The sequence below is a fragment of the Lepisma saccharinum genome, chromosome 19 (genome assembly GCF_977018435.1).
Source record: "Lepisma saccharinum chromosome 19, izLepSacc3.1, whole genome shotgun sequence".
Taxonomy (NCBI): Eukaryota; Metazoa; Arthropoda; class Insecta; order Zygentoma; family Lepismatidae; genus Lepisma; species Lepisma saccharinum.
The window spans coordinates 64,981,336-65,217,198 of NC_139247.1; the positions used below are offsets into that span (position 1 = coordinate 64,981,336).

The 235,863-nt window shown below is 37.0% G+C and overlaps 6 protein-coding genes and 1 pseudogene across 9 annotated transcripts; 4 read left to right on the plus strand and 3 right to left on the minus strand.

Annotated features, from left to right (window-relative positions):
* The first annotated feature begins 1,531 nt into the window (after positions 1 to 1,531).
* Positions 1,532 to 20,734, plus strand: LOC146003044 (52 kDa repressor of the inhibitor of the protein kinase-like). The gene is given in 5 exon segments (XM_083141208.1): positions 1,532 to 2,018; positions 18,439 to 18,836; positions 18,838 to 19,184; positions 19,634 to 20,094; positions 20,097 to 20,734. Coding segments are annotated over 5 exon segments (2,331 nt in total).
* A 2,587-nt stretch (positions 20,735 to 23,321) lies between these two features.
* LOC146002898 (cytochrome b5-related protein pseudogene) lies at positions 23,322 to 34,488 on the plus strand (annotated as a pseudogene). 2 transcript variants are annotated; one of them, XR_014443769.1, is made up of 2 exons: positions 23,322 to 23,511; positions 32,994 to 34,488. The product of XR_014443769.1 is annotated as a cytochrome b5-related protein pseudogene, transcript variant X1 (transcript). The 2 variants fall into 2 exon arrangements; XR_014443770.1 differs by lacking the exon at positions 23,322 to 23,511 and adding an exon at positions 24,747 to 24,970.
* Positions 34,489 to 40,621: 6,133 nt separating this feature from the next.
* Positions 40,622 to 52,682, minus strand: dbe (KRR1 small subunit processome component homolog dbe). The gene is made up of 2 exons (XM_083141362.1): positions 52,546 to 52,682; positions 40,622 to 42,014 (listed from the first exon to the last, which is right to left on the minus strand). The coding sequence occupies exon 2, from the start codon at positions 42,007 to 42,009 to the stop codon at positions 40,996 to 40,998; it is 1,014 nt and encodes a 337-aa protein (XP_082997488.1). The 5' UTR covers positions 42,010 to 42,014; positions 52,546 to 52,682; the 3' UTR covers positions 40,622 to 40,995.
* Positions 52,683 to 54,489: 1,807 nt separating this feature from the next.
* Elp1 (elongator complex protein 1) lies at positions 54,490 to 121,876 on the plus strand. Its single transcript, XM_083140980.1, has 26 exons — positions 54,490 to 54,569; positions 58,913 to 59,135; positions 59,554 to 59,706; positions 60,541 to 60,703; positions 61,621 to 61,806; positions 62,423 to 62,637; positions 66,807 to 67,018; positions 68,019 to 68,134; positions 70,599 to 70,847; positions 73,081 to 73,369; positions 75,085 to 75,268; positions 78,220 to 78,403; positions 80,568 to 80,751; positions 82,842 to 83,000; positions 83,906 to 84,017; positions 85,704 to 85,815; positions 88,080 to 88,228; positions 89,745 to 89,966; positions 93,140 to 93,303; positions 94,554 to 94,747; positions 96,781 to 96,924; positions 101,224 to 101,323; positions 104,375 to 104,511; positions 114,102 to 114,256; positions 116,471 to 116,555; positions 117,273 to 121,876. Exons 2-26 carry the CDS (start codon positions 58,989 to 58,991, stop codon positions 117,338 to 117,340), a joined length of 4,083 nt encoding a protein of 1,360 aa, XP_082997106.1. The 5' UTR covers positions 54,490 to 54,569; positions 58,913 to 58,988; the 3' UTR covers positions 117,341 to 121,876.
* A 10,106-nt stretch (positions 121,877 to 131,982) lies between these two features.
* On the minus strand, positions 131,983 to 143,658 carry LOC146002900 (uncharacterized). Its single transcript, XM_083140981.1, has 4 exons — positions 143,542 to 143,658; positions 138,666 to 138,814; positions 136,718 to 136,928; positions 131,983 to 135,795 (listed from the first exon to the last, which is right to left on the minus strand). The coding sequence occupies exons 1-3, from the start codon at positions 143,591 to 143,593 to the stop codon at positions 136,731 to 136,733; spliced, it is 399 nt and encodes a 132-aa protein (XP_082997107.1). The 5' UTR covers positions 143,594 to 143,658; the 3' UTR covers positions 131,983 to 135,795; positions 136,718 to 136,730.
* A 2,696-nt stretch (positions 143,659 to 146,354) lies between these two features.
* On the plus strand, positions 146,355 to 179,284 carry LOC146002901 (uncharacterized). 2 transcript variants are annotated; one of them, XM_083140982.1, is made up of 5 exons: positions 146,355 to 146,531; positions 155,861 to 156,012; positions 158,239 to 158,443; positions 160,158 to 160,989; positions 178,214 to 179,284. In XM_083140982.1, exons 1-5 carry the CDS (start codon positions 146,480 to 146,482, stop codon positions 178,386 to 178,388), a joined length of 1,416 nt encoding a protein of 471 aa, XP_082997108.1. In that variant the 5' UTR covers positions 146,355 to 146,479; the 3' UTR covers positions 178,389 to 179,284. The 2 variants fall into 2 exon arrangements, with proteins under 2 accessions (XP_082997108.1, XP_082997110.1); XM_083140984.1 differs by lacking the exon at positions 178,214 to 179,284 and adding an exon at positions 170,008 to 175,718.
* Positions 179,285 to 194,009: 14,725 nt separating this feature from the next.
* Positions 194,010 to 212,886, minus strand: LOC146002903 (hemolymph lipopolysaccharide-binding protein-like). Its single transcript, XM_083140986.1, has 3 exons — positions 212,612 to 212,886; positions 197,259 to 197,504; positions 194,010 to 194,538 (listed from the first exon to the last, which is right to left on the minus strand). Exons 1-3 carry the CDS (start codon positions 212,868 to 212,870, stop codon positions 194,393 to 194,395), a joined length of 651 nt encoding a protein of 216 aa, XP_082997112.1. The 5' UTR covers positions 212,871 to 212,886; the 3' UTR covers positions 194,010 to 194,392.
* Between the last annotated feature and the right edge of the window lie 22,977 nt (positions 212,887 to 235,863).

A 235,863-nucleotide genomic window follows, 5' to 3' on the forward strand; every position in this document is an offset into this window, starting at 1 on the left:
ATGCCATGCCAAGTTCAAACCCACACAGTAATCAAAAAATTACTTGCTTTTTCGATGTACGCTTAATTGATATGTTCGAATACTTTCTTTTTTATTTTCACTTTAACCATTGCACCGAATATTTACTCTCGTGCATTCTACTGCAGCAAAGAAATCTCTTGCACAATATATTACAATTGCACCTAACTACGGTACTGCAGTATTTGTTGAAACAAGTGAACGCAATAAAAATAAACATCCGATGTGAAAGCCTGAACAAACAAAAAACATTTTCAGTTTGGCATTGAAGCTTTTATGTCTGCATCGTCTACACAGATTTATTTAGCGTTGTACTTGTGAAAGAAATTCAAACATAACAAGAAATAAATTATTTTGTAAGATAATACAGGAATTTATTTTTAACTCTAATTTCATACTGTAGCAAGGTATAAAATTTTCCTCTGTCTTTTAGTGTGGTAGCAATAGTAGATGTGATTTAGTTTCTATTTGTAGAGTGTTTTTGTCAATAAACATATAAAGTGTATAAACAAGAGTTCAAGAGTTAATATACTACATAGGTTGTAGTCTGTGCAAAGCTGCACTACCGATGTTCAACTGTTTTGGTTCTCGATTTTTTTTGATTTTTTTTTGGTAGCAATTGTGTTCGTCCGAGTGAGAGGCACAATAAACTTACTGTCCTAAGTAAGCGTGGAAGTAACGTGTTCATAATGCAGTTTGATCCATGATCTATAGTGTGGCAACACCCAGTGTTGGCGATTGGGTTCCAAAACTAGCCGGGGGGCAAGGTGCCAAAACTAGGTGGGGGGGGGGGGGGCAAGGACAGTTTCCTTTCGCTTGGTAGATAAGGTTTAGCATAGTATGGGAGCAAAAGAGAGCCAACTACCCTCCATGCCTTCCCTAATCACAGCCACTGGCAACACCTAATGAACTTTGTTAATTGAGGCACATTGATACTGTATATACCATGAGATTGTTTAAAAGAAATATGTAATATTGATATTGTAAACTGCTAAATGATGATAATTAGTAACCCTTTTACAAATTGATTGAATGATTGAGTTGGAGTTTTAAGTCCACTTTATGCACAGTAAGACTAATCGGGGCTGGATTAAAGTGGGGTCCAAACCACTATGTGCCTCCACCGGGTATCGAATCCACTGTTCCATCGGGAGGCCCCTTTTACAAATATAACCATGTACATACATGAAGTTATAACTATTGTTATTCATGGTCTATAACTATTAAAATTCTACTTTCGTTGACCTGCTGAAAGTTCAACACATACAGGCATGTGTGTGTGTGCAGGAAAATGGGTGGGGGGAATACATAGATAACATTTTTCCTAAATCTATGTCATATTCTAATTTATTATTACATAAATTATCCACATTATTTGGTTCGTAAAGAACTAATGTCGATTTAATAAATACTCTAAGAATAATTCTGGAAGAAAACAAATGAATGGCAAGCCACCTTATATCTTACGTTCATCGATTTTGAAAAAGCTTTTGACTCACTAAATAGAAGAGTCATGTGGCAGACACTAGCAGACTATGGTATTCCAAAGAAGATATTAAACCTAATGAAAGATATTTACGAAGGTTTCAGGTGCAAAATCCTACATGAAGGACAGCTTACAGAATACATAGATGTTACAAATGGAGTGAGACAGGGCTGCATTCTATCTCCGACAATATTTCTGCTAATACTAGATGCAGTAATGAAGAAAACTATGGGTTGCAGGAAAAGAGGAATTCAATGGGGACTCAAAGATAGACTAGAAGATCTAGATTTTGCAGATGACATCTGCTTATTATCTCAAAGACTTAGCGACATGAAGGAGAAACTAAAAAGACTACAGGAAGAAGCAAAGATAGCAGGACTCTCTATTAATGTGAACAAGACTAAAGAAATGAGAGTCAGTGCAAGAGGAAAAGACAAATTGAATGTTTGTCATGAGCTGGTTGAACAAGTAGAGTCATTTACATATTTAGGAAGTGTCATAACAAAAGAAGGAGGTTCAGATGAAGACATACAAAATAGAATCAAGAAAGTCAATGTGGCATTTATACAACTGTATCCCATTTGGAAAACCTGCAATGTTTCTAGAAAGACAAAAATAAGGATTTTCAATACAAATGTAAAATCAGTTTTACTGTATGCTTGCGAAAGATGGAAAACCACACAAGCTAACACGAAAAGGATACAAACCTTTATTAATCACTGTCTCAGGCGTATCCTCAATATAAAATGGTCAGAATGAAGAATTATGGAGAGAAACTAAACAACAGGCAATTGCAACCCAAATAAAAAGAAGGAAATGGAGTTGGTTAGGACACACCTTACGAAAACCAACTGGAGCAATAGAGAAAGCAGCCTTAGACTGGAACCCCCAAGGAGCCCGGAAAATTGGACGTCCGAAGAAGACATGGAAGAGAACAGTAGAAGAAGAAGCAGCCGAGAAAGGAAAAACATGGAGAGAGGTCAAGGAGTTGGCACGTCACAGAGCCAAATGGAGGCGTTTCACTGAAGCCATATGCTCCTGATGGAGCAAAAGGAATTAAGTCAGTTAAGTAAGTCAAAGAACTAATAAACGGTGGATATGCCAATGTTCTCATTCGTTCCCATTAAACATGTTGCGGTTGCAGAGTAAACGCAACCCAAATTTGTTATAACATAATTATCGGTGTTAACCACGGAAAGGTATGGCCGCATATACAGAGAAATAACGAAATTAAACCTTAATAGTTACAGACCGTAAATGATAAAAGTAATAACTATTGCTTTATATTAATTTATATATTTGTGAAAGGATTACTAACTATTATTATCATTAAACAGTTTACAATTAACCAATAGACTAATATATTTTCCTTTAAACAATCCCATTGCATGTATATTAGTATCAATGTGCACTTGATATATTATCAAGGTTTATTGTAGGAGTGCATTCATATGTCAACTTTCAACTTCTGAACAATCTGTCAAAATATGTCTGAATTTTTACTTTTTAAGACTAAATACAATTAATTATTGACAATTACAACATATTTTTCCTATAACAAATTCTCAGTGCTAGCATCGTCGCCTTGTAATCAAGGGGTCCCGGGTTCGATACCCGGTGGTGGCCCATAATGGTTCGGATCCCACTTTAAACTGTAGGTTCAGTCCCGATTAGCCTTACTGTGCATAAAGTGGACTTAAAACACCAAATCAATCAATTCTATAACAAATTCTGAAAGGTGCTTAGGATATGAAAAAACAACATTGCTGTAAATGAAGAAAATGTGACAATCTATAATAAATAAACCGCAATTGTTTTCAAAACTTTTTCAAGTAGTTATAATGAAATGATTAATTGTTGATTTGATTATGGAATTAATGCAAAATGTTGACTAATCAAATGAGAAGGGTTTGGACCCGTAAAATATCGCATTGTGCTTTTCATTTTTTAAGAAAACATTACACTTAGCGATTTACGAAAAAGTCATGACACGTGGAGAGTATTACAAGTTGTTCACCAATAATATCCAATGGAAGGAAGCGTAATATCATTGCCGGGATTTGATTACCCGCCTCTCCATATTTGCCGGTGACCTGAAAAGTCTGTATTAAAATTGTCATTTCATCCGACAAACACGATTGTGGTAATTCGGTTTGAAATACCACATGCACATGCATAATGTATTGACTATCTACCCTAGCTTCCTCCATGAAATTGATTGGAGCAACCTGCCCATTGGAAAATTTTGTATACAGTATGAAACTCATTATTGGGGACGAGAAACCAACAAAGGGATGGCTATTTTCCGAAAGTCCGCATGGCCATGTAAATAAATTAACCAATAATACTGACATTTAAATGGCATGATTGTTCCCTGCAGAGGCCTGATGAAGCAATACAAACATAGGGAATTTGTAACGATAGTTTTTTTCCCCCTCTCGTGAAAGCTCATTTTTTGTGTTCGACGATTGGTTTCGGGAGCAATTTCCCATAATCCCACTTCCACTGGTCAAGTGGAGTCAGAGGACAGTCAGCCTGAACGAAACAAAACTGAAATAGATTATGTTTGCTGCTAGTCTTACTCTCTGAGCAAAGGTTTATGTCCATGACAATGTAAATGGATCCACCGGTTGTTTTCTCTACTTTCTGCCTTAACAGTGTACAAGGTGTCCACAAAGTTCCGTTACCCCTACAATAAACAGAAGTAACGATTACTTTGATGTAGTATTCATTGACAACTTAAAATGAATTTAAGATACCATTTTGTGATACAAGCCATTAATTATTCGAATACTCAGTGTGTGTACTGTCATTCACATGACAAAGGACAATGCACTGTCAAGTTCTATGGGCATTGTTGACGTAACACGAGTGAAACAAGTCTCACGGCATCTTGAACTTCATCAGTAGCATCAGCAACGATGCCCTTTGTGAATCCCCAGAGCGAATTATCGCAAGTGGTGAGGTCAGGGTATCGTGGTGGCCAGGCAAATTTCTCTGGCAGCACAGCGTCCAGGAAGCACCTCATTGAATATTTGCGTATTGGGATGAGCAGTGCTCCATCACGTTGACACCAACATGCCTCTGTAATAAATGGGGCAAGACAAAACTCTTTTTTTTCCTTTTTTTTACAGGGGAACAAGCAACATTTTTCCAGAGGGCAAGAAATATACACTTCGAAATTCTGACAATGCTATGTTTTGAATTATTTGAAAACGGAGTAACATTTATTTTTACTTTCCAAAGACGACAAAACACTACAAACCAAATGAAATTTTTCATCACTCCTTTGCCTCACGATCGGGACACAAACCCGGAACTTTCTGTGTCTAGTTCGAGAGTCTACAACTCAATGTGGCCGGCTTCCAAATGATAGACTACACTACATTGCATCTCATTCTGGTAAATTGGAATTCGCCGTGCAAAACCAAGCAGAACAACTTCACCACATTGAAACTTAAATCAAGTCAATCCGTATGGATTTAGATTGGGAGCAAACACTTCAAGTTGCAACAAGCGCGACGGAGCAAAACCTATACCAAAGTTTTGCGTTATTTATCCCGATTCACCTTCCCACAACATTGCCAACGTACCTAGAAGGAACTCTGCTAGAGATTTAATAACTCGAGTTTGGAAGCTTCTCTCTATATATTCCTACGTCTTATATAGATTCTGCAGACGCTTTGCTTCCAGCAGTCCCGAAATTCCATTTCAGCCTGCATTCAGACTGGCGTTGAGAGACAATAAGGATCTATTCACCTGGCTCGAAATTTCAGAACCACCGAACCATTCACGGAGCTCCAGCGTGTCTACGGGAATTACGGCGTTTTCTGCATCCTCCCTTTGAGCGGTGTTCTCTTCGTCAGTGCGACATACACGGTGGAAGAAAACGTCACTCTGAATTGCCCTCCTTTGTTCGCCACTTTGAAAGTGTCCCGGTTATTTCGCTAATAATTCCCACTCCCGTGCCACGTTTTAATTAACAGCTTGAATAAATATTTGAGGTTTCCTCCCTGATTCAATAATTCTCTCTACCTTCGAGCTTTTGTTTATCTCGTAAACCTTTCATCTCGCGAATATGCTTTCCGGTGCAACTTTACGAGCATTTGCTCTTCGGTATTGGTGCACTGTGTACTAAGTTGCGACAAGCAATTGGCGGTTTGACTTCCTTCTAAAGTTTCTTGCAATCTGAAATGTTATTAAATACCCGAGAAAGTTTCTTTCCGCGAAGGAAATGCATGATGCGTCACAAACATTCAGCATCCGTAGAGAAACATTTGTATCGGGCATCAAAACGTTGCATCGTAAATGTTACTCATTCCAGACAGAACGATCCATTTTCAGATTTCGAATACTCCGCTAGAGTGCAGCAGTGGCGCACGAAACGCGAAGTAACGTTTGTGTGAAAAATAGTACAGTCTCAAAACATTTAACAACTCCCTTTTCCAACATACACTGTTTCACATGTAAGTTACCTTGACACTGTTTTAAACGGAAGCATTTCACATAGCAATGATGAGACTGCAATGGGATACAAGATTAGTAAATTAAGCAGAATGTGTGATTTGTATAATAGCTACACTTATAATTAATAACCGGACCTTAGATTTTTCATAGCAGTCACACTATAAAAAATTGCCAAAAACAGAGTTATTATTACAAATACATTGTCTCATTTTGGTACAAATATTTCATTCTCTATAGTACGCTACAAATGTACAGTGCCTCTCAAAAGTTTTAGGACATTTTAAATTAGGCAACCCAATTTACGCAAGGCGTTGGTGGGTTGCGTGTACAGTTAGGCTCAATTTCAGGGTTGCCACATGCACAATAGATATTTATAAAATACGCGAAAGAAATAGAAACAAGTATTATCGTATGAAATTATTAAAAATATCACTATTATATCGCAAGTGACAAAATTCTTTCTCAAAGAAAAAAAATAGGTTTTCTAGTATTTCATTGCTGATGAGTCTACAGAAAGGAAAAGAGGTGATAGAAAACGAAAGGTGACAAAGAAGAGGAGAAAGAGAAATCAAAAGGAGAAGAGGAAAAGTAGAGGAGAGAAGAAAGAAAGGATAAACGAGGAGAGGAAATGTGGTGAGGAGAATGGAAGAAGATTCTAGGAGAGATGAGGAAAATGGAGCAAAGAAGAGAAAAGAGAAGGAAAACGAGATGAGAGAAGAGGAGACGAGAAGAGGGGAGTGGAGAGTAGAGTAAAGGAGAGAAAAGAGAAGAAGGAAAAGACGATTGCAGTGGAGTCGGAAATCTAAGACAGGAAAGGAGATACGAGGAGTGGAGATGAGTGGGATAGAGATAAGATGCGAGTAAAGTAGGGAAGGCGATATGAGATAAAAGCAGAGTAGAAGGAGGGAAGAAGAAGGAGAAGGAGAAGAGAAGAACAGAAGGGACTGAAGAGAAGAGGTAGTTGCAGAAAATATCGTCTCAGCGTCAAGAATTGATGCATTGGTCAAATTATCGACATGAAACATTCAATAACATTTTGAAATGTATTTGAGAATGTATTAGATCGGTGCGAAATGCCTTTTGGCTTAGTTCAGAGCAAGATAAAATCTTCCATGTAAGATCTTTGATTTTACCTGCGATTATACCACTAAAAACATGAATGTAATTTTAATATTTATAAGAATTATCCCATTTTTGTCCACTTCTCGGTTCGTTGAAATGGAAATTTTGTAATTTAACATTTCCCCTCCCCCCATCGTTAATTTCAAACTGAATCATTCCGTTTCACATGGCGTGGACAATGAACACAATGGGATAGGTCTAAAACTTACGAAAATTTTCTGCCACCAGAAGGGTTTGAACCTACGACCATGAGATTGGCAGTCCTGAACGGTAAACACTACCCTACAAGCTTTCGCTCCTGAAAGCAAGTAGAAGGAGCTGACCAATGTGAAATGTAGATGCAACTCTCCTCCTACATGTAATGTGCAAACATACTTGTTTGTAACAAAGAAATCGAAGGTAGTACGACTCCGCGAAAACATTTAATGGAGAATTGCACATGATGAAAACTTTTCATTCTATATTTGCGGAGGTTTCCTTGCAATGAACTCGAGTGGGAAAAGGGGTAAAATTAGTATGTCCTGAATTTCCACAAATACAAATAGTTATTTCATTAATATTTGTTAATGTCTTTGAAGCAGTACACAATTATCGTTAGAGTATCATAATTCACGATCGTATACATGAAAATATCCCTTTGAACGTGTGTCAATTCATTTATTTGTTTATCTTTTTTTATAAATTCCATATGCAGAACAATGTAGCCACTATACACTGCTATTACAAATAATGTTACCATGCTCTTATTTAATAGAAGGGGATTTAGAAAAAAGAAAAAAAAGAACACCTACAATGGGGGATCGAACCTGTGACCGTTAGCTGTCTAACCGAGTACTGTAACCACTACACCACGCCCTTACCTTCTATTGAAGAAACAATTTTCAAGTATTCTGTCCCTCCAATATTGTAAATATCGTAGGGTATACATGTAGTTGAACTTTTACTTTAATTTTGAATTGCTTTCTTGTAGTATAGCAGATATCTTCGAGATATAATTTTCTAAGTGATGAAGAAAAACGAGAATATTAGTAGTTGTGAAAATGCGAGTTATTTCTTCTAACTTATTATTGTGATTAGACATTATTAATGGAAAATATCTAGAGGCTTGAATATTGCAGGACGATATTCTTTTCCTGCGATACTGGAACAGACTAAATGCTTGTTTCCTGACGCAAGTCTCGTGTTCAGAAATGTATTTGCTGTTGCATAAGGTAACATGAAACAATTACACCGTTTGCGAACTACCAAATCTGCGCAACGTTAGACGTAAACAGGCGGAAAATTTTATTCATAAAATCACTTCACATTTGACAGTATTAGTCAAGAGAGAATCGTGGGACACTGTGTTAAGGTGCTGGAGTAAATCCTTCGTATTTTTCTTCCTCGAAGAACAACAATTTTTAAACTAGAGCAACAGTCGTTCCGCTCTTTCTTATTTCTTTTAAATTATTCCACATTCCTTTAATTGGGTTAAAAATAAATAAAAATATTGCTTGCATTTCTGACATTGACGTAGACAAGGCCCGTACGCAGGATTTCTTTGAGGGAGGGGCCAGACCCAAATCTATATATATCTTATTATATATTATATATTGATAATTCTATGTTTAGAAAAAAATATATATATAAATTAAATGTTGCGTACTAGGAATTATTATTACAATAAAGAACATGTCTAATTGTGAGTTAAGGAAAAAAATAATAAAAAGACATTCTCAAATCACGATTGCAGTTCGAAAAAGTCGATACAGGGATTGAAAGTAATGCACTGTCCTGACTAAATCGGTGAATCGGACGTCTGCTAGCCTTGCATTATGAAACTAAAACCATGCAATATTGCAGCCTGAAGACTTTTGCGCAAGAAACAGAATAATTAATGTAAAAACAAAATTGAAATGTTTACACATTTCTAAAATCGACGATGTTATTTACGTAGTTATTGATAGGTTCACATTTAAATATTTCAGGGTTCGAGGGGGCATAGCCCTCATGCCCCCCCCCCCTGGGTACTGGCTTGACGTAGACAGTGGGAGAGAAATTTGGAGAATCTTTCTATTAAATTTATTATTTACATCCACCTTATGCTCAGATAGGTTTATTGACAATCGTGAACTTTTCGTTTAATAGATAATATTTGGTTGTAAACGACGGGAGAACATTGGTCTAATTTCCTTTCTTGCTCTTTTGAGAGAATATATACTTCTACAATAGCAATCGCGTTCGGAAACGGTGAAAAAAAGTGACTTGGGCCGCGTCCGAATCGGCAGCTGATGTCACCTAGAGCACCGTTCCATTTGGGGACTCAGCCAACCTCCGTTGTCCGAATTCGCGGCAGACGTGGAGTCGGAGGGCAGAGCAGAGAGGCGCGACAGATGCACGCTTGAACTCGCTGTGGCCATGCGCTTGGCAGCCATATTCCAACTTTCACTTTGTACAGACATCATTTACTGATGAGACAATGTAAAACTCAGTGATACTTTAACAGTTTATCGATAATATTGAATGTAGAAAAATTGTAAATGATGAAATAGCACGTTACATTTTTAATATGAGTAGTAAATAGGTGGAAATCATTGTGATGTTTGTTTAGCGTCTGCCTTCTGCTTCCGTGCGGTGCGCCTGCGCCCCAGACCGCGGTGGGTGAAATTCGGGCTGACACCTGGCGGGAAAAGTTACAACCGTACTAAAAGGGGACATGTAGATTCGGACGACTTGGACGTAACTTCGACGGCACGCGAGAGCAACAAGAGAGAACGGGACGGAGCGCTTGCCAATCCGGACACGGCCTTGGTTTTCAAAGGCAGACAAGCTTGGTAGGGCAGCTTGTTCGCGTTCAAAGTGACTCACTCACGCTATTCAAGGCCGCTTCTTATCGCAAAACTGTGTGCGTCGATGCACAGTGTCTGTACCCAGCAAGTTACAAGTGACCAGAGTCGAATTTTAAAGAAAATCTGAAGAATGATATATTTCATCACAGGCGGCTAGGTGGGCACTAACTCAACATGCAATATTTTAAGTGACAATTTCTGACAAACAAGAAACCTTATTGAATAAGTATTGGGATAGTGATACGTGTATCCGCTCCTTCTTAACAATGTAAGATCAAAGACAATCTGTATTCCATTTGTTTATATTGGCAACTTGGTCAACCGGAGGTAATTATAAAAACTATTTCGTAGATGTTCATGTAACCGTTATAAAATTACAAATAAAATATATATTCACAAGTTTAGATATACAAAGAACGAATAAATAAATTCAGAGTTAAATTACAAATGCATGTGTATAGAGTAATTCTAGAAGTACAGAGCTGTATCAGAGTATTGAACTTCTTTTTGCAAGATAACGTTTACAATATTGACGCGACAGAAGAATTACGAACAGTTGATCCAAGGGAAACAAAGGGCGTAGTGTATTGGTTAGAGTTCTTGAAAGCATTGATTGCGGTCTCAGGTTCGATCCTCCATACTAGGTGTTCTTTTTTTTTCTTTTTTCTAAATCCCCTTCTATTAAATAAGGGCATGGTAACATTATTTGTAATAGCAGTGTATAGTGGCTACATTGTTCTGCATATGGAATTTATAAAAAAAGATAAACACATAAATGAATTGGCACACGTTCAAAGGGATATTTTCATGTATACGATCGTGAATTATGATACTCTAACGATAATTGTGTACTGCTTCAAAGACATTGACAAATATTAATGAAATAACTATTTGTATTTGTGGAAATTCAGGACATACTAATTTTACCCCTTTTCCCACTCGAGTTCAATGCAAGGAAACCTCCGCAAATATAGAATGAAAAGTTTTCATCATGTGCAATTCTTCATTAAATGTTTTCGCAGAGTCGTACTACCTTCGATTTCTTTGTTACAAACAAGTATGTTTGCACATTACATGTAGGAGGAGAGTTGCATCTACATTTCACATTGGTCAGCTCCTTCTACTTGCTTTCAGGAGCGAAAGCTTGTAGGGTAGTGTTTACCGTTCAGGACTGCCAATCTCATGGTCGTAGGTTCAAACCCTTCCGGTGGCAGAAAATTTTCGTAAGTTTTAGACCTATCCCATTGTGTTCATTGTCCACGCCATGTGAAACGGAATGATTCAGTTTGAAATTAACGATGGGGGGGAGGGGAAATATTAAATTACAAAATTTCCATTTCAACGAACCGAGAAGTGGACAAAAATGGGATAATTCTTATAAATATTAAAATTACATTCATGTTTTTAGTGGTATAATCGCAGGTAAAATCAAAGATCTTACATGGAAGATTTTATCTTGCTCTGAACTAAGCCAAAAGGCATTTCGCACCGATCTAATACATTCTCCAATACATTTCAAAATGTTATTGAATGTTTCATGTCGATAATTTGACCAATGCATCAATTCTTGACGCTGAGACGATATTTTCTGCAACTACCTCTTCTCTTCAGTCCCTTCTGTTCTTCTCTTCTCCTTCTCCTTCTTCTTCCCTCCTTCTGCTCTGCTTTTATCTCATATCGCCTTCCCTACTTTACTCGCATTTTATCTCTATCCCACTCATCTCCACTCCTCGTATCTCCTTTCCTGTCTTAGATTTCCGACTCCACTGCAATCGTCTTTTCCTTCTTCTCTTTTCTCTCCTTTACTCTACTCTCCACTCCCCTCTTCTCGTCTCCTCTTCTCTCATCTCGTTTTCCTTCTCTTTTCTCTTCTTTGCTCCATTTTCCTCATCTCTCCTAGAATCTTCTTCCATTCTCCTCAACACATTTCCTCTCCTCGTTTATCTTTTCTTTCTTCTCTCCTCTACTTTTCCTCTTCTCCTTTTGCTTTCTCTTTCTCCTCTTCTTTGTCACCTTTCGTTTTCTATCACCTCTTTTCCTTTCTGTAGACTCATCAGCAATGAAATACTAGAAAACCTATTTTTTTTCTTTGAGAAAGAATTTTGTCACTTGCGATATAATAGTGATATTTTTAATAATTTCATACGATAATACTTGTTTTTATTTCTTTCGCGTATTTTATAAATATCTATTGTGCATGTGGCAACCCTGAAATTGAGCCTAACTGTACACGCAATCCACCAACGCCTTGCGTAAATTGGGTTGCCTAATTTAAAATGTCCTAAAACTTTTGAGAGACACTGTACATGTATATGTATTCAATATGTGTAATTATTACACATGTCTTTGTTCTTATCCGGTGAAAAATAAGTGAAATATCCCGATTGGTTAATTATATATGTGATTATTTAACTGATTACTTGTATCATCGGTCTATGTATGTTTCTGTGTATGATAATTGTATTGGTATTTTTATATATCAAGCAATATATGTATATTTTTATCTCCCTTCTGTAATTTGAGATTTTGCTGAGAGCAGTAATTCAAAATAAATAATAATTAATTCAAAGAACACGTTGAAGAGATTGAATACAAAAGGAAGTAAAGATAAAATAAAATGGTAGTTTATTTATTAAGTTATTTTTGTTGCTATTATTTTTGTCAGAGTTTTTGAAAGTTCGTCAGTGTTGTTCTGGCAACACCGTGTATTCCAAAGAAAATAACGGTACCTTCTTTACAAAATATTACAACCTCTAAATCCAACACAATTCAAAAACTCCTTCTTGGGACGAAGGATTCTGGATATGGGCTTATGAACTTATAGTTTAAAAAGTCATGGATATTAGTTTAGTGGATAATATTTTGAGTCAAATCAAAAATTCTCTGGGGACGCTACTGGTCCTCTGTATTTCTCACCTAGACAAGTGAATAAACATCACTTCTCATTCGGTGCACCACTGCTGCGCTCTAGCGGAGAGTTCGCTAACGGAACTGAAAGTTCGGAATCTGAAAATGGATCGTTCATTCTCTCTCCACCTTATTTACTCCTCCATTCTATGTACCCGGCCTCGCTCTCCGTCAAACTCTCTCCCTCTCTCTCATTCGGTCCACATAAACCGACCCTCTTCATTTCCTACGACGACTAACTGCCCATCCAATTACTCTGCTGTCCTATATCGCACTCTGCCTGTTAAGAAGGGGATAGGGGGAGCTTTTGGGGTGAGGCGTTGTGCTAAAGGAAGGGAAGGTGCAGTAACTTCCGCACTCGCTTGCATTGAATCGTTCCCACAACTTCACCCAGTCCCTCGGATCTGCAGCAAATGAATGACTCGGAATTGTCTTTCCCATTGATTACGAATTGCTTTGGACCTTTGGGTCTGTTTGTGCCGAACTGAATGTCCGGATTCGTTGAACCGTAATTCGTGCAAAGTGCCCGCCAAGAGACAGAAAAGAAAGATTAAGTTGATTCGAGCAGCGTTCGAGCGCGAAAACGAATTTACTGGAAATTTAAGCCCCCCATATCTGACGTTTTACTTCCCTTTCTGCACAATGGCAATTAATATTCCGGCCAGAATGCGTTTATCTTTCGCATTACAATAACGGTACGTTAAACTGGCATTAGGCTCACCAGGACTAACCATTTGGAAAGAAAGGGCTCCAGTCTTTGGTGCGAGGAGAACGGGTTCGATCCCTGCTCAGATTTCGTGTTGCTATAGAATCGTGAGAGGAAATGGGTGCTATCCGAAAGACTTGTTTGATATTTTCTAATGACACATAGATGCATCGACTGACAAAATTCTTGACTGCTGGTGTTGCCATCTAAGATTATAACCAACTAAAATGTCACTCATTTACTTAGCTCATAAAATCGCTATTCCGAAACCCATCATATAATCTGTTGTGGAAGAATTCTAGTATTTTCTTTCCCTAATTTTACATTTTAAATTCTACTATAATGAAGCTATATATTGTGTACACTTTACTAAATATCGAAATATGGAAAGGGAAAGTTCTCGAAATATAGGCCTAATAATAATAATAACAATAACTTAAGATGTTAATTAATACTGGTTCAATGGAAGTTGTTCACGATTCATCTGCTTTGAAAGTAAAATCGTTCTTCGATCTATGTTGACAAAAAGCGGGAAATAATATTTAAAAAAAAAACGACTTGAAGAAGAACACTTACTCCGACTTCCTGGCTAAGTCTTTTTTACTCTATCTGTAATTAGTGAGATTAAAAACTTGGTAATTAATTCCTTCATTACGGCTCTTTAATTGCATAGCGTAGGGTTCAGACTAAATTAACTTGGCCTAAATTCTGCAAACAGTGATTACGCCATGGAGAAGATTAGGTTAAATCCAAATGTGAATTTCAATATTTCAGCATATATTGTTCACGTTTACACTGAAATGTTCTACTATTGTCATTTCGTCCAAGTATCAATGACAGTTAGTACATTATGATTACAGAACTCTCAATATAAGTGTCATTTTAATTTAAAATGTATTTTTATACATTTTTGACAATATCATGAGAATGCAAGAGATAAGTTATATCATTTCAGCTTCGTCGGAAAGTTAAAGTGGATCATTGAACAAGATAATTAAACATTACACAGCATGATTTCGTGTTACAACAGTAAATAAAATGTCAAAAGCCATCTATCAATGGCTAGACTGCATTTTATTTAATCATTTCATGTTACCGTAACTAGTAACATGCCAATATTCATCTGTGTCCGAATGTAACAAGCCAATTGTGATCTCTTGCGGCATTAAATAAAAATTGTAATTATCGAAGTTGTTTCATACAATGCTGTAAGGTAGAAATGGAACAAAGTGCAGTGTTGCGAACCATATTTTTAGGAAAGTCACCACAATTTACAATAATGTTTACACCTGACATTCAAGGTGTATTAATTAAACTTGATTTGTTTTCTTAGGATTGAGTTGACCGCCATAGACATATACAATACATTGCAAAATATACATAAATGTACTAGTCAGTTCTAAGTAATTCATTGCGTCCTTGTGCAGTTGTAAGAATAATGCTCTTGACCTAGTGAAGGCTGGTTCAATGGAGATATATGAAAATCACAAACTGCCTCTCTACTATAGTCACGTACTATATACGAGTATAACTGTCCTTTTTATAACTTTTATCTCACGAAATATTATCCTTGAAGAACGTCCAGCATATTGTACAAATTAATGTTTCGGTGCCAACATTCTTAACGCCAACACCGTCTTAATAAGTTGCAAAGTAAAATGAGAGCCTCCCAGTGGAGAAAGCACCTTTGAGGGATATTTTTCATCCCTTCCATAACCCCCTCCCCCAACATTATTTCATATTCGCAACACAAAGATTTCCAATAAATAATAATGCAAATTGATAACAAGGGGAAATATACAAGAAGATAGTGTTGATACTCACTATCCAGCGGTACATACATAACGCACATAAGGGTCATATATGGTGCAGGGAAGAGACAGACCTCGGTCTCATTTGAAAATTCGTTATGAGACGAAAACTAAGATTATTAAGAAAAAATAAATATGCTGACCAAGGCAGTAATTTATTTTATTAAAAACATAAACTAAACGTAACGTTTCAACCTTCTAGCAAGGTCTTCTTCAGACTCTGTATCAAGTACCAAAGTAACAAGATACAAAAACAGGGCATTATATATACACAAAACATTACTCCCTCCAGACTATTACAAAGTTGGAAGGAAGCCAAGGAAATAGAGAAGAAAGGTGAAGAAGACACAATGAACTGGAATGGGGGACTGAAGTTAAACAAAGAATGGAAGAAGGTGTTAGAAAGAGTGGAAAGGACAAGAGAGAAAGAGAAGAGGAGAAGGAAGAAAATGAAGGAAAAAGAGCGTGAGATATAAAGCCCAACCACATTCTATATGGAAGTAATATATATGTTTAGCCTTTTAGGTGAAAGTACAGTTCACAAGTGAAAGCCACCTGCTAGAAAGTTCCAGAACAACTTTCTAATAGTCTGGAGGGAGTAATGTTTTGTGTATATATAATGCCCTGTTTTTGTATCTTGTTACTTTTGTACTAGATACAGAGTCTGAAGAAGACCTTGCTAGAAGGTTGAAACGTTACGTTCAGTTTATGTTTTTAATAAAATAAATTACTGCCTTGGTCAGCATATTTATTTTTTCATAATCATGGAAACAAGGCTTAATGGTGTTATAAGATTATTAATAACTAAGTACTCGCTGAATTAGTGTGCGACAGTTACACAAAAGACAACTCTCCCAATCCCGATTGATTTTGTGTTTTAAGTCCACTTTATACACAGTATGGCTAATTGGGACTGGACCTACAGTTTAAAATGGGATCCGAACTACTATGTGCCTCCACCGGGTATCGAACCCGGGACCCCTTGACGACGCTACCATTACGCCATAGGGGAAGCTCCAACTCCGATACAAACAAGAAACAGCATTGTTTTACAACGAATATATTTTTACTTGGTCTAATGAAAGAGTAGGATAACTCAGTAAATTAAAATGAAAACCAAAATACAGCAGAGCTAATGATGGAAAACAGGGAAAGCGATTTTTATTTTATAACAAGATGAATTGTTCTCTACATTAATTTCACATATTTATTATCACCATCGACATTCCATATCATTATTCCTTTTATTTCCTACATATATCGAGTGCATATGCTTGCAAAATGTATATATGTTGTAGTTGCATACATATCTGTCACACACAACAAATAAGGTAAAATCTAGATTAACCAAAAGAGGAAGAAAAATGTCGTAATTAAGAAGACACAAATACAACTCAGATCATCTCCTCGTATATAAAAGAGCTTCACGTAGTTCATGAATCTGCCGCCAGATGGCAATAATGAACAACTTCGTCATTTGTTAGTTCGCATAGTCCTCAAGAGATGGCAGTGTGCATTCGACCAAAATGTACAAATGATGGAGCTCAAAAATATTCAAAGGGGATCGTCTATCTACTTACTGAGCGCAAGGTTTATTAATTAATCAGTAATCTATTTTTGTATGTCTTTTTAATGAGCAAATTTTGAGAAAGTGTGGATTTTTCTTCGTGGAAGCATGTTCAAAGATACGTGCGCTTAGATAGCCCTAAACATAACATGCCTAATCTAACAACGAAAGCGATTAGGCTTACGTCAGAAGACGAAAGGCGGGGCTTGACGAAAATGTATTTGAGAAGTGTTCGATAAGTGACACACAGAGTTCATGAACACGTGGCCTTGGACAATTTGCACTGTCAATCTGCATCACAATGCATTTTTTCTTGCAGCAACAGTGCAGGGTGTAATTATTTACTTTCTTGGGAATTTTCAAACTGTAGGGAATAAGCATTTTCGCACCTGTATTTAATTAGCAGCTTCTTCAAGGGTAACGCATTCGTACAAATGTTTACCTATGCCAGGCGCGGATCCACGGGGGGGCGATAGGAGCGATCGCCCCCCCCCCAACTGCCCTGATGATGGATTTTTGGGAGATATAATAATGATTGATATTACTAATAATTTAAGTGCTGCATGTATGTTTTTTAACTTACATTTCCCTTATTAACAAGATAAACGTTTTTTTCCACAACAGGAGCTTTGTTACTCCCTGTTGAAGTGAAATTTTGTTTTCCTTCCCTCTGCTACTGACCAGAAGGAGGGAGAAAAACATTTCAGTCAACACCGAAAAGTTGCAGTCTTCGCTGGACATGCACGGTAATATGATACCCACACCGGACTTGAGGGTGGGTCCAGCCGGCACAAGTCAACGTAACTTTGGCTTTGTCAGTTCTGGCGTTCTTTCCGGTCGAGTGAGATGGTAGTGAGTTTGGTGCGATACGTTTCCATCGCGATAGTGTGGCGTAGTGTAAATAAAACAACGTTTGTTATTATTGCGCGACATGTAGCTTGCATGAGTGGCGTTGGTGCTGTGACAGAGGTGTTTGTGTTTCTTCCTTTCTTGGTGATTTGTTTTACATTGAAGATATGAGTTGTGAGGATAGGAAAAAATTAGCAACGGCTAAAAGAAAACTCCAGTCGAGCACAATAGAGAGGTTTTTTTTCACAAAAAAGCAGGCTACGGAAGGGAGCAATAAGAATGGGGAGGGAGCCAATTCAGTAAGCTGTGCAGACAATACAATTTGCGCGGAAAGTGAAACAGCTCAGCGAGTTCAAAACATTGATGTTTTTGATTGGAAAATTTCTGGGGGGAAAGATATATGATTTTTCAAAATAGGGTATTTTAAGGCGCCGTTGTGTTCCACCGGTTGGATATAAATATCCGTTCTCCTTGCAAAGGAAAGGCGACAAAGATGGCCATCGATACGCTTCCAAAAAGCACCTGGAATCGTTCGAGTGGCTTGTCATTTCACATCAGCTTTAGGGCTACCTGTGTAAATGTTGTCCCATTTTCGTACCAAGTCGGGGGTTTAAACACAATGTGACACTCGGGAAATTAGTTGCGAAACCTTTGAAGGATTTTTTTAAATTTAACAGGGAAAAATAGTGATTTGGTCGTTCATGAATCTAAAAATTATCACAAAAAGGCAGTGGAAGATGGAAAACAGTTTTTGAAGATGCGAAGTGATCCGACTATCGACGTAATAAATATTCAGCAAAAGAAACGCCTGCAACAAATAGCTGAAAACAGGGAAAGGTTACTACCTATTGCGAAAACTGTCGTACTGCTTGGACGTCAAAACGTTCCCTTCAGAGGCCACAGGGATGACGGAAAACTCTCCGAATATGAAACTGAAGGTGTGCCTTGCAACGAAGGCAATTTCCGTGAATTTTTGCGATTTCATATTGATGCCAGGGATGAAATTTTGAAGCAACATTTGACTTCAACATCGTCACGTGCAACGTACATAAGCAAAACTGTACAGAACGAACTACGTAATAGAAGCATGTATCGATAAGATCACGAGTAAAATTGTAGACCGAATTCGCCAAGCAGGAGAATATTCTGTAATATTCGACGAAACCACTGACGTGTCCCACAAATCGCAACTTTCGATTAATTTTCGATATGTTGCACCTGAAGGAATTCGTGAAGATTTCTTAGACTTTATCAGCGTCCACGAGAAAGTATTCAACAATGAGAAATCTTCTCCTTCTACTGAAAGTGTAGAGCCAAAGATTTCTGGTAAAGCTGTAGGTCAATTAGTGTTAAAGACGATATCACAAAGAGGCCTGGATCCCCAAATGTGTGTGGGAATTGGTACAGATGGGTCACGTCCGAGGTATGTTTGAGCAGTTAAAGAAATTCAGACAGTTGTTCGTTGTCCTTGTTTTAATCATACACTTAACTTGTCTTTGGTGAAAACATTGTGACGTTCACTAGTCAATCATTTGCACGATTACATTTCGTTCATAAATATTAGAAACTAAAACGCGAAGGTGAAGATACAACTTCTATGGGTCTATATATTAGTGAAATAACTGAGCAATATGCAGTTCACTATTACCTACATTTCCATTTTTGTCAGACGCACTACCACATAATGACTATTGATTAGAATTCCAAATATCTCGTTTATACAGCGTATAGCGCAATAAATAACATAAAACATAATTAACGTTGTACAAAGTAATTATTATACATTTTTTTGAACCGTTAACATAAAGTGATTTGTATAATATGAAATTAATAATTTCAATAAACATACAATTATATTGTGCGGATTCACAGGACCGTCACATCATCCAGAATTGAAAGTGTGAGGAATGCAGTCGGAATAATGAAAGAAGTGCACACTTTCTTTACTTCTTCGGCCAAGCGAAATTTTGTGTTGCGAGGCAAGCAATTAACATCGCTTTGTGAAACTCGCTGGCTTCAAGGGCACAAAGCGGTAGCAGAATTTCGCACTGGGTTATCGCGGATAATAGAATGCCTTGATCTTATATCAGGGTGGGGAGAGTTTCATTCGGCAGCAAAGGCCACTTCTCTTTTGTCAGCTATATGCAATGTTGAATTCTTAACAACATTGATTGTTTTGGATGACGTGTTCGGCTTAACGCTTCCAATGAGCAGGCTTTGTCAAAATAAGACCGTGGACATGAACGAAGCTGTAAATTTAGTTAAGGACATTCTTAATGTTCTTGAGGATCGACGCCTTTCCACGAACCAGGAGTTTCATGTTCTCTTTAGACATTATTATTGGACATGGATGTTAGAATTCCTCGTGTTGCCAGAAGACAGATCCATCGCAGCAATCCATCCTGCTCTCTTCCTGAAGACTACTTCGGCGTGGCAATTTACATCCCACTTCTGGAAAATATAACTGAAGACCTACGATCTCGATTCTCTCAGTCTACTCTAGACGCATACAAACTTGCAGTTATCCTTCCCTCCAGCCAGAGAAAATCTGAAGAGACACAGGATGCAATAATGTGCTTAAGTAAAAGATTCAGTGGTTTGTTTGGTATGTCTGAATCCGTGTTCCAGCGTCTTCTCTCTGCTGAATTGCAAGCATGGCAGAGGAAAATTGAGCGCGAATTTACAAATGCATCTCTAATTGATTTGTATAATAATTGTGACAAGGATGTTTTCCCAATTATTAATAGACTATATAAAATCTTTCTTACTCTCCCAGTTAGCGTAGCGACAACCGAACGATCTTTTTCAGCTCTCAGGCGCTTAAAATCTTGGATAAGGTCGACGATGGGCCAGGAAAGATTAAGAGGGTTGGCTCTTCTACATACTCATCGTGACGTTGCTCTTGATCCCCAGGAAATAATAACACGCTTCTCCCAAAAGAAACCACGCCGCCTTGACTTCCTAAAACAATAGAACTTAACTTTTATCCTTCGATAAGTTATCGTGTAAAAATGGTGTACTGAAGACACTTCATTTCTGATTGATATTTATATATATATATATATATATATATATATATATATATATAAAGCATTGTGTGCAAATATAGAAGAAGACTCGATTTTTTCGATCTGTGCCTAATGAAAGTAACTTAAGGATAAAACGTGCGCCAAGGGAAAGCACTTGAAGTTTCCCTAGATACAACAAATCTTCTAGCTTCTGTATCCGCCGCGATATCATCAGGTATAGTACCAATATTTCATTCTTGTTCAAATAATTTTAACTCTAAACGTATGTTTTGATATATTATAATTATTAGTAGCATGGAGGAAGTGTATTTGATATTTACATTTTAAGTTAGGAAGTTAACTAAGATTAAACCCCTAACAAGCAAAACTAACAACTAGAAAAGACAATGGTCACTCATTGGGTTTTATGAACCTTTGAACCTGAATCATGGCTGGGTTAGGATAATTACCTGTTTATCTGACGAATGAAGACAATTTCGAAGAATAAAAATAAACTAAGTCCTCTGTAGGCTTCGTTGCAGGTTGACTAGCGCCTCGCCTCACTTTTCCTCAACTCCTTTCTCTAAGCTCCTCAATCCAAATCAAAAGTCAGTCCCTTCTCAGTCTGCCTCACCTCTATATCACCCAGGCCATGGAGACCTTCCTCCATGCCGAATCGTGATTTTTACTGCCACTATGCAAACCGCTGACTCCATAGGCTGATGGAACTTCCTATATCCTGAATACCTCAGGAGGTTTACATAGCACAACACTGTGCATTATTTACATGCCTCAGAGGCTGAAACAACTGAGATAAACAAGTGAATGCCCTGGTCAACATGAAGCATCAGAGAGGCTTTATCCATATAATCTTATGGATTGATGCGATACTTCTGTCTCACCGCATTGTTGTCCAAAAGAATATCGCAGTCTGCCAAGGTGACAATATTTCCTCAGGTGCATGTAATGAGTGACAGTAATGTTTGTCATCAGTTTATTTACGAATTTACGATGCATATTTTTATGTGTGTGTCGCGAAGTTGGAATTAATTACGATAATTATGAAAAAAAACTGGTCTAGAATTGGAATTCTCAAACCCTTGTTTCGAACGCTACCAACGAGACAGACCTCAGGCGACAACTCAGCTTCTCTTTGAAGCAGCATTGTTTACATAACCATTGAAAACCTGGCTTGGTAAGGTACTGTAATCTACCTGGCGAAAATCGACCCTCCCAACTGCCAATCCTGGATCCGCCACTGACCTATGCTCCTATAAACTCGACTCCGTAATCAATAACTGCAGAAAAAATGTTCGTTTAGATGGTGGCTGTGTTTTATTATTTAATTTGTAGCCACGAGGTATGGATTCCATTTTTTAAAAAAAGATCACCATTACCTAGTAACATAAAAGTCCAATAAACGTGTAAAAATACTAGGAGCGGAATGCTAAACGTCGAAACGGGTGACGTTGTCGCTAAGAGGAGGTTAATAAGAATTCAAGTGGAGAAAATACACACATAATGGTATATGTTAAGTTTGTTTTTAAGTCCACGTTTTGCACAAAAGGGCTAATAGGGACTGGGCCTACCGTGGGATCCGAATCACTATGTTCCTCCATCAGGCATCGAACCCCGGACCCTTTCATTACCAGGCGACGATGTTACCACTATTTTTATTTTTTATTTTTTTAAAGGAAATACCCCCTACACGGAGGTATCCCCCACCATTCACTCTTTTTCTCACTTTTACACTTTTCAATTCTTACATTTATCTTTGTCTCTTATCAACTGGACGAACACAAATACCCATGCCTTACCCGGGACTCGAACCCAGAACCCCTGGCGTTGTAGCGCGCTCTGCTAACCACTTCGCCACGGAGGTCGACACCACTACGCCATGCTTTTTTGTAGCCTTTGATTACTCTATGATAATCTACGTATATCAGTGCGTGCCACGAGGAGGGGACTGGTGAGATTAATAACCCCCAAACTTCCTTTGGGACAGTTTTCCTTTTATAAACACCATTTCAGGGGATATCGTAAAGTTCGAGACCGATTTCTAAAAAGAAGATATAGCCGTGTTATTAAAGTTCTTACTCGCCCCTGCTTTATATAAATGTGACTGGTTGGATTTAATTTGATTTTTGTTATGTAGCGTTGCTTTTCTGCCACTTTTGGCTAATCGCGACGACGAGGACGAGTGGTGATATGATAAAATTGAAGCACGCCCATTCCCAGGCCTGGATTCGAACCCGGAACCTAAATGTGAATGTGTTTTTGCATATGTGTGCCTCTAATATGTATCTGTATAATTCCTAATTCTGCCTGCCGAAGTGCATCTAACTTGTAATTCGAATCAAGGTCAGGTAGCTTTCTTTTCCTGCACGCCCAGAACGATTCACTTCCATCGAAATTATCTCAACGAAAAGAAAACACGAACGTGCTCAATAAGAAGTGCGCACGACCTTCAACAGGAACTGCCCTTATGCATAGAATACAAAAGGAATTTCCCTTCTTCGTTTCTTGCAAACCATGGGTCATGTATGAAGGTCGAACGCAGAGTTGCTTACGTAAGAGCGGATTTTACGTCACCTCTGGAGAAACGGGCAAAAAGGTTAAGGTTCTGTCGCTTTTATGCTGTGTGCAACACCAAATTAGTGAAGCAACTCTCACTTGTAAGCCAGGAATACGACCAGATGATGTATTAGGAACTGTGATCTTGACAGCATCCGGAAGAACTGAGTGAGTAGTATTAATATTTTAGTGCAGTTTTACGAAAGTCTTTCAATCTCAATACGATAGCGGAAATCATGAAAACCTTAAGGGGGGTTTCAGACTGCTTGTGTTGCTTGAAAGCGAACCCTCGGTAATTAATGCAACCTTTCGAAACTGAAGCGATACAAGCTGTGCGTTTCTCATGTCGCTTGCATGTCACTCCGAATGGGCTGTTTTCACAACACCGTGCGTTGTTCTTGCATGCGCGGTGAATGTTTTTCTTCAGACTGATAGGGAATAAGCAGCAGGCGACAAGTGACACGCGATACCAGAATTTCACAACGAAGCGGCAAGCAACACGGACATCTTCAGTTAAGGGAGATTTCACACCCAAGAGACAAGCGACATGCGACACATGTCGCTTGGAAACCTGCCAATCAACAGCAACACTTGACACGGCGGTGACATTACAAGCAGCACAAGCCTACGTTCGATTGGTGAAATCCTCAAGCGACAAATGTCGCTTGTTGCTTAAGGAAATCACTAATCGAACACAGAAAATAATAATGTGGACAAGAGGAAAGATTACGGAAAAATACGAAAGGAATGTTCGTGAAAACAAACCACAAGTATAAGGTAGTAAAAATATTAATTTCATAATACCAATAGTTAATTATTTACTCTTAATTAAGATTAGAATAGTGCTGACTTGTCTTTCCAATAACATAACCCAATATTGTTTTTCTATTACTACATTTCATACGAATTGTCATTCTTTAAGTGAGCTTATGTACTCGAACAATATCAATCGTCAATAAAACGGTTTGGTATTTCTTATATATTGCATTACAAAAGCGGGAGTTATGTAAAATCTACAAGCATAAGGCCGTTATAATCCATCAAAAGCAGCGTACACAGAAGGGATGATGGGGTTGTATCTCCCTCTCCCCAATTGTTCTTGTCAAATTCACATATTTATGCTAATGGACATGTAAATTCACCTTGACTATATCCTAATCAAGTCGCGTCTTGCTTTACACAACTATAGTTTACCTCGTATGTTTACATCACTTAATTTTACCTCAGGACACACTCTTAAAAAGAGCAAAAATAAAGCCTTGCATGACGTAAATTCTCAGCGGCAATGAACTCTTTTGAAACACAACGCGTGAACTCGGCTTTCACTCGATAAAAGCAGCTTTTTCTTCGTAGCCTCAAGCTACAAAGAATTCCGAAGCCTGGCTGGAAAGTTACAGCGGCAACTATCTTCATTTTTACAGTTTTGTGTGGTGCTCGTATTGCATTGTTCGTCTGTAAATTATCAAGGAACACTGCCTTGTTATACAACAGTGGTTATTTACTTTTTATGTGCTGTAAACATGGCCAGTTTACTGCATGCAATAAACCAGTGCTTCTCAGTGTTTCAAAACAGCGAGTGACCGCATACTTAGATCCGGTCACCAGGTGTCAGGAATGTTGTTTTGAGGTAAGGCTATTTCTAATCTGTGGCTCTCATTGTAAACTTTCATAAACGTAGCCCGGGTACAGTGCGATCCATGAGTATTACCGTGGAAATTGTCCACGACTATTTTCATTAATTTTTCTCTTACATTCTATGTGTTTTTAAGCAATGTATTTTTATGTATACTGGTGTAGAAGTTGTCAACAGCTTGTTTTGAGTTTTCTTTTAATTCTTGAAGCTTTTATTGGGTCAAATAAAGTGCACGAACATGGTGATGGACAATTTGCACGGTAATACTCATGGATCCCACTGTATTTGTCAGTCAGCTTCTGGTGAACTTAACTCTTGCTACGGCGGTCCAGATTCGAGTCCTGGATTGGGTACGCGTGTCCCTTTGAGAGTGTGAGCGGTTGTAGCAATTTGCTCTGCTGTAATGCGCTCACCACCCTACGTAACTAGCATAGGCGTGCGCAGACCCTCTGATTAGGGGAGGGGGGCAAAAGCCTAGAAAATTCAGTCTGGAGAGAAAACCCTCCTTTTATCTCACTGTTTTAGTTTTTGAATTGATGTGATATATATATGTGTGTGTTTGCGCACGTGTGTATATCATATTTAAATACATTACATAATCTATTCATCCGCCCCATAACAAACCAACAGCAAAAATTATATAAATTGTCTCTGAAATGTGAGCGCTCCTTTTCCTCCAATCCAAACTGTTATAGCAGCAACTGCCTGAAGCACTTAGTTGTTCTTACTTCTCTCTCTGGTAATTTACAATGCATTGGAGAAAATAAATTGTGAGCGAAGCGAGCAAGAAAAGTTTACGAAATGTAATTTTATTTGTATAAATTTAAAGTCATGGGGGAATTGCCCCTCTGTGCCCCCTGCAAGTGATCCTGGCCGTCTGGAAGAAATAATGCAAGAAGGACGTGAAAGCTAATTCCATCTTGAGTATTCTTTTGTCCTGCTACTTTGCTCTCTTGTGGTTGGGCCATTTCCTTCTAGAGTATAATATTGTTTAATAACAGCGACAAGATTCCTCTCCACTAAATTTTTAGGTGAAAGTATAATAAGATAGGGGCATGGAACGTCTGGAAGGGGGGCTAGGATGTCCCCCTTCGAAACGAAGGTCAACCTAGAAGTATATATTTCACACGTATAATTTGATTTCAGTCATAGTAATTTACATTAATTATTATGTAATGGGGACGCAGGAATGCGATAATTTCAAATTCAAGTGGTGTTTTTGAGGGGATATCACTAATATCGGGGTAATATGCCCTATGGAAAAATACCTTGCTTGTCTGTCCCTTTGTGGAAAAATACTGCGAACGTCCGTGAAATGGGGGCCCCCCTTGCCCCCACCCCTCCGTGCGCACGCCTTTGGAAACTAGGTGTCTTAACAAGCGACCTGGCGGTTTATATGTACACTTGTAAGAAAGGGGCACGTTGTCGATTTTTTGTAGATAGTCTACTTACTGTTTCCAATAGTTCTTAGAACAGCGCGTTACGACGCCAGAGGTCCCGGGTTGGAATTCCGGCCTAGGCATAGGTGCACTTTGTGAATGTCATTTTAATTTCAGCATATCGTCTCTCATCCTCATCTTCGCGATTAGCCAAAAGTATCACAAAAGCGAAGTAAAATACATCAAAACAATCAATAGCAAAAAGCGAACTTTCATGCAGTTCCCACCAAGTTATTATTATTATTATTTGCAGAGTTCACTGCTGACTGCAGTGGCGTACGCACGGTTTTATTTTTGGGACGGGAGCTGAACTTGAGGTGTAATATATGCCGTATAGTTTGCACCATGACTGCCCGAACTGTGGTCCGCGCGTCATATCCGACCAGCGAAGGTGTTTCATTTGGCTCACCTTCCCACTCACTTCTTTCGATCTCACTGGCCCTGCATATGCAAACATTTGGGCACCCCTAGGTTGGACATTTTGCTCTCTTGTTCCTATACATATACACATTGTTTCATACTCTAGAAAGCAAGGTGACAGCCACTATAATACTCAATAATTTGGAAAACGTACAGAAATATTGTTAATCTAGTTATCAGTTTGTAAACCTTTTCCAAAATATTGCCACATACAGATACGTGCATAATAATATTCCTGCAAATTACCCACAAATTATTTCATAATTTTTTACGCTGACATTTTGGGAAGGGCAACGGCCTCTTCAGCCCACCCCTTCGGTACAACATTGGCTGACTGTACTGCCCCTTTGCCATTAGTTTTGTGCGCTTTAAATACCCGTTTGTACACTTTCAGAATGCTCTTCGACAGTTTCAGCGCTCATTTGAACACACGTTTTATTTTCGTTTTTTGAGTCCACTTTTACACACAGAAGGTTAATCGGGACTGGACCTACAGTTTAAAGTTAGATCCAAACCACTTTGTGCATCCAACGGGCATCGAACCCTGGACCCCTTGAATACAAGACGGCGAACATTTGAACACAAATAACGTGCTCTAAAAACTCCTCCGAAAATGTCAAATGCACATTTCGAACTTTTTGTAGTTAGGAGACAAAAGGGTTTTGTTGTAGATCAGCGTAGGCTGTTATAAAAATTATACAATTTTAACTTGTGGTTTACAATGTTGTCAGGTTGCCCTGGGTGCAGAAATATCTTGCTAGGGCCCTGGTAGCCCCCCCCCCCCCGTTCAGACGCCCTTATTATCACACCTTTATATTCTTTGGACGTGATTTTTAAGATGAAAATAATGGCGTCTCTTTTCGTTGATGTATCTTCTATGTCCAAAAGACAAGACACATTTGTGGGAAAGTGGGCCTCCCCCATGGCGCAGTGGTAGCGTCATTACCTTGTAATCAAGGGGTCCCAGGTTCGATACCCAGTGGAGGCACAAGTGGTTCGGATCCCACTTTAAACTGTAGGTCCAGTCCCGATTAGCCATACTGTGCATAAAGTGGACTTAAAACACCAAATCAAACCAAACATTTGTGGGAAAGTAGTTTCATAACGACTTTTTCGTCAAATCTACTGCGTAACATATTTGAAGACTTTTCTTAAAAGCTTAATGCCCACCATGTTTTCTTAATTATATAATCCTTATTACGAACGTAATTATCTCTCTTTTATAAGAATTGAAATGGCAATTGTTTGTGTAACGTGCAGCTGTAATTTTCTTTCGTGGGATGGCCGGACCCTGTGGCCGAGTGGTTAGCACATCGCGCTGCGACGCCAAGGGTCCCGGGTTCGAATCCCGCTCGGGCTTGGTTGTTTGTGAATGTCCGTTCATCACTCATCCCCATCTTCGCAAATTAGCCAAGAGGCACAAAACGCGAAGTAAAATAAACTAAATCAGTCAACTTTCGTGGGATGTTAATAAACCTGTTGAAGTTGGTGTTATGAGTTAATCCTTCCACAAGGAGTAATTGCATGATTCACTTTTCTCTTGCTCTGTTGTGCTTTTAAGACTTCGAATATTATTTTATAGTATACCTAGGTATAGTAGCCTTGTTTGGTTGTTTCCAACGTGAGAAAACGAATAGTGTTAAGAAAATGCAAACTCTTGGAGGATTAGATTCAAACCTGCATTTCTCGCTGTTTCTACTTTAATACATGCATCCCTTGTGTGTATGTGTTAAAATTAATGAAATACGCGTATTAAGCTTGGACAAATATTCTCGTTAGGCAAGGTAAAGTTCCCAGTGTTCATTGCGGCATGCCATAAAGGTCTATAGGGGAATGTGGAGTAGGGCTCCGCTCATTCACGATATTGACCTCTGCATAGAGGCTGGGTGAACCCCAGAGTCACTTTTGCAGGTCCATCCATCCTGGGAATTGAACCCATGTCTCCAGCGTGGCAGCCAGACTTTCTACCAACTGGACAATCACGGCTCGGAATTTTTACATTATAGGGAAGGGTGTAATGTGATGAATAAATTTAAGCACCCTGAAAACATTAAGTTGCAAATGTATGTACAGTGGGGACGCAGTGGCGGCGATTGGGTTCCAAAACTGGGAGGGCAAAGACAGTTTATTTCCCTTTGTAGATAAGATTTAGCATAGTGCGGGGCAAAAGAGGTGAAAGTTTGGGGCAACTAACCCACCTCGCTGCCCCTAATCGTCGCCACTGGTGGGGAGAATAAATCATGTAGAAAACAAAAAAAGGTCTTGGGCAGCGAAGTTCTAAGGGACTTTTTTGTACCATATATATAAAATTATACTCAAGTTTAGGCATTTTTGCGGGCCCCGTGAAAGACTAAAATGCTGCAAAGTAGTGGCGTGCGGTGTTTTTATCAAGCCAGGCCTGCCCCTTGATGTACTATTGTGTATTAAAAAATTATATATTCAGTGCTTCGGCTATCTAAATGGTCGCCGCACGCCACTGATAGAAATTAAAATAACTAACCAATTTCTTAAAACCAGTAAAATAGCTGAGCCTTTCGGTGGTCTAGTCGGTTGGGTGCCTGACTGCCATGTGGGAGACCCCGGTTCGATTCCCAGGGTGGGCGATCTAAGGTCGGAATTTTTCCGGTCTTGTCCCCGCATAAAGAGGCTCTAGGGCTCACACATCCTCAAACAACCATGGGGGTAAAGGCGGCCGGAGCGTGGTGCTGATCACATCACCTCTAAAATGGCCGCGATCGAGAATATGGAGCCCTACTCCCCACGTCACCTAAATGTGCCTTCATGGCAAGGTGCTGTATGCACGGGGAACTTTATCTACCTTACAACTACTTTTGTGTGACTTCGAAGATTGCTAATATTGCTAAGATTACTGGAAATGTGACGTCAAGATTTGAAATATCTATTCTTGAAGTCAATAACTGAATTTATAATAATTCTGATTCATTTCAGAGCACCTATTAGTTCCAATTGAACACAATTCATTAATTGAACAATTCACCAATTGGTTTCAATAGTGTCTCTAAGAACTGATATTGTTTGTTGGAACCAATAGGAAAGATTTCCAGCTGGGACATATTGTAGCAAACATTGTTTCTCTATCGCAGTAGGCCTACAATTGGGTTTCAGTACATTTCAGTTCCAGTGACGTGCACTGCGGAGTAGCTAGTCTAGCAGAGATAGATCAATCAATCTCACGTCTCTAATTATTTTCAAATCACAATATTTATTGTCTTGAAGCCTCAGTTCATATGCAACACTTCTTTACACGCGCTTCTCGTCCCTCGATGTGATCAGCTGGCAAGGCTGGATACCCTAGCTGGCTCTTCATCCGCCTTACCAGTTCCAGGTATAGACAACCGCCTGAAGGCAAAGGGAAGATTTCTGCCTGTACTTTCCTTGCCCCCTCGCCCCCCGCTTCAATGGTTGAAACCCCTTGGTTTCAGGTCCTCCAGCCTATCTCCTATAGGACAGATAGGGGCTTGGTTTCCCTTTGATTCCTTTGAAAATACTCTAAAGAACTCCGGAGAAAATTTTCTGCAGTAGTACTTATGTTCTCTGTTTTTACACAACCTTTTAAACGTTGTACAATATGTATGTATAATATGGGATGTAGTTTTATTTGTATATGAATGGGAACGTACAGTACTTGTACAATGTATTATGTGCAGACAAAAATGTTATGGTTTCTTTTCTCTTTTTTCAAATACGGAATATATAATGATTAAATAACAAATATCTCGCCCTCGTTTTAGTAGTGTTTTATTTAAATATACTAATAATTTCGACTCCAATAAAAAATGGGTAAGCTAAACAGTCATAAATACCGATGAATTAATTTGGGCAAGAAAACGCGCGTTCTAATTGTTGTTGTTGGTTTGGTTTATTTTACTTCACCTTTCTGTCACATTTGGTTATCGCGAAAATGAGGATGAGTGATGATATAATGAATTTGTTGAAGGGACCTCACAAAGAACAATTCAGGCTGGGATTCGAACCCCTTGACGATCGCGCATTCTTGTCCCTGTGTGTTGTACTCTGCTGTGAATAATGAAATAATTTGGAATGAAAAATGTATCCCAGAACCCAAAAAGCCAAATGAATATCATTGAAGAAAGTAGAAAAAAGTGGTTTTTTTTATCTGTTTATCCCCTCTAATATATTGAATTTTTGCCACCTCCCATCGCTTTTTCTAGCTGTATAGATTTAATCGCGATAAGTAGCTAATGAGCTTATGGAAGTCACGAGGGACAATCATAAACAGAGAACTCTGGACTCCTGATTTCACAGTGCCCTGCAGATGAACGGGGAGGAAATTATTTGTATTTTCCCTGTTTCTTTAGCGTTGCTTTTCCATCACTACCTAAATTCTGCCATGAAGATGAACGTTGATTAAATTATACGGATGAAGAGTGGTTACAAGTGAACACTCATGCACAGGCCAGGGCTCGAGCCCGGATCCTTCAGTAACGAGATCGTGAGATGGAGAAATTAGGGAATCAAGCAATGCACATTTTTTAGAAAAACGTTAATCACATACAAATATGGTGTTTCAAAAATCCAATTGAAATTTACGTCCCACTGAGTAAATATGCAGTTTGCTTTACCGATACCCACGTATCCGAATAGTTAGCAATTTCCACTCATCTTTGTTGTCGGCCGACCTCCGTGGAGGAAGTGCAAGTGGTTCCGGATCGGTACCCGGTGGAGGCACATAGTGGTTCGGATCCCACTATAAACTGTAGCTCCAGTCCCGATTAGCTTTTATGTACATAAAGTGGACTTAAACACCAAGTCAACCAACCGCGGGGGAGTGGTTATCACTGCACGCTATGACACCAGAAGTTCCGGGTTCGAACCCCGACCTCGGCATGGGTGTTATTTGTGTTTGTCTCTTCATTAATTGTATTGTATCATCTTCGCGATTAACCAAATGTGTCAGCGACGCTAAGTAGCATAAATCAAATCAAATCATTGATTGATTGTTTGATCTGGTTTGTTTTACATCGCTTTTACTACACTTTTGGCTAATCATCAAGATGATACGATAAAATTGATGAAGGGACAAACACAAATAACACCCACTCCCAGGTCGGGGTTCGAACCCGGGATCTCTGGCTTAATAGTCAAATCAACATGTTTTGTATTTTCGAAAGTGGGTGGGATTAACACGTGCTTCTTTTCAGTAGTCCTTCCTCACTTTGCAATCCTTTCCTTTCTTTGACGTTCTATTTTTAGGAATACTGGGCCCTAAAGGGGGGAGGTGGATTATGACCCACACTAACCTCCCTTGGGCACGCCACTGATTGCTACCCCAAGTGTCGACATCACCGCACGTCACTGTTCAGTTCACATAGCAGATAGTTGGCAACAGTAGAATTTGTGCAGTGTAAACAATAATTAAATTTCCAATTGATTTTACAGTTTAAAACAATTGATTGTAGATATACAAAACTTACAATTGAATATAATTCACCAATTGGAAATTGTCCAACATTTCCAATTGGTTTCAGTTGAGATTCCGATTGAACCCAATTCATTCCAATACCTTTATTGGGAATCCAATTGAAAACGATTCAAAGCAATTGAAATTTCAATTGGAACCAATAGACATTTCCAGCTGCGAGAAACCATAGATGTCACCACACTGACATCTTCATTTGATTGCAAAGGAAACTAAATATTTATGATGATAGTCAATAAAAATAAATAAATTTCATGTAATTTGTATTTCACATAATAATGAAAGGAGAAAATGAGTTGGCTCAGAATGTAGAGTGTAAAATGCAAGACCAGAACAAAATTTAATATTTTCATATTCCACCACTTAATCCAAAAAAACAATTCCAAAACTGATAATTTTATGCGAGAGGTCACACAGCAAAAACGTTTTAATTCAAAATTCTTTTAGTTACCCTTGATTGAGGAACATAAATGGGCACTACTTTCTGAATGTGCGTCGAGTTTGTTTTGAGCGGGTGTGTACATTTCCACAGTTCCACAGCAGTTATGCCAGATATTCACACACCTGATGTAGTACTCCTAAGTATGTAATAATAATATAAATAATAACTACTATTTTTGTATCACTGACTTGACCCCTTTACAAAAATTCCTGATAATGTATGTGTTAGAAACTAATATATTTTTACTTTTCACAGATATCAAGATGACACCAAAGCCTGAAACAACATCTCAGAACTTTTCAGTTGTTAAAAATGTGATAAAATATCCAACATTCCGAGATGATCCATTGAAGTCCAGTGAACTGTGGTTAAGAGGAAAGCAAATAGACGACCAGACGGATGGACTCTGGAGGATACACGACTCCTTGTACGATTTCACTTCTTTCATCGAGAAACATCCTGGTGGATCGGATTGGTTAAAATTTACTCGAGGAACTGACATCACAGAGGCTTTTGAAGCTCACCACCTATCAGACATACCAGAAAAGTTACTGGATTCATATTACGTGCGAGAAGCTACCATACCTAGGAACTCTCCGTTTACTTTTCACGAGAATGGTTTTTACAAGACGTTAAAACGAAGAATTAATGAGGTACTTACAGAAACCGGACCAACTATTCAAACGTACTTTGTTCAAGATGGCTTAGCCTTCTTATTCTTTACAGGTATAGTGTTAACAGCATTGACACGATCCTATATTCTTGGAGCAGCATCGGGTGTTATTTTAGGATTCACTATAATCTGTGCACACAACTTCTTTCATCAACGTGATAACTGGAGGATGCATTACTTCGATCTATGCCTACTGTCATCACGTCAGTGGCGCATATCACATGCCCTGAGTCATCACATGTACACAAATTCCGTCCTTGACCTTGAAATTTCTATGCTGGAACCGTGGTTACAGTTCTTGCCTTCAACTAGGAAAAATATACTTACACGGTATTTTCCTTGGTTGTATAGTCCTGTTATATGGAGTCTAATATTTCATGGAGAGTTCATCAAAAGGTCTGTGCTTATTGTCAAAGGCATTGCTGAATTTCAAAAAGCTCATCTTCTTGCTCCATTAGAACTGGTCGTTATGATCTATGTTTCTGGGGACATTGTGTCCTCTTTCCTTCTATGGAATTGGGTTCAAATGTCTGCGAGCTTCTGGTTCGGTCTAGTTGGACTAATAGCGGCTCACCACCATCCGGATATTTTTCACGATGGTGATGCACATAGATCAGATATGGATTGGGGTTTATACCAAATGGATGCAGTGCGAGATCGAATTGAAGTGGTTAGTTCACTATTCTTGGTAATCACAACATTTGGAAATCACAGTCTTCATCACTTGTTCCCCACAATAGACCACTCGCATCTTGTACGACTGTACCCAATTCTGAAGAAAACATGTGAGGAATTTGGCTACGACTTTGAATACATCACAACATGGGAACTTTTTAGTGGCCAGTTCAAACAGCTGGCAAGGAAATCCCCTAATCCTATTCCACCTGATCAAAGGCTTAAGAAACATACTTGAATAAGGTAAAGATTTCCTGTATTGTATTTCTAATGCAGCATAATTCTGCACAATATCCTTTAACAGTTTTAACACCTATAGGTGTTAAATTAATGTCAGATTTATTCAGGATGGAGGGCATTCATTGTAATGATTAAATATGTTTCAATAAAGATGTGTGTATATATTTAGGTATATCGTACAAAGTTCAATCTAAAAACACTTGGATAGTATATCTAGATGTATTTTACTCTTATCTGTTTGTAGAATGGCATTTCACATGAGACATGCCAACCGATAACTTACCTCCACAAGAATATTCAATGTTATTTTGTCTACTTCGAATGATAATTATGGGCATTCCACGTGTAAGTGTCCCTTAACTTCATTTTTTTAAAATTAAATGCAATGCTGTAACATTACCCTATCTTGTGAGTGAAAATCTAAAATTGTCCCTTGGATAAAAATTCAAGTATTATACAGGGTGGTCCATATGTCTTGTTACCCCCTCGAATCAATATCTTGTTATCTCTAATTCAGTGTTTCTTTTGAAGAGATGGCTGACACAAGCTCCTACAATGTAGAAGAGCGCCTTGTTGTCAGTGTTTGGGCCCATGAACGTCCACTTACCGGCAAGACCAGGGAGGATGTGCGACGAGATTTCACGAGACGATTCCAAAAAAATGCACCACCAAAAGTGACAATACTGCATTTGGAAAAGAAACTGTTTATGTTGGGATGTATCAAAGACAAACCGAGGCCTGGTGCACCAACCAAAAGACAGAACACATGTGCAGGAGAGGAGGCATTTGTGCTTCGGTCACCACAGAAGTCACTGCGCAAACAGTCTGCTGAGCTTGGAATCCCGAAAACAACAATGTTAAGACACACGAAGAAGGATCTTGGATTGAAATCCTTTAAACCAGCAAGCGTCAACGAGCTCAGTGATGATGACATGCAGCATATGGAAGAATGTTGGAGGTATTTCCGACACTCCCGCAGCGGGCTGACCTTTTCTTCTCCGATGAATGCGCAATATATCGAAGTGCACGTGCAAGGAATGTGTATTTCTGGTCCAAGGAAAATCCGCATTATTACGAAGAGCTGGAAAAAAACCCTCACATGTGATGCTCTGGGTCGCTATGTCCGCTAAACACTTGATAGGTCCCTGTTTCTTCGATGGCGTAGTCAATCAACACTCCTATCGGGCATTTTTTTATTCCACAGCTCCAAAGAATGAATCTCCTGGGACGTTCCTGGTTTCAACAGGATGCAGCACCGCCTCAATATGCCATCGCTGTCCGGGAATATTTAAGTGAAGTGTTTCCCAATAGGTGGATAGGACGCGGATCGGTACATCATCCGGCACCTCTGGATTGGCATCCCAGAAGCCCTGATCTCTCGACTTGTGACAATGCCCTCTGGGGCATTATTAAGGAAAAGGTATCACAACAACGATACCAAACAACAGAACAATTAAAGGACGCTATTAGGGCAGCCTTTCAGACAACAATCACGAAATATTTGCTTCGTAAAACTCACACAGGTCATGGCGCCGTGTCATTTTGTGCCATGAAAATAATGGTGGTCATACTGACCTTTGGATGCGTGAACAACATCCTGGTTGACGCCGAATCCATACGTCTTACAAATTGTTATATTGTTATTATCATAATATAATATTATGTAAAATTGTTGGTGTCACACGACATGTGGAATGAATGGCTACCTTACACTTTATTATATTATATTGTATTATTATAAAGTTGTATTATTATCAAGTTATGTAAAATTATGGGGTAACAAGACATATGGACCACCCTGTACACAATTAAGTAATAAAGTAGAGGGTATTTTGCATATTATCCGTTTATCTTAACTTTTTGATTTACTTTTGTCTTCTATTGTGTCTATTAATTTCTCCTTTAAGTGTTACATTTCTCCCTGAACTCCACTAGAATATTCAAAGATTAATTACCTTCTCTCTTCGTCTTAAGTAAGTTATTTTTCATCTGTCCACCTTTGACACAAAATTCTTCACTAACAGCTACAAATCTGGGAAAGTATTTTAAGGGTAGTTATGTTTAATGAAGTGTTACGTTTCATATTTAATTGCACAGAAGTGGTGAGAAAAGTGTTGCCTAACTATCAGTAGAATAGTTACTTTAATGTCAAAAATGTAGTCTGCATGTCCCACCTATGACAATGGCATGCGGCTTATACATATCAATCACTGGCATCTTCTGAAACTTTGACCTGGTTTACGACAACGATTCTTACTTATTGTACATTATTACATAAGTCCAACAACTTCAAAATTTTATGTACATTTCTACATACATAAAAAAGTTGGTTTACTGGTGGTAAACCAGGTAATGTGGGAGAATATGCCACTGATATCAATATTTTTCATAAGGAACTCAATTCAATATGGATGAGGCAAAAGTCAAGTTACACAGGAAAACAGAAAAGAAAGTGTGCATACAAACATTACACATTATTGATATTTAATGGATACAGTACGTGTCCTATATGTGCAGCATCTGCTTGCTTGAATGCACGCTTCAATTTGACGTTCCCAGTTGCGGAAGACATCTGCTAGTGTGGTGGTGATTTGGATGGCATCTGTGATCCTACCTTTTGAGGTGCTCCAGGCTTTAATTGTCTTAGCATACAGGATGGCCTTTACGTGTCTCCACATAAAAGAAAGCCAGGGGTGTTAGGTCTGGCAGGTGTGGTGGCTATTCGCCTACGTAACCCAACTTTTGCCTCATCCTGTGGATCTAACTTAAGGTAACACTGTTGAGCCTTGTATACACTAAAAACGTTAACGTTTCCACACAATAACAGGGTCTTCTTCAGATGAAGATTCGCAATAAAATGTGTAGAAATTTATTGTGAATCTGTATCTGAAGAATACCCTGATAGTGTGTGGAAAACTACATTCTTAGTGTATATTTTTTATACATTAAATTTTGCCTTGGTCAGCATTTAAATGTTTTACTAACTTAAAGGGTACAGACACATAGGAAGCGTGTTTTAAGTGATTGTTGACTAGTGGCGACAAGTGATGGAAACCAAAGGAAAAGCTGTTGACATTTCAAGTATGCCTACACACAGAAGAAGCAAGTCCAAAGGCAGCCTAACACCATACCAATAAAGGTTAGTGTCTGCATTCCAGGTGTTTCAGTTACAATGTCCACCACTTGTATGTTACATGGTTCCATATATGCAGCATAGAAAATGTTGCTTTTTGAGGACTTGTAATATCAAAATGAAGCTTACACAAACTAAACAAACAAATGTGAAAGCCCTCTGATATATACAAGGTGTTTCCATGACCTTGAATCAAACTGGAACAGTGGATGGAGACTGACCCAAGTGCCAATATGAAATGTCGAACCTCAGTCCGGAAACGTGTCATTAAAAAGTTATAAGCCAAAACTAGTGTGGGCTGCCTATGACAGTGAAGACAACTGAGAGATGCAGCTTGTAGATTTAATACAGTTATTACTACAGTGTATCATAGTACTCTACGACAAAAACGTTACAGTAATTGGTCAAACTGGAGGCCCCAGCATTGATGCAGGCATGACACCTTGGCAAAAAAGCTCTGTCGCATCCACTTGAACATCCCTGGAGTCGTTCTAACGATATCACAGGCAGCCAAGATTCTTCTCAGCAGGTCCTCTTCACTCTCTACTGGTGTCTCACTCTTGACATGATCCCACAAGAAAAAGATCAAGTGGGGTCAGATCAGCGAGAGAAAGTCGGATCCAATTGACATAAACACTATGTGCAAGGTGAGCTGGGACCCAATCATGGTGCACCCACATGCATTGATGAACAAGTGGGACATGTTTCAAATAACTCTAACAGAATGTCTCGCAAAAAAGTTTTGCCTTATAACTTTTAAATGACGTATTTCCGGACCTGGTCCCCTAATCTCATATTGGAACTTGGGCCAGTCTCCATCCACCTGCCAGTTTCATTAAAGGTCAGAGAAAACCCCTGTATATACATACAATATTAGGCTTTAAAAAATTGTCATATTTGTATTTTGTGTCACTTTTCTGCCACTTTTGGCAATTATGGTGATGAGGATGAATAATGATTAGACAAAACTGATAACTGATCACTTACAAAGAATACCCGTGCCCAGGCTGAGACTTGAACCCAGTGTTGCCACAATCTGAAGCCACAACTTCTCTTCCCAAAAGGCAAAATTTCACATTTTTACAATATTTTTTCTTCACCTACAGAAATTATTCATAATAATTAGGGCTGAACCGATACAGATTCCAATACGCTTACCGATTCCCACCGATACTTGAAAATTACAAAAATTAACATTTGTTCAAATTATTGACCAAAATTGTTGTGTAAATATTCTTCTTCAATTATGTGCTTGAATTTACCAAGAAATTTGCTTTAGAATATTAAAAGAATTACATCAGAATATTAAAATAGATGTTATGTAGTCAAAAAATAGTTTTTCATGCAAAATAACAAGGAAGTTTGAATTGCATAATTTCCAGGATAATTACTAGGGAACGGAACTTTATGTGCTAAAAAACTCAGAAATATTTATTTTTTATGTGTCATAAATGTTGAAAATATGTGATAAAAACAGGAAAATATGTGACAAAAATAAAAACATTTGGTAACAAAAACAAACTATAACATGCATTTTAAACACCTGAAATTAGTTTCTAAATGATTACCTCTTAGCGAGCTATTTTTTGGAAGAGTTGCAGTGGATCATTGTAAATCTGTGACGATTATCTCTAAAAAGCGTCTTATATTGTGAGAAAGATCGCTCCACGTCACAAGAAACAATTCTTGCATATTTGAAGCACGAAATGTCACTAACGCCGAAGTTTTACAAAGCTTCCTCTTCCTCTACTTCACCTCCTTCCAAAACACATGCAATTTGGCACAATGTTTGAAAACCTTGGTTTTTCCCCAAAAATTCTGTACATTTAGACATTTAGATCCAGTGAGTTCTTTCTGTTTCGTTTCTACTATACGGACTTCACCAATGGAAGCTGCCAAAGTGTTCGCGGACGATTCAAGCTTTCATATGGAATTAGAGAGAATGGACAGGTTTGTTGAAATGTATGCCAATTCGACTTTTAAGGAGGGCTCCATCAACAGTTCTTGCAGAATTCTTCTTTGTTGAGATCATTTACAACAGATACAATTTTTTTCAAAGTTCTGGGCATAACATCTGCATCGCGTAAGTACAGGTGTAGGGGAAAGGGGAACCTCAGGACATTTTTGTTTAAAAATGTCTATTCTTCTAGGCGACTTGATAAAATCTTTCTTCCCATTTGAAACCAGTTTATCAACATCGGGATAAAGAGCTCTTATCTTTTCACATATTCTATGCAATGCATGCGCCACACATGTAATGTGCACCATTTTGGGGTAGCTAATGGCAAGACCACTGCATGTAAGCTGCAGCATCTGTCAAGAGAAGAACATTGTCAAATTTTATGCCTTCTAGCCACAATAGCTGCATTGCTTCATTAAAAAGCCTTGCTATCGTTACATGTAGCCAGCCCCAGCTACTTACAGCTATTTTCTCCCAATAGGATCGTAGGCGAGGTGCCAGAAGTCTGCCAGCGAGGGTGTTCAAAGACAAAACAAACCTAGCACTCTCGATATGAAAGAGGTGTGGAGAATAAACATTTTTCCTTCGAGGATTTCGAGGTAGATGAAGTCAATGAGCGATTTTATGTATTTAAAATGAAAATTCGCAAAATATGTATTTACATACGGAAAACTGGAAAATATGTGTTTTTATGTAAAATAAAATTTGCTGTGTTGACATATAAGGCTATGATCAGAATTTTGGCAAAAATGAGGGCCTCTATCTTATCGCAGAAAAAAACATTTATTTACCTAAAGTTCCTTTCCCTAATAATTACACTCCACAAAAATGTGACGCTGCATTTCTGCAGACCCCGTGAAAGCCTAACATTCTGGAAAAGTATCAGCTGGTATAGGTATACAAATTCAAACCGATACTTTCTGATACCGACACCACTAGTATCGGCCGATGCTGATTATTGGCTCAGCCCAAATAATAATGGTAATAAATAACAGAAGTATTCTTGTTGGTACATGTTCATACAAAATACAAAATGTTAAACAAATTAAATCACATACATGCTTATACACAGCTTAATCAATCCCAGATTCAAACCCTGCTCAGCCATGAATGTACAATTATAACATCATTAAGCCTTGATTTCACGACAGAAAAAACTACTTATGCTGACCAAGGCAGTTCTATATTTAATTTTTTAAAAAAAAAAACAACACTTAAGAGCATGATGTTTCAACCCTCCATCAGGATCTTCCTCAGATTATTTTTGTTTCCTTGTGTCAAGAACAAATCAGGAATAAAACAGCACATTTTACAGATTTATTGACTAGTAATGTGAATATGAGGCTCAGCCAGATATTGAACCTGTGTGTTTGGTATTCTGTGACAATGCTTGGCCATCAAGTTTAAAACACCATCCCTGGCATCATGAACTCAATACATCAACTGCATTAACTTCGAAATGAAAATAATCCATTTTGGAAAACATACGTACTTTATTGATTACAAACAATTTTTTTATTTATATGTTGGAACTTTCCCTTGTGCACTTGCATAAAGGACATATTCACAAAACAAATTAAGTCCTTCTCTTTTTCTGAGATTTCTTAATTTTTGCTTTGAAAGCAGCTATATCAATATTCTCGCTACTTGTTGCAGTTTGACTCTTGTATTTTGGTTCTTCGGGTGGCACAAACATCTTCTTCCTTCTTTCTTCACGCATCTTTCCAGCCTCTGCATGTTTCTCGTGCCTCCGCTTTGCTTTCTTTTGAGATTCCGTGAGGAAATACTCACCGGTTGCCAACTCCCTATCCAGTTTACTCTCCAGCTGGGGTGGAGGGAACGGCGTGTAGTCCTTCTTCATCTTCTTCTTCTTCGGCTGCTTTCTCTTACTTATGTTCTTGTTCTTAAATTTCGGCAGGAACCTCTCCCAGTTTTCATTTTCCAACTTCGTATCTTTGCAGAGCTCACGCTTGATCATCATCGCCTTGATGTTGTAGATTGGGTGAATATTATGCATGGTATCTTCGACGATCTTCCTTACATGCTGCAATCCTTTGTACGGCCCCAATGCCGCAACAGTAGTGCCTTGCACTAGCATGTAACAATTCGTTAACAGCTCAATTGACTTCAAAGTACACCCGTTTGGACCAATTAGCCTCTGTCTTCTCTTAATAAACTTTTCCCTATTACGAACAAGCGAACTGATGTTTATTATATCGGACCCTATGTCATCCTGCAGAACGCGAACAGCCTGCTCATACGGAACACTGCGAGACAAAAGTTTAATCATGTCCCTTGCCTTTATGATAATGTATGGATCCCATGTTTTACGAGTAGTCAACACCGTCATTCTACCCTCGATTACATCCAATTCGGCCTTAAGGTTGTATTCACGCAAGGATTTCTGAACCAAAGGCCAGCATTCTCGAAGGTACTGCTCTCTATATTTTGGGAACAGTGTGGCAAAAGAACTCTCTTCGAGAAGTCCATGTGGGTTGTCTTCCTTCTTGAACTCTGGGATCTTCAACTTCCATGCATTATGTACAGGTCCTGTGACTTCTTGATCCTTTTCGTTTTCAGAGTCGCTCATCTTTCCTGCAATGAGAAATATTGACAATGATTTAGCTGTTACATTGAGGCTGTAAAAAGTAACTCCAATTTATCAAATTTACAAGAGAGAGGAAATAATGTATTCTTGTACTTTATCCTGGGAATTTCTGGAGCAAGACCAGAAGAAGCAAATGGGTGGAAGAGAGCAGTACATGCTGCTGCAAAGGTTGCAAACCGCAGCCGCTTTTACCCGTTCCCTCTCAAGTTGATTTGGCAAAATGGTAACTTACAACACCATGTTACAAAAACTCCACAAGAGACATAAAAACAATAACAAAACATAATCTTTCCCCACATATCTACCAACACAGTATATCTTTTAATTCTTGAGTCACTTGTGCAGAGACTTGCATTTGTTCCCTCGCTCCGGAGGTTCCCAGGACAGAGTATAGAAATATGCCTGACTCTTATAAAGAGTCAGTAAATTGTAGATACGTGACTCCACCTTACTGTTAAAATTTAGACGTGGAGATATGTCGGATATATCGATCTATCTGCAAATAGAGCTCTTCAGAGGAGTTTATGTACACAAAACTGAAAACTTTATTTTTGGTTACGTCCTTATATGAAATGTCAAAGATACATTATCCATGAAGAATGAAACTTTTGGGGGTATAAAAATGAAAATCTATTAAAAGGAGCAAATTTACAATACCGGATCCCTCCCCGATTTTTGTAATATTTCGCATACTCACTAATTGAGGCCTCCTAATCACGAATTTGAAGTTAAAATTTGGGGGTCACGTGTAGAAATTGCAAAATAAGGGGGTCCGTGATCACAATCGACAATGCTTGATTGGTCATTACTTATCGCAAGATTTTGAGTTTCGAATACTTAAGGAATGAAATATATATTCTTGACATTACTACGACCCCAAATTTTAACTATGCTTGCCTAACCTAACCTTACCGTGAATGGTTCGTGGGGCTATCCGTCAATGGTTTGTGAGACTACCTGTGCATGGTTTTAAGACCCCAAATTTTAACTACGTTTGCTTAACCTAACCTAACCTTACCGAGAATGGTCAGTGGGGCTATCCGTGAATGGTTTTGCGCTAATTGTGATAACGAACCGATACAAAAATCTTATTTGCGTAAAACTTTAATGGCAAATGTTCTTCATCAAAGATGCCATTTTTGTATCCTGTAATTTTACGATTGATGCATTGTTGCCAAACTTGACTGTAATCAACAACTCTTTTACTGTTCTTTTCCGCCATTCTTACATGATCCATGCTCTCCAAGTATGAAATCAACAGTGTAGCAACACTAGACAGTGTAACTAATTGCAGACATCAATTGTTCATATCAACAAATATGGTTCCCATACTTGTATACAGAGAATCATTGCGAGAATAGAAAAGCTTATTTTACAACTTCTACACGTTAATGAACAATTTCTACACCTCGCCCCAACATGTTAACCTCAGATAAATCATCGCAACAAATTATTTCGTGAGTATAAGCAGTAGCATAGAAATTACACACAATGTTCTGAAACTTGACATATATTCTAGTTCTTGTATTAATGTATTTGCACAGTTCAGTATTTATTGAAGTGGCCTCTGTGGTGGAGCGGTTAACACATCATGTTACTTACCTAGGGATCCTGAATTTGAAACCCAGTCTGACCATGGGTTTTATTTGTGAATGTCCCTTCATCAATTTCATCACATCATCACTCATTCTCATTTTTACGATTATCCACAAGTGGCAGAAAGCGAAGTGAGGAGGAGTCAGTAAATAGAACACAAACTGATGTAGGATAGCTGAAAATAGAAGTGAGTACTTTCTAAAAGTGTCATTAGGTGGCACCACAATCCAGTTTGATGATATTCAGTTGGTAGTCGCTAGATAGCACACACACGCATGGGCAGTTCCATTTAAAAATGGCGACCATGTTCGAGGAGTGTACGTTAGAAAACCAACATGCTGTTGTGTGTTTTATGTGGGTAAAAAGACTTCCTGCAAAGGATATTCAGAAGGAAATGTTTCGTGCTTACAGTGAGAAGTATTTGTCACGTAAAGCGGTGCATAATTGGGTCGATAAATTCTTGCACGGATGGTAAACGTTTTGCAGATGATGATGATGTTGAAGATCAGTTGCGACTGTGGCTGGGATAGCAGCCCAAAGATTTTTATGAGCAAATTTTGGGTCACTGACAAAGCGATGGGATAAGTGTAATCATGTTAAAAAATAAAAATGCTTTTCAAGTCAGTATCTCACTCAGAATTTTTTTAATAAATGTTTGTGATCTACTTACTGACAACCTTGTAAATAAACCAAATTAAATTCAAATCAATCAGTACTTAATTTTAAAGTAAAACTTGGCCTAGTTTATAATATATTACTCAGAAAAGATGAATTTTCATAGAAACAATAATATTATACCAATCTGCTAAAAATAATAGTTAAAAATAGCCTTCACCACAAGAGTAACAAAAACACTAAAAAAAATAATCCTTCATATGTACAAATGAGAATATCAAATCTCTTAGGTGTCCCTAGCAACATTTTACAATGTTGTTTGACCAGGAACACAATTATAGCAAAATGAAAAGTGTCACAAGAGTTACACAAATGCAGTGTCACAAGAAAAACATGCCTTCTTTTTAATTTTTGTTTCTGCTAGTTGTCAGTTAATTTGTTTTAGATGCAACTGTTTGTTGTTCATGCACTAAGAAGTACAACTTAACAAAGATAAGTAATAATTTTGGTATTAACAACTTAGTGATAATCTAGGAGTCCCTCCCAGATGCTGCAAAATAAAAATCCTTAAAGGAAATAGTTTTGAGAGCAAAGCAGGATATTCATGTTCTGTTTCAGCAAGAGCACAATGTAAAGCATACTTCAGAACAGTTAATAAATTTTAAATGGACCATGTGCTGAATGATTAAATATTCCCAAACTTGGTTTAACATGAACATATTGGTACCACAAACTTGCATCAATGTTGCATACTGTAGCAGTTATAGATGTCTAACTGTTGTCACTAAAATATCAAATATCACTCAGCAACAACATGATAAAGATTGCAGGTTTGTGTAGAACACTATGATGCTCAAAATATGTTACTACTTACTCTATGGTGACACAAATGTGTGCATGAACTGCAACTGACACAAGTAGCGACTATTGTTCCTCCCCCTTATCCAGTGTATTTTTATACGTACAAATAATGAAAAACAAAAAACAAGTGAGTCAAGTGTTTCACCTACGTTAGGGTGACCAGATTTTTTTAAAATGAAAAGCAGGACATTCATGGATGTGGATGTGTACCGGGAGGGGGGGGGGGAATTGCAGCTAGAACTAAAAGAGCACAGGGTTAAGTGCAAACCCCCCCCCCCCCTTTTTGGCAAAGGAATAGTAATGCTGCTTAAATATTACAAAATTCTCTTTAATCTGTTTTCTTCTTGATTTGATTTTTATTATTTAGTGTCGCCTTCCTCTCATTTTTGGTTAATTGCATCAATGAATATGAGTGATGATAATATTAAATTCATGAATGGACACTCCATGCCCAGGCCGGGATTCAACCCCAGGACCCCTGGCATCCACTTTAACACCAAGGTCTTGTCTTCTTACATATTTCTCTTTTTCATTCGTCCTCTTGCTCATATTTTTAATTTTATAGATTATCCTTCTTATCTCCCACTCTTGCATAATAATATCAATGAAATTATCACCATAAAATTCACAATATTTGTATTCATAATTTGATATTCAAGTTGAGAGTGTGTCTAGTCACAAACAGAATATTTAAAAAAAAAATAACATTACAACTAATTACGAGGGTCATTTGGAAAGTAACCGCCGTTGTGGCATGGCGCTAGTAGTAGTGGGCAGAGCACAACTGTTGTTACGTCACACAATCTGTGATTCAGTAAGCTTCCAGCTGTGCTAGTGAGAGCTACGTGCATGTGCTGGTTATAATGTCACAAAATGTGTGCTGCTATCAAAAACCCTGCCAAATGCGAGATACGCGGAGTGATAAGATTTCTTTGGATAAAAATTCATGGAACGTGGTACGACAATCACTTCTTAAGTTTACTGTAACACTTTGCAGAAACTGAGAAGAGCCATCCAGAAGAAACATCGTGGTCTGCTGACATTTAGGGTTGTGTTCGTGCATGACAACGCTCACCTTCACACTGCTCGGCGAACACAAGACCATTTGCACCAATTCAAATGGGACGTTTTTGATCATCCCCCATACATCCTGGACTTGGATCCTTCTGATTTTCATCTGTTCACTCACATGAAGAAGTGGCTTGGGGCACAGCACTTCGCTGACGATCTTCAAAATGCTGTGACAGGTTGGTTGAATTCCCAGGCGGCTGAGTTTTATGCAGAAGGGATTGGTAAGTTAGTGAAACGATATGACAAATGCTTGCATTTACATGGCGACTATGTTGAAAAATAGAGGACAGCTGTACCTTTCAGATGTAAAGTAAAAATTTGTTGCATCTATGTGGGTTTTTTATACCCAAATGGTGGTTACATTCCAAATGAGCCTCGTATTAAGTGTGTGTGTGTGTTTTTTTTTTTTAATGTAAAGGTTTGATCTTATAGTAAAAAACTATGCTGAGTAAGGATAGGCCATATAAAATTTATTCAAGTCCTACAGTATTTAAACAATAAATTTTATACTTCAAGTGAAAAATTGTCTCTCGCGGTCACAAAAGTAACGGTGAACATGCCAATATTATTTGTAATAAACAGACTTGAACACTGGCAACATAAAATATAAACCTCTTCAGCACCACTGTACGATGGTGCAGTTATTCGCATAGATTCCTGTAAAATTGGTTTTCAACTGATAGAAGATGGATTAGTTCCAGAAAAGCACTTAAAGAAATATCCCAATAACTTTGATGGGGCGTGAAATTGTTTAAAATCTGATAGAATCTACTAGGTAGATTGTGCTGCTGGATCATAATTTAACCTGCTGCTTGTTTTGCACTAGTGGCAGTGTCAAGGTAACGTATTCAGCTTGTAAAAATCCATATCAAATTTTGCAATACAATCACCCTTAGAAATATTCGGTAACAGTTCGATATATCGGAGACACTTTTCTTCAAATTTGCAGAGAAACTACTTACGGAAATCAGTTTCTGTAGCATTGTCGAAGTTCTTCAAGGTATATTCTTTCATCTTTAAATCTATTTCAGCCGGAAATCAATTCCCGTTGCTTCAATTTAAGCTGAAACTTAACCATGCCGTTTTTTAACTATGTTTGCTAACCTAACCTTCTGTGAATGGTCCGTGGGGCTATCCATGAATGGTTTGTGGGGCTCGCACCATGACACACCATGTAACACTTTGAGAAATGGCTTATATTAGTGTAAAAAGTGTTTCTAATCGTGTGAAAACCTTAATGGCACCTTCAAATATGTTCCGCAATACACAATTGGTAAGTACAAACCATACCGAAAAACAAAATATCTGATTTTAAAGTGTCTCCGATATAACAAATTGATACCAAATATTCATTTTAATGGTAGCATAAACCCACTTTATTCATAGCATAATTGCATTATGATCATTACCTCCCACGGTCACCCTCTAATCAAAATGTCATGGGTTCAATACATGGTGGAGGCACATACATAGTGGTTGGATCCTACTTTAAACTGTATTTCTAGTCCAGCCTAAAGCAGACTTAAAACAAAAACTCAAGAAGTTATTGACTCCAACCTGGGGGTGCCCATCCACTTCAAGGCCTATAACCCACTCCCCCCCAAAAGGGTAGAACATTCGCCCCCCCCCTTTCAGCTGAATTATTTACTCAAATTATTATGGTTAGACAAAATTTGCAGAACAATATAATACAGACATACTTAAGCAATATATGTTTACTTTAGGTACTTAGGCTCACTTTCATGTTTGCTAACATAAAACATACAAAACTGCTCAGGCTCACTGCCATGTTAGTGTACTGAACCTTATTCTTAGTAGTTTGTCTGCTTGATTAACCTTGTCTTAATACAAACAGTATCCCCCCCCCCCCAACCAAACCGATTCTAAAGGCCTAAGAGTGGGTGTTTAATTTCAACCCCATAGCCCAATCACCAACAGGTAGATATGAAGAAATTAGAATGTAGAAATGCTCATTAATGTCGTCGCAGAGCAAGATGTCCTTTTTTCCCACAATTGACAGATGCGTTCAGGAAATGCCTCTGCCTGGGGCAACCCTGCCTCCAACAGCAATATTGAATTTATTGCAATATACATTGTGAAAATATGTAGATATTTTTTTGTGGGAATGAAAACTGAGAAAACGAAGACATTGTCATTCACATTCTGAATAGAAATTGCAACATACTGACTCAACTTCCATCAAAATCGGTCAATTAACAGAAATATGGACAGTTTTGCGATCGAGTGACTGCCATTTATGACCTCATAGCAGGAAAATGTACTGGGTGGAGGATGTTCATTCAAGTCAAAAATACTTCCTAAGACACCTAATAAGCATTGACAAAAAAAGTTCTCCTTACTCAAACTTTTCTACAGAACCACAGCTGGGGACAGAACTGAAGACAATGCTAAACACAATAGTGGGCTGTATCTCTGAATGTTGCCAGAAAACTTTGTTTACATTTTCCTCACTAATCATTTTCAGTATCATTGCAGTTTTATGTCATTTCTGAAGTTGCTTAACTCCTATTTTGCTCTGTTGGAATCATCTTGTGAATTTTATTCTGATTTTGTTATATTATTTCTAAAAAGCAAAATTATATTAAAGAGGGGAGAAAATGGAAGGAAGTACACTGTGGGGTGGACCAAGAAAGAAGATTGTTTTTATAAGAAGAAAATCTAAACAAGTGTAAGTCTACGCACAATTGAACTATGATTATGCCTTGCTTGATATATTAATATTAATTTTCATATAAACTTTAAAGATCAGAAATTTATTTATGAGTGAAATTGTTGAGATCAGAGCATAGACTTGTAAGAAATAAATTTACTGGGTTGCGGTCTCACAAAGGTTGAGAACCACTACAACAAGCAGGCAAAATACATCACTAGTTGCTCCGTGACCAGGTTTAGTGGCCATTAAACCAAATTATACATGATGTACTGGAAAGCCCAAATATATTTTACTGAACACAAAATTTAATGTAAAGAGATTTCATACTAGATTTGCAAAAGGTAGAGCAGTATTTTCTTTATTGCTTCATGTATGTGTACGTATGTTCTCCTCCATGGCCGTGCAGTTTAAGGCGCTGTGCTTTGGACTCCGACTGCAGGACGGCATGGGTTTGACTCCACCTGGGTTCTCAGCCTGTGTAGAGGACCGGTGGCAACCCACCATCGTGAGGAAATTGTGGAGCTATGAGTGAGTAGCGCAACCTGGTCTCGGAAACCTCCTACAAAGGCTGGGGTTTTGACATGCTGACCCCACGTCACCCCATTACTGGTTGAAGATCTCCACACCTCTAAGAAGGATTGTTGGAGGGAGACTGGCAGTCGGGAGTTAAGGGCTGTAGAGCCACCGGTTATTATTATTATGTGTTCGCATAACACATTCAAACATTGATAATCATATCATACTATTAGGTTATATGAAAAACACATACAAAACTACTATAGTTATGTTAATATGTTTATACTACATAGATAGGCTATATTGGTACCAGTTTTATTAACATAACAGTAACAGTTTCATATATCGGAGACACATTTCTTCATTTTTACAGAAGAAACTACTTACGGAAATGAGTTTCTCTAAGGTTTTCATCGTTCGTCGAGGTATTTTCTTTCATCGTGGAATCTATTTGACCGGGAAATCATGAATTTTTCAAGAGAAATATCTCACCAACACACAAGTGCCATTGCATTCGCTACGTGAACCGGATGCTGCATACGTTTGGTGACTATAGTAACAGTTTCGTATATCGGAAACCACATTTCTTCATTTTTACAGAAGAAACTACGGAGCAAATGTACAACACCGGAAGTATCTCCGATTGCTTTCAAATTCGGCATACTCACTTTTGGCCTCATAATCACTAATCTGCAGTTAAAATTTGGCGGTCACGTCTAGAAATTGCAAAATAAGTTGAAAAAAGTTGGTCCGTGAACGGAGTAAACACCCTTGATTTATGAAGAAAACAACTATTTTTTTTTTGCAATGATTAGCATTTAAAAACTATGTTTATGATGACCCTTAATTTTAACTATGCTTGCCTAACCTAACCTAGCCTTACCGTGAATGGTTCGTGGGGCAAACATGTTTTCCACCTTTATTCAAGATGCAATTTTCTCACATGCAATCAACACACTCACTTATTGCACAACACTTGAGCAACGTTGATACCAAGACCGTCGTGCGGAAAGGAAGACGTCTTCATATCATTTCCATGTTAGTGTATGGGGAATCATAGCGGTAACTGACAAGGTTATTTTGCAATTTCTAGATGTGACCGCCAGTTTATAACTGCAGATTCGTGATTACAAGGCCAAAATTAGTGAGTATGCCGAATTTGAAAGTAATCCGATATACTTCCGGTATTGTCAATTTATACCGAAACTACTTACGGAAATGAGTTTCTCTAAGGTTTACAACGTTCGTCGAGGTATTTTCTTTCATCGTGGAATATATTTGATGGGAAATCATGTATTTTTCAAGAGAAATATCTCACAGACGCACAATTGCCATGGTTTTAATTTGCCTACCGTACCTAAACTGGATGCAGTATACGTTTCATGATGTAAACATCGGTCAGTGTTTCCAACCCCTTTTTTTTCTTTCACTATGCTTGCCTAAACTAACCTTATCGGAAATGGTTTGTGGGGCTATCCGTCAGATACCATGCAAAATGGTTCATGGGGCTATCCCTGAATGGTTCGTGGGGCTATATGTGACTGGTTCGTGCGACTATCCGTCAGCTACCAATGCATAATGTACAATTTCCACCGGTGACGAACAAGATACTAGGTATTTTTCGGTGAAGAAGGTTGGAAACACTGCATACCCAAAAATTCTAGTCAAGATGTGGCCGCGGTAAAACTTTACTATACCAGAGACGGATTTCTTCAAATTTACAGGAGAAAGTACTTACGCAAATCATTTTCTGTAGCGTTGTTGATGTTTGGGAATGTAGTTTTGATCCATTTTAATGCTAATTCGTGTGGTTTTCTAGGAAAATCTCTCTCCGATGCACTTTTGCTGCTGCCGCCATTTGCTTTCTGCACGAGAGCACAATACGCTCTCGTATTGTCAGGATATGCTAAATTGCAGCCGCCATTTGCTTTCTGCACGAGAGCACAATATGCTCTCGTATTGTCAGGATATGCTAAATTGAACGAAAGAAGTGCTAATGGAACCTAACCTAACGTAGTAGGCATACCTCGTCCCCGTGATGGTTTGTGGGGCAATCGTGAATTTTTGGGCTAACGTCGATGATTTTGGGGGCTGCCCGTGGATGGTTTGTGGGAAATAAGGACCAACAGTAAGTACTCGTTAATGTAAGAAATAGACATTATTTTCGTTAGAAATTCATTATTTCACCTAAAGAAATGTTCCGCACTGCAGAACAGTACGTTAGCAACGTAAAAAATTGCGAAATGAATCATTGATAGGTGTCTCCGGTATATTAAAGTAGTACCGTGGCCGCCATATTGTGTGTTATGGAAGCGGGAATCAAAGAAATCACTGTATGTGAAAAATTGTTTGTTTTCGTGTAAAAATCATAATGGCACCTTGAACTATGTTCCGCAATACACAATTGGGGTACTACTTTACTATACCGGAGACACCTATCAACGATTTATTTCGCAATTTTTTACATTGCTAACGTACCATTCTGCATTGTGGAACATTTCATTAGGTGAAATAATGAATTTCTAACGAAAATAATTTCTATTTCTTATATTAACGAGTACTTACTGTTGTTCCTTATTTCACACAAAAATCCACGGGTAGCCCCAAAAACAATTGACGTTAGACCAAAAATTCACGATAGCCCCACGAACCATCACGGGAACGAGGTATGCCTACTAGGTTAGGTTAGGCCTGTTAGGTTAAATTCCATTAGCACTCCTTTCGTTCAATTTAGCATATACGGACAATACGAGAGCGTATTGTGCTCTCGTGCAGAAAGCAAATGGCAGCAGCAGCAATAGCACGTCTGAAATAGATTTTCATAGAAAAACAGATGCATTCCCATTAAAATGGATCAAAACTACATTCCCGAACACCAACAACGCTACAGAAAATGATTTGCGTAAGTACTTTCTCCTGTTAATTTGAAGAAAACCGTCTCTGGTATAGTAAAGTGTTACCCACAATTGGTAAGTACGAACCATGCGAAACACAAAATATCCGATTTTAATGTGTTTCCGATATATGAAACTCTTACCGACATACGTAAATTGCAGAATTTTGGGAATAAAGACAGGATAGGAGGGGTTAGTTAATGGAATTTTGAGTTCGTGTCGGGGAGGCTAGATAAACTGTTTGGTGCGTACAAATGTTTGAATAATAAATATCAATCAGTTGTATTTTACCTGCTTAGGAAATGTGCATTTGCATTAGTTCCAATATTAATAGTCGATAGAATATGTGTAACTAAAAAGTTCGAATTCTAGAACAGCACAGCCTACTACTACTCTCTCTTCACCGCTTTTACTGCCAACTTTCGGTATCTCTATGATCAATTTTACCAACTGCATAACACCAATCGAAGTTTTCAGAAATTTTATTCGGGGAAATAGTAAAATTTATGGGTGTGCGGGTTCCCGAAAAGTCGGGACTGGGACCAGTCGGCATCGCGTCCCGATCCCGACTTTTCGGGATGCCGAACAGTCGGGAAATAACGAATGGTCATTTTAAAAAGTCGTTAATTCTCGACGTTTTCGGCCTTGTAAGTGTCTGTAAATTATCGGAAATTTTTACTTCTTATTCCAGAAATGCAAAAACAATCACCTCAGGTGAAAATTACGTGTACAGTTCGAGATTCCCGGAGCTTCGGGAAATTACGAACATTTTTCGTCCCGAAAATTTCACGACTTTGCAAATTTTTCCGTCCCGAATCATAGCCCGAACTTCAGGATTTTAAAAATTTCCATGCCGTCTCGACAAAATGATTTCCGTTTCGAACAGTAGTGACTTGACTATGGGGGTTATTCCTGAGTAAACAAAAAATAATCAATCAGAAAATTCGATTATAGATGGCGGAGAAAAAACTTCCGGTTTGGGCAATTTTTCAATGTAAACAAGTGGAATACAGATTGTCACCGAGCTTATTTTCTTATAAAAGATCGGACACAAAATGGATCACTTGAAATTTCTGAGTGATATACAGAAACAAAGGTACCTAGAAAAGATTGGCAATTTCCCGGATCCTTTGGATGAAGATTTACGGAAAAATATTAGTAGTCTTTTCCAAGACAATGTTGATCTTCAACCAACAGTTTCTTGTTAAGACTTCTGCAGGTTGAAATAAAGCTTTCATAAACTATAAACATTGAAATACTTCAATCTTACAACAGTAAAATGTATGATTTTCGACATTTTGTAGTCAAACACAGTCCCTTTAATTTTATCATATGGCTTAGAAAGAGCGTCGTCAGAAATTTTTCTAGGTGGTAAAGGCCAGTAATAAATGTAGAATAGTAGAAATAATAATAATTACAACTGTTATAAATGTTATACAATAAATAATTACTACACTAATTAAAAAAACAAATTTTATTCAAGATTTATTATTATTTATTTATTTATTAATGCTACTCGATCTATAAGCCGAGTGCATATCCAGCACAACAGTTACAATACGAAAATGCACTGTTATTGTATTTTATTATTTACTTTTGTAAGTGTCGTCCAAGAAAAGACTTTAGAAGTTAGTAAAAATTTTACTAATAAAGTTTACATTGATTACATTAAATTAACTTAAAATTATAATTTTTGCAATTCTGAATGATTACAAACTGTTCCAATATTTAAATATAGTCAACACATGTGCGTTAGACAATTATAATTTTCGAATTATAATTTGATTTACTTCAGTCATGCTTCAGTGATTAGTGTCTGTCGACTATAGAGCCTATTCCCTTGTGTTTGTGTCCAGTCTTTTCGCTTTACCTCCTGAATCCACTGATTTTTCCGTATCGGATCTGTCTGAAAACTATGCATAGATACCCGAGAAAGAATATTTGTTCCCAACCTCGTGTTGAAACCAACAGTCATGCAAGGATTGTCCCCATTTTCTGTGGGACATTACCCTTACACCTTTGAAATCCATTTTATTTTTTCAAAACCGGAAGTAGTGTCCCCGCCTACGCCGAACACGAACGAAAATGTAAACATCCGGTGAATAGCGCAAGGGTTTACAAAGAAAATGTTCAATTTATCATTAAGATAAAGGAAAGGTGAAAGGAGATATACATGTTTTGTAAGTGGAAGAATAAGAACAAAATTAGTGTCAGTAATCTGTGATTTCAACACATGCTGTATGTGCTGTATATACAAACACACATGTTGGTGAAAAGACTTTGTAATTGAACGTAAATGTGATGAAATTTATGTTGTAAGTTTAAACCTTATGTATAATCATTGGAAAATATTTGTGATTTTTTAATTTAGAACAGTAGAGGATAATAACAAGTTTTCAGAATTTTGGAAATTAGTGTGGATGCAATTTGGGAAGTTCAGAGAAACTAAATTTGGCCCAAGTTCCTTTTGTTTTATTGCGATTTCATGATGCTATGAATGCAATTTTAACATGGTTCGATTTTGATTTACTTCTGTTAACACATACTGCGGATTTTATCGATTACTTAAGATTTTGGTACTATTATCGTATGGGTGAAACACCTACGAATCATATATTTCGGACTTCTTTACATTGCTAACGTGTTGCGGAACATTTCTTAAGGCGAAATAATGCATTTCTAACTAAGATAATGTTTATTTTCTCTATTTATGAGTACTTACTGTTACTTGTTGTTTCGAATCTGTAACACATTATGGCCGTGATAGCATACTGGTTTAGGGGGCGTTCTGAGAGTGTTTTGTCGATTTATGCAGTGGTGCAACCTCGTTAACCGGAAAATATCTACTTTCGTGCCCCTATTTGAAATTATGCTAATACGTCGCATTTACGTGTAGAACTTGTAAAATAACCTTGCGATTTACGACGTTCATTGTCCATACACAGCAATTCGGAACCATCTTTCTTTCGCAATTCGTTAATGCTCTTCCTTTACGCACAACACTATTGCAACCTTGAATATTGACGTCAGACGAGGAATGCCTACGTGGTTAGGTTAGGCCTGTTAGGTTAGGTTCCATTAGCATAAATACAAAGAAAAAATAATATTTTCGCTAAGAGACGCGTTACCTTTGTATTGCCTAACATGAAAAAAGGTCTCTCCTGTGACGTCAGAACACAATGTTGCTAGAGTGTTGTGCGATAAGTGACACCCATTCGGGTCGGAACCCTCTTTCTTTCGAAATTGGTTAATGCTCTTCCTGTACACACAACACTCTTGCAACCTTGAATATTGACGTCAGACGAGGAATGCCTTCCTTCAAAATGCCGTGTTGAATTACAAAATCAACAACATTTTCAACACCTGGCAACAACTTCACCGCGCATCCTCTACACGTCATTTTGAAGCGACACTCGCTACGGGGTTCACATCATCTTACCCAGGGAACAATGTGCTCTCGTGCTAGTGAAAACACGGCGAACCTTGAATATTGACGTCAGACGAGGAATGCCTACGTGGTTAGGTTAGGCCTGTTGGGTTAGGTTCCATTAGCATAGATACAAAGAAAAATTATTATTTTTGCTAAGAGACGCGTTAGCTTGTATTGCCTAACATGAAAAGATCTTTCCTGTGACGTCAGAACACAATGTTGCTACAGTGTTGTGCGATAAGTGACACCCATTCGGGTCGGAACCATCTTTCTTTCGTAATTCGTTAATTCTCTTCCTTTACGCACAACAATCTTGCAACCTTGAATATTGACGTCAGACAAGGAATGCCTACGTTAGGTTAGGTTAGGTTCCATTAGCATAAATACAAAGAAAAATTGTAAAAACAGTTCTCTCCTGTGACGTCGGAACACAATGTTGCTACAATGTTGTGCGATAAGTGACACCCATTTGGGAAAAATGGCTTGTTCCGAACTCGACAGGTGGTTCTAGTGAAAACACGGCGAGGCTGAAACACTGGCTACGGGGTTGCATCATCTTAACACACGGAACATTGCACTCTCATGCAAAAAGCAAATGGCGGGAGCAGAAACAGCGTGTCGGACAGAGATTTTCGCAGAAAACAAAACGCATTCACATTAAAATGGATCAAATCTACATTCAGGAACTTCCAAAACGCTCAAGAAAATGATTTCCGTAAGTACTTTCTCCTGTAAATTTGAAGGAAATTTGAAGGAATCCGTTTCACCCATACGATAATGTTACCAAGATTTTGTACAATGCATGCTTTTGAAGGTAAGGCAGGCCAGGTTTGGTTCTCTTAGCATTAGGGTAAATATAGTCCCTAAATGCATTCTTCTAAGGTTCACATTTACTTCTACATTATTTCCTCTAGTCTACGATACAGTCACTTGTTAAGAGAAAATATGTTGTCCCTGGGAAGCGCGCATGCTTGCATAAGGTACTTTTTAAGTTGTTTTTTTAAATATACAGTGCTCTTTACTTTAAAGAAGGTTCAAATATCGTGTGACAATGATTGCCAAAATTGTATGATACTTAGTATGGTAAAAATTTACTATTCCCCAGACACCTATAACTTCTTCGTTTTGTCAATTTTTGACATTCGTACTTACCTATTTGCTTCGCGGAACATTCTTTAAGGTGTATTCACATTTTTTTCATGAAAGTAATGTCAATTTTTCACATTACAAGTACTTTTTTATTTGCATTGTCTTGCTTCCGTACTACACTGTATGGTGCGTACATCTTCCTAGATAATCGCGCATCGTGCTTTTGTTTTGTCGATTTTCATTCGTTATGCAGTGTTTCAACCTTTGGAACCCAAGAAATACCCATGAACAGAGCTGATGTGATCTAATTTATTTTTAACTTTTTCACATTGTTTTAGCTATAAAGAAAATTGTAATGTTTCGTGGTGCTATCCGTGAATGGTTTTTGGGGCTATCCGTCCCGAAATAGGTGGGAAATTTAAACTAAAAAATTCTTTTCATTTGAAATTTTTGAGTCCAAATTTCCCATCGATTCCGGGCTCTGCCCCTGGAGTAATTGACCTACTGCTGCCGCGGCCCCGCTTCCGCTCCAGCTACCCGGCTTTCTCTATAGAGTCCCTGTTAAACGCATGTTAGAAATTGGCCGGATTCACCTGCCCCCAAATGAGCCCCAAACTTGAACTGCACATTCATGATTAGGAGACCAAAATGAGTAAGTATACCGAATTTGAAAGTAATCGCATAAACACACATAGCCCCACGAACACTTTCCGGTAAGGTTATTTTTCGATAAAACAGCGCTGGTTTAGACACTACACTCGTTCATCTCAATGTGCAGATTAACATCTGAATTGAGTCAAGAGCTTTCGTGCATCAGACAGACATTTATATCGAAAAACACATGATTTACCGGCGAAATACATTGAACGATGCGAGAAAACACCTGCACGAAGTTTGACAAGTCTACAGAAACTGAGTTCCGTAAGTAATTTCTCCTGTAAATTTCAAGAAATCCATGTCCAGGATACGGAAAATTTACCTGAATTTCACCACGCATCCACGACACGTCATGTTTGTATTTTTGTTTGGAAACACAGAAGGTTGAAACACTGCATCCCAATGAACATCAACAAAAACACAAGCACGGCGTGTGATAATGTACGAAGGTGTACGCACCAAAGGCTATTGTCCGTTGGAGAATTAATTTTCAACAAAAAAAAAATAATTTCTGCTACGATACATTCCCACATCACTGAAAACACCTTCCAGATGTTACACAATGCTACAGGAATTTATTACCGTCTTTCTTTCTTTCTTTCCAAGTAGTTTCTTCTGTAAAAATGAAGAAATCTGTCCGGGGAATAGTAAATTAGTACCATTTGGAGAATTTGAAAAAAAATCATAAAACTATTCAAGCCGTTACCCTAAATTTAATTTGGCGAAATTTCTTTGTATGCACACACATAGTTAAAAGAAAAAAAGATGTAAAGACTTGGGAATTCTAAATTTTAAACCTTGCACTCCTAACACAACAATTTAAAAATTCTAATATCATGAAATCCAACTAATTGTTGTTTATTTGTCAGATGTGTGGAACTATAAAACTGAAAATGAAAATTATTACCAAAGAAATTTGCCGTAGATCATTTTTTTGGAGAGAAGCACTGGACTGACTAACCTAATGGAGATGCATGTTAACCGTGAAATAAACTACTGCAATATCAGACCAGGGTGAATAAGTTCCATTCACTATGCATGCAGAGTTCAAAATGTAGGAAAAAAATTATGAACCTCCATTGCTATAGATCGTCACAAGGAAGATAACCTTGGACGAAAAGTCCCTGCTCAGCTTTCCCTTCTTCTGTTCAGCTCGGGCCATAAGGAAGCATGGTCCACTCTCCCTCTCCCCTCCTCGCGGGAGTACGGTGCACAGGAGTCTCGGGTCTGCGCAGGTTGTTTTGCTTGTGGTTCCACTATAATTTGTTGTTTTTTAAGATACTTTTCCCTGAGCAGCTCAAATATCTTGTGAACAGTGTGCACAAATCTGAAGACTATAAACTTTTCTTATTCATTCAGGTACAAGGACTTAAGCCAGTATGATTATTGTAAATTATAATTTTGGTTGTAATGTAAGAACCTATATTTTCATGTATAATTAATTAATTACAGGTCTAATATTTGTCTTAATTTTATTTATAGAAATACTGGTGATACGTACGATTTCAGATTGGCCCAACCCAGAATTTGCTGCTGTAAGAACTTTTGATTATCCAACATGAAGAATCTTCACCTCTTCCGCCATATTTGGTGCCCAATACCTGAAGTTCGTGAAGTAGAAGCTTTCTGCACAGATACCTTCACCGATGCTCTTTTTGTGTATTGTCAAGGAAAGGTGGTGAAGTTTTTGCCAAATTCAGAGGAAGTGAGTTTATTTTTGTTTTTCATGAGAAAGGTTCTATATTTTGAAAATGTTTCCATATTTTTTTTTTTCCAAATGTTTGATTAATTTGATTTTCCTGAGGGAATAGTGCCTTTTATCATTAAAACTTTGTGTTATTAGAACATCAGTGCATAAGAAATCAGTATGGAAACTTATTTTACATTGTCTGACAAACCTGGAAAAGTAAAGGCATCTGCTGTGCCAAAATGTGTAAAATCAGAAATATGCTATCTTGGTTCTAATTAAAAGTGCAATTCAGGCTCGGAAGGTTTTTTTTTATCTATGTAGGCTATGTGGGTGAGAATTACATAGTAGTACAATTTGAAATGTGCATTACATAATATATTCTTATTGCCCTTGCTTGAACCTAATTCTCAAAATCTAATTTTTGCCCCAAAAGGTCTTCCCATGCATCGATTTGATTGAAGAAGGACATGGAAAACCATCTGAACTCAAAGAAATCATCGGAATGCATTTTCTTTCAACACTGCAGTCATTGTGCCTTGCGATGAAGAATGGAGATATTTTTACATATCACCTAAGCAGTAGTGAGGTATATACTCAGAACTTTGTCAATATACATAAGCATATGCATGTATATTTTGTCTTAAACTTCAGTTTTGTTCATATGTAGGCTTTAACGATTATTTAGTATTAAATTAAGTTGTATACTAGACAGATATAGAAGCCTGAACTTTTTTTTGTACACATTAGTTTCCTTGTACTAAAAACTATTTCATCTAGTTTTTTTATGTGAATGTTAGTATATCAGGTCCCATTAATTATTTTTCCCATTCATCAAGACTTGAGGTTGCCTTATCTTGTTCCAATAACTCCTCACTTGCACTCAAAATCAGGGTCGACATCAGTTTTCGAAGTATCTAGTCAAATCTGTTGACCTTATTTGGGATCTTTGATCCTAAGGTTCAATTTTAATCTGCAACTTAAATAAAAAAAAGTAAAAGTGCTCCCCTGTGCATAGCACCACGCCATGAAGGCATATAGGGGGTGTGGGGGTAACGCCCCACACTTTCTTGATCCGGTCGTGAGTGGGGGTGATGTGATCAGCATCATGCCCCTGACCGCCTTTACCCCCCAGGGTTTCCCCCAGGTACCCATGTTATTCGACGCTGGGTGGGCGCCGGGGCCGCTTCCATCGTTAGAAAAGTTCCCGGATTTGAACCGGCCGGGGATCGAACCCGGGACCTTTAGCATGGTAGTCAGACGCGTTACCGACTGAGCCACCGCGGCCACATCTGCAACTTAAATGGCTTTAAAAATGAAAGCTTTGCATGTTTTCTTTTTCACTCATAGTTGTCTTTTTCCCAGTAACGTGAAATGTATACTTATACTTAATAATTAATTAATGAAAAATACATGGTTACAGGTCCAGAACGTGGGGTGCATTGAGAGTGGAATAAAGGCTATGGTTTGGAGTCCAGACGAGGAACTGCTCACCCTAATCACGGGAGAAGACCATTTGTTGCTAATGACGGAAGATTTTAATCCAATCACAGAGGTTGGACTTCATCAAGAGGAATTTGGACAGAGTGAATATTAACGTTTTATTCCTATTTTTCCATTTTTGTTATTTAGCATTTCGTGTCTGCCTCTTTTTGGCTAATTGTGACGAGGATGAGTGAGTGAAATTGACGAAGGGACACTCTCAAAGAACATCCATGTCTGGCGAGGACTTGAATCATGGAACGTTGCTGGTGAGATCAAGAATTGACCACTTAACATTGTTATTATTACCATTTCTGCAATTTATTATTATTATTGTCCTTTACGAACTATTACTCCAATACTGCGTGGCAGTTGCATATATGAAAAAAAGTTTATTCTGCTTATAAATGCATGTTGGTGAGAGCAGTTAGTGAAATATATCTTTAAATATGTAATTTTTAGCTGATATGCATCTGTCCTCTAGTGAGAAGTATAATTACACCCACATAGTTATGGTGAATAAAAGATCAAGAACTACACTTAGTACACAAAATAAGCATTTCCTTTTTAATAGTACATTTATGTAGTTATCAGAGTATATGTTAATTTTATTCCCTTGTAAAGGAGTCCATTTTTGCTCGTCAAATATTTACAGCAGAATTAATAAATTTTCCTTGATTTGCAAAATTCAGAATAATTCAGACTTCAGAATGTCTTGTCGGTAAATAAACTATAAATTTCATGTTTAAGATTTATTTCACAATTTGCAGTTCATTTTGCGACAAAACATGGTAGGAAAATGTACCTCACAGCATTCAAAAACATGAAAAAAAATTACAATGTTAAAAATGTAATACAGTAAATATGCATACCTGTAAGTGCAGGAATTTTGAGTGTCATGGAAGTTTTGTTGCCGGTGGGGTGTTTCAGCCAAAATCTCAATTTGTCAGCAGTTCATTAAGTATAAACATAATTATTGTTGTTTGTTATACATGTAAAACTATCTGTTTTTATTTTCTAGAACAGTTTATCACTGTTGGTTGGGGCAAAAAGGAAACTCAGTTCCATGGCTCTGAAGGAAAGACAAGCGCAAAAGTGAAAAGTAGCCCCATTGAGCCTGCATTGTCTTGGGATGATGGTGTATCTTGCATCAGCTGGAGAGGAGATGGGAAGTTGTTTGCAGTCAGTACTATTAATCCCAATGCAGGTGAGCGATTTCAAAAGCTTATGTCGTCACATTCTTATTTTTAGGTTATATAAACCTTAACATGAATTCAGGGCACCTTGCTTCCAAAACACAATTTGTTAACATGCCTCCTCCATGGCATAGTCGTCTTGTAATCAACAGGCCCCAGATTTGGTCAAGGCAGATTCAGATCCTACATGAAACTGTAGGTTCAGTCCCGATTAGACTTTCTGTGCGTAAAGTGGATTTAAACAAACTGAACCAAGTTAATCATACAATAGCAGCTAAGAGATCATTCCATTGAAAGCAGTTAGGTTAATTAAGTACAAATTAAACAAGTTAAAAAGGTTTGAATCAGCAGTGTTTCAGCTTTTTTCATGAGGCTTTGGTTAGACTGACTGATTTATGTCAGTCCATTAAATTACATGAGTTAAATGAAAACCGTAAGTCCAATAAATATTGCAGGGCAGAATGTATATAGTCCAAATTTTCATGAGGTATAAACTGTTATTTACAAAATGACTTTAAGGCTTCAACACTACTCAAGTGAGCTTGAAATTGCCATTTTTGTTATTTTAAAGATGGTGTCTCATATACACACTTGCCTTTGTATAAATTGCATTAACTTCATTCGCAGGTGCACGTCACTTGAGAATCTTCGACAGGGAAGGAGTTCTCCAGTGTACGAGTGAAGACGTGAATGGTCTAGAACAGCCAGTGTCGTGGAAGCCTTCTGGCAGTATTATCGCAACGTCCCAGCAGCTGCCGAACAAACATCAACTGGCCTTTTTTGAGAAAAATGGCCTCCGACATGGAGAATTCACATTGCCATTCAAACCCAAAGAAGTTCAGGTAAAATCAGCTTATATATTTATTAGTGTATACTTTGAATTTCAGTAATGTTAATAATAATAGCAGAGTTGTGCATCCATTACATTGCAACTGCATCAAGGTATCAGTTTTTTTTGTGTGAGAAAATAACAAGATTATTTCTCTTTCCTGATTTTGGGACGAGTAACGCATGACTAAATATCTCATTTCTTCGAAACTACACTCTTTATATTTCACTTGTGAGTTTTTTTCCAAGCATATTTACTAAGGATGGGTCAGATTAATTGGTGCTCTATTGGTATCTGCCGATATAGGCATATTGGTTTATTGGTAAAATTAACAATAATTTTACTTATCCGATATAGCTGTTAATATCTCTGAATATTTCTGCATTTTGTTATAATTTTTATGGACATATACAAATAATTTCCATTAAATTAGGAACACATAAGTAGAATTTTCAGCAAAAAAAAAAACAGGCTCAACCAGGACTCAAACCCATGTCTTTCGCATACCGTGCCATTGAGCGAAAAATCAGGCAAAGCCAGGCTGGCTCGGTAGCTCAGTGGTAAAGATATATCACGGTATGCCAGAGACCCGGGTTTTAGTCCTGGTCGAGCCTGCTTTTTTCGCTGAAAATTCTATGTAAATAATTTGCATTCCATACTTTTTTAAAAGTAAATGTCTATAAATATGCAGCTTGTTTTGCATTGCAAAAGCTTGGTTCATCTGGTAACATGCAGTTTTTAAGGAGGTCAATAACCATATCTGTTATTGGTAAGTTTTATATCGGTGCTTTATCAGTATTAGCCAAAATTTCATATCGGGCCATCCCTAATATTTACATATGAAAGTCTCCACTGGTTCGAGTCGCCTGGTTGGAAGTATAACATTACAACTTTTCTTCCGAGATTTTGGCCTGTGTATGGGACCGGTGGCCCGCCCACCCACAATTGTGAGGAAATTGGCGAGCTACGAATGAATAGTATAATCCAGTCATAGAAATTCACAATAATGACTGGGAGTTTGTTGTGCTGACCACACTTCACCCTGTAACGGGTTTGAGGATCTCTCACCTCTGCTGAGGCATGAGGAAGTTGGCCGGCAGTTAGTAGGTAGACCTTGGCCCTCGATGGCTGTTGCGTCACAGTTTATGTTATGTTATATATGATACATGAGGATGTATGTCTACTTGTAGTTCAGTGCAAATTGAATATTGTACAATATATTTGAATTTAAAAGCACTGGTTCTAATATATACATAAAATTGAATTGAATGAGAACTGTTTGTCATAGAGGACAAAATAGAGTGCATAGATTTATTTGAGTTTCAAGTAAGGTAATCATGTACTTTTGTCACTGAAGATGGAAATGTTTTCCTTTTACTCCCACATCTTTTGAGAAAGTTCAGTTAAAATCACCTCTTCACACTTCTGCACAAGTTAGTTTTCACAAAAGAATAGTACATATAAGTGTACAAGGCACATACTGAAAGTCTTAAGCCTTGTCTGATTACGCTCAGGGCTTGACCATTTCGGTTTTAACCACATGTATGGCAGGTACAGCTATCTGTTGTCCACTGCATGAACCACATGCTAGCGCATGCACATTTTTGCTGTTGCAAGGAGGAAAATGGCATCCACAGACAGTTCGTTTCGTCAACGTGCTATCATGGAATTTCTTGTTAGTGAAAATGTTAGAGCTGCAGAAATTCATCAGCATTGACTGAACTTCTGTGGAGATGCCTCCATGGGCTACAGTAGAGGCTACAGTGAAACAATTGGTGAAACATTTTAGAGATGGTAACAGACGTTGTTGATAAACCTTGTAGTGGCAGACCGAAAACAGCTTCAACGCATAACAATGCAAACCGGATTGTATCCAAACATTGGACACTGCTATACATGACATCATAAAGAAAGACTCTTTGTTATCACAAGATTTGTTCAAGATGGGTGCCAAGGTGAAGGATGAGGTTCGCCTGTGGTCATGTCGTCACTTCTACAAGAGTGGCATTTTCCAGCTGCCGTTACGGTGCCGCAGATGTGTTGACTGATCTGGATGTTATGTGGAAAAGTAACAACAATGTTTAAATTAGATACAAGGGTTGCTGGAAAAGTTTCTGCAAACTATCACCAACAGTGGCGCTAGTGTTCCGCTATTATAAAAATCTGAAAAATATACCTTTTTTATGATTAAATTATCTTTGATTGTTTGTTTAAGCCTATTTGTTTATTTTTCACAGCAGTTTGAAGAAGTAGTTTCGTGTAAGAAATGGAAATTTCTCGTGAACACTTTCGGGCAATGATTTTTTATGATTTCAAATGTAGGTTAACACTGAAACAATGCATCGAGCAACTTTATTTGACTTTTGGGGATGAAGCACCATCCAATAGGACTGTGTACAATTGGTTTTACAAATTCCAGCCTGGTCGCACATTTCTCAGTGATGAATTTTGTGAAGGTCGTTCATCCACATATGTTGTTGCCAGTAATGTTGATGCTGTGTGTGAAATGATTGAGAGAGATCGGCATGTGACATATCGTGAGATTCAGGCATCCTTGAACATTGACATGAAAGCAATACATACGATTTTGCATGGACATCTGAAGGTATGGAAACTTTCAAGCCATTGGATCCCACACAACTTGACCGAAGCTCAAAAACAGGCTCGTGTAAATTGGTGGAAAGAAATGCTCAAAAAATTCAACCAAGGCAAGTCAAATTTGTTGTACTACATCGTTACAGGAGACGAAACTTGGATCTATTCATACGAACCTGAAACTAATCAGCAATCCTCTGTTTGGGTGTTTCAAAGTGAGCCAAAACCAATAAAAGTTGTTCGTTCGAGGAGTTGCTTGTTTCTTCGGTTATACCTGACATGTAGCAACAATAGCTTTAGAAGATCGAAGGACTGTAAATGCTGAGTGGTATACAACAATTTGTTTGCCAGAATGAATTGCGTAAAACAAACCCAAATCGTCACATTATTCTTCACCACGACAACGCCAGTTCCCACTCAGCACACTAAACTGTTGATTTTTTGTCCAGTAAAAATGTCGAATTAATGACTCATTGTCGTACTCACCTGATTTATCACCTAATGACTTCTTTATGTTCCCACACATGAAAAATAAGATTCATGGTAAGTGATTTGTGTCACCTGAAGCAGCTGTTAGATGCATTCTGAAAAGCGGTTTCTGAGGTATCAGCTTCAGAGTGGAAAAAATGCTTTCAAAATTGGTTTTAGCGTATGCAAAAGTGTATCGATCTTAAGGGTGAATGCTTTGAAAAACAATAAAGCCATTCCCAGAATTTCACGTGTCTTTTTTCACATTGATTGCAGAAACTTTTCCAGCAGCTCTCGTATTGCCATAGATAGAATTGAAATAGTATTTTCTGACTTTGAGTAATATCACTTGGCTCATTAGTTTCAATTCATACCTTGTACATTGACTTTCAATGGAATCGTTACAAGCCGTCAGTGTCCGTGACTGTACCAGGGTCTGTGTTTCATTTACCTTGCAAATACAGCATTATAACAACACTAGTAATACTTATCAACACACTGCACTTTTTTGTTTATCATGTAACACCTTGGCAAACTAAGGAAGCGAATATGAATCTTTCTTCCCAACACATCCACCCATACAGAAGCAAATATTGATATTCTCGATATACAGATAGGTGCCACGTTCTGACAACATAGGTATGTTCTCAATAACATGCTGTTCATCGAAATTAGCTCTATAGCAGTATTTCCCACACTGATTATCGGAGAGAAACGTGACAAAACTTTGGCTTGGAAAGCTAACAGATACATTTAAATTCAGGGGACACACACAATTGGTCCTGCCTCCCGATGGTGCAGTGATGACGTCTTCACCTTGTGGTTGGGGGGATCTCCTAGGTTTGATACCCGGTGGAGGCACATAATTTGTTCAGGTCACACTTTAAACTGTTGACAAGTGACATCGTTCAGTTCCAACCACGCTATGGACACATGTTCAAGCAGTACAATGCCTAATAGGATTTAACCATTAACTTCTGCAATGCGGAAGTGCGGAATTTCTAAATTTCATGTAAGTAATGAAGGCATAGTAGTTGTTATATTCACTGTATAATCTCCTTTGTAGAAAACTAGCCAAGTTGCTGACTTTTAGTAAACTAGATAATTGTTTTCTTGAAGGTTAAGAGAATATTGTGGAATCCTGAGTCAACAATACTTGGAGTGTTGTGCGAGAGCATTTCCAATAAAGACCAAGATGACATTCAGCCATTTAAGTGTTGCCTCCAACTTTGGTCAGTTAACAATTACCATTGGTATTTGAAGAAAACTATTGATTTTACAAAGGAAAGGAAGTTGACGCATGTATCCTGGGATATGCAAAAGTCAAACAGGTTAGTGACATATCTTATGTTCTTTTCAATCTTTCAATTGTAGCTTCTAATAGTTTATAAATACTTAAGTACATTGGCATAACATGGGGCTTAATATTTGGGGGATGGACGGCAGAATCGAAAAAGTTTTCCATTCCATAAAAATAGTGTCCAGGATTATTTGTTAAATAAATGTTACTTTTGCGAAATCTCCAATGGCCTTGTTTCCATGTTACAAAAACACTAAAGCTGCTGACCAAAGCAGTTTTTTTTTATTTAGGAAAAAAACACTACGCACATAACATTTCGACTGTATATCAGGATCTTCTTCACATTATTGAATGAATTTGATACAGATTTGAATTTGTTTCTTAGTCTGAAGAAGACCCTGATACAGGTATATAGTGCTATTTTTTTTCATTAATAAAACTGCCTTGGTCAATGGCTTTTGTGTTTTTTTCAAAATCTAAAAAAAATTTCCTTAAATTGTAAATTTCAGTAAACCTGAATTTCTTTTTTTTGGGAGGTGAGGTTCATCCCTTCCTTGCCCCTGTCAAGTTATGCCTATGCTTAGGTATCATACTGATGCTCTGTGACCTTTCATGGTTCCCGGGTAAAGGGTTGTTATTTCAGGGAATTTTGATCGATTTTTACCCACTCCCATACAAAACTGCATTAAAATTGTACTAAGGCCATTTTTGAATGGCTTTCGTGGCAAGATTACATATTATATTAATTACCTGCCACGTAATCTGAACATTTGTAATTTCTCAAAAGCCTTAGTGAGCAGTACCTTTATTTTTTCAGTATGTTATATTAACATTTTTGACTTTACAACAACATTGAATTAAAGAGTGAAAAATATTTAAAGCAAATCAGCAAATACATATTTTCAAAGGTTCATACTGTTCATCTTAAAAATCCTACTCTTCAACCTTTTGACAAATACAAGCAAATACATGTCTTGTATGCAATCTTTTGTGATTATCCTTTCACTATACTGCCATACTTTTGTACTCAGGATCCATATATTTTGTGAAGGAGCATTGTATATGCAATATGAATGGAAATGGGAAGTTACCTGCAGCCGTGGTACAACAGAGAAAGATGACACCTATGTATCAGTGATTGACGGCTGTAAGTAGTTAACTTGCAATCCGATAGTGTATTTCAAGGATGAAATGGGAATAAAAATACAGTTAGAATAACTATGGACTCTGGTACTGTTGATGTATGAATAACCAGTCTCCATTTAAATGTATTAAAAGTGTATCTTTTTGTAAATATTCTTAGGTTTTCCACTGGCCTTGAAATCTGTGAAAATGCAAGGGAATTTTGCAAAAAATATTTTTGAAATAACTGTCCAGCAATGTCATAGTTGTTTGGAGAATGTATTTTTTATATGTTTTCCACAACAAGGGTATTTAATATTAATAATTAGGTATAAGCCAATTCTGATCGTTATTGGTATCCCTATCGAAAAGCATCATAAGTTGGAATCACCAATACCAGTCAATGCTTTTCAGGTGTTATGATGTATTTTGGAGTCTTCATAAATGCCATTGGACCCTTCCGCAGATTCTAAATGTCTGGGAAATTATGCAAATTACATAGTATTCATTATTTTTACAATAACCTTGTTCAGTGGTGGCAATCAAAGGGGGAGGGGGTCAGTGGCCCCCATTTTTTTCACCTGTACTATGGCCTCTTAATACTAAGCCTTGTCTACCAAGATGAAGTAAACTGTCCTTAGCTCCCAGTTTAGGCACACAATTGACCTTGTGAGATGAAATGGATTTCATGTTTAAATGATTATCTCCTGGGAAATGATCAATATATTTTAAAGGAAAACTGCAGTAGGTGCAATTGCTATGATGGAGTCCCAACTTTTTCAACAAACCCTTGGCATATTAAAAATCCAGTAGTCTCTTAAAGTAAGAGGCAGGGTTTCCATATTTCAATTGCAAAAATATGCTGTAAAAGGTGCAGAGTATTAAACAACTAGAGAATGATCTACACATGTATTTGGAAATAGTTAGAAAACCTGTAAAAGCCAGCGAATTTGATTGGCAAAATGAATTAGAATGCTAATTATTTGGGAAGAAATCAAAGGTCACAAAATGATCACTGTGGTTCATAGACATTTACAAATAATTTTAATGCTCATAAAATTTTGAAATCATAATGATTGATTGATTTAGTGTTTTAAGTCCACTTTATGCACAGTAAGGCTAATTGGGACTGGACTTACATTTTAAAGTAGGATCTGAACCACTATGTGCCTCCACCGGGAATTGAACCCGAGACCCCTTGATTACAAGGCGGTGATGCTGAAATCATAGTGTAATAGGTGTGGGACAGATTAATCATAACTCTTATTGGTATCAGTTGATATATCATAAATGTCTTAATTCAGTGCATTATTCTGCCATTTTGTTATAATTTTGAAGGAGATAAACATATAATCTACATGCCATAGTTTGTTTCAAAGTAGACATCTGTGCAGCTTCTTTTACATTGCATTCACCTGCTAACATACGTTTATTGAAGAGGCCAGTGAACCATTGAGATACTTCAACAACCAGCCGCCCCCCTTGGTGGAGTGGTTAGCACATTGTGCTACGATGCCAGCAGTCTCAGGTTCAAATCCTCGCCTGGGCATGCATGTTTGTGAGTGTCCATTCATCAATTTCATCATATCATCACTCGTTCCCATCTTCGCAAGTTAGCCAAAAGTGGCACAAAATGCAAAGTAAAATTAAGCAAATCAATCAATTATACTGGATCACTGGAATATCAGTTAGCGGCATCAGAAAATTTTATATTAATACTGCATCGGTAGAGGCACATATTTTTGGTAAATAAAAAAGCAAAATTTCGGTACAAAAACGGAGTCAATTTCGGGTTCAAAAGCGGTAAATAAAATGAAATATCGGTGTTATAGCGGTGAAAAATTGGATGAAAAGTTGTATATAAAAAGACATTTTGGTTTTAAAATTGTGAATATAATCCTAAATTTGATTTAAAAACTACACTTATTCCACAGAATTAACATTTCACTTCTAATAGCACATTTATGTAGTTATAAGAGTATTAAGTTTATTTCTGTGTAAAGGAGACCATTTTTGCTTCTCCAATATTAACAGCAGAATTAATCAATTTTCCGGGAATTGCATAACTCACAGGATACTTCAGACTTCAGAAAGTGTCGCGTCGGTATATAAATGGTAAATTTCGTGTTTAAGAGTTAATTTCGCTTTTTGCAGCTCATTTCGCATTATTTCGTGACAAAACATGGTCACAAAATGCATCTCACACCTTTCAAAAACATGAAAAATTAACACTACAATGTGTTTTTTCAAATTTCGTTTTTTCGTCAAAAACGAAATATGCATGCCCCTATGCATCAGCATTGACCAAAGTTTCATATCGGTCTGTCCTAACAAAAAATTGGTTCTCTATCATATCCATTGCTCTAATGACTAATCCATACTTACGTGCATTGTACCTTTTAAATAAATCAGTTTTTGCCATAGTTGTTATAAAATCTGGATATTCTCATTGTGGAATTGTGCTTTCTGACTGTTTCACTTTTCTGTAGGTAAGGTTTTGCTCACACCATTTCGACAAGTTGTGGTCCCGCCACCTATAAGTGCATATGAGCTTCATCTTCCATCAGGTGTTAGTGAAATTGCCTTCGCCCCGGGGACCATTTCGCAAAAGGACTCCAGCGATAACTCGACTGTTGTAGAGGATTCAGGCTATATAGAATCGGTTGATCCACCAGGAAACAACCCAAATAATCTCTGTGTGATTTTGAATGATCAAACTGTTGTTTTATTTATTCAAAGTAAGTACATTAGCTTAACATGTGCATATATGTAGTATTTATGCAATTAATGGAAGCTTGTTCTGAACTTCCACAGCCCACTCTTTCCCCGTACACCTTGATCTTTCTTATGGTCTCTTCCTACTCTTGTCCAGTGTGGAATTTCACTGGTAATTTCTCTTGTCCCATCCTCTTCACATGGCCAAACCAACTCACCTGTGCGTGATCTATTCTGTCCTGTAATTTCACTACCCCTACTCTCTGTTGAAATGGGTTGTAAGGGGGTGATCCTTTGCAAAGACACCCAAATTAAACCTCCCTTCCATGTAGTACACTCTGGACTGTATTTTGCAGACGAGGTTCTGGCATCTGCACTCACAGCCAGTGACCAGTATAATACTTCGTGGGGCTCGTGTTGTGTGTTGTCCTTTGTACGCTTATCACCATTCATCCTCATCTTCTTGATTAGCCAAAAAGTGGCAGAAATGGGAAGTAAAATAAACTAAACCAATCAATCTCTGTTGAAACGTATCGTTCCTGTGGTCTTCTGTATCATACTTCTTAAGTATTTCATCATATATTACCAACTTGCATTCCATATCCCATCTCCTAACAATTCTAGGTTGTTCTTTTCTGTGTGTATTCTTCAGCTTCTCGATTACCTAAAACCTTCCTCTATCCTCAGCCTGCCCCCCCCCCCTCACCTCAATAACTTTATTATTCATATATCTTGCTCCATTTCTTTTTATTTTGCACCAGTTTTGTCTGTAAAACTGGCTTTTATTATTACATAACATGTATTATGATATTCTGATTTAATTTTTGATATTTTATAGAAACATTCTTGGTAAATTGATGCATATTCTCGTGTGATATCCAGAGTAACTCCAAACTAACTAACTCTCTAGCCTTCTTAAACCCGAAGGTTTATGGCTGCAGCAACACAAGCCTTCCATCTGTCCCTATCCTGGGCAAGATCCATCCTTACCCATTTCCGTTAGATCCATCTCAATGTTTCCCTTTCATATTCATCTTGAACTTCCTACCAGTCTCTTACCATCAGGGAGAGGAACAGGAAGTAATGTGTTCATAGGAATATATCTGACTCTTGCAAAAGGTTAGTAATTAGAGATACATGACTCCACCTTATTGCTAACGATTAGAAGTGAGGATATGACTGACTCCAGATAGAGCTGTTCAGAGGAGTTGATTTGAACAAAACTGAAAACAGCATTGTTCCCCTTGTTCTCATACAACGATATGTAAAGTAAAAAGTAAAGTGCTCCCTCTGTGCTTTTGCACCACGCCATTAAGGGATATAGGGAGTGAAGGTGCCCCTGGCTGCCTTTAGCCCCCTGGAGTTTCCACCAGGTACCCACTTTATACGACACTGGGTGGGTGCCAGAGCCACTTGAATACGTGGAAGAAACCCCGGTTATCCCCTGCCAGGGATCGAACCCAGGTCTCTTGCATGGTATGATGGGGTAGAATACTTGCACACTAATATTAACCAATATTTTGAACAACTTTTAATTATAAAAATATTCAAGGATTGATATCGGTGCGCAACAGTAAGAGTACAGTGGGATGCAGAAGTATTGCTCAGCAATTTGTCCACAACTGTTGTTTTTTTTAATTTTTTCCTTGCATCCTGTGTGTTTTTAAGCAATACACTCTTTACGTCCTCTGATACAAAGGTTGCCAGCTTGCTTGTTGAGCATTTTGTTCCAATTCTTGAAGCTCTCATCGGCTAAAACAAAGAGGAAAAAAATATGGTGATGGATAATTGCTTGGTAATACTTAGGGATGGGACCGATGAATCGGTACTCTATCGGTATCAGCCGATATAGGCATATCGGTGTATCGGTAAAATTACCAATTATTTTACCGATCCGATATATCGATAAATATCTTATAATGTAGTGCAAAATTCTGCCATTTTGTTGTAATTTTTATGGATAATCTCGATGCCCTACTTTTTAAAAAAAGTAATTGTCTAAATATTCAACTTCTTTTGCACTGCAGTCACCTGGAAAAACATATTTATTAAGGAGATCAATGAACATTTCAGGTTCTTCATATACCATTTCTAATTTTATATCAGATCGGTAGAATATCGGTATCGGTATATTTTATGTCGGTACTTTATCGATATCGGCCCATCCCTAGTAATACTTATGCTTTGCACTGTACTAGGATGGGTGTCAACTCAGCTCGATATACGAGTGTAAATACTGAATATGTGATCTTTCAGCCCCCAGGTATGAAGCAGAACTTGGTCTGTGCCCCTTCATTAAGGTCACCGGAGCGGGAGGAAATGGGTTTGTGATAAAAACAACTTGCCATTCTGCACTGGGAGCATATAAAGTGGAGTGGGCGTGTGAAGAACCACCTATATTGTGCGACATGCCCCAGAATTTGCACCATTGGTTGTGGATATCCAAGGATACCCTATTATGTCTGTGTACCACCGGTATTTCTACATCCCTCTGTGTTATTGAAATGGAGTCAATAGATACTGAGAATGGAAAGTTGGTTGTGAGGTAAGGCATTAGTGCTTAAGTTTGTAATAGTTTAGATAAAAGTGCTCAATGATGTAAAATTCCACAAAAGTTTCCTTCCTGGTTTATACAGTTTCATACATTTATACATTCTTTAGGCACAGTTGCGCCAACTTTTTAAAAATATTGTGTGGGCTGAAGTCTGAGCTTTATTTTATAGTTACATCAAAGTAGACTGCCGATTTGCCCTAAAATGCTCTTTTTTTTGTTCTTGGCAAAAATTGATTGATTGATTGATTTGGTGTTTTTAAGTCCACTTTATGCACAGTAAGGCTAATCGGGACTGGACCTACAATTTAAAGTGGAATCCGAACCACTATGTGCCTCTACCGGGTATCGAACCCAGGATCCCTTGATTACAAGGCGACGACGCTACCACTGCATATCGGGAAGGCCCACGTTCTTGGCAAGAATGTCAGCTTTTTTGTTGAAAAACTCTTTCAGGCCATTCTAAGAGTAATACATGAATTGCAATCCACCGACTCATATATTAGGGATGGCCAAATCCGGAAATAAATTTAATATGGATATCAGATTATTTTATATCCCATTTTCAAATATTAGATATTCTGTTTTATTTTCATATCAGATAAAAATTTTGATCACATTATTTTTTTATTTAAAAATTATAAATCCCAATATCATCAGGCAATTCAAAATCATCATTGCTTTCACACAGTTTCTTGATGTTTTCCGTTACATTAAATTTTAAAGATGGTTTCTTACTCCACTTGTGAAAAAGAAAACTCCATAGTGGGTCTATTTTCATTATTTCATTTATTCCAGTGTTCTCCTGCAATGAACGAAGTTTCCCAGACATTCAAATCTATGTTTCCCGTCACTCTTTTTTAAAACCATTCTCTTTTTAATCAAATGCTTCTCTTCGATGATGTGAGCCGACAAACCTGTTCTTGGGTTTAAATTTATAATGTCCAAATCGTGTTCGTGCTATCTTATTGCCATTTTCCTTGCTGTTTGGACTACATAATCCTTTGAATATGAACAACTTATATATTCCTGTGGTTTCCACATCTGGTAAAGATTTTCTCATTTTGTATTCATTAAATGTACATTCCAAACTTCTTGGTGATCTAAAAACAATGTTGAAATTAAATTTTCTAAAAGAGTTTGCAATTTTATGTGAGAATCCCTTGTGGAATGGAATGCAAACAAATTTCTTTTCAACAGATTTCTCATCTTTGTCCAGATTTCTCTTTTCCTTTAGTTTTCTTGTAACTTGTCTTTGATTTGGTGTATTCTGTTAGTGTGAAATCAATTTTCTTTTGCCATATTAAAAAATAATTCTACAATGCAAGCAATGCGTACATACAAGAAAAATTATTATACAGATATCCAAATTATCAGGATATTTGGATTATTCAGATATCTGAATTATCTGTTGCATCCAAAATGGATATAGGATTATTTGAAATCCAGATATTCATTTTCCAGTTTTCGTAGCCATACCTATCAGATATGTGAGGGACAAACTTTGGTTTTTCATGAAATAACACATTTCTGGTGTGTGACCGTTTGAATGGTAAACTTTAAGAGCAATCAAATCTCAACAATTTCAAAGTAAACATATTTTTGTATTCAATTGCCTGTTTATTGCCTTGTGGATGGAGTGCTTGAAAGTGTCTGCATGACCATGGGTCAAATCAAAATAGTGCTTCCAAAATTTACTTATCTTTCAGGACTGCAATACCTGTGGATGGTTGTGTTGTGTCGTTGATCCCTGTTAATTGCAGTGGCGGGACATGCGTGGCTCTGCAGATTGATGATGGGAGATTGCTAAAATATAGCTTGGGTGATGAATTCTTAAGTGAGTGGTGTGACGTAGACGGAAATGCAGTGACAATGGTTCAACCATGCCTGAAGGTTAGTGTGCAAATTCGTGGGTTGGAGGTTTAATAGTGGCAACACTGCTGCATATACACCATGAAACGGAACAGCTGCTTCTTGCGTATCCCATACATTAGTGTGATGCCTAACGTACCTCCCATTAAATGGACTCTTGCTTCCAACACTAGGTGCATGCATAGTGAAGAGAGGCATAGAGTATCGTTGTATTTGGCGGTCGAAAGTTGTGTAGTCAGAACCCCACTAATGTGAATGTTATGGTGATTCTCATGTTCAACTGTGATGGTGTTATCTTAACGCATACCATACCTCAAGGACAGACCATCATTGTGCAGTATTACTGTTCATTCTTGGAACATACATAACTTGCGAGCTGCATTGTGAAAAAAGATGGGACACTTTCTGCTGAATCCTCCCATCATTTTGCAGGACAATGCTAGTCACATGTAGCGCAGCCTGTGGCTGATTTGTTAGCTCGATGGTACAGGCAGGTGGTCTACCAGCCTCTGTGACTTTGTTGCTGTTATTGATTTGGTGTTTAAGTCACTTTATACACACTAAGGCTAATCAGGACCTACAGTTTAAAGTAGGATCCGAACCACTGTGCCAAGTGCCTCCACCGGGTATCGAACCTGGAACCCCTTCATTACAAGACGACGACGCTACCAGTATACCATTTGGGAGGTCCCTCTGTTACTTTGATTCCTAAGATGAAGGAACCACTTTGTGGCATTCACTTTTGAACTGTTTCCAGAGATTCCTCGGGCAACAGACCGAACCATTCAACTGTTACTTTATTTCCGGCTCGTGACACAACAGAACAGGTGCTGCCACAGATATACTTCTACTTCCACATCACTGGCAATGGGTTGTACACAATGCTGGTGACTACATCAAAGGGCTGTAAAAGTTTCACAGAGGTATCTCTTTTGTATCATTTGTAAATAAATAGAATTGCCATTATGAAATCTCCAACCCACGTATAAATTTAATAAATACAAAAATTTAAAATTAATTCATATCCATAATATAGGTACTCACGTTTTCCGCGAAGCTGTTTTAAGTAAGTTTTTATTAATTTCATTGGAATTCCAACGAGGAGGGTGGCAGTGGCTACCGAAATTAAGAGAAAATTACTTAAAACAGCTTCGCAATAAATGGGAATACCTATATTATCTATTACCGCGTCTCTCATTCCCATAGTATGAATTGATATCCATGTCCACACACAAAGTTGAAAATTCGGCTGCCTTGCTGGCGAACATGTCAGTGTTTGGCATATGCTTTTCTCAATAGAGGTTTTTGGTTCAAGTTTTGGTCTGGGTGGGTGTTTCTTTTCAAGTGTGCCTTCATCTTTTCATGATTGACTGATTGGTTTATTTTACTTTTTTTTTGTCACTTTTGGCTAGTCGCGATGATGAGGATGACTGATAATGTGATGAAACGGATAATGGGACACTCGCAAAGAACATCCATGCCACAGAGGTTGGCTCATCTGTTTCACGTAGAGGTATGTTGAATTTCAAAGTGAATAGGGATCAGGGAAAATATTCCTTATTCAAATGGTTTAAGTGATGACCTTCCAGTAAGGCACTCAAAGTCAACGTCACCTTCCTGTAGTACATCCCGGTAACTGCTTCTTGCAGGCCAACGAGGCTCTGGCAGTTATGTAGTTGTGTTGTCTGTCCCATGTTTGTCCTTGTGTGTACTGAGTGCCCCTGAACAGCATCAGCTTTTAATAGGTAAGGAGATATTTTCCTTGGAAACAGTATAGTTTTAGTTCATGTTAAGTAATGAATGAATGAGTTTTAATATTTGAAAAAATAATAAGTATTCTTTAAAAAAATATTAAAAAAATATATTGAAAAATACTAAAACTTATTGTACTTACATGTGGCCTCCCCGATGGTGCAGTGGTATCGTCGTCGCCTTGTAATCAAGGGGTTCGATACCTGGTGGAGGCACATAGTGGTTCGGATCCCACTTTAAACTGTAGGTCCAGTCCCGATTAGCCTTACTGTGCATAAAGTGGACTTTGAGCACCAAATCAATTAATCAATTATTGTACTTACGATTAGTGAGTATCTTTTGTTTCCAAACAACGTTTCAGGAATCAACTGTTCCGTTCATCAGGTTCTATCTTGACTAGCGATAACACTCCATAGCCACGTCAAATTGAATCAAAAGAAAGGGAAAAGGACCTGTTATAAAACCACAAAAGTTAAAAAGTCAATCTAAAAGAACATTTCGACTTAAAAAGTTAAAAGACTCATGCCATTTCACTTTCGCCCATGATAGAACCTGATGAAGGGAACAGTTGATTCCTGAAACGTTGTGCGGAAACAAAACATACTCACTAATCGTAAGTACAATAAGTTTTAGTATTTTTGAATATTTTTTTAAATATTTTTTGTAAGAATACTTATTATTCTGTAATTGTGAGTAATTCGCACAACCATAAGTTATGAGTTTAAAATTTGACTGAAGAAATTTTAATGGACATCTTTTATTTTCTGGTTATTGGCCTGTTCTCAATTTTGATTTAGTTAAGTGGCTTATCCCCATACCTGTATTGTGTGATGGGTAAAAATATCCTATGTGCTTATAATCAATCAGTCAATTCTTATTCCATCCCAATTTTGGAAAACTACTTCACAAACAGGTTATAAATTTTGAATGGCGTTGTATTAAAGGTGATAATTTTTTTAGGTTTTCTTCACTACAAGTGCCAGAAATTTGCTGGAAATGCCAGTTTTCCATCCAGAAATGGAAAAAGATAGTGTGTAGAATTGATGGAAGTAAATATAAAATACAGGCAACCAGCAATATTTGTCAACCAAATTTTAAGTCCACTTTATGAGGCTGAATGTTACAGTTTAATAAATTTGGGGTCTGGAGCACTGTGCAATGTTTCAATATGGAATCAAATTCATGATAATATGTCTTCAGATTTAATTTTTGAATTTCAGGTCCAGATTTGCCAAGTAGAGGGTGATTTTTATGTGTTTGGACTGACAAATAGGCACAGGTTTTATGTCAACAATCAAGAAGTAGCCAATAACGTAACTTCATTTGCTCTTCACTCGGAATTTCTTCTGTTGACCACCCTGAAGCATACGTTACTCTGCTGCTTGCTGGACAAAAGAAACATTGGTGAGTTTTCTATCTTAAATGAGATATCTATTTTGTACACACAATAATAGGAGGATTAACAAGGATGCTACATGTCAAGTCCTCCCCCTCCCCATGTGCATAATTATTATTCTTGTGACAACATTGTATAGACATATTTATTTTTGTGAAATATGGGATAGTTTAAAGCTAAACTCTGGAAGATGCTATGTAAACTTATGATTTAAAAGCAATAATTATTCTCAATTACTTTTAAGTCATACAGTTTTCAAGTATCATTATCGACATCCCTAAAAATAGTATTGGCTCAAGTCCAAAGAGAAGGATCTCATACTTCCCAAAAATTTAGGGACAGCAATGTTCCAAAATTATCACGATCTTGTATAAGGAACCAGAAAGAGTTACAGATCCATATGATATCTGTATCAATGAGCATGATTGCTAAGAAAAATGCTTAAGATCAGCATTATACTGTGTTCTCCACTGGAATGAACAAGGGAGAGTGCACACAGAATTAGTTGTTTCCCTCTCTAGATTTGATATAAAATGATTTGAGAGCCTCGTATATTGAAGTATAGGATAAAAGCCTGTCCCGAGAACTTTTGTTTAGTAAGTGTGACATCTTGGTGGATAGCAGGACATTCTCACATTTTCCATGATGTCTAGAAACTGTGTTCGAGTGGACAAAAGGAAAAAGAAACGTTACAGTGGAACTACAATTTTACAGTCCCCTATCTTACATTTTCCCGCAAGTTTTTACAGCAAGCTCCCTTGAAAAATGTAAAACCGAGGTACCACTGTTACAATATAACAATATGTATTCTTTCCTTATTATGCTCAGTATAAGACAAAGACAGCGATATTATTTTTCAAGCCTTTTCGTTGAATATTAGTGTGTGTAATCCAACATAAAATTAAAACATGTAAAAAGAGTGGAAAATATTTAGCATAAAGTGGATTGTAGAACTAGAGCGTAAAATAAAATTTCACGCTTCTTGTATTGAGAACTGAAAACCTATATAGAATCTGAACTAAGAATTTGTAGTGTTTCTTTACAGTAGATAACATTATATTTCTCAATAAGTTGAAACCAGTTGATGCTGAAATCTCTTTACGCTTAAAATCATCACTGAGAGTAACTGGAACTATTTGTTTTGTTATTAAAATATACGAGGACGTATCAAAAAGTTTCGAGACTAGTTCTGTAACATGCCAACAGATGGCAGTGCAAGGCTGCATGCACAGGCACAGGGAGCACCAACCTTCATAAGTCAGTGTGCCAAGAGACATCGTCCTGTGTACATCGTGAGCTGTGCAGCTGGTGCTCTTCTGACCACGTGCATTACCACGTCTGCGATTTCATCATAAACAGCAAGTTAGAACAGAGAAAACGTGAAATTCTGTGTGAAACTGGGCAAATCCGCCAGAGGCATGTGCGCTTCAAGAGTGGAAGAACATCACTGGAAGATGGCTTGCTGACGGAGTTCTTGGCAGACTTGGACACGGTGTTCCTTCTGCTCCTGGGTCTGCAGCCTGGGGACGAACTTGGCAGCAACACGGCGCATGTTCAAATCACACGTGAGGATTGCCTGCACTGTTCTGTATGACACACCGACAGTGGCAGAAATGTTGTGGACTGTTCTCCGATGATCCTCATGCACAAGTTGCCGAATGGTTTCGACATTTTCGGGTGTTGTGCTCATTGAAGGTCGTCCTGATCTCTCGTCGTCTTCCAGTGATGTTCTTCCACTCTTGAAGCATGCGTGCCACTCAAAACACCTCACACGACTCATTGCAGCATCGCCGTACACTTACCGAATCATGTCAAGCGTCTCTGTGGCGGATTTGCCCAATGCCACACAGAATTTCACGTTAGCTCTCGTTGTTCTAACTTGCTGTTTATGATGAAATCGCAGACGTGGTAACGCACGTCGTCAGAAGAGCACCAGCTGCACAGCTCACGATGTACACAGGACGATGTCTGTTGGCACACTGACTTATGAAGGTTGGTGCTCCCTGTGCCTGCGTGTGCAGCCTTGTGCTGCCATCTGTTGGCATGTTACAGAACTAGTCTCGAAACTTTTTGATACCACCTCGTACTTGTGTGTACGAAATTATCATGAAACACTAGTATCTTTTACATTCTATGACAGTTCAACATTCGTGATCTATTTTGCTTTGATAGACACACTCGTCAGTAGAAATGTGGAAGTTACGAAGGAAAATATCAGACGTATTGAAAGAGGAGGCCAAATTGTGTCTGTTGTACAAAGGGCTACCACCGTGATACTTCAGATGCCTCGTGGGAACCTCGAGACCATTCATCCTCGTCCGCTCTCCCTTCATGTCATCAGTGGACACCTTAATAGGTAAGTTGGACTACGGGATGCAGTAGCGTATGCTATCACGAGAGACGTGCACATTTCGTTTTCGATGGAAACATGAAATTTGATATTGCATGTTGTAATGTTCATGCTTTTGAAAGGTGTGAGGAACATTTTCCTACCATGTTTTGTCACAAAATGATGCAATATAACCATTTAAACATGAAATTTATAGTTTATTTACTTACACAACACTCTGAAGTTTGAAATATCCTTGGAGTTTTGCAAAATCATGGAAAATGGATAATGCTACCCCCCCCCCTCCCCCCAGTGAAGAAGATTCTCATGTATAATTTGCATAGGCATACCCCATCCACTGCATTTTCTCCATGTTGATCCCACCTCATCCCAAACTGATCAAAGCATCCCCTCCAATTAAGATTTTCCACTTCAGGCATTGAAGGGCTACAAATCAAAACTTTTATATTTTGTTGTTGTTGTTATTTACAAATCATAAAATTAAAATTAATTTGAAAATACTGTGGCTTGGCTGTCTAGTTTAGGCTTGAGTCCATTGTTTAAATAGAAACTGGATTCGACTTGCTTCCTTTCCATAAGTATCAATTACTTTGCTGATGAACAGTTCTTTGCCTTCTTGTACTTTTTCACAATACACAAATATTAGAGACCACTTAACCTGCTGTCTTTCGTGGCAACTCTCATCCATGTTTTCATGCTTCAATTTCACCGTCAAAATTATATAAAGTTTTTCCAGGCATCTCATGGGGCAAATGTCCCTCCTGGCCCTTTCTCTGCAGGTGCCCTTGCCCTGATAAGTATATAAATGGGCTGTTAGAAAGGAAATGGTTATTTTATGTAATAAGAAGGGCTAGGATTTTCATGACAGCATATTTTTTTGGTTAAGGGTGAAGTGTTCCCTAAACATATAGAAATTCTAATTATGAAGAAACTAATTAAGGTGCTTTTTAAGGGCATATTTTGGCATATTTGGCCATTTCTATGTGATAGAGCATATTTTCATGGATTTTTGGTCATATTCAGCATATTTTTTTCATTTTCAAGAAATATACAGTAATTTTCGAAATGGATTCATTCTTACTCCCATTTTTACTCGAGTTTTTTTTTTTTTTTTTGGACTGTAGCAAAATCTTTTGCATTTTTATTTGAAAATTTAGAGAAAGTATTCATTGTGCATTGCAACTCAGGGCCCATAAAGTGAACTAAAAATAGTACATATGTGAAAATATCTCAGCAATTAGATATTGATGTTTGAAACAGTCCAGTTCTAAGGTCGTATTTTTTAAATTATAGTGCATATTTTGTAAAATTTTAGGTCATAAGAGCATATTTTATTTTGCATATTTTGGTGATTTTTTGGTCATAAAAATCCTGGCCCTAGTAATAAGTATTGTTTTTAAATAAAATTTAGGGTTATATTCACCATTTTAATACCAAAATGCTACTATGTAGATTTTCAGCGGAAAAACGCAGGCTCGAACAGGACTCGAACCCGGGTCTGGCAATCCGTGCCATTGCTCTACCACTGAGCTGGTGCTGCTTTACGTGTGTGAAATCGTCTGCAAGTGCTACTGCAGCGGGATCTGTTGCCCCTGAAACACTATAGACGTCGATGTTGCTTGGTTCCTCCAAGCATGTGTGCCCAATTTAATGGACCGAAATGCTATTTTATATACCACCCTTGATCTCAAAAGGTGCCCAGTTTTTGTACCGAAATCTTGATCTTTTATTCACCATAAATATGTGGCCCTACCTGAGAGATTTTTACAGGAAGGACCATCCGATGGAACCACCTTTTCTTTTGGTACTGGTGTCTTAGTGCTGTCTCTGATCTGGAGATTCAAAACAAACATTAAAGAATAATTTTATGCACAGAAAAGAACATTAATAATTGTCAAAATGCAATTATTTCATACCAATGCTGACAACATATAATTAATTACGTATATGTAGCAAATAAATTGGTTAATATTGTACAGATATATAAGAATATCATTAAAGAAGGTATCAATTATTTCAGAGTAAAAATGCAAGCAATATATTTACATTTTGAAAGCAGCTTTAAGAAATTAATACTTGGTCTCAACTCTTTCCAGGGGACAGTATTACGAGGCCTTCGACTTCATGCGAAAACAACGGATCAACCTGAATGTAATTTTTGATCATGACCCTCAGTCTTTTCTCACAAATATCAGAGATTTTGTTCAGAAAGTCGACAACCCAGCGTGGCTTAGTTTATTTTTATCAGAACTGCAGTAAGTATCATGTATCCTTTTTGTATTCTTTTACATTTATTTCTGCTTTTTATTTTTCTTTGAATCAGAATTCGGAATATTTTGTAGACATCACTCAGAGTTTTAGCATGGGTTACTTAAAGTTACTTTGGATAGAAAAATTATGACTTCTTTATCAGAAAGGATATTTTTTTTCAGAAGTATTATTTCTGTTAGGATAAACTTTAATTTAATTCTTACTTGTGTCTTTATGTGAAAATATTTTGTACAAAAAACATTCTGTGATATTTGCTTGAAAAAGTGTGATTGGTAAAATTATTCTAAAAACTAAACTAAACACTGGCGCAACAGCCCTTGAAAGGCCAGGGCCTACCAGAGCGGCTTTTCATTGGGTGACACGTAGTCAGCGCATCGCCACTGTTTTCTGGGTTTTGTGACCGGTAACTACCTGGATTATTCATTCAATAGATTCTTCTGAACCAATCCATGCATTCACACATTTATATAATCTAAATTAAACACACTTATTCTTGATTACATTCTGATGCTTGTGTTTACAGTGGAACCTTGCATTTTACATTTTTCCGGAGACCTAACATTTTACTATGTTGAGACCATCATGATTGTTTTATATTTTATTCCAGATACAAACAAGGTTCATTGAATAACCTATTTATTAACGAAGTGTGTACAGCTTACTGTGGGTGTCCATCTTGTGCACACTGTACTGTTGCCAGCCCCTGGTATACATATGTTACATGTACATTGAAGGAAAATTTAAAATGTGGGTTCCACTGTATTCATTTTTGACAGTAATTTTGTGGATGATAGTTGAAAATAACTTTTAATGCATGAATCATATGTATATCTTGACTTTTCTTTCATTAGAACTACAGTAGTTAATTGTGACAATTTTTTTCCCCCAGGGAAACAGATGTAACGGAGACCATGTACCAGAATTATTATGCCCAAATTAATCGAACGTCCAGATTGAAAGTTGAAAGCAAGGTGGATACAATTTGCGAGCAAATGAAAGTGGTAAGCAGATTGTTCAACATTGAGTAACACATTTAATTGTTTATACCCTCTTCCAGCTATGCAGATTTTAGTTATAACAGTAATGGTTGAGGATACCTGATATGTAGACGGACACATTTTTGGTAAATAAAAAAGCAAAATTTCTGTACAAAAACAGTCAATTTCAGGTTCAAAAGCGGTAAATAAAATGAAATTTCGGTGTTATAGCGGTGAAAAAGCGACATATAAAATGACATTTTGGTTTTAAAAATGTGAATGTAATCCAAAATTTGATTTAAAAACTGCACTCATTACACAAAATAAACATATCCCTTCTAATAGCACATTAAATCTTTACCAGAATATTAAGTATATTCCTGTATAAAGGGGTCCACTTTTGCTTCTCAAATGTTTGCAGCAGAATTAATCAATTTTCCGCGAATTGCATAACTCGCAGGATAATTCTGACTTCAGAAAGTGTCGCGTCGGTATATAAACGGTAAATTTTGTGTTTAAGAGTCTATTTCGCATTTTGCAGTTCATTTCGCATCGTTTGGTGACAAAGCAGGGTAGGAAAATGCACCTCACATCTTTCAGAAACATAAAAAATTAGCATTACAATGAGTTATTTTTGTGTTTTCATCAAAAACGAAATATGCATACCTCTACTGATATGCAATCTCTATTATCATTACTAGCGCTAGGATTTTTATGACCTAAAAATCACCAAAATATGCAAAATAAAATATGTTCTTATGACCTAAAATTTTACAAAATATGCCCTTATAACTGGACTGTTTTAAACATCAATATCCAAATGCTGAGATATTTTCACATATGTACTATTTTTAGTTCACTTTATGGGTCCTGAGTTGCAATCCACAATGAACACTTTATCTAAATTTTCAAATAAAAATGAAAAATATTTTCATGCAGTCCAAAAAAAAAAAGAACTCGAGTAAAGATGGGAGTCAGAACGAATCCACTTCAAAAATGACTGTATATTTCTTGAAAATGCAAAAATATGCTGAATATAACCGAAAATCCATCAAAATATGCTCTAAAATGCAGAAATGGCCAAATATGCCAAAATATGCCCTTAAAAAGCACCTTAATTAGTTTCTTCATAATTAGAATTTCTATATGTTTGGGGAACACATCACCCTTACCAAAAAATATATGCTAAGTCATTATAATACTAACCCTAATCATTAGTTACAAGGATGGGGTGGAAATTTCTGTGGATCAAATGTTAAAATTTCAAGTGTAAGTATTGGATAAGATATTTGAATCATTGGCATAGAATGCCATAGACTTCTTAGGTGTGATCCATGGTTGTCACAGTTTTTCCACAATTCTTTGATAAGTGGCAACCATATTCCTTTCATTGCTTATGAAGTACATTACAATCATATCATCAATAATCAGTATCAAATAACATTTTTTGTTTCACCCTATTGTTTCTAAAGACCTCTCATACATTTTCTTTATTTGAAACAGTTAATTTTCATGCATATTTGCGGTTGTAGAAGTCAACATTTAATTTATGGTGATAGAGGGTGTTGTAACATACATACATGTAGACAATATGTATTAATTTAAGTATTTCGAATTTCAAAAGTATATTTTGACAATAATTTAACAAATTTGAGTGAAGATAAATACTTTAAAGCAATGAAACTGGTATTGTCTATTTTTATGACCCAGGCATTGGAAAGTATTGACAGTGAGAAATATGTCCTTCCCATTTTGACAAGTTTTGTTAAGAAGAGCAATCCAGAGATATCAGAAGCCTTGAAGTGGATCAAGAAAATTAAAGGTATGATAAAATATGTTCAAAGGTAAACATATTTTGAAATTCCATTGCAGTAATCAAAAAAATATCCAGTGTTTTATTGCATATGTGTACTTTTGTAAGTACAAAACTACAGTAGCTTTAGATTGGGTAAAGTATGAATCCCATCTGTATATCTAAATTGGGATACTTTAGTAACAGTAAGTCTATTTTATTTTAAAAAAATCATTGGAAAATTATTTGGAGTGAATTATATGAGAGTTATTTCTCTTTTTTGTTAATAATTTAAGGGTTATTGGGCTGAAATTAAACAACTGTGTCTTTTCCTACCTTTAACTTGAACATAGAAAATGCTTAAGTGTCTATTTTTTAGAGAATAGTCTTTGTTATTGACTGAATAATATGTGTTAGTGTTTAATTGCAAATTCACAATAAATAAAGAAGGAAAATTGTAAATTTCTTAGAATTTTACTTTCAATTATTGTAGTAGAGTGCACAACTACTTTTACTGTAGTTATTAGTGCAAACAATAACTGGAATTCCAAGCTTCACATGAAATAAATATTAGCGTTGTGACTAATTTTAAGTGCTATTTTCCTAATGCAAAAGGTGTGTGGTGAATGTCAGTCTTGCATGGAGAAGATACTTGAAGACAGAATTATTGTTTCCTAATAATATCTGTGTTTGCAAACTGATGCTATTAGCAGTGTTTAGTGATGTTTTTATTAGCAGTGGCGCAACCACAGAGGAGCGGGGGGGGAACCTTGGTCGGATATGAGTTCTAGTGGGTTAAGGGGGGCAAATATTGAGAACCAAGTGTACCTGAAGGGGGCAATTACCACCAAAAACTTCAAATTTTATGCAAATAAAAATACTTTTCGTAAAATTTTCTTGCTCGCTTTGCTCGCAATATCTGCATTTCTTAGTCTTATCAAGTTCAGATCCGTAGCTAGGTGACTGTGGGAGATGACCCTGGGTGCCAAACGATCTAAAAAAAAAAATAATAATGTTTTATGTCTACTTTATACACACAGAAAGGCTAATTGAGACTGGTCCTATAGCTTAAAGTGGGTTCCGAACCACTATGTGCCTCTACCGGGTATTGAACCCGGGACCCCTTGATCACAAGGCGACAATGTTACCACTTCACCATCGGGGAGGCACAAAAGTTGTTAATGATATAATATCATGGCGTTCCGTGAAATTATTTGCACCCTATACAATTAATATTGATTTCAGCTTGCAAAAAAATTGGATCCAAAAATTTTCTTCCTCGCTTCACTCGCAATTTATGTTTCTTCCCTGTAATGCATTGTAAATCACCACACAGAGAATTAAGACTTTGTCTTAATTGATTTTGTTTTAAATGCATGAACAATTGTTTTGAGGAAAGGGAGTGTGCACATTTCAGAGACAATTTATGTAATTTTTGATGTTGGTTTATTGTGAGATGGATGAATTGGTTGTGTACTGTATTAAAATAATATGTGCTGTATATAATATTTATTAAAGAAACTTTGAATACGTACACAATTTAGTGTCAACATCACTCCACGTTGCATATATGTGAAACATATATCGTGCATGAAAGTTATGTTAATGTGAAAATGAATTATACTTGGAATGCATTTATCATGCATTTTCTGTCTTTCAAAAATAGTTTATGTGCTTGTTTTCTGTTATTAATGTGAAATTGAACGTGTTAAGAAAATAATTCAAATCGTTTGTTCGAACACAAATGCTTTAGCTCAAACTTCTACCCCCTTCTTGCGTAATTTACAAGGATAATAGAGGATAATAACGTCCTTGATACTACCACTACTAATAGTAATAATAAAGTTGATCCTAGGTTGAATCCCGGCTTGGGCATGGATGTTTGCAAGTATCCATTCATCATTTTCATCATGCCATCACTCATCCCCATCTTTGCAAATTAGCCAATAGTGGCACAAAAAGCGAAGTAAAATAAAGCAAATTAATAACAATAATAATAATGTTATAATAACATTATTAGTAACATTTTTATTATTATTTTATTAACATTATTATTATTATTATTATTATTATTATTATTATTATTATTATTATTACTGGTACGTGTATCCTGGTAATTGCCCTCCCCCCAGACAAAAATTCGTGGTTGTGCCTCTGGCTATTAGATACCTTTCCAAAGCATAATGTATGTGTTATAGTTCAATTTGAAATATCGAGTGACTCAAAAGTGCCTGTCACAAAATTTGATTTTCTTGTTAATGTATATAAATTCTGAACCATTCGTTGTATTGTAGAGGCTGAAGCTAGCAGGAAACCTGCTGTAACATCAGATGAGGCTCTGAAATATCTCCTGTACCTTGTGGATGTGAACGAACTGTATGACGTGGCTCTTGGAACATATGATTTTGATCTGGTGCTTATGGTGGCCGCCAAATCACAAAAGGTGAGTTGTTTTATTGGTGCTGAAGCCTTAACATATTTTGAGGGTTTTTATTTGCTTAAACTTTTCAAACTCAACAAAAGTTAAAATCATATATGTTTGATTTGAAATCTGAACCTTTCTAGACCCTCCCCAGCTGTCACCTTGTAATCAAGGGGTTGCAGCTTCAGGACCTCATGTACTGGAGACTTGATTGCATGTCCTTGGGTATTGTTTACAGAGTAGTTGTAAGTTAATTATGCTCGAATCTTGGACATTAGGTATTTGGTATGAGTAGAGCCATGTAAATAAAAGGTCAAGCTTTCGGTACAAAAACTGGTCACATTTCAGGATCAAAAGCATCATATCGTATAAAAAACATACGGTTCTTGTTGGGGATCGAAATTAGGCTATGCGAGCCTAAGGCTACTCGCTTGATTTGGGAGAGGTACTTTTATAGCCTGGGGCTAACTCCCCGGTGAAACAACGTTAACATGTAAAATAAGCAAAGGGAGCTCACCCTTGTGAAATAAGGAGAACACTTTAAACATTAGATTTTAACACTTCGATGGTTGACTGATCTGGCTTCTTATTATTCTCACAACCTTGCCAGATCAGTTTATAATGTTTAGCTTGATGGTCTCGTTCAATCCGTAGACTAGGCACGGTCCTGAAATAAACTTCTTTCGATAGCGCAACTTTGCGGTAGCTCCTTACATAACAATTGCAAATCAGATAACTTGGAGGCAATAACTGTTTACGTGATAAATTTCTGAGTACAACTGGGCTGAGAAATGTTCTCTCGAACTATTTAAGGAGGATTCAAATTTCTGATCGTTAAAGCCTTTGGTGAGTTCTGTTTTGTCGTTAACTGTCTTTTCTTGCCTAAGGCTGACGTTGCGTTATTTCAACGCTTCCTGTGGATTTCTGTTAGAATCCCGTGTCAGCGGAGATTTCAGATCCACTGAAGGTTGCTGTTGTAATTTGCTTTTAAGAAGCTACCCTCAGCTCTTCAACGGGACCCCTTTGGTGGAGTGATTAGACTACTGAGTTATGACGCCAGGGGTCCCAGGGTCAAGTCAGGCATGATACGATATGAAATGGTGAGCAAAACCCTTACTTTGATTTTAAAAACTACACTTAGTACATTTATGTAGTTATCAGAGTGTTAAGTTTATTCTTTTGTAAAGGAGTTGATTTTTGTTCTCAAATATTTACAGTAGAATTAATTAATTTTCCATGACTTGCATAAAAACTCAGTGTAATTCAGATTTCAGAAACTGTCATGTTGGGAAAAAAACAAACAAACTAAATTTCACGTTTTGAAGTTCATTTTGCCTCATTTTGTGACAAAACATGGTAGGAAAATGCATCTCACACCTTTACACCTTTCAAAATCTTGAAAAATGAACATTAGAGTGTGTTATTTCACATTTGGTGTTTCCGTCAAAAACTAAATGTGTATGTCTCTACGTATGAGCATTGTAAAGTTTCAGCAAGTGTATTTTTTCCATGAATTTATCTTTTATTTCCTTTCCAGGACCCAAAAGAGTACTTACCATTTTTGAATGACCTTCGAAAACTGGAAACCAATTATCAGCACTACACAATTGACAAATATTTAAAGAATTACAAGTCTGCTTTGCACAGTATCTCAAAAGCTGGTGCAGAACACTTCGAAGAGTGCCTTACACTCGTCAGGTCACATAATCTGTATTCTAATGCCTTGAAAATTTTTGACAAGTCGTCTCAGGAGTATAAGGTAAGGGCTTTTAATTTCAGCAGTGGGGCTGGGGGAAGTTGGGAGATTTATTATTTCTGCCACCTTTATCTTGCAATGTTTGTGTAATTTTTTAAGTGGAAAAACTCGCCAACGTGGAATATTTTTAAAAAATGTATTGATAATTTAACCCTTTCCAATCCTATTTTGGACGTCATCTGACATGATTCCCTGTTCCACTCCGATGTCGGAAATGATGTCCGACATGCAGTACGGACTCTAGCCAACAGATAGCGCAGGTTGTACTATACTCTTTCCGTTTCTTGTCATGCCAGGTGTTTTGATGTGAACAGATGATTGTGCATTGTAATCGCGTAGTAGTGATAGTAGGAAAATGACAGAGAGACGGCATGTGAGTAAATTATAAACAAAAACACTTTGATTATTTTATGTAACATAAAATAGATAATAAAATCATCAGGTGTGTTCCTACTTATGTTTTTCTCTTTTAAAACTGTAGGTTAATTATGATGAGCGATAAAAAATGTGATCCATGGACAGTGAAAAGTACAATGGCTTCGTTATTTGTGCACATGGTTTTATTAACAGCAAAACAACATTTTACACAATCCGTGCTTTCGCCATTCACTCCCATTACCGACACATTTCCAATCAAAAAAACAGAATATATCCTGATAATGTGCCAGTTGTCTTCTTCTTCTTAACATTCTAATAAACACCTATCAAATTACAAGTAATCCACCAACCTCGTTCCCGCCCAAAATAAATAAGAGCTGGGGAGTATGTGGGTGGCAGAAAAATTGGATTGGAAATACTATTCTAGCTCATATTTTTGCATGTTTTATGAGTGTGTAAGTTTGAAAATGTGTAAATGCAGTGCAGATTTTTGTGTACAAAATGTAATGGATAATATTTTTTGTCGAACTTACTAAATATTGAAACAGAAATAACTTTTTAAGTAATAGGAATTATGGTAACCCCAGAAGTTCAATAAGTAAGGTGCAGACACAGAGTGAAATATTATTCTGTGGCATTGTGATGTATTATTGTGTGGACTCTATAACTGTTTCTTCTTTTGTTTGGAGATAAAATATATGTAATGTACTAACCAAACGACTTGGTTTAAAACAGTTGGTACTGGGTACTTTGTGGGAGTGGTTAATTTATATTGCTTGGACTGCATGCTGGAATTCAGTGGCACAGGATTTCATATCAATTTATATAAACTTGCAAACAAAAAAATAATTAAAACCTTACTGTAGATTCAAAATATTTGCCCAGGATCTGCTAACAGTATGAACATATACAGGGGATGAACAAAAATATGGAAACACCTGTGAAAACACCGAATGCTGTAGCTAATACATGATTTAGTATCAACTGCACTAAAGCGCAACTGTCGATTCCTACCGATCCTACAGGGTCATATCTCACGGCAATAACAAACAATGGGGCCTCCCCCATGGCTCAGTGGTTGCGTCATTGCCTTGTAAACAAGGGGTCCCGGGTTCGATACCCGGTGGAGGCACAAGTGGTTCGGATCCCACTTTAAACTATAGGTCTAGTCCCGATTAGCCTTACTGTGCATAAATTGGACTTAAAACAGCAACTCAAACCAAATAACAAACAATGTCGCTCCGGGTCCGACTTCAAGTGGAAAAATTGCATCGATTTCATCCGTTCTGATGTAGTGTTTCCATATTTTTGTCCATCCCCTGTATATGTTCAAAAGAACCTGCTTTGAAAAAAATGTTCTGCCCAAAAAGAAAAAAGACTACTCATTTTTTTAGTTTGTATTGTTTGTCAGTTGCACTACTTTATTTCTTTCTGATTAACCTTTTCTGTTAGTAAACTCACTGAGATATCTTCTAGATATATAGTTTTGATATACAGTGGAACCCCAATCTTACGTTCCTCGATTTTACGTTTTTCCCGCATTTAAGTTTTGTCAGCTTGGTCCTCTGAGGAACGTAAAAATTAGGGATGTGCCGAAGCCGATTACAGATGTATGAAAATCGGCCGAAATTGACACATCGGCATCGGTATCGGAATCGGCAAAAATCCGATATTTAAACCGGTACAGATTATACTAGAGTTTTTACCTTCTAATAAGTTTTATATTCTAGTTTTGTAAGATTTATTGAAAATTTGGTTATGATTCGCCATTATTGTAGAGTTTTTATAATAAAATTATTGCAAACTCATTCAGAGGATCAACCTAACTATAAATCGGAAATAAAACTACATTGCTGAACCAGGATCTGCTGTTGTATTGGAAATTCAAAAATGAATATTCAAACCTGAAGCAAGTCCTGAGAAAATACTTGGGCATACCTGCTGCATCAGTATTCAGTGATTGAGTGTTCAGTGTTGCTGAACAGATTTGAGATAAGAGAAGAAGTAGGTTACTTCCTGAGTGCTTCCAAATCTCGTGTTTCTGAAGTTGAATCTGGCATAACAGGAATTCATTTTGCATTTCAAAGAACTGCTTGTGTACTAATGTTTAATCTCTTGAGAATCAATGTTCTTCTTAAAGGTTCACATAACATTTTGTAGATGCAAATGTACATTCGCATCTCTTGAGAATATATATGGTTGGTTGATTTGTTGTTTTAAGTCCACTTTATGCACAGTAAGGCTAATTGGGACTGGACCTACAGTTTAAAGTGGGATCCGAACCACTTGAGCCTCCACCGGGTATCGAACCCGGGACTCCTTGATTACAAGGCGACGACACTACCACTGCGCCATCGGGGAGACCCTTGAGAATATATATGTATATACATATGACATGCAATAGAAATCTACATAGCAAATTTATTTTTGTCATACTGAAAATAACATCCCATTTCTGTTTAATAATCTTATGTATCGGAATCGGTTAAATATCGGCATCGGTATTGGTTCCAAAATTTATCGGCGATTACATCAGCATCGGTAAATTTTCAACTTCGTCACATCCCTAGTAAAAATCAAGGTTCCACTGTACATACTATACTTCTCTGTGTCGATTTCAAATAAAAACTTCCAAACCGAAAATGATGATTTTGGGGGGGGGGGGATGGGAGCTTGAGGAACTTGAGTGGGGAGGGGCAGAAAATGCATTTGTCTCCCCCACCCTCTCCCCACAAAAAGTTTGCATCTATGCTGAAAGTTATTTCAAACTATACATTTTCATATTGATATTTTAACAGAGGATTTGTGAGGAGTATGGGCAAAATTTATTCAGCAAGAGATATTTTGAGGAAGCTGGTCTGATGTTCAAGCGTAGTGGCAATTATTCCCAAGCTGTGGAGTCCTTTAGGAGATCTGGGAATTGGCGACAGGCATTGATGTCTGCTTTGCTGTTGAACTACAGGTATGTTTTCAATGTTTTATAAATGTGTCTTATCTCCACCCTCTGCATCAGAGTGGTTAGCATAGCATGCTCCTTAGATTCATGTTTCATCAAGTTTGCTCCTCAATCTTATTTTTTCAGTTTATTGAAAAGTGGTGGGCAACTGCCCCCCCCCCCCCCCTAATTGCGGCCACCGGTTTGAATCAATGACTAGAGGCATGCATGTTTCGGTTTCAACAGAAACACAAAATGTGAAATAACATGCTGTAATATTCATTTTTAGTGTTTATCAAAGGTCATTTTCCTACCATGTTTTGTCACAAAATGATGCAAAATAAACTCTTAAACACGAAATTTAGAGTTAATTTACCGCCACAACACTTTCTGAAGTCTTAATTATCCTGTGGGTTATGCAAATCATGGAAATAGATTAATTCTGCTGTAAATATTTGGGAAGCAAATGTGGACTCCTTTCATAACTTATGCTTGTGCGAATTACTCACTTTTTCAGATTAATATGTATTCTCAAAAATATTTAAAAATACAAAACTTCTTGTACTTACGTTTATGTGAGTATCTATTTTTTTCCGAACGATGTTTCGGGAAACAACTGTTCCCTTCTTCAGGTTCTTTTTTTAGGCTATCTGAAATACTCCATAGCCACGTGAAATCTCTTCAAAAGCCATGAAAAAGGATATGGTATGACTTTGGTAAAGGAAGAATTTGGAAAATTTGCCAAAACTATTAAAACTTCCATCCCCCATGACTGTTTAAAAATCGCAATAATAAAAAACTTTCTCTGTCTAAAAGAACAATTTCAAATTAAAAAGATAAAACGGCACATGCCATTTCCCTTCCCCGTATTGACTTCAGGATGACTCCTCGTCGAATGCCTGGACTCCTTTACACAGGAATAAACTTAATACTCTGATAACTACATAAATGTACTATTAGAAGGGAAATCTTTATTTTGCATAATGAATGTAGTTTTTATATCAAATGTAGGGTTATATGCACTATTTTAATACAGAAATGCCATTTTGAAAACATGCTACTTAATACAATGTAAGGAAGGTCGAAGTCTACACAGTGCTGACAAAACATATGTGTTGCTTTTTTTCCTTCTTATTTTTTTTTTTGTACTTAGTGTGTTTTGCAACTTGAAAATTTAATATGAATTATGACTAACATAGTCATCATCAAAATGGTTTCCTACTGTTCATCAATTCTAAATTCTGTGAAATGGTTGAAGTGTTTATTTACCTTTGCAGTCAGAATCAAATGGAAGAGCTGTGCAATAACCTAGTGACAACACTCAAAAATGCAAAACAGTTTCAGGATGCATCTGTTATTTTGGACCAGTATTTGGGAAACAAGGAAGAAAGCATAGCCCTTTTGGTAATGGGTCGTTTGTGGGAGGAAGCATTGCTTACTGCTCACCGGAGCAATCGGATGGATATCATTGGTATGAATTTTGGTTATCAAGAACTGCACTTTTCAGAAATAAAAGTCTAGGGATGTCAGAAAGTAACGTTCCTTAGTTAATACCTAATGTTCTGTTCCACTTATTGAGTACTGCTTGGCTGAAATGTAGTTCAAACTTTGACTGATAGGTGGCAGTAGTTTCCAGTCACCTCTGCAAATCCTGAAAAAAATACACATGTAGAGTGACTATTACACTGGGTGGCACAAGTAGAGGTTAATGTAAAGTAAAGTGCTCCCCTGTGCTTTGCACCATGCCATCAAGGCGTATAGGGGTTTTGAAGTTAGGGCCCCACACTTCCTTCATGACGGCCGAAGATGGGGTGATCTGAAGAAGCACCATGCCCCTGGCTGCCTTTACCGCCCAGAGTTTCCTCCAGGAACCAATTTTATACGATGCTAGGTGGGTGGCAGAGCCGCTTGAAGAGGTGGAATTTGTGGAAAAAATTCCTCCGACGATCAAGGTTCCATCAGTAATTTGGTTTCTGTAAGCAAGCAAGTTGTCACTTTTCTGTACCCTAAAGGTGCCTGAACAATATCCCATGTTGCGCCAATGGAAAGATTATACTGTTCTTGGCGATTACCTGGAGAGTTGCAGGGACAAGAACTTCTGACATTGGAATCACTGATTTGGCGAGAGATTCGTTGCTGAATATATGTTTGCCATTCCGAGTTGTAATGTAAATTTTGAGGGAGTATTTTCATTAATATCAGCACAATGGATGGTTGAGAGAAATAAATTTTTCATGCAGTCTGGAAAAGGTTTGGTACTGGTATAACTTCAGAGTTTGATGACTGTTTGTAGTTTTATGAGTATATTTTGACTATTTTGAGAAAAATTGGCTCTTCTGAGAAATACGAGTGAAAACACATGTAGTAGGAAGAGTATTATTTAATATTGATTATTAATTTGGAAATTTTGTTTAAAAAAAACTCAAAATGTGTCAATTTTATATTGTTTTCAAACATGTTCTAGCAATGTGTATTATTTACTGCAAATGGTTTGTGTCCTACACTTTGATTAAAACTGCTACATTTTGGGACAACATGCCCTACATTTCCCTTATAGTGATCTGAAAACCCTAGTCAAACTCATGCGACTGCCACTAAATCTCCATTTTTGCACATGCTGCAGTCATAACATGTCATTCATAAACAGCTTGAAGTTCACGATGAATTTGAATTGGAGATGTTCCTTTTGCACCACAGAAACCAAATAACTGATCAAATCTCTACTTGTATCCATCCACTCGCCATTGTAGTATGTAGTCATTTTGAGTGTGTATTTTCCTGAATTCACATGGAACTGACCCTGGAAACTGCTGTCATCTGCCAGTCAAGCTCTGAACTGATCAAGTGAAACTGTGTATTTTTATACATAGCAAAAACCTTTTTCAAATTCACTTCAGACAAACGATAATTACATTTACTTGTAAAATATATGCTTTTTTAAAAATCATCTATCAATTTCAGTCACACACTGTCACAATTCACATAGAGCTGCTTGTTTCGGGGTAGCCTGTTGTTTATAATCTGTCAACAGTCTTATGTACTCAAGTATGCAAATTTAGACTATAGTTGGTGCACTTAATTTCACTTTGTGTTACCAAATTTGATGAACTTGCCTTGTTTGTGTATAATGTTGCATTATTGTGGAGGATTTCAGAAGATTTTTTAGAAACACACATTCGATCTGTTTGTTGTACCTGTGTATAAATGAGCCAGTAAATAGGTCACAAATGACTATGATGAAATATGCATGTTATACCATTCATTGCTTTTCCATTTTCTCTTGAAATTCTTCACAATTGTCCATGTTCATTTCGAAAAGTGTACCTTCTGTTGTGCAACTCTTACATATTGTACTCTTTAAAAAAGTTATGTTTTCTGCATCAAAATGTCAAAACAGTTGCGCCACAGGAGAAAAATTATTTATTTGTAAATGATTGTTCACAAAACTGTATTGTTCACGAAACTGTTTCCTGTTGGTTATTGGATTTTGGTTTTGCCTCGCAGAATCTCATGTAAAACCAGGAGTTGCAGATCATCATGAGTACATTGTTAACCATCTGGCATCTACCAGAGGAACATTCCTGAGGCACAAAGCAAGACTGGCTATAGTTCGCGAGGAAAAGCAAAGGAAGTTGCTGGATATAGATGGTGAGTAGATATAAGCTACAGGAAGTATCTGGCAGATATAAGGTTTACCAATAAGAGTTAGAGGATCTTTTGAGGGGTAAAATTGCACTTACAATGAGAAAACTGTGAATGTCTTTATTGTAATATACAGCATGATCAATCAATCAAGCATGCATATTTTGTTTTTGACAGAAACACGAAATGTGAAATAGCATCCTGTAATGTTCATTTTTCATGTTCTTGAAAGCTGCGAGGTACATTTTCCTACCATGTTTTGTCATGAAACGATACTAAATGAACTGCAAAATGCAAAATAAACTTTTAAGCATGAAATTTAGAGTTTATTTTACAGACACAACACTTTCTGAAGTCTGAATTATCCTGTGAGTTATGCAAATAACAGAAAAATATGATTCATTCTGCTGTAAATATTGGTATTTGAGAAGCAAATGTGGACTCCTTTACACATGAATAAAGTTAATACATACTCTAAAAACTACGCAACTGTGCTGTTAGAAGGGAATTGTTTCTTTTTTTGTGTAATAACTCTAGTTTTAAATTCAAATTTAGGGTTATATTCACCATTTTAATGCTGAAATGTTATTTTGTATGTATACCGTCTGTGATTCTGAAATGTGATAATTTTCTCTACTGAAATCTTGGATCTTTTATGCGCCTTATGAATTAGATATGCAGTCAGTGCCAGACACACAGCCATCACGGCTCCTTTTGCATGATGTCCAGATATCTGGTGACATTTTTATATAATTCTCAATTTACCATTGATGTATCAAATTTCTTCTTTGATCTCATTGGTGGTTGTCAGATTGTTGGTGTACAGCTTGCTTACCTTTCCTCTAGCCTAAAGAAAAAAATAATGTAAAATTGCATGATCTTTCGTTTCCTCTGTTCGGTGCTTATTCATTCCATGTATTCAGCAAAACGTTTCTTATTGAGCGCGAATAACCATAAAATAAGTCTTTCAAGATATGCACACATTATTTTCCTGTAGTTTACGGTTATTACAAGCATAAGAAAACAGTTTTTTCTTTGTGACGTTTCAGGAGAACACACGCTTCTTTCATCAGACATTTATTTTCATTTTGACTAAAGATACAGTTATAACAATGGTTAGTAATTTTTAAACAAAAAGAATCTGTTATATAATGGATGTTGTCAATGTTACATTGTTGTAATATAGCAACTTAACTGTGAAAAAAGCAGTCTATTTTTTTTATTTTTTTTATTTTTTATTTTTTTTTTGTTTTTTATTTTTTTTATTTTTATTTTTATTATGAATCCCAAATATCATCAGGTAATTCAAATTCATCATTGTTTTCACAAAGTCTCTTGATGTTTTCTGTTACATTAAATTTTAAAGATGGTGGCTTACTCCATTTGTGGAGACTATGTGGGACAAACAGCAAGGAAAATGGCAATAAGATGGCACGAACATGATTTGGACATTATAAATCTAAACCCAAGAACAGGTTTGTCAACTCATATCATCGAAGAGAAGCATTTGATTAAAAAGAGAAGGGTTTTAAAAAGATTAACGGGAAACACAGAGTTGAATGTCTGGGAAGCCTCGTTCATTGCAGAAGAACACTGGAATAAATTAAATAATGAAAATGGTAACATAGATCCAGTGTGGAGTTTTCTTTTTCACAAATGGAGTAAGCCACCATCTTTAAAATTTAATGTAACAGAAAACATCAAGAGACTTTGTGAAAACAATGATGAATTTGAATTACCTGATGATATTTGGGATTCATAATTTAAAAAAATAAAAAAATAAAAAAAATTAAAAAAAATAGAATGCTTTTTTCACAGTTAAGTTGCTATATTACAACAATGTAACATTGACAACATCCATTATATAACAGATTCTTTTTGTTTAAAAATTACTAACCATTGTTATAACTGTATCTTTAGTCAAAATGAAAATAAATGTCTGATGAAAGGAGCGTGTGTTCTCCTGAAACGTCACAAAGAAAAAACTGTTTTCTTATGCTTGTAATAACCGTAAACTACAGGAAAATAATTCTATCATGCAAGCAATGCGTACATACAAGAAAAACTATTATGCACACATTGTTTCACTGTCTTTCTATCCATCGCTACATTTGCTGACAGTTGACAAAACAGCGTTGACACATCGCAACCATAATCAAGAAATTTAACCTTTAGGTGCCCAAGCGTCTCGATCGAGATACCCAAAAGTAACCCTCAATTGCCCAAGCGTCTTGATTGAGACGCTGTGTCAAGGTCGTTTTGAGAGTTAGCCCCCTCCCCCCTGCCACATATACGCCGAATTTGCAAAATTTCATATAGTCTGAATCTCTGGTTCATTCCGCGTACAACGGTATATCAATCATCTCTCTAGGGCAATTAGCTTCCGAACTACACTCATTTAATTGAAACTCTGCATTTTGCTCAAAATCGGCTTGGGCAACCGAGGCTTACTATTGAAAAAGGGCTTGGGCATCAAAAGGTTAAGTATCCCCTATTGGAAAACTTTTTGAAATGTTTCTTGATGGGAATTGACAGGTCTACACTCAAAACTACACTCACCGCAAAATCCAAATAACGGATATCCAGATTTTAAATTTTATCTGATATCCATTTGGATGCAACGGAATATCTGTATAATTTGGATATCCAGATAATCTAAATATCTCGATAGTATGGGTAGTACAGATTTGATTAATGTTTTGTCAAAATCCATACTGTGAAGAATGAACATGACAAATAAAGGGTTATGCGGAAAACCCATAAAATCGATAAATGATAAAACTGTTTGGATAATGCACATATCCAGACATTTCAGATAATCTGGATAACCAGATAATTTGGATATCTTGATAATCCATGTGTCCAGATATCAGAATATCCAATATCCAGATATTTGAAATACATTTAGAAAATTATCCGATATCCAGATAATATTTTATCCGAATTTGGCCATTCCTACTCGAAACTATAAAATCAGGCAACTGGCAGAATTTCCACTCTTGCTACATTGTGTGTGGGAACCAACTGCTTAATTTCATGACCATTTGTATAAAATATCATTTTAGAAAATTGTATTACTTAAGGAATTAATTTATGCTTGTTATTTTTTGTTGATAATAGCCAAATTAATTACAGACAATTTAACAATACTGTCATTCAATGGAACTTTAATTATACATTCTTAATTGACCTGCAACAAAAAAAAAAAATGAAAATTAAATTAAATGCATTCTGTGGAAAAATGAAAATTCCAGGAATGTGATATCAAGGTTCCACTGGTGGTTGTAAAAGTGGCCAGTGTGATACTGATCACATCACTAAAGCCTGAAATTTTATGTAATTACATATTTTTTCTTTGCATGTAGCCAAGCAAAAATTACAAATATCGGTGAATTGCGATGTTAGGAACAGTATATATATGAATTTCATGTTACATATTTTGAGTTTTATTGCATATTTCCCATTTACCTTACATATTTTTACATAAAATGTGATATTTGGACCATCTTTCTGATTTTCATTGAGTAAGGACATTGTGGGACAAACATTCAAAGTTTGATTTCTCCAAAAATAAAAAATCGCTCAATTTTTATTTAGTAATTCACTGTGCATTATGTTGACATGGTATATACTGAAACTGAAGTACATTTTATTATTTGCCTGACAAACCATTATGTTCATTCAATGAGAGTATTCTACATAGTACAAATTTCAATGCATCTCTTGCGATGAAAATATCCACACTGTACTCAAAACTGTTGCCATATTATCATTTTATAAAATTTTTCCAATGTAATTTAGCACATTACAATTTCATTGTTCAAGATATTTTTTTTGGTATAATTACATTATTACTGCCACAAACCTAAAAATCATCACAGAAATGATATTTATACATATTATTACATATTTAAGCAATTTTTTCTACATATTTATGTACATATTTCATATGTTTTGCCTACTTAAAAAACAGGCCTTACACATCACCTCCAAAATTGCTAATATTGTGAATGTATAGGACTCTACCTTCTCATCCCCCTATGTGTTTTCATGGCATGGTGCATTGAGCATGGGGCAACTTTACATTTTACCTTAACTCATATGGTAGTAACCTGAATGTTTTGACACTTATGTTTTTCAACCAAGAAAACCATGATACAGGTACTCATGTTTTCCGTGAAGCTGTTTTAAACTGTTTCATACATGTTTTGAACAGCTTCACGGAAAACATGAGTACCGTGTCTCTTATTTCCATAGTATGAACAAGAAAACCATGCAACAACAAATGTTCATATTGTTTTCCAGGAAGAGATGATGCCGATAATCCTGAGAGTGATTTGTTTTCCGAAACAAGCAGCATCACCAGTTCTCAATGTAGTACGAAAGTCAGTACCCAGGTGTCAGGGTGAGTAGTCACTAGAACATTTTTTGTGTTTGTAAATTGAAATAAATACACAGAAGCGAATTACTAACTTTTCCATGCAACTTACTTCTAAAGGTTCTGTTAATTTATGTTGGCTCTGCCACCAGCCAAAAGGGAGCATGTTGTTTTATTGCTAGGCTGGTTTCAAAGTCAGCTTTGCTTCCCTGCATGACTGCTGTAGTCTGTTCATCTGCTGTGTTTGCCGCTAATATTGGGTTCCAGTCATTGCAATACTGGAAGCCAAATGTGATATGCATTTTGGCTGTCGATATTAACTCTTGCATAAAGTGCATAATTGCATGCGTCTTTTTGATCTTGGTGTGAATTAGAGTGTGGTGTATATGCCTGGCTGAAACTTTTTTGATTTTGTGACGTTTGAACTGAGGTGCTTGGTCAGTCCGGTTGTTGTCTTTTTTTTTTAATTTATTTATTTACCTTTCTTTTCCTTGAAGTGTAGTTGTATCCATTCACAGATCTATCTAATGGTCTTTCATTCCCCAAAACATAAATGTTATGTTCGGAATCTCTGCAATGTTCACATCATCACATGAAAGACGTTTATTCAAGAGCTAAGACTTAGAAAATACTCGAGAATGCAATAAAGAGAAAGGTTAGGCAGCGTATACGTAATATTAACATTAGTGATAAAATACCGATATAAAATTTACCGTTACTGATAACTGATATTGTAACTATCCGATACAAAATTCCAAATTGTCCTTGAAGAAGCTGTTTAATAAATAAAGCTTAATATATGTTTGTTTCCAGGTGACTGCAACACAAAAGAAGTTGCATGTTTATACATTTACTTATTTAAAAAGTTGGGCATAGAGATTAGCCATTAAAATTATAACAAAATGGCAGAATTTGCAGTAAATAATAAGATATTTATAGATATATTGAATCGGTAAAATAATTGGTAATTTTACCAATAGACTGATATGCCTATATCGGCCGAGGAAATTATTTTCAGACTTTGACAAGGTTGTATTTCCACAGAATATTGAAATTCAAGATGCCTTGGTGACCAGTTTCACTGAGTGGTTGACTCATAATGTTGCCACCACAGGCTCAGAGTTCAAGTCCTGGTCTGTTCATAAATGTTTCTTTATGGGTGTGCGTTTCACCTAATCACTAGGGAAAGGAACTTCAGGTAAATAAATGTTTTTTCTGCGATAAGATAGAGACCCTCATTTTTGCCAAAATTCTGATCATAGCCTTATATGTCAACACAGCAAATTTTATTTTACATAAAAACACATATTTTCCAGTTTTCCGTATGTAAATACATATTTTGCGAATTTTCATTTTAAATGCATAAAATCGCTCATTGACTTCATCTACCTCGAAATCCTCGAAGGAAAAATGTTTATTCTCCGCACCTCTTTCATATCGAGAGTGTTAGGTTTGTTTTGTCTTTAAGCACCCTCGCTGGCAGACTTCTGGCACCTCGCCTACGATCCTATTGGGAGAAAATAGCTGTAAGTAGCTGGGGCTGGCTACACGTAACGATAGCAAGGCTTTTTAATGAAGCAATGCAGCTATTGTGGCCGGAAGGCATAAAATTTGACAATGTTCTTCTCTTGACAGATGCTGCAGCTTACATGCAGTAGGCCTTGCTGTTAGCTACCCCAAAATGGTGCACGTTACATGTTACGCGATGGGGCACTTGGTTGGATGCAGATGTTATGCCCAGAACTTTGAAAAAATTGTATCTGTTGTAAATGATCTCGACAAAGAAGAATTCTGCAAGAACTGTTGATGGAGCCCTCCTTAAAAGTCGAATTGGCATACATCTCAAGAAACCTGTCCTTTCTCTCCAATTCCATACGAAAGCTTGAATCGTCCGCGTATTTAAACACACAAGAGAAACATGACATAGAGTGGGATGAGGCTAAGCAGATAGGAAGGGAGAAGAGAATGCTAGTGAGAAAATGGAAGGAGGCCAAGGAAATAGAGAAGAAAGGTGAAGAAGACACAAGGAACTGGAATGGGGAACTGAATATAAACAAAGAATGGAAGAAGGTGTTAGAAAGAGTGGAAAGAACAAGAGAGAAAGAAGGAAGAAAAATGAAGGAAAAAGAGCGTGAGATAAAGAGTCCAACCACATTCTAGATGGAAGAAAATATGTTTAGCCTTTTAGGTGAAAGTACAGTTGACAAGAGAAAGCCACCTGCTAGAATGTTCCAGAACAACTTTCTAATAGTCTTGAGGGAGTAATGTTTGTGTATATATTATGCCCTGTCTTTGTATCTTGTTACATTTGTACTTGATACAGAGTCTGAAGAAGACCTTGCTAGAAGGTTGAAATGTTACGTTTAGTTTATGTTTTTAATAAAATAAATTACTGCCTTGGTCAGCATATTTAGTTTTCCATTCTTCTCTGTTTGCAGCCTTCCGTCTCCATCACCTCACTCCGAACTGCCTTAGACCTGCCTCTGCATACATTTCATGTTGCTATCCTTAACTCTCTATCCTTTCTCCATTGCTTAGGTGTATATTGTTGTGTATTCATTCGGCTATTTTCATTCGGTTCCGCAACAATTTATATTTTACAGGGTAGGAGGGGGGGGGGGGATTAGCCCTATGCTCAACCACCAACCTGGGGGTTCAGGTCATTTGATTTTTGGGTTTTCATTCCCTAGACCAGTTGCTTTCACCACAGCTATAGAGCCTGGTCCACCCCTTTTGATGTAGGACAATCTTCTTCTGGCTTGGGTGATCCTGTCAGGAGTTTATACTCCCGCCAGCATAGCCCCTGATTTCCATGAAGCATGCAATCCCCCCACCCAGTACTGAAGATACCTACATAAAGGTGGTGTCCGCCAGGTGGGGAGTGCTACAACTAGTTGTATTGAATTGAATAAAACATTCCTTAATATCTATGCTTTTTGTTGGGGGAGGGGAAATCCAGACACTCTGGATACCGTAAAAATGTGGGACAGCCAGTGAATGCTTACTGTAGTTAGAATATAATTTTAATACAAAATTGGTTACCTGAATTATGTTGTTCATAGTTTTGTTTTGTTTCAGACGTACTTATCGTTCCAGTAAGAATCGTAGGAAACAGGAACGTAAGAAACTAAGTCTAAAGGAAGGAAATCCATATGAGGATATTGCTCTGATTAATGCTCTACATGAACTGATCATGTCTACTGATCAATTGAGAGGTTAGTGCAACCTTGCATTAATAAGCATTGGAGGGATTTATACAAATTCTATGTACATGTTGTACATGTGGCAAGCTGTTTACCAAGTCTGGAAATTTTGGAAAAGACAGGGAATTGTCTTTTGCTGGTAAAATCAGTGTTTTGTAGCAGAACTCTGGTTTGGATTCTGCAAATATTTTTATACTGGCTTTGGAAATATCAGCTCAACTCTGATTATTATACGAGGCGTATTTTTAAAGCAAGTACCGTTTTGAAATTGCAGCGCTGCAGTCGGTGTCCCGTGCATGTGCACTGTGTACCTACATCTGTTGGCAAGCCACAGATACCATTGCAGCAACAATCGATCGTGTATACATTTGCTTTTGCGTATTTAAAATGCCTCCGCCGATTGAGAATCCCTGCGTATTTAAAATGCCTCCGCCGATTGACAATCCCGCCGACTGTGAAATACGCACTGTTATTCGTTTTCTTAGTGCTAAAGGCGTGAAAGCAGTTGAAATTCACCGTCAGATTTGTGAAGTGTACGGACAAAACATTATGAGTGATGGAATGATACGCAAATGCATGTTCATGACGAGGAACGAAGTGGGCGACCCTCAGTGATCACTGTCAATTTCGTGCAGAAAGTCGACGAAAAAGTGAAAGAGAACAGGCGCTTCACGATTTCTTCGTTATCAGAGGAGTTCCCTAAAGTTTCAAGAAGTGTTATCTACGAAATTGTTACGGAACGCTTAAACCAGGGCACGAAATTTCCGGTCGCCATTGGCGACCAAAAGTTTTGGGTTGGCAACTAAAATTTCGTTGTTTCAAATGTGTGTCAAAAACGCCTCAAGACTTCACCTCTTGAGAGAAACGGCAGAAGTTATAGAAGAAATTCTAAAACTCAGTGATATCCACACTATTAGGTGGTTAGCCAGCAAAGAATGTGCAGTAAGAGCTCACTTGCAATCATGGAAAGCTGTTGTGACCCATCTTGAACAGATGGCCCATGGAAAATACAACGATGGCGCTAAAGCTAAGGATTTGCTGAAAAGTTTGAAGCAATTTAAATTTGTTAAGCTTCTGTACTTCCTTTTGGATTTCTATGGGAAATTGAACCCTTTAAGCCTGGCACTACAATATAAGAATCTTTTGATTTCATCTCTGAAAATAAGAATTGAACACTGTATTTCAGTTTTGGCTGACCTGGAATCTAATGTTGGACCAAGCGAACAAGATTTCTTGGACCATGAATCCATTTCAGGGAAGATCAGGGATGTGCAGCTCACAAACATTCAAAACGGAGAGCGAGAGTTTGACTGTTAGAGGAAACGTAATTAACAATGCGAAGGTGTACATCACAGAAAGATTGCAATCTATATCAACATATGCGATTGCATCTCTGCATGTTTTCGACACCTTGGGTTGGCCTCCCAAAGAAAATATTCTTCAGTTTGGGATAGAAGAAATAAAGAAGCTCTACATATACTTGAACCGGAGCCTTTATAATGAGAAAATGGATGTTCTGTCAGCAGAGTGGACAGAATACAAACTTTTGTTTTCTTCTCCAGCTTTGAATCAGATGCTGGAGAAGATCCACAGTGTGGAGTGTTCGGCAAGATTCCCCAATTTGCTCCAGATTTTGACATTTTGTGCTGTTCTACCAGTGAGCACAGCTTCATGTGAGAGAGGTTTCAGCTGTCACAACAGACTCAAGACTACTTACAGGAACTCTCTGAAGATTGAGACACTGGATGATTTGCTCAGAGTTTCCGTAAACGGCCCCCGCCCCTTCCTTCCCTGTCAGAGTTTGACCCTGAATTGCAATTGATAAGTGGTACTTCAGTGCAGAACGACAGCGCTACACAAACATTAATTCCTAACTTTTTAATAATTGCTCATATTTTTATTATTTATCAATATAAAATAGTGGCGACCAAAGATTTTTAGTCCGGCGACTGATTTCAAACTAGAAATTTCATGCCCTGGCTTAAACTATCGAAAATTGTGCTCACGATGGTTACCAAAAATGTTAACTGAGGCGCACAAAAGCAAACGTTTAGGTAGCGCCTTGACTTTTCTTGTGTGTTATGAAGCTGAAGGTGACGCGTACTTAAGCCAATTTGTCACAGGCAATGAAACATGGGTGGCCTACGTTACACCTGAAACACGTGTTTCTGCTACTAAAGAAGCATCTCGGAGGTCAGCGCCACGATGACGATGATAGCCTCAAAACGGCCGTGTTGCAGTGGCTGTCAAATCAGGCGGCAAACTTCTACGACGACGGAATACAAAAGCTTGTTGTTCGATATGATAAGTGCCTTAATATTGGTGGCAATTATGTGGAAAAGTAGATAAAACTGTGGTCTTTCATGTAACAATAAAATTGTTACAAAAAGTTTACTTGTTTTTTGTACATATCAAAACGGTACTTACTTAAAAAATATGCCTCGTAATAACTGATTTACCGTATTTATGCATGTATAATGCGCGTGCGTGTATAACGCGCACCCTGGTTTTTTGATAGGGGAAAAGTGACAAACAATTATATCTCGTATATAATGCGCAGTATAATTCAGGTGCAAAAAATGGCTTTCTTAGTTGTAGGAGGCACATTCAGGACCTTCAAATTAGCAGTTAGCAGCAAAAGATTTCTTCCATTAAGGCAGTACACACTCCAAACATGTCATATTATTTGGCCAGTAATACATTTTAATTATTATTTTTCCTTATCTTTTTGTTCATCCAAAGTACCATAAAAATCAGAACGTTCCTTCATTTCAACCGCATTGCACGTTAGTGTCGCCATATTGAATGGAATACTGTTGCCATATTCAGAAACTACAGAATTCAAGCTTTACAACGATATATAACATGATAGGGTTCCGTAAACACAAAAAATCAATGCAGATGTCACAAAATCATGGAATGACCTTGTACAGTTTTATGTTGGCTCTCAGAATTATTCCGTGATTATTTTTGGTGACAAAAATTTTGGAAAAAAGTGTGCATTATACATGAGTAAATACGGTATGTATTTATGTATCCATGCATTTGCATGTTTCAATGTTGATATCCTGGTACAAAATAGATTTAAACTGTATTCAGGATTTATTGAATATATTTTTTAAAAAATGTGTTAATGTAGAAAAATACCTTCTGCACAAAGAGGATTTTTTCATTGACTTCAGCGAGACTACTATACCCCAGTACAAGCAGAACCATCTGGTGGGGGAAGACAATGCACTCGAAGAGATTAGGATTATTGATTAGTACCCATATCGATATTTAGGTTCAATACTCGAAACGTGAATAGACGTTTTATTGGAAATGTAATAAAAAAAGGGCAATAATTTTGAAAATGTTGTGTTGGATGAAAATATCCCAATTTCCTATGTAATTAATTACTAATATATATGGAATTGGGTAATTTTCCAGTTTTCTTCAGATGCAAGCAAGAGGCATTAGTAATTCTTACTTTAAAAATCATACCTTTATTGTATTGTAATAGATTTTCTATTTTTTTTAAAAATTAAAACTGGATATAAGATGTAAGCAAGTTACTAAAGATATATCCGCGAAACTTACTTGTAAATGTTCTATTAATTTTGGTGGCCTCTGCCACCATCCACTTGGGAACTCGATGCTTTACTGTTAGGTTGACTTCCGGTTCCTGTTGTTGTTTCCTCGACTACCGCTAGGGGTGCTTGTGTAGCCATTTCGTCTGCTGCGCGCGATGGGTTTGAGCTGTTGTAATAGCGGGAGGCAAACATGATGAGCCTGACCGCTGTCGATATTCAGCTCGTGCGGGAAGTGCATAATTGCATGCATCTCTATGATTTTGGTGTCGATTAGGGTGTGTGATGTATGCCTAACTGAAACTTTTTGGATCCTGTGTTTATTGAACTTGAGGTGCCTTGCTAGTCTGGTTGTTGGTTGTTTTTGTTTTTTTTGCATCCGCTAAGTGCTGTTGTATACGCTCGTTGACAGATCTGATGGATCTGCCAATGTAGTGTGAGTTGCACTCACACTGGGCGTCATATACACCTGGGTTGTCTAGTATGGAAAGGAATGATCTCTTGTGTTTGCTTAGGGCACTGGCTATTTTGTTCATTGGTTTGTGTGCGAGTTTTATGTCATATTGTTTCAAGGTCTTGGCTAGGCGGTTGGATGTAGTCTGGTGGTAAGGGAAGGCAATCCATTTAGCTTCATTGCTGCTGGCTGTGTGGAGTAGGTTAGGTTGTCGTACTTGCATTTCTGCACCATGTAGAGAGTTGATGTACTGTTTATCCATTTAGGGTACGTCACTATGGTAACTTATTCCTTCAAATCTTCTTCACTTGAACAGTGCGAGAAAGCTCTTCTGTAGAAGTTAAACCATACATTGGCTTTATGTTGGGGTGGATGGTTGGAAAGGGAGTGGATATACTGTTTCCTTGCCCCTGGTTTTCTATAGACCGTGGTGGTGAATTTGTTGTCCCTCCTTTTGTAAATGACCAAAGTGTCATCCGAATATCTGCCATATCGTATGTATCGGAGTTCTGGTGAGTGAAGGATGTCTTTTTCAGCTAGGTGCATAACAATGTTTGCTATGGGAGCAGACAGGGGGTTGCCCATGGCCAATCCTTCTGTTTGTATGAAATACTTGTCTTGAAATTTTAAATAGTTGTGCCTGAGGCAGATTTCCAATAACTTGGATACCTCAGACACTTCCACTGGTGAGACCTTATTGGCAGAAAGCCATCTTTCCACTGAGGTGAGGGCTAGGTCGATTGAGATGGAGTTATACATGTCAACTATATCTATGCTAGCAATTTTGGCATGGTTGGCTTGCACTATTGATGTTATTAGTTCTTTGGCATCTGTGCTGTTTCAGAAAATGTAGGTCAGTTTGTGATTGTGCTCAGAGATTTTCTTTTTCACCCACTTAGTGAGGTGGACCGTTGGTTGGTTGAACCCTGCGACGATGAGGTGCATCGGAATCCCCTGTTTGTGCGTTTTTGGAATGCCATTGGCTATGGCGGGGGAGATCAGTGGGTGTTGAGGAGAAGTTTGCAGTCGTCCTGGTTCAGCATTACACAACTTTCAACTGCACGCTTGATTATGCGTTTCGGTTGGGTCCCTGTCGATGGTCTTGTATGAATCACTATTTAGTTTTTCATGCATTTTATGGGAGTAGTCACCTTTATATATGATCACATACTGGTTTGTTTTATCTGATTTCATGCACAAACAGTTGTTGGCTTCCAGCCAAGATTTGAATTCGGTTAGCACTGACCTGATTTTTTGGTGGGTCGGGTGGAATTTGGATGCCTTGTGTAGGGCTGCCTTCTACAAAATGCCTGCTGCCGCTGTCCGTATGCTGTCTGCGTGTTGGGTGCAAAACACACCGATTTTTCTGCTGCACATATGATATCTAGGCTGGGGGGTTCACTTGTTAGTACATTGAATTTTTCACCGAAAACTAGGAGATTTTTGAAGGATTGTGGAACATTGAGGTTCGTCAAGTTGACAATGTTGTTTACTTGTCCGTCATTTGGGTCGTTCACACTTTCACCAGCAAACTACACCACATCGGGGGAAAGTGGGAGAGTTACTTGAAAATTCTGTAAACTTATCTAGAATTTCATTAACCTTTTGGGTCCGAAGTGTCTCGGTCGAGATACCCAAATGTAACCCTCGCGGTCCCAAGCATCTCGATCGAGCCGCTGTGTCAAGGTCGTAGTTTTGACGTTATAACTTTTCTATTTTTGGCTAGAATTTCGAAATTTTTTTTATATTGTTCCTAACACATGTATTTAACAGAAATGTTTCTTGCACTTTTTTTTTCTTCATGAAAATGGAGGGAAAATGCGGGAAAAGGGACGTCTCTTTTCAAGGGAAAATTTTTGCCAACAAAGGAAGACCGGCTTTGTTGTTCTAAAGCAATGCTTTTCACTCCCGCCTGGTAACTGCATTCGAAGGAAGCTTGTTTATCAGTATCCGATGTCAAAATGAAAGTTTTCCGTGCGTGCGCAAGCAGGGGGTGGGGGGAGGGGGAAGACTGGTTGTTGAATCTGCGTTGTGAGAATGGAATTTCGAGGTGCGCTGAAGGAAACCTTTGTTTTTGAGCACAAGTGTTCCACAAGCTGCAACACAGGTTACCCTGCATTGTCTAAAAATAGAATTTCAAGCAGCTGCAAGAATCGGCGCTCATTTTTCACTGCGTTTTAGCTTTTCATCCATGAAAGTTGTGCGTAGGTGTGTGTCGTTTTGTTCCCAAGTGCGAGGATATTTTGTGAGTGAAGTGACGGACTTCCAAAGACTTTTTTGTCATCTACGTGTTTTTCTTGTGGTGTGAAAAGTGTGCTAGTGTCGTTTGTGCCTGCTGTGTCCCCAAAAGGCTTATAGTCGACTATGGCTGCCCCCGGTGATCTCCATTCTGATGAAATCCATTTTTCTTAAAAAAAAAAATATTTTTCAGGGCATTTCATCCCTTTCCCCCTCCATATGTAAGCCGAATGTGCATAAATTATATATCATCTGAATCTGTGATTCATTCCGCGTACAACAGTATATCTTTCATATCTCTAGGGCATTTAGTTTCTGAGCTATAGTCATTTCAATGTAACTCTGCATTTCGCTCAATTCCGAAGCTTGAGACAGTGGCATACAAGCCTTTCGTTTCAGGGGTACAACTCCCGTTACATTGGTCATATGACAATGATGAAAATATGTTTCTGTTTCTTACATGCCAGCGATAATTTCTATGTGCATTTTGAACTTTTCATATTTTTTTTTTTTCGGGGGGCAGGGGGGAGAAAAAAAAGTATTTTTCAGGATATCCCCCCTTTCCCCCCCATATGTACGCCGAATGTGCATACATTATATATCGTCTGAATCTATGATTAATTCTGCGTACAATGGTATATCGTTCATATCTCCAGTGCAAATAGTCTCTGAGCTAAAGTCATTTCAAGTTACCACTGCATTTTGAAGCTTGAATCAGTGACCATTCCTTTTGGGGTACAACTCACGTTACATTGGTCATATGATAATAATGCAAATATTTTTGTGTTTCTTAGATGTCAGCGATCATTTCCATGTGCATCTCGACACTGTCATGTACTTTTTTCTTGGGGGAGAGGGGGGGGGCATTTTTTCCCGAAATTTTGGAATTCTGAGAGTTAGTCCCCTCCCCCACCACCACATATATGCCGAATTTGTATAAATTTCATATAGTCTGAATCTCTGGTTCATTCCGCGTATATCACTCGTCTCTCTAGGGCAATTAGCCTCCGATCTACACTCATTTAATTGAAACTCTGCATTTGGCTCGGGACCAAGGGGGTTACATTACATGTGAAAATGGCCTTGGGACTCAAAAGGAAATAGCTATTTATTTCTGCAGGCTACAAGAAATATTTATTTTCTCACACTACACTAAAATTTAACACTAGGGTAATCACACACAATGCTCAAAAGTCAATGATTGACGTAAAACTTTTTTACAGAGATATGTCTATGTAGAGCATGAATATCCAGTTCCTAGTTTTTTCTATATTATGCTTGTCATAAAGGGTAACACATAATATATCACGTGTTTTAATAAAACGAAGCAATCACAACTTATCTTCTCTAAGTTAGCACCATGAAATTCTTTTGTCCCTCGTGGGTTACCACAACCTAGTCCATAACATACTTTCAGAGAAATGAAATGCGTTACAATCTCCAGTGATGTCATAATGAAGAAATACATGTTTACTTTACATAATCTTGTTTTTAAACTTCCAAGTTCCTGAATGTGCACAGCGTAACAAAGAACTACCATCTACTACACAAAATGAAATAGAAATATTATACTTTACTTTTATACGAGAATTTCTTTATGAGTTAAACTTTGGTCATGGACATATTGATAACCTTGTCAGGGCATATTCTATTAATTGTCAATTTTGGGGCTGTTAGTTTTCGTCCAAGCCGTTTGATGGTGCTAGCCACTTTTTCGTCTCCAATGGAAATGTCGTATGCAACTTCCATATCCTCTTAGTGAGTTCTGCGTTTGCCATGGCTTATGGGAGCTTCTTATCCTCTTATATATTATCCTTGTTATCATCAATAGTTACTGGAAATGACATATGCATGTTTCTAAGAAATTATACGGCATACGTTTTTAGAAGCGATATCGGGCGGAGCCAGGCAGAGGGTCTGGTTGGCTACCAGCCAATGGCAGGAGTGCAACGTTGTACAGTTAGGATACTGCGGCGCGCAAGTTAAATGCCGTGTCTGTAATTTTTTTGCACTCAAGAAGTTTTCATAAAACTCGCCACTTTAAGGTTCATCATAAGATGGAGAAATACATTTTGAACCTGACTGTCCAAGTCCCATGAATTCCGTCGCCTATAACTGGAGATATCGCTTCTTGAAGAAACACAGGAAACAGCACGTCTCAATACACACACAAACAATAACCCTTTTAATTTCTTTCTGTCTGTTTTTTTTTTCATTGCCACCGTGTTGACGCCGCTGAGTTGTGTCTTGAAAAAGCTATGGGTGTTAAATTCAGCTGAATATACCCTTCATTATCATCGGCATTCAGCAACATTGCGGTGCGAATCTGAGTCAGTTTGAGTTCGGCGTTTTCGTAGCAAGGGCGGTGTAAAATTATTTTACTCGTACGCCACGAAGAATAGTTGTGAGAGCGAGAGAACTCAATAAAGACCTTATTGCTTGATTGATTTAATTTATATTACTTCGCTTTTCTGCCACTTTTGGCTAATTGCAAAGATGAGGAAGACTGAGAATATGATGAAATTGATGAAGGGACACTTACAAACAGCCATTCCCGGGCTGGGTTTCGAACCTGTAGCCTCTGGCATCATAGCGCCCTGTGAAATATAACCCTTATGTTTGATAGTTGTGCAATAGTATGTGTTCCGTGAGTGTTACTTAATAATTGTCGCTCTCGAAACCTAGCACCAGTAGGCTATTACAGGCACCAAGGGTAAAAACAATACGTTCACAAGAGATAAATCTTATTTTTAAAGAGTGTTCTTACTTCAAGGAATTGGCGTCGGAAGAAGTGTGTTCTGGAACAGTGTTTTCTCAGAGTCGAGAACTTATGGCTAAAGCGTGTGCATGCTGTGTCACGTATTATAAAACAGGGTAAAATATCTACCACAGAAATCTGGGAAACATGCTAGAAAACAGAAATGAGATAGATGATGATGATAACCTTGCAATTCCTCTGCAATAAGTACTTTCAATCTTTCAGGTATGAGTTTCTCTTATATGCTGCAGTGATAGGATATTATAATCCTGTGTAGAAATAGTCACTATATTATTTTACTGTACTCAAATATAATGTGAATGCATTACATATAAAAAAGCTGAATATTATACACAGCGTTCTCTGTGTTCCCCTCCGCTAGCAGTTAGTTTGGCAACAGCGCAAGAGCACTGGCTGCGTATTGGCTGAACTCGTGTTCCTTCTAAAAGCATACACCGTATAAACTTATAGAGAAGTCAGCCTCATGGTTCATTACATATATTTTACATTTACAGTGATCTGTAATTTATTGTAATGCTTTTAATTGAAGTTTATGAATGATTGTGTAATCTTCAATTTTCAGATGAAGTACATAGTTTATGCAGGGCTCTTGTTGAATTCAGTAAGGATGAGGAAGCAAGTCAACTCCAGTCTTTGTATGATGATACTGTATCTCTTATGGAGAAGAGTAAAGATGAAATTTGGCCTTGTGATGCTGTGATAAATCCATCTAACATGGTAAGATTTCAGGCGAAAAATAGGATGTGTATCACTATCCCTCCTTCCTCTGCTTATTGTTTTGATTTTTAATGTTTCTCTTTTATGCACATGTATATTTCTCTTACAGCAAGAATGAGATGCATCATCAACTATACTGCATTATTGAGCACTGCTTTGTATTGTTTCTAGGGGTGAGCCGATATCACTTTGAACTGATACCGATACTCTTACCGATTCCCACTGATACTTGAAGATTGTAATGATTTGAAGCTGTTTTACAGAAGGTTGTTCGCTTTATATCCGACCATTTTTGACAGGTACTCACCTTAAGAGATACCGTGCTGCCACCACCGATCATGTTCTATTGGACCCCCAGCACTGTGGACTATCGCCCGGCATCGCAGTTTCCATTGCAGCAAGCTCCTGCGCAGGACAGGCATGGCAATTCTGCCCCACTCCTCCCTGCAAGCTTTCCATAGATCATCCAGGGTGCACGGGCGGCGATGTTGAAGACGTCGTTTCAACAGTCCAAATGCTCAAAAATCCATTGGACTGGCATCTGGGCTTTTCACAGGAATGTCTTCAAACGGAATGACACGAATTCCTAATTCCTCTGCAATTTCCTGATAACAACGTAGTGATGTTCTGGCGGTATGACTCGAAGCCTTGTCCATATGGATCATCACCTGGTTCGTGTCCATTCCATACAATTGTGGGATGTCTCTCCGATAGATAGGTGTCAGAATGGAGTCTTGGAAGTATCTGGCATTCACCTTCACGTTTTTGTCCACCTCGCGTATCATCAACTTAACCTCATATCCGAATCCCGTCACAACCATAAAGCCACGAGGGAAACTTTCCCTGCACTGACAAACAAAGTTGCTGCGCCCCTTGCCGTCAATGTCACGGTATGTGATCGCCTGAATGTGAGCACCAGCAGTGAGATGGACATATGATTCATCCATTGTGACAACTTTCTTCCATTTGGAACCCGCCAGGTACTTTTCATACAGTTTCCTGCAGTTCGTCTTACGTTCGGCAATGTGACGCGGTAAAAGGTGGTGTACACGGGCCTTCCACTCACACTTCAACCTGAGGCGCTTGCGAATTGTTTTGTTCACAATTGACGGTGCGAGGTGAAATCTGTGGGCCATATCGCGTTGAGTCGGGGGATTTTCTTGGCACACCAATTGACTGATCCCCCTTAGCACTACGGGTGACACTTTGCTTGCAGCCCTTCTCCTAGTGGTTTTCGTGGGGGACTGTTTCGCAAGGAGAGCCTGGTGTGTGTAACGGGCCACAATAGCTTTCGCAGTAGTCACCCCGAGTGTTAACCCATTCTCCCGACACTGTTTCACAATGCATACGTATGAAAACTTACCATGGAAAAGGGCCATTACGTAACCTTTTCAGCGCCATTTGATAACATTCAGTACCAACACTCACGCACCTACAAGGTCAGACACAACACTGCTCCCACCAGCAGACCCATAGTTCCTGCATGATACGCCAGGTGGCAGCACTGAATCGACAATGGTCGGATATAAAGCGAACAACCTCTGTAAATATTAATGAATATTATTGTGCAAGTATTCTACCCCAATTGTATGCATCAATTTACCTAGAATTTTGCTTTAAAATATTTAAAAAATACATCAGAATATTACAATACATGTTATGTAATCACAAGTTCGTTTTTTTAACGTAAAATTGGTGCAAAATAAAAAGTGAGTTCACATTTTGCAACATTTTTGCGGACCCCATGAAGACCAAAATGCCTGGAAAATATCGGCTGATATTGGTAAATAAATTACAACCGATACTACTAGTATCAGCCGATATGAATGCATTGGCATTGGCTCAGCCCTAATTTTTTTCATCTGCCATCCATGACTTTCTTTGTTATTACGATTTTGTATTATCAGTTGCAATGTTTCATGTTCATTGCTATTTCATATGTACTTTTGGTCAAAATGTAAACACACCTAGTTTAAATTGAGGTAGCATTGTACGTCGTAAAACTTTTATATACAATTTCATGCTCTTATTTTAATATTTATTGCAGTTGTAACTTTGCTTTTTGGTTGACCCTCTAAAGGAATAGGTACATACATAAATGTTGTTCACACTTTTTCATAAAGCTCTGGCCAGTTACAAGTGGCAGTTTTTGGTAGAGAACTGTAACTGAGCGTTATTCCACAGCAACTATTATAGTGGAACTTATACTTTCAGGAGTTTGGTCCTCATGCTACAGCTAACTCGATCGCAGCACTAATGCAGACACAGTCACGTGAAACGTCTACCTTATCAGAACTTGGTAAGAACTTCATTTTTACTATTTTTTGGTTGAAAATTATAATGTTTATTAACTTCAAAATACATCATATTTCACAGGGGCACCAGCTTTTGATAAACATTGGATGGGCTGAACTTGGACATTTGTTTTATAATTTTTTGCAATAATATGTCATAAGTAGGCTCAGAATTTGCTAAAATGCCTTTTTGCTTGTTCCTCGGCCAGGTAAAAATGTAGGCTCTTACGTTTAAAAACCATTTCAGGCCATTTCTGAGAGAGGAATATATGCATTTTATAGTAGCTATTTTTGCTTATTTTAGTCACAAGTGCCTGTTTCGAAGATAAATGCTTTTTGATTGCCTAGTCCAGGAAAATGATGAAAAATCTGTCAATGCTTGTCAACTTTAGTGCCTATTTTGATTTTTTTAGTGTGTATTGATCCTTGTCCTGGTTATAAGCCCACATTCCTAACAACGATGTGACTCGGATTAGTGTAAAAAATATAGGACAACGAAAAGCATCATATTGCAGATGTAGTAAATTATTGTGAAATATTTTCATAACAGTCAGTAATTAAGTTGTGAGAATTCTTTAAATGTGTAATGAAACCTTTTGTCTTCTTAAGCGCGGGACTTTATTTTTAAAATAAAATATAACAACAGGCAAATTATTCCTCAAACATAAAAATTTGGAATTGAAAACCTTACTGCACAGTAATATATTTTTATTTTATTCCAGATGTTCATTTGAGGTATCCACCTCAAACTTCAAAGGACACTAAATGGAAATTGGAGATTTTGAAATAACATATCTAGAGAATACCTAAAAGATTACAGACAATGAAACCTGAAAGTACTTTTCACGAGTACATTCCCAAGGGAGTATCAGAGTGCACTTGGATAACCACTAAAAGTAAAAGAATCGAGGAAAAGTAATACATAGTACCTGCTTTGCCAGCAAGTGTTTTATTTCCCGTAGACACACCAAAATTGTGTCATGGACTAACATTGAATATGTATCACCATCTTAACATTCCTTTGAATTAACCGAAAGTGTGAAGTGCAAAAGTCTTGTGATATTGCATCATATACATATTTCCTGTGTTTGTTTCGGACTTGTCAATATTTTTTTAAAAAAGTGTATGGTGGTGTAATATTTTAAGGTGGTCTTGTGAATTATCTTCAAATAATTTTTATTACTTATTAGACCAAAAAGTAACGGACACAATAAGAATTCTTGGTTAGAAAGTTTCTTGTTCATTTTCTAGGCCTTTTCAAATCCTGATCCGCTGGTTATTCTTTTTCTCTGTACAGTACTCTCAAAATTATGGATTCAGTTAGTTGATGTGTCATATTCTTTTCTTTCTCATTTGACGATGATGGTTTAACTTTGTTACAATATTGTCATTTCTTATTGTTATAGGTACATATTTTTGGTAAAAAAAAAAAAAAGCAACATTTCTGTATAAAAACTGAGATTTTGCCAGTTATAGCGGTGAAAAGCGGTATATAAAATGACATTTTGGTTATAAAAATGTGAATATAATCCCAAATTTGATTTAAAAACTGCACTGTTACACAAAATAAACATATCCCTTCTAATAGCACATTAAATCATTACCAGAATATTAAGTTCATTCCCGTATAAAGGGGTCCATTTTTGCTTCTCAAATATTTACAGCAGAATTAATCAATTTTCCGTGAATTTCATAACTCAGAGGATACTTCAGACTTCAGAAAGTGTCACGTCGGTATATAAACGGTAAATTTCGTGTTTAGGAGTCTATTTTGCAATTTGCAGTTGATTTCGCATCATTTCGTGATAAAACAGGGTAGGAAAATGCACCTCACACCTTTCAGAAACATGAAAAATTAATATTACAATGTGTTATTTCACATTTCGTGTTTTCGTCAAAAATGAAATATGCATGCCTCTACATATTGTGTTAAATTTGTTAAAATTATTTTCTTGGCATTGAATCTGTTCTAAATTTCCTGTAAATATCACAAATTAACAATCCTATATTTTTTAAAAAAATTCAATTCTTGTCACACCTGAGATATTGGTGTCAGTGGTATCATCTGTACCTGAAATTTTATTTCCTTCTGCGCTATTCTCTGACAGTTCCGTATTATTTTTATACTGTCACATTATTTCACAAGATATTGTTAATCAGTGAGTAGGGCATCTAGCTGCCATGCAAGCGACCTCGGTTCAGTTGCCAGGATGGACAGTCTTAGGTGGGAATTTTCCCAACAATGTTCCTGCAGAAAGTGGATAGAGCATGTTGCTGACCATGTCATATTCACTATGAAATAATTCTTGAAGCTTTCCTGGCAGCGAACGATCCTCGGAATATCAACCAGGTGATTTCCGAATAGGCTTCCAAGCTTTTGAGAGCTAACGTCAATCTCATCTTTACAGATTTTCAATCACTGAGTGACGCTAGCTGTTGAAAGCTCGAAGGCCTATCCAGAAATCACCTGTTTGATGTCCTGAGGAAACCTAATCATATTCACTGTGGTAGAGATTGAGAATGATAGGAACCCCATCCTTCAAGGCATGATGCAATGCACAGGAGCAGTTTTACCATTTTTTTCACAAGATAACTGCATCTCAATATACCAAAAGCTGTGTTGCAGTCTTCTAAAGTCATTTTCACGTTCAGAAGACACAACGGCGCTTATGGAGAAACCGCACAGTGTTGCCAATACAGCGCTAGCTCATGTCGCAGGGAAATGATAAGCTTCCTTCACAATGACGGTGTTACATATTTTGTATATATAATGATAATTATATGTAATTATTAATATTAATATTATACTGTGAACATTACAGTTCATTAGCATGTCATTTTCCCATTAGATTTAATTTAATACACAGGCACATTTAATATTCATTTGCCTTTCTCTGTAATTATTTCATAGAATAACATTGAGATATGGTAATGTGTTACATATATATATAAATTCATTATTGCCTATGGATTTATGTGTACGTTGGAAACTGAAAGGTGATCTTCATTTCAGTATTAATGTCGACAGTAACGTAAACAAAAACAACGTGTATTTGCGATAGCACTAATGTTGCTCAAACAGCAGCGTTGGAAATAATTGTCAATTATTAAATTAAAGTAATTGCAATTCTATTATAACAAACTGCATGAAGGTAATGTTTTTACTGAATGGAAATAAAATAACAACTCGAAAACTTGGTGGTGATTAGCCGGAATGCTGCGGTGAATCGGCTCAAGATGGCCAGACAACGTCCCCTTACTTCGCGCGCGGTGTGGCTTAAAAAGAAACTTCAAATGCATGGAAGTAATATTTCTTTGAACCTTGGAGTGGTTATAAAAAATAATTTCATTATTTTCTTCACAACTTTGTTGCTGGAAGTTTTTACTTGGAATTACAGAACAAAAAATTGCCAGCGACGACATTTTCTACTGCACGAATATAAAAAATCTCCACATACTTTATTTGAATTTTTTTAATGCGAATATGCTTTAAAGTATTGATAAATTCTGAGCACCACCATCACCTATGACAATTAGAAAACAGTGTCAATTTTTTTTCATAATGAATGCTTCAATTTTACAGCATGTTTCAACGTTAGGAATGAAAACAATATAAAAATTTTGTTTTCACAGAAAATTTGCGTTTTTAATTTATCTAAAAATATGTAAGCAATTTACCAGTTTTTTGTGCTCACCATCGTATTCTCTACAAAATTTCCTGCAAAACTGCAGGTACCGATTTTACGTAAGCTAAATTTGTAAATCGAGAAATTTCACAACAGCGCGTCATATTTTCCCATAAGAAAAGCATTGTCCATAAGAGCCCATCGTGTCTTCTGAACGTGAAAACGACAATATTGTATTCCCTTATATCCTTACGGAGCATTTGCCATGCATATACAAGGCATATTTTTTAAGTAAGTACCGTTTTGATATGTACAAAAAACAAGTAAACTTTTTGTAACAATTTTATTGTTACATGAAAGACCACACTTTTATCTACTTTTCCAAATAATTGCCAACAATATTAATACACTTATCATATCGAACAACAAGCTTTTGTATTCCGTCATCATAGAAGTTTGCCGCCTGAGTTGACAGCCACTGCAACACGGCCGTTTTGAGGCTATCATCGTCATCGTGGCGCTGACCTCCGAGATGCTTCTTCAGTTGCAGAAACATGTGGTAGTCACTGGGTGCTAGATCGGGGCTGTATGGAGGATGATCAAATTGTTCCCAGCCAAATGATGCAATGAGATCTTGACAAGAAAAGTCAAGGCGCTACCTAAACGTTTGCTTTTGTGTGCCTCAGTTAACATTTTTGGTACCCATCGTGAGCACAATGTTCGATAGTTTAAGCTTTCGGTAACAATTTCATAGATAACACTTCTTGAAACTTCAGGGAACTCCTCTGATAATGAAGAAATCGTGAAGCACACTTCTTGAAACTTCAGGGAACTCCTCTGATAACGAAGAAATCGTGAAGCGTCTGTTCTCTCTCACTTTTTCGTCGACTTTCTGCACCAAATCGACAGTGATCACTGAGGGTCGCCCACTCCGTTCCTTGTCATGAACATTCTTTCGGCCATCTTTGAAAGCTCTTACCCATTTGCATACCATTCCATCACTCATAATGTTTTGTCCGTACACTTCACAAATCTGATGGTGAATTTCAACTGCTTTCACGCCTTTAGCACTAAGAAAACTAATAACAGCGCGTATTTCACAGTCGGCGGAGGCATTTTAAATTCGCAAAAGCAAATGTATACACGATGGATTGTTGCCGCAATGGTGTCTGTGGCCACCAACAGATGTAGGTACACAGTGCGCATGCACGGGACACCGACCGCAGCGCTACCGCGGCGAAATTTCAAAACGATACTTACTTTAAAAATACACCTTGTATGTACCAGTTCGAGCAACATTTGCAGCTTGTGTTGCTTCAGTTCAAAATTCTGCATTTATTACAGAGGGTTTGTTTCCTAGTGACACATGTTGCATGTCATCTGTCACTTTGGTTTGAAACCTCCCTTAATTGTAAAATTGATATGAACCCAGGAGTAAATTCTACAAAATCTTAATGGCATTAATGTACTTAGTTTTTTTCAACCACAAAAATCTTTCACCACCACCAGCCATCTAAAATGAATAAAAGTGATTGCACCAAATTTATGTTGCCACATTCAAAATTAATCTAGGTATATGTTGGGATAATTCAAAAGAAACCTTTGCATGTTACTTCTCCACATAATTTTGTAAAATGTATTTTTCATGCAAAATTACAGGTAAGAGTAGAAAAATTGTTAAGTTTCAAAATGTAGTAACAATGGATTATGAAAAATAAATGTGTTATTTTTAAATGGTAGTTTTCCTAATACGTTATTATAAACTCCTGGACCAGCAACAAACAACATTTAACATGACATATCTCCACACCTAGTAATAATATATTATTACAGTTTTATGTTACATATGATTTTATGACATACTTCAATAACAAAACAATATGGTTATTGATTTTTCCAAAAATGCTTTTTATTAGGGATGGGACCGATTAATCGGTACCGATTATTTTACCGATCTGATATATCGATAAATATCTTACAATTTAGTGCAAAATTCTGCCATTTTGTTGTAATTTTTATGCATAATCTCCATGCCCTACTTTCTGAAAAAGTGAATGTCTAAATATTCAACTTCTTTTGCATTGCAATCAGCTCGAAACACACATTTATTACGGAGATCAATGAACATTTCAGGGTCTTCAAGGACCATTTCTAATTTTATATTGGATCGGTAGAATATCGGTTATCGGTATCGGTAAATTTTATATCAGTACTGTATCGGTATCAGCCAAAATTTCATATCGGCCTATCCCTACTTTTTATATAAAAAAAAATTCTGTTCACCAAGGAAATGTCTTCATTGTTATTGAAGATGTGTAAGTGGTGATGCCTTGGTAAGGCACCTAAGTTCAGTCTTGCATGCCCATGGTGGCAGCTTTTGGCAGACCAACGAGGCTCTAGCACCGTATCTGCAGCCAGGATAGTCTTCCGTGAAGTTTTGTTATCCTGTGTTTGTGTTGAGTGTCCCTTTGCAGCCTTCAATAGGAAACTAGATTTTATCCTCAAACAGTGTAGTTAGTAATGCATTTGTTTTAAAAATTGAGTTTGAAAGTTTTAATAGACATTTTTTTATTTTCTTGTTAGCAGCATCCTCAATTTTGTTTTAGTTAAGGGGCATCAGACACATGGACACACAGTACTTGAAATTTGCCGGCAACCATGAGAAAAGAACACTCTTTGACGAAATTTAGGGACTTCCAGAAGTTTGGTATATCCTGACTGGCCTTCCAATTGCCACTAATCGAAAATTATTATCCCATCTCATAGTATGAACATGTTACTACAGTGCACCAAAGTTTCAAACCCCCAACCCTTTAATAACTAGGTGGCAACAGTGAAGGAAAAACTTTGAAATTGGCCAATATTTCATAAAATTTATTGTATTTGTTTCCAAAATGTAGAGATGTAAGCGACATGTCTAAGAGTGGTTTTTCATGGCGATTACTTGCAAATTTCAACTTGGTTGCATCCACACAGCCAGTAAAAAAAGGTAAAAAGATAAAGTGCTCCCCTGTGCATAGCACCACGCCATGAAGGCGTATAGGGGGTGTGGGGGTAACGCCCCACACTTTTTTGATCGGGTCGTGAGTGGGGGTGATGTGATCAGCATCATGCCCCTAACTGCCTTTACCCCCCAGGGTTTCCCCCAGGTACCCATGTTATTTGACGCTGGGTGGGTGCCGGGGCCACTTCCATCGTTAGAAAAGTTCCCGTATTTGAACCGGACGGGGATCGAACCCGGGACCTTTAGCATGGTAGTCAGACGCGTTACCGACTGAGCCACTGCAGCCACATAGCCAGTGCTTCAACCTATTTCTACTAAGATATGATACACTGCTTAGGAGAAATACATTTAATTTTTTTCCCGAAAAGTGTCTTTTAACAAGACTTCGCATGATGGTCAAAACATTACAGTGGTATATACAATATTTTTTCATTCACTTCTGTTTTTGTGGAGACCATAGTGGAGTATTTTTTTTTCTTTTCCAATTTATTCTTTTTATAACTTTCATTACTGGGAGGGAATACGGATAAAATATGCTTCTGTTGAGAATGTCATTCAGCACAAAGATAATACCAGTCTCAGCTGTCTGCAACAATTCAGTCCCCCCCACCACAGCAAATTTGAAAATGCATGTCTTAAAGCTGCCAAGAGATAATTTTTTAGTAAATATGTCTGAGAATTATTTTGTCCGATACCTTTCTTCTTCAATTCTAACCAAACGTTTGCCTTTATAAAAAAAACATTAACACATATATGATACAAAACAAAATAAGTTTCAACATTTTCCTTTATTTCATAATCACTCCACTCAAAGTAGTCAATTACAAGAACAAGTGTATTAAGACAAAATGGTGAAATAACTACTCTCTTCTAACTGCATATATTAACAATGAACCATTTTCAATCTGTAGAGCATCTTTATACCAAGATTTAGATTATTTTTAGTTTCGGTTGGAAACTACTCTCTTTCTACACACAAAAAAATGTTTCACAATAACCTATCAGCACAATATGTAACATATTAAAACTGCATGATGAGGTAAGTTGCAATAAGGAAAGATGACGTTTGTATACTGTAATTTGCATGGTTCAATTTATATTTTTCAGATTTTTTTAAAAGTTATATTTTTCAATTTGGACCATAGAAGTGCATCATGCTCTAATAATGTACAATGTCATACACAGCTAAACTCCATCCTTTTCTACAATGTCTATTTACATCCGAACTTGACGTAACAATAAATATTTCAATAAACATTAGATTTGTTGCATAACAAAAATGTTTCTTCTTTAACATTATTATTTACTTATCGAGATTACATGACGTACCTGAATAAAAGTTGAGCAGTAACAATTAATTAACATTCTAAAATATCCTACATGTGCACATTGAATTGCTGAATGCTACGGTGCAATGCAAACAAGCAATACAGCACAAATAGTGAACCACACAGTAAAAAATTGAATGAAAACATAGGAAGAGAAGGCATCAATATTTAGTCTTTAGAAAAGCAAAGTTAAAAAATAGGAACAACGTACTTTTCAGTACCTTACTAAGTATAAATAATGGGAGATTCTTTCGGTGAAAAAAAGAAGCAAGTTTTGTATTTTATCACAGATTTGTACAGATGAGAGAGTGAATTTAGTGGATGTTTCATTACTTGGAAAACAACGGTTTTACCATATTTTTAGAATTCATATTAACAGGAACAAAGTTCTGGAAAATGGGGAGAGGGAGGTATGATAGGAACCATGTAAGAAATGCTGTGGAACTACAGTGAAAGAAAAGAATAAATCCACTTCTTAGCATATGTCCTGTTAAGAGAGTTATTTGGCTCTTTTTATTTCGTTGGATTTTATTTACTGATACCAGCCGATACTTTCACAGCATTTTAGTTTTTCGCAGGGTCTGCAATAAAGGCATGCCACTTTAGCAGAATCTAATGATCTTGCAAATTATGCTAAATTGGAAGCGTTCATTTACTTTGCACCAATATTACATGGAAAAACTATATTTTGTAATTACAAAACAGGTATTTTAATATTCTATTTTTTTAAAAAAATAAATGTCAAGGAATTCTGCTACTAGAAATTAGCCTCCTTTTATAATGCCATCTTTTATTTGATGTTAAAAATACAATTGCAGAGATCATGCATTCAGAACATGTGCACAAATTTACTCCCCCCCCTCCCCCTCCCCACTAGTAGCCTGCAAAGGTCGGAAGAGACCTTGCACAGACACTGACTTTTCGTTGGTGTACACATTTAACCACATTTGTTTTTACGAACTTGCACTAATAATGGCATGATATGTGTGTATTTGCAAATGAAGTAATATCACATCTCCGTTACGTAAAACCTTTGTACTGAATTGTGATTTTTATTTAGAGTTCACAATGATGATAAATTATTAAAAATTGCAAGCAGTGCATATAAAAATATGTTCATGTGAGTATATCTGATCATTGCAATTCATGCATGTTGCATGACGTGTAATGATTGTTTACTATCTTCCTAACAACAATTATTATTTTCATGCTCATATTTCCCCCTCTTCCCAGCATAAAATTTAATTATGTAAATATGGTTCAGCTAGGTGAAATATAAACCTCATAAATTGCCAAATGAATAAGCAACTACATGATCAAAAAGTAATGTGTTTGATAAAATAGCATAAATTGTAACTATGCACTTTACATACTTGTTTTATTATACAGGGTGGGCCAAAAGTCGCAATACATAGGACAAATAAATATGTTGTGATAAGAAACAATGTATTCATATAATATCCTCTACGTGGTTACCATTGGTTTGCAATACATTTCTTCCACTCTTGATGAAAACGCATTAGAAAGAACTTTAAAAAATAAATAAATAGAAAAACTTAAAAACAAAATGTTATTTTCCTATGTATTGCGACTTTTGGTCCACCCTGTGTATTGGTAAAAACAGCTCTACTCCTACCAACTAAAAAATGATTGTGTGCATGAATTAGGTCACAGATTTTAATTAAACATCGGCATCAGCAGATATTTTGGTGTTGTATACATCTGTATATTGCTATATTTTTGCTTTTCAAATATGTAATAATATTACATTCTTTCAATCCAGGTTATCCTCAAATGGCTTTCCCTCAAACTTTCTGCAAGTTTTTCACTAGCATGTAAAAAAAAAGTGCATCCAGTGACAAATTACAACAAAAACTAAAGATTCTTGAACAGTGTTTAATGTTTTTACAATATAATTTTAAAGATAAAACAAGGAACAAAGCTACTTATAATATATAGTATATTGTGTTCACAGATTTTGATAAATACAGTGTTCAACCCTCATTAAGAGAAACGTCTCAAAGTTAAGAGTTATAATTTGCACATACGACAATACAAAGTGGCAATTGTACTGTAATTATCTCTGAAAAATGTTATTGCATAAAATATATGCGTTACAAAGTTTCTTACAATACACACTCCTCTTTGTAAATAAACTTTGGAACTAAGTTGGTTTACTTGCACACAGAAGAATAATACTAACTTTCTGAAGAGTTGGTGAAATTTTGAGGCTCAGCAAGTTCTACAAATGAGATATGAGGCCAACTTCTAGCTTCACCCCAAATTACACCATTTATAACTCCATTTGCTATGTCCATTTCAGCATTGCTTGTGGCTGGCCATATACATGAGACAACTACTGCCATCTCCATGCAATTGAGAGAACTATTTCAAATGAATGACTACGGATGGCCAGTTCTAGGTTCAGAGTAATAATATATGTGTACCAGAATCTTGGTCTTAGATTGATGTATCCAATTTTAAGTTCCAGATCTGGGTACACGGGTATGAATTCTGGATTTGGATATTCAGTTTAGTCTGGACCTTGATAACCATCATAAGTCCCCCCCGCCCCTATCACTGATATTCCTCATAGTGTGTTTTGTCTTTATTCATGTGCATAATGCACTTTCACTATGGAAGTTCAGTTCAGCACAATAGTAAGCATTAATGTTGCATGAAAATATTAAAGTCCTTGACTTCTGAGATGTAGGCCACCGAGACTGACATGTTAGTAGGGCCACATAGATATGGCGTATAAAACAAAGATTTCGGTACTAACTGCACACATCTCAGGACCAAAAGTGGTATATAAAATGGCATTTTGGTGAATATAACCCTAAATTTTATTCAAAAACTACACTTCTTGGATAAAATAAACATTTCCCTTCTAATAGCACATTTATGTAGTTATCAGAGTATAAAGTTTATTGCGGTGTCCGTTTTTGCTTCTCAAATTTTTACAGCAGAATTAATCAATTTTCCATGAACTGCATAACCCACAGGATAATTCAGATTTCAGAAAGTATCACATCGGTAAATAAACTATAATTTTGTGTAAGTGTTTATTTCGTATTTTACAATTAGTTTCGGATCATTTCGTGACAAAACATGGTAGGGAAATCCACCTCGCACCTTACAGAAACATGAAAAATTAGTATTACAGTGTGTTATTTCACATTTCATGTTAGTCAAAAACAAAATGTGCACGACTCTGCCCATTACGTTAAGCTAACTTCCTCAAGCATATTTTCCATTGCGAGATTTTTTAATCCATTTCTTTTGCCCCTTTGTAGTTCCCAAATTGGTACCCTTGACCCTCTGTACCCCCTTGACAAAGTGAAATATTTTGCACGGTTTGTGAGATTTTGTTGCTTATGAATGTTTTTAGTTGTTTCTAGCTCACAGAAATGTGTTATTGTGAAGTAAAGTACGTCTGTTGCATTAGCATGTTGCACCATGAAGCAGAAGAGCCCCAAGCCTTCATGAAAGTAAATATAGCACCCAACACAACATTCCACAACAACAGCAATAATTGTATATCATTAGGTAAGGGACTGTTTTGACATGTTCTTCCATTATTTGTGTGTGTGCATACAAATGGTGTTTACTAATAAAAAGCTGCTATAGTACTCCGAAATGACAGGTTTTTACTTAAGCTGACCATCCTTGCGGATCAAATATCTTTCACATGCTGGAACCAATTTTATACTATGTAAAACATCAAAATCTGTCGATTTAAAAAAATGTCAACATAATTCTCGAGAGGGTACACTGGGTTAACAGACCCCTTGAATCAATTGTTGCTCCCCCAGGTGGATGAGTAAATTGAGGAATGCCAGGAATCAAAGTGCCCAATTTTCAGTTCCATCCAGGTAATGGTTCTCACTGGATCAGGATATTTTCAGAACCAGGTAACATGGATCCAAAAACTTCTAGCGATCCATAATACAGTGGAACCTCGATTTTACGTTTTTCAGGGGACCACGCCAGAAAAAACTTAAAATACGAGAAAAATTTTACAACATTTATCTTCAAGATTGAATGCATAATGTGGGAAATGTAAAATCAGGGTTCCACTGTACAGAGATATCCAAATATGTAGTGGAATTTTGATATCCAGATACCTCAGTGGTAAAGCAGTGACAAAGAATGCCAAAGAACCAGGTTTAATTCCTGATTGAGCCTCAAATGTTCACTATCTTTTCAGTATGTTAAAAAAATAAACTTTGACCCATACAAAAATATGAGTGTTATAGTGTAGCAGTTAATACCAAATTTACATCCAAAGAAGACAATTAAAAGCATGATGTAGTATTATTAATTATAACATCTATTATTAAGTTTCAAGACATGATATAATTGGAGTAGAATTTGACATAACTACAAACATATTTCGTCCCTGCTTCCATACACCTAGTAACATACTGGAGTAACTACTCTAGCCCATTTTTCTATGAACAACAATGTACAACTGCAGAAAAAGAGTTATAAAAAATTGTAATTGACTGAATAAGTTGAGAAAAAGACAACCTTCAAGGCCATCAGGCATTTTCATTTACCATAGAGTCCAACAGGTAGGATCATTTATTGTTGCACAAATTTTATCACACCCTGTATTCTCACTCCTTCAGTGGAAATACAGTATGCACCAAAATATACAGTACTGAAACTCGCGCACCTCGAACGCGCATGTGCATTTGTCGATGGGGCATAGCTCCAGCCGCTCGTGTTCTCAGTAGTGAAAAGGAAGTTATAACTCGCTAATAGTGTGTATGTAGTGTTTCTTTCAGGATAAATAAACTGACAGATGACAACAATGTAATGTTCGTCCTTTAATTTCAGTACTGTATATTTTGGCACATACTGTACATGATAAGCACTACAGTATGGTGCAGTTAAATGGAAATGTTAAGCATTGTACAGTGTCTCCCACATAAAATCACACCGGGATGCCACTCAAATGTGGATATTCTGTAGCATATAGTCTGGTGGTAGCTATACAACTATAGTTGCATTTGTAGTTTTTTTTTTTATTTATGTCAAAGAAAGTGTGTATAGTTAAGGTGTATGTTGTTTTATTTTAAGAAAATGTGATTTTTTTCATGAATATTTTATGAAATGAAGGAAAGCATATACATAAGGTCTCTCTGAATGTAACTAAACAAGCATAAAAGTCTATATACAAACAAGGATGCCAATTTCAGCCATCTTGCATAAATCTTCCTCCAGATTTTCGGAGGTTCATGCTTCATAAATGCAAGAAAAATCAACGAATCAACATGAGGCACCCTATATATTTGAGTTCAACTCCTAGATTTGTAAACTATGTTATCAAATGCAAGCTTCCATAATACCGGTCTTCCTTAAAATCCTGAAATATAATCAGTAGCAGAAGCTATCTAGAATAATTTTACCCTACTTCTTAGGTAGTGAGTGCTGTATATATTTTATGAGAATGCCTTTCCTATAGCCCAGTAGTTAAAGCTACCCTTAATCAAAATGTCCTGTGTTAAATTCCTGTTGGGTACACATGTTAATGGTGTCAATCCCACTTATAAGTAGGTGTGGGCATCAAGTGAATACCACATGCCTGATGTCCTGTCTGGTATTTATATAATATATATGTACATTGACAATGGTGTATTTATGGGAAGGGCTACCAGAATTCATTTCTCCTTGAAACTCCCTTAATGAAAATGTGGAAATAGATTAAAATATTCATCACAGCACTCCCACAAATCCCAAATACACCACTGTATATAAATGGAGACTTTATACACGCGATTGTTCCTTATATAATATACTAGCTGTACTACCAAAACTATTTTCTAATGAAAATTCCAAGACTTTCAAAACTGTGCTCATCGTGTGAGTAATGACAATCATAGAGGATCAAGTTTTTGCACTTTGAGATGACTAACACTGAATTGTCATTCCTAGACATGAATATTTGTAAATCACCATTGCTAAATAATTAATAAAATATAATAGTTAAAAAGTTAACACTTGTAGTTTCCAATGCTGCTTAGACAGTAGTAAAGGTATTTACACATGTATAATGTGCACTTTTCCCAAACTTCAGGAGAAAAAAAAACTGTGGTGCGTGTTATACACGGAATAATTCCAACAGTACACGACACCAAGAGAAATGTCGGTTTTCCATGAATTTTCACCATCCATCAGAATGTTTTGCATCAAGGATGTGGGTTCTGCTGGCGATCCTGTGCACCTACTGTCACACGGTGGTCACAACATGGGTATAGGTCACACGAGAAATAATGGAGAATAATGCACAGCAATATTCCATCTTTGTCCACATCACAATAGCTTTACACCCAGCAATAAGAAAATTATGCATGCTAAACAACAGACACTTTAAAAGTTTGTCCGAGCTTTCGACCATCTCGGAACCATCATCAGGGCTGGTCGAGATGGAAAAGAAAACACTGTCGAAACTCACTTGACACTACTTGCTGTGTCTGGCAGATGTTGTTGCAGTCTTGCAGTGTTGGTAAGTTCCAGGTTGTTCCGATCGATGGCTAAAGAGGATGGATTTTTCAGCGTGGAACTTAACAACACTGCAAAACAGCAACATCATCATCTGGCAGACACAGCAAGTAGTTACAACTGAATTTCGACCAGGTCTTCTTCGCCATCTTTCGACCAGCCCCCAGATGGTCGAAAGCTCGGACAAACATTTAAAGTGTTTTGTGTGTTGTTTAACAAGAATGTTGACAGCACGTGACGTAAGAAGTTGTTTTTTTTTAAGTCATATAAAGAATTATAATTTTTGAACCAGCGTGCACATTATACACACATGTAAACACAGTAACAACTTTATCTGGTCTTTCTTTAGCTGTTGCCTACTAGGTTCTATGAAAATTTGCTAGATGGAGTTAGCTTTTTCTTTGTTTCTTAACTGAAACTAGATCCTTTCATCTAATTTTAACTCAAGGTGGAGGTGATGAATTACTTTAATGAATTGATAATTTAGTTTAGTTTTCACACTAAATATAACCAAAACTGTCATGTACGTCATAATATCGTAGAGTTAGTATAATCTATGATAACCAATAGCTTGTTGAGTACGATCCAATATCTATTATTGTCCAATTATTACGCATATGGAAAATTTGCTAGAGAATCATTTCATAAACTCATGGTAGATTCAAGAGAAAAAATCATCATATGTAATAACTCCTACGCACGCTTGCACACACACACACCGTTCTTTTGCAGGGGTAGTTTTCCGCGGCAGCGTGCTTTTCACACGCACCGTCACAATCGGGGCTCCTGATAACCTCCTGATAAGAAAAAGCTGTTTAATCTGTGAAATTATGCTAAATGCTGATGAATTGTGCTAGGATCTAAGTAATAATAATAACAATTAATTATTATTATTATTATTAATTAGTAACAGTAATTTATTATTATGATTATTTTTAGGATGTTTGTAATTTTGTGTGTTATATTCAGGGCATTAAGACTTGTGTGTAAGAGGTGTATGAGTATAATGTGTGTGTGTGTGAACATATGTGAAATGATTTAATGTACTTTGTGCTTAATATAATAATGCAGTCTATAATTTTATGTGTATGGTTGAGTAGAAGAAAAGGCTTTGTACAGCCTTAACTCCACCATTTAAAACAAGGTGTTAATAAATAAATAAATAAATAACTCTAAGTTATGCATCTATTTTTCGAGATGAGTTCAACCTTGAAACTAGAGAAGGTTTGAGATGATTCGTCGACTACAAAGCGGAACATTTGTTTTATTTGTGCCCCACAACTTTCTGCCGATTCTTGCCATGAAATGTTCCTCGTGAGGTAAACGGGAGAATAAATAGAAGATGAAGAGGAGAGGGTGTGGTTGGAAAGACATGTACCTATACCGGAAATGAGATCTGGATGTCATTTTATTTTTAATTTCTCAAAATATCGTTCTTTGATGCGAATTTCTCCCTCCCAGAGGAGCAAGTTTGCAAATTATGTTAGATTTTCCCATTATGTAAACACAGACTGCTAGGTGTCAACGAAACTCATATTGTGCTAGGTTAAGCATCATTATGGTAGGATTGGCATGGCTGCCTTGCTTCAAAACAACTTCCAGCTAAATTTATGGCTTGGGTCGGTGTCCTCTTTTTCAGTGCCCGAGGCAAAGGGGGCGGATGTTATCGGTGTGTGTGCAAACGTGCTAAAAGTGTGAGTACTTAAATTATTTATGGACTGAACTGCTTAATGCCACTTTGAAACATGTTTTACATGAACGTAAGCCAAGCATGTCGAGTTTTAAACAGGTGATCCTTTGTTAGTGATTCATCTAATTATTATTCATCTTCATCGCCACAATTAGCCAAAAGTAGTAGAAACATGACAGAAAGTTAATGTTTTGATTTTGCATGAATAATAAAAGAATGGACTCAATCGGAGAACAGCATCATGCTGAAAGTAAACTTGAATTTCTGAACCATAAGTGGATACCGGGGCCACTTGAAATGCACAACCATGAGCAGCAAAAAAAAATCCATTTTTCTCTTGTCCAGGACCAAAACTTTGGTCAACCAGACCAAAGATACCATTTACTAGGACATTAACCGCAATCTTCATCGAAATATCGTAAAGATAAAAAAAAGAAAGACCCTGTCAATAAGACTTATTGACTGCATTAGAAGACAGTACACTACAGAAGCAAAAATATGTTCCTGCAAATACTAAATAGAATCTCTAGCAACAACAATACAATTTAGTCAACTTCTCTGTAACAATTCATTCCTCATAATAAACTAGAATATTAATGAACATTATTAGTGTGATTAATATATCACAGTCATATAATTTACAATTAATCACTCTACAAGTAAATCCTCAATACAAGGACTAAGCTTACTTAGTATTAAAAAATATGTTCAGTAAAATAAATTACCACAATTGAATCGTGAAGTAATTAAGTAAATACTTCCAATCATCGTACGAAAAGTGCAATAAATATAGATTTCTATTATACCTAAAATTGCACAAAAATTGAAATCATGTAAGATTTCGCTTATAATCTTCAACACGAATTGACATCAAGACAAGCCTAAGTTTATTATAAGTAACATGTTTTTTCTCAACATGCTACATCAAATGTGTGGGTAAGGATTTATATTAAGGCTGAGCAGAGACCCTTTATTTTGCACCAGTTTTGTGTGAAAAACTGTATTTTGTGAATACATACATAACGTGTATTTTAATGTTCTTGTGCAATTATTGTATGTTTTAAAGCAAAACTTGTGGTAAATTGATGCACATAACTGGAGTCGAATACTTGCACATTGATATTAATCAATATTTTGAATAACTTTTGATTATTACAATTTTCAACCATCGGTATCGGTGGCAATCGGTTGAAAAGTGGTATCGGTTCAGCCCTAATTGGTATTTCCGATACAAATGGTGAAATATGCGGTGTGGTAACTTGGACAACCAGTGAGCCATAGAAAACAAGGAGAGTTCTACAATATAAGCATTTCTTCACCAAAACAAATATGGCTCCGAAATATTTAAATATCACTATCTTCATTTTAAAACTTGAGTTGGAAGTACCTAATCTACTATACTCTATATTAAATATATACTATTTTAAAGAGTAACAAGAGGGTTGATCTACGTTTTGGTGTTAGCAACGTAACAGCATTGGAATCAAAAAAGAGTATAGCAACTAGCGCACTTCCATCATGACGAGACCATTACTCTAACACATGCAAATCACAAATAATATAACATTCGGTCCATTACATTTTCATTAACACCACTGTGAGAAAAAATCTTCCTCAGCACTTATAATTGGCCTCATATTAACATAAATTGCTATGTAATATGAGAAATCATTATTTATGAGCACGTTTCATTCATTGTCAATTTCACATATTACAAATTTGTCCTTTTTCTTCTTTCATAAAGCATGTTAAAACCAGGAAAAGTTAGATTATTACCAAAATTTATGATTATTTAGTATATGTTCCAAATTTTTGAGCTAGAAAATTTCTATTTGTTCACCTTTTTCTATGATGATATCTGTACTTTACATGATGATGAAATAAGCTCAGATAGAGAAATCACAAACATAAAATCTGGACCAAAATCTCTTCATTATACAAGTGAACAGTAACTGTTATGTTCAAAGTTTATTTCTTCAAGCATGTATGGAAACAAAAAAGTACGTAATCTTTGAGAAATGCTCTTATATCAACCTTTCTGTTCACGTTCCCAAGACTTGGTAGTTTTTAAAACATTTGTTCAGTCATAAATATGCAAAATTTGGAGAACTTTAAAAGTGGCCATGATTTTTAATGCATATTAACACACAACCACCTATCAAGAAAAACTATTACAAATAAGTGCAATATTTCAACACTTCAAACTTACAGAGATCATTTCTATCTTATGTGGAACGAAACCACTTCCTATTTTTTTTAACTTCCCTGGATCCAATTTTACTAACTCAAAAGCCAATATATACAAAATATTTCTGACAATTAATTCATTCTTTTATTTTGCACCTAACAGCTTTATTTCTGACAATCTGTTTACCTTCGCATTTACCTCTAATGTACATAAAACAATTAAGCCAGAGGAAGACATAGTAATTTTATTTTCTAATTTCATAACAATAACATATTTGTGATAACAATTGACCAACAATTTTATAACACACTATATTTTGCATTAAGAAATTAAATTGCGAACAATAAAAAATTCAAGTTCTATCAAGCTCAATGATATTTTGAGATTGTTTGAAATCAATTCATTTTATGATTTAGTGATAATGTGTCTAAAACTTGGATTTTCTATCTTGCATGTGTCAATTTCTAATATTTCATCCTGCATCATTAGTGTAGTAAACCACGTTAATCAGCAAGATAAAATCACAAATTACAAACACTTGAAAAATAAGATATAGTGTAAAATCCCACGTCTATAACAATGGTTGTGTTAGCTATGTATGTATAAAAAACTGGGAAACAATAAGCACAATACTACTTTGCATATGTACTGGACTAGACTACTTAATCAAAGAAGTATTATTATTTGTCTCAAATTGAAAATGAATCAAACAGACTACTTTCTAAGTGCTCTCAATTCAAACAACATCTGAGCATGTTAAAACATTACCTCCATTGACATTATCTTCCCTATTTTGGAATATTCCCAGCTGAGTTTTTGTTTCAGTATGTTCACCTGTAGATCAAGATGTTTAACTGATGTTACGTTGGCTATAGTTCAAAAAATTCTATAACATCAACCTGAAATTTTTAAAAAAGAATAAGTTTAGGTTTTCTCCTGATTCTAAATATGGATTTTGATATTGAAATTGCAGTAAGGATGTAATTATCAATACCGCACCATAAACTTGTGATTCAACACAGATCAACACATTGTGATTATTACCAGTTTACACATGAACACATGAAGATGATGGATGCAGAAAGACTACCAGTAAGAGCTTACAATGCAGAAGGAGTGGGAATAAGGCCAAGGGGGAGACCAAGATGTCGGTGGAAAGAGCAGATAGTGGAGAGTGTTAGGAGAAGAGAACAAGATTGGAACACCATGGAAAGAGAGGAGTGGTGGAAGACCAGTAAAAAATGGAAACGCTTGACTTCTATACCGACCCAGCCAGAGGCAGGAAACGGCAAAGGTTGATGACTAGTTTACCGGAAATATTTGTTATTTCTTATAGTGTGACTTTCATCACACAATTCTTCATATTCTTATTTTTCCTCCCACATATAACAACAAATGTCATGCACTGAGTTATTGAGCATTGTGAATATAGAGTTTCTTCTCTTCAAACATGAGATATTAGTGTCAAGTTAAGGTATATCTCATTTCAATAAATTTTGATGAGTTAAAATTTATCATACAGAAAGATGGGTATGTTAGGTTTGTGTTTGATAAATTTCAATCCTTTATTTCATCTGGACATTGATTGAGGAACATAGCCAGATGTCTGGCACACCTGGTATTGACCTCTGACATGACCAATGTTGTCAGTACAATTCGTAATTTCGAAAACAACTACTTTTTCATGAATATGGCATTATCAACCCCATAAAATCGTCTGTAATGCACAAAATGCATAAAACTTTATCGTTCTTTTATCGATTCAATAATTTCCCACACAGGCTATCAATACACATTTGTGAACATAAAATCGACACTCACCTCAGAGGATTTATCACTGAACCAGAGCTGAAGCAAGGCACATCAACATTAAAATAGCAGTTGAAGCTGATAAGATGTATGAACCATCGGCATCTGTTTCAAGAGTATAATTAAAAGTTCCATTAATTTCTGAATAGGTTACATTCGCTGCAGGACCTTCGAGGCAGGTGAATTCACAGCATCTTGTTCCAACAACCCACTGGAGGCAATGCTGCAAGATACAATACATGAAGATAATACTTCACAAAACTAAAGATAATTAATTAAAAGTGAGATTTATGAATAAATAAGCAGTGTTAACCTTTGATTGGCCGAAATTTGAAAAGGAACATGATCAATCATGCTCTATCTGTGAGATACAAGTATGGTTTTACTAACATATTCATGAATATTCTTTTATTTTCATTTTGTTTTATTTTTGTCCTAGATGTGTAAGCTTTATGATTATACAAAATATGAACATATATTTATTTAATACTGAACAAAAATTTTATTTGCAATACATGTATAAACATATAATTACTTTACTTTTACTTCCTTGTGATAATCGTAAAAACATGGATTCAAGCATACTACAGATTTATCTGGGGAGCTCACACAGTTGTAATGTTAAGTTTAATCACTCATATTGAAGGCTGAAGTCACAGCACTTGCAAACGGATGAAAGACTTAAGTGAAACCTCTACCGTTATGCACAGTCTCACAAATGCAGTGACAAAATTGGCTCATTCGTTTCCCGCAAAAACAAACTCTGCATGAACGCAAATAAAGCACCTAAGTAATGGTATGAATAACTATGAAATATAATCTAATATAGGGCAGAGTCTACCATTTTGCTGTATATTGGAAAATTCAGCTAGCAACAGTGCAAAAATGTAAGGCATGTTTATTAATCTGATCTAATGATACACATGATTAGAAAATGCAAATCAACATAAACATATAATGCACTTATTTTATTTTTTTTAAAAAAAAAGTAATGGAAATGTCCATAAGGGAACATTTTTGGAACACAATTTGAAAATGCAGATGCCACGTGAAAATTTTCAGGTGTCACAGTGACCAAGCAACCTACATTTGTCAATCCGTGCCATGAACTGCTGGCAAGAATAACATCTCATGCAGTTATCTCTTTATGTACAGTTTTATTTACACCTCTACCCTTCATGTTATATACATCTTTTTCGTTACATTCCATTAACAACCTCCCCAGGTTGCCTTTTCCCCCCATCACACAGAAATGCAATTATCAGGACTTGACTCTACGAGCGCACTATTTAGCATAGCACTAACCTGCCCCTGCAGTTTATCATACAGAGGTCCCTACGCCGTCCTTGTATTAAGTGCAGTACAACTTATTAGAGCTACGAGCACACTATTTACCATAGCGCTAACCCGCCTCCGCAGTTTATCATGCATAGGTCCCTACGCCGTCCTTGTATTACGTGCAGTACAACTTATTAGAGCTACGAGCGCACTATTTACCATAGCGCTAACCCGCCCCCACAGTTTATCACGTAGAGGTCCCTATACATACGGAGCTCACTCCGTGTATATCTATACATCCATAAAAAAACTGTCTTACTCCATTGGGCCTTGTATCGGAGAACCTGTTTGAGCCTTTGAGCGATGCCAATATTCTGAGATCTGAGCACCCGTAACAAGTCGGAACCCAGTATTTATACCTCCGACAAACAGCCCACCCCCAACCACCTAGGCAAAGCCCTATTGTTACCTTTCAAACAGGGAAGTCATTGAGGGAAAACAACCGTTGGCTTCCCGGGTACTGGACAAAAATCAACCTAGGCAAGAGCCTTTACAAATATCCAAACTTTTACATATTTATTTTCCATCTTCCAGCTGTGTGCATAAAAACCACACAGTAGAACTTACAATTAAACACAAAGCATTGTAATTTGCACATGCATGTGTGTGTATATATACTTACATAAGGTGGATGACAAAACATCATCTTGCACCATTCAGGTTCGCCATGGTAACACACGCATTGCGAACACACATTTGGTCCAGGTACATAGTACATTCCATGTTCAACTACATTGCCTTCAAAATCTTCACATGGTTCATCCACAGCACCTTGGTATGAGGAAAGAGCATTCATGTTATTGCCAAAATCTGATGTATATGTCCATTCATATGTAGGGTGTAACAAAAACATGGAGCAAAACTTCATGAATGGATTACTCACGTATAGAGAAGAAAAAAAGTTTATATCAATATGAGTCCGGAAAAGCATAATTTCTTAGTACATGGTGGTTTCCCTTCTCGGAGCTCTCCTGAGCCTGTGCTGATGAAAGAAAATAGTTCAAATTTTCACCACCAGGTGGAAATGTGGCGCTTGAATAATAAGTAGATGTCGGACATGTAAAATGTAATTTTTAGATCATGTCAGTACAGTAGTGTTCAATATGTGGCTGTCAACATAAGCCTTTGGACGTGAAAATTTGAATATTATCATTTTATTAGAATTCGCTTCTGCATAGTCTCCATAGCATATGTACCAAGTTTCGCCATAATTCGATGCTCCAATGGGCTCCAGAGGTCTCTGTATGGAAAGTTTAACTATAACCACACTGTACTTGCGCATTTCCGGATCCATGTTGATATAAACTTTTTTCATCTCTATGAATGAGGAATCTATCATGAAGTTTTGCACCATATTTTTGTTATACCCTGTATAGTAAAAGTTAAAGTAGAATGTTCTGTAGAGTATAGAGGATAAAAAAAAAATCCATATCTCTCATGAGGAAAGTTGAAGAGCTACTTAAATATGAAAAATAGTAGGCACATTTCTATAAAGCCTGACAAAAGTGACATTGGGAATTAACGTCACACAAGAAGTTATCTTATATCAAACACAAGTTGAGCTACAGGGTTTATATTATGGAATGTTAATGTTGATTGCTCACATAGTGAAGTACTTTTCCTTGCAGTGACTAAATCCTTCTAATACTCAAGGTTTCAACATATTTCACATGTGTGGCTTTCAATACTTAAATAAAGAAATGTTATGTCAACTACAACAAAATATTTAGTCATTATAAGTACAGATTTTTACTAGTTGTTTTAGATATGAAAATATTGCTAACTTTTTCACCACTCAACCAAATGGTTTGCATTATATTGCAACGTCTGTTTGTGCACAAGTAAATTGCTTTTAAACTATGATTAACAGATCATAATATTTACTTAAAATTAATTTGGAAGTCAGTGTGGTGAAAATTTACAGTAGTAACTCCACCGGAAGTACCTGCCGCCATTTTGAAAATCACGTCATCATTCCAAACTCGCATCATAACCAATCAAAAACGAACTGCCATATTAAAAATACAAAGTTAACAATTTCCGAACACAAAAACATTTACGCCTTTTAACACACAGTAAAATCAAATTGGAACCACACCAGTAAACACGAGGAGGAAACACGCCAATAAACTCAAGGAAGAAATGCGCCTTAAAAATGAAAATGTAACCACGCCAGTAAACACAAGGGGGAACGACACCAGTAAACACAAGGGGGAACGACACCAGTAAACACAAGGGGGAACGACAAAAAAATAAATGATTTACCCCTTTCAACACACAGTAAAATAAAATTGGAACCACACCAGTAAACACGAGGAGGAAACACGCCAATAAACACAAGGAAGAAATTCGCCTTAAAAATGAAAATGGAACCACACCAGTAAACACAAGGGGGAACGACACCAGTAAACACAAAGGGGAACGACACCAGTAAACACAAGGGGGAACGACACCAGTAAACACAAGGGGGAACGACACCAGTAAACACAAAGGGGAACGACACCAGTAAACACAAAGGGGAACGACACCAGTAAACACAAAGGGGAACGACTAAACACAATAATAAACCACTCCAATAAAAACTTGCAATTAAAAAATCTTCATTTATACTACTGTTGGGGGCTCCGCCCCCAAACCCCCGAACCAATCCAAATCAAAATCACTAAATCTAAATTTCTATGAGTACCCGAATTTAAAACTAAACGAAAACTAAAAAATTTACATTACAACCACAAATTACCTACTCCAAAATAAAAAGAAATCAAACTTACCTTACTAATCACAATTAGCTGGAACATAAACTGGTGAAAATTTACAGCAGTTTCACCAAATTCAACGTCCGCGGGCGTAGAAGCCGAGGCCATACCAACATGACCCACCAGTAAAATACGCTCGACCGGCAACTGATAACAAACTACCAAGCACTAGCTAATTGAACATCACCAGAGCCACCTACCATCAACTTACTAAAATAAACATACGCTCGCTGACTTACCACATACAAACCACAACTTCCGGTGGATACACGGCAGTAAAGTTTAACCGTCAGTGTTACTGAAACTTACAATATTCATTCAGAAATCTCATCTGCAGAAATGGAAAGTTACCAATAGTGTCTGGCCAGGTCCACTAATCCTATTTACACTTCCATTCTCAGTAACACTGCGTTCCGTACAGTTATGGCATATTTCATGTTCACATTCTATCTCAAATTGGAAATAGCATACTTTAAGTTCACATAATCTACGGAAGCAAAGCATAATCTTGCAAAGAAATTAATAACAAACGCTCAAAATAAAGCATTTACCAATGTTCCAAACTCCAGAAAAGCACCCAAGTACATTCCATAACTTGGAAAAAATAAATAATATTGTTAGAGACCATTACATTCCATTTCAGTCTCTGCTTTTCACCTGCAAAATAAAATAAATAAAATTTAACTAAAAAGCATTTACAAAAATAATAAGAACTTGAACACAACAAAAAAAAAAAAACTTGTTTACTTCTACAAGCATTTTAGCAATCAATCTGTTAGAAGTATCGGAAGAAAACAAAAACGTAAAACTTCGATAGCGTCCCAACGGATTTCTTCATTTTTACACAAGAAACTACTTCCCAAAATGAGTTTCTGTAGCATTTAGAAGTTCTTGTTGGTATTTTCTTTCGTCGAGAAAATACAATGTTGTCCATATATGCTAAATTGAACAAAATGAGTACTAATGGAATCTAACGTAACAGGCCTAACCTAACCTCGTAGGCATACCTCGTCCCCGTGATGGTTCGTGAATTTTTTGGGCTAACATCAATGGTTTCATAATTACTCTTTATGTCAAAAATTGAACTTTTTTCGTGAAAAAAGCAAAATAGCACCTTGAAGAATCTTTCGAAATGCAGAATAGGTAAGTACGAATGTTAAAAATGACGAAATAAACGAGTGAGAGGTGTTGGGACGCTATCGACGTTTTATCAATAAAAATATTAGTATTGTACTATAAAAACAAAACTGCATGCTATAAATTATAAAATTTTGAATTTAACAATATTTTTCATGAATATCAAATAATGATCAACATGGAAAGGAGAGATATGACTCAAAGAATCTAACAAAACAAACTGGTAATACATATTATTTATGCCGCAAATAGGAGTTATCACTACAAAAATTATTACAACAGAAACACTATCGATAATGGCTCAAATTTCTGTAGTACCCCAAATTAAACTCATTATTTTGTGAAATAAATCACTAACAGCAGCATTTAAACATAAAAAAATGTGGTATTCCATGCCACCTGTCATCAACATGTATTTTTTAGTATTTTGATAATATTAATTTGAATGCAGTAAATGCAATTAAAGTATCTATATAGTCGCTCATAACTTGCTACATTGGCATAATATAGTAATTGCTATAATTTAACTTATTCACTAGTTCATGTTCTTGTGACATGAGTGCATTTGCTAGGGTGCATGAAATCAAAGTGTGAGCAGAAAGTGTTCATCATATACAAACATATAAGTAAATAAAAAAGTAATTAAGGGCTTTGTGGTTTATTTTAGTGTAGGTTGTATGTATTGCATATTGTCACAAGTTTCAAATAAAGATGCACCAAGTTAAATTATTATTATTACACATCTTTGCATGCTTCTATTTCCAAACTATTAAAGATTTATCTACATATACTGTAGATAAAATATGTAACACAAGCTTTCACCAGATTTTAGTTAACACTAACAATATTCAAGTTTTGGCCAATTATTTGGACATAAACCTTATGTAACCTGAATGTGCCACACAGCATGTTACGTCAATATAAAACAAATTGCAATAGGTTATAGTAACACCACAGAAATGACTCATCGAACAATTAAGCAGTTTGTATGGTGAAGTACCTCAATGTCATTTGCATACTACAGGGTATTTAACATTGTCTAGCTACATCATGCTTCATCCTTATTTTTCCAACAGGCAAAAAAAAACACCCACATATATAAATGAAAACTTGTCAAATTTTCTTCGTCTGAAGTCTCTTGAAACTTGTAGTTTCATATTTGAATGTTTTATTTGTGCGTTAGGGAAGGATGCCAAATCCTTTCTCGATTTCATCCCATCTGTACATATGGTTTTTGATTTATTGGAGTACTTCATTCTTTTAAATTTCGATATTACATGTAGTATTTTGCGTCTTATTGATGATCCGGGGTGAACCCTTTTTATCGAAGGTGTAGTTCTAGGGCTACCGAAAGAATGTTGACGCACTTGTTTATCATTTCGAAAGGTAAACATTATCATTCCATTGCTTCTGTGCATACAGAATCATACAATGTCAATTCTTTCTCCCCTGTCTCAATCAATGCTGAATACCTACAACTTGTGTTGTACTTTTTTTTTAGTATTCGATCAATTTGTAGTAATAGAACAGTTTCCATTATTTCGATCCATTCTTATACTATGTGAAGAAACTATAAGTTGGAGGTTTTGTTTATGAAATACGTACCGCTCTGATAAAATAAAGAAGAAATCACTAATAACAGGTTTACGTAAAACATCGTACAAAAAGCAAACACTACAACTTTCGCTACAACATTCAAACTACACCAAAAATTGACAAGCAACCAGCCGTACGTGTTGCAATAATGCGCACCGCATTTAGCGCAACATCTGCACTCTGCAAAAAGACGATCATTGCCGCGCCATGATACCAATCATGTTGATTGATTGATTTGTTTTATTTTACTTCGCGTTTTGTGCCTCTTAGCTAATTTGCGATGATGGGGATGAGGGATGAAATGGACATTTACAAACAACCATGCCCGAGCGGAATTCGAACCCGGGACCTCTAGCGTTGCAGCGCGATGTGCTAACCACTCGGTCACGGGTGTTCGAAGTATTTCAATGTTTATAACTTAATTATTTCATATAAGCTTCATTTCAACCTGGACAAGTCTTTTAAAAAACACAGCTGATTGTAGAAGATCAACACTGCATTGGAAAATATTAGTATTCGCCCTTTATATCTGCATCCAAAGGATCCGGGAAATAGCCAATCTTTTCTAGGTACCTTGTTTCTCTATATCACTTAAAAATTTCGAGTGATCCACTTTGTTTCCGATCTTTTATAAGAAAATAAGCTCGGTGACGATCTGCATTCCAGTTGTTTACATTGGAAAATTCGCCACACCGGAGGTTCTCTTCCCGCCATCAATAATCGAATTGTCTGATAGATCATTTTTTGTTTACTCAGGAATAACCCCCATGTATTATGACATTCAATGAAGAATAGAATACTATCGAAATTAAAATTGTCGAAAAAATCTTAATCACTTTGTTGTCACTGGCACCGTTCAGTTTTCATTGTCAATTCTGGCTGTGTGCGCGCCTATGTCTACATAAGCGCAGCACTCACTAATGTGCCCTCAAAAAAATAAAAATGTGGAAACTACATTTTGCCACTTTCGCCACCACACTATGCTAAACCTTATGTACCAAGGAAAAATAAACTATCCTTGCCCCCCTCCCCCATCAGTTTTGGAACCCAATTGCCACCACTGTCTGATTCTTTTCTGCAGTCTAATAATGTCACGCTATACGTACAATTTAAAACAACGAATTTTTATGTACGATTCTTACGTCATTACGAATTCTTGTAGGTAAGTTAGGTGTTTTGCAGCAGAATTCCTAGATGTTCCTGTTCCACACAGAGACAGTGTTCGAAAACTTATGAACAAATGTACGGTAACATGGTCTGTTCTTGATAAGAAGCAAAAGGTGATACAGCGTGTGGTTCCTGGAGAAAGTAGACGACGTTGAAGCACAATTTTAAGAAACTCCTCAAGAATCCCTCCGGCGCCTTGCACAAGAAACATACATTACCATGACTCCTGCATGACGAGCTACCAAGCTTTTGCCACACATTAGAAGAATTGAAAGAAAACATCAAAAGAGAAATTGAAGCAATTTGTGAAAATTTACTGACGGACATGTGTTAGTGAAAATTTCTTAAAGAGATGCTGTAAGTGTGTAGATGTAGGAGGACAACATTTCCAAAACCTCTTGTAACAAGGTACGAGCTCATTTTAACTGTAACTGTTAATGTATATCTTATTGCATAGCTAGCTGTTGCAGTTCCGCGGGTCCAGTTTGCCGCCAGACGCGCTCGCACGGCCCGGCGCGCTAGCAGCCGTCCCACGGGCGACTTAGACACCGCTTCTTTGTTGGGTGATGTGTGGTCAGTGCATCGAATCCCGTTGCTTTTGTTTTCTGGCTTTCTCGACCCCGATTCCAACTCCGGATTATAAACACCGAAATTAGGGAGGTCCAACAGAGGGATTGGAGTCGGACGTTTTCCATTTTTCGCTTGCACGAAATGGTAATGCCCTAATCAATGAAACCCGAAGCATAAATTAATGGAATGGTATCACCAGATTTCAGTAAACTCTGTGTGGCAAATGGGTCGTGAAGCATTTACATCGGAAGAGTTACATTGACATTTGAAGAAGAGTACGCAGATGATACGGACCGGAGAGAGAGAGAGAGAGAGTGCGGTTTTGTGAGTGTGCTATTTGGCAAGATGTGCAAACTGATGGTCAGGTGTTTGACAAAGAAAAATATTCGTGCCTGTAGAAGTGTAGATTATTTTGAAAATGAACGGTATCTTAATAAACACTGACGCTGTAAGTGTAATCATTAGGAGTGTGCGGGATCCCGAAAAGTCGGGACCGTGATCGGGAAAAAAATTCCAGTCCCGATCCCGACTTCGGGAAATGACTTTCCGACTTTTCGGGATCCCGAGCAGTCGGGAAATATCGAATGGTCATTTTAAAAAGTCGTTAATTCTCGACGTTTTCTGCATTTGCAAGTCTCTGGAACTTATCGGAAACTGCTTTTTTTATTCCAGAAATGCAAAACAATCACTTAATATGAAAATGACTTGTAGAATTCGAAATTTCCAGGGCTTCGGGAAATTTCTAATATTTTCCGTCTAGAATGTCGGGATTTAAAATATTTCCCTGTCCCGATCCCGTCCCGATACAAAAAATTCTGTCCCGCAAACCCCTTGTGTATACATTTTCATTGGGACACCCTGTATATCTCTTGAACTTCGTCAGCAGAAAGAACGGAGAAAATAATTTGCAGCTATAACCTTCCTTTAATTCAAGATCATATTTGAAACCTGGCTTTTCATTGGTGATGTTAAATACTTGGTTCCTTCTAACATCAAATTTTGGCATTGACGAATAAACGTTGTGGTTCTGGGGTTACTGCAGTGTGTTCCAATATATATCTGCTACTGATCAGAGTTAACTTGCAGAAGCCTTCCGCTGGTGTTACTGAAAATGGCGTCGGGAGGAGAAATATTAAAGTATACGAATGTGAAATACAAAATGAGGTGATCCATGTCAAGGTAGAAACACCGAAAATACTGGCATTTGAAAATGATTGCAAATTTTTTACTGTTGGGAAGTACATACCTTTTTGGCATTTCAGGTAAGTATAAGAAAGCTTGTATAGCAATGGATTTAGAGTGACCCTACTTATCCCACTTCAAAGTTCAATTTGACGTTGAAGCAAGATTTTTCTTTTAATTGTGTTATCTAAGTTTGGCAATATATTCCTCTCTTTCTGTAAGTGTAAACCCTTTCTTTAAGTGTAAACCCTTAGAATGTGTTATTTTTATTTAGATTGAAGATTGCAGGATTAAATTGAAGGATTGTACAGTTTTCGATTATGTCAAAATTCTCCCAAACTGGAACATCCAAAAACTTTACTTTCAGAACAAGATTATATAAGTGTGTTCCAACTCTTATTCTCTTTTCTATCTCTCTCTCTGTTATTACAATGTTGTTATCCTACTCTGCTTATCTCTCGATCTATCCCTGTGTGTTCGTTCGTGTGTATTTGTTTTTCAGAGAATTGGTGATTTCGATTTGATTGTCATGGAACTAAGGATGTATTTAATGTGTCCATCTCTCACCCCTGAAGTCTTAACCATGTCCACAATTAAATAAGCAAGATAAGTTTAGTACAAAGTCGATTTATTTCCTCAGGATTGCGCTAACAGTATCTCAAAATTTATGTACCATTACTAATATTTAGACATAAAAATAATGGTCAGTAACTTTACTTTTCATAAGATGGATTTAACAACTTGGCATGAGTTTACAATACCAGACCACTCTCCAATTACTATAAAATTTCGCCTACTTACTACTTTCGGTGTCCTGATGATGTATCTGTAGTTCATATTTGGCGATCACTTGATAAAATTGTACATTTATGTGTAGAACTTGTAAAATAACCTTGCGATTTACCACAGTGATTGTCCATACCCAGCAATTTGGAACCATATTTCTTTTGCAATTCGTTAATGGTCTTCCTTTGCGCACAACAATCTTGCTGACATCAGATGAGGAATGCCTACGAGGTTAGGTTAGGTTCCATTAGCATAAATACAAAGAAAAAATAATATTTTAGCTAAGAGAACTATACCTTGTTGATTTCTTCATGTTGAGAAAATAGCGTTTTCCGTGGAGCTATTGTTCTTATGATAGTTACGTTACGTTAAGCAAACATAGTATATTTCATTTTTTGTCTCGATTTCCATACTTGACCGCCAATTATTACATGCAGATTCGTGATTAGGAGTTAACAATTAGTGAGTAGGCGAAATTTTATAGAAATTGGACAGTGGTCCAGTATTGTAAACTCGTTCCAACAACTTTTTGGTTATTCAATGAATAATCCAGTAAGAAATGTTTTGGCCAGTGGCGTGCGGTGCTAAATCAGGCAGGGGAACAGGTGACCTGCACTTGCCCCTCCCCTCCCAAACCTGTTGTTATAAATGCCTCAGTCTGTATATAGACATGTACCTTGTTCTACCTTAGTGAATATCATTTTTGGATTTATGTTCTCTAGAATACTTGTGCTGGTGTTTTTTATGAAACGATTATTGTAGTTTTGCTCTCCTTTTTCTTCTATTGTTTTTGTATTGTTGGAATTATAATTTTTTAATTGTTTAAAATATATATATATGTAAGCCTATTGTAATTGGAGCGAAAGCTCTGTTATAGGTGAAATAAATAAATAAATAATACAGTAGACGAAGCAAAATTCAACCCTTATTGAAATTAACCATATAAACATACGATACATATGTTGCAAATTGTCAGTAGTGATTTACATAAAGCACGTTAAAATTATGACAATAGCAATGTTAAAGCAAATATGATGTAAAGAAAACATTAAAAACAAAATTGTTGATGCGCAACAAAGATAAAATTAATAAAATCAATTTATGAGTGAACAGAGAAAAAAAATGTTTTGTCCAAACCAGTTTCATCCCTCTATTTGTAGAGTAAGTTGACATTTTTTTGTAGAGTTGAGCATTCTTGTAATTCAAACGTCCTCAATGCAATAATGGCAATCAGATGGCTGAGTTTTTTCATGACGTCTGTTAGATTTAGAAATTGTGACAAAACCCGAACTGTTTGAAACTCCCTTCTCGGGAACAAACAAGGACAACAATAATTTGCCACTGGAAGAGTATCCAGTTAATCATTTTACAGAGTTGTAGTAACTTGTTTGAAAATGCCTTATGTATGATTTCGTTTAATTTTTAATTTGGTTAGGATAGGTGTTGGTGTGCTGTCTTTTCTGTAAAGTTCAATGAACTATAAGCTTTCGTCTTTAGCCGGTCGATCATACAACATTCGCAACCTTACGCTCGCAACATACATTCGCTTTCTTGTCCTGCCACTTCGTGCATCTTGGAGCTGTTGGAACAGATGGACGCGAGCTGTTCCCACGGAAGCTATTTCGCAGCATTTAGCCAAGGCATTTAGCAGACGCTTAGACTGTAGAATAATCAGTTCGTTATGAATGGCAGATGCAAGTTAGCAATGAGAGTCAGAAAATATATACTTACTACACTCAAAACTATCACTACGACACAATTAAACTTTAGCACATAGCAAAAACTCGAAGGAAAACAAATTAGCTATATCTCTCGTAGGGAACAGCTAGAGTGTTCAGCTTCCATGGTGGGAGGTGGAACCATGAGGATCGTTTACCTTGCACGTGTTCGTAAATACTTGGTGTCAGGCAGCAGAGGGTGGAACGACGAGGGTAGGTGAAGTATACGAACATCCAGTCCCGGTGAAAGTTTTTCTTCGGCGTGTTGATTTCGGAAGAAAGAAGTGTTCTTATAATGTTGTTATAGATAATTTAAATAGCTAAAAAGGGTGATAAGTAGAAGGGAACAGCCTGTTCTCTCTGTTCATGCAGGGACCGCCACTGGTTTTGACATTAATTTTTTGGTAGGACAGCTATTTTTACACAAATGTTAGTGATCTTAAGTACACATAAGCTAGATAATGAATAAATGCTTCTTTTCTTTGTTCATGTACCTGCATGGGATTTGTTTAAGTATTTGACTAAAGAAGATGAAAGCTATGGTCTTTGTGAAATATACTATGGCATATTTGTTAAGGCATTAATTCGTCTGTTGTTTGTCAAAAAATTTTGCACATTAAGAAATACCTATCCTGTTCATCTTATAAATGCATGTATGAAGCAATTTGTAAAGGAATGACTAATATTTCATTCAATGTGTTCCCAAGTAGGGGTGGGGTGCTCAATTGCTCACTTCCTTTTGCAGCATAAAAAGTTTTCGGATTGAATTGACAATATAGAGAATGTCTCCAATTTTGTTAATATTTGGTATACTAACTAAATTTGGCCTTCTAATCACGAATCTGTTGTTAAATTGCAGAGGTCACGTGTGCAAATCGGGAAAAAAGCCGATATAATTGGATTTTTTTTAGAGCTGTATTGCATTGTTTTACGAACAAAATTTTAACTAAGCTTGCCTGACCTAACCGGAAATGGTTTCTGGGGCTATCCGTGAATGGTTTGTGGGGCTACCCGTGCATGGTTCGTGGGGCTACCCGTGCATAATGTACTGATTAGAAGGCCAAAAGTAGTTAATATACCAAATATTAACGAAATTGGAGATACTTTCTTACCCTTACCGTACCGGAAGTGGTTCGTGGCGATATCAGTTAACTGTTTTGCCAATGAGAACATATTGTAACAAAATATAAGTATTGTAGTACTAGCTTCCTCACTGCGCAAGATGCCATTTTTCTAGACGAACGCTTGAACACCATTGCCAAACTTACCTCTGTTCTGCCATGCTTCAATAATTAATGATCTGCAAGTAACGAAGCAACAGTGTGGCAACGCTGTAGACAGCGCAACGAATGCCGAATGTCACTTGTTCATATCATCAAACATGGTTCCTATGTTTCTGTATGGAGAATGATCGCAGTAATGAAGAACGTAATTTCGCAACCTATATACAGGGAGGTTATTTCAGTCGTTCACCGCCAGAGTGACGGCCGTTCGGCGGGCTCTTCATGCAACAGGTCCCTGCAAATTGCGTTCAGGAAGTCCGTAACAGAAACCGCTTGTTTTGTAATGTTTCCACTTTTCACAATTACAGTTACAATTACAATTGAAATAAGCACGTACCTTGTCGCAAGGATGCTGTGTGTGTGTGGAAAAGGTGTCCTCCCAAATACAAATATTTCTGGCACCTTATTTCTGACAGAAATCCTTAGATTAGACATCGTTACTTTATCGTCAGTTGTCAGAAAGGGAAGACAGCATCCCGGCGCATAAAGCAAACCGAAAGCGTAAAATGATATTTAAAAGTAATAATAATGATGATCACTAACCTCCTGTGTTATAAGAGATGTTGAAAATGACCTCCTTTAACAGCAATAATTTTATTTTCCTGTAGTTTACGGTTATTACAAACATAAGAAAACAGTTTTTTCTTTGTGACGTTTCAGGAGAACACACGCTCCTTTCATCAGACATTTATTTTCATTTTGACTAAAGATACAGTTATAACAATGGTTAGTAATTTTTAAACAAAAAGAATCTGTTATATAATGGATGTTGTCAATGTTACATTGTTGTAATATAGCAACTTAACTGTGAAAAAAGCAGTCTATTTTATTTTTATTTTAGAATTTTTTAAATTATGAATCCCAAATATCATCAGGTAATTCAAATTCATCATTGTTTTCACAAAGTCTCTTGATGTTTTCTGTTACATTAAATTTTAAAGATGGTGGCTTACTCCATTTGTGAAAAAGAAAACTCCACACTGGATCTATGTTACCATTTTCATTATTTAATTTATTCCAGTGTTCTTCTGCAATGAAGGAGGCTTCCCAGACATTCAACTCTGTGTTTCCCGTTAATCTTTTTAAAACCCTTCTCTTTTTAATCAAATGCTTCTCTTCGATGATATGAGTTGACAAACCTGTTCTTGGGTTTAGATTTATAATGTCCAAATCATGTTCGTGCCATCTTATTGCCATTTTCCTTGCTGTTTGTCCCACATAATCTTTTGAACATGAACAACTTATATTATATATTCCTGTGGTTTCCACATCTGGTAGCGAGTTTCTCATTTTGAATTCATTAAATGTACATTCCAAACTTCTTGGTGATCAAAAAACAAGTTGCAAGAAAACTAAAGGAAAAGAGAAATACAGACAAAGATGAAAAATCTGTTGAAAAGAAATTTGTGTGCATTCCATTCCACAAGGGATTCTCACATAAAATTGCAAAAATTTTTAGAAGTTTTAATTTCAAAATTGTTTTTAAATCACCAAGAAGTTTGGAATGTACATTTAATGAATTCAAAATGAGAAACTCGCTACCAGATGTGGAAACCACAGGAATATATAATATAAGTTGTTCATGTTCAAAAGATTATGTGGGACAAACAGCAAGGAAAATGGCAATAAGATGGCACGAACATGATTTGGACATTATAAATCTAAACCCAAGAACAGGTTTGTCAACTCATATCATCGAAGAGAAGCATTTGATTAAAAAGAGAAGGGTTTTAAAAAGATTAACGGGAAACACAGAGTTGAATGTCTGGGAAGCCTCCTTCATTGCAGAAGAACACTGGAATAAATTAAATAATGAAAATGGTAACATAGATCCAGTGTGGAGTTTTCTTTTTCACAAATGGAGTAAGCCACCATCTTTAAAATTTAATGTAACAGAAAACATCAAGAGACTTTGTGAAAACAATGATGAATTTGAATTACCTGATGATATTTGGGATTCATAATTTAAAAAATTCTAAAATAAAAATAAAATAGACTGCTTTTTTCACAGTTAAGTTGCTATATTACAACAATGTAACATTGACAACATCCATTATATAACAGATTCTTTTTGTTTAAAAATTACTAACCATTGTTATAACTGTATCTTTAGTCAAAATGAAAATAAATGTCTGATGAAAGGAGCGTGTGTTCTCCTGAAACGTCACAAAGAAAAAACTGTTTTCTTATGCTTGTAATAACCGTAAACTACAGGAAAATAATTCTATCATGCAAGCAATGCGTACATACAAGAAAAACTATTTAACAGCAATACAACACGTTTCTTAGGTTCAAGAGATCCTGTCTATCGTAATTCCCTGACCACTTTTCTGCAAGAATTCGTTTTCACGTAATTATCGTACATAAAAACTCTCTGTTCAAGACTATATTTGTTTAACGACATAACTAATGAATGAATAACAATTAACACACAATAAAGCACTGGCCATGAGTAGCACATTACAATAACACAGTATAAGCAACACGTGTACTGATAAACGCAAACAGAAGTGAACATGAACGTACACTGACGTCTGGTAGCCGACAGTGTTGCTAACCATTTTTCGGCAATGTCCCTACAGACGTAGTCAAAATGTCCCTACAACTGACCAAATGTCCCTACGCCAAGTAAAGCGACTAAAAAAATTATCACCTCATGAGCATGCAAAACAGAAGATAAAATATACACATTTACTTACCAAATCTTTCTGCTCGGTGCTTCCACAATTAATGAAGGAGCGAATTTACATTTGCCTATCCTAACTTAACCTAACCGTACCTGGAAGCGGCCCCGGTGCCTACCCAGCGTCGAATAACATGGGTACCTGGGGGAAACCCTGGGGGGTAAAGGCGGTCAGGGGCGTGATGCTGATCACATCACCCCCACTCACGACCGGATCAAGAAAGTGTGGGGCGTTACCCTCACACCCCCTATACGCCTTCATGGCGTGGTGCTATGCACAGGGGAACACTTTACCTTTTTTGTACCTGAATGGTTCGTGGGGCTATCCGTCAATGGTTTGTTGGGCTACCCGTTTCTCGAGCCCAAATTTTAACTATGTTTGCCTTGCCTAACCTAACTTAACCTAACCTTACCGAGAATGCTCAGTGGGGCTATTCCTGAATGGTTTTGCGGTAATTGTGATTACGAACCGATAAAAAATATTTTTTTCGTAGCACTTTAACATCATCGAAGACGCCATTTTAGTATCCTGTAATTTTATGATTGATGTAATGTTGCCAAATTTACCTGTAATCAAATCAGTTCTTCTACATCGTGATTGTCGCTGTCACATGTAAGCACGTTCTTTGGGCAATATACTGAAATGAATAAGTTTATTAATTAGCCCTCCTGCACACTCCACCTAACAATCTGTATAACATTAACAACTTTTTTACTGTTCTCTTCCGCTATTCTTACACAATCCATGCTCTCCAAGTATGAAATCAACAGTGTGGCAACGCTGTAGACAGCGTAACTAATTGTAATTTGTTCATATCAACAAATATGGCTACCATACTTGTATACGGAGAATCATTGCGAGAATTGACATGCTTATTTTACAACTTCTACACGTTAATTAACATTTTTTCCCCCTCACCCCAACATGTTAACTTGAGATAAATCATCACGAATAATTATTTCGTGAGTATAAGACGTAGCATAGAAATTACAGAAGGGTCCGGTATTGTAAATTCTTGCCTTAATGAATAATAGGGGTGTGCGGGACAGAATTTTTTGGGTCGGGACGGGATCGGGACGGTAATTTTTTTAAATCCCGACATTCGGGACTGAAAAATTTGCAATTTCCCGACCAAGTCGGAAAATTTTCGGGACGGGAAATGTTCGAAATTTCCCGAAGCACTGGAAATCTCGAATTTTAAAAGTCATTTTCACTTTAAGTGATTGTTTTTGCATTTCTAGAATAAAAACTTACAATTTTCGATAAGTTCCAGAAACTTACAAGGCAGAAAACGTCGAGAATTAACGACTTTTTAAAGTAAAGGATCCCGCACACACCTAATGAATAACGTTGAGTCGTTTACTGTTGATTATGTTATTTGAAGTCATACATGCTGCTGCTGTGCAGAGATAGATGTTGGTTGGTGATGCTGTATTTCCTGCAGTCTTTAACAATTCTGGTCCCATTTTATTTCCCTTTTTTGTTTTTGTATCACTTAACATTGAAAATATTCTTTCCGTTTCCGCTTTAGAATGTGGCAATGTTAGCACTATTTTCGCGAGAGTGGAAATGTTTTCAAAAAGGAACTTGCCTTGAAAGTTTTTGGCAACCGATAACATGTTCCAAAATTCTGATGGAGATTTGTTAGTTAGTTCTTTTTTCTCCTCTTCGCTAAAGTATCCAGATAAACTAATTCATAAAATGTCATTTACCAAGATTGAAAAAAGTACCTACGTTTTCCCTCATTTGGCAAAATCTGTCCCTACGTTCCTACGCGGGCGAAATTTAGTGAAAAGTCCCTATGCTTAGGGACATGTCCCTACGGTTGGCATCACTGCCGACACGTGCAGTATGAATCGCCCTCTCGCGGCTGACAACTCACCCAACCCCCGATAAGCTGCCGGCGCTGTCGCGACAACTGAGGATAAAGTAGCGATGTCTAATCTAAGATTTTCTGTCAGAAATAAGGTGCCAGAAATATTTGTATTTGGGAGGACACCTTTTCCACACACACACAGCATCCTTGCGACAAGGTACGTGCTTATTTCAATTGTAATTGTAACTGTAATTGTGAAAAGTGGAAACATTACAAAACAAGCGGTTTCTGTTACGGACTTCCTGTAATGCAATTTGCCGGGACCTGTTGCATGAAGAGTCCGCCGAACGGCCGTCACTCTGGCGGTGAACGACTGAAATAACCTCCCTGTAGATGTAAGTGTACAATTTCTACACGTCATCCCTAAATCTTAACACCAGATACTTTACCAGGACTGCATATTTAGTGAGTATAAGAAGTAGGATAGAAATTGGAGATATTCTCTGTATTGTACATTCTTACCAATTTTTCATTAATCTTCCGGGATAAAACTTTAATATCTAGTTGTTACTTAGTGTTTCTTCATGTTACAATTTGTAATCAACACTGTGAATAGGTGACAACTAGACACCTGAACCTATAAAGAACCAGCCTCAATTATTACGCGAAAGGCCACCTGGGGTCAAATTTGACCCCATTGTGAAAATTATTAAAATGAATTCAGATTTTGAATTATTTAATGGGCAGTTTAAAAGGGAATTGTTTCTTAGAAAACAAACATCTTTTTACGTTCCAAGATGACAGCAATATGCAACAATCAGATGATTGTCATTTAAAATATGTATGAATGTTCAGTTTTTACTTCTGTTTGCAATATAGCTAACAAATTATACAACAGTTTAAATCCTTTTTAATTTTGATATAATTGATACAATAGATAACAATGAGATGATTGTCATTTAGCCTATCTAGTATTTCCAATTATAAAAGTTCAATATTTACACTGTAGCACCTTTTGAAATGTAATAATATAATTGTAATGCACTTAATTAGAATAGAATACACATGCAATACTAAAACTTAGGCTAATGTTTTATGTGCTTGGATTTGTTAATATTTCAGATGCAGCCTCTACAGAGGAGTGTCAAGACCTGAACGGCAGAACAATACCCAGTGGGATACACTTTGTTCCTGGACCTGACACTTGCACACTTTGTGTATGTGACAGTGGAAATCCAAAGTGGTGTAAAGCTGTCCTGTGTTCACCACCACAGGTAACTGAAACTTTAAAAGTCACATTTCAGCATGTTAGATCTGAGAGAATTTGCAATTTAAGCAACATGTAGTGATTGAATTTCTTGCTGTTCACAGGATAGCTCAGGTGCCAATCGCTGATGCTTGTAGTATGTTTAAGGTGGAAACACTATGAATATGAGTAGTGTGCATCTTTGGATACAAATAAAGATCTATTTATGATGATTACAATCTATGAAGTTAATAATACAAAAATTATCACTTGTTTTTATTAGTTATATTTGTTAGTCTACCAAGTTATACTATACTCTTTACCTGTGCTGCTTTGAATAATAAAATCCACCTTAGATGCAAATTTATTATGCCCCCCCCCCCCCTTTTGCTGGGTTCAATACCTGGTGGAGCAAATTGCACAATAGTTCGATTCCACTGTAAACTCTAGGTCCAGTCCTGATTAGCCATCCAAACTCTCCCCTCCCATCTTTTTACAAATCCAATTAACAATTAGCTCGCAACCAGTATAACAAAAATTAATTTTTAAAAAGGTATGTTCTGCTTGTTAGGCCACCTTTTTTTTGACTGTCCTGAATTGCAGACGTCAGGGAATAGAATCAACAAGGTGGCAAACATTCAACTGGAACCATGCCTGTTGCTGTGGCTCCGCCAGTTGACACGTTATGCAGTGGCATGGAAGCAGACCTCGCAGCCTTCATATCCCAGCCATGTTCAGTGTCAGATAAGTTTTGTGGCCAAGGCAGTGTGGAGAATTCATTGCCATGGTCCTTCAATCACTCCGAAATGATCTGAGCCTGCTTACAGGGTGTGTTGTCCTGTTGAAACATTGCACTGGTGGTGTGGCTGCATTTAGTCAACAGGTTCCTGTAGCATTCAAGTGCTGTAGTATGATGACCAACAGTCTGAAAGCATTCCAGGACAACGTTCCCCAGGCCATAACACGTCCACCACCAGCCTGTTGAACGACGATGGTGCTGGCTCATAGGTGCAGTTTCCATGACGTCGAGTCAACAGCGACACTTTGTTGGTTTATGACTGTTGAACCCTAGTCGATGAAAGCTACATCACATGTCCAATGTGGAAATTTGTTATACTTCCAAACTGTTGTACTGATGAGTCAAATGCTTCAGTGTTGTTCATCATTTCTGAGATATCAAATGTGACTGCTGAGATATCAAATGTGACACCCAATGTTTGCCTTTCAAATCAACCACACGTGGCCAGCTGGTATGTGATTTTTTGCTGAATGGCTGCGCAAGGTTTATCCAGTCTTGGTACATCCTTCATACCGTGGTATGGGAACAGCCAAGAGCAGTGTTTCCGAGATACTGGAACTATTCCTGTAGGATCCCAACTATCTGCCCATGGTTGAATTTGCTTACGTCAGTACATTTTTTCTTTATGGACACCTGTTGCCTCTGTGTTACTCGTGTGACAATTTCACCTTGGTATTGCTGTGCTTCTGGGTAAGAAGTAAAAATGTTCCTAATAGTAAAATGTTGCTGAGGATACCTTCTAAGAAATTTGAGTAGATCATCTTGATATGCCCATTTGTTATGTGATAGATATTTTTTTTACATTTTTGTTACTCTTGCGACCGACCGATTCATGTTTTTTTGGGGGGAGGGCGTTATTTTTTAACAAATTATTTTTCAGCAAATAAGCATTATATTGTTTGTGAAGGTTAATATTTTCTGAGTAATATAACATAAATTATGCCATGTTTTGCATTAAAGAAATCATAACACACATTAAAAATGTTAGCATATATATTAAGTTGATTGTTTGGGTATATTTTACTTTGCATTTCTGCCACTTTTAGCTAATTGCAAAGATTGGGATTAGTGATGATATGATGAAGGAACACTCACAAGGAACATCCCTGGTTTCAATCCCAGCCTGGGCATGGATGTTTGCAAGTGTCAATTCATCAATTTCATCATATCCTCACTCATCCCAATCTTCGCAATTAGCGAAAAGTGGACAAAAGCGAGGTAAAATAAAGCAAACCAATCAATCTCTTTAATTTTTGTTGTTTTCACTTTTCAGTTACATATAATTTATATATAAACTTTGTTTCATTCCTTGTGAATGCCAATATACTGTTTATTAGGTGTATTTTTTTTTATATAAGGAGACAGGTCGCTTATTGATTGTCTTGTATTCTTGTTTTCATGAAGTGAAAGTTGTATAGGTGAGTAGATTCTATATTGTTGCCATTTTTTTTTCAGGATTGCACATCATTTCGTTTAGGTAATTCCTGCTGTGAATTTATATGTTTAGATGACAAATTGCCCACTTCCCCTTCCGGGGGCAATGGCAATGAAAATAGTACAGACTTGGGACTCCGACTTGTAGCCAGCGCAGTGACTGCAATATTGTCCTTGTCGTTATTGTTCTTTTTAATTCACCGTTTGCGGCAAAGAAAAATAAGAGGTATTTATTTATCACTATGTTTTTACTTGTTTGTTATTGGGTATGTTTTGTGTGTATGTGTGTGTGAAGGAAAGGGAGAACAGCCAGAAGGGTGGATTACACCAAAATCAATTGAAATAGATCTGTTGCGCAACAGCCCTTGAGAATCAAAGCCACCTAGCTACAGATACTGACTACCAACTTCACTCCCGCATGCCTCAGCTGAGGTGAGAGATCATCCTACGATTTACGGGGTGACGTGTGGTGAGCACAACGAACCCCCAGTTGGTGTTGTAGGTTTCCATGACCACATTAGGCTATTCATTCATAGCTCCCCAATTTCCTCACAATGGTGGGTAGCCATTGGTCCCATACACTGGCCGAAATCTCAGGAGAAAAGTTGGTACACTTTCCACTAGGAGACCCGAACCAGTGCACGTCCCGTAACCTGAGCCCAAAGTCTGACGCCCTAGACCACACAGCCATGGTCGGGACATAGAAGTAGGAATTCTCTCAAGAAAAAGAAACTATTGGTATTTTTCAGTATTCTCATGTTCTGATTGTACAGTACCTTTTTTCTTTAGGGCTGAACCAATACTATTTGAAATCAATACCTGTACCGATACAGGCCAATAACATACAGTCTTCTGTCCCAGATTGATTTTCCCATTCTGCATGCCCCTAGTATCAATAATTAAGTGGGACAGTTAACTAGGGTGTCTGCTTTATTCATGTTGTTTTCCAGAATCTTAGAAATTTGAACTGTTGTACAGTTGCACATTCACAACTAAAACTATGAAATATAATTGGATATTTCGTTCTCCATTTTAGCACATGACTAAGTTTTAATAGAAAAGGATTCCTACATACCATACTGTTGTGATGTTAGTTGTTATCTCAAAATTGTTGTGAAGTAACATAATTTTCAGTATCTTCTAAGCATGTGACCATAGATCTACTGTTATTACGCATCCTGATGAAGATTTAATTAATGAAAGCCTCGAGATAACAACTAATTAAGATCCATAGTAAACTGGTGAGAAGAAAATAATTAAACCAATATGAAAATCATTGTAGTTTGATGGGTATCAGACATATTAGTTGGAGGTATTGAGGTATATGTGTGTGTGGTAATCAATACAACAAAATTGTTTTATGTAATCGATAGTCATGCATATGTGAAATAGCATACTGTGTTGTTCATTTTTCATGTTTTTCAGAAATGCTAGGTGCTCCCCTACCATGTTTTGTCATGCAATTTAGAGTTTATTAATCAATGTGACACTTTCTAAAGTCTGAATTATCATGTGAGTTATGCAAATCATGGAAAATTGATTAATTCTGCTGTAAATATTTGAGAAGGAGAAATGTACTTCTTTACACAGGAATAACCTTAATACTTTAGCAACCACATAACTGGATTATTAGAAAGGAAAAAATTAATGTAGTTTTTAAAGTCAAATGTTGGATTATTTTTACCATTTTAACACCAAAATGCCATTTTATATACTCCTTTTGATTCTGAAATCTGTTCAGTTTTTGTACCGAAATCTTGATCTTTTATTCACCATAAATATGTTGTGGTTCTAGGTGTCGAGACATGTTAGGTGGAGGTATTGGTGTGTGTGTGTTTGTGTTGGTAGGGTAATCAATACAACAAAGTTGTTTTATGTAATCGGTATTAACTTGTAAATAAGAAGTGCTTAATAATGTGTGGCATATCTTTCTTTTGCAGGACGTCAAAATCGCCAACTTCATGAAGACCAACGAAGTTTAGGTAGCATTGGATATATTGCTGGAAGTTTGGGGTATCTTCCAGGAAGCATCGGATATCTAAACAACGAAGATCGCATTGAATTCCATTATGAGGAGCCCCCGGCCCATTATCTTCTGTGGAAACCACCCGAAAACTATTTCCCAAGAGGGGAGGCACCACCTCCGTACGAAGAAGCATTGGCTGCCGCTCGAGTCGAAGCGTTGGCGGCCGTGAATCCTGCTCAGATAACCGTAACTCCAAATAGTGGTACCGAGGTTAGGACTGCTCACAGGTCGGAAAGAAATTCCGGCACCGTAGAAAGACCCACTGTCCCCGTGACTTTTTTAGCGGAACCAAGCAGTGAAGCGAGGGAACCTAGGCCGGAGCCAAGTGCCGACGTGGAAGTTATCCGTTCCGATGCCTTTTACGAGGACATGCGTTCCGGAGGGCCTGCGTCGGTTGTCGAATGCGTGAATCCCATGGTGCACATCGTGCCGGTCGGCGAAGAGGCGGCCGGCGGAGAAGCAAGTGCAGGTGCGGTTTGCCCGGTGTTGGACCCGCTTAACACTACTCTCAGTGTGATGAACGACTTGAATAAAAGTAATTGTAGTTGCCCCGATGACAATGATGACTACCGCAGTGAGTGTGAGAATTGTAAGAGTGCGCACGGTAGCAGATACTTGGATATTGAACCGAATATTACCCCACACGAGACGATGACTCTTCATAGACGCCCACCCAACTACCCCCAGGAGGATGCTCATGACTATAGAATAAGTCACACACTGCCAAGCCAAAGCAGACGTTTAAGGTGAGCATATTTTTTTAAAAAAATATTGTAGTAGAGTTATTTATTTTAATTTTATGGTATTTACAATTGCGGTATTCCACGAAATGCAATTAACACAATGAATTAATATGAAAGTTATTATTGTTTTTAATTGCATTAAGGTTTAGATGTTTGTGAATACATATAATTTGCACATTTCACCAATAAAAGTTACTAACATCTGCAGCCTATATTTTTATGCAGACAAATGAAGTCAAAATTTGCTGCCTTTTTAAAGCTTTGCACAAATAACACACTTTTGTTAATGCTTTTCATGCATTCAGCCTACGTCGTTATGCTCAAGTTTTTTTTTATTTGTTAGCAGACACCACAAAGTACTTCATAATTGTATGAAATCAATTCAATATAAATATATTTATCCAATCTTGTGTTTAGAACTTTAAATTTTGTGTGTAAAATGTCACACACGTAACGCTGCAATGCCCCAATTACAGTGGAAAAGCCCTTAGCTCATATGCATTTGAAATTTTAAATCATTTTTCACCATGTTTTTTAAAGTCTTGAAGTGCGGGACGGCTGGTAGCTATATTTACCAGCACCGCGTAGCAGCAATTAACATGCCATTTCTTCAAAACTACACATCCTATTTCAGTTCCGTGTTTCTTCTTCATTTGTGTACGTAGGAGGTATGATATACTCAAATTACAAAACAATGTATCCATTGTTGCTATTATTAATGAGTGCAAATTCAAAGTTTCTTCATTTATTTTCTGAGTGGGATGGATCTGATAAAATGGGCTGAAACTCTTAACCACCGCTTTTTGTTGATATACTATTTCACTTTTGTATAAGAACAAAGGAACATGCTCTCGTGTGACAATTAGGATCCAGTGAGACATGCCCAATGTTCAAAATTTCCAAAAAATTACTACTTTTGAAAATATTGCATAATTTTTTTTAATGCAGAATTGGTGTTATCTGCCTTCAAGGAGTAGTCTTTTGTCTTGCTTCCCTGCAAATTTGATCCATCCAGCATCCATAGGGCTGACACTATATAGTCCAGGGCCATTTGTAATCCCATGGGTTTTTGATGAAGAGAATATATGACTACTGGTAATATGTTGCTAGTGTGGTACACAGTAACGTACTACCAGGTGTTTTCCTCGCAATTGTGGCAGAAGGCCTGTGTGACGTCATATATCCAAAATGGCTACCGTTTCTTGCACTAATTAAGAAAATCCATCATAACTCCTTTAATAGTGGTTTTGGAAAAACATTTATAGATACATGTTTTGTTCAGAATTGAAAAAGAAACAAAAGTGATTCTTACAGTTTTTTCATATCTCGCACTGTTATGGAGATATATCTAGTGAAAATATTTTGTGCCCTTTTCTGCAAGGATTCTATTTTCCACAATTGGTCAAAATTACTCCTAAAGGAGTTAAGGAGATATGGTCGTTTTTGTTTGTTAATGTCTGCAGAGGCAGCCATCTTTGATGTATGATGTCACACAGGCAATACGCCACAATAGTATGCATCAACTAAATATCACAGGCAGTAATTTTCCCCCTTTATATGCCAGAATGTCAAGTAAAGTGTAAAATATGTATAGAATCCTTGCAGAAAAGGGCACAAAATATTTTCAACATGTTGTCAATGTCATCCATTATGTAACGGATTCTTTTTGTTTAAAAAACTACTAACCATTGTTATAACTGTATCTTTAGTCAAAATGAAAATAAATGTCTGATGAAAGGAGCATGTGTTCTCCTGAAACGTCACAAAGAAAAACTGTTTTCTTATGCTTGTAATAACGGTAAACTACAGGAAAATAATTCTACAATGCAAGCAATGCGTACATACAAGGAAAACTAAAGGAGTTATGATGGATTATCTTAGTGCATGAAGCGGTAGCCATCTTGGGATTTATGACGTCACACAGGCCTTCTGCCATAATTGCGGGGAAAACACCTGGTAGTACGTTACTGTGTACCACACTAGCAACATATTCCCGGTAGTCATATATTCCCTTCATTCAAAAACCCACGGACTATAGATATATTGACATATGCCCCTGGACTAATAAGCAAAATTCAGATTTTTTTCTGTAAGCTTTCAACACTCCGCTCTTATACATTGTTGTTCTTTTTTTCCCAGTATGTCTATTTTGAACCCAGCTTAGCATGTTTGTTGTAATGCACCACTGCTGCATACTACATTCTTTTTTTCACTTTGATCAAGTTTTGTGTAAAATTTTAATTTTCTTCTTCTTCCTTTAACTGTCATTCCAAAAAACATAAAACTGGTTAGTTTTTGAGCTACAATTTTTTTGTTGCAAGTAGCATCAAGTTTGCAAAGCGTGTGCTTGAATAGTTTCTGTCCAGAAAGACATGCTTATGATCAGTGTTCGAAAAATCTTCTTCAGAGCTAGGCGCGAGCTCTGGATATCAGGCGCCAGGAAACCACCTACTAGCAATTGTGCATACAGTGTTTCAAAAGTCGCTCAACCAAAACTTTGAAAATGTATATCTTGAAAAGCGTAAGAGATATTTACACCGGGTTTTCTGCATTATAAAGCCTCATCCATTGAGATATTTTTCAATGCTAAAAAAATTATCAGTTTACGCCACACAGAAAATTAGATAAATTAATACCTGGCAAAAGGCAGTGTTAAAATTTTTCCAGAAATGCATTTTTGAATGAGAAAAATATGTAAGAAATTATCAAAGGGTCATACTTAGATGTCTGATGCCATGTCAATCTGTCATTTGCGAACGATATTGATCATGTGCAGCATTTGATAGATTTTGGACTGGCGATTTTATGGGTTGAGTGGTGAAAAAGTGCCATTTTTGGTACATATCCTATGTAAATGGCAACATTAGCAGGTTGAAATTTTGTCAACAGACGCACGCAACATGTGCCACAGGTTAGGTGGCAGAACAGCCTCAGGCTGAACCTCGCCCACGGAAATAAAGAATCTTCAAAATTTCGTACATAATACAGCAAAAGATCACAGTCACCAGGCTGAAAATTTTAGTCGCCATGGCGACCGGGATTTTTCGAGCCCTGCTTATGATGGTCCGTCATTAAATTTGATGCACGTTTGAACATCATTAGGAAATCTAAAAGTGGAGCCAGTCAATATGTGCATCACAAACATGTATTTTCAAATAAGCAGACAACAATTATCATTTATAGTACATACCATATCAAATCTCGGTAGTCTTTTCTTGTCATCCTGGACATGGTGAATCCTTGGCCTCCATTAAATAATCCTCATACACATTTTCCCTCAAGACTAATATTTGAATACAGATGATTATTTATTGAACATTGAATTCCTGAAGATAGTATACTCTATCATGGGAACCTCTGGAGCAAGGCCATGCATATTGGTAGAGAAGGGGAGAAAGCGAGTGGGCAGAGTTAAGCAGTACATGCTGCTGCTGGTTAGCTGCAGTTGCTTTTTCCCCTCCATGCAATCCCATTCCCAGGCATGCGGTTATTGGCACAGTCCTCTCAAGTCACTACTTGCACAGAGACTTACTTTTGCTCGCTCCAGAGATCCCCGGGACAGAGTATAGTAAAGCAGTGTTAAAAGTGGAACCATTCACTGTGAATCAACAATCACCGATCTACAAATAACAGTGGTACTATAGAACTTGAATAAATACAATATCCACATGAATATACAGGGTGTCTCAAAAGTAAATGCTCAAACTGACACAGGTGAAAGTACACGATAATAGAAGCAAAAAAGTCTCAGTAAACATGGGTCTGCAAACGAACCATTTTCGAGATAATCCAAATGTGTGATTACAAGCTTCATTTTTTGTAAACGTCGTCCTAGTTGGTAAAATGCTAATAATGTGTGCGAATGTGTGGGTTCAAGTCGTACCACCTCTCGGAAATGTTCTGTTTTGTAAACAAACAGCAAACCTCTGACTGCGCAAGGAGTAAAGCACTCTGTGTTTACAAAATGCAATCAATGACTGCTTGTAACCACACGTTCGCACACATTATTAGCATTTTACCAACTAGGACGACGTTTACAAACAATGAAGTCAGTGGCGGCTTGTAATCACACATTCGCGATTATCTTGAAAACGGCTCGTTTGCAGACCCATGTTTACTGAGATTTTTTTGATTCTATTATCGTGTACTTTCACCTGTGTCAGTTTGCGCTATTACTTATGAGACACCCTGTATAGAATTTATTTGAGTTAGTATTCAAGTAATAGATTTTATGACATACAGTAATACTTCTACTAAAGAGATACCTCTGAATGAGGGACATTCCTTCATTACTCACAAAGAATACTTGGGGAGAATATGAAGAGGTAACTTCTTTATAATGGATGCATACACTGAAAACTATCCTGCAGCACAGATTTAAAACTTCCGAACAACAGACAACCTTAGAAAAAGAGAAATGAAAATTTCTGAAAGTCCGAGGTAACAGTGTTGCAGTAGGACCAGATTTCATTGTCACTCAGTAGTTGTGATTATTTGATGTCAGCGAGATGTATTTATGTATTTTTCAACCTTGAAGAGTGCCTAATTGTTGAGGCTCATTGTTTTAAAAATGCATACAATTTTTATCTGGTCAAGTGCGTGGCACGTGTGTTACGTTGGCAAACATGAAAACAACAAAAAGACAATGAATAATGTCGAAATCACAGATATTTTGCATAATTATGGGTATAAGTATTAGAAGTAAATATGGAAAATTTACATCCATGGTAAATTTTGTTCTTTCGAGAAATTCAAAACATTAAAATACATAAAACATTTTGAAGTTAATCTTCAAGCGGCAAATAATCAACAGCTTCTCTCTGGCTCTCAAACAGGTGAGTTGTGGAAAGGATTCCAAGCTTTCAAGAGGTAAAGTCACTCCCAACTTCAGGGTAGAAGAAGAAACGAGTGACATTAGCTCTCAAAAGCTTGGAATCCTTTCCACAACTCACCTGTTTGATGGCCCGAGAGAATGTTTTCATAAAACATTTTGTTGTTGCAAAATCAAGTTTAATTGCATTGTAAGTTTGTTTCCAATTAGAGGACACTTCTCAATAATGGGAATTTTGCATTCACCATTCATGTCTGTTATATATATGTCTGAGAAGTTTGGTTCAGAACTTCTACTAACAACCTCAAGTCTCTATTTTTTTCTTCTTGGGAAAACACAAAAAAGAATACAGTAAACCTTTGAATTTGCTCTGGCATTTCCCGGAGCCCTGGGCGCTCTGACAAGTCTAAATTAACCTGTATGTTTGAAAAATGAAAGAAATCCATCATAATTCTTAAAACTCCCACCTCCCTGTTCTGTTTTTGATGGGTTTAATGTAACGTTGAATTCTTGAAGATAGTATACTCTATCCTGGGAATCTCTGGAGCAAGGCCATGCATAATGGTAGAGAAGGGGAGAAAGCGAGTGGGCAGAGTTAAGCAGTACATACTGCTGTTTGAGATTCAATTAGTTTACGAGATACAAAACTAGTGAAAAATTCAATATTTTGCATTAAATATAGTATACCTAACTTCATTTCTTATTAACATTTTGTGTTAAAATTTTGCAAGCTGTAATTTGGAAAGTCAATGAACAACATTACAATCCTGAAATATATCTACAATAAAGTATATATACGAGGGTGTGCTGAAAAGTAAGCTTCCTAGCATGCATTTATAGTTACTGGAACTACAGAGCCCTTGCAACCCAGGGACTTCATTCCATGTTTTATCATCTCCTGAACAGTTCGTTCCACTACATGTGTGTGGAAGGATAGTTGGTTTAGTGTGTGCTCTCTGGAAATGGGGTCTGGATGATAATTTGTGGTTCTCTATCGGAGATAATCTCTTGTCTCTGAAGTGATAATCCTCAGCATCCCAAGTAATCCCGGTTGAAGCCTGGAATTTCTACATAGTCGATCTCCTGTTGGGTCAGTAAAGACAGTATTTTTTGTCTTGTGTGACACTTTGTGATTTTTTTTCTTATTGCATTTTGGAAATATCTGACAACTTTCCAGTGAGATGGCAGATTTTTTTTCCAGTTCATTTATATTTATTATTTGCTCATTTTCCTAACCTAGTAGCACAGTTATGAACATAGACTTTCTGTAAATACTGAAATATATTAAATATCACAGTTGGAGGGTCATATTTTCTTCCCGGGTTCAAATCCCGGCATGGTCATGGGTGTTCTTTGTGAACCTTCATGATATCATCATGCATCTTGTTGATTAGCCAAATCAATCAATCAATCATATTTTCTTCTCTGCTTTCTGTTATATGGGCCTCCCAAATAACATAGTGATAATGTTTTTACCTTGTATTTAGGGCATTCTAGGTTTGATAACCAATGAGGCACAGTCTTTCGGAGCCCACTTGAAAGTGTACATCCAGTCCCAATTAGCCTCTCAGGGCATAAATTGAACTTAAGACAAACTTTGGCTTCCTGTCATACTTTTCGCCAGGTTACCTTTGTTTACAGTGCATTTAGATTTTTTGTTCAATAATAAAAACCTTGTCTTATCTTCGTAATAATTTTTAGCTTTAATTCAGTAAAACATGTCAGGATTGGCTATAGAAGAGTCGGATGCTGGATTATATTTTTAGAAAATTAATCATAGTTTCACTTTTAAAATGCTTATTTGTAAATAGGCTCTAATGAAATTAGACAGCTGAGTCAGTAATTTTCACCCTTATACTAGTGAATCATGACAGTGTCACCAAAAATTAGGCAAATAAATTAGTTACATAATGGTATTGTTTATCTATGTAACAAGTGATTGAATTCATTTGATTGTGTGTCTGTGCGTGTAAGTTGAAAACATTTTTATCATAGAAAAATAAAAAAAATGATATGCGTCTACAATAATTGTAAAAAACGTTCGTGAATTAAATGGTTACACTGCCATACAGTGTATCAGTCAATTAATGCATGTAAAAGTACAAGAAAGAGACATATACATAACAGATATAGGAATTTCAAGGTTGACCTTAAAACCAGTTTCATAAAGAGCAAGCGTGTGGTGCTGGTTCTTTGCATGTTAAGGTAATAATAGCTTGCACTTGGCTTTCATTCTACTTAATTTGCATTGTCTTATGCACTTTCTCACTTCAGTTGACAGCTAACAAAAATGAACATCTTTTCTTATTTGGGAGAAATGGTCGTAGTAAAAATTTCATGGTTTTGTGGTTCAGAAGTATAAGCCTTGTGGTTGCTTTTAGTTAGCGCACTCTCTTGAAGGACTTTGCTTTTGAATATCTCAATGAGTAGTGTAATATTTTATCTTATTTTCAAGCTCAATTTGTGATATTTATATGTTAGTGAAACTTTGATCTGTAAGAAACTTTGCAATATTAAGAAGACATTGGGCCCAAGCCTAAATCCCCATTGAAAAATGGCTTTAAAGTTCCAAATTATGAAAAATTACAGATGTATAGAATTTCATAATTTTGTCGTGAAATCAAACTTTGTGTGGTTTACTATCATTGTTTAGATATTTGTGATATTGTTGGATCACCTGAAGCCTACTTTTGTCCCCCCAATGGCTGTGCAAGTTTTGAACTCCAGCTACGGGATACATCCAGGTTCGAATCTCCCGGGGAAGTATAACAACTTTTCTACTGAGATTTTGGCCTGTGACGAAATTTGGAATCTATGAACGAGTAGCATAATGTGGTCATGGGAACCTACAACAAGACTGGAGGTTTCGTCATGCTCGTAACTGGTTGAACGATCTACCACCTCTGGTGGGAGTGAGGTCGATAGGTAGGCACTGGCTCTTGTGGGCTGTTATTATTTATTATAAGCCTAGTTTTGATCACAGATATCTAGACAGCAGCAAAAGCAAAGAAAGATAGAATATTAAATTGAATTCTCAAGAAGGAATGTGAGGGTACATCATTCAGTAGTCAAATAGCAAAAATATTTGTTCCTTAACACCTTGATTTAAAATATTGTAAACAGATATAATTTTTCAGAATGTGGAAGTTCATAGCATTTTTTTTTTTTAAGTAGTGGAATTTTATAAAACAACTTTGCTGATGCATGCTAGCATAAAATTGCTGTTAGATGCCATCTATTGGTGGTAGATATAAACTGTTTGAGTCAGTTAACCACAAGAGGGTTCTGAACTTTACTGCCCATCATCTACAGGGAAAGAAGAAAACTATATTTCCCTCGATGTTATCGTAAGCAAACATGAGCAGTAGTTGGCTTGTCGAGACTGGTGAATGATTTAGAACAGAACAAAATCTTCTCTGGACACAGTAACATCATGAATTTTGATTTTTACTTCTGATAATGCCAAAAGTGATTATTCACAAGAAAAATTTACCCGTGTTGTAGAATGTAGATAATGAAGATGATGAAAACGAGGAAGGGATTTCTGCAACAGGGTGTTATAGTGGTTCTAGATGACAGTGCATGAGTTACAAGTCTTTTGGAGAGTTCAAAAGTGGTTCAATATAATTTTAATCATGCTTGAGTCTAAAAAATGTGATCCACCTTATTTTGGTGAAAACAAGCATGTATGAATAACTATAGGGATCAATTTAAATACCCATTTGGGTACAGCAGGAGGGACATTTAAATCATGGTTTAAGGGAAACATTATATGGCATTTTATTTATGTTGAAGGGGTGCTAATTCACCAAAATGTCACTTCCACTTATTACACCCTGAACTTCATTGTTCAGAGTAACAAAAGACTGTCTGGCATCTGAACTTGCAACCAGTATAATCAATCCTCTGTGGAACCTGTGTTGTATTGTGTCCTGTCCATATGTGCTTGTTATTGTCCTTTCAACAATTCTTATCGCCATTCATCTTCGCGATTAGCCAAAAATGGCACGAAAGGAAAGAAAAGTAAAATCAATCAATCAATATTTATGTTGAAAGATTTTCTTTATAATTGAAATGAAAATTGAGATCAAAGTTTCACTAAGTATTGTAGTACTAATTTGGCTAAATGTAGCGATGCACTGTAGCTCTTTATTATTAAGTTGTAGCACATTGCTAATTCTTTCCTCTAGACTACCATCACTGCATGGCAACCCATCCTTTTCTCTACACGGTACCTGTGAGAACTGGTTCCACAGCACTCCAGCTTCGTCTACTTCTACTTCCTCTGAAGAAGAATGATTGGAGCATTAACATAAGTGAATTTTTGAATGGCTTTTTGCATTTTTTTGTGTATCAAAGTGAAAGATGTTTATGAAAATGTCATACTTTTGTTATGTATTATTTGAAGCCTTTCTGTGCATTTTTATTATAGTTGAATGTTTTTTTTAATTAGTAATCTTTATTTTTTATTCATATAACAGTGGGGTTTTTAAACTCTTTTTATGTTATTGCTATTGATTGTAATTTTTATTGTCTTTTATGACATCGTTGCTGTGCCAGAGATTTTTGTAGCTTGTACTTTTTTCAAATTCCACTTGAACCAAAAGGTTGTTTTTCGTAAGCATGTTTTTGTTAAAAGTGTTGCATTTCATAGTTATCTCGATATTATTCTGAACTGAGTAAAAGGTTTTGAGTTTCAGGTATGTACTGTACTTCCAAGTCTTCTTGTACTTTAGTCAGTTTTAATTTTTCCCACAAATCTGATCATAGCTAGTCTTAGGAAAAATAGCATTCCACTCCTCTCATAATACAATCTGCCTGAGCTGTTGTAGATATTGCATACATAAACTTACCATATAATCATCACATTGTAAAAATTTCTTCACTTAACATTTGTTTTTTGGAACACTTATGAGTAGAGCCTGGGACTTTGTCCTATAAAACTGTAAAATATGTATGTAATTATGTCATAAAAAAATTAAAATTCGTCATAACAAATTTAAAATATGTCAGAAAAATGCAGAAATATTCCCAGTAAAGCCAAAAGTATGGACAACAGTAGTTTTGAATTTTTCGTTATACGGGAAGTCAGTATCTTTCAAGGAAGATGGACTAGGGTGGGGGTGGGGTATTAAATGAAGTCAGAATCCCTTTCATTGAAGAATGTAGTGGGAAAATACTGAAAATATCATAAGGTTCACTGTAGGGATTGTATGTACCGAATGTTGTTTTTTTCTTTGGGCTGATTGTTGTGAGAAGTGATAAAAGGTAAAGAAATTACAACAATTGAAACTTGTTTACGGTGATTCTTATAAAAGCACGACAATGACTGAGAACATTTTTCCTCAATAATGTTCGCAGGGGATTGTCAGTGCGATAAAAGAAAGGGGAGGGATATTATTGTTCTGTACTAGTTGGCAAGAATATACAGCATCTGCTTTTAATTTCTTCGTCCATAATTTCCTTATCCTGCCATCGATAATGTAAAGTATTTGTTGCGCTAAAGGTACGAAGAATAAATTATAAAATAACCGATTATATGCAAGACAATTACGAAATTGTATGGAAATATGTCGTATTACGAGAAAATGAAAGAAATATGTTGTAAAAATGCGAAATTGGTAAAATTTGTCAAAATATGCCTTATTAAGTTTGTCTATTTCGGCTGATTTTCATCAGATATGTAAAGATCTCACCTCAGTATTCGATCCGATGGCAAATAAAAAGTATGTAATAACAAGTCCCGGGCCCTACGTATGAGAGATCTCTAAGCTAGGAAGTTGACAAATCATCCTTTTTTCTGCACCTTGAAAACAATGCTAAACTTGATATCAGTCCATTTCCCAGAAGCTAGAATCAGAAAACACACTTTTTATTTTGCATTTTTCAGTCTTTTTGTTGTTTAGGTCAAGGTCTTTTCAGCAAGTCTGCCATACCGTCAATGGAAATGCACAATATTATTTTTAACTGAAAATTTGACATTGGATTAAATAATTAATTCTGGTACATTTATTTTTCCTCCAGCACTTAAAATACTTTGCGTAAAGCCTACCTTGAGGTTCCGTAGCTGGCCACTACAATTGCTTTAATCTTGAGGTTTTAGTCACAATATAAAAATAAACAAAATATGATCTGATGAATGCAAAACACAACTGTATTTTCAGATGCTGACTGACTACTGTATCATACAAGCCCCACTCTAAAAGGAAGTGAATGACTTCTACACAAAAACCTTGAAGTAAAAATTAAGAAAAATACATTAGCACTTAATTGTTTCCCCCCCTCCCTTTGCTTCAGTAGTTTAAAACATGAAACAATGGATTTTGTCTAATTAACCCTTATCCGGGCAAGCTATTTTTATAACGTGTCCGGGAAAGCAGTGTCTGTTGGACACTGCATTGTTTTAAATGGATCTTGACCTAATGCGAGATTTTTATGTTGCATCGCTAAGGAAACCAGCGAGTAACATAATATTTAACCTAATCATCATTGTTATGTCCCTAATTCCATCATATTCATCATCATCGTAATTGCATTTTTTGCAGCATAGTATATGAAACATGTTAAGCCGGAAGATAGTCTGAAGAAATTGTTTTATTTGCTCGTATATTTTTCATTTTTTTAAATTTTAGCATTAATGATATTTTTATGTGATGTCTTATTAAATACTTTATTTTTTATTAAACATTTGTTAATACATATGCAAATAATATTACAACTTTTGTTTATACAGGGTAAGTCAAAATGATGGACCCAATTTCAGACATTTATTCTGTGAAACATAATAAACAAATGTTATTGTGAGACATGTGCTAAGAAAGGTAAACTGTCAAAGTTTATTTCAAACAAATCACAAGTGTTCTATGTGAGCACCTCGCGTAACACTGCACACATCAAGCCGATAGTCTATCTCCTGCCAAACCTTGTGTAGCATGTTGCGGTCAATATCAGCAATGGCTGCTGTGATGCGGGCACACAGGTCATCCAATGTTGTTGGAAGTGGTGGTACGTAAACATGATCCTTGACAAAACCCCACATGAAGAAATCAAAAGGGGGCAAGTCGGGGGAACGAGGTGGCCAATGAAGGAAAGGTCGATCCTCCGGAGATGCATGGCCTATCCAACGTTGTTCCAATGCCCCATTGAGATGGTCCCGAACGCTGCCATGGTAATGCGCAGGGGCATCATCGAATTGGAGAATGAAATTTGCGCTATCCTCTGCAAGCTGTGGAAGGAGCCATGGTTGCAGCATATCAAGGAAAACAAGTCCTGTCACAGTACGTTCATGGAAGAAAAAGGGCCCATAAATCTTTTCATGGGAAATGGCACAAAAGGCATTCATTTTCGGAGAATCGCGTTCGTGTTCCACAAATTCATGGGGGTTAGCAGTTCCCCAAATCGTTACGCTGCGTCTATTCACTTTCCCTGAAAGGTGAAAAGTTGCTTCATCACTGTAAATTAACCTCTCAGAGAACCCATCCGTTTCCATTAATGTGAGGAAATCAGCACAGAAGGACTCGCGCAAAACATAATCAGTGTTTTTTAAGGCTTGAACTAGTTGCAAGTGGTAGGGTTTCATTTGTAAACGTTTCTGCAGAACCCACCAGACAGTTTTCTGTGGAAGTTGAAGTTCTCTCGCTGCCCGGTAGGTGGACTTCTGTGGACGCCGCACGAAACTTGTTCGCACTCGTTCCACTGTCTCTTCCCCAGTCGATGGATGGCCAGTCGATTTTCGTTTACAGATCCAGCCCGAATCTCTGAAATGTTAATACCACTTACGAATGGCCTTTCCCGTAGGTGGTTCTCTCCGATATTTGGTACGGAAATGCCGTTGCACACTAATCACAGACTTGTTCACATGATAATCAAGCACACAGAAAGATCTCTGTTCTCAAGTCAACGCCATTTTCCTGCTCGCTGCTGATTCCTAGCGGTAGAAAGTGGAAACACTGCGTGGAAACTAAACTTTGAAAGTTAACCTTTCGAAACGCATGTCTCACAATAACATCTGTTTATTAGATTTCACAGAATAAATTTCTGTAATCGGGTCCATCATTTTGACTTACCCTGTATGTTTACAAACTTCGAATTAAAATATTGCTGCAATAATTACGTAAGTGAAATGGAAAATATTTTTTTATGCCTGACCTTCTTTATCAAACAAAGTCAAATATTGTGAAATGAGAAAAAAGAGAAACAAGCAAAGTAAAAAAAAAATCATGTTCGCAGGAAGTATCGTTTGGAGTATGTGACAAAAAATATAAGCAACAGTGTCAGTTGCCTGGTTAAGGTTTAACCAACTACTCTGTTGTAATTTATGAAAAGATCAAGCTTTCATTTTAAGAGCGAAAATAATTTTTTTGTCATTTTGTGACATTTTAGGTAATTTATATAGATTTTTTTTTAGGTCATCAACCTCCGAGCCCTACTTGAAAGATTTTACCTAAGCATTTCCATTTTAATCCTAATATATTCCACAGTTGTGTACTTAGGATTTCTTTGGAGGGGGGGGATTTTTCTTTATTGTTTTTTACAGCGCCAATTATTGTGTGTATCTAGCCCCAGTTTACTTTTGAACCTTGGAATTTATGGTCAGCAAAATACAAGGGCAGAGATTATCAAATAATAAGTTTTAAGTCTGTGAATAATGATAAACATAATTTTTCAGGGATCTAAATCCCGTTAACCCCTCTCCCACAAATATGTTGCTGATCCTGTGGTTAACTGACTTTTGGCAGTCCTTTACCTTTAGCGGACAGCTGGTTTCAAATGAAACCACCCAAATTAAGTGCTTCCGTATGTCTGGTTTCAAATGAAACACAGTGATGGCTCCAAACGGGTCAAGGGGCAGATGCCCTCCAATTGACCCGCATGCTCTCTTCCATTCCCAGCAAACAAGAAAAAACGGGTGATTAAATGCTCTTTTAGTCCAAATATGCCTTGAATGCCCCCTCTGCCTTCTCTCTCTCTCTTTTTTTTGTGCCATCGGTGGTCAGTACTAAAATTTTGATGTCCCCCCGACAAATACAAAAGTGTTAATCATTTGGCTATGCAGGAAACAGCCAGAGAAAGGGACCGTTATTCCAAACTCACTTCTTTCATTCTACCAGAAGCACATTACAATATAAAGCAACTTAGAATTATCATTTAGCGTACTCTGCACTTCAGTTTTGTAAATAATGTTATGAAGTAATTTTGTATGGTTAAAATATAAATTTGTAATTCTGTTCATAACCACTGGACTAAATAACTTCACCTTCAGCTCAATGAGAAGGGAACTAGATTAACCAGCCCTTCCCCTTACCACTTCCAAGACGAGCTAGATAAATGAATACTCGTTGAACCCAAATATAAATTTGTGAATGGTATTTAAGGCTATGTTGAATCTGACTACCCTCAAATTACTCTCCCTGACTGCCTCCTCGCACATTTTTTTCCTAATGTCATTACTGTTCCTACATGTTTTCGTTAATTTGAAATGTAAATGTAACAAGCAATGCAATTAAGAACAAACAACCCTTTGGTTGACTGTGTCATGAAATTGGCAAGCAGTAAAATGTACTCTCTTTATACAGATGATTTATTTTCCTTTTTTCCAATAGGGTGTTTATTTTTTGAAATATATCTATTTTTTAATTAATGTTGGTACATATACATATAGGCATTTTCCTATCAATTCAACTGTGATGTTTAACATTTGTTTTCATATCTAGTGGGTATTTGCAAATTTAGAAATCCTTTACATTCCAAGGAAATCACAATTTAAATGCTCATTACTGTTGTATTATCTTTTTGTGCATCTGTCTGTATGTGTCTGATCTTAAACTGTACGACCAAAATTTCTGATATTTGATATTAATTTTATTGTGTTTTAAACAATAAATTTACGTAATAAACCTAACCATGTATTACTGTGACCCTAGCGAAAATTGTCTTTGACATAGCCCCACAAAAAGAAGTCCAGAGCTGCAATATCAGGCAATCTAGAAGGCCAGGCAATTGGACCATCTCTTCCAATCCAACTTGGTGGAGATGTCCTTTCCATGACATCTCTCACGTCTAAGACCCAGTGTGGTGGTGGTGCACCATCTTATTCAATACCTGACAAAAATTCTTTAGGCATTGGTGAATCACCTACAACAAAGTATATTCCTCTAGGCTAATTAAAAGTTGTGCTGTATGACATCAAAGTTGTAAAGTACCTTTTGGTTCATTGTGTATTATTATTCGTTAGCTTTCAACTTGTGTAAGTAATTTTTTGAATGGTTGGGGTTGGGCTTTCATCTTCAAATTTTTGTCAAATGTGTGTAATCTTATAGAAAGCCAAGTCCAATATCTGATAAGGAATAATTAATATTCCAAATTTTCCAATATTTCAAATTTATTATTGAATGATACTCTTTTGTAGCTTTAAGTTCCCTGGATAGCAACATCTTATCAGCAGAAACATGTAGCACACTTTTCAGGCCTCCCCGATGGTGCAGTGGTAGCGTTGTCACCTTGTAATCAAGGGGTCCCGGTTCAAACCTGGTTTGGGCACATAGTGATTCAGATCCCACTTAAAACACCAAATCAATCAATCAATGTAGCACTCTTTTCATTTTGCAGGTCCTTTCCAGATAGCATAGTAGTTAATGCTAATAGCAAGGTACACATAAATGGTTCAGGTTCCACTTTAAATACGAGGAATGTCCAGAAAGTAGTACCTGTTTGGTAATAATAATAAAAAAGAACAAAAGAAGAAAACTTTTTACTCAGCTATTTTTCTACATAAGCATCCACGGCATTGAGGCACTTATCGTACCGGGAGACAAATTTCTGTACACCCTCGTCATACACTTCTGCCGCCAGTCAATTGGCTTAAGGATACACAGGCGGCATTCAAGGTTGCCTGGTATGAGTCAGTTGTGCATGAGCTTACGTGCAAGTTGCATCATGGTAGTGGTTGTGTATAAGTTTCTGGGGCAGCCAAGATGAACTAAAAAATCGAGAATCCTGCCAGGTATGAAGTGAGAGCTGTCATTGAGTTTTACATGCTAGAAAAACTGAACCTTGAAATACACGGTGTGTGTACACAGTTTTTGGACCGGCTTAATAAAAAGTGTAAATATATGTGAGACTTGCCATAAGCCTTGGTTAGTCTTCGATGTACATCCCTTGTAAATCCACACACTTAACAGTGACATGGCTGTACAATTGTTGGATGCCCCTGTGGATTGTGTTTTATGTGCCTCATCACAGCTTCTTCAATTTACAAAATATTGGCCCTTCAGGTGGGGAATAAAAAGTAATCTGCCAGTGCCAAGTTTGGCAAATAAGGTGGGTGGCTTAACACACACTTTTTTCCGTGCCAAAAACTGTTACGCTATTCATTCGTAGCTCCCAATTTCCTCAGGGTGGTGGGTGGCCACCGGTCCCATACACAGGCTGAAATCTCAGGAGAAAGTTGTTATGTTACCTCGAACTTGCGTGCATCCTGTAGCCAGAGTCCAAAGCATGACCTCTTAGACTGCACAGCCATGGTGCGGAACAATAAAATTTTATGTGGACATCAGATATTCTCAGGTACATATTATCTGGATATCCTTTATCTGCATGCTGAGATTATGATATTTGGATTATCCTAAATGTCCGGATATCCGAATGTGGACATTATCCAAACAGTTTTATTGCTAATCTCTTGTATGGACTATCCACATATTCTTTTATTCGTCATGTTTATATTTCACTGTATGGATTTTCTACAAATCCTTCACTGAATATGTACTATCTGGATATTTGCGGCCCTCATGGCATAGTAGTTATCACATCAAGCTATGATGGCAGGGGTCCTGGGTTTGAATCCCGGCCTGGACATGGATGTTTGTGAGTGTCCATCTATTTCATCTTGTCATCACCCATCTTAGTAAATTAGCCAAAAGTGGCACAAAAAGCAAAGTAAAATAAAGCAAATCAATCGATCAACTATCTGGATATTTGGATATCCAAATTATCTGGATTTTGTGGCCCTAATCCCATGTCGGATGTGGAGGTGCATAGTGGTTCAGATCCCACTATAAACTATTGGTCCAGTCCCAATTAGCCTATCTGTGCATAAAGTGAACTTAAAAACAAAAATTCAAACAAACACCTGCACCAAAGGCAAGAGTATTGACTGTGCCTATGAGAGAGCTCTGGATAGAATGAAAGATGAATAAAATGTTAAATAGATTCATGTGTACAAGAAATCAAATTTGCATAATCCTTGAAATTTATGGCTTTGGTGAGTATTCTGTGTGCGTGAATTTTGTGTCAGTGATTCTGAGGTAATTGGAAATTATGGCAAATTTAAATGTTTTATTTATTTTTACGTTCTCTGCAAATGAGCTTATTACAATAACATTTACGACAAAACAGGGATCCAGCATTGCTGAGCACATCATCACAATCTGCTCTTCAGCGCTTCAGTTTGCAGCTGGTTCTCGATTGGTCGGATTCGAGCAGTTCGAGCCTCACACCAAGCATGGAAAGGCAAGCAAGTCCTTCGTCATCGTCAAGTGAAACAGGATCTGATATAAACACGCACATCTAGCACAATGGTAATTATGTTCGCACGATGACGAAGCTGTCTGAATTTTGGAAGAAGCGTAAAACATAATATTCACTCCATTGTTTTGGTAAATGCATTTATGGTAAGTGTGTGTGTGTGTGTCCCTGTGTCACTGCCAGTACAGGACGTGCTTTATGTATTGTGGTAGAATGCATAATAGCTTACTCTAGGGAGAAACAATGGTATAGCTAGCATACCTATGCTTTGGGTATTCATGCAAGGAGTCCTAGGTCAGCGTATTTTTCCATCAGAAAGAAGACATTGTTTTTTACTTTTCTTGACCAGTATCAGGGGGCAGAAGATTTGAACTGAGGAGAGTAAATTCTGGCCTGTCTTTACTGTTTTTCTTTTAATGTTTTAAATTTGCATTATGAAGTTTCCAAGAAGTCCATCGTGGCGATGAAATGTTGAACAAGGAAAGTAGTACAGTAAACCCTAGTTGACACAAACTCTCTTAAGACGAACACTCGGTTAACGTGAACAAAATATTGGTCCCGGCAGGGATGTATTATATTTTATAGAAAGTTTTATCGGTTAACGCGAATTTTGGTTACCACGAATTATGATCTGTTTTTTAGTCCGTTATGTCATTAATATCATTTAACACGAACTTTCAAAGTTTTTCATAATTTTTTCTGTTGTTCCTCTGCTACGTATGTAAGAAATCGCTCAACAATCTCTATCATCTTGTCAACGATCAACTTATACAGTATTGTAACCAACAGATTCAGATCAACAATGTTTTCAAATGTGTTTTTCTATTCTTTAAAACATAACCAGTACAAGTAACATCAAGATTAAAACTTTGAGTTCAATTGCTCGACAATCGCGACCATCGCGTCAACAATGAGCTTATATGTATATAAGGTAAAGTGCTCCCCTGTGCATAGCACCACGCCATGAAGGCGTATAGGGGGGTGGGGGTAACGCCCCACACTTTCTTGATCCGGTCGTTAGTGGGGGTGATGTGATCAGCATCACGCCCCTGACCGCCTTTACCCCCCAGGGTTTCCCCCAGGTACCCATGTTATTCGACGCTGGGTGGGCGCCGGGGCCGCTTCCATCGTTAGAAAAGTTCCCGGATTTGAACCGGCCGGGGATCGAACCCGGGACCTTTAGCATGGTAGTCAGACGCGTTACTGACTGAGCCACCGCGGCCAACATATATATGTATATAACCAACAAATTCAGTTGTGTTTTCAGATGTGTTTTTCTGTTCTTAAAAACGTAGCCAGTACGAGTAACATCAAGTTGCAAGCAGTAAGACAGACGGAAGTCATGGCCAACAGGAAGCAGACAGGTATAGATCTGAAAACAAATCTGAGCATAGAGGAAGTAGACCATGCTGCATTGAACAGAACGACAATTGCTGAGCAGTATGGAATTGCCAAATCTACATTATCTACAATACTTAAATACATAATATGTATTGTAAATGGTTAATGTGTAGGATGAACTGTATTGCAACAATAATATTTGAGTCCCAGGTTAGTACGAATTTTGTTAACACGAACTCTTGATTTTTCGTTCCCTTGGGATTCGTGTTAACGAGAGTTTACTGTAGTAATATAAACTAAATTCCATGGTGCAACAGCCCTTCAAGAGCCAGGACCTGCCAAAGCAGTTTTATCATTGGGTGACTCGTCAGTGCATACTGTCCCACCACCACTGTTTTTAGCTTTTGTGATCGGAGCCCACTACTTCTTTCGTTCAAGTAGCACTCCAATTGTCCTCACTTCGTTACTTTCCCCATAGCATGAATTATTATCATTATATTAATTAACAGTGGGAACATAAAAGTACTCTAGTAAAAGAGAGATTGTAACAGACCTTTTCTGCCTTTCAGCAGACACCGAACTTCAAACTCTGTCTGTCTAGGTTAGCCTATCTAAACTAAACTTGTAACAAACATTTTGTTTCAAAATTTCTAACCATGCCTCTGTAATGTATTTTCATCAGCAAACTTTGATTCATGGTATATACCTGCTCATTGTGCAACATGCCTAACATTTAGAAGTAGACATTGATGATGCATTTCATTACACTACTACATGACCAACATTCGTAAACCTTCATCTAAAAACCAAGGACAACACTACTAATAATAATGCCCTCCTCGATGGCACAGTGTAGCATCGTCATTTTGTAATCAAGGGGTCCTGGATTTGATACCTGGTGGAGGTACATAGTGGTTCGGATCCCATCTTAAACTTTAGTTCCAGTACCGATTAGCATTTGTGTCCATAAAGTTGACCTAAAGAAACAACACTAGTAATAAAATGGGAAATACAAAATAACATACTCTTGTACTGTTAGCAGTAAGTGCAGCCTGACAGTACATACCAGACAATTCTCAACAATATGGCAACCACTCCTCCATACTTACACACCCATACAGAAAAGTCTTGACATAGTGAGGCAGCTGACAACAATTCTATTCTAGATTCACCACCGCATTTGAAACCCTGGTGTTGAAGTAGTGGCGCTAGTGTTGCTAGTTTAAGTCACGGAGGAAGCCTGTAGTTTGCTTATTTTCTGAAGTTACAGAAATCTTTGCGCTAGTATAGGTAAAGTTAATGACAATATTATTGAAATAGTTATTAGCAGGCAGGAAAGTTTGGTCTGCCAGAAAGCTTTGCAGATTAAGTTGAATATGCATCTGCAGTGTAATGTTAGTATTGATTAGGCAGTATGATATTGCAATAGTTTCTGCAGCATCATGATATGGAAAACACATCATATTGTCAGTTGGATTTTCAAAGACTTGGAAAAACTATTACGAGCCTTTATACTTGTGGCTAAGGTTTAAAGAAAATTAAATAAACGGGCTTTAGAATTAAATATGTTCCATGGCTTACCAGAAGTAGAGAGAAGTGATGATATTTTAAAATAATTTTTATTATTAGTTATTGTTTGTAAAACATAATTTCTTAATGTATAATCCTGATCATCAATAAGATCAATGATTGCAAACACAAAATGAAAAAAACAAGAAACATCAAATACCACACATATTCACGAGACTGCTTAGTGAAATGAATCACCAACCTTCTCATGAAATTAATATTAGGCCATGATTCGCTGGTCAGTATCATTTTTATTATTATTATTACCATAAAAATTAATATTGTAATAAATTTGCAATTGTAAAGAAATATAAACGAAATTTAAATCAATATTTGATGCACTTTTGTACTTCAGATATTGAGGAATGTGGGTCCATAATAGGGGTGAGTCGATACTGATGCTGATGTTTCGGTATCGGAAAGCATCGTTTGGATTTTATGTACCGATACTGGTTGGTGCTTTTCCGGCATTTTAACTATTCGCCAGGTCTGAAAAAATGGCAGTGTCTAATTATTCTGAAAGTTTCACAGAATTCAAAGTTTCTATTGATTTTGTATGAATTTTGGGTGGAAAAACTATATTTTGTGATTATGTCGCACTACAGATATTGTTATATTCTGTAAGTTTTGAATATTTTAAAGCAAAACTGTTAAATTGATTCTTATAATGGGAGTGGAATACACATCCACTAATATTAATATTTTGAACAACTTTTAATTTTCGTATCAGTATCTGTGGAAATCAATAAGAGTATAAACATCGGTTCAAAGTGGTATCGGCTCAGCCCTAGTCCATAACAAAAGATATATAAGGATGTTTGTGATATGAAAGATTAAGAACCAGTGATGTATTGTGCTGCCAAATGTTGCACAACCATAGTTTTCTTTTTTTTTTACTTTTGAAATTTTGAAATTGTATTCATGTTAATTTACTGTACAAAGTATAAAGAGTTTGGGGGAGTTCTCTGTCGTACAAAAGGACATTTCTTAAATGTAAATGAAAATTAGAAACATGCTGCAATGAATGGTTATTATATTTTAATGTTTTAAGTTAATCAGAGGCTATTGCGAAAAATTTTGTATTACTGCATGAATATTAAAAGTTATTTAATTTTAATGCATCTTCAGATTTAATAGAAAATACAGTAATGAACTTAGTTACTTTGTGAGTTTTTAAGCTGCCATTTTGGTCCAAAAATAAGCTGCACCCTAAAAAGTTCGAGGGGGGGGGGGGGGAGGAGGCAATAATCAGATAGATTGAGGGAAGAAAAATTACCGGTAGCAATTTTGTTCTATCTAGTGTTTGGAAGACAATATGTACGTGTAGAATTTACCTTCTACACATTTCTTTTCTTGTTTGGCACGGTGTCAATGATTATTAACTTCAGTAGTAACAACTGCATACATATGTATCTTAACATAGAGTATACCTGTACTGTGTTACCGTATTTACTTGTGTATAATGCGCAATTTTTTCCAAAATTTTTGCAGCCAATAAGTGTGGTGCGTATTATGCAAGGAATAATTATTTTCCTGTAGTTTACGGTTATTACAAGCATAAGAAAACAGTTTTTTCTTTGTGACGTTTCAGGAGAACACACGCTCCTTTCATCAGACATTTATTTTCATTTTGACTAAAGATACAGTTATAACAATGGTTAGTAATTTTTAAACAAAAAGAATCTGTTATATAATGGATGTTGTCAATGTTACATTGTTGTAATATAGCAACTTAACTGTGAAAAAAGCAGTCTATTTTATTTTTATTTTAGATTTTTTTTTTTTTAATTATGAATCCCAAATATCATCAGGTAATTCAAATTCATCATTGTTTTCACAAAGTCTCTTGATGTTTTCTGTTACATTAAATTTTAAAGATGGTGGCTTACTCCATTTGTGAAAAAGAAAACTCCACACTGGATCTATGTTACCATTTTCATTATTTAATTTATTCCAGTGTTCTTCTGCAATGAACGAGGCTTCCCAGACATTCAACTCTGTGTTTCCCGTTAATCTTTTTAAAACGTCACAAAGAAAAAACTGTTTTCTTATGCTTGTAATAACCGTAAACTACAGGAAAATAATTCTATCATGCAAGCAATGCGTACATACAAGAAAAACTATAATTTGTAATGTTTATGGAACCCTATCATGTTATATATCATTGTAAAGCTTGAATTCTGCAGTTTCTGAATATGGCAACAGCATTCCATTCAAAATAGCAACACTTATTTGCAATGCAGTTGAAATAAGCTCATTACAAAATGAAGGAACGTTCTGATTTTTATGGTACTTTGTATGAAAAAAAAGATAAGGAAAAAGAAAATAATTAAATTGTATTATTGGCCAAATAATATGACATATATGGAGTGTGTAAATGCCTTAATGGGGGAAATCTTATGCTGCTAGCTGCTAACTTGAGGGTCCTGAATGTGCCTCCTATAAATTTTTTGTTAGTCATAGAAAAAGTATATAGTTTGAAGTTTTTCTAGAAAAAGTAAAGAGGAAATGAGCAAAACCACTTATAAAAGTTTAAAGGCCATGTGCCACAATTTTTCACTTTGTAATGTAATGTCCTTCTCTTGGTCCACACAGCAACAGCTTTACGACCTACAACTAAGAGAGCCATTTCTTGAACCTGAATTGTACTGTGCATTATATACGAGATAAAATTGTTTGTGTCATTTCCCTATCAAAAACCAAGGGGCGCATTATAGACGCACGCGCATTATACATGTGTAAATACGGTAATTCTGGGTTTGATTCCTGGCTGGAGACACATAGTGGTTCGGATCCCACTTTAAACTGCAAGTCCAATCCCTATTAGCCTTTCTGTGCATAAAGTGGACTTAAAAAACTAAACTCGAACCAAAACAGTGTTGTTAGGTACCTAACATATTGTCACTACCCTACTCACTGTTGTCATTACTGACTTCACTATTTACTTCATCACTCTCACTGTTTTGTTCACCTCCTCCCATAGTATGTCATAGTATGTATGTCATGTTAGCAAAACATTACCACAGGAAACAACAAACACAATCTTAACACAAATCAAACATTGCATTGCTGCGTCATTAGAATGTGAGCAGTTTCATTTACAGATGCCAGCAGTATTGTTGCATGATTTTTTCAAACATACGATATGATGACATTTCGTAAATGTCAAGGCCGTGAATATAAGCCACACCTTAACTTTTCACAGTTGAAATTTGGATAAAACATGCAGCTTATTTTCGGGTCAATATGGTACGTAATTTTTTTAGAATGGATTTCTTGAGAAAGTAATAAAAATCCCACGATGCAGTTTACAATTCTCTGGTAGGAATACATATGCTACATCATTTACTGTCAACTTCAATGTTTGCATGTATTAGATTACCAAACATGATGCTTATAAAGACAATTACTGAACTCTCACCATATAGTACAATTGCGCATTGATCTCTGTAGTGTGTACTATTACATAATTGTGTACAATATGTGATAAACTGCTCATACAGCTGTGATTATTGGAAGGTATAGTTCTACATGTCCAGATCATCGTTTTGTACTTGTGTTGGTCAATCTTGATAGGGTAAAGAAATCATACATGGGGTGAATGCAATGATTTTCAAAAAATTTCAACTGGTGTTCTTTGTCAACAATGAATATTTTATATCGCTATGTAGCTACTTCGGTGTATTGAAGTGCAGATCTTCTCAATTAGTACTAGTGAATGGTAAAATATTACTGTTTGCACACTAAGTTATCTCACAGGGTGCGTAAATATAGATAATCTTGTAAATATAGATAATCTTGTTGTAGTCAATTGTTTTTTGACAAACTACATTTGAAATGCATCAGGGTCTAATATCAAAACAAAGACTATACTGCAGGGTGTTTCACTGTTCTCGGCCCCTGATTTTCGTTTATAATAATCAAACTATTAACCATTGGTCATAATGTAATGAAAATTCCTACGGACATACTTTTGTGTATGAGAAGCATGGTGACATCACAGCGAGTGTTGGAAGTGGTCGCCATTAGCATGAATGCATGCCTGCACATGCCTCTCCATGTTAGCCATTATGGAGTTCCTCGTCATCCAAGTGATTGACAACAAACTCATGGAAGATTACCACAAAGACTTCTGTATCCACTGTTGTGTCGAAAAAGATGGGGCCAATAATGCGGCACCTTGATAAAGCACACCACACTCCAATTTTTTCATCATGAAGAAGTGTTTTATGCACAGTGTAAGGATTCTCAGTAGCACAAAGCTGGGTATTCTGGGAATTGACGACTGATTGTATAAGCACGAACTTTCAACCGAACCCGAACAAATACGAACCAGGGCCAAGAACTCAGACTGAAAGCACACGTCCGTTCGATTGGCATTGGAAGGCAGAATTGCCCAGATGCATGTCTACACGAGACTGTGGCACCATCTCTAATGATGTCACAATGCTTCTTGTACACCATGTTATGGCCGTAGCAAATTTCATTACATCATGACCAACAGTTTGATTTTTATAAGCGAAAATCAGGTGCCGAGAACAAGTGAAACACCCTAGAAAGGATTGGTCTTCATAACAACATGAATGACATTATTATCTCAAGTGAGTGATGTGATTCTTGTGTGTGTGTGTGTGTCCATTTATATGAAAGAATGTCTTATAGAATGCATGAAAAATCTATATGACCAGTTGAGTGAACTGAACTACAAAATCTTTTCTTACAGGTAGGGTGTGTCATACTCATTGTATGAATACTGCTTTCTAGGAAAGGTTTTTTTTAGTAATTACATAGTACTTTCCCTTAGCCCGGTTGTTCAATACACTTCTGTACTTAGCTTTATTTCTACTAGGAATCAGATTGATTAGTGAGCTTATAAAAATGTATTGGTAGATTTGCTTAAAAATGATACAATATTTCTATAAATAGCCTGTGGCTTACTTCTCATTTCGTTGTTGTATTTGTGAATATAAAACAAATCTTTTGTTGAAATACATATTTAATTTTCAAAGTCTTAATATATAATTCGGATTGTATACTAAATAACTGTTATTTTACATCAGATTTGTGTATAGATCAATTTTATATCAATACTCTTTATTAGTATTTATAAAAATCTCAAAATATCCACAACCATAATTGTTATGAAGAAATTAAGACATTTTTGTTGAATTATGTCAGTATATATTTTTTATACTTTTTTGTTTGCTTGAATTTTAATTATAGCTAAATGAGTGAGTGGGCAGTTTATGCCTCTTTGTGTGTACAATAAGTAAAACTCGATTGTAAGGGTTATCTATTAAGTACCAGGACTGATTTTCACTTTATGATTTTTGGTGTTACTTTGAAATATAAATGAGAAAAAGAAAACTCTGTAGATAGAATAATAAAGCTCGTACATCACAGAAGAAAAGTATGTTCCAGTCACAAGGGGCATGCGGGAAAAATTGCACTCAAGTATTTTAGAAACTTCTTTCGAGGCATTGTGATATTACATATGTAGCATCCCTCCTGTAGGGTTAGAAATTTGGTACCAGGGGGAGGGTGCTGTACCCAGATGGGGAGGAATTCACACTCATTGCACCTTATGAAAACCACCATGGTTAACTCTATAAATATTCACCACCGTATATTGGATTAGTACTAGGTAAAATGTGCCTGAGCTTCCGAAACTCAAAGATGAGTCTCGAAATGTACAAAAAACGAGTCTGCCACTCGGATTCCTGTTACCCTGCTTTTCCTTTTATGACTTCAAAAGTATGAGTCTCAGGAATCTAATAAAACAAACTACGTATATCGGTAGCTCTAGTAGTGGTGACAGGAGGACCACTGTGATATCAAGCTATCAATGTCAACTTATCGTGATTAGCCAAACCTTCCCAGAAACCAACCTTCCATAATACACCCACATTAAACAAATTTAATGTCTTTCGCATGTTCTCCCTCCATGCCTGTTCCTTCCAACCCCCTCTGTGTTCCAACTGACCCCAAGAAGCAAACCCTCAACAATACCGTATGATACAATATTTCCACTATATCTCTTGACACACATGCATGGACATTAATGTTAATAACCAGAGCGAGATGAACATACCCTTGTCTGGAAAAGAACATTGACGTTAATACCTAGTCTGGCCATAAATACTGTTACACACTATTTTGTGAATAAATTGAATATGGTTTCAGATCTTTAAATGTTATTTTAGTATGTTACACTTACATATATTACATGCAAATAGCATCAATTAGTTTTCAAAATGTCCACTTTTCGCCCTCACACAGACTCGAAGTCTCACACAGTCCTCTCTAGCTCTGGGCACAGTTTGTAGTCCAAGGTACTGAGATCATGGCTATCAGATGGCCAATCAAAAGTGGAGATGAAATCGAGTACACTGGTCCCCAGTCACAGTCGCGTCATCCTTGCCTTATGAACTGGGGCAGAATATTTCTTGAACATTTAGGATTCATTGTGAAACATTGTTTGGTTCAACAGTGTCACAAGAGGGTCCAGGACTTTCCACATACACTTTCACGTGGCTTTTGAGCCCTTTTCTCAAAAATGAGGCCTGGTGGAACACTCATAGCTCATCCCCCACCAAACCATGACTGAGTAGGGCTGGGGGCATCTCTGATTTTTGGGAACTCTTATCACAAACTTCTCGAAAGTTTTGAAACATACACCCTTTCATTTTGGCGGTTAAATTTTAATTCAGTGGTGAACAATTTATCAGTGAAGAGAATCCTGCAATGCCCATTAGCAACGTACCGCTGCAGGAGCCATCTCGATTCAGTTCCCTCTGCTTCTTCACTTGTTAGGAAATTTCCAGCATTCCACCGGTAAGCTCCAATTCCAAGGTCTTCATTAAGTACCCTGAACATTGATTGTTGTGAAATGTTCAGCTCCTGTGCCATTATCACTTGCTTCTGGATGGGATTTCAGGGGATGCGAGCCAGCACTGCTTTAACAGCTGCAGCTGTTCATATGGTGTAAAGTCGACCAACTCTTGGGCAATCTTTCATGTTACCAGTATCAGTGAATCTCTGGATTGTCTGATACACAAACCTTTTGCTGATCTTCGGGATTTTTAGGGGCTGGAAAATCTTGGTGAGTGACTTCCCAACAATATGCAGAGAAATTACGGCTACTCTGTTTTCATATTCACCCCACTCCATGCTAAGCACAAGAAGATACACGCTTGCTCTTTCACAGCTAAACACTCAATGGTTGAACACACAGCTGAACACACCAACGAGTTCCACGATCCGTTCTTTTAACCAGTTCCATGAGAACGATACTGTTCTTCCGGTCTTCATAGATTTTTCTTGTTCTTGCAAACTCTCATTTCTCACATTAAATTAAGTTTGCATTTTAAACAGATACTGTTTATTTAAAGCACTATCACTCCTTAAATAATAACGACAATCATAAGTAGTGCAATTAACAAAACATTAATTATGTTAATTTGAAATCAGAGGTGCATTGAGGACATCTATTGAGTGTTCCTAGTACTAAATAACAGTTCTGTCCGCTGTTCTGTATTCAGCTGCCATCTGTGATCAAACATCATACTCAATCGGCGTCTATGTTTAAGTACTACTCTTTTGGCTGTTTAAAATCTCACTCTGAACATAAATAATCAGCAAGCTTAACAAAATATATCGACTCATGAAAGCCACTTATGACACATATCGTCATATAGGACTGTGCCGATACCGAAACCAGACTACCAGTAATTGGTTGATGCAAGTGCTATCAGTATCCGAAAATATTGTTTGGAATTAAATAATTGATTCCATTACTTTCCAGCCTCTGTGGTGGAGTGGTTAGCACAGCATACTTCAAGGCTAGGGAACCTGCCGAATCCCAGTCTAGGCATGGATGTTCTTTGTGAGTGCCCCTTCATCATATCATCACTCGTCCTTATCCTTGCGATTAGCCAAAAGTGACAGAAATGTGAAATGTGAAGTGTAAAATAAACAAAATCAATCAATTAATGACAATTACTTTTTCAGTACCTAAGTGTCTGGTCTATTTGTAAAAAAAATATGAAACACTTTTGACGGGTCTAAGTATCATGAAAATTATGCATATTGATGATATACAGGGGATGGACAAAAATATGGAAACACCTGCGAAGAAAAGCCGGAATGCTGTAGCTAATAAGGTTCAAGACCGCCTTTAGGTTCCAAAATGGCCTGCAGTCTTCGAGGAATGGACAAATACAAGTCCTGGATGGTGGATAATGGGATCTGCACCATTACTCATGCAAAACATGGTCACAATCCTCCTCAGTGTCCTTCTGTCTCTGTCACTCGGTGTACATTTTCATTCATGCAGGTGTTTATCTGATGATGTCTTTCTGGACACATTATTATGTCATCATGATCTTGGATAGAGTCCCTCTCGATACGCCAAATAACATGGCTACTTTCATAACAGATATGCCTGCAAGGCGGGCACCAACAATTTGCCCTCTTTGAAACACTGTCAGCTCGGACATGATTCACTATCAACTGCACTGCACGCTATCTACAGCGCAACTATTGACTCCTACCAGTCCGACAGGGTCGTATCCCACGGCACAAAACAAAACAATGTCACACCTCATCTGATTTCAAGTGGAAAAATTGCGTTGATATCACCTGTTCCGATATCATGGTGTTTCCTTATTTTTGTCCATCCCCTGTAGATTTATGTAATAACGTAATAACATGTGGTGCAACAGCCAGTGAGAGCCAGAGCTTACCTACCGACTGGCAGCCTCACTCCCACCAGGGATGGGAGACCATCTAACCAGTTACGGGATGATAGTGAACCCCCGTCATTTGTAGCTCTCCAATTTCCTCAAGATAGTGGGTGGCCACCAGTTCCATACACTGAAATCTCAGGAGAAAAGTTGTTGTGCTTCCCCCCAGAAGACTTGAACCAGTGCACGTCCCATAGCCCGAGCCCAAAACCTGATACCTTAGACTGCATGGCCACACAGTGCGGGACTTGGAGTACTATTGGTTATTATGTTCAGTTTTTATTTCAGTACCAGATCACAGTTGGTAGAAATTTTACATCAATACAGAAACTAAAATAAACTTGTATCTTCTGAGAGCCAAACTGCTTTTTGGGAGGTTGAGGGAGGGGGTTCAGATCTGAAAGTTTAGGTCTCGCCAGGGATTGAACCTAGGATGCTTTTCACAAAGGTGAGAGATAACCAATAAGTTACACAGGAATCTCTATGTCAGACTTCTCATCTTGAAATTAAATCGGCACAGATACTTATTGGATAACCCTTAATTAAATTACCACTTTCATTATTCACACATGCTACTACGAAGTAACATGCAACTCTTTTAGTTTACAAAATTACATTGTAGTCTCATTGAAATGGTAATTTAGAAATTGTTGTAAAGCCGATAATACTTTTTCATCTGGTGATAGTCTTGTAGTCAATCTTTTGTGAGGTGGCTAGTATTTCAGTCATTTAGATTCCACTATAAACATGATAAATCTCTGGAGGTGATGCAGTATTTTCTTTCAAAAACGGTGTTAAGTTTGGTGCATGAACATATTGTATGACTTGTCTTCTGTGAAACTTTTCCATCTCGTCCTGTTGACAGCCAGCTTTTTAATTTCATTCCATGTTTTTTCCATTTCCAAGGCAGCTGCTTCAATTGACCTTTTCCAGGTCTTCCTAAGTCGACCACGTCTTGGTTGATGGCTTCCCTAGGTCTTTATTTGTTATTATGTCATACCATTTTATATTTATTATCTACCATACACATTTATTAATAAAAGTTTAAGTCTATGTTTAATCTACTGAGTCACTCTCCATGTCTTGCAAGAATAAAGCAGAACTGACATAAACATTTGTATTCAAATACAGATTTTGTACTTCTGGATATATTTTTATTCTTCCATAATCGTTATGGTTGTACAAAGGCTCCATTTGCTTTTTAAATTAGACTTTGGACATCTTTATCTGCTCCTCCATTTTTGGTGACTACACTTGGTTGTAAAGTTTTAGCCCTTCTTTATTTTTGTTGTTTACTCACACACAGTGGTGTGCCCAGAATTTTTGAAAGGGAGGGGTTATGTATATTCTTTTTATTAGCGAGTTCTCATTTTGCCACATTTTCCTGCTTTGGATGTTTTTTTTTAGGAATACTGCCCCCCCCCCTTTCCAGGTTCATCACTGCTCACACTGTCTTTGTTTCATTTATGTTGAAAATAATCCAGCTTTTCTTGTTTCCTCTTCAAGTTATTTTAGTTTTTCATCCATGTCAGGATTTTCGGGCTAGAAGGCAACTCCTAACATAATGTATAATCATTAGAAATTATATGCAATACAACTGAATTTATTTCTTCTTTTGCAAATAGAAGATTATTATAATGTTCATTGGGGAGAACATCCCTCATACCTCTTCAATTAATCTTTCTACAGTAAGAAATGTTATTTCCTCTTTGCTTTCAAATTGCAGTATAAAGTAGACAGAAAACTTGACCCACCAACTCTAAAATTGTTCTGTGGGTTTAAACCTTTGACAATTGTAATAAGAGGTTGAATTAGTATGTTTTAAACACAAAGAAACACAAACACTAATTTTTGCACACCTAGTTACATGTGTGAATATTATAAAAGCAATATATTTTATGCACTGGTTGGTTTTGTGCTTTTGCATATCTCAGTTTTCTGTGCAGCTCAGGTAGAAGAAGAAAAGTCATTCAGAAGTTGTAATCTTTGACTTGAGTTATTGTTATGTGTAATTAGTTACATCTTTCAGAAGATTTTAATAAATATAATTTGTGGATCAGAGTTAGATGTGTTCATCCTCACTGAAGCTTTGTAAATCTTTCTGTGTTATTTTACTCATACATTTTCTTCAAATGCAATTCTTTGCATTAAATAATAGATTATAATGTCACAAACTGCATTTGATGATTTTTTTTTTGTGAATGTGAATATGTACAGGTATATAATCTCTTGTCTGAAATGATGATAACAGATTCCTCACAACAGTATATCAATGTGATCTATTAAATATCTATGCATATGTACTGAAATTCTATCACTTTAGATTTCAGATAGTTGTGCTGCACTATCCTTATCTCGTTTTTAGTGTTCGAGATAAATTTACATGATGGGATTGTCACTTTTGTGCATAAGTGAACTAAATTGATAAAGTTGTGTTGATCTCCATCATGCAGCAGTTAGCATCTGTGCGTTAAAGGGCAGAGAATCAGGTGTTTAGCTAGGATTTGTAACCAATGTGTTGGAAAATTAAGGGACGGACGATACTAAAATGCCAAATTGCAATGTATGTGTCAATATGTATATCAATTGTGACTACTGCATTCATAAAATTCTACTCTATCCAGTACGTTATACTTGCCTAGCAGAAAACTTGTGATTTTTGTAGTGTTTTTCTTACAGAATATGTGGCAAGTGTGTTGAACACTAAAAAATGACATGAATTTATAGTATTTTGCAAGTTAGAATGCATGAAAAATTTCATCCACTTAGAATTAATGTTGTTCGGTGTTAATGAAATTTTTGAAAAATACATACAAGGCAAACACTGTATATTTGCAAAGAACACGTTCAATTATATGGATAACGTAGTGATCATTACAATGCAAATAGCATGAAAACAACCTAAAAAAATGATTTTACTCAATCACAGAACAAGTTTATAAAAGTTTTGTGTTGAAGTATGTATTGCTAATATCCTGTGAGTAATATTGATTTCAGTTATGATTTAATGCATAAATGAAAACAAATAAACAAAGCATTCCGAATTCAGTGTCCCAATAAGTCTGACACAGTTTCCCATTAAGACCATGAAAAAAGAAGAAAATAGAGAAGGGAATTCTGTTTCTGTAGCCTATGTGGGGAATTTCAGATGAAAGGTTGTGTAGCTGTATCATATTTATATATATATTGCTAGTTTAAGATAAACAAATAATACACAATTAATTTATTTTTAGAACTGGTATTCTGAACATATTGCTTTGTATATTTTTTGTATATATTTAACCATTATTTATTTTAATAAGTTGCTGACATATGTGGAGGTGAACATTGACATGTGAACTCTTGAGAAGTGTTCAAAACCTGGCTTTATATCTGTTGTGTGTAAGTCAAGGAGCTTGAATCAGTTCTTAAATTGTTTTTATATGTACAGAAATGTAAAAAACTAACTTTCAAATAATAAATGTGTGTATGCGTACTTTTTTTCTGTGCATTTTCAGCCATTTGACTTATTGTTACATTTTTATGTATAGAGGTTTATGCCCATTCACATTTGCAGTATACAAATGCCATTGTAGCTTAGTTTAACATTAGCCATGATGACAGTGACACATTAACAATATGAATTATGATTATGAATAAAAAGAACTGTGTTCATAGAATAGTATTCAGTTGAGAGTTATGTCAATTGTACTCTTTTATTATTGCCATCCACATTTAATTTTGTAAATATAACAAGGTATCAATACAATATTAGAGTACTGGTATTTTAATGAAACACCTTGTAAATATTCTTGCTTTGAATGCAGAAGCAGCCCATTCGTAATTCAAATATGTAATTATGCACATTGTCCATAAAGGTTGTTTACAATTTCTCACTTTCATATCGAATTGTAAATTACATACAGAAGCATACTTTGATTCATGTGATGCACACACTCAAAAAAGGTTTTTGGTGTACAGTCCATTTCGACATGTACAGCTTGCATGTACAAAATGTAAAAATTCCAACTCTGTCCATACACACTGTAGCATGTCCTCCATCAATAGTGACAATGCCATTGGTTATTCTGGTATTTAAGTTATCAACATTAAGCACAGGAGTTTGGTCCACGTTGCCCATTACATAACCCCAGGGGTGTAAGATCCATGAACCTGGGAGGCCAGGCAATTGAACCACCTCTACCAATCTAACTTGCCGGAAAAGTTGTGTTCAGGACATCTCTCACAATCCTTTCTCAATGTGGTGGTGCACCATCTTGCTGGAAAATCTGAGACAAAAACTTTTTGTATCATATGAACTGCAGTATGCTTTTGTGTGTTGATTACAATTCTTGTTATTGGGATGTGAAGTTGTAAACAATAATTATGGACATCTTGTATTAAGAATTAATTCATATTACTGAACAAATTTGCAGATAAATGGATTTTGTAAAGAGCATGATACATCGGACACTTCTGCTGTTCTGGGTTCCATTGTGACGCAGAACTCTTGTGGAGGATTATCTGGTTGTCCTTGTCCCCATTTGCCAGGGTATTCTGTCCCTGAAATTGATAGTAATATTTATACATAAAGCCTAAAGTCAGTTTTAACTTACAATAATTATTGTGTGGCATGTTGTATATCACTCTTCAAGCCTATTCCGTCAATTTAATTTTGAATTTGAATTTGAATTTTTGGGTGCATCAGCACTTAAATGCTATTTTGCACCCGTCACGCTATATGGGGTCCAGCCCCTTTCCATAACTAAAATATCATACAGTAGACTCGCGATTATCCGAGCTAATTGGTACCGAGATTACCTCGGATACGGAAAAACTCTGATAATACGGAGATAATGTGCTAATAGGTTGTAAATGATGAGACAACACTTAAAACTGTATAGTAATTATTTATTACTAGTACAACATAAATGAGAAGATTACTTTTTTCCGCTTAGAATAGGCCTGCACAAACTTAAACACCACCGTAACAATCGGATACACCGACAATGTAACGAACATGTGCAGCGTGGACGGTGACTAGTCTCTATAAGCAAACAGGGGAGTGCATTATGAAGCTCGATGTTTTCCAACCACTCCCTCAGTTAACCCGGAGCCTCGGTTAATCGGGACTCGGTTAATCGCGAGTCGACTGTAATTGCAGTGTCGTGTTACTAAAATATTAAAATAATCTGACTTTCGTTAAAAGCTGAGGCCGTAAAGGGGCACTCGGCACACACACAAACCACAAAAAAAAAAAACAGGACACAACACACAAAATTATACTGGCCATAGTGCCAGTCGCCAGAGCTTCGTTTGTCTGCAAAATGTAGTCCAGGGTTTACTAAGTGGAAGTGAAGTTGACAATTGGGTGCCTATGTGGAAGGTCACCCCTTACACCCGCAACAATTTAATATTTATTTCATTATAGATAAGTGCATATCATGTAATGGATTTGTGGGATTTAGAAACTATTGTTAATATCAACAATGTCAATGATAAACCAGCCTCCCTGATGGCATAGTGGTAAAGCTGTCACCTTGTAATCAAGGGGTCCCTGGTTTCATCCCCAGTGGCCCATTTTAAACTGTAGGCCTGGTCCCAATTATCCTATCTGAGAATAAAGTAGACTTAAAACACACTTTGATAAATGAAGGGCTCAGGTGTAAAACATGGTAAGTGACATTTTGGTTATTTCTGAGTTCATTAAGAAAAAAGGTTATTTGAAGTTATACTGTAGATAAATTGTTTTTGTGTTGTGTTTACCAATTTCAGAAGGCTTCACTGAGTCCAATGCAAATTGTATGACATGGCACATTTGAAGGATGGCACATTTTACTTTGTAACTCAAAAATGACCAAAATGTCACTTACCATGTTTTACACCCGAGCCCTTCAAATAGATTTGGTGAATGATAAAATATTACTTCATTGCAGACTTGTGTGTAAAGCTCGTGCATGATTTTTCATTGTTCTAGAAAAAATAATTAAGAATGTTACTCAGTGTACTTGTTAGAGTCGGATTGTAAATTACCCAATACAAAAGCAAGCATCATAAGACAGTTTTCAGATAATAAAATTGATAACAATTTTTTTCCTATTCTTTATGAGGTTGGGAAGTTCCTGTTTGCGTAATATTAAAATAGGAGAGAAGGAACCAAGAGAATAATAAAATGGTACTTGCATACATTAAGTAGCAGGTGGCAGAGTTTTTTCTTGCTCAGTGCCTCCACGCATTGGCTGTTTCAAAGAAAAGCAGTCACGCCATAAATGGCCAAAGCACGGCCTCTTTACATGACGCTGGAGGCAAATTACAGCATATAACTGCACCAACAAACTTGATAAATCCAAAAGAAATGCTGTGTTTAAATCTTAAAACATTGTACATGTCAATACTTCATTGTGTCAACAAACTAGAGGTTGAAACATGTAAGGCATCCGGGTGGTCTCTAGAGTTAAAGCTTGTTTGGTTGAAGCATTCACTGCGCACACTCGAACAAGAAACTTAGGCAACATGGTATTGAGAAAACTCTAAGTGACACATGTTGCTTTGGTATGATATCTCCCTTACAGTCACAAAAGAGTTGAAGCAGGGGCAAGGACGTATTTAGGGGGGGGGGTTTCCAGTCCCCCGAAAGACTTACCAAGTGCTAAAATTAAATAATGAAAATATAATTGTTTAGCATTTTTTTTTATATAATCGATGGTTATTTTTCTCCGCAAACTAATTGGAAACAAGGAATTGGGATCTCACGGCTTTGAAGGATAGTTCCAATTATTTATGCACAATACTACTTCTGATTTTTTTTTTACTACTCATGATAATATACATAAAATATTTTCAGGAACTTAACTTTTCGTCAATTGGATCTAATACTTTTTTTTTATTATAAATTTCAATTCTTTATCTATTTGACATTAATTTCCTTGCCAGGGCAGTTGTTTTTATACAAATTTTGATAAGTTAGATATAGAATATGTGCTGTTTTATCAATATTCTTTTACCATCTTTCTACATATTCATGAAATAATAACAATAAAATATTAACAAATATACATATGTAATTAATATTTAATTTTAGTTAAATATAATTATTTTAATTAAATTATTATTATTATTATTATTATTATTATTGAGATACTTGGTCGGACCCCCCCGGAAATGTATTTCTAGATACGTGCCTGGTCAGGGAGTTAAAAGAAGGGACTTCCCAATTAAACTTTGTCTGTTAGATAAGATGTGCTGTTTTCATAACACTAGGTTTCTCATAGCAACTAGCTCACCATCAATGACAGATTTGAATGAATCCTGTGCACTCTGCTTGTGGTAGCCAATGTAGAAAGCTCTGCTGGCGTATGAGGGACCGGCATTGTTCTTCCAAAGATTTACAATAGCTTGTGCATCGTCTGCATTTATGAGATCAGTCACATCTGCCCCATCACTCTGGCAAATGGATCTGGCGGTTTCAAAATCCTTATCCTCGGTGTACAATTTGTAATAAGCAGAGTTTACGCACATGTAGTCACTGGCTGCAAAAAAGATAAATCATGAAAGTTAATTTGAATGTCACTAATGCACAGTCCTACATATAATGCAATACATACATAGTCACTGTACCATTTTCAACTTAGCATCATTTATTGTTTCCTGTAAAATGGAGCCCCCAGAATATGAATGGACACCCTAATAATGACTAAACATACCCCTGTACAGGCCTGTACCCAGGATTTTTTTTTTGAAGGAGAGGCCAGATTCGAAAATGTGTTTTTGTGTGTGTGTATATAAAGAGAGAGACACGTTACAAAATAGTTCAATATTTGTTGTTAAGGTCCGTACCAAGGATTTTAGGATGCTTTTCTGTGAAGTTTGTCTAATCGCGGCGATGATATGATGAAATTGATGAAGGAACACACTCACAAAGAACACCTATGCCCAGGTGGAGGTTCGAACCAGGAACTCCCTGCATCCTAGCATGCTTTGCTAACCACTTCGCCACGGTGGTAGACTTGCATCAATGATTATAAAACTAATATTACTAACTACCCCATATTGCAGACTATGGATTTCTATTCAACAAACACATTCATTTATGCAAAAAAAATTGAAATTTTTACAAATTTGCAAAATCGTCAATGTTATTTTCATAGATTTTTAAAGGTTCATATTTAAATATTTCATGACTCGAGGGGGCGCATGGCCCCCATAGCCCCTCCACTGGATACGGGTTTGCCCCTGCACATCATTTTCCTTCAGTCTGTTTTCCACAATGAATTGAAATAAAAATGTCTGTAAATGGAGAACAATATCTGCTATGCATCAATAGAATTCCATTTCTTAAAATGGCACAGGGTGTAGAATAGAAAATAATGAAAATAATAATGGACAATTTACCTACTATTATATTTACAATTACAATTATGGTAGGAACTAGTACAATAATGCAAGAGTAAAACTTAATACTCTTAAGACTACGAGGGAGAGTTTTGAATTTCTTCCCATGATGAAAGTTTTTATTTTATTTTTATTATTATTATTATTATAAAGCCAGATACAATGTGTTAAAAATATGACGAATAAGTATTTGCAAGATCCCGGGGATACCTTATGGAGAGGCAACTTCAACTTCAGGTTATTAAATGGACATTATGACTTTTCCAACCTTTAATGAAATCTTGAGCCTGTTCTGTTTACGTTCATATGTTTTTCTTCGCCATCAGAAGTTTGATATTCCCAAAAGAACAAATATAATAATACTCCCATAAGTATAATGCTAAGTTTTCTCTTCCTCCTACAACCATCCAGGGCACAGACCTCTTTCCCCAACTCGGGCCTCCCCCATGGCGCAGTGGTAGCGTCATTGCCTTGTAATCAAGGGGTCCCGGGTTCGATACCCGGTGGAGGCACAAGTGGTTCGGATCCCACTTTAAACTGTAGGTCCAGTCCCGATTAGCCTTACTGTGCATAAAGTGGACTTAAAACACCAAATCAAACGAAACCAATCTTTCCCCAACTCGCCTCTGGAAAAGGTCAGTGGGGGAGGAGCAATTTAGGATCTTCGCTTCTGGCTGGACACAAACTGCCCTTAATAAACAAGGGGTTCAGAGCATAAGATGCGCAACTCCATGCAAGACTGTTTTGAGAAAAAGGCACATTTAAATAACTCTGTATTATACCGTGCGTTCATTTCGATCTTCAGCCGAGAGATCGGGAGAAACGTGGCGGGCGGCGCTGACGGAGATGCCAACATTTGCGGCCTGGAATGCCCGCTTATTTTTATGGACATATGCATACATTCATATAAATATTGCAAAACGAGCACTAACCTGTGTTATAAGGGTACGGTTTTAATTTTAGTAGCTGTATGTGCTGATGATTTTGACACATCCATCTCACGGCGTAGAGGTTTGTTTGGAGAACGTTCTAACGCTGCACCAATTTCATCGAGTTTTGCTTCGGTTAGAATCCGTCGTTAGTGCTTAGGTGTTTTAAAATTTAACGATCCAGTTTCTCGTAATTTAAGGACAAGATGTCTAACCGTATCTCTATGTGGAGGTGAAACGCCTGGGAATTTCTGTACAAATTGCCTACACACGTCTCGACACGAGTCTGTTTTCACGTAAGTGTCATACATAAGAATTCTTTGTTCTAACGTGAACCTTGCGGCTGGCATTCCAATCGTCTCACTGACACAACACACACATACACACTGCAATAACACAAACGAGTAACGGCAAGTAACCAAGAATATCACTCTTGCGCACAGTACGAAATTAACACGCTCTTGGTTTACATCTGCTCGCCACTATATTCACAGCTCTGTCTTCATCTAGTCACGAAGGAACAAAAAACTCGAGCTCGGAGATTTCGGATTGCAAGGAAGGAAGCTCACGAAAACCATTGACTTTTAACGTTTCTGTCTGCAGCGTAATCTTCATACAGTGTTGCACATTCGAAACCTCCAAACGATCGACACAAAACTCTTTCAAGGATATAAACTTAAGCAGGACGTTACTGGTCAAAACTATGATTAAAATGTTTCATTATCTGTGGCTCTTAACATCGTTTCTAAAGCGTATTTTTTTGTGTATATAAGGGCAGTATTTAGCCATTGGAGCACAAACATAGTGGTGTCTTCATGAGCAATTCAAAACTTAGAAGATACTTACTTCTAGCACTGAAATGTTGATACTTCATAGTTCAAAGTTATACATGTAACTCCATTTCCATAAGAAGTCGAGTTACGCCACTTGTGCTCTGAACCTCTCAAATATAATTTTTTAATGATTATGAAGTTGTTTGAAATTTATGATCACATTGCGAGGAAGGGGCCGGTGTGGAACTTATATTTGTGGTGGGCCATGGAGCTATGCATTTCAGTTACATATTTTAGGCCAAGATGTATCAGAATGTCTAGTTAATTTTTCCCCAATTTTATAACCTGTATCAAGGCAAACCTGGCAATTATTTTCCAGTGGATGTCCAGGGCTGTTTCCCCCAAAATTAAAAGATTGTCCCTCCCAGACGTGGCTAAAAGTAAAAAATTTTAATTGGTGCTGAGCAGGATCATCTTCCTCCACATAAAAATAATATTGAAAGAACTTGGGGATAACTAACTAATAACACTCTAGCCTTCTCAAACCCTAAGGTATATAGCTGCAGCAGTACAAGCCTTCCATCTGTCCCTATCCTGGGCAAGATCACTCCAATCTTTTCCATCCTTACCAATTTCCCTTAGGTCCTTCTCAACGTTATCCCTTTATCTTTTGTCTTCATACAAGTCTCTCTCCAAACAAGAATCCTGTAAACTCTTTCCTCTCCCATTTGTGCCACATGGCCTGTCCACCTAAGTCTTCTAATCTTGATTTAAATATTGTAATAGTCGAGAGGCAGCACTTCGTTCCTACGCGTCAGCAAAAATTCGATGCGACTGGTGTTATGTTACATCCGGTGTAGCGGGGTACGAGCTGTTTTATTGTTGAGTCAGCAGAACGTGTCTGATCACGTTGAAGACATCGGAAGTGGTGGGGGGAGGGGGTCAATGGATTTGTCACGTTGTTTCTTGATGTATGCTAACCTAACACGTGCGTATGTTTGTGTGTGTGTGTGGAGGAAATGCGCGCGCAACCATTGCGTATAATGCAAGGACATGAAGAAATGATTTAAAGATGGCGCCGAAGGTGCTGTACCCCCGAAAGCTTAGCGGCTAAGGTTATTGCTCTGTAAAACAAGAGGCGTCGAGGGTTCGATTCCTGGTAGAGTCAATATTGATTGATTGATAGATTGAGTTAGTTTTTTTAAGTCCGTTTTATGCACGGCAAAACTAATCAGGATTGGAGCTACAGTTGAAAAGTGGTGATTCGGACCACTATGTGCCTCCACCGAGTATCGAACCTGGGACCCCTTTGATTACAAGGCGACGATGTCAATATTGCATGGTCTCGATTAGCCTGTGTGTAAATAAAGGCAACAAAATGGTTGAGTTCGAAAATCGAGTTGGGTTAGTGGTTAATGTTGTCACCTGGCAATGAAGAGGTCGCGGGTTCGATTCTCTAGGTAGTTAAATTAGGCCAATTGTTTAGTCCCGCCATTATAGGTCCCCGATTAGTCCATCTGTGCATAAATAGTGTTTGAATAAAATCAATATGGCGACCTTGTGTTAGTGGTTATTGTTGTCGCCTGGTAATGAAGAGGTCGCGGGTTGGATTTTCTAGGTAGTTAAATGAGGCCAATTGTTTTGTCCCGCCATTATAGGTCCCGATTAGTCCATCTGTGCATAAATAGTATTTGAATAAAATCAATATGGCGGCCGCGTTTTGTGTTTAGCAGCGGCGGCGGCGGCGCGGCGCGGGGCGGAGCGGGGCTGCGCGGCGCGGGGTGTGTTTTTTTATTCCGCGAGATGTTTTAACCAAGTGGTTGAGGGTTCGATTCCCAATGTTGGTGAAAATTGGATATTAAATTGTATTTGTTTAAAAGTTCCGATTAGCTTTTTGTGCACAAAGAGAAAATGAACTAATTGGAAATAGGATGTTTATGCTGTAATGAAAAAGGTCCCGGGTTCGATTCACAATGTCAAATTGGCTGATAATGATGTTGTTTTTAAAATTAAAAAAAAGAAGTGTGTTGAGTCCCCATTAGTATTTATGCAGGAACAGATATTAAAAATCAAAACAAAATGGCTGTGACTGGTGTTTAGTATTCGAAAGGTTCCAGGTTCGAGTCCAAATGTTGGCAAATTTTTAATTTAATAGTTATAATTTATTTTTTTTAGTTTACAGAATTCTTTCCCATTTATTGCATTTTGGAGAACATGTCCCCCCTTTTGTGGCATTTGGACATGATGGAGATATACATAGAAATTGTTGTCAAAGTGCATAATAATGATTTTCTGTTTAAATAAAAAAAAAGTGTGTTATCAGTCCCGATCAGCACGAACAGATATTCAAAAACAAAACAAAATAACTGATATTGTTGTTTAGTATTCACAAGGTTTTGGGTTCCAATGCTGGCAAATTGCAGAATAACATTGATTTGTTTAAAAAGTGAGTTACTATTCCCGATTATCCTTGATACACAAATAGAAAATGGGGTGATTTTGGAGTTTTGCAACCAACGGGGGTCGAGGGTTCGATTTTCACTAGGGGATAATGTTGGCGTTTTTTACGCAGTCCCGATTAACCGTAATGCATAAAGCTGTTTCAACGAATATCGAACCTGGAACCTTTTGATTACAATGCAAAGATTTTACCACTAATGTATGCTATGTTTTAAAACCAAAAATTAATAATAGTATCGAATTTTTAAAAAGATGCGTTACCAATCTCGATTAGCCATTATGCACAAATAGATGTGTTTTGAAACCAATGGGGTCGAGGGTTCGATTCCAACTGGGTATGTGTGTTGAGGAAACTAAAGGTCAACAGGCATGGAAAGTGTTTACTCGCCATCTCAAAATAAGTTTTTGGGCTTGGTACAGGTAGCTTTTTGTAGAAAGCCCCACAACGGCATCAACGTGGCTACCATCTGTGGGGGCCTCTTTTTTTTAAGTTGGAGAGGGGCACAAGGCCGCTTGTACCATACAACCTTGCACCGAAGAACCAACTTGTCAACTAGTCACTCACTCCATCATTAAAGTGCACAACATAATATCAGATTTGCACTGATAATAAGCAAAGAATTATAGCGGCTGCATAATTATATTTCAATGACAGCCAATGGTTTCAAATGAATGGTTTTCATTTTATTTTTTACTAAGTAACAGATTTGGTAATGAAAAGCTTTAACATTTGCATATAATATGAGATTTCTTTTGGTATCCAGTTTGTATGTTGACCAAATCACAGATATACTATTACTAAGGATAGCATTAACTTAATCTAATAAAAATATATTCCAGTGCATTACAAAATTAACTCATTCTGTTTTCTGTTGTTTGAATCCATATGGTAAAGTCTCGAAACTTGATGCACATCTTTTTCTTTTGGTATATACCACCTGAAAAACTCTTATTTCCGGCTTACTAACAACGGAATGTCTTTTTGTGCGTACGATTTTGTTCGAGTTGAGTAAAGTTAAAGAGGAGGTGTTGTTGAGAATAGCATTGGTGAGTGATTCGAAATTGATTGTGCTGCTGTTTTTATGGTTTAGACATATGCCTTTCACCTTGCAAACAGTAGTAACATTAGTATTGTCTGGATTTACTACCTCAAATGCATAACTTTTCGGCCCACTGGATGAAAATGCTCTGATATAAGCATTTTTCCCATAGAGTTCTAGTTCATTTGTTAACTCCCCTAGGTAGTCTCCAACAGGCAGATCAACATCACCTGGCCTTTGAATATAAATGACACTATCGGTATCATAGTACAATACATTTTCGCCTAATGTATCCAAATATTCATAAAGCTCTAATCGTGCATGGGTTGTAGTGTATGCTGCAATAACTACATTTACAGTCGATAATGGAAGTGCAGATTCTTCGAGATATTGCCAGTGAACTATCAACATATCTTCATTTATAGGTATAACTTGATGTACTTCAACATTGGGACTTTCTAGTTTATCGAAAAAATCCTTAGGATTGTTAATAATACTAACTTGACCAGGGTTTTCTCTCTGTCCAAATTTACCTCAAAATGAATTCAGCATAAGTTTTGCTAAGCTTCGTAATCCAGGATTAGCACATATTCTGTTTTCATCCAACAACACACCCTCCTTTTCAAAATAGTCAGCTATGTATTTTTTTTTTGGATTCTTCATCAATACACCACAATGGCCAGCCGCTTGCTTCAACTTTTGCTTTGAGAAATGTATTGATGTACTCTGCAAAAACACCACCTGATTTTTTTGCAGGATCATATTGTTCAACATTATATTCCCATACCTCATGTAATTCTAAAATTTTGTATTTATTTTGAACTGCCTTATGAACTTCACCCACAACCCAGGTTCCAGGCATAGCTCTTTCCCTAGCAGTATGGTTACATTCCGCCTGGTTTATTTCATCGGCACAAGTTCTACATAGAGGGAAAGTTAATTTTGAATTGGTTCGATATGGTAACACAGGATGGTACAGATCTCTCAGTGGAAGTATTGTTGCTTTGACAAGCCCTTCAAAAGAATAAATATCGGGGCATTCTTCCCCCACATAAATTTTCACCGGATGGCCAACGGGAAACTTTTTAACTTTGCAACAATAAGGGTACAGGCTACATACATCCTTATATTGAATTCTTTCATTTTCTTTCACAGTGTAATGTAGTTTGGTAGCATTAGTTCTACCACCATAAAACGCCTCCCGGGGAATTATGGGGGCTTTAATTGATAACGGATGTTTTTCAACATAATGTTTCATGGTTTTGTTATTTCTCAACTGCTGATGAAATTCGCACCCCCACATCTCATGGACAATGTAGTTAAGTGCTTTTAATCTGGTAATTTTATTTTCTGTTCTTTCATACCGAAAAGACAAAGTATCATATGGGTCATCATGAAGAGGTTCTGTACGTGAAGTAGGGAAACATTTGACACAACCATGTGTTCTGCATCCTTGATATTCAAATACATGCTCTTGCCCCTTTTGATCTTTAAAATATCCATCTACTTTCAAGTTTCCTCCAACTTTTACTTCTGGTCCTCTGGCTGCATGTTGGATTTCGATTTTATGTTTTTTTTCCTCCCATACCAACCATTGAATAGCCTCTATAGACTGAATATCATACCATCTGTATCCGTTTTTAGGAATAATTCCTATATGTTCTGCTTTCAAAAATCTTTTACGGAATACTTTATTACAAGCTGAAGCGATGGTGATGGCTTCCAATAATGGGTTCACTGTTGTTTCTTTTTCAAAAGTGGCCATGAATTTCAAACAGGCAGCACGTAGTACATTAACATCGTCTACACAGTACTTTCTCAACTCCTTCTGCATATCGAAAACTACCCCTGTTTTCTGTTGTTCACTATGCCATTCGAAAAAACTGGTTCTCTGATTCTCCATCATAGAATCAACAGCGTAAAATTCAGTACCAGGGACACATCCGACATATTCTTTATTTTTCAAAGTATTAAAAAAATGAGGAAAATACCCTTTGGACATTGGGAGATCAAATGCTTTCGGTAATCGAATTTTTGCTGACGCGTAGGAATAGCGTAGAAATTATTCATTCCTACGCGTCAGCAAAAATTCGATGCGACTGGTGTTATGTTACATCCTGTCGTAGCGGGGTACGAGCGGTTTTAATGTTGAGTCAGCAGAACATTCTACCCCCTCTACCTCTACTGCTATTAACAGCAATCAATCCAGACCCTCTGTCTCTATTTCTAGTTAGACCAACCAACATGTTGAAATGTTTCCTAACAAGTATAACAACCAGGATACAGGGATATTTGGGTGTATTGGAACAACCGATGAAAAATGTGGAGATATTTTCCATTTAGAATCTGTTTTAGAGACTAAAGAATTGGAGCAATGTACAAATCATATTTCGCCAGTGTTATACCAAATGGTTCTTCGGGATTGTATTCAGGAAGCGGAAGTGTGCAGACAGGTAGGCGGTGGCGATGATGCAGTGTTACATCATGTTGAAGTTATAGAAGAGACAAGAAGGCGTTACCAAAGATTCAATATGGAAGGACGAATGGTGCGTGTTCGGTTGCGGGGGGCACCACACAATGAGAATCCGGTGATATGGGTTCAGGAGGGATTGCAAGAACTGATCCAATATCTTCTACGTGATGTGGCCGAGCATGACCAAGTTGGTATTACTATCAGGAATAAAGATCACCCTGATCTCCCTTTTTGGTTATCTTTTCGGGAAGCACAGGCGATAAATATGGAGATATTGTGGGCAGCATTGGAAAAACTATTGCAGAGCAATACAACATTTCTTTCTGACAACAATTTCTATGTATATCTCCATCATGTCCAAATGCCACGAGGGGGAGGACGTGTTCGCCAAAATGCAATGAATGGGGAACAATTCTGTAAACTAAAAAAAGGAATTATAACTATTAAAAATTCCGATAGCAGGTGTTTGGCTTATGCGTTGGTTGTGGCAAGAGGTATTAATGTTTACAAAAATGAACCTAAAAAACGTTATCAGTATGTTAGACAACATAAATGTGTTATGGAAGAAGAAGTGGATAAACTGTGCAGAGAAGCTGGAGAAAATTTAAGTGGTGGTGGAGGAACTACCGAAATTCAAAAATTTCAGGACTATTTATCTGATTTCAAAATTACCGTATATAATGGATTTTCCGGGAGTGATGTGATATATGAAGGTCCTTTATTACCTAGGCGCGAAACTTTAAATTTGGTGTACATAAACAACCATTTTAATGTTATAACATCTCTTACAGCTGCATTCTCCGCTAATTTCTATTGTGAAACTTGCCATAAGAAATATGATCATGTTTCTAGACACCTAGGATCCTGTACAGCTGTTTGTTCACAATGCCAAGAAAAGCCCAAATGTACTGTTTCAGAAACCAAAATAAAGTGCACTGATTGTAACAGATTTTTCTATGGTCAAAAGTGTTACAATAATCATAAAACATGTTACAATAGAAAAAACTCTCTTTGTCAGACAGTAAAATGTTGTGAAAAATGCATGAAAGCGTATGCTATCCGTACAAACAGAAATCCTCATATATGTGGGGAGAAATTCTGTGTCAGCTGTAAAAATATGGTACCATCTGAACATCTATGTCACATCCAAAGAATTTATGGCAAACAAATATCTTCTCTTATATCAAAAAAAGCAATGCTTGTTTTCTACGATATTGAATCGAGGCAGGACACAAAACTAGAAGGCACTGAAAACAATTTTCGGCATATTCCAAATCTTTTGGTATGCCAAAATGTATGCTATAATTGCATTGAGAACAAAGATATGTCTCAATCGTGCAGTGTATGCGGGAAAAAACAGCACATTTTTGAGAGTACAGAACCTGTTTACAATTTTCTGCAATTTGTTTCAGCTCACCGCACCAAAATTAACAATATTGTGTGTATTGCACACAATAGTAGAGGGTATGATTCGCACTTTGTACTGCAAACTATGATCGAAAAAATGAAATGGACACCGTCTGTTATCATGAATGGAGCCAAAATATTATCTTTGAAGATGCATAATATCCATTTCATAGATTCTCTCAACTTTATTCCAATGTCGCTCAACAAATTACCGAAAACATTTGATCTCCCAATGTCCAAAGGGTATTTTCCTCATTTTTTTAATACTTTGAAAAATAAAGAATATGTCGGATGTGTCCCTGGTACTGAATTTTACGCTGTTGATTCTATGATGGAGAATCAGAGAACCAGTTTTTTGGAATGGCATAGTGAACAACAGAAAACAGGGGTAGTTTTCGATATGCAGAAGGAGTTGAGAAAGTACTGTGTAGAAGATGTTAATGTACTACGTGCTGCCTGTTTGAAATTCATGACCACTTTTGAAAAAGAAACAACAGTGAACCCATTATTGGAAGCCATCACCATCGCTTCAGCTTGTAATAAAGTATTCCGTAAAAGATTTTTGAAAGCAGAACATATAGGAATTATTCCTAAAAACGGATACAGATTGTATGATATTCAGTCTATAGAGGCTATTCAATGGTTGGTATGGGAGGAAAAAAAAAACATAAAATCGAAATCCAACATGCAGCCAGAGGACCAGAAGTAAAAGTTGGAGGAAACTTGAAAGTAGATGGATATTTTAAAGATCAAAAGGGGCAAGAGCATGTATTTGAATATCAAGGATGCAGAACACATGGTTGTGTCAAATGTTTCCCTACTTCACGTACAGAACCTCTTCATGATGACCCATATGATACTTTGTCTTTTCGGTATGAAAGAACAGAAAATAAAATTACCAGATTAAAAGCACTTAACTACATTGTCCATGAGATGTGGGGGTGCGAATTTCATCAGCAGTTGAGAAATAACAAAACCATGAAACATTATGTTGAAAAACATCCGTTATCAATTAAAGCCCCCATAATTCCCCGGGAGGCGTTTTATGGTGGTAGAACTAATGCTACCAAACTACATTACACTGTGAAAGAAAATGAAAGAATTCAATATAAGGATGTATGTAGCCTGTACCCTTATTGTTGCAAAGTTAAAAAGTTTCCCGTTGGCCATCCGGTGAAAATTTATGTGGGGGAAGAATGCCCCGATATTTATTCTTTTGAAGGGCTTGTCAAAGCAACAATACTTCCACTGAGAGATCTGTACCATCCTGTGTTACCATATCGAACCAATTCAAAATTAACTTTCCCTCTATGTAGAACTTGTGCCGATGAAATAAACCAGGCGGAATGTAACCATACTGCTAGGGAAAGAGCTATGCCTGGAACCTGGGTTGTGGGTGAAGTTCATAAGGCAGTTCAAAATAAATACAAAATTTTAGAATTACATGAGGTATGGGAATATAATGTTGAACAATATGATCCTGCAAAAAAATCAGGTGGTGTTTTTGCAGAGTACATCAATACATTTCTCAAAGCAAAAGTTGAAGCAAGCGGCTGGCCATTGTGGTGTATTGATGAAGAATCCAAAAAAAAAATACATAGCTGACTATTTTGAAAAGGAGGGTGTGTTGTTGGATGAAAACAGAATATGTGCTAATCCTGGATTACGAAGCTTAGCAAAACTTATGCTGAATTCATTTTGAGGTAAATTTGGACAGAGAGAAAACCCTGGTCAAGTTAGTATTATTAACAATCCTAAGGATTTTTTCGATAAACTAGAAAGTCCCAATGTTGAAGTACATCAAGTTATACCTATAAATGAAGATATGTTGATAGTTCACTGGCAATATCTCGAAGAATCTGCACTTCCATTATCGACTGTAAATGTAGTTATTGCAGCATACACTACAACCCATGCACGATTAGAGCTTTATGAATATTTGGATACATTAGGCGAAAATGTATTGTACTATGATACCGATAGTGTCATTTATATTCAAAGGCCAGGTGATGTTGATCTGCCTGTTGGAGACTACCTAGGGGAGTTAACAAATGAACTAGAACTCTATGGGAAAAATGCTTATATCAGAGCATTTTCATCCAGTGGGCCGAAAAGTTATGCATTTGAGGTAGTAAATCCAGACAATACTAATGTTACTACTGTTTGCAAGGTGAAAGGCATATGTCTAAACCATAAAAACAGCAGCACAATCAATTTCGAATCACTCACCAATGCTATTCTCAACAACACCTCCTCTTTAACTTTACTCAACTCGAACAAAATCGTACGCACAAAAAGACATTCCGTTGTTAGTAAGCCGGAAATAAGAGTTTTTCAGGTGGTATATACCAAAAGAAAAAGATGTGCATCAAGTTTCGAGACTTTACCATATGGATTCAAACAACAGAAAACAGAATGAGTTAATTTTGTAATGCACTGGAATATATTTTTATTAGATTAAGTTAATGCTATCCTTAGTAATAGTATATCTGTGATTTGGTCAACATACAAACTGGATACCAAAAGAAATCTCATATTATATGCAAATGTTAAAGCTTTTCATTACCAAATCTGTTACTTAGTAAAAAATAAAATGAAAACCATTCATTTGAAACCATTGGCTGTCATTGAAATATAATTATGCAGCCGCTATAATTCTTTGCTTATTATCAGTGCAAATCTGATATTATGTTGTGCACTTTAATGATGGAGTGAGTGACTAGTTGACAAGTTGGTTCTTCGGTGCAAGGTTGTATGGTACAAGCGGCCTTGTGCCCCTCTCCAACTTAAAAAAAAGAGGCCCCCACAGATGGTAGCCACGTTGATGCCGTTGTGGGGCTTTCTACAAAAAGCTACCTGTACCAAGCCCAAAAACTTATTTCGAGATGGCGAGTAAACACTTTCCATGCCTGTTGACCTTTAGTTTCCTCAACACACATACCCAGTTGGAATCGAACCCTCGACCCCATTGGTTTCAAAACACATCTATTTGTGCATAATGGCTAATCGAGATTGGTAACGCATCTTTTTAAAAATTCGATACTATTATTAATTTTTGGTTTTAAAACATAGCATACATTAGTGGTAAAATCTTTGCATTGTAATCAAAAGGTTCCAGGTTCGATATTCGTTGAAACAGCTTTATGCATTACGGTTAATCGGGACTGCGTAAAAAACGCCAACATTATCCCCTAGTGAAAATCGAACCCTCGACCCCCGTTGGTTGCAAAACTCCAAAATCACCCCATTTTCTATTTGTGTATCAAGGATAATCGGGAATAGTAACTCACTTTTTAAACAAATCAATGTTATTCTGCAATTTGCCAGCATTGGAACCCAAAACCTTGTGAATACTAAACAACAATATCAGCTATTTTGTTTTGTTTTTGAATATCTGTTCGTGCTGATCGGGACTGATAACACACTTTTTTTTTATTTAAACAGAAAATCATTATTAGGCACTTTGACAACAATTTCTATGTATATCTCCATCATGTCCAAATGCCACAAAAGGGGGGACATGTTCGCCAAAATGCAATAAATGGGAAAGAATTCTGTAAACTAAAAAAAATAAATTATAACTATTAAATTAAAAATTTGCCAACATTTGGACTCGAACCTGGAACCTTTCGAATACTAAACACCAGTCACAGCCATTTTGTTTTGATTTTTAATATCTGTTCCTGCATAAACACTTCTTTTTTTTTATTTTAAAAACAACATCATTATCAGCCAATTTGACATTGTGAATCAAACCCGGGACCTTTTCATTACAGCATAAACATCCTATTTCCAATTAGTTCATTTTCTCTTTGTGCACAAAAAGCTAATCGGAACTTTTAAACAAATACAATTTAATATCCAATTTTCACCAACATTGGGAATCGAACCCTCAACCACTTGGTTAAAACATCTCGCGGAATAAAAAACACACCCCGCGCCGCGCAGCCCCGCTCCGCCCCGCGCCGCGCCGCCGCCGCCGCTGCTAAACACAAAACGCGGCCGCCATATTGATTTTATTCAAATACTATTTATGCACAGATGGACTAATCGGGACCTATAATGGCGGGACAAAACAATTGGCCTCATTTAACTACCTAGAAAATCCAACCCGCGACCTCTTCATTACCAGGCGACAACAATAACCACTAACACAAGGTCGCCATATTGATTTTATTCAAACACTATTTATGCACAGATGGACTAATCGGGGACCTATAATGGCGGGACTAAACAATTGGCCTAATTTAACTACCTAGAGAATCGAACCCGCGACCTCTTCATTGCCAGGTGACAACATTAACCACTAACCCAACTCGATTTTCGAACTCAACCATTTTGTTGCCTTTATTTACACACAGGCTAATCGAGACCATGCAATATTGACATCGTCGCCTTGTAATCAAAGGGGTCCCAGGTTCGATACTCGGTGGAGGCACATAGTGGTCCGAATCACCACTTTTCAACTGTAGCTCCAATCCTGATTAGTTTTGCCGTGCATAAAACGGACTTAAAAAAAACTAACTCAATCTATCAATCAATCAATATTGACTCTACCAGGAATCGAACCCTCGACGCCTCTTGTTTTACAGAGCAATAACCTTAGCCGCTAAGCTTTCGGGGGTACAGCACCTTCGGCACCATCTTTAAATCATTTCTTCATGTCCTTGCATTATACGCAATGGTTGCGCGCGCATTTCCTCCACACACACACAAACATACGCACGTGTTAGGTTAGCATACATCAAGAAACAACGTGACAAATCCATTGACCCCCTCCCCCCACCGCTTCCGATGTCTTCAACGTGATCAGACACGTTCTGCTGACTCAACAATAAAACAGCTCGTACCCCGCTACACCGGATGTAACATAACACCAGTCGCATCGAATTTTTGCTGACGCGTAGGAACGAAGTGCTGCCTCTCTACTGTAATAATATCTAGACATGAATACAAATTCCAACACTATCTCTTTAGCTGCTTTAAAAAATAGTTTAGCATTATTCTTAATTGTATTTATATTATCCCTTAGTAAGTCTACATCATCTGCATATGTAACACTGAGTCAAACGGTGTAATGTTAGTCCATTAGTTTCTTTTGCCTTCCTTACAGCATATTCTAAGGCAAAATTAAAGAGCAATGGTGATAATGCAAGAACTTACGGATAGGCAAAGTATAATAGCGAAAATCCTGTGCATCTTCTAGGCTTCCTTCCGAATTATCCAGTACCTCGCATATCAAGGTATTGTTGCTTCTGATTCTCATGAGATTGAATGCTGTTGCGGCCATCTTGGAAGCCATTGAGGCACAAGCAGTTTCACTGAAGACGAAACCGGAATATTGAACTGGACTGGTGGAACGTTTGTCGCTCACCTTTAGCACAAAGAGAATGGCATTTCCACCGGAAGTACACTGAGCCATTGTTGTTAGGAATCCACTTAGGAATAAAGTGACTCTTAAAACCAAGAATGCAGGAAATGATGGTTGTGATCTGCCCATTGTAGTGCCTGAAAAATATGTTATTGTGCATCATAGTCACATGCCTGTACAAATAGATGGAATGTAGCGTACGCAGTATTTTTTTTTCGGTACATAGCTGCGGTTCTAAAGAGAGAGAGACAAAAAAAATATTTCGCATTTTCGTTTTAAAAGTTGTTCAAAGACAAAAATGGTAATCGGGAATAATTTTAGGGGGAAATGCATTCACCACTTTGGTTTCTCCCGAGTTTCTTTATTGCCTTCATTTGAAAATTTTAATTTTCTCAAGTTAGGGAGGGGCTGTAGCCTCATCAGCCTCCCACCCCCTGCGTGCGACTGTGATCTGAGAAACACTGCATCTGCAGAACATAGTGAAATTGCAAGGAAATGCACGTGAATTTTAAATCAGAATGTACAGGTAATTTAGAACTTTTTTTTTTAGAAAGCATTTAGGGATATTATTTTAATGCTACCAGAACCTAACCTAACTACGAGAGCATTTAGGTTTATTATTAGAAGAATGCTAAGGGACCTTAAAACATTTTTGTGTAAGTAATCACTAAAACTTCACAGTATGTGTTACAGACGTAATTGCATAAATAGCATGATGAAATCACCATAAAACAAAGACCGAGTCTGCTGCCTCGCGCATGTCTCTTTTGGGTTACAGCAGAAAAATAACGTGGCAGCAGACAATATCTTTAAATAATATTCTTTGGGAAATAACTTTTTAAAAGTAACAGCTACTTTGTTACAATTATTGTTACTTCTAAAAGTGATCGTAAGTGACTACTGACTAAGTTAGTTAAGCCCCTATCACACGAAACTTGATTTCTAGTAGGAATGCCCTAGTTGGCACTGAACTAACTTTCTAGGTAGCAATCATGGCTGACTGCTTGACTGGTTTGGAGGAATAGGACATTGCTACTTGCTTTCCTCGACTGGATTCTGTGGAACAGCCAATCAGAGCAAAGTTTCGCCATGTGAAGATAATCTGTGAGTGTGCAAAGGAGCGTTTTTGTCTGAGATTTCCGAGTTTTACTCCAGCAATGTATAACGTTTAAGCAGTTTTGTACCTAATAACGTTTTATACGAAACGTTATTCCTCTCGGTTGAATAGTTATCGGCTTTTAAAAATGTGAAGTGATACATTGTTTACATCTCACGAGGCCGCCATTACAACTTCCCTCGTATGGGAACAAAAGTCTATCGACAAGTACGCTGATGAGTATCGTGTGAGGCGAAAACTAGCAAATTGGTAGCTAGTCCAGCGCCAACTAGGGCATACTTACTGGAAATCCAGTTCCGTGTGATGCGGGCTTTACTTTATTCTACATAAGCTCTAACCAGTAGCGGCGATTAGAGGGGTGTGGGGGGGACGAACCACTTGTGCCCCCGCACTATGCTAAATCTTATGTACTTATGTCCTTGCCCCCAAGTTTTGGAACCCAATCGCCGCCACTGGCTCTAAGTCTTAGATCGTGTTGCATGCATAAAGCCTAAGTTTTTGGTTCGACGTGAACATGGATTTTTCTTGCGTTCCCCTCATCATTCATATCTTCATCGTCACAACCAACAGTAAAACTAACGAAAAGTATAAGTACAAACAGACTTACTCTGATATCGAACAGAGTTTCCTTCAGTACCTCTTTGTTGCTAGATATCTAAGCTGCAATAACAAACCTATAGTTAGGTTGACCAATACAACCGGTGTGCCTTTGTACGACAGTTTAAACAAACTTTGACATTATCTGAGCTTCAGAGCTGACAGTGCTCCCCAGACCTCGTGCATAATTTATGTTGTCCTCGCTAGTGTTTCTATGGAGCAAAGGCAGAAAACAAAATACCATGGGTATGGTTTAATTAGCTTTGGAGGCCAACAAATTTCTTGAATGAAGATTACAGCTTCATTTTTTGGTACTCAGTGATATCTTTTAGCATCTTTTGATACAGCCGATATTATTTTTTAAAAAGGAAAGTTAGGTTTAAGAGCAGTGTTTGGAAGTAACAGCTACTTTTTAAGGATTTCTAACCTTAACTACTTTTAAAAGTAAGTAGCCTACATAAAATAACTTACTTAAGGCCAAATCACACGGAACTGGATATCCAGTTGGCACTGAACTAGTTACCTGCCCGGATGTGATGACTGGCTGGCTAGCTGCTTGACTGGTTTGGAGGAATAGGACATGTTCTAATTGCTACTGGCTTTCCTCGACTGGATTCTGTGAGTTTGCAAAGGAGTGTTTCTTGTCTGTGGTTTCCGAATGTTGGCGAGTTCTTTTTTTTAAAAAAAATTAAGAATATACAGGGCTATTCTAAATGATCTTCCCGATTTCAGAGTATAATATCTCACGTTTATTTAGTCACAATGACATGCAAATGATTTGAAATGAAAGAAAAACTCAAAAAGTTTTAGTGTCTGGCAAAGCTGATGTTTAGTTCCGCATTCTGCCGCTAGGGCGACAGTAAATCAAGATGGCTAGAAACGAAGACAGGAGAGCATTTTGTGTCCTGGAATTTCATGTACAACAGTCAGTTCTTTCTGTCCAGCGAAGATTTAGGACGAAGTTCGGGTTAGATCCACCAAGCGGTCACTCAATTCGGAAGTGGTATAGACCATTTGTCCTATGGCCCTATGTTCTTCGAGGAGGACACTGTAAACGGACTTTCCTACCTTCACATACTGCAGACATGGCTCTTCCCGCAGCTGGAAGAGGACATGGAAAATTTTATTTTGCAGCAGGATGGGGCACTTCCACATTGGCACCGGGTTGTCAGGAGGGAACTCAGCAGAAGGTTACCAAATCAATGGATAGGACGAGCTAGTCGTGAGGATCAGGTTCTGCTTCCTTGCCCCCCCCCCCTTCGCCAGTCCCCCTGTGACTTTTTTGTGTGGTTACGTTAAAAACCAAGTGTATGAGCCTCTCCTACCTAACAACTTACCTGAACTTCGAGTATGCGTCCAAGAAGCAGTTGCGTCCATTGACTCTGAGATGTTGGGAAGTGTGTGGCAAGAATTTGACTATCGGCTTGATATATGCCGAATTACAAAAGGCACTCGTGGAACACAACACGTATGTATTTAAAAAAAAAAAAAAAACTTTTTGAGTTTTTCTTTCATTTAAAATAATTTGCATGTCATTGTGATTAAATAAACGTGAGATATTAAACTTTGAAATCGGGAAGATCATTTAGAATAGCCCTGTATAATAATGAATCCTGCTAATCTCATGTATGACATGCATAACCAAGTTCATCAAAAAGCTTGTTCGGTACCATTTTTCGAGCCAATCTCTATTCCATACTTTTCTTTTTCAATTTTTAATAAAAACACAAGGCAGCAATTCTCCTATAACATTCATCAAATTGCTCGTCCATGTCTACAGCTTGTCTGCTCTGCGCAATGTCTTATGGGAACAAAAGTCTATCGACAAGTACGGTAACAAAACAACTAACAAGTATCATGTGAGGCGAAAACTAGCAAATAGGTACCCAGTCCAGCGCCAACTAGTTCATACCTACTAGAAATCCAGTTCCGTGTGATGCGGGCTTTAGTGTATTAAGTACACTTGAAGTAACGCCATCAACCAAACACTTAAATTCTTAACTTGAAAATATTGTAACGTGGAGAGAGCTTAATTTGGGAACCCTGTATCCAACTGTGTGTCTCGAAGCTGACTGGGGACATTTTTTGAGGGCACGTAGCGTCGAAACGAGGCTTCAACGAGCAAAACGTTAACGAGAAGAGTTGATCGTCTTGATAATCTCTATGTCAGTGGTCTCCAAGTCCCAACCTTCGTGAACCTGCTGTCCGTTAAAATAGTTTTTTAAAAGTCTGTGCACGATTTCAACAATTGTACTCGTAAATAACTTTCCATTTTTTAATTTTTTTATTGTATTTGTTGTTTTAAGTCCACTCTATGCACAGTAAGGCTAATCGGGACTGGACCTACAGTTTAAAGTCGGATCCGAACCACTTGTGCCTCCACCTTGTATCGAACCCGGGACCCCTCGATTATTGCGGCATCCGGGAGGCCCTTTCCATTTTTTTAAATATTCATAGAGAATATTAGTTCGGTTATATCTAAGCTTGTTGCCCAATACAGAGTTGCCCAAAAAAAGGTAACCGAAGTCGTATCTCATTCCCATGTTTCGGTTACTTTTTTTTGGCCACCCTGTATAAAATTTGGTTTAAATTAGTTCCCAACGACTGGATCTAATGGAATCTTTCAGTTACCTTTGACCAATATTATTACATTTATTTGGTAAGTGCCGATGTTCCATTTCATCTCCCTCGATTAGCGCCAAAACCTCTTTTCTGATTAGTGATTACATAAGCGTGACTATTTGTTTGTATATTTGAGTTTAGGTCCACTTTATGCAAAGAAATACTAATCCGACCGAACCATTATGCACCTCAGTAGTGGGGTTTACGGTGGGGACAGGACCGGAAAGGAAGAGCATCCCCTCAAGCAGCTTTGCTACACTTAAAACTTGCTTAACATGAGCATATGAGCTTTTTGAGCAAGTGTGGAATCTTGTCTAATCCAAGATTTTTGTAAAAATGCCCTCGGGAATTTTTCAGAAACGAAGAGCTTCCTCAGATTGATTTGTTTATACTTAAAACTTGCTCAACATGTTCATTTGTTTAAGTGTAGCACCTGCCTAACCCAAGAGTTTTGTAATTCGGAAAGTATTAACTCTCCTCAAGCAGATTTACAAAAATTGCATCAGCCAGTCTATAAACTTGTATCCATACCCACCTATACATATTTACTTCAGGTTTAAGTTCAATTGGATACCATTGAATTTGCTTATCTAATATTAAAACAATGCAATATGCAGAGCCTACCTCTAGAATTGGTCCGTGTTTGCATGTTCCCTCCCCCTCTGCGTCAGTGTGTGGAATTCCCGAGACGGTAGTATTGATTTTTTTCCTCAGCGCCAGTATTTACAGAAATTCCCGATTATTGCATCAGCCAGTTATGTGAGAGTGACTGAGGGGAACAGATGTGTTGATACAGTGCTTCTCATACTTACTGGTTTAAATTCATATTGAGCAATATAAAATCTGTTATTTGTTGTAATCCACTCATATTTAGAGTCAAGCTTATATTTGTCCCAGCCTGTTATACATAACAAGGTTATTGCCATTCAAGATATGCATGTTCGTGCAGGCATTTGCGGAGGGTCAGTGTGAATGAATATTTATTCTCTTCTTACACTTGTGGGCTATTGGTTTTACAATTTGTCATAAGATAGGCATAGAGATTAGATTTAAAACCCAGGAAATTTTATATAAATACCAAAGCCAAAAATATTAAGTGTATACACACATATATACATACATACATACAAAGCACAGTGCTGAACCCAACTGATATTTTTTATTCAGTATAAAGTTTTGAATTGAAACCCGGGAAATTGTATATAATAAACAACAGTAAAAATGCCGAATCAAAAATATTGCGACCAATGCAATAAAAATATATCCAGCTCTAATTGGGCCAGACACCAAAAAATTTGTAACCTAGACAAATACAGAACTCCCACAAAAATTTGCCCCAAATGCAATAGAAAATACAGCATGCAATACTTCACATATACACATAAAGATACTTGCTCTGTACAACCATCTACATCTGGTCTGAAAAGAAGGCACGAAGTACCTCTTAATGCCAGAGCAGCAAAACAGCCACGCCATGAACCCATCCGTAGCAGTTTTAACGGCCAATTAAGAGATCACCGGTTTGAATCAGAGCCAAGATGTGGCATTGAGAATTTCTTGAACAGTGTAAATCCTGATCTGCAGGCAATTCTAAATGCACAAAATGGCTCTTATAAGCTCTCTCTCAAATTGTATACACAATATAAGAAGCCAAACGCTACAAAATTTATACACCCCCACGTAACAGAAACTGTACCGGTATATTCAAATGCAAATTCAGACAAAATAATAAGCAGATTGATGGATCAATTGAATACTAAACACTCTGAATTTGCAGCAAAAGAGTCAGGATGGACCCTATGTGGCTCTCCACACAAGTTATATGTTAATATTTCTGAATTCAGCCCATTACAAGGATCTACATATGTGCCATTACCTGCTAATATCAAAAACAAAAGAGCCGTGGTCAATATAAAAAATAATGATGCGAAATGCTTTTTGTGGTGTGTATTAGCTGCTTTGTATCCAGTTTCAAGCCATCCTGAGAGAATAACTTATTACAAACAACATGAACATCTTTTTGACGATGTAATGGAGGGTTTGGAATATCCAATGTCAGTTCAGAATATTGATAAATTTGAAAAAAGGGCCAAGCACATCAATGGCAAACAATTATCTATTAATGTATTTATTTGTTCCACTGGCAATTGCCCGATAGCACCTCTCAGAATCAGTACAATTGATGATGAATCTGCTATTCCGATTGATCTGCTCTTAATTGAAGGAAATGATACATACCATTATACTCTGATACATAATCTTGAAGCTTTGGTGAGAACACAACTAGACAAATATAAAAAAATATTCAAGTTGTGCAGAAGATGTTTAACTGTATTTGATGGTCAAAAAATGGTGAAAGGGGTTCGGGAAGAGAATGCAGAAATTGCTAAAAACAAGTTAATTGAGCATCTGAAATACTGTGGCAACCATAAACCTGTTCATATGGTGATGCCCAATCCAAGTGAAAAAGCAGAATTCAAAAAGTATGAAGCCTTGTTGGAACACCCAGCATATATTGTCTGGGATTCTGAATCAAATCTCAAATCTCTTGCATCCTGCAATCCAGATCCCGAAGAATCTTCAAGTACACCATACCAGCTACATGAACCTTCCAGCTTTTGTTTTGTGGTTATACGGGATGGTGTTGTTATTAAAGAATATTCATACAAGGGACCAAATGCCATCAAAATATTTGCATATATAATAGAAAATGTGTGCCGTGACATAGCATCTAACATCTTATTAATATCAAAGCCTATGTTGCCTTTAACAGAGGAACAGATTGAGGATTTCAACAATGCAGAAAAATGCCCGGTATGTGATTGTGAATTTTCAGATACAAATATCAAGGTGAAACACCATTCTCATACAGATGGTCGATATAAACAGGCCCTGTGTAATAGCTGCAATATTAAGATCAAGAGACCAAGATTTATCCCCATATTTTGCCATGGAGCATCCAATTATGATTTCCATCATTTGATCAGATACGAGGGGTTTGACAAGCAGAATTTAAATATTTTAGCTGAAAATGATGAAAAATATATATCTATTAGCAAAATAATTAAAGTTGATGGTGTTCCTATTCACATAAGATTTCTTGATTCTTACAGATTTTTATCTGCTAGCCTGGCTACACTGGTCACTCAATTACCTGATGATAAACTCAAAATCACAAGTGCATTGTTTCCAAATCAGGACCTGAAATTAATTAGGCGGAAGGGTGTATATCCATATGACTATGTCACAGATTTTTCTAAATTTGATGAGTGTTCCCTGCCACCACAACAAGCATTTTATAGCAAAATCAGAGGATCTGGAATCACTGATGAAGATTATCACCATGCTCAGTTGATGTGGAACGATTTAAAATGCAAGACATTTGGTGATTATCACATGGCATATTTAAAACTTGATGTCACTCTCTTAGCTGATATATTGCATGCATTCAGAAAATCTTCCATGCAAAATTATGAACTGAACCCAGTGTATTTTTACAGTGCCCCGGGCCTAGCATGGTCTGCAATGTTTTTCAACACCAAAAAGCCATTGGATCTGATCCACGATCAAGATAAGTATCTGTTTATGGAGGAATGCATAAGAGGAGGGATGGTGCAATGTTCCCAGAGATATGCCAGAGCAAATAACAAGCATATGCCTGATTATGATCCAGCACGGCCATCAAATTATATAGTGTATGTAGATGCAAACAACCTCTATGGTTATGCTATGATGGATAAACTGCCATATGCAGGGCTTGAATGGGTTGAAGATTTCAATATTGAGGATCTTAAGGACTTTGATGACAGTGAATATGGCATCTTCTTAGAGGTTGATCTGACAATTCCAGATCATTTGCACAATAAATTTTCTGATCTGCCCCCAATTCCCGAGGTTCAGTGCTCACCTGGCTCTAAACAGAAGAAGCTCATGATGACTCTGGAGCCAAAACAGGGTTATGTCATATATTATAAAAACCTCCAGTTCCTGATGAAACATGGTGTTCAAGTAACCAAAGTTGGCAAAGTCTTAAGGTTCAGGCACTCAAGATGGTTGAAACCATATATTGACACAAACACGGAGCTTCGAACATCTGCAAAAAGCCAATTTGATAAGAGCTTGTTTAAATTGATGGTGAATTCAGTGTATGGCAAAACTATTGAAAATGTCAGGAAACATACCGATGTTAAAATAATTACTGACCCCAGCCGGAGCAAAAAATTGGTTGCAAAGCCCAACTTCAATTATAGAAGAATTTATGATGAGCACATGGCACTTTTCAACATGATGAAAACAAAGATCAAGTTTGATAAACCTATTTATGAAGGGGCTGCGATATTGGAATTGTCCAAATTACATATGTTAACATTGTATTATGATGTGTTGAAACCTTTTTATGGTGATCGTGTAAAATTATTGTACATGGACACGGATAGTTTTATTCTTGATATTCAAACAGAAGATGTTTATCAAGATATGTCACAGCCTGAATTGTTTCAATACTTTGATACCAGTGAACATACATTAGTTCAACCCCACAACAAAAAGGTGCCTGGCAAGTTAAAAGATGAGACACTTGGTGATGTTATTGTGGAATTTGCTGGGTTAAGTGCCAAGGTGTACAGTTTTAAAACATGTAGTGGTGTTGCTGCCAAAAAGGCCAAGGGCGTTGGCAGAGTTACTGTGGAAAAAGATCTTGAATTTGAAGATTATAAAAATTGCATCAAATCCCAGAATTCAATCAGAACATCAGAAAATAGAATTCAGAGTGAGAATCACTTGCTGACTAGCAATATTGTAAGAAAAGTGGCTCTGGACCCACATGATGACAAGAGATGCATTTTATCATGCGGCATGCATACTTTACCTTGGGGGCATTGTGATTTGAAAAGTGGCAAACAATGCCCAATTACAGAGCATGATTTGAAATAAATAAACATGCCTATGAACTTATTTGGGTTCAAAAAACAGGCTATTATGGAGCTGCCCACACCACAACCCTCTCCTGATATGCTGTCTAAACTGAGTGGCTTGTTAATTATTCATCTGAACAGCATACTTACAGATAATGATGATGAAACAGGTAAAACATTGTACATATTTAACAATAATTTAAATCATTACCAATTACCTGTAGGTGGGCAATTGCAATTTATTACAACCCCTGAGGGTGATGTCAAGATTTCAGTAGGGAGAAATATTTATAGAATTAAGCACTCAAACATGATTTCTGGCACTGTATATACTGTTTCTGCTGGTGACTGCTTATATATTGAGGTCCCTGGGTCATATGACAAGCTTATACCCTTTTTTATAGAATTAAGAATCAGATACTCTATAATAAATAACCTATAAACAAAAATGCCTAATGATATATTTGGCCATACAAGACATGAAGATCACAGTGATGAGATTCTGATGCTTGATGTCAGAGTCAAGAAATTAAGAAGTGATTTACAAGCTTTACAAACCACACTCAATGCCAGTCTTCAACTAGAAATTACAAATTTACAATCACAATGCATGGACCCTCTTCTTAAAATTGATTCTGAACTCAAAGTGCTGCTTCAAAAATATACTGATTTGGCAACATTAGATAATTTTCAAAGTTTAGAAGAAGCTGTAGCAGCTCTTCAAGCCAAATTTAAGACCCAGGCTACCAACTCTGAGCAATTGAAACAGCAATTGGAAGAGCAGATAAATAATGTCCAGGCACAGCTCCAAACAATTGTCAAAAGCATAAAATCACAAGAAGATTTTGATCTAGTGATTTCCACTCTGAAAGAACAGATTCAATCACTCCAGATACCTAACCTGGATCCTCTACACAATGCCATAGCCGAGGTTAAAGAAAAAATTGAGACACTTGAAAATTTTATGAACAACTTGCCATCTTCTGATGCTTTGAATGCAATAACTCGGAGTGTAGCAAACATCAAGCTGCAACTTGAAACATATGAAGATTTTGGAAAAATTCAAAGTACCATAACCCATCTTGAAGGTACAATAGCAGCAGTGCAAAGTGATTTGGCAAATGCACTAGAAACTCGCCTGCCTGGGATTGTAGATACTCTTGTCAGTGTCCAGCACCAAATCACAAAGCTTGAAAACCTCAACACTGAATCTGAACTATCTCATTTTCATCACTTGATAGATGATATCCAAACAAAGCTTGAAATTTTACAACAATCCACACCCTCTCAGGCAGATATAGCCCTGCTCCAAAATGCTATGCAAAATGTGGCTGATGCTTCTGAATTAAACAATGTGAAATTGGCACTTGAATTTTTGCAAAATACAGTATCAAATCTTCCCACATCACAGGAACTTAAAAATATTAAGAGAGCAGTGAATCGCATATTGAAATCAGAAGATATCAAGAATATCCAAACAGAGATCAAACATCTCACTCAGACAGTGGCCACTCTACCAACCAATCAACATATTAATGAACTGCATGCCCTGTTTGAGGATATCAGAAGACAGGTCCATGATCTTACTGCTCAAAATTCAAAATTGGCAGTTGTTGAAAATTTGCAACAAATTGTAGCTAATATCAACCAACAGCTAGGGACCATGGAATCCAATCAAGCAAATGCCCTGTCTGTTTTTGCCACCCAGCTTCAAGAAATTGTGCAACAATACAAGAAACTTATTGTGGACATAAAAATCAAGCCAGGCCATGATGATGTTGTTAGGACCATCAATGAGCACCTTGAATCTGTAACAAGCAGATTGCTTACAGCAGAAAAAGAAATAACAGGCATAATCGAGAATCCAAAACATACAGTAATTCTTGAATTGTACAGCATCCCCAACAAAGAATATGATTCACCATTTACACCAGGTGGCAAAATATATATGCTGTCCCCTGCACAATTTTATTACCAATTTTTTGTTGGGGGCACACTGAGACCAATCAAGATCAAATATTGGCATCAGCCACAGGCACACCACTACCCCACCTTATCAATAACAAATGCTGACAACAAACCAAAAATCACCAGTGTAGAGTTGGAGGATTTTACAGACCCCAATACATTAGAAACAGCCTATGCTGAAGATGATGGCTCTCTGGAATTTAAAATACAAATAGGGGACAAATTATATTTAGAAAATCCTGCAGTCTCAGCTGCTGAACACCCCATAGTTGCAATATTCTTGTTTACATATTATGTCTAGACAAATTATTGTTGATGAATTACACAGACAAGCCAGACATAATTTTAAGAGACTCCCAGTAGTCACAAAGGGCATAGATGATTTATGGCAGAGCGACTTGATTGAGTTGTCAACTGGACAGTTGAAAAACTTAGACAAAATCAACAAGGGCTACAAGTATCTACTCACTGTAATAGACACATTTTCAAAATTTGCCTGGGCTGTGCCACTCAAATCCAAGACTGGAAAATGTGTTACAGAAGCCATCAGGACAATCATCAATCATTCAGGAAGATCACCGCGCTATCTGCAAACAGATAATGGCAAAGAATTTTATAATTCTGTGTTTCAACAATTTATTAAAAGCCGGGCAATAAAACATTACTCGAGTTACAGTGATCTCAAGGCCTCAATTGTAGAGAGATTCAACAGAACCTTAAAAAATCTTATGTATAAACAATTTACCCTCCAAGGTAATTATAAATGGCTTACAATCCTACCAGAACTTCTACATAAATATAACAACTCGGTCCATTCCACAATCAACATGAAACCCTCTGAAGTAACTTCATCTGATGAGCAAAAATTGATCAGCACTGTTTATTATCCTAGATACCAGCCAACAAGAAGAAAGGCCAAATACAGGGTGGGTGATCAAGTAAGAATCAGCAAATATAAGCACTTATTCAAAAGAGGCTTTACCAGAAACTGGAGCACCGAATTATTTACAGTAGTTCAAGTTAAACCCGGGACCCTTAACACATATATAATAAAAGATCACCGAGGAGAAATTCTCAAAGGCAGATTCTATGAAGAAGAACTCAGCAAAACTAAACAGCCTGACACATATCTCATAGAAAAAATCATCCGCAGGAAAGGCAACAAGTTACTTGTCAAATGGCTGGGTCATCCAGAAAACAGCTGGATCGATGCAGACAAAGTGATAATATGAGCACCTGGGATGTTATAAAGAGGCTGCCAGAACCTGAACAGCAGAATAAGAGAAATGGCAACTTGCTGCCTGATAATATTAGGTGTCTTATTGTCGGGCCATCTGCTTGTGGTAAAACAACACTAATGGTTGATAATTTTTTATTGGCACCCAACTGGTTAGACTGGAAAAACAGGCACTTGTATGTTTTCTCTAAGAGCTTGGAACAATTAAAATATCAGCAGCTGATGAAGCTATATGATGGATTGGATATAGCCACTTTTGAATCAGATGTTAAGCCACTTGATGAATGTCTCGATAATTCTGTTGTTGTGTTTCATGACATTATACTGGATAATCAAAACAAGGTTAGAAATTTCTTTACACAGGGGCGGCACAAAAACATTGATTGTTTCTACCTGGCACAGACTTTTTCAAAAATTCCGAAGCAGCTGATCCGAGACAACAGCAATTTTATATGTGTGTTTCATCAAGATCATACCAACCTCAAACACGTACATGATGAATATGTAGGTGGGGACTTGAGTTACAATGATTTTTCTAAATTTTGCAGCAGGTGCTGGAACCAGGACAGTTATGGCTTTGTCACAATTGATATGACAAGAACACCTAATACTGGAAAATACAGAAATAAAATCAACGATTTTCTAGACGTAGAGACGTATATAAATAACCATGAAACGACCAATAATTGATGATCTTAAGTTAAGAGATTATCTTGTAAAAAGATTTAAGGGATGGAAATCAGAGAACCGTGGAATTTATGAAAAACACAAACAAGCAGAACAGCCTGTAATTGATGCTATTAATAATTTAGGTAAGAATATCAAAACTGTTACAGAGCAAAATCAAGATTTGATCACAGAGCTTGTACCTGTAGCTGCAAGGAACATATTAGATTATCCATTCACCCCACTTTCCAGTATTCATACACCTAGTCCTATTGCTCCTAGAAGAATTGAAGCAACACAGGATCCTATTGAATTGGGTCTTCTTGCTCAAAAATATTTAACCACACCTAAAGACAACAAAGATGAGGTGTTTGGCTTATATGCTGACACAGAGCTTGATGGGAGCATCATTCATAGAATTGGCAATTTCAGAGTAACATTTATGGGGGATGATATAATTGTATATTCAGAATCTCGTCTCGGAGAAAAAGGTGCTTTTGTTAAGTACACCGGCACACCTGGGTTGTGGGAACTGATAACTAGGAAAAGGCCTGGCAGCTATACAGATCAAGATTATGAGGATTACAAAGAAATATTAATAAAATCAGATGCTCTATACCAGAACAATGATCCCACACAAAAAAGAGTCAAGTCTAGCAGTGGGGCAAAATATAACAACTTAATCAAGCCCATATGGTCACAGATCAAGACTGGCAGTGGAATCAAACAATACAACACCCTGCCTAAAGAATTTGTGTGGGTTGATGATGTCAGGAAACTTGTAGATAGGTTATTGGTGATAGCTGGGGAGGAAAATGCTGGGAACCACAATTTTTACAATGAAAAGGTTGGAATTATGGACATGATAAGCACCAAATTGTCTAATTTTATAGTGAATGACCCTAAGGGGATTGGATATCTCATAAAAATTATTAATACTCTACCACCTAAATTTTGGAATATTTCTGAGGGTCGGGGACTGGTTAATGACATCATAAACAAGCTGCCATTTGAACTACACATTCCAGGCTATCAGTATTGTGGTCCAGGCACAAAATTGGATCATAGATTAAACAGAGGGGATCCTGGTGTAAATCCCCTAGATGCTGCTTGTAGAGACCATGACATATCATACAACACACATTCTGATCTTGACAAGAGACATGTTGCAGACAAGAAATTAGAAGAGGCTGCATTTGGTAGATTTGTAAGCAAAGATGCTTCTTTGAGTGAAAAAATAGCAGCATTGGGGACCACCATAGCTATGAGCACCAAACAAAAACTGGGGTGGGGGTTGTGAACATGTATATAATAAACCTACAATGAAGGCCAAGGGTGTTATGTATCAAATACCTTATGCAGGTCTTAAATCTCTTAAAACTATTGATAGCCTTTTGACCAAAAAGCAGCGCAAGAAAAAAAGCTCTTGTATTGCAAAGGGACATGGTATGAAATTGTTGCTTAGTACCCCCCAATTAAAAAAATTACAGCAATCAAGAAAAAAATTGCATACAGGGGGATTCATATTTACCATCCCTGCCATTTTAGCTGCTCTCGGGGCTGTTGGGAGCTTGGCCGGGGGATCAGCCGCCATAGCAAAAACAGTAATAGATGCCAAGAAAAATAGGGCAGAATTAGATGAGCAGAGGCGCCATAACCTGGCCATGGAGAAAAAAGGCAAAGGTGTTAAGAGAGCCATGAGTAAGTTTAAAAAAAACAAGAGCCGCTTACAAACCAAGATATTGAAGCTTTAATCAAGCCACTGGGCATCAAACATTTTAGAGGTGTGTACATGTCTGATTCTTTACCAGAACAACCACTCAACAAAGAGTGTGGCATTGTTAATTTGGATGAGTACAAAAATCAGGGCACTCACTGGATCTGTTATCTTAAATATTTAAACAATAAGGCATTTGTGTTTGATTCATTTGGAGGTGTTCCTCCTGAAAATTTAGTAAAATATCTAAAATCACTTAATCTTTATTACAATAATGCCCGTGTTCAAAATTTCAAAGATGTTAATTGCGGACATTTGTGCTTATCTGTTCTCAGATATATGTCTCAAATAAATAAACCATCAATTGAAAATTTTCAAAAAGCCTTGTGGTATCTGAAACATCATGGGGGTATTCCATCTCACCAGCCAAAATTCAATATTGAAAATCAAATTGCATGATGACATAGTGTATCCCAAAACAATAGCTCTCAGGGCATTTTACGGCATGTACTTGATCCCTAATATTACACACCACAACAATACAATTGCAGTAGGGGATCAAAAAATTGTCATCACTCCAGGGCAATATAATCTGTCCACTCTAAATGCTCAATTACCCAGAGGTATAGTATTAAGTCAAAATTCTGTCACTCACAGAGTAGAGATTGTATCTGCTACAGAGACAGTACATCTGGGTACTATAGGAGAGCTGTTGGGATTTGAGAACAACACAAAACTCGAACCGGCCATCAAACACACTGCTATGAATATACCCAAATTCTTAGCCATAGAGACTCTGAATATTCACTGTAATGTGGCCGAGGGTATGATCACCAAATCAAATGGCATAGGCACTCACAAACAAACCGGCATCATTGCAACATTCAAACCTAATTCTGAATTCATGGAGCCCATCATCTACAATCCATCCCCAACATTATATTTTCCTGTGTGCCACAACAGAATAGATTACATTGAATTGATGGTCACTAATGAAAAAGAAGAATTAGTTGATTTTGCTGGAGGCACAACAACTGCTATCGTAGAGATTAACATTTAAATAAAAATACATACAATGGAAAATATTGAGAGTTATGAGCTACAATCATTCTCCCCAAACAGGAGGACATTTGCAAATTTAAATCAGCCCAACACGGAAATTGAGGTTGATCTTGATGTAGGGGACGGCTTTATACACCCCCACAGAGCAGATCTATACATCAAATTTGATGTTGTAAAGCTCGATGGTACAGATTACCCTGCAAATTCAAATATAAGACTTGTAGATAATTTTGTGCCGCATCTGTTCTCTGAAATTGAGATCAGAAAGCATGGAGTTGTTATAAACAGAGTGGATTATCCCGGCATTACCTCCACAGCTTTGGCTACATTAAAATTATCCAAAACAGAGGCTTCTTACTACAAAATAGGTGGTTTTGAAGCTGGTGATAAGATATTATCTAAAAATCACACAGTGCTGTTCCCCATGCGCCTGTTGCCAGGATTCTTCTCGGATTACAAAGAAATTATGTGGAAGGGTGGTTTAAGAATTACATTTAGAAGAGCTGCCAATGATAATAATGCTTTGATGAGGTACAGCACATTAAACTCTACAGGAGAAGCTTTGCCTAATACCTTACCAGATGCAGGCAAATGCATTATTCAGACTATGGAGCTAAGAATCCCTGTTGTTGAATATGAGGCCAGTTACGCTCTTAAATACAAAGCTGATATAATAAAAAATCCACAGGTTCCTCTTCAATTTTACACATATCAATGCGTACAGAAGCCTGCATCTGGCACATATTATGAGTTTGATGCTACAAATTCATTCTCCAGTATTCAATTTGACATGCCCGATTTTGTAGTGGTACTGTTTCAGACTGGGAGACACAACAATCAGGAAAAAAATTCAAGTAGATTTGATAACTGCAACATCAAGAACATATATCTTAAAAATGGTAGAAATGAGGTATTCCCTAGGGAAAATTATAATTTAGACATGTCCAAGGATGATTTTCTTAAATTATATGAGGCTTTTTCGGCATTCAAACGCGTCACTACAGGCAGTACTGACCTGTATTACGCACCAGATGAATTCAAAGCACAGAGACCCATGTTTGTAATTAACACTTCAAAAAGGAAACAAGTTGTGGTTAATGACAGGACAAACATTAAAATTATCTGTGAATTTCACGAGGCTTTACCTGAAGACACCATATGTAGCGTTATTCTCATAGGGGAAAAATCATATGTTTATGATGTAAGAAATGAGAGAGTCACAGAGCAGTTCTAGAAGCACGATTCAGGGCTTCCCCCATGGCGCAGTGGTAGCGTCATTGCCTTGTAATCAAGAGGTCCCGGGTTCGATACCCAGTAGAGGCACAAGTAGTTCGGATCCCACTTTAAAACTGTAGGGCCAGTCCCGATTAGCCTTACTGTGCATAAAATGGACTTAAAACAGCAACTCGAACTAGAAATACGATTCAAACACGGAAACCCTTTGGATATAAAACAATACTTTACCGTCAGAAAATATATTACCTACCCATTTTATGCACCTATGCTTACAAGCAGAAAAGCTTTTACCTACTAACACAGCACATTTGCCATTGCAATTATTCTGTTGCGACAAGATCAACCCTTTGCATGACAATATCCGAGAAGGCAATTCCTCAATATGATGGATGGTCCCTGAAAAAGGCATAGTATAGATAAGAATTTCTCTTTGAGTTCCATGACAAATGACATGTAATTTCCCTCGGAAAAGGCACAGTACAGGTAATATCAACAAATATAATCACTCAGGCATACAGAAAGAAGGCAATTACTCTTTAATAATAAATAACTCTCTGAAAAGACGCAGTGTAGATTATATCTGTTGGCATACAACTCCCGGGGCATGCAATAATTTATTGTTGGCCGAAACATGGGACTGATCAAAAGATTGGAAAGAACATGCAATGTTTACTCGACCTCCATTCTATTGTATTGATTATGCAGTTTCGGCCGTATTGTTGTTACCCAGATAACAAAACTCTGGTGATTCTTAATAGAGAATAATTTTGCTCTGTTGTACAACATTTTTTACCAAATTTAAGATCTGGGAGCTATCAACTAGCAGTAATTATTCTCAAAATCTCACGTATAGAGTACCACATCTATCAGGACTCGAACCCAAAGCCCCTTGTTTACAAGACTACAATATTAACATTTTGCCATCAGATTTTATGAGGACTCAAACCCGAACCTTTTGATTACAAGGCAATAAAAACCATGCACCACGCTCCACTCGGTCTCAGAACCCAATAGATATCAATTCAAGATTCCTGGGATTTTGACAGAAAAACATACTATAAGCTTAATTTCTGGTGTGGCCAAAAATTGACAAGTTTATATACAAAAATCTGGCTGATGCAACTTTTGTAAGTATGTGCAAATCAATCTGAGGAAGCTCTTCGTTTCTGAAAAATTCCCGAGGGCATTTTTACAAAAATCTTGGATTAGACAAGATTCCACACTTGCTCAAAAAGCTCATATGCTCATGTTAAGCAAGTTTTAAGTGTAGCAAAGCTGCTTGAGGGGATGCTCTTCCTTTCCGGTCCTGTCCCCACCGTAAACCCCACTACTCACCTCCGCCGGGTGTGGGGCTATTTGTTTTAGAAATAGTTGGATTTATTGTTGACAAGAATTAATTGAAGTTGCTGCTGCATAACATGATAACTCTATCCCCAAATCATGTAGCAATTTAAGCTGAGATTACTGTTATTTTGATGTCATTAGGTGTGAATCAAATAAAGACATACCTACGATAAACGTAGTCGAAATTAAACTGTAGGTCCAGTCCCGATTAGCCTTACTCAGGGACGGCGCCAGAAATTTTCGACTGGGTGGGCAGAAGCGCCATATTGTTAGATTAGGATGGGCAGTATAAATACAAGACCATTTATACGTAGTATATATGTGTATGTAAGACGTAATGTCTCTTACACTCCCGATTCTCCTCTTACTTCTTTTCCCTTTCCTTATCCTGTTTTCCTCTTTATTCTTTTCTAATCTATTCTCACATCTTGTTCAATGTCCTTTCGTTTTGTCTCTGATGGACACAATTATTTCAAGGAAGGGTGTAGCATGTGCAGCCATACATTCTAACCACATTATTTCATGCATGTTAATGCAGTGAAATAAATGCGAATTAGGTTTAAGCTTGTGTTGCAAATACAAGGCACATACTTGATTTTATGTATTCGGCTACAGTGATAGATTGATTTGATTGGTTGATTGATTTGCTTTATTTTACTTCGCTTTTTGTTCCACTTTTGGCTAATTTGCGAAGATGGGGAAGAATGATGACATGAAGAAATTGATGAATGGACACTCACTCACAAACATCCAGCCCAGGCCGGGATTCGAACCCAGGACCCCTGGCGTAGTAGTGCGATGTGCTAACAACTCCGCCACGGGAGCCGGAGCGACAGTGATATAAAGTGCGATGGTAGAGAATCGTGAAGTTTCTCGTAATTGAAGACATGTTCCTGAGCATAGTATTTTCATTGTATGAGTTTCTGACTGAAAGAGTTTTCTTACTCCTTTGGGGTTACTTTTCTTAGCTTGCAAGGTTTGTACAACTGACAAATCTATCTGAATGTTTGTAGTAGCGGCGATTGAGTGCCAACATTTGAGGGGCAAGGACAATATACTTTTTCTTGGTAGAAAAGGCTTAGCATAAAGAGGCCATAGGGCGGGCGAAAAATGTGGCGGGGGAACTGCATCCCCCACTTCCCGCTCCTCCTAATCGCCGCCACTGCATGTTTGGATTAAAATGAACGTCTTATTAGGAATGTTTTAAAACACACACGGAAAACCAATTCTTTGTTCATTTTTCATGAAGTATTCCTAGGCTAATGAAAGGCTATTTTGACAAAATATCACTCACAAGTAATAAACAAGTAAGATTGAAAAATCTGTTCAGAATTGAAGAGATTATTAGCTAAGTTGCTATTCGTTTTCTGAACTCGCTCATGTTACTAATGCGGGAGAAGCAACACACGTATGGTTACATGAACATTTTTTTTGAGGTAACAAAATGATTTAGGACACAAGGAATTCATCCAAGTTGATCACCGTAACAGTAATAATTCATCTATTTTTTATAGATGACTTGGGTTGTATGGCGTGACCATTTCGAATACACTAGAATGTCAACCTGTGCAGCATACCCTGGAAACTTTATTCTTTCAGGGCAACGAGTCCCTGGAGCTTGGAACTACTGTCAAAGTAATAATTTATGATGGTATATATTTTGAGTGTCAGAATGTATTTGTTTTCGCCCCTTTGTTACTTTCATTTAATCACAATTGAAATGACTTAAAATAAAAAGTGTCTTAAAATAAAACAAATCAACCACGACTTACTCTTCCAAAAATGGAGTTTCATTAGCTCGTACCTCTTAGAAAGTTGAGGTGGTAGTTTCAATTGCACAGCGTTTCATTAGTGGATCAAGGCAGCTAATTCCGTGGACAATGACGTTGTTTTCCGAAAGTCTCAATTTGTCTCAGGCAATCACCCTCTTAAAATGGACGCATCTTCTGTGATGATAAAATGACACGTTTGGTACGAGTTCTTTCTGTATATTTTTTCCCCAATGGATAAACGTCATGTGTTGGACTCCCCCCCTCTTCTGGTGGAAGCACAATGCACACTGGTTCGGACTACACGTTAAACTGTAGGTTTAGTCCCGATTAGCCCATCTGAACATAAAAGTGGGCTTAAAATCAAACTAACAAAATCGTCTTCTGGATATTTCGTGACATAACTTTTTTTCTTTACTTCAGCTGCATCTACAGATTCTGTCGACATTTTCGGCTGATTCGTGTTGCAAAATTTGTGTGTCGAAAGAGAATTTCTAAATATGATAAGCCAGTCATTAGCAATTGAATAATTCTGTAGCTTTTTCCATACATAACTGGTTCATTAAAATGTATTCACTTCGGTATTGTAGTGATTATTGTGATTCGTTCTTATTAGTAGAACGAATATAAACTTGATATTTCGCATACCATATTGATATTTGAAGATGACAGGTATATACAAATTGTAATGAAATATAAAAAAGGACACTTCTGGAATTTCAATGCAGAGCTAATTTAAACTATACTATACTCTCTAGCATACTTAAACCCGAAGGTTTATGGCTGCAGAAACACAAGCCTTCCATGTGTTTCTATCCGGGGCAAGATCAATCCAATCTTTCCTATCCTTACCGATTTCTTTTAGAGCCATCTCAACGTTATCCCTCCATCTTCGTCTTGGCCTTCCTACTGGTCCCTTGCCATCAGGTTTCCCAACAGAATCCTGTAAACTATTCTTTCCTCTGCCATTTGTGGCACATGGCCTGTCCATCTAAGTCTTCTTGATTAAATTATTTTAATAATAATAATAATAATAATAATTAAAAAGTCTAAATAATTTATTGTGTTGCTGGAGGAAGTAACGCTAAGATGATGTTTTTATTTGTTTATTTGGAGATTATTTTAACCATACCCAGGCCCGGATTTATATACGTATGTGGAGGCCCGGAGCTTACAGCACCAAGACCTCACTCCAATCCCCTCTACACAGTTTCAGTTACAACTTCTTGCCAAGTTACATGGTGTAGTTTGTTATTATATTTTTACCACATCCGAAGTACCTATTTTTTTCATTATGTGGTACTTTTCAAAGCAGTCTTTTCCAGTGAAGGCCCGGAGCTGCAGTCCTCAAGTTTACCCTAAATTCTGATCTAATCTTGATCATACCCTGCATAATTTTGAGCATCCTAAGCCTACTAGCTGTTTTTAATCATGGAAGTATTCAGTTGATCTCAGTTTTTGTTTCAATAGCTCTAGTAATTACTTTCACTTTCTAATGAGAAAATTGGCTTTTTATGGGATGATAATATGTGAACATTTCTAGCATAGATAATATTCACAAGTAATATGTACATGTTATGAACACCAGAATACACTTATTTATTGAATCATTCCTATATCCCCAAGTATATGTACTTATTGAATTTGATTGGGTGGGCAATCGGGTGGGCACAGGAATTTTTGGGTGGGCGCTTGCCCACCCGTGCCCACCCCTGTCGCCGTCCCTGGCCTTACTGTGCATAAAGTGGACTTAAAACATCAAGTCAATCAATCAATCCATCGGTAAATACCCTGATCGACCAACCTGTATGTACTTATCTCGATTATGCGCGTAGATCTGGCAACATGGCACTCGGTTGCCATGACAAACTGTGCTGCCATCTGTTATCGAAAAATTACCGCAAAATCACCTTTAGTATGGCCTTAACAGTAGATAAAACTTAAAAGTATTTTAAAAATAAGGTTATTTCGTCATGCGTTTTATTGGAGGAAGGTAGAGAGTAGAGGGAGCCAAGAATCCACCTCGTGAAAATTTAATCTCGAGCCTCCCATGATGATGTGAAAGTTAAGCGATGTTATACGATGTATGCCCTCTTTGTATTGAAACACTAAAACTGTATGTTTCCATTCATCTGCTGCCTGCTGTAGCATTCTTACCCCTCCCCCCTTCCCTTTTACATCAACGGAAGCATGGCGGAGAAGGTAATGTTTCTAATGGGAACAGACGAGTAAGTTGATGGCTGTGGAATTTCCTGATCTATTCCAGAAGAAAGAAAATGACGCAATTTTTCTTCGAAGGAAAAGAATGTTACCGCGGCTCTTGCAGGAAAGTGGAATTTTTAAGGAAGAAATTGCCCGATCGTTGAGAGGAGTGAGCTAGAAGGAAATTATATAAGCAGGGCTGGAAGTAGAAATTTTCACCAAACCGAAAAATCTCAAGTAAAACCGAAGTGTTAACTAAAAACCCTAATTTTAACTTGCATTATACAGGGTGTCCCACTCGAAGGTAGCCCCAGAAACCATTGTGTAAAAAGGATAGGTGGAGAGGAAATGAAACAAAATTCGTACCTGATATAGCTGTATATGTGAGAAATGAAATTAAATCATAGGAGGTGCTGGAAATGTCCTCCCCCAGCGCTAAACACTTTTGAACACGACGTTGCAAGTTTGTGAATATTTCTGCCTGGGTTTCACGACGGATGTTCTCCCGTAACTCACGGAGCAGGCACGTATCCAGAGGGGGGCTCAGGGGGCTCGAGCCCCCTCCGAAATTTTTCGATATACACTAGATCAAAT

Bases quoted from the DNA above. Each gene is read 5' to 3' on its own strand.
- LOC146002900 (XM_083140981.1), bottom strand. From the start codon at position 143,593: ATGTTTTACGTAAACCTGTTATTAGTGATTTCTTCTTTATTTTATCAG. The intron at 138,815-143,541 runs GTACGTATTTCA...CCTCATACCAAG, and splicing joins TTCTTTATTTTATCAGAGCG to GTGCTGTGGATGAACCATGT. The intron at 136,929-138,665 runs GTAAGTATATAT...TGTATCTTGCAG, and splicing joins TGTTTTGTCATCCACCTTAT to CATTGCCTCCAGTGGGTTGT.
- dbe (XM_083141362.1), bottom strand. From the start codon at position 42,009: ATGAGCGACTCTGAAAACGAAAAGGATCAAGAAGTCACAGGACCTGTA.
- Elp1 (XM_083140980.1), top strand. From the start codon at position 58,989: ATGAAGAATCTTCACCTCTTCCGCCATATTTGGTGCCCAATACCTGAA. The intron at 60,704-61,620 runs GTGAATATTAAC...TTTATTTTCTAG, and splicing joins TCAAGAGGAATTTGGACAGA to AACAGTTTATCACTGTTGGT. The intron at 116,556-117,272 runs GTAAGAACTTCA...ATTTTATTCCAG, and splicing joins GTCTACCTTATCAGAACTTG to ATGTTCATTTGAGGTATCCA.
- LOC146002901 (XM_083140982.1), top strand. From the start codon at position 146,480: ATGATTGCAAATTTTTTACTGTTGGGAAGTACATACCTTTTTGGCATT. The intron at 156,013-158,238 runs GTAACTGAAACT...TTTTTTTTTCAG, and splicing joins TCCTGTGTTCACCACCACAG to GATTGCACATCATTTCGTTT. The intron at 160,990-178,213 runs GTGAGCATATTT...ACGACAAAACAG, and splicing joins AGCCAAAGCAGACGTTTAAG to GGATCCAGCATTGCTGAGCA.
- LOC146002903 (XM_083140986.1), bottom strand. From the start codon at position 212,870: ATGGCTCAGTGTACTTCCGGTGGAAATGCCATTCTCTTTGTGCTAAAG. The intron at 197,505-212,611 runs GTAAGTTCTTGC...TCTTTTTTGCAG, and splicing joins CTATTATACTTTGCCTATCC to CCAGTGACTACATGTGCGTA. The intron at 194,539-197,258 runs GTGAGCTAGTTG...TATCAATTTCAG, and splicing joins ATTCAAATCTGTCATTGATG to GGACAGAATACCCTGGCAAA.